The sequence below is a fragment of the Hippichthys cyanospilos genome, chromosome 7 (assembly GCF_059441005.1).
Source record: "Hippichthys cyanospilos isolate Australia breed blue-spotted pipefish chromosome 7, RoL_Hcya_1.0, whole genome shotgun sequence".
Classification (NCBI taxonomy): Eukaryota; Metazoa; Chordata; class Actinopteri; order Syngnathiformes; family Syngnathidae; genus Hippichthys; species Hippichthys cyanospilos.
In genome coordinates, this window is record NC_142375.1 from 5765565 (window position 1) to 6053922 (window position 288358).

The window sequence follows — 288358 nt, forward strand, 5'->3', positions numbered from 1 at the left end:
AACAGCACAATATGCATGATGAAAATTAAGTACCAAATAAAGTACCAAAGACCTTGGTATACAGTACCTATATTCAATCAAGAATGGAAAATTTCTCATATTACTGTCAATGTAAAATCCCTCGGGAACTTTGGAAACTTTTTTGGAACAATGCCTTCTTCCATCTTGCCAGGCTTTGGTGAGCAAGGCACAAGACTATCCTTGCCATACATAGGTAAAGGACAGCTAAATAAAGTGAACAGTAAACAGCTAAGTCTTCTTATTGTTGTTAATTATTCAAAATCCCACGTTGGCCCACAGCGTTAAGAACCATGTTGCACCTCAAAGAGGCTCACTCATCGTCGCTTCTCTTCTCCTGCCTCCTCTTTCAACTTCAAAACCAGTCATTTCTGCAAGCTGTGCTTTGATTGTGGCAAACACCTGTATTTTGCGAAGGAAGACTTCCTCGCTAGCCACCGCCTCCCATCTTTGATAGTTAAACAGAAGTGGCGCCATCATTACTGTCTGCACGACTGATGCCGCCCATCTTCTCCTCCCATTTTCCCTCTCTGCCAGTTAACCACAAACTTAATTGTTGAGAAATTTCTAATTGTTTCATTTTCTCTAATTTTCAAAATCCCTTTTCTGGTCTGTGGGTGGTTTTAAGGCATGATGTTTATATGCTAGCTGGATGGACACACCTTGGTCACATTTTTCTCACTATACCAGTAATCAGTCAGGAAGTCACACATAATAATGCTAGGCTTGACTAAAAATTCTCTTCTTCCATCAAGTCTGCCCCTTCAGAATAATATTCTTTGGGCTCCTCACCGTCTGTTTTGGTCCCTGAACATCACTCATCTTGCTTTCTTTGGGCACTCCATCTGTGTGTTGAGGTGTGTGTGTGTGTGTGAATGTGTGTTGGGTGTTAAGAATCTCAAAATACATTACATTTTAATTGTGGGTGGGACTCGCCTCTTCCAATTTCAGACGATATTATTTAGAAAGCCTCCAAAAGGCTTTTGTTTTGTATTGTTTATTCATAATATCATCATTCTAATTATTATACAGGTGAATTCCCAAATATTAGAATATCATTGATAAGTCAATTTATTGCAATAATTTGTTTTTTAAAAAGTGACTTTTTTTTGGGGGGGGGGGGGGCGTCACCACTCTCAAGCTAAAATGTTTAAAGTTTTTCTTTGATTTGATTTGGAAAAAAGACACAGGAAAAAGCAATCTAAGATTTCTCAAAATTGGAATATTTCATGTGACCAACCCCAAAAAAATGTAAATCCAGAAATATTGTCCCTCTGAAAAGAGTATTAAAGTACTCTTAGTACAGTTATGTCTCCTTTTGCATCAGCACAACAGCGATTCCCAACATTTATTGAGCCAATTTTTAATGTTTGAAAGATCTCTCGGAACACCTTCCATCCATCCATCCATCCATCCATCCATCCATCCATCCATCCATCCATCATCTTAACCACTTATTCTGATGAGGGTCGCAGGTGTGCTGGGGCCTATCCCATCAGTCTTCTGGCAGTGGACAGGGTGCATCCTGAGCTAGTCGACAACCAAGCGCAGGGGACACAAGGACAAACAACCATCCCTACTCATAAAGACACTTAAGGACAGTTTAGAACAAGGATGTCAAAATCCAGCCATTGAGGGCTGGTATCCTGCATGTTTTCTATGCTTCCTTCCCAAACACACCTGGTTCAAACAATTTGGATAATTTTCAAGCACCCGTTGTAAATGAGGTAATCATTTGAATCAGGTGTTCTGGGGAGAGGAACCTCCAACACAAAGTACTCTAGCCCTCGAGGACCAAAGCGTGACACATGTAGTTTGGAGTGTTTAATATACCTACCATTCAAGTTTTTAGAATGGGAGAAAGAAACAGATTACCCAGAGAGAACCCATCCAGGCATGGGGAGGACATGCAAACTTCACGATCGCCGCATGTGAGATAGATGAGCTAACCTAACTGTCATTGTGCCATCCACATGGCACAACAAGCATCAAAGATGTCACAGAAATTGGACACACATGCTAATCATGTATTTTCTTTTTTGTCATCTAATTGATGACAAATAGGTCATTGATTTATTCTGTCTGTCATGGTAGATCACTGGCATAGATAGCTGGACAAAGACATATTATGTGCTATAAATAATCGAATAAATAAATAAATAAATAAATAAATAAATAAATAAGTATCATACTAAATTGTCCTTAGGTGTGATTGGGTGTGTGAATGTATGCTTGTCTCTCTGCGCCCGCAGGGGTTTGGTAACCAATTCAGGGTGTACCCCGCCTACGCCCCGAAGCCAGCTGGGATAGACACCAGCAAGCATGCAACCCTTGTGAGGATAAGTGGCTCTAGAAAATGGATGGATGGATGGATAAATAAATAAATAACCACGTGGAAGGTTGGATGAAGTGAGCCATGGTGCATTTGGGTTGAAAGAAGAGGAATTTTCATTGCAAAGTGTCAGTGGGACTCGATAGGTTGTTGTTTAAATCCCGCTATTCGTATTATGTGTTTTTGGCCTGTCTGCGGCCGGGTCAGCATTAGAAAAGAGAATTTTCTGTCAAATGAATTAGCCAAATAAATAAAAGTTAAATAAATAAATACATTTTATTGTGTGAATTGTCTTTCTCTGTTCTGGCTTTTGTTTGTGCATGACTGTATATGTGACTGTTCTCACATGTTTGCATTTGGCTCAAGAGGGTGTCGCTTTCCCAAGGTGGTTTTACTGTTTGTGTGTAAGGATAGACAGGATGTGCAGTGACTGTCAGCACACTCCAGGAGATGAAAGGCCAACAGGGGCGTGTAAGTGGTTGAGTGCCATTCAGGTAACACGTTGTCTCCTCAAAAACCTCTCAAGAATTCATTTTGTGTGCCTCCGGCATTGCAAATGTGCCATAAGCCTGTTCCCTGCAAGCTTCGTTTAAAAAAAGTCAAGAACAATACCAAAACAAAGGGAATATTTTCTGCATGACGACCTGTCATTGAGCTGCCAAATGTGACTGTACAAATGACTCACAAGAAAAACATGAGTCACCTTTTGAAATGCTATTTCTCATTTAAATATCAATGTGCACCTGTTATTGGCACAACAGCATTCTGGTTTAAACAAAAGGCAATGGCATACAAAGAATGTTGTTAAGCAGTTGAGCAGGTAGTAGCTATTTGAGATTCACTGGTAGCGCATAATGTACTATTATTTATAACATAGATTAAGTTATTTTTTGGAACTTTACATACTAAATATTAACGAGCTATTATACTAAAAACTCTCAAAGTCTTACATAATCTCACTGGAGTGATCAGGGGCCTGCAAAGACATTTGGAGGGGTCAGGGCTCAAAGTTAAAAGGGGGAACTATTATTATTATTTTATGATCATAAAGATAATGATAAAAAATATTATTTTGACATAATGTGGAAACAGTACCAACACAATTTAGTTTCAGGTAAATGAAAAAAATATAGATCAAGTCATAAACACTTTCGATTTTGAGATTTCCCCAAACTTAAGAGCTGTGTTTTCCTTTCTCAGCTGCAGTGTAATCAAAGTGTATGAAAATACACAATTATTTTGAAAATACAAAAACAATAGTTGTTGTACCCAACATGCTAGTGCTACTTGTTAGATACAGTACTAATCGTATCAAGCCAGTTTGGGGAACTCACTAACTTGGTCTCAACTATAATAGTATAATAACTATAATAACTATAACTATACAAGGCGCTTTGCCTCAAATGTCACTTCACATGTGATTAATACAAATGCACTTAGCAAACAATAAAAGTCTTACATTGTCATGTGACAGGAGCATGTAATCGAGCAGAATACATGAGTAATTCTGTTTTTTGGCTTAAGCCCGAATTTCCTACAACGTAATAAGAATAAAAAATCTGATTCAAACACAAGCAAAATAAATGAAGATGTGAATACAGGGAGGCCTATAACGATGCTAAGCTAACCACTGAACCAACGAGCATGCTGGGTATGTGCAATATTTTTGTAATACAATTAATTCCGTTAATAAAAAAAAGTTTTAATGTGCACTGATCCACGTAAATCTTCTTTAACGAAGCAATGTTAGAGAAAGATGCGTGACATGAAAACCATGAAATCATAAACAGTATGAGGAGCAAACCGCTAGCCTCAAGTAATGGCGCAGGCAAAGAGAATCTTTGCTGTAAGTGAATACTATTAGAAAGTGAGAAGTTTTGAGAATTGCTTCTATGAGAAGACTGTTAAGAGAAATTTCTGTAATGATCATTCAGATATGCTAATTTTGTTATAAATATGTAATTTACAGGGGGAAAACGGACTGAAGGATGGAAGACAGCTATTATGAGTTTGAAATTTAAATTTGATTTTCTGTTTGATGGGTTTGTTAATTCCTAGCTTTTACTCACGTAACACCACCTTACAAGCTTCATAGGCGATAGCTGTTACAGTAATTTAATAGTCATTTAATTAATTGTGCTTCGTTATGCAAATTTTGTGATGAAAAATACATTTGAGAAGTTTGACCTCTCTCATGAAGTAAGCCTAAATTTTGAGGATATCAAGTCGAAGTTAGCTTATTTTACTCTTATGTTTTACTTTATTTTTTTAATGAGGTCAAATTACCACAATGGGAACTTTATTTTAACAACGTTGTGTCAATGGTGTATGTACTCATTAGCCTATATTGGAAAGTTATAGAGCCACAGCATAAGGACAAATGCAAAACAAGTTGCCTTGGAGACATGGGTTGCAGACTCCTGATCTCCAGCAAAGAGGAAAATAGGAATGTGAACGTAAACTTAAATGTTCTTTGTATGACAGATTCTTTTAGTGTTTGTCTTCTGATCAATTGTAAATGTATTTCTTAAATATTTGCTTGCTATTGATAACATCTTTTCAAGTGGGCGCTGAAAAAAATTATATTCACAATTTAGACTCGTGCTCACACGCTCTAACAATACGATACGAATGATTTAACACGCACATTTCTTATTGACAACGATTTAACAACATACTCAAACGGCTTGCCGTAGCAGAAGAGGACTTTGGCAAACAAAATAATGTCGCAATGGTGAAACCTCGAACAGCATTTAGCACTCTTGGCTCAGATGACCTTTAAGAGAACGCGATCTAGCTCGTGGCCAGGAGAAGAGTTCTTAAAATCACGCTTTAGGATTTCTTGGTCACGTGACTCGAGTGTCCAACAAACTGTCATCGAGCAGCCGGCGGTCAGCACCCACAATATCCGAAAGGTAAAGGGCGTTTTTTGGCAGACGTAATACCGGCCAGTAGCTAGTTTGCACAGCTTTGACAGTGTACCCCCTCCCCCACCCCCCACCAAACCCCAAACAAAAAATGTCAGAGACACCAGACGACATCCGAATTACATTTGTATTAAAATTTGCATTTATTTGTCTAGGCGAAAACGGACCGCTAGCGACCTGCTACCGTTTCACATGTGCAGAATTTATATTTCTGAACGTTGACTCGAATGCGAAACCAGAGCGATGTGTCGCTATATGTAGGGGTTGGATTTGTGCAGATTACTGTACTGTCAATAAAGTCCTGTCTGTGCAAGACTGCCTCTTAATCCCGAGTTGTCCCCGGTGTTGAAGAGGCGGTTACTGTTTAGTTCGTCTGTCTGAACAAGCAAAAAGACGAGTGAGTCTCACTTTTATTTTGATTTTTTTCTCGACTGCGAGCGAATGCACATTCGCAGTCGCTGTTCGCACGCACACATGGACGCACACACGGCCCGATTCTGGGGATTAATGGCATTGCTGCATACTCTTTGAGCCATAGGCTATGTTAGGTACACGCAAACGTCTCATTATTGCTAATAATAAACACGGCAAACATCAGGGGCGATTCTATGGTCTGATTTTTAAGGATGTCAGTCCCAAACAAAATGTCATGTACACATTTTCCTGTACTTAAGGCATGGTGTTGACAATATTTTACAATGAGTACAATAAATCAGAATCCCTCAAATTAAATGATATCATTACATTCAAATAGTGGGACTTTATCCTTAGTGGAGCTTTTATAAAACGTTCATATGCCCACGCAGAGAAGAAAAGGGTACCATGCTTGACAGTTCAAACTTTAGGCACAACCAGCAAGTAAGACAGCCTATGTCAAATTTACCTGCATATCTGACAGTCACTAATATGACGTCAAATATACATTATGATGTGTGTCTAAATCTGCATTCTGAACCACTAATTAGTATTCTAAAAATACATTTTCAAATGAATACAAAAGATTTATTTAGCACCTGTCTTAGCAGTCCATTTTCTGGAGTCATTGAGAAAACAAAATGACAATGTTCTATCTACCTACCAACAAATTGATCTATAAGACCTTTTTTCCTTTTTGTTTTAGGATGGCAGAAGAGCCCATGTCATGTGACTGTTTTGTTTCATTGCCCCCTGGCTCTCTAGACGACCATGTCATTTTTGGTAAGAACTCTGACCGTCCCCGAGATGAGGTGCAGGAGGTAGTCCACTACCCTTCAACATCTCACCCTCCTGGCACCGTGCTGGAGGTAATACCCTTTTGTGAATCTATTTTTAGTGAATCATATTTGAAATTTTGGTTGCCCGGTGCTTAACCAGGTCAAATACCTACTCATATTGTACTGTAAAATACATTCTTGGTATTGATACCATTCACGATGTCACAGAACTGCATCAATCGACCTAGTAGCCATTTTCTAGATGTAATAAACATTAGCAAGCTTCTATAATGTAACTTTAAATGGCACTGACTGTGTAAAACTGTAGAAAAGGACATTTATACATGAATTAGGAGTTCTAAAAAAATGTTCAATGTCGGACTGCAGGTTGAGCTAAAACTTTCAAACATTGACAAATGGAAAACCTGTCAATGTTTGAATGGAGCTAACTGCTGATAATTCCAATGTCTGAGCTTTTGTCATTTCTTTTGCTTCCATAGTCCTACAGCAGGAAAAACTAATTGCTCAGTCAGACTTGCTGCCAATCTTCTTTTTGCAGATGATGTGGTTCTATTTGCTTCATCAAACCAAATGATTTCACGTTTTGCTTCAGCAGTTCACAGCCAAGTGTAAAGCAGATGGGATAAGAATTGGTTCTTTGATCTCTGAGGCCATGGTGCTCAGTCAGAAAATGGAGGAGGAGATGATGCCCCAAGTAGAGGAGTTTGAGTATGTTGGGGTCTTGGAGCAGAGGCATCCAAAGGCCAATCGGTGTAGGGACAGTCTGAGGTATTGGTCTGTCGTGATAAAGACGAAAATTCAATAAAAGGCAAAAGTCTCGATTTTTCCGTCAATCTTCATCCCGACCCTCACCTACCACTGCTTGTGACCAAAAGAACGAAAACGTGGCTATAAGTGGCCAAAATGATTTTCCTCTGCGGGGTGTCCAGTTTCTCCTTGAAGGCCTTTTCATCGTGCACGTAGCAGCATGCAGTATACTGTCCCTGTTCATGTTGTATGACCTGAAGGGGCACACCCATGGAATCCTTTGTCATGTCACAGAGTGATGCAGCAAGAGGATTTTTGCCGCGACAGTGACGTGCCTCACATTGAATTATATTCTTCTTGACAGCGATGACACCATGATGACAGAAAGCTCCTCCAATCGGACAAGAACTACTGGAGTGATTTTTGGTGACAGACTGATTTAAGGATTTTTTTCACTTAATGGTATGAGGAAAATGGAGGAAGCTTGCACTAACTGGAGGCTTTCAAACTGGTCAGTGCAGGGGTAGACCTAGTTTTACAGAACATTCTACTGTAGAAAATGTAATGTTTGAAACATGACATCATACTCTTGTAAGTGCAGTATCAAAGAAGAGGTTTTGTTCACAGAAGACATATACTGTAGTTAAGTATCTAAAACGTCAAACTTAGGGTGAATTCATATATGATTATTATGCTTGCTGGTCACCTGAGGAGAAAAACTATTTTACTGTGGGGAAAGCTGTTCCCTACCACAGAAAAAATGTGGTAGGGAACATCACAAGTCCAACAGTCCTTAGTCTTCTGCATCTCATTCTCAGTTCTCTTTCCTCTGTAGTGTACGTACATCCAGATCCCTCAGGTAGAGCAGACCCATGCTGTCATCCTTAGTAAACCAGCTTGGATGTGGGGAGCTGAGATGGGAGCCAACGATCAGGGAGTTTGTATTGGGAATGAAGCGGTCTGGACCCGGGAGGCTCTCTCTCCGGTAGAGGCTTTGCTGGGCATGGATCTTGTGAGGTGAGCTCCGACTGAACGCGCTAGTGTCACAGCATCCTGAGCATCTCATGGTTTTAGTATTTTTTCTCAATGATACTTAAAAAAAAAAAAAAAATTGCTTGATGGCCACTCAACCTGATGAACCATGCACATCTCTAGATTGTGAAGGCATTGCTCCACTTCCTAGCAGACATTGGAAGCTTTATTCCAATATTCATCTAGTTTTTAATAACTCTGCTGTTCCTCTGCTGAAAACGATTATTTTGTTACTTTGACCTTGTTGTACAGTATTATTTTAAGGTGAAGAAAAAAAGACTAAAGAAAACAATTCTTTCTGTTCCTAGGCTTGGCCTGGAGCGTGGGGACAGTGCATGGGTGGCGCTCACTGTCATCACTGATCTGCTGGAGGAGCATGGACAAGGGGGACAGTGCAGGGAGGATTCAGAACCTTTTAGCTACCATAACACATTCCTTCTGGTGGACCGAAAGGAAGCCTGGGTGCTAGAAACAGCTGGGAGACTATGGGTGGCACGGAGGATCTCAGGTGAATACTGGCTTGTCAGATGTTTGCGTAAATGTTGTTATAGTGATTATCAAGTAGGCACACATTTCCTTTGTTCAGATTTTTCAAATTATGTTTGTTATAATGCATCAATGTCTGTTGTGTCCATTAACAATTCCATGCCTCAATTTCTTTCATCTTTTATTAGCCTTTCCGTTCTATTGGATGTGCAAGATCATTTGGATTGGAAATGATCAGGATGCCCCAGAAATGTTTGTGATCTTGAACAGGCCACCTTGTCACTATTATTTAAAAATGTTTAATATGTTATTAAGCTTTGCTCTCATTGGGTTGCTGATTATTTCTTTGTAAATCCGCTTCTATTTTGACACCCGTCAAGCTGACAGCTGCTCAGTAAGCCTGCTAAGGTCGACTGACCAGTACAAAGCCACAGTCCACAGCTGGTATGCAGTTGTATTCAGATTGTTTTTTAATTAACTTAACTGATAAAATAACGAGTGTCTTTTGGTAAAGAGATCTTCACTTGGTCAGTTGAAAATGTGTTTGTGTGTGTGTGTGTGTGTGTGTGTGGGGGGGGGGGGGGGGCATCCATTAAGCCGTTTGGGTGATGATGTTCATTGCAAGTTTCATTTGTTAATAGTGATGAAACAGTAATGGTGATACTCTATTGCAATAACAACCATGTCATCATTGTCCTCATTTAACAATATTAAAAGTAGCACATCTGCGTCAACAAAACATTTCTTTTGCCCAACCCACAATCACAGCACTGTTAACTAGATAAATCTTGATGCTTTGTGTAGCTGAGCCAATAGAAACTAAAGCTGGGAATTGAAAACGACATCCAATAATTATTCATTAAAAAAGGAAGCTAAAAAGAATGTCAGGAGAACATAAACATCTTGTTGGTATTAGTACTACCAACACGAGGACTCAGAGTAGTCCGGAAAAAATGTCCCAGTTTAAATTCGGCTTTATAAATATTAGGTCACTCCCTTCAAAAGCCCTTCTTGTAAATGATCTTATTACAGATCTAAATCTTAACGTGCTTGGTCTCTGCGAAACCTGGCTAAAACCAAATGAATTCCTACCATTAAATGAGGCCTCACCCGCAAACTTTGTGGGCTCACATGTTGCCCGTCCTTGTAAAAAAGGGGGGGGTGTCGCCCTAATTTCAGAATCTGATTTTAGGCTTAGCACGAGTACGAGTCCCACTTTCAAGACATTTGAGGCTCTCGTTATGCGATCAAGCTCCTCACCACCATTCTGTGTGGTAGTTATTTACCGTCCTCCTGGCCCATACTCTGGATTCTTAGATGAATTCCCTGAACTTATGGCTGACTTAATAACCCACACAGATAATATATTAATTATGGGTGATTTCAATATTCATATGAACTCCCCACTAGAGCCACTTACTGTAGCTTTCCAATCAATAATCGATGCATTTGGTTTTACACAAATAATAAAAGCAGCAACACACCAGAATGGTAATATCTTAGACTTAGTGCTAACCCATGGCCTAACTGCCTCAAACGTCACAATTCTGCCGCGTTCTAACGTTATGTCTGATCATTACCTTATAACATTTGAAGTCCTAGCTCAGTGTGGTCTTGTTGTCCACAACCAAGGCTTTAAGAGCCGTGATATTAATTCTTTAACCACTGCTGCACTTTATGAATTACTACCTTCCGCAACAGCTGCCTTTCCGCCTTTCACTGGCTCAGTCGATAAGCTCGCGAATGATTTTAATTCGGTTCTTTTAAAGTCCCTTAACTCTATTGCGCCGCTGAAACTTAAAACTCGTCCGAAGCGGCACACTCCGTGGTTTACGGAGGAAACGCGTATGTGTAAATTGTTAAGTAGACAACTTGAGCGTAAATGGCGAACAACTAAACTCGAGGTTTTCCGTCAGGCCTGGTGCGATAGCTTGCTGAAATACAAAGAGGCTCTTAGGTTAGCAAAAACCAATCACTTTTCCAAAATGATTAGTCTTAATAAAAACAACCCAAAGTATTTATTTGAGACTGTAGCGCAGCTAACACAGCAGCAGCAGATTAATCATAATTCCCTCCATTCAGCACACGATTTCATGCAATTCTTTACTCAGCGGATTCAGCTAATAAGGGAAGAAATAAAAAAGGCAGCGCCGCTCACCACCTCGACTATGAGTGTTGATGCTAGTTCGGACAATCAGGTTCATGAAAGTCTGGCTACCCTGTCCCAGTTTGATTTAGTATCCCTGGAGTGTCTTACACAACTAGTTAATGCAGCAAAGCCGACGTCCTGCATGCTCGACCCGCTTCCAGGCAAACTCGTCAAAGATTTATTCCCGGTCTTAGGGTCATCTGTCTTGAATATTATCAACCTGTCACTCTCCTCTGGCATTGTACCTGAGACTTTTAAGATGGCTGTCATTCAACCATTACTTAAGAAACCTCACCTAGATCCTGAAGATCTCGCTAACTATAGGCCAGTGTCACACCTTCCGTTTATCGCCAAAATTCTTGAGAAAGTTGTAGCACGACAGCTTAGCGATTTTATGATAGACTACAATAGATTTGAACTCCTTCAGTCAGGTTTTAGGGCCAACCACTCAACTGAGACAGCCCTAGTAAAAGTGACGAATGATCTTCTATTAGCCTTGGATTCCAACGTCTCATCAGTACTATTACTCCTTGATCTTAGTGCCGCATTTGACACTATTGATCATCATATTCTTATAGAACGTCTTCGATCATGTGTTGGTATCTCGGGATCAGCACTTTCTTGGTTCAGATCTTACATCATGGGAAGGACGCATAGTGTTTCTTATGGTGATGCGATCTCTGAGTCTTTCTCCGTCTCATGTGGTGTCCCGCAGGGGTCAGTACTTGGTCCCTTACTGTTCAACATCTACATGATTCCTCTCGGCGATATTATACGCAAACATGCTATTAGTTTTCATTGCTATGCTGATGATACCCAACTCTATATGCCCCTAGAAATAACGGATCCGTGCAAGTGCAGTAAACTGGAGGCTTGCCTTGCCGAGATTAAACAATGGATGTCTTCCAATTTTCTGCTTCTCAACCCAAATAAAACTGAGATGTTAGTTATTGGCCCTGCTCATCATCAGCACTTGCTTAAGAATACCACGCTGAACCTAGAAAACTGTATTATTTCCCAAAGTAGTTCTGCAAAAAATCTCGGCGTGATATTTGACTCCACTCTCTCCTTTCGAACACATATTAATAACATGACAAGAACGGCGTTTTTTCACCTCCGCAATATAGCTAAAATTCGCCCTATTCTTTCTCTTAGCGATGCAGAAACATTAATTCATGCATTTGTTACGTCGCGCCTAGACTATTGCAACATTTTGTTTTCTGGACTTCCCATGTCCTACATTAAAAGCCTGCAGTGTGTACAGAATGCAGCAGCGAGACTATTGACAAGGACGAGAAAGTTTGATCATATTACTCCGATTCTAGCTGACCTGCATTGGCTTCCAATACACGTGAGATGTGATTTTAAGGTGCTGTTAATTACTTATAAAATTCTACACGGTTTAGCTCCTTCCTATCTCGTCGACTTAGTATCACCTTATGTTCCGCCCCGACAACTTCGATCGCAAAATGCCGGTTTGCTATCGACCCCACGGGCTAAAAAGAAGTCTGCGGGATCAAGGGCATTTTCCATTCGCGCGCCAGTACTATGGAATGCCCTACCTATGGAAGTTCGCGCAGCCACCTCAGTAGAAATCTTTAAATCCCGACTAAAAACACATTTATATTCAAAAGCATTTAGTTAATTTAGCCTGTCTGTAGCCTTCTTCCTTTTTCTTTTTTCCTGCCCCCCTCTTCCGGCTGGGGGAGGGGGCTAGCGAGATGGTGAGGGTTGACTTGACCGCCTCCATTGGGTCCTGCGTTGGTCGACCATCATGGGTTGTCACACATGGACAAACAATTTTGTCCATGTGTGTAAAAGTCAATTTCTCTCTCTTCTCAGAGGGAGTGATGAACATTTCCAACCAGTTGACCATCGGCACTGAGATTTCCGCAGAACATCCAGATCTGCGGAGTGTGGCGCAGGAACAGGGCTGGTGGGATGGTGTAGGAGAGTTTAACTTCTCACAAGTGTTCAGTCCTGATAAGCAACCCACCAGGATGGAGCTTGCCAAAAAGCGTTATAAGGGGGGTACGGAGCTATTACGGCAACATGACGGTAAGGGTCAAATTTGTACATTCTCCTTATGCTTGCATGGGTTTTTCCCATAACTGCAACTTTGTCACTCATTACAAAATGTGTGAGGATAATGAGGAAGAAATTAACCGAAATGAACTCCATCTCATTCATGCCCTTAATGAGGCTCAGTGATAAAGAAAATGAAAAGATGGATGAAAGTTTTGCTATCATTTTGATATTTTTGCATCTGTCGCCTGTACCACTGTTATGTCTTCCTGTGCTCATTAATTATGTGGAAGAGAACTGCCTGTGTCATGTCTTAATGTGCTTATCAATTATATGGAAGAGAACTACTTGTGACAATATTGATAGTTACAAAAAACAATGAGTATATCTCAAAATAGATGAATGGATGAATATTTATTGTCATTACACCTGCATAAGTAAAAGGCAACACAATTTTGACTTACCAAGATTGAACCGTCACAAGAGACTTATAAGGCAACGGCTAACAAAAGGGAGACAGATGGCAAGGGTTGTTTGGATGCAGGGCATTCTGAGACCTTAGAGGAGAAAAGAAAAGGTGAGGGAAGAGAGATATTAAACAAGACAAATCTCTGGCCATGCCCCAAGAATGGCATAGCATAAACCTGTAAAAATATCTTCACACATCCTCACCAACAAAAAAAGACCATACCCATCGTCTTGAACATCATGTAGATAGCTGCAGGATGGAGGGTGGGGGGCTATGACGCAGCCCATCTGGTACAGTCAGGTTCTGTCACCTTCTCAGCAAGTCACATCCTTAGGGCAGAATTTAAGCTTGGCTGGGGCATTGCAGATAGGGCTATGTATGTGTGATTTTCATGGTGCATTAGCGTGACCTTGGACTTCCGGTTCAGCAGTCTTACGGCCACTTGGAGGGAGGGGGGAGAGAAATTATATTCCTCCTCCAGGGGAAACAGTCCAGATAACAGTTGTTTTGGGAGCAGGTCAACTAACAATGAGGGTGACCTTGAGCCCATAAAATGAGACTCTGAATTAGGATTCAATTAGCAGTCCATTCATTTGAGGCGAGATACGAATCACCACAATAACAGCTGTTTTACACAAGGACTCAAAACCACATCCAATTACGGCTATGCTCACTGTTGCTGACTTGTCCAATCTTTCATGAAGCCCGACAGCTTCACTTCCAATCCAGCTGTGCCCGTATGGGAAATTTTGCAATAAAGGGATCTAGATTGTCATCAAGATTCCAATAATGAAGATGTCCTCCACGTCCTCCACGGATAAGATCGATAGACCCACCATCATTGATGGTGTATCCAGCAGCAAATGTCCCAGACGGACAGGAAGGCTCCCCTTGTCTGCTCCTCTTGTGAAAAAAAAATCTGACACGAGAGTTGAGAGCTCAGCTTATCAATTCCATAGTTCTATTTTGGAAGAATAGTGCAGGAGGCTAAGATAAAAGTCAAGACAGCAGACAACACAGGACAAAACAAGCTAAGCAGGAAGATAAAGCGTAAGAAGAGCAAAGCAAAAAGTGTCCATGTAAATATACTGTATTATGAAGTGTACACTTGAATTGGTTTTCCTATCTTCCCATGCCATTGTCATATGTATTAGAAAGGCTTCGGTATCTGCAATAACTGAGTTGACTGCTCATTATAGATACTGATCTTATACTTTTGCATTCTGCAGTAATAAACATGTTTTTCCTGTATGGTTTAGGCTCTGTGACAGCAGAGGTGATGATGTCTATTCTGAGGGACAAACCCAGTGGCATCTGCATGGACTCTGGCGGTTTTTGCACCACAGGCAGTATGGTGTCAATATTACCCAGAGACTCCAGCCTGCCCTGCATCCACTTCTTCACTGCTACTCCAGACCCCTCTCGGTTTGTTATTTATGAAACGCCCCAAATTACATAACTTGTAATTATAAAAATCCCAAAACAAAGAAAAAAAAACACACAGATTCTCAAATATACTGTCACTGTGGAGTTTTCTAACAAGAAAACAGTTATAAAACAGGAAAATCTTATTGGGTTTAACACTAGGATTTATTCAGACTAAAGGCTTTTCATATTAAAAAGCAGAGGTGTCAAACTCAAGGCCGGGGGCCAGACCTTCATTTTATGTGGCCTGCCAAAACAATGTTGTGCATTGACTTAATGTTTCTTGCAAATATAACACCATGAATTATTTTATACACTTATCCCCACAAGGATCGCGGGCGTGCAAGAGCCTGTCTTCAAGCACCTGCCAGCCAATTACACCTATGGACAACTTGGAATAATCAAAATAATTAGAACTACCATGCATGTTTTTGGAATGTGGGAGGAGATCAGAGTAGCTGGTGAAAACCCACACAGGCAAAGGAAGAACATGGAAACTCCAGACAAGGCCAGAGCTCGGAATCAAATACGCAAACTCCGCACCGTGAGGTGGACATACACACGGCTACTAAAAAACCAAACATGCAAATAGTCTTCATTTTTAAAGTTGAGATATTACAAGCGTTGATTTTGTCACCAGTTCCCTGTTTAAAATAAACGTGATATTTGAGTAAACCATTTTTATTTGTACAGTTTATGATTTCAAAACTAGTTATTCAATAATTTGTAGTGTACAAAAAGAAAAATGAGCGGATCAGGCTTTTTTTTTCTTCTTAGGTTTACAATCTAGTCATACCAGCCTTCAAAAGAAAACCATGACTATGACGTGTGCCATAACAAAAATAGATTTGACTTTTATTACTTGTCTTCTATGAAACATCTTTAGTCTCTTAGTATTTACAAAATATTTGCTTTGCGGGCAAATCAGGAATGTTGAATTAAAAAAAGCTGTACAATTGAGTATAAGATGTAGTTGCTCTCTGAATAGTACTGTAAGTAGTTTGTTATTGTAGATCCAATTTTTGAAAACCTTTGAAAATGTTGATGTTATTTGAATCCACTGAGCATTGGAACATCAACTTTTAAAAATGCTAAGCAATTTCACAGTTTCATTGTTTACAGTGTCCTTGTTTCTGGGTTTTAATGTTTAAGTGGAAAAAGCAAATGCAGCAAAATAGTCTGTTCCCATTTTTTTTTAACTACGAGAAAGCTATATCAGATACAAAATCTATACATTTTAGAAAGAGTCTTAGTGTTGAATGGTCCTTTTCAATGTACTGCACTTCTGCATTTGTAGTCCTTCTTCCTTCTTTGTGTTGTCATTTCTCCCACCACCGTCCTCCTTTGCACTTCCAGATCCATATTCAAACCTTACATCTTCTCTGAGGATTGCGCCCCTGTGCTCAATGTGGTTTCACCGCACTTCGGTCCTGATGACCCTGTAAAGAAGCAGCCGCGTTTTCAAGCCCAGGTGGATCGGAGACATGACCTTTATAAGGCTCACCAGCAGGCACTTCACACCATGAAGACTGACCCGGTAGGACAGGTCAATTGCTTTTACAGTAGTAAAAAAAAAAAAAAAAAATCACTAGACAGAACGACACTGAATCAGCCTACTTATAAAAGTAGAAACCAAATCAATTGGTGTTACTTTGCACATAAAAAGGTATTGCTTAGATGTACACCAAACATACAATAAATAACATGTACTGTACTTGTAGTACACACTTTCAAAAAGTATTTTGTTGGATAAGCTACACTGTTCGACCTGTGGTAAGTGTAACCATTGTGTTGTTGGTAAGTGTAACATGCATTGTGTTGTTATGTAGTGATTCAGGAAACACATTTTAATTATCGAAGAAAAAAAAAACAACAACAAAAACACACACAATTGGCTGGAGTAATAGGAATTTAACGTATCCAGTTTTTCCTGTTAGCTGTATCTTTTTTTCCTTCTCCTTTTCTGCGCAGGACAAGAGCTTAGCTATCCACGAGATTCTGAGGGACCTTGAGTCACAGTGTCTGAGTGAGATTTCAGCCATGTTGAGTGGAGAGATATCAGGCGATGAACTGGGAACCTTATTTTTTGATTGTGTGGACACAGAGATCAAGTTTTATCAATGACAGGTGGGCAAACTGGTTGGTTTGATCCTGAATTACCTGTCACAGTTTAAAACAACAATATTTCTGGTAATGCATAAAAATGACAAGCATGTCTTATTTGGGGGCCTTTCCTGTTGTTATTACCAACAACAGTAAATTACATGAAAATAACTGAGACTGTAGACTTCATTTCCCAATCAAGTTGGGACAGTTTAGTTAGGGAAAAAGTAACTGTTTGTGCTTTCTGGTGTCAAGAGGTTTATTCTCTGTATGTACTGTACATGAAACTGTCACGTAAGATGATCAATTGCTTTGTGTTGCAGCGGCCTCAACTGCTCAATCCTAGCAAATAGTGAGTGGGAGGAATGACCGCAGCAGGGCTCTTGGACTGTTCATCCTCCAACTGGTGTCTGCCTCAGCACACACATCGCCGATACCTGTAGGACTAAATGTTTAAAATTTGTCTGATCATCAGTTTAACTTGTGATCGATGACCTCTGTAGTGCTAATTATGGTGATTGCACATGCGCTGATGGAGCAGCAGTTTTGCACTTTAGTATTATATGGAGTGTGATTTGTTGTTATGGCTTCGTCGACAATATGAAATAAAGACTGTTTAGAATAAAACATGTTTGTGTTCTAAGTCTCTAGCAACACAGGCGGCTAAACGAGTTCAAGAAAAGCATCAATGCAGCAACAAAGACAGGTCATAAAGTATTAGTAATTAATGTATTCATCAGGACGTAGAGAAAATACTAAGAGAAAATTTCCAACATATATTCATTCGCTCATTCGTTCATATATTTATTTTCACAGGGTGGCGGTAGTGCGCCAAAAGTCGAAAATGAAGTAAATAACACTCCATCCAGTAGGGGGCGAGAGGTGTAGAATCTTCACACATGAACTAAAGCTTCCGACTGTAGGAGAAAATAAAATGGCGCGTTGGCTTATACTACTACCTATATAACTTTGCAATTTGAGTTCAAATCATTTATATGTCCTGCCCAAGAGGGACAAGGAGGGATCCGTCTCCACAAAGCATCTACGCGTTGTCTTACGCAAAGGTAACTATTGTCCAATCGAAGTTAATGTTTGAAATGCTTACGTGCGAGTTTGCTAGCTAACACTGGTCTTTCTAACGTTATAGTTTCTGCATCTTAAACTAGTTTCTAGAACCTAACAACTGCAGCGGGTTTAATGCCTCTTTAATCAACAATATTATTAAATGTGTCTTAATGTGATATAAACCAAAAGCTTCGGAGCACATAGTAGGCATGTGTGTACATTTTCTAAGATTGAAATACGTGAGATCGGACATCTCCATTTCACTGATGCAAGTACCATTTTACTGACAAATAATAATTAAATTAAAAAATAATAAACTTGTTCTAATGCACAGATTTCTGTCCAACATTTTAGTTTACTCGGCAATGTGAGTTGAGGTTTTAGATGTGACCCTTTCGGTAAAATCTAGATTTAAAACATTCATAACGCTCATTCATTACCTTTTTTTTTCCTCAAAAGGCTGCTTTAGTTGGAATGCTTACCAACCCAGAAATAAACTAGATCTAATGACCTCGCTTACTATAAAATAATGGGAGATAGTCAAGGGCCCAAGTTTACAAAAATAATGGTATAGAGCTCGTGTTTGCAGTTGGTGGTCAGATGATGAGCCATGGTTCTATAAGGCGCTCAAAATATGCATAGGACTAAAAGTAGAGAATGAGTGCACACTTATACAAGCCTAAACACAAGCCTAAAGGTGGGTCAATATTCTTCCAGGTGTATCTGGAGAATTAACATAACTTTCCATTAAAGGGACAGTGTGTAAGATTTGGAGCGTCTTTTATTATGGACAGCAGAAGTGCAGCAGGTGCTGCACTCACCATTGTTCGTAGCTATCACAAACATGGCCGCCTCCAGAGAATTGCCACCCCCCATGTAATATCATGTCATGATAACTAGACCTAGAATCACATTTAAAACATACTGCTGGTCATTAAGAACACATTCATTTGCAAGTTTTCCAAATTTACATACATTTAATTTATTCCTTTTTAATCCTAAATGCTCAATCTTACACCCTGTCCCTTTAAAGGTTGGTAAACGTATGAAGTGATGTAAGCGCAGCAACCTGGGAATGAAAGCGAGAAATAATTTGCCGTCTTAAAAACATAACTTTTAATAAAGGTTCTCTTTTCTTTCCCTGCAGTTTTTGCCATTGTATCACATGCTGAAGTCATCGTGTGCAGATGCACTCAAAAAGACCTGAATATGGCCAGAGGCACCACCATGGAACCAGAGACAGAAGAGTGAGGGATGATTACAGTGATAGACATGAAGAAAGGCATCATCAAGATGTCCAGAGAGATCCCTATCATAAACGTGGTCGAACTGGGACTAGTGGAAGAGAGAGAAGCAGTAGAAGTACAGACTATAGTAAATCACCTCAAAAACTGCGCCCTCAAGATTCTCTGGCCAATGAGAGACAGGAAGTAAGGCATGAATATCATCAAGATGTCCAGAGGGATCCTTATCATAAACGTGGTAGAACCGGGACTGGTGGAACGGAGAGACGCAGCAGAAGTATAGACTATAGTGACTCACCTCAAAAACTGCTCTCTCAAGATTCTCTGGCCAAAGATAGACAGGAAGAAAGGCATGAATATCATCAAGAGGTCCAGAGGGATCCCTATCATAAACGTGGTCGAACTGGGACTGGTGGAACAAAGAGAAGCAGCAGAAGTACAGACTATAGTGACTCACCTCAAAAACTACACTCTCAAGATTCTAAGGCCAATGATAGACAGGAAGAGAGGCATGAATATCATCAAGATGGACACAGGGGTCCCTATCATAAACGTGGTAGAACTGGGACTGGTGGAACGGAGAGAAGCATCCGAAGTAAGGACAATAGTGACTCACCTCAAAAACGGCGCTCTCAAGATTCTCTGGAAAGAGACAGAGATGGAGATAAAAGGAGCTCATTGAGGGAACGCTTGTCTTCCCAGGACAGGAGGGCTCCTGAAAAGAAAAGGCGAAGACACGATGACAGCCATGATGACGGCCATGATGACTACAAGTATAGGTCTGAGCCTGATGTAAAAAAATATAGGCAGTCTTCAGATAATTTTTCAATGGATTTTAAAAATCCATTGCCTCAGGAATTAGATTCTAAATACAGAAGGAATATGCAGGATTCCAGAAGCCAACATGGAGAGCAAGAGTTTACTTCCAGATACGAACAGCCCTATGATTCCAGCCATAGTCAGCTGTCTACATATGACATCGATCGAGATAATCACAATAGAAACCACAGTTACTCACATCAGAGGGAACTTCAGCAAAATGATTCAAAAAAGGTAAAACATTTAGATCTTGATAAATGATAGATTGTTCATATTGAATAATGTTATTTGACTTGTTTCGATGAATAGAGATCTCCCAATGCCAAGGAAAGGGAAAGTTCTCCTACGGATCATCTGGATCGTCGTCTAAATCCCGAAAAAAAATATTTGGATGCATCTAGCAGAGAGGTAGGTTTATCTCACGCAAAACAAGTTTCAGTGCAAGGTAATATACAAACCGTATTTCTCCAAGTACAAGTCAAGTTTTCTTTTCCCCCTCATTTTCAACATATTATTAGGCTGGGGGGGTCGACTTGCAGTAACTGCATAACTCAAAACAGACCCAATTTTTTCACATATCAGTGTTTGAATAACATTATTTTGAATGTGAAATAAGTAATACCCTGCCATTTAAAAGGCTTGAAATGATTTTATATCACTCTAATTCGATATAGTATGCATTCGTTTCAGAGTATTTGCACAGAACATCGCACAAATACATACACTTTCGTCAAGCGCCGCTTAACTCATTCAGTGCCATGGACGGGAACTCTCGTCTTTTAAAATAGTAATAATAAAAAATTCTTGTCAAATACTTTTTTTTCATGGAGGGGAGCTGACACCGTTGACTAATGCTTACCTAATAGAAGCCAATTGAGCACTGTAGTGATAACCTTCCATACTGATCTCACAACAGTCGAGACTTGGGTAAAGAAAGCTTGGAAGTAATATCCCAAGCAAGATGATCTTCAAATCATCTCCAAAGGCCTTCATTTCAAAGAAATTGGATGGGCCTGAAGATGACGACCCGTGGAAGAGTAACAATGTTTGAACAATTGACGAGGAGATCGGAGAGGACATCCCGGGAGTTAAATGGGAGGAGCTATTTGGTGTGTCAGATAGTTATGATGACTTTTAGGGCTGTTAGACAAATTAACAGTCAACTGTGCCAAATAAATGAAACATTGAAACTTCAAATCATTTTATCATTGCAGCATTAGTTACAGCTTTTGGATCTCCGCACGCGTGTACATTGCCACACACTTGTCGCCCCACCCCCTCAAAATCGCAACAGTATGTTACTGGATAAACAATGTAGAAATGCCTCGCTCTAAAAGCACTGTCATTTTGTCTTTTTTAATAACACACACACACCATGTATATTAATTGGACAACCATGATCTGTCTGGAACCACTAAAGTGGACTTATACTCGTGTTTTTGTAAAATTCACCCAAATTGAAGTAAAAAAAAAAAAGGGGGGGGGCTCGACTTGCACTCAAAGAAGCCCGATACTTTGTTTAATATTGTTGTCCTTTAAATCCTGCACAAGGCATCCAATGCAGTGCATCGGTCATTACAGTACTCAATTTTATGTAATTCACAATAAAGCGGTGTGTTAATCTTTGTCTTAACAAAGACAATGATGCTCATTTTGGAGTACAGTATGACAAAAAGTAATTAAACACTGTATGCTGGGATCCGAACACATTTCAAGATTATTTCAAACTCCTCTGAGAGCTAGGCAAGGGATGATACCAGATTCTGACGGTATGGTATCCTTGGGGAAATTGAAATTACGGCTCTAAAATATATAATTTTAAAATCTTTTTTGGTAAACAGTCATTTTTCTACATTATTTTTAAGTAAAGTATGTAATGCATCATATGTTACAATAACAAACATTTACCATGCTAAATTAAAATAAAAATTTAAATAAAAATAAAATAAACCTGTGAGCAAAACTTGTTTTACTCACCAATAAACTTCTTTCTGATTGAACACATACAATTTAAACTGAAATATGAGCACTTAGTATAAAATAACATTTTGAAAAATGATTAAAAAAAAAAAAAAAAAAGCTAACCACTGCAGTTGCCTGTTCAGACAGATGACACAGGAGAGAGGAAAAAAACAGACTTGGATGGTTGTAAATAACCGTGACTTCTAAAACCTCAATATATTGCCAATCTGGTTATCGTCCCATATTTATTAACAACACAATCTTGACAATGCGGCATACAGATGACTTGATTTGGAAATCTAATATCACAACATGCATGTACAAACCCAATCCCAGTGTTTAATAAGGTGATGTGGGCTCATTTTTGTTCCTCTGCACTGATGGGCTTCAGTATTTGATTGTGCGAGTGTTCCAAATGATGGGTATGGTGAGTTTCTACTTTATGTCTAAGCAACCACCGATGAAATTACCATGAACTGGCTGCTTCTGTCCATCTTCCATCAGACCTTTGAGCATGTGACCAAACCCTGTCAGGATGTACCTGAGAAGAAATTTACCAATGGGTTCCAACGGTTCCTTGATGTACTCAATAAAGGCGTGGATGTAGACATGCTCAACCGCATTGTGAATCAGACCCCTGAAGAAGACCGTCAAGACATTCAACCACTGTCTGCAGCATCTTCCCACAATGTGGTGCATCATCCCTATGTTCCCGTGGAGCAAAAGGAGAAACGAAATGTCAACGAATGGAATGACGAGAATTTTGGAGAAAAATACCACAGGCTTCCTTTTCCACGGGAACGTCTTGGGTCTTTCAGCCCTAAGGGGAGCGCTCCTTCTGATTACACGCCAGTACAGGGAAGTGATGGCGAACAAGGGTGCTTGAGGTCTCCGTTGCCACCTCTGGTGCAGAAGAAAACTTTGACACCAGAAGATAAGCACCAGCAAGTTCAGGAAGTGCTGCAGGCCATTGGGGTGGACCTGGGATCCGAAGAGCTCGGCCTAATGTCGCACCGGATTAATGAACGACTATACGGAAAAAAAGAAAGCGATTGGAACTCCCAGGATACAGGATGCAGGAAAAGGGTCACACGATCAGTCTACTCTCCAAGGCGCCGCAGCAGGTCTTCATCTTCCTCCTCCTCCTCCTCCTCCTCCTCATCTTCATCAATCAAATCCAAACCCTCATATAAAGACTATGCTGTTGAGCGAGACTCATACAGCGCTCGGAGTAATTTAAAAGCGGATCAAGTGCGAGTACCTCATACTGTAAGTACTAGCGCGTTCAACCGAGACGATCAGAAAGGTAGAATCCAAGCAACACTTTCTCCACACGGTGTTCAGAGTAATCTGAAAGTGGATCAAGTGCGAGTACCTCCTACTGTAAGTAATAGCGCATTCAAACTAGATGATCAGAAAAGTAGAATCCAAGCAGCACTTTCTCCACCTACCACCTTCCCAACATTGAGACCCACGATGTTTCCTTCACCAGCTTACCGTCCGGTGAATAACTCCCCAATGGTGTACCCACCACTGCTTCCTAACATTTCCAATGCAGGGCCCAGGCTTCTTTTCCCTCCTCTATCGCTGTTGCCCCATCAGCCTCCTCTGCTCCCTAAGCTTCCCCTCATGCCTAACTCTTGTCCATCCCCTTTAAATTTGCTTCCATCTTTACTTGCTCAAACGATGCAGATTCTTCCGCCGCCTGTGAATAACATCCAGCTACCGTTTGCAAACCTGCCAAATGAACCACTTCCATTTCCCTTAATCAATAATCCACAAAAGTTTAAATCGTTTCCAAGGCCTCGTTGTTTGCAGGTCATTAAAACAAATCAAAACAAAACAGAAAAAGAACAAAATTTCTAGGATATGGAATCTTTATTCGTGTGTACACAGACAAAATTGTTGGAAAAACCTCATTTGATAAAAGGAAAACCCCACAATAATCCCTGAAATAACTTGTAGTTGACAAAAGTAACAAAAATAAATTCAGCAATGAAAAGCACCCAATGAAAATGAAAGATTTATTTTACATGTGGCTCAGCAAAACTAAATAAAAAATTAAACGGACTTGGAAAGCAGTCATGGTTTTCTACTTTTTTTTTTTGTTGGTAGGCCATTTCAAAACAAATGTTGAACTGACTAGTAGAAGTAAGGTATATTCCACTGATAAATGTTTTTTCTTTTGTAATGGCTATTCCAATATTTAACGCTAGATAGAATGACGATGGAAATAAAGCTCTGTATCTGTTTGTTTCTTTTTTGTTGTTGTTTTTTTGTCTCAGGTTTTCATCTTTTGATGTCTTGCTAAAAGGGCCGCTATCTGTGATGCTAATTAGAGGGCATGCTTTATGCTTCGCCGTCATTCTTTTTTTCACCACAATTTAAACTAATGGCTTATCTGAATAATTTACTTTTATTACATGATTTTCAGTTACGAGTTATTCCGGTAACCATTGTGGGTTTTTATTTCCATTAACAGAGCAGTAACCAACAATTTTGTCCCAAGTGTGCATATGAGTTAATTGTTCTTCTTTGCTATTTGCAAGGCTCTCATCCAGCACATTTGATTTCAATTTGGCAAATGTTCACATTGTTACAATCTGTCCATCAGCAACCAAAATTGTTAGATGAGAAAATGTGTATGGAATTTACTGTCAATAAAAATATTATTGCCTAACAATGTGATCTTGGGTTGAACAAAATTTCCACTGAAGTAGTTTTTTTTTTTTTTTTTGACACATACCTTTATGATGTAGGTGCCAGAAATTGTTTGTAAATATACTGCGCTGTATGTATTGTAATACACTTATTCATTTCTAGTAAAATTGCTTTGAAACAGTCATGGAATTGTTTTTTTTTGTTTTTGTTTATTTCTTGCCAGTAAGTAAAATTTCAGTAAACTACTGCACATACAATACACACAAAATTCTGCCACCTCAAGATATTAGAGATTCAAAAATGTTTTTCTTTTCAATTGCAAAATGTGTACTCTAGAGTCTAAAGAGGTGTCACTCTTGGTTGAAATATGATGTGGAAGTTTAGTGCATTTCCATTGCACTTGTCTTTATATTTAAACCAAGAGCACCATCAAGGAGAGTCAATAGATAACAAGTGGTTCAAAAAGCTTCATTTTACCATCACTACAAAGATTTCCTGTGATGGTCAGAAGGAAAAATAACACTTTCAATGTATCACTACAATCTAGACTGATTCAGATTTGGCAGAATCTGAACAAGAAAATAATCCACGTTGAAAGAGAGATGAATAGCAGCAGCTTGATTTGCTGTCAATGATGCTGTATCACGTCACCTACTGACAATGGACGTGTTTATGTTGTCTCGACAAATAGGTTTCCCCAAGCTTAATAGCAGTGGTCCCCAAACTATGACCCTGCTTCATTTTGCCCGGCCCCCGGAACAACACGAGACAAGCGTTATTTCTTTTTTTTTTTTTTTTTTTTTTAATCTTTCTTACCATGCGATCAAGACTTACATAAGCATGAAGTGTACCATTCTATCCCCAACCTTCTGCAGTCTCTGTCCCATCAGAACCGCCCCACACCCCGAAAATAAAAATCCTGGACACACCCCTAAAACAAATGGAATGACAGTGAAAAGGTTAAGGGAAAGGACGATTCGGAGTGCATGGTTTTTAACCTGCAGTGGACACACGATTATTTTTTTGTACTATGCGAAGAAAAAGCAGTTTATCCCATGCCCGGAAACGGTGGCTGTCTTCAAAGAATACAATCTGCACCATCACTATGAATCCCGCCACAAACACAACTATAATAAATCCCACAAAGGGGTAGTAATATTAGGTTAAATGTTTCAATAATATTATTTATTGTCATTTTTTTCACCAGTCAAGATCCGAGAAAGGGGCGGCTCGGTGGAGCAGTGGTTAGTACGTCCGCCTTACAGTTCTGGGACCCGAGTTCAAATGTACCTCGCTCCAGCCTTCCTGTGTGGAGTTTGCATGTTCTCCTCTAGCCCATGTGGCTTCTCTCCAGGCACTCCGGCTTACTCCCATACATCAAAAACATGAATGGCAGGTGTATTGCACATACTAAGTTGTCCTTAGGTGTGATTGGGTAAATGCATGGTTGTCCGTCTGTGTGTGCCCTGCAAATGGCTGGCAAGCAGTTCAGAGTGTCCCCTGACTACTACTCGAAGTCAACTGGGATAGACACCAGCAAACCTGGCGATCCTTGTGAGGATAAGCGGCTACAGAAAACGATGGATCCCAGAAAGGGGTATTAATATTTTGTTATGTGTGCCATTCTGGAAAACAATAAATGTTCATGTTCAGGCATCTCCGTGATCGTCGCGCTTAAGGTTACAAACTGCCCCGGTCCTCCGTCTGAGATGAGAAGAGCAATGTGGCACTCGGATGAAAATGTTTGGGACCCCTGCTTTATAGGCTTCCTTTGATACAACCAGCTAAACATACCCGTGTTTGGATGCTTTTTTTTATTGACTAACTATATATACTACCATACACTTCCTTCTCAGCACCAAAGCTACACTTTAAATACTTATTGATGCGTTTTTGTCTTTTTGTTTGTTGTTTTTTTTGCTTTGCTTTAGTTTGTTTAAAGATGTTTCACCAAACGGTTCATTGTAGTATTTGGAAAAGAGCGAGTGTAAAATGAAGAGCTGACAATATTTGATCTTGGTTGTCTTTTGATGAAACGTATCACCCGACATTCGTTCCTTCGCCCGTTAGGGGGCGCCTCGAATTAAAAATGATCAGTACAGACTAACGAAGGAGAATGCTTTGTTTTTGTATGTCTGAATCCTCGACCGTGGTTTTTCTAGGCATAATCAAAGCCCTGTTTTATATTTAGATTAAATAGGTAATTCAATTCTAACACGACAAAGATAAAGACGGTTTGCTCCGTAATGCGAAGAGGTAAAGTCTTTTTTTTTATCTCACGTAAACTGTCAAGAATACTGTACTTATTAGCCACTAAGCTAAGCCGTAGTACAAAGTTAAGCTATTTTCTCGATTATTGTTGCAATGTACTGCGTACAATTAATTTAGGAGGCTGTGACTCAGTGGCTAGAGCGTGCATGCTTTTCTTAGCGAAATGTCGAATCCCGGCTCGGACTGTCCACTGTTGAAGTGCCATTGGGCAAGACATAAAACCCCGAATGGCTCCCAGTGGGCCTTGCATGGCAGCGTTCTCCCTTTACTGTAAAATGTGTTCGCGAATGAGTGAGTAATGAGCATTTATTACGCGCCATGACGTAGATTAAGCGTCGTGCACAAAACATTGCACATCCAAAGTTGGGTTGTACTTAAGTCCGAAAAATTGAGCTTGCTTGGTCCATGACGGATAGACGTATCGCTTAGATTTGACGTTAAACTGACCTTTAAATGTGGCACTAAACGAACATTCTGCATGCAAACCGTCTTTGCTAATCGTCTCTCAACTCTTTCCTTCTCTCTCAGGACGTACAAACCTTCCATGAAGAAGTTCTTTTGAAGAATGGAGCCCGTTGACTGGGAAGACACTTCTGTACGTCCGCAGAGGAATCTGTGTTCAACTTACCCGAGAGCGCTTCGTGATATGGAAGAGAACGCTCCTTATAGTTTTTACAGTAAGGGTTGGGACTCTGACGGGGAGCCGTTCGAGGATGAAGGTGCACTAGAGCTGAAAAGAAAAATGAATGAGCTCCGGGATATAGAGGTGCAAATATTACACAAGAAAGCTGCTATTCTTAGAAAGACAATTGAAATAAGCAAGAAAAAAACAACACCAGACTTGAAAGAAGCCCCTCTTCGGGACAGGGTAGATGCAATTTTGCAGCAGCAACATTCTTTCAGTTTGATGTCCAAGGTGAGAAATAATGTAAGTTATTTTATTACACTGTTTTGTTTGGACTATGGTATATATAGTTTATGATTTCCTTGAATCCAGTGCAAGACGTACTGGTCGCCAACTGACAATGCTGAATCTCCGAACCATATAACAGACCGGCTGGAGGACCATCCACTGAAGCTCCGAGTCAAAGCTTTAATGAGACGAAGGTTCTGTGGACCCAGTGAATCCATATCAAACAACTTGGTTAGTACATAACCATTTAAGTCATTGAGGATATAAGAGCATGTACAGTACTGTGTATATTGAACATGGTTTGGATGATACTAACTAAAGATCTCAGTGTAGAAGTTTTTGTGGATGGAGCTTAATTAGTAAACTAATAGTAATAGAAAGAGTTTCGCTCTCTCTCTTGCTGTCTTTGTCTCTCGCTCTCTCTCTCTTTCCCTCACTCTCCCGCTCTCACCCTCATAGTGTGCTGCCCAATATAAAGCTCAAGAAGTCCTATCACCATCCTATGAAGAATATTCAGTTAATAACTAGCCTGTGAATGTTTTAGCTTGCACTAAACTGTACTGAAATAACTCACTTTACACCACAACACTTTTTGGCACCCTGCTGCTGGGAGCGACATGGCTCAGTGGTAAAGTGGTCATCCCGCAATAAAAAGTCTGTGGTTTTGATCCCCGGGCATTGTGACCTTTTCGAAGCATCCATGAGCAAGTATCACGGAATTGAAATTACAGGTCACAAAACATACTTTTAAAATATTTTGGGGTAGATTGCCATTTTTCTACATTATAAAAACTGTTTTATTTTTAAACAACATATATAACACAGCATTGTTAAAACAACAAGAAACGACAAAAAACTTGAACTGCTGCAGCAGAGGAGGACACGTGTGATACACAATGAGAGCAACATTTGCAGCTGCTCATGAAGGCAGATGACGTGGGAGGGGAAAAAAAATATTAACTTACCGGTTTGGACAGACATGGACGGTTTGAAATAACCGTGAGTTCCAAAACCGTGATATATTGCCAATCCGGTTATCGTCCCATGCCTAATTGGCACCAATATAGAAACAGGAGCTCACAACATTCCCAGATTTCAGAATTCTACCTGATCCTCCGAATATAAGATACAATGAATTGTTGATTTACTTGACAGTTATTCACATTTTATGGACTTCCAAACCATACGAGAAGCACAAAACTGATCTGTTTTGAATTAATAAAATAGATGAAGGTTATTCTGGACCACAAAACCTATTGTGGATGAATCAGTCTTGTAAGCAGGTGGCAGAATGTTGCTCTTTGCCACTCTTGGTCTTGATTGTGTGTTTGTTTATTGAGTATTATTATTTATCGTTTGACTTTTGATTTTTGCCAGGTCCTCGATTATGAAATCCCTTCACCACCTGACACCGCACATCCTACCATTCAAAGCATTGGTTCACCAGTCCAGGAAGAGAATATCACCAACAAAGGCTTTGAGCGCTTTCTTAGTTTGCTTAACAAGGGTGTTGACATGGACCTGCTCAGTAAGATTGTTAATGATGACAGTGAAGATCTTCATTTTGGAGATCAGTCCTTCAATTGTCAGCACTCCACTGTGAGGGAGGATTCTGACCTGCCCATTAGCGGCGAGAGCCCTCAGTGCAACAGTGAACCACAGAATGGTGGGGAGAGGACAGAGCTTTCCAATAATGAACGCGTCCCCAGGGAGAGACACTCTCTGTCAGATGATGACAAGAACAGCAAAGACAAGCGAGACCATTCTATCGACTCTGATAGTGGATTCAAGTCACCCCCGGCAGTGGAAAAAAACAAGAATAAAAATGAAGAAATGATGGATTTCGATCAGCCGCATGAACAGCTTCAGAATATTCTAAAGTCTTTGGGCTTGAGCCTTGAAATGGATGACTTGACTAAACTAACAGACCGGACTCAAGAGAGGCTGTATGGAAAGAAGAATGAAAGAAAGTCAGTGACGCCCACTGCAAGGGAGCAGCGGAGTCCAGTGAGTACGAGCGGATCCTGCAAACGTGACAGGAAATCCTCTTCCTCCTCCTCGCTGACATCTTCCAGAAGCTGTAGTCGCAGTCCTTCTTACAAACAGCCATGCCCCAGCAAAGAGTCTCGGAATCGTCACAAGAAAGATTCTTTTTCTGCATGGGATGGCTCAAGAAAGAGCAGAGAGAAATTGTCACCTTTAAATATAAACCAAGATGACACTCAAGCATGGAAGTTTCATGGCGAAAACAAAGATGGCGGTAATTTGGGTGAACTACATTTTGCTCATTCCCACTGTGATCCTGCTGCTTTGTATGCTTGCCCAGATTACAGTTTGCCCCATTCCTCTAGCTACAATTCTCCCTACATCAGTGGCACCAATTCCTCTTGGCATTTGAGTGCCATTACCACTTCGCACTATCCCAGTAGTGCTCCTTACTCAATGGACGCCTACCAGTCCATCAACACTATTTCCGCAGTAAAACGTATTCGCCCCTCCGTTGAAGATACTTTTCTCATGAATCCAGACCTATCCACGAGTGAAGGTCAATTTGGCTCAATATCTGGCCATCGAAACCTGCAGGTGGTTAATATGAGGCAGCCAAGTAGTGCTCGTTTGCGACGAATGAGACGTAAGAAAAGGTCTCTCCAGTTGCTTGGGCGGTTGGAGCAAGACAAAACCGTAAGGCTAAAACCGGTAGATCAGGGTCGACATGTGCAGACGTCAAGTGCTCATAGAGAAAGCGAACGTCCCATTGGAGCAAAACACAACACGGCATTGATCAAGATGGGGAAGCCCACCTGTGGTCAGAAAGATAATTCGAAAAAACAACCGACACCAACAGAGGAGGAAATTAAGGCGAACTTGAGAAAAAAGGTGAGTATAAAGTTATTCTCAAATGTAGATGAAGTTCAGCATATTGAATCAAATAGCAAAAAACTACTAAGTTTGGAAAAATCACTGTATAAGGTGATAATCGTAAAAGTCATGTAAACGGAAGTTGACTGCCAGACCACTCAAAAGAGTTTAACTTCAAGAAAAATTACACAAATTTACTCTGAGATATTCGTGCAGTTGCAAAATTATTTGCATTAATGTTTTTTTTCTGCACACTGTTTTTTTTTTAAGCTGGAAGAATTTAACCAGATGTCAAAGAACAAATCTCATGCCCAGTCAAATCCCTATCCTGATACACAGGTAAGCAACTAACTCACTGTATTATTATATATAATGTCGCGTGCCTGTTGGAATTCAAACTACAAGTTTTGCCCTTTAAATAATCCCACTGGAGTCCAACACAATTGCCCATTTTGTAGGAGTTTCGTGATGTCAAATGAAGAAAATATTTGTTTGCTCTCTTGTACTGTATATATATTTTTAATGAATATCAATGTATATAAAAGCATTACCCAATGTATTCAACAAGTACTGCACAAAGCTGAGGTCACAGCTTTAGCGTACACTTCCAGACAATTGATTATATCAGGAGGGCAACAAACCTTTCAGTTTGGGTTTGAAATACAGTTTGTCTTTTGGACAATAGTCCTGGGACTTTCTTTCCACATTGTATACATCTACAGTAGATTGACTAAAGATGCATTATTATAGAAATGAAACATTATCTTTTTATTCACTTCTCAGAATATAACAAAGTTACATTGTTGGGACTTAATAATAATCATCTAGATTGGACAGAAAATCACACATTTTAATTGATTTAGTTTTCCCTTTTTTGTGTTTCCAGATGTATGACATTGGACTGTGAATCCTGATCCATCGGTGGGATGTGATGTCAACATTCAGTTTTTTTTTTATTATTTGTCCTTAATGTCTTACTTCATAACAAGTGATTCCTAATAAAGTGTTATACTTTGCAGTAAATACAGTAATCCCACCCAAGGCAGATTATGACTCGCATCAGAAATTTGCTAGATGAGTAATCCTTTACACCAATTAAAGCGCCAGGTTCCAGGCTCCAACCAACGAAATGATCAACATTAAAATACAGTAGCTAAATAGGTTGGAGTGGGAATCAAAACAGAGGCAGAGGTTTTATTTAGGAAAAGCGCTTTTAATTTGTTAGCCACTGTGACATGATGCACACTTTTAACATTAACACCATGCGTAAAGGCAGCAAAAAACTATACTTAAGAAATGAAATAAAATTAATTGCTCCTTAGAATTGAAAATTGTACGCAAATGTGATGATGAATATTCCCATGTTATTGAAAGTGAATTGGATTTGATCCTATAGGTTAAATAACACTGAACAATATTTAACTTTACTGCAGCAGAAAAAAAACAACTATTATGCACAAATGGAGCCTTTAATTCAATCATGATTTTGTGTATCATGGAATCATGGCATCACTTTGAGAAACACTGAGTGAGATGATTGTGTACAGCTGAGGTGGCGAACTCCTGTCCTCGAGGGCCACTATCCTGCATGTTTTCAAACAATCTCTCAAACACAACTGATTCAAATGATTCGGATCATTTTCAAGCTCAGGGAGAGCTAGCTAATAAGCTTATCATTTCAATCAGGTATGTTGTGGGTAGAATACCGGAAAACATGCAGGATACCAGGACTGAAGTTTGACACCTACGGTGTACACCCTCTAACCCTCGCAAAATTTGGTTTAAGAAGAGTTGGGAATGACCCACTACTTAAAAAAAAAAAAAAAAACAGAAGACTGATATATCATAAAAACAGAAGACTAACAACTGCAAAAGAAACTCTTTTAACTCTTTCAGTGACAAGCGTTATTAGAAAAGACAACCAACCGCTCTAGAGTGCCTCGTCCATTTAGCATTTTCACTCATCTTTCAAGGACGACAGAATATCGTGTGCCATGTCTATGTAAACATGGGTGGTATCATATGAAAAATAGATTTCCAATCCTTACTTAAAATTACAAGTATGTAATTTGTGTTATATGTATGAAAACAACTGCCATCCAATGATCACAGTTATCGCTACAGTGCTCACTTTACCGACCCTCATCTCCCCTCCATAAAAAATGTATTTGATGAGAATTATTTATTATTTTTATGACGATTTTAAAAGACGAGAATTTCCGTCCATGGCACTGAAAGAGTTAAAATTCTATTATCAGGTGGTCTACTTACATTAGGGGTACCGGTGACTTATATAATATGATCGTTGTCATGTTTGAAGTAGTGTGGTCACAAAGAGTAAAATAATAAAATTGACTTGACTTTCCCTTTTAACTGACCTGGGTTCAATTTTTGACTACTTCAGTTGGCAAAAAACAATTGGAACTAAATGATTGGCAAAATGCTAGTTTAAAGTAAACGGAAGTTCAATATAGTTACGCAAAGTCATTTACAAAGTACGCCGACAGTACAAAGACAACGCTTAAAAGGGTGTTTGAAGCAAAACTAATGCAATTTAATGACTTATCATCACTAAAAGTATAAATAAATGTGATCAACTACATTGATGGTATAGAAGTTGAACAATATTGGTACTAATAAAACATTGCGACTGTTATGCAACACGATACTTTCGTTGGGTTGTTACAACTTCACCTGTCCTCTTAATAGGGATTTGTTAGAGTTCATCTTTCTCTTCTCCTTGGCAGTAGCATGATGCTCTCTGGCTGTTCATGTAGGGTCTGCAGCCCAGAGTCCACACGGTGTTGAAAAGCGTGTCTGCCACTGTTTCACATGCTGATGAGAGAACGTGACAAGAGTTAGAGACTATTCAGCCGTCATACTTTGAAGAGAAGTCATTTCCTACAATGCGTAAGAGTGGACCTGTAATATACAGCGAGGTGAGAATCGGATATATGAGGAAATGTGGAGAGTAGGTCTGCATGATTATGGCCAAAATTATCACTTTTTTTTGTGAATATTGAAATCATGATTATTAATCGCGATTATTGATCATATTTGGTCAAACATGTCTACTGCCATTTTTGTAAACGAGCAGTATATCAACAATGATTCGAGACTTGATACTTATGAATAATAATGATAAACTAAAATGGATAGAGTAAAGAATTAAAACAAATGCCACCTAGGGCAACACAGCTAACTTACTTGCTGAGTCCAAACCAATTCATTATTGCCCTTTTTTTTTAAACAATCAGTATATAAACAAGGCTTCAAGGCTTGATACTAAAATAATAACTAAAATGAATAAAGAAATAACAATTAATGGCAAAAATGTGGCACACTTGTTGAGTGCAAAGCAATGAACAAAATGAAGCCAACGTCGAACCAAGCACATAAGTCACTTTAAGCAAAATTTGATCAATTACCAGTCAAAAAGTCATTTTCGGTCAATTCAAACCAAATGTATTCAAATTTTTCTGATTTTTCAAAATGAGTCTCAATTGACAGCTAGCACTGTAAATAGTAGGAATCAGGTGAGAAAACACTATTTCACACTGGTAAATAATATAAGTTAATTAAAGCAGAGGCTTTTGTCATATAAACATGTGGGGAAACATTGCCACCTGGTGGTAGGATGATAAAATACTGTACTTTATTTGACATGGAGTGTAGCTGGCTTTTTAAATGTTAATATCGCCGAGGATCATCATAATGAATCGTGGCAGCCAATATCGTGACCGTGACTAAAATGTGATTAATTGTACAGCCCTAGAGGAGAGGGAGGATATCAACCTTCAACTTTGGACACAAAACCAAGGCTCTTCTTGAGGTCAGTGCAGATACTGTGGAGGCACCAGCGGAACTTGGAGTCGCAGCGGTACTTGTTTGAGCCGCAGGTGTCATAACACATATCCAGCTGGTTGCAGCATTTGGTCATGGCGGGGATTCCTATATCCATCTGAGACACAACAAATGGTTACCGTGATCACAAACCATGGATCGTAAGGTAAATAATTGGTCTTAAACATCCAAACGGATTTCATCATTACAGTCAGAAGTTTGACTTTGAAGCCATTAGATAGGGGTGTATAAAACTTTTAAGCATTTTGTTTAAGAATTGTTGATGCATGTCCCAAGCAAAATAGTTCTTCAGTCTCTTTTGGAGCAAGGAATAAGATGGTGATGGGGAGGATGTTGAAAATGTTCAAAAGTATTTGACCCCTTTTTAGTTTTTCTGATGCTTAAAACTTTTCATACACCCTTCGTATATAGCCTACCACAAAAACTACACAACAGTTCAAATTATGCACATGACATGTTTTTATAATTTTAGTTCTCCATGCAGGGACTTAAGAGAAAATTTAAAATTTTAAACAGACCTGCCAGTGTTTTTTTTTTTTTTTATGCTAAAATGCACAAGTGTTCTCTATTATATATAGTGGTGCTTTACATTTTTATATGTTGGAAAGAAGTGAACAGTGTAGCATTTATGAAATTAGGTTGTAATCAAAACCTATTCCATTCAAAACATTTTGCTTTTTATTCTGCTTCTCTTGCGGGGTTATTAGACACAGAGAGGTAACCGCAGTACATCAATGTTATATGTGGTAATATTGTTCCATTTAGGAAGATTTGCATTACTGTTTCCAATTCTGAAAACATAATTTGAACACTAGGCTGAACGGCAAAGCGAGAGCGGTTTGCCATGTTTTGCACTCATTGCCTTAAATGTTTTGAAGTGCATACCCCCTCAGGAATGGGAAGGCCAAAGAAGTACGAGCTGCAGCCATCGGGCTCAGGCATCTGGTAGCCAGGACGTGGAATTGGGGCATTACCTTGAGAGGATAACAAGTAAACTCATGGACAAAAAGTTTCACTTTACCAAACACACTTTGAGAAATCAGATGTCACCACATGAAATCTATTTGCTATCAGCTAAGGTCACAGTCCATTTTGTGACCCTCCTCGATGATAACAACATTGATAATTCTCAGGAATTTACCGTATCAGGCCCTGTGAAATGGTGGTGGATGTTTTAAATGACAAAAAATTCTTTCTGTATTGAGGTTTCCATCTGGTCAACATGAACAAAAGGCATACCCCCCCCCCCTCCCACCCCCCCATTTGAATGCTAATAATAAAATATTTTACATTTGAAAACTTGAAAATTTAAGTAACGCTGGATCACGAAAAGTATATTCATCCAATTTAATTCTGTTTTACCGTATCGGCAGCGGTATTGGCAGAGTCCATCCCGTCCGCCCATGAACTCCAGAATCGAATCAAAGTAACCACTGGCAGCCTCAAAACCGCCTCTCAGAGAGTTCAGGCCCCACTCTGTGTTGTCGTCTTCCACATTGGATGCCGGAGGTGGAGGCGACGCCGCTGTGACCGTTTCCTCGGTTTCTTCGCTCACAGCGCTGCCAAGCAACAGGAGCAGGAGGGGAGTAATGAGGGCCCAGCGGGTCATCCTGCACCTCATACAGTTCAGCTCAAACTAAGCTCGCGAGCTGGTTCAGCGGCGACCTGAACTTTGACCATGTTGACGTCAGGCAACCTCTCATGTGGAGGAACAAAGTCCATGGTCTGTCTTGATGAACTTGTAATCGCCCTTTATGATTAATGCCACTCAAGCATACCCCAAAGTCACATTTTTCTTTCTTTACTTTTTTTTTCTTTTTTGATCTTGTCCCATTTAGTATGTCAAACAGACTTTTTTTTGGGGGGGGGGGGGGGGTGCTTCTGTTTTGTTTAATGTACACTGAGTTCTCATCTTTCTATATGCTTCCAATCTGAAAGTGATTTTGAGATAGACTTTTTCTTGCACTGAGTTAATTTAGCCACCAGGATAATTTGCAGATGTGTAAGTGATTACTCTGCTGGCCTAACATAACCTGAATTCATTATCATAATAAGCTATTAGCTAACCTGTTCCGATTTGGCCTTATTTCTGACTGGGCTACCAGGGGCGTGAGCTGACCCTGGCAAACTGTTCTGCTGTGTATGCCTTTTTTTATGCAAAGGATTAATTCGGTGTTTGGAGCTACAATGGATTTGCAAACTTCAATTGTTTCACCAAGGCAGCAACGAGACACCAAAACCACAGCTGGACACACACGCTACGGTGCTTTTAAAAACTAATGGGGACACTCGAGTGGATATATAGTATTGTACATCTCAGTTCGAAGGTAAAGAGAGCTCCTCAATGTGCTACGGTGCTTTAAAAAAAACTTTTGGAACACCCGAGTGATTATGTACATCTCAGTGCCAAGAGAAAGAGAGAGATAATGAAAAGGTGAAGAAAATCTGGGGATGTTGAAAAGACTGATCGATTGTTACCGCCATTTGTTTTGGTGAGTGCAAACCTTTTCTGTATTTGTTTCATTTTTAATATCTTTGTGTTATTTATTTCATTCATATTCAATTAATTGTAAAGAAATCAAATGATGAACTTCTTATATTAAACTGCGATTTGTAATTTGGACTTCATAAAATTTCATGGATATTTATTTTAAATTATTAATTTTGACAGCATCGCATCATATAATGACAACTTTTAATGCCTGATGCGGGTTTATTGACGTTCAAAAGCTCCTGTGTGTGTGTGTGTGTGTGTGTGTGTGTGTGTGTGTGTGTGTGTGTGTGTGCGTGTGTGTGTGTGCGTGTGTGTGTGTGCGTGTGTGTGTGTGCGTGTGTGTGTGTAAGTATATATGGTTATCTGTGGCTAGTTGTGAACTATAAAAGGAAATTGGAAAATTCCAAGGGACAGCGAACGCAACAAAGCTTTGTGACGCAATATTTACGGGACACGACCACATTGGAACAGTAGCGTAACGTTGAGTACGTTTTGTTAATTTTTTGGAGGTTTGCTGTCATGTCTTTGACTAACCTCTTTGCGAGTCTCTCCGACAGTGGTGCGAAAATGAATGATGCGCGGTCTCTTACAGTCAGGTAGTGGCTGCTTTATTTGTATTTTAAGCCTGCCTCAGTATACGCAAAATGGCAAAGTTTGGCCAATGTGACTGTATCCATTTGTTCTTAGAAACGACATTGGCAAGGTTGAAAGATCTACTGCAGGCAAAAAGAGGTCGAGCACGGGCGAGCCACCTGGTCCCCATGTGAAGGTATGTGACAGCTGTTTAAATCCTGCTGAGCATGCTCACATATTGCCTTCAACGCAACATCTCAATTTCCTTTTTGGTAATATTGGCAACAGTTTGTTTTTTTCACTTAAGAAGACGTAACTCACGGCATTGGGAAACGTATTAGATGGCACGATTTTGGGTCAATTACTTTGTTAAATTAGTGTTTTGGCCTCACTACATTTCAACCACATTAGTACATTAGTACATTTTCGTATTCACTATTACACTTACGACAAACACGCTAATATTAAAAAAGAAATAAATGTATAATTTGTTTTGAATGCACCCTTGGTTAAATGTCACAAATAATAAACGTCATGCTTGGAATCCCATTTTTTAAAAGCTAGTTAACCTTTCAGACTGTAATAGTAGTGATGCATCTTTAATCAAGAGTCCCATCTAGAGGACGACTAAGAATCAATAAAGGAACTTTAATTTCCTATGACTTAAAAATAGTAAGGACAATCAAGAGACGAGTACTAATTTTTAATGGTAGTTTGATGCAAACGTAATTTTGACACGAGTTCATTAACATATAGAGGTGAAAAACATGAAGAATGATAGCTTCTATGAAGAACAACTTTATTCAATAACCAAATAAAATCAATTGTGAACTAAAAGAAAAGTCAGGTCTGAAATGTTCTTTGTAGTAGTACTATGTTATATGCAACCCCACTCATCCAAACAATGTTTTATGAAAACTGAATTTCCCGGCACGTGAAATAAGCATCACAATTTATGCATTTTTATCCATATGAGGGCAACTATTTAGTCGGTTGCTATCAAATGAAAATGACTTCACAGTGCCCAAGGGCTCATCTAATCACATGACCAAACCTGGAAAAAAGATGAACGGAGCTGGTTGTTAGCTGAGCCTTTCGACACTAATTAACAACAGGTGGCTTTTTCTGCTTAATTCATATTCCATAGATGCAATATTAATCAGAATGCAGCGTTTACATGAATTCCATTTTTGTAAAGTGAATTCCCAACTTGACTTTCCCTTTAGTTCACAAGTGATTATTTTTGCTTATTGAATAAAGTTCCTGACAGGTTTTTTTTTTTTTATTTCAACCAGAGGCAGCGTAACTGGACACAGTCAAGCGGGCTTGGTTACAGGCCCGAAACATGTTTCCAAGGTGACAATTCCAAGACTTTCGACTATCAAAAACTAATCACTGAACACGAGAATAAAAGGGCTGGCCTCACCAAGCGGGAAGCATTTAACTGCGCCGATAAGGCCCATAACAGTGACCAAAAATATAAAGCAAACCACAGTGTGAACCGGCAGCAGAGAAAACCGACCAAGCGACGGAAAGGTCGACAACATGAGGAAGGACGGCCTCAAAACCGAAGGGGAAACCATCAGACAAAAGTTTCAAGAAATCCCAAAGGCAGAACTCTTCACAGAAATCAGATGCGGAACAGGATTAAGACTCCGGTGAGAGCTGTGATTGCAATCAATGAAAGTGGCTTAAGTTTGGCTTGACCGTTTACTGTTTCAAGTTCTACTGACCTTCTTATCACTATTCCTCTTCTTAGTCCGTCAAGTTTTTTTCTGAAGAGTTCAAGGAGAAAAATATTGTGGTCATCGATGAACAAATGGTTTGCAGACATTTCCTTCATGGAAGTTGTTTGAAGGTGGGTGACATTTGTGCTGCTTAGTAGAAAAGTGACATCCAACAAAGCTTGATGTATTGCTGTTTTCCCCTTCCTTTTCCTGCAGGGCGACAGCTGTCAAATGCAACACATTGAAGCTCGTAACGATCTCATCAAAGTGCATTGCAAGTATTACCTCCAAGGAGCCTGTATGAAAGGGGAAAAATGTCCGTTTATGCACAATATCCTTTTTGTAGCCAAAATGTCTATGTGGATTCTACTACAAGTAAAACATGTTCGATAACCTGTCACCCGGCCGAGGCAGCCAGGCTTTGCGGTAAAGTTTTGATCCACGTTTGGGTCGAACCTGAAATGTTTCAGTTGATTCCTTAACCGATGTGCACAGTCCTTCCCCTGCAAATTTTTCCACAAAAAAGGAAACTGCTCAAAAGGAGAGGACTGTAGGTTTTCTCATGAGCCTCTTAATGACATCACCCTGAAATTGTTAAATGAGGTGTGTACATGCATGGCAGGTGTATAGGACATACTAAATTGTCCTTGGGTGCGCGAATGGTGGTTCATATGTGTGTGTGTATGCACTGCAATTGGCTGACAACCAGTTCATGGTGTCCTCGCCTATTGCCCGGTCAGCTGGGATCGGCGGCAACAAGCTTGCGACCCTTCTGAGGATAAGCGGCTCTGGAAAATGGATGGATGGATGAATGAGTAAATTTAGTTCTTCACATTTTGATCACATTTGATAACTCAATTCCAAGAAAACCTTTGAGTCACTCATTAAATAGTCATGTTTTTTTTAATCTAGGTCATGACAGTGGAAAAAGCACATGATGCTTTACATCTTTATTGGAAACATGAAATTTTACTTTAATCAAATCCAGAGTCAGTCTCCCCAGAGTCCAATTGATATGAGACAGATAATTGGTTACCCTAATATAAATACACATTTTGTATTTGCTCATTAAACATTACCTGCTGTACACCATGCTTCACACAAAAAATGTAATCAGAATATTTACACCCATGCATCCTTCCACTCATTTCCTTAACAGCTTGTCCTAAGAATTATTCACTTTTATAAAGGTGGAATGGGCAATAAATGTCTAGCCTAACGTTTAAATGTCTTACCAGTCCAAATTAAAACAACGAGGCAACTCCTCCTTTCAGGGGTGGCCTGTAAAGTTGTGGCAAGAGTTCTGACCGAGGTGAAGAAAAATACATTAGACATTAAGGTCTCTGTTGACAAATATACAGCAAGTAAAACATTACACATGAATTAATTTTTTTTTAGGAGAACACTTTATCAATTGTCTTTATTTTAATGAATGTCAGATCACATTATATGACCAATATGTGCTGAAATTTCAAAAGGTACACACATTGTCTGGAAATGATGTGTGCTCCATCTACTGCAAATTTTTTCTCCACAGGCAATGGAATTGGAAATTGAGTTTGCTACGAAAACCAAGCAGTCTGCTGTTAATCCCGTGACAGTAGTTGAGCCAGAGTCCACACAAGTTTTCAATCACCCCGAAATACCTCAAGAAGCAAATACAGGGTCTGATAAATTAGTTGAGCACTTCAGGTATGTGTTTACACTCAGTAATACTTATCTAGATGAAGAATTTAACCTTTCATAAATTCACAGCTGAAACCACTCTTTTTTTTTCAGGTTTAACTTTTATAACAGCGCCGAGCCAAATGCCAAATGTGCTGCAGAAGTAGAGGATGTCACAGAAGAAGATGCACAGCCGCAAGACGCAACTTGCCAGTCTCCAAACAACCTCTGCCCTGAGTCACCTGTTTTATATTCTGTTGAAGCGGTGCTAGGAACTCAGCTATCCAGTGTCTTCAAAAAGCCTATAAGTCAAATTCCAACCAGCTCTGTCCCATCAAACCAACGCAAAGCTCCTTATTCTGTAGACGTTGTCCTCGGGGCTTCAAAATCTATAGACCGCTCTACTTTGGGCCACTCATGGGCCACACCAACGCCACAGGTCATATCTCATGCTCCAGGAGATGAACGGTGTTCAGCAGGACAAAATGATGAAGCCTCAGATTTATCATGTACACAAAGTGAAGCTAACATGGTGTTAGGGGAAACTTGGGACAAGACGGCAGCCCTCCAAACGGCTCAAAACATTCACTGTGACGACATACCAGCGCTTGCATCTACTCTGAAAATCACCCAAGCAGAAAAGTCCAAGGAGTACATAACAGGGCCCATCAAACATGGGACATCTCGCCATTGTTTTAGAAAGGAAGAACTCACCCATCAAACGGCAGTCGCATCACCCTCTGTTGATGGTGCTCAACCTCAGAAGTTGTGCGATGGGGCGTTTCAAAAGCTTTTCTCAACCCCTCTGCACCGGATTTCTCCTCCAAAACGCTCGCCACCCTTCACGTCCCGTCAGTTGCATCTAAAAAATAATTTCCATCCTAGTGCTTCAGCTCACAGTTCCACACATTTAAAAGAGTGTGTTTCTGTTCCTGCCGCGTTTGTTAAGCAATCTTTTGAAAGTGGTGCGTGTGAGAATCACCTTTCAAGGCAGAGAAAAACTGATTGTAATAAAACCTTGAAAATGCCATTTAAAGACCTTTTTGCGGGGAGCATCAGCGATCAGCGCTCAACAACCTCATCCATCTCCCATCACATTACTCATTCTGTCCCTGCTAAGTCAGCTAACGTCAAATGCCAAGATTCTTCCATTAGAAGGCCCGCTGAACCACGTAAGGCTCGTGCAAGTTCTCTGCGCAACCTTTTTGCCTCCCATCTTAGTGAACTTGAGGCTCCTCATGCTGTCCCCTCACCACCGTGCTCTCAGCCTGGAGATATAGCGGCTCCTTTGGCAGAAGCCGCCCTTGGAGAAGCTCCTTTCCCAAACCCAGCCCAACAAGCAGCATCATCTACGGAAAGTGACGGATTAGTTGATCGGAAGCACAAGGAGAATCAGGACACACCCTCGAGCTCATGTATATCGGCAACCTGTCAGCAACTACCCGTCACGCCTCTTTTGATTGGTAAGAAGGCTCAATGCCTATGAAACCCATTATGATGAGTTCTGATATTTCCTTTTCATTCTCTAGATTCTTCATCGACTGCCGCTTCCAATTCAGTCCTTAAAACGCTCTTCCTGTCCTTGAGCCCGTATCAGCAAGACCTACAGTAATTATAAAACTGAACAAGTTACCGCAGCGATGTTGAGTTTGATGTGGTACAAAAGACTTGAGTGCTTGTCAGGACATCCATATCTTGGTGGTGTCACGGCCTTGTTTTCAATGTCTTCTCCCGTCGCACCCGATTTAAATGATCATCTCAACAGCAAGCTCTGTGGAAGCCTGGTAACGATGTTGATTATTTGACTCCGGTGTGGTGAAAGTGAAGAGAGAAAAGTCCAGGATACGGCTCTTCAGAGTTCCCTCCTCCTGACTTTGCGTTTGTTTCGACCAAGTGACTGTTAGCAGAATGTGATGAATTAATTTCCAACTGTGATGTTTTAAACTTGATTTGTTCAAATCGATTGAACAGATACATTTGTACAGTAGTATGTTTTTCTTTTAAACAGTTACATCAAGCTGTCTTGACCGGTGTGTTAGGGTTTTATATCTAGACAAACGACAATAGCACTTGTTGGAAATTTTAAAGGGAGCGGGTCCACATCACGGCAAAGCAGACATTCTTATTCACCCACTTCCACTAAATGGAAATATTTAATGCCATTGTTTTTCCAATTTGCCTACTGTGAGGCCTTGTTATGTGGTGGCCACTTGATCAATGTAGAATGTGTCCTTACCAGCTTCGGGAAGTCCTCATTTTATTTAGTTTGACCCTCATAACAATGGATTGTTGAATAAGTATTTTCTGGAGGGGCCTCACATGTCCTGGAAGTCAAGGGACTCATTATTCTAGGTACAGTAATTTATTGTTTGACTATACTGTATTAGAAATGTTGTACAGCATCTGTTTTTTTTATTTGTATTTTTATTTTGAGTAGACTTTCCCAAATGAATTACAATTGACTGTGTTTGTCGTGTATCGAGCCATCCAGCCATCCATTTTACATAGCGCATTTCCTGTTCAATGTCTTAAGAAAGTGTAACCTTCTCTCAGATGACCATTGAGTGGCAAATGAACACACGTTTCGTGCACTGAAATGAACAGGGCACGCAAAGGAGTGACCCATTTTTGTTTGTTTTTAATTTGGTACGGTGTTTTTATAGGTTGCACAATTGTGCCGGTATAGAGGTTAGACCGCATGTCTTCGGTTTCTTCCCACTGCTGCATTTTAATTTCATAAAAATGCTTGATAATATGTGAACTTACCTTAACACATTGAAATATTACATAAGATTACAAGGTTAGCGAAACGGGGCCACCAATGTATTCGTTTTTGTTGGAAAAACATTTGAAACATGAAACAGATTATAAACATGAAACAGATTATAAACAAGTTAAAATATAGGTTAGTGTGGGGGGGGGGCGTCAAAGTGTCTGATATGGGCGAAGAAAATGCTAATCCTTACTTTATTGCATTCACTTTTCACATGCCATGGGGTCATCCACTATTTGACAAGGACTGTTTTACCAATTTTACACAGTTGTACATAAACTGTACTATAATTTTGTCAGACTCTTTGCAATACGTGGACCTGTTTAGCACTATCTCCTTTTCCCCAGCAGGTGGCAAGATTTATCTGAAAATTGATGACTTGCGATTTTATTCCTTTTGCCCCAGGAACACACGAAATAAGAAAAACATGTTCACAAACGTGAAGCTACGCGATTTCACTGATTGAGGCCATACTACTGTACATTTCCGTACCATCTGTTTGCTTTCTAGTACTGTTTGCAGAAAGGGCTCGCCCAACAAAAGATTCATCAGATGTAGTTTTTGTATGCGCTGTGGTCGTTGGAAGTCACTAACTTGACGCCCATGATTTTTGCACACGGCATTATTTGACACAGGCAGTTGGTTTCCTTTAAACGCTAGGCGACGTGACTTTATACTGCGGCTTTATTTGCCTTAACGGTGACCTCATGAGCAGTGCTAAATCGTTACGTCGAGGGGGAGATCAGCTGCAAGTCGCCCACCTGGTGGCAGCAGAAATTCTGCTTCCTTATTAATTCAAGGTCTGATCATTCTGACACGCGTTAGCATCAGATGTGCATGTCAAGATTTGTTATATAATTTTGCTGTTCGAAATTCAACAGATGCTCAGGTACCTGGGAAATAATGTATTAAAATATTGCCGAATAAATATTTTTCAATGAGCGAAGTTATTCGTTTGAAAATATTTCAAACAATTTTAGTTTTCCTCTAATTGTAACAAGTTTCAAGTATGTGATTCTGTTGCTCCAAAAGTTACATTGCTTGGAGCCGTAGTTGTATTTAACTTTGTAGCTTGAATATTCTGTGAAGCAAAAGACAAATATAACATCATAGGACTTGTTCTAAACGAATAATTATCAATTTCTAGTAAAAGGTGCCGATAGCAGATGTCCAGGTCAAGATGGAAAGAGATGTCCAGGAGAACGAAAGGTAATCCATGTATATAAACATGTCAAAATGTGTGTGTATGCTCGCCCAGAGTGCGTGATTTGATAACAATGTAGTAATGGTGTAATAATACAAGGTTAAAAATGAATACATCCATCATCTTAACTGCTTCTCATCATGAGTGTTGCGAGCATATTGTAGCCTATCCCGGCTGTCTTACCATCCATGGTTGTTATTGTTATTTCTGTGATTATAAAATAAGTGCGCACTTCGACAGACTCTGCGTAAAAGAGTCAGTGAACAATGAGCCTCCGGAGCCCCAAACACTCCCCAAAACCTCAGAAGTAGAGAGCAGCTCAACAAAGGAAGATGATCTCCTTAAGAATTATGACTCACTAGTACAACTGTTTCAACAGGTCTGGACTTAAATGTTCATCATTTGGATTCGGCTTTAACTTGCCAAAAATATCCAGAATTTGATTTTAAAAAATACATTTGCTTTGTTAACATGTATTCATATATAAATGTTGATTGCCTGTCAGATATATCAACACTGCAATGTATTGTTTCCTGTTCAGTCTTAAGTAAACCTGCCAAAGAGGTATTTATTTATTTATTTATTTATTTATATCAAGTGCACTGGACCAAAATACTTAGAGGGGGTCATACTGTTCTACATGCACAAATTCCTCTGAATGTGTTTCATTTTACTCATGGAATGTGGTGTTTTTTTTTCTCAATAGGAGCGCTTGCAAGCCATGGAAATGTGGCAGAAAGCAGCACAAGACGAGGAAAAATTCCAGGAGCTCTATGACAAGGCTTTCACTGATGGACAGCAGGCAGATGCCATGACACAAAAGCTCAAGGTTTAGCATTATGCTTGACATGCAGCACATCTATTTTAGAAAATGAGGGCCAGTGGCATGGTGACCATCAAGATCCATAAGCTAGCTGCTGTGAAAAAGTCTGACTACCAGCTGTGTCTTTGTTTACTATAAAAGTAGTCACTCCCACCATGGGGACAACGGACAGTTGTCTGGATAAACCTTTTTTTTTAATTTAGGAAAAAAGGGTAGTTTTGAAATACATTTTGAGTATTCATGTATTCTAATGTGTACAATTGTGACACTTAGCTACTATTGAAGACCTGACACTCATTTATTTGGGATGAAATGTCAATCAATCTTGAGCAATGAAAAGATGATCATGATTATCATTGTAAAGTCTCCTTCCCCAATAATACAAGGTGTGCATGTTTGTAAGTCCTCCATTGTTATTGTGTTATTACCATAACTGAAAAAAGTCCAAACAATTTGTTTAATATAGGATCATTTAGAAATTCCAGAACAGAAAATTCATGCACACTACCGCCAGTATGTATTGAAGCTTTTCATTTACTATATACTAATTTTCAAGTTTTTTTTTTTATAAGAAATGAATCCCTTGTCTACGTTGTCAGAGGTAACTTTCAGTGGCCAGGGACATTAGCTGTGTCAAAATGTTTAACAAAACACAGTTACCAACCTATATCCAAATTGACTGAATAATTTTTCCAATTTTTTGAATTCTGTCAGGAACATTTCAGCGAGACTTCATGTGAAGTGATTTTACTGTATAGTAATGCTTCAAAAAATAAATCCCAAGAATAAAAGCAAGCATGACCAGACTAAATTCTCTGTACCCATCTGTGGGTCAGCTTCAAATGGAAGGTGAAGGAGCACAAGTTATTTCATCATCTTGCTCTATGATCTAATGGAGTTAAAGAGAATCCATGTGGCAATCTGAATTTCTGGTCCATATCCAAAGGCTTAAGGCAGTGCTTGAAAATAATGGCAACCACATAAATATTATGTTTTTGGCCAATATTTGGACATTACACATACATTACAGCAAAATAATTTCTTCAATGCTGTTCCATGAAAAAAAATTAGAAATTATTTTTTAATGTACATAAAATTGATCTAGTTTAAGCATAACATATACTGAAGCCGCTGGGGAAAAAATGCCTGAGAACTGTAATTGTAAATTGAGACTGAAAACCAACATTTTTTTTCTTTCTGTCACAGAAAATGCTCATTCAGTTCTCACAACAGTCTTGCAACGTCAAAGGGATAAACCAAGCGGAATTGGTAAGGAACTGGCAAAATCTTGTAGTGCACAGTTGACTGCATACATTAAAGTGTACCTCCGGGGAGCACAAATTGTAATGGGTAAAGGGAGGAATACTGTAGAGCAGGCATGTCCAAACCCAGTCCTCGAGGGCCGCCTATCCGGCATGTTTTGGAGGTTTCTGTCCTCCTAACACACCTGATTCAAATGATCAGCTCATCAGCAAGCTCAGCGGAAGCCTGACAACAAACCTGATCATTCGAATCAGCTGCATTGGATGACGGAAACATCAAAAACATGCAGGATAGGCGGCCCTCGAGGACCGGGTTTGGACATGCCTGCTGTAGAGTATGATAAATAGCTAGTGTTCCAATTTTTGTGTTGTCCATCCATCCATCCATCCGTCCGTCCATCCATCCATCCATCCATCCATCCATCCATCCATCCATCCATCCATCCATCCATCCATCCACAGGCGCATGCGGGAGCTTTAGGGGCATTACGGTAAATGCAGCACTAAACACTCCTCCTGTCCGTAGCTATAACAGACATGGCAGCATCTGGAGGAGTGCCACCCCCCCATGTAATATCATTTTATGATAACTAGACCGACAATTATATTTAAAACATACTGTTGGTCGTTAAGAACACATTTATTTGCACGTTTTTGAAATTTATAATCAATTCTTTTTTTTAAAATGAAAAACAGTCTAAATCTTACATATTGTCACTTTAAAGGCTGATTTACCTGTATATGTTGACCACACATTTTATGTGGCTTGACCAACAAGTGTTCGCGCTCCGTTCCCGATCAGCAATCTAACCGATACGTTTTTCGGTAGCACAGTAGAGCATTCTTTCCTGTTGACATGTAATCAAGACATTGCCCTGCTACGTTGCTTTTCTTGAACGCGGTTCCAGCCAGACCTGTGTGAAGAGTTATATGATTGCCAATTGTCGAGCCCCCTCCCACCTTATCAGCCAGCGACTTATCATGGTGTTAAATGCACTAGCTAGGTTATCTTAGCATGGCAAGAGGAATTGTTTCTGTCATCCCTTCTCAGTTATGTTTTCATTATGTATTAATTAAGTGCATAATATACACTGTAAACAGTGATGCCTAACCATCCACCATCCACTACTAGCCTTTAGAACAGGTGAACTCAATGGAGTTTATAGCATTATATAGGAAAAATAAAGTCAGCCAAAAATATCAATCAAAAAGAAAGCACCGTGTTGTTTACCTTGAGTGCTGCTCGCTTAGAGCAAAAGATGATCAAGTTCTATAGACCTTGGTTGTGATCATGTTTCCGGGAGGAACTTCAAAATAAAAGTATACCAAGACTTTGTGTTATACAATACTTGCCATGGTACAGTACATCTTGAACCTTTGACTAGTCTTCTTACAACATTTGGCTTTAGGCATTGCCGGGTAAATTTGCCCAATCTCTGCCTGGGTCATTTTACACTGTAAATTTTCACTGCGAGTTCCATACCCATACTATACAGCCACCTTGGCTGTGATGGACGTTGATTGGCTCTGAATGATGGTGATGAATGTTCAGAATTCATAGTTTTTGGCACACAAAAGTACTGCTTTGTCTAAAAAAACAGAACAACAAAACACAACAGTATGCCATTTTCCCCTGATGCCCCACAAATGTTTCCTTCTGAGCTCTGTGGGCTCATTGAATTTATTCTAAACTAGAATGAATATTTGCCAGAACTGTGTATAGTTTATGGCAACTGAATTTTTGTCCTACGCAGAACAACAAACATCTCCAAATGAATGAAATGGTGCAGAACGAAGAGATTGAGGAGCTACGCCGCCAATTTAGGTAAAAGAAGAACAAAGCATAACTTCAAAACTGCAATGTGGTTATTTTAAGTGGAGACCGTTACTGAAAATTTGCACCCTTGATGCAGAAAGACTAATTGTGATCTGAAAACTGCCACAGACAAAATGGATGAGATGACTAAACAACGGGAATACCTTCAGCATCAACTGAAAAAAAAGGTGACTTTATATGCACACACACACACATACACACACATATATACTGTATGTATGGATGGATAGATCAATGCATCGTGTAAGCGATGTTTGTGTTTTTTTGTTTTTCTTTCAGGGCCCTGGAACAGAAAAGCAGAAGACAGTGGATATAGAGAACAAAGATAAGGCCATTCAACTGTTAATCCAGGAAGCTGCTGTCCGCACCAGGAAGGAGGTACACATGGGCCAACAATGTATCGTATTCCGTCAAAGAAAGACAATGATCACTGAAATTACTTACTCTAAATAAGATAAAACTATGAAAAATATGGTCTGGTTCCCTACAATGTAGCATTTTGTTGAACATATTTTTGGGACATGCGCACCAACTGTTGTTGTCCGGGATTTGCAGAGTACCTTCTTCAAGACCGCATGTTTCCACTGTATTTGTTCAATAGGTTTATTCAAATGCAGGTGTTTGGTCGTCAAACAGGATCACGACCAATAACACAAACTAAGATGGCTAAGAATAAAACTTTGGACTGGCTTTATAAGGTATTGATCGAAACAAGTGGTTCTCAAAGTGGGGTCCGTGAAATTATTTGGGTGTTTTGGAAGTGATTCATCATTCTACAGTCATAGATTTGTGCCTTGTTTGGCTTAGTCTTTGTTTTTTGGCGCTGCCTCTGGCACTGTTGATTATGCATTATGTGGTGGGGAAAGATGAAGTTCAGTTGGGAGCAGTCGCTGTCGGTGCGCATGCGTTGTTCCTTCACTTTGTGAGATGTGGCCCACGAGTGTCTTTGAGTTGTGTTTTCTTTGTTGGAATGTTGTCATTTATGCTAATGTGCGCAAAATGAGTCGTTTGTTGGTCCAACTTAGTAAATAACATGCTAGCTAATGTCAGTGCTTATCTTTAGAATGTTATATAGTTGCCTTGTATGTATTTACCTCATTAGCATCTGCGTTTAAGGTAGTTTTTTCCTTTTGGTTATGGTTAGCATTGGGAAATGTTTTGCATTGATAGTCATGCTCGTTTGCACCTAATTAACATTTTGTATTGAAAGGAATATCATTAATAATTCAGTTTTATGTTTGATTTAACCTATGTAATTTGCATGTATTTAGTAATACATATTTTTTTTGCATATGGGACATACCTGATGACACAACTAAATTAAAGATGAGTTATACTCACTTGCTGTTCACACTGTTTACCTAGAATCTAAGTATTAGCAGCCACTGTAACAGCTAGGAAGGACATGGCTCTAATATATATATATATATATATATATATATATATATATATATATATATATATATATATATATATATATATATATATATATATATATATATATATATATATATATATATATATATATATTTGTGTTCACTTAGTTCTACTTGATATTGTGAAAGTATTTATGACTCTTCAGTAAAGCAATCTATTCAACCAGTTTAATATATTTATTTTATGGCAGTGATTTTCTTGTCAGACAACATGAATAATCTGACATTGAACCCTAATTCTTATGTTCACCAGGTAGATAATGCTCGAGAACTATGCAATGCCGAACTCCATCAAAAAATAGAGGAGCTGTCCCATTTGCGAATGGTGAAACTGTTTAAAGATCCCGTTTGTTCTCTGCTCATAACTTTGAGACTGTTGTCCTCATTCTCTCGGTCTGAGTTGATCCAACTTGTCTCCAGGAGTGCGCAATCAAAGAGTCTCAGATTGAGAGCTGCAAGCATGAGAAAAAAGCTCTTGAGAAGGAACTGGAAAAGGTGCTTCCCAGGAAAAGGAAGTTGGAAGACATACTTCTTGTATTTGAAGGATGGGCTCAAGCTCCCTTTTGTTTCAGATGACAAAGTACCGGGCAGAGCAAGACCTTGAAAAGATCAACGCCCTTCACCAGAGGTGTCTAGATGCAGAGAGGATAAGGGACGACATGAGCGTCACACTGAAAAGTGCTCAAAGCAAAATGAAGAAGTTGGAAACTGAGTGAGCGACGGATTTTTTTTCTTTTTACTTCAGTCGTTATGGCATGCTTCAAGACGAGCTACATGACTCGACGTCAGCCACAGGCAGCACTTTTGATATCATTTTCCCCCATCTCCAGCAACAGCGAAGAGCTGTTGCACAGCCAGGAGGAAACGAATCGTTTGCAAATCAGCTTGTCTGCAGCTCGGAAGGACTGTGACCAAATCAGTGAGGAGCGACTCCGGTTGCAACAGGAGAACTTGCAGCTTCACAGGGAGATTGATGAGCTGCAGAGAAGAATCTTGCTCATCCAAAATAAGGCCAAAAATGAGGTAGGGTCACATTTTTGAAAGAAAGATCCAAAACAACAGAAAGAGAATGCAGAGGTAGGCAGTTTACATGTTTCTGCTGGTCCGACATTCGTCATTGTCAGCGCCATCATCAGTCCCTCATTTTTTTTTCAAGCCGGACAAAATTGTCGGTCCGTCAGTTTATTCATTCAACGGAACATTTTTCTCCATTGCTTGGTGGTGCTGTAAAGCGACGATTATCACATTGACCGCGAGCCCATTGCCGTTTGTACAACAAAGATGCACAATTTACTGCAACCTCCCGCTGTCCAGATCTTGCAGATGGAGCAAGAGTGCAGGTTGAAGGAGCAGACATGTAATGCCCAAATGTTGGTGTTGGAGGAGAGGAGCCGTAACTTGAACGCCGAGCGGATGCAACTCCTCACAGCGCAGCAGAAAAATATTCAACGCGAGAAGGATGACGCAACAAACATGGCGAAGGTCTTTGAAGCTAGGATTCAACATCTCACGTAAGAACTGATTTTCTTCTGATATATTATTTGAGAATGTATTGGTTAGAGAGCAGAGGTGTACCATGAAATAAACTCGACTCTATTATTCAATGCAATTTCTGAGATTGTGGATGTGAATGAGCGATACCATATTCCATCTATTGAGTCCGGATCCACGACAAACTACGTGAAACACAAAAAGAATGTTGAAAAATGTCTTTACGTATGACTATCCTGTATTTGTGTCACGCTACATTTTAGGACAGAGATGAAAGAACACAAGGAACGATTACATGAGCTCGAACGACAGCTCGGAGCCGACCGAGGTTTGTACAGCACGGAAATCTGCAACAGACCTCCTCCACGTTCTGTATCATGTTAACTTCTGGTCTGCGTGAGAATGCATGGTGACAACATGGGAAACGTGTTAAAACCCACAACCGAATTGATTGGGCTGGAGGAGCTATCTCCAGAGGTGGGCGCTGACGGACTGTCAGTCAGACCGTTGCCCGTTTTGCCAACAGACTGACGAATGACGGGAATGTTAAAAAAGCGGCAATTTAAGAATGTCTGTGCTGCAATTTTCATCCATCGGTGTAATCATCGGGAAAAACATGACGTTAGATGTCCGTCCGTCATATGCCCGCCATATACTAAATGTCCATCAGCCTGCCACACCCATTTTTGCATGACTGAAATATACAACTGACTTGGATGTTTATCTGCTATGTTGCTGCATTTTATAGTAGCACTGCAATCAGCCTGCAGTCAATGTGACAATAGTCACTTTGCAGTGCCGCTTAGCAGTGGCGAAATATGTTCAGTTGAGTGAATAAACTAGGTTGATTCAATTCAGTGCTTGCCATTCACGGCTGTACAACAGCTGACTTTACTGAAGGTTTACAGTATTTGTAGTTGCTCCCTTTCTTAGTCCTGGTATCAGGTTTCTTGCTTATAAGAGCATTCCGGGGTGCACTTCCCTGGCACCAGGTGGTCACTCATTCAAGTAACCAATAGGAGCGGAACAAATTTTCATTCTTTCTCTGATTGGCCCTCGGCCAGGAAATGCAAGGTAGAAGCCACAATGTAATATTGAGCAACTTTTTAAAGTAAATGCAGAAGGGTGAGAAAAAATGATTGAATTTGAATACTTTTGATGTAGCTTACTTATGAGTCTTTAAATGTTTCCACAAGACTGACATTGTAGCCGTTCTGTACCACTCTTATTGTTTTATGTTTGCAGTGAGAGAGTCATCCAGCAGAGAATCAAGGGAAGTCAGTTTGCCACCAGAGGCGATTGATCCATGCTAAGCAAAGAGCTGCAAGTGCTACACAACAGGTATAATAACATCTACAGAGTGAGATCTGTGGAGTACAAATGTCATATGCTGCATGTCTTGTGTATTATATGATCTTCAGTTGCCCTTGCATAATGTGATTTTTTTCCATCATTGTTCATGTAGTCTAACCCTAACCCTTTGATTAAATGTCTAAGGTATGAGGTCATACGTCAATTATTTTGATGATATTCCCAATTATAGTGAAAGCATATGCACTTGATTTGAATTCTTCTTAATGCTAATGATTATTTTTCCCACTGCTGTTGTTTTTGACATCCCGGCGAATGAACAACTTTGAGGCTGCATTAGGATTTTGAATGTTCTATGTGATTTTTCTTGAAATGTTATTTTTGCGTTCTTACTATTTTCTATCTGGCCTTCGTAAAAGTGGATCGTGCTCACAGAAGCCTTCAAATTCAGAACAATATGATTGACCACCATCAAGATAACGTGTTTTTATGAGTGACAATCATGTGACAATAACATCATTTAATACACAATACCTTAATTTTCTTGTAATACAAGAATTAACATTCTGGGTGTACCAACCAGACAAGTCCAATGCAAGTCCAATGACAGATGTATTACTTTCAGTAACTGTCCAGAACTTAGGGCAGACGTAAGCATTTGTAAGCAGCATAATGGTGTTGTGCCAAAAAAAGAGCACCAGATGCAGTATTTGCTTTGAGGATTTTGATAGAAAAGTACAGAGAAAGCGAGAGGGAGCCGCATTGTGTCTTTGTAGATCTGGAGAAAGCTTATCAGTATGTATGAGGAAGTCTGGAGTGACAAAAGTATGTTAGAACAGTGCAGGACATGTATGAGGACAGTAAGACAGCGGTGAGATGTGCGGTCGGTGTGACAGAAGAGTTCAAGGTGGAGGTGGGACTCAGGGATCAGCTCTGAGCCCCTTGTTTGCTATGCTGATGGACAGACCATCAAAGTTAGACAAGAATCTCCACGGACTATGATGCTTGCAGATGACATTTTGAGTCATCTGGTGGAGGAGAAGCTAGAGTGGTGGAGGTTGGCCTCGAAAAGAGAGGCACGAAGATTAGCCGCCGCAAGGCGGAGTATATGTGTGTTAATGAGAAGGACCCAAGTGGAAGAGTGAAGATACAGAAAGAGGAGATAAAGAAGATGGAGGATGTTAAGTACAGTGGACCCTCGTGTTACAGCGTCCCTGACTTACGTTGTTTTCATGTTGCGATGTCGAATACTGCGTTTTTTCATTCCCTCTTTATGGTATTTTCCAGGTTTTGCGACAAAAACAACTGTCATGACCCTAGGGGCTTGGCTATATTTGTGTTGTTTCATCCCCGTCTTCAGGCGTTTTTAGGTAATTACACTTATTTTCTGTTGCCGTCCCTGCAACGCCTCACTACAGTTCTGGTCGGCCTTACTCGTTTCAAAATGGCGGAACGGTAAAGCTTTGTTCGATTGTGAGTGGTTTCAAAACCATGTTTATAGTGCATTTTACTGCTTAATTCAAACTTGAAAGTGTTAGCCATGGGTCCCAAGATTGCGAGTGATGTTAAAGAAAGAAGTTAGAAGATGATTCATAAAGAAACGAAGCTGGAGATAACCGAAGAAATATGAAGTAAGCTACCCTTACTAGGGAACATGGGCATAACAAGCGGCACTCAAAGGTAAATAAATCCTTTCTATATTTATTACTTAAGATGTTTTCTGATTGTATACATGTATATTATGAACACGTAGCACGCACTATACTATTTTGTTACCAATTTTTTTACTATGTATGACCAATTTTGATGTTTTTACCTGGGGTTCTAAACGCATGAGCTATTTAATATAGGTTTGGATTGCCCATCATACGCTGAATTCACTTTACGAGCCCAACCGCGGAACGGATTAATCTCGTAACACGGGGGCCCACTGTATTTGGGATCAACAGTCAAGCGCAATGGAGAGTGTGGAATAGAGGTCAAGCAGGCTGGAAGAGGTGAAGAAAAGTGTCAGGTGTGATAGAAGAGTTTCAGCTAAATTGAAAGGAAAGGTGTACAGGACTGTGGTGAAACCAGCGATGTTGTTTGGCCTGGAGACAGTGTCGTTGAGGGAAAGACAGGAAGCAGAGCTGAAATTTAGCTTTGGGAGTGACCAAGATTGCAGAGAATTATTGTCACATGTATAGCACGAAACCATACAGTGACATTCTTATTTTGTTCACCTCAGCGAACAGAAGAAGGCAGCCATGGTGGGTGCCATCATGCTAAATATAGATCAGTGGCGGTCCGTGCATATCACACCAACAAGCACTAATTGCAGCAAGAAGTTGAACATACCTCTTGTTCATGATAAGAATCTGGCACATATCGCTGTTTGTCATAATTCCCGTTTCATGCTTTTTGACTTAAGATGGATAGGTTCAGAATTGAATACATCAGAGGGACAGTACATGATGTAATTTTGGAAGATAAAGTCAGAGAGGCTAGACTGTTCTCAGCAGATCCACGATCCAAACTGTGGCAAACATTCACATAGCAAAGCCTCCGCATAGACCTCAATCGGTAATGAACCCCCACAAAAAAATAATTACCAGAAATAACCCTATGTTTGACAGAGTATTACCTAACCGTTCTCTTGACATTGTTGCAAATGAAATAATAATGCGCTTGAGCGTACTGGTCCAGACAATGCCATTCATTCCTGTGCTGTCTCTGTGTCAGCTGACTGGTTGCCTTCAAGAAGTCTTTTTTCCTCAGCGGGCAGGCCGTTCCCCGACTGGTTGGCAAGGCCGTTCTGAGCAGCGTCTTCTATCTGCTGAGCGGCCACTTCCTCCTGCTCATGATAATACTGGGCCGTTTTTCTCTTAAAGCATCCCAGCTTTGGACACAACAAAGAAGCAGAAGAGGGATTTCAGTAGAATTACCCACATATTTTGGACATCGGAAAATTGTCACACATCACTGACCTTATACATGATAATTGTAATGAGAATCATAAGTGAAAGTCCGAGTCCAGTTCCCGTTAAAATGATTAACTGTTTATCAGGTGAAATGATGAACTCGACGTGAACTTCAGTCTGTTGACAGATAAAATGCTGTATATATGATTTGAAGTTATAACCTGAAAAATGATGGCATCCCTCTTCTCACGTGCCCGCCCTTTATTATTAGCAGCATAGGATATGATTAGCATAGCATCAAAATCAACAAGCACTAATTGCATCAAGAAGTTGAACTTACCTCTTGCTCATGAGAAGAATCCAACACATATCGTTTTTTGTCGTAATCAACATGTATCATGCTTTTTAACTTAACCTCTGCACTATCGCCAGTAAATCTTTTCAGAAAGGCCAGATTCTGCAAAGTCAGAATTGATCACTTACCAGATTAGATACATGGGACATGGATTGCGTGTGTGAGTGCATGCAGGTCTTTACCTGTGCCTGCTCTTCAAGATTGCGAAATTGTACGTCTCCGGACAATACAAACTCAGTGGAAGATTCTTTTTCCAGCGTGACGGTGTCACACACAATGATTTTGCAGTCTTTTTCTGGTGAACAATACTGAAAAAATGAATCGGAAAACATCCTTTTGATTCAACGTGATTCTAAATTGTACATCTCTGATAATCATTCGACTTACTTCCAAATTAATTCCAGTGATGTTCTTGCACTGAGTTTTGCTCTTGAGAAAGAAGATAAGATTAAATGGCCTATATTAAAAAGCATGTGGGCTATCTGTTCCAAAAGTTACCTGCTGTACAAGGACTTGATAGTTTTCCATTTCAAAGTTGTGTTGGAGTTTGGTCGCAAAGCTCAGAGACACAGTCACAGGAAAAGACTTCCAGCCAGGATTATCCACCTGCCAAGAGCGGGGGTTTGTATATTTTAAACTAGGACTTGGAATGGTGTCCCTTCCCTTAAGGTTTCTCAAAGATTAAGCGTAAGGCCTCACCTGCACTTCTAAAGTTATCAAGTTGCTAGTACAGATGTAAGTAAATTCTGTATTTCTTCGTGTTTTTTTTTCCCCTCATTTTCAACCCCCAAATTGAGGGGGTCAACTTTTACACGCGTAACTCAAAACCAGACCAATTTTCTACATACGGTATATCATTGTTGGAATACATTAATTGGAATGCGGGATGAGTAATATGTCATTTACAAAGCTTAAAATGCGTATATGTACCTCTAATTGGATATGCATCCGTTTTGCACTTCCAAATGCACTTACGCCAAGCACGCCGGCTTATTGCCTTTTTGTTGTCAACAACGAGGTTGCGTGGATCATTTTTCCGGACATTGAAGCATTATGAAATGGAAAAGAAGGCTTGTCCATTCAAGACAAAAATGCAAGAGTAGTAACATGGCACGCGTGGATGTCAGCGGGTAGGGGTAGAAACACAGTCAAGAGCAACCGATTCACGTAATATACAACAGTATATTATTCCATATACGGTAAAGAAATGCATCTAAAAGTACTGTAATTTCATTTTAAGAATTCACCCAATAATTCACTCAAAGGAAAAAGGGGCTTCGACTTATTGAATCGTACAAATACAGTAGTTATTTTTGATCTTACAAGCCTCGATTTGCAAGATATGATACTTATTGTCGAATGAGCGTGTGTGACTCACATGCGACTTATTAAATGACCACTCATGCTATACGCATAGTAAAAGAATTGCTCTTACCTTATAAATAATGGACATTCTTTTCGGCTTTGTATCCTCATCTGTGAAGTTCAGATAAGTGCTGGTGTCCTCTTTTCTAAAAGAAAAAAAATTACACTGATTACACTGAGTATGTTACAATTTATGTATTGCACTGTACGTATATGCCTACCTAAATACAATTTGGAAGAAATACACTATACAAAACGCATTTTCCTTTTTTTTTTTTTAATATTTCATTTTTTTTTCCCCGGTTTGATTCCCAGCCCATGCACCATTACCCAGCTACTGCCGGTTCCAAGGCCGATTATTAAAGCCCGGGTGGTTTCATCAGAAAGGCATCTGCCTTAAAAACTGCTGAACAAATCATGTGAATGATTAGGTGTGGCAACCGCTAATGGGACCAGCCCATGTCACAACAACAATAACCTTTCGTAGACATATGGGAAAAGCACAAGTTTCGCTGCATGTAAAACAATCCTGTTTATGAGGACTTACACTGTTATTGCCATTTTTATTTCAAACTGTACTGGGAGCGTCTTGGTCATCTGAGACATGGTGGAGTTGTTATTGTCACTGGGAATACGAAAAAGGCAGATTTTTTTATAGTGTCAAAAAATTGTGAAACATGAGTAAAACCGCAGCAATTTCATCCTACCTTTTTCCAGTGACACTAATTGCAATAGTGTCATTCCACTGATAATTGGTGCTGATGCGGAAAGAGCTTTGAAATGTTGCCTTCACATGCAAGAGAAAAGAACATTAGAAAAGCAGAAAGAGCACATCAATTACATCTCACATACTTCAGGAAAAGCAATTGCAAGTAACTATGAAATACGATTTGTTTACTGGTCTAAATCAGTAGTTTTTAAGCTTTTTTGAATGATGAATATCACATGTGATTTTTTTAAGTACCCCCTAACCAGCTTAAAGCATTTTGGGAAAGAAAAAAAAAACTTTAAACAAATAGCATTCATTTGTGAGTTATTAAAGTTTGGAACAACAATTGTAGTGGTATCTTCAGGCATATTTTATTCATCAATTTGAGGAGATTGATCGTGTAACTGTTTAAGACAAAAAAAAACAACTAGATAGATATAACATGGTCAAACATGTCTATTGCCCTTTTTTATATAACCAATATATAAGCAAGGCTTCAAGGCTTGATACTTACAAACAATAAGAATAAACTAAAATGAATACATAAATAACAATTAATGGCAAAATTGTGGCACACTTGCTGAGTGCAAACTAATGAACAAAATGAAGCCTACTTAGAACTAAGCACATTATCTACTTTGAAGCAAATATTAATCAATTAGCTCTCACAATTTTGTTTTCGGTCATTTAATTCAGAAAATGTACTCAGTTTTTTTGCCAACTGGATTTTTCAAAATGGGTCTCAATTGACAGCACTGTACAAATTAGGAATCAAGTGAGAAACTCAACGGAACCATAGGTCTGAATCAGAGCAGTCAAACGACAGTCCTCGAGGGCCGGTACCCTGCAAGTTTTCAAAACTAACAAAAATGAATAGGATTCGTTTCAAGCTCATGAGAGAGCTTGCTAATAAGCTACTCATTTGAATCTGGTGTGTTGGGGAGAGAAACACAGAAAACATGCAGGATACCGGCCATCGACTGGAGTTCGACACCTATGGTCTAAATGATTCCCTAGTTTTTCAGTCATTTGAAATCTTGCTAAATCACATTTCTGAAGCTACTGGTGTTGTGAGGTGTGCAAATATATTGGTGCATCTTTTAGTGAGCACAGATCATTAACAATGGATGTGGTTCAGTGTCGCTCGCTGCTTTTTCATGAGGTTACGTGCTTGAAGTAAAACTCACGCTTGATCCACTGCGATACACAGGAAGGCTGATCCCACATATCGTTTTGTCAAAAATCCCTTCCAGGTCATCACAGTTATGGAGCGTTCGTCTTGTGGACTGTTGCATAACATGCACGCGCGCGCACACACACACAGAGAACCAGAATTAAGAGCCATTTATACTTTCTATGACTAAAATATACAATTGAGTAGCTTGAACACCCTATTCACAGTCAATATATACTAATATAATGAAGCTCGGATCAATATTTTGGATAAAACCAGACATTTGAGATAAAATAGTAAAAAGCGTATTGTTCCAATTATTTTGCCCAATCCTTTCATACAAATGTATTGCTTAACAATAACAGGAATACATAATGAAATTAATTAATATACAGTGACCCCCCCCCCCCCCTCCTACTTCGCTGTTAATGGGGGGTGTCAACCCCCCCGCGAAGTCTGAAACCCGCGAATTAGGGTATCAGTTCCTAGATTTCTATGTACGCCCCAAAATAGCCGCAGTAACCATAAACACTCCTTTGTGTTGGTATTTTTTGCGTATTTAATTTCTTTTCTCCTATTATTTAACATTACACTATATTCATTAAATAACTAATATTACTTAGTTTGTTGAGAATTTGTTCTCAGGACTGGTTATCTGCACCAAGTCTCCGGTGAGAGAGTACGCAAGTCATCACAATGAACTTCACATTTATTTTGGCTCATTTCTGGTGTATCATGTAGTATCTGTTGAATAATAAATCAACAACAATGTTAAAGTCAGTAAACTAACAAACACTTGCCGATCTTTAATCTATGAATTTACTGTATTTTTAGCCGACATTAGCGGGTTAGCAACAACAACTACTAACTATAAAGTGGAACCTCTACACAAACGAATACAACAATAATAAACACTCATCGCTTACTAAACATAGGCAGTAGCGTGCGTTATCAGCATAAATTATAATAAACTATAAATATGAGCTTACGTTGTCATTCGCTGTCACCGTAACAAGCCAAATGACGCACAGAGCGTAAAACAGGAAACGGAAATGCAACGCGACCCGACAAACTAAAAGCATTGATTTCAAAATAAGATAAGAAACGTCACGAACTCAAACGCTTGAAGAATTCTTAACATAGTTATTAACTAATATTACTTACCTATCTGATGAATACAGTACTGTATAATGTACTTTTTTGCTTTTTTCATTTTTTCTATTTTTGCGCAGTTTTAATTGATATTTTATTTTGAAATATTTTTAATTTTTCCTGGAAAAACCCATGAAGTACTGAGAGCGAAGTAGGAGGGATCACTGTATATTTGTTTTCACAGTGATTCAAATATTTTAGATTACCTGTGTAATAATCTGAAACATTCTGGAGTAGGAGAGTCCAGGGGGATAGTACATTGTCAGGCTGGTGTTGTACGAGTCGTCTCCGCGATTGGCTATCTTAATGGACAAGTTTAAGAAATTTTCTTCAGCCACCAGTAATGTTGGGGTCCTAAAGGATACGGTATATATTTTATATTCATTAAGATTCAATGTTGGCGCTAGCAAGATGTACTTACAAGAAATTGAAGTCCACCTCAATTTCAGCGATACAGGTGTCATTCTTTTTACACTGCTTTTCAAAAGGAACCTACGAGTTCAGTTCGAAGTGTCGTACACATATTAGTACTGTACATAGTACATTTAAGATAATGTCACGGCCAGTACCTCGATGAAAGCTTGTGTTTTTTCATCCGCGTTCAGGACAGCATCTGCACTTTGACTGTCCACTTGGGAGAAGTTTAATTTGATCCTGATAGGTGACAGTGTGTCTTTCACACATTTCTACAAAAGGGAAACGATCAAGTGAATCATTGTAGACCCCAACTTTTGAAGTACTGTACTTGCATGTACGGGTAGCGTATGCATTCATACTGGCATGTAGATGGGGGAATGGAAGCATGTGTATTCATCCAGCGGTTCGTTGGCGAACGTAAGATTTCTGGATTTCCTGTCACTTTGACTGAAGAAACCTCGGTGGGCTTGTCTTGTTGGATCCACATCAAGCATGAAGGAAATATTTAGTCCTAACTTCATAGCTCCTGCAAAGACACGCTTTAGAATTAGTATTCACAACTCAACAATTTATCCATATACTGGGTTAAGTCTTATTCTGAAAGGGAATAAATCCGGAGTGCTGGATGCGTCACGCACGAGTGACGCCAAGCTAAAGAGAATGTCAATGAAAAAAAAAAGTCGTTGTTTGATTTTGTTGTTTTTCTTTTAGTGTCCTGAATCGACAGTTTGGAGCCTGTTCACTTTGGGAACCAAAGAGAATCAAGTTGGCTGAGCTCTGTCGTGACTATGCTTCCGGTAGGAACTTTAAAGTAAAAGCTCACCAAGGTCGTTTGTGTCACAGTTACTTGTCCCATAAGTACAGGTTTTTTTTTTTTTTTGAAAGATTGGCTGGCTTCCTCACAACATGTGACTGTTACTATGATACAGTGGCTTGACAGGCAGCACCTCGCCTCATTGCATAGCGCAGTGCTTCCCAATTATATTTTGCCATGCCCCTTTTAGAAAAGAGAAAACTTCGCACTCCCCCCGCTCAACACGCTGACTATGAGATTATTATCTATAAAAATGGTATAAGAATACATGAACCCGTATCCTTTTTAACATTAACAAAAGAAAAAAGTAATATAAATCACCTTTCAACAAATGTTCATTATTTTTTACAGCGTTTATACAGGTCTACAACAGAAAAAAATAAGCCAGTACATCAAAGTGTCTGCAACTAAAAAAAAATATATATATATATATATATATATATATATATATATATATATATCTTTTTTATTGCGATGATTAAAGCAGAATATTTCATGCATGTTTTTCTTCTAGCATTATATAGTGCTGCTCGGTGAATAATGAGCGTACAGAAGTCTCTCGATTGCAGACATATTTATCGAATGCTGACATATTCATGTTAGTATACCCAACTATTTTTGAGTTAGCAGACTACTTGATAAAATGAAAAAAAAAAAAACATGCAGGTGGGTGATGTCATCATTATCAGGGAACACGTTTTATTGATGCTGCATTCATGTGGTTAAGTTATGTAGGTGTATCTTTATCCTGAAAATTGATTTTTTTTTTTTTTTTATCCATGTCCCACCCTCTAAAATGTTAACTGGAAAGAAGTAATATATTTTCTCTAGGATCCTAATTCATTCATGCTCCATTGTATCTGCTGTTTACAATGTCAACATGACTGGTGTGAAAATAGATACATTAATTAACGCTTTACTGGGCATAGCGTCTGTTTTCGGACAATAGTTTAAACAGGCAAAAATGAGCTTTATTAGGCACACATTTTTCTATTTTTAAGTCCTAAACAGGCAAGAGTTTTCAGGATTTTAGAGACATTTAAGGGATCGTTAGAATTCAAGCGATGGCTGTTACGGATGATTTTGGCTGTTTTGTCCGTTGAGACTGTTTTTGGAATTGGATTGGTCGCCGTTTTGCCCGTTGAAACTGTTTTTGGAATTGGATTGGTCAACATTCTTACCTGCTTTATTTCTTGTTGTTTCTACCAGTTCAAAGCAGACTGTCAAGTTAGTCATGGTAAAAATGGTGTCTGTTTTGCCTGAGCAGTCAATGTTGTCAACGCTTATCTCTTTTGGTTGAAAAGACAGACGAGCTACAGCATTGATAATTGGCTTGGACCTGGAAAACATTGAAAAATTATGTTTTAGATTTACTGTACCATATATATATATATATATATATATATATATATATATATATATATATATATATATATATATATATATATATATATATATATATATATATATATATATATATATATATATATATATATATATATATGCAGAGAGAAAGAGAAAAATAACATGACAATAACATTTACCAGTCTTAGTTTTGTAGCATATATAACATTCATACCTTAAGACTACAGCTGCTCCATTGGCCCCAATGACAATATCTGGTAGAGCGTCATCTCCGAGGTCTATATTTCTATTTATGGCCTGTCCAAAGAATCTCATTCCATGTTTTATTTCCTGTCCTATGATTCTCTGGATTGAGAAACACATTACTGGTATGTATACGTAGTGTACACTCAGTGACCACAATATTAGGACTATAGAGATCCAATAAAACAGCTGCATCAAAAAATTCTATCTTGACAACGATAATGCAAAGTTGTATTTTGTTGTTATTTTAATGTTATCTTGTGGTTGTAGTTTACACTGTATCTGATAGCTTGAACATTAAATGCAAATGTGATGAATGTTTACTGTAAATGTAATAGAGTAAAAGGCATATTTGTCCTCAAGGGCCGCAAACCTGCATGTTTTCCATACTGCTCTCTTTAACACACCTGATTCAAATGATTAGGATCATTTTCAAGCTCCTGCAGAGCTTGCTGGTGAGCTAATAATTTGATTCAGGTGAGTTAATGACAGAAGCATCAAAAACATGCAGGATTGCCGCCCTCGAGGACTGGAGTTTGAGACCTACGGAATAAAACTAGTACATGTAAAATATATAATTATAATGAATACATGTGAAATAGAGTTTTATGTAAATGTATATACGTGCTGAGTTGGTTGGGTTTAATTTATCTTCGTATGAGCATAGGTGCTACACAGAGCAAGCATTATATTTCAGATATTGTTTACAACAGGAACTCTGAATAGTAAGAGATGTTGACATCGTACAGTACGAGCATATACAATCAATTTCCGGGGTTGTTTGACCTGTATTAACCAGTCACAGGTTTCATTTAATTTACAGTGTGCCTCACCTGACTATAAACACTGCGTATTCCTTGGTGTTTGTGACCAAAGTAAATGTAGACTGCGCCTGCGTTATCATCCTCAAGGGGGGCCCCAATCGCAACATCTCGCAGGCCGTCTCCATTCATATCTGCAAGACTGGCAATGCTGCTCCCGAATCTCCCCCTGGACCGCCCGCTTACCATGATTTCGCTTTCCAGCAGCGTCTATAGAAAGTAACCACTTGAGCATATTCATTTACTCAGTCGGCTTTTTTCACAGTGACCCGTACTTAGTCGTCGTTTTAGCCCACCTCATCGGTCAGTTTATAGATGTAGATCTGTCCCTCAGACTTCTCCGGAGGGTGGTAAAACATTGGCGCTCCCACCAGGAGAAAATCACTGTTACCATCTGAGTCCACATCTAGAGTACAAAGGTCTGCTCCAAAATAGGAGCCAATCTGAACATTTAGGGGAACAAACATTTGTTTTTTTTATATTGTTTATATTACTTGTTTTGAACATAGTACATAGCGGCTTGCAAATAGGCCAATGCATCAACAAAAGGCGTTAATAACGATCTATGCATATTTCACAAACATCTACTTTAAGGTCAAGTTACAAAATGGGTCGTATGCACGATACGTGACTACATACAATATATTGCATGAACTTTACAAACCTGTTCCCCATTTATTCTTTGAGTGACATTCCAGCTGTTCCCGTTGTGTGCAAAAAGTACGATTTGTCCTACGTGCTCAAATCTTGGTGCGCCCGTGAAATATAGAGGAACCCCGTTCATCTGTCCCACGGAAACAGAGTATCCTGCAAGAAAGTACACTTCAGAGGTTGTACTTCACTGCCCTTTGAATACACTGTATGTGTTTATTGTCTCTCAGTCCAAAATTGTTTTTGTACAAAAAGTACTTCCGATCTTTTAATCTGCTTATTTTGTGCAGGAATCTTTGATGGGGTCTTAGGGTGAGAGTTGGGAATGGTCTCGATCAGTGGTTCTCAAATGGGGGTACGGGTACCCCTGGGGGTACTCCTGATGTTAAATAAAACAAACAAACGTGCAAAAGTTATTTAAAAATAATCATTGAATCAATTAAATGTTTCAGAAAAAAATAAATTCAAAATACACATTTTAAAAATTTAACATTTTAAAAACCCAGATTCCCCCCATAATAGAATGGTTCGACCCAACGTGTCACGTGCCGCCTCTCGTCACCTGTTCTAAATATTTTTGATTGGACAAATATTTATAAATAAGTCTTTTGGAGAACAGGTCTAACACTTTGTTGATGATTTTTCATGGACAAATATTTAGTAATAATTAAGTTAATGATTTATTTTGTGAACGGCTCTCTATTGTAATGCCAAAAGAGGATGCTTTATGCTTAATATTTTTGTGTGGACAATTATTTATTTATTATTATTTCTTTTTGAGAACAAGTCTGGCACTTTATTTTGAATTTTTCTGTGGACAAATATTTATTTACAGTTATATCTTTTTGAGAACAGGTCTGACACTTTGTTGGATTATTTTTTTTAATGGACAAACATTTATTAATAATTTAGTTCATGATTTATTTTGGTGAACAGATCTCTACTGTCATCCAAAAAAAGAACGTTTCATGTTTGATATTTTTTGTGGAAGAATATTTATTTATAATTATTTCTTTTTGACATTATATTTGCTGGGGAGTTGAGGTTAAATTGGATTGTGATTATGAAGCTTCTATACTATAAAAGGTTTCAAAGGAAATGGCTACCGCACATACCATCGATGCTAAAGTAAACCGGTAATGGCAAAATACCCATATAAGAGTCCATCGGCATTTGTGGATCTTCAATCTGTATCTCAGTTTGATCTCGGCGCTCGTACAGCGCACCGCGCCAAGAGTTTGATCCTACTGAACCCAGAAGCAAGGTGTCCTGTCAAGGCCAAATCACAAACGTCACAGTATGTTAGATCTTGGAGTGGGTTCTAGTTAAATGGTAGCTCAACAGAGGTTGCTCACATTGTAGAATACAGCGCTGAATCCCGTCTGCGACATTTCCTTGGTCAGGTTTTGGGCTCGTGCCACTTTGGTGTCTCCTTCTATGCTAAAGATGTGTTTTTGAAAGTTTTCCAGTAATCCTGTGAGCCCTTCATAATTCTCGATTTTGAAGGCGTATTTGTCCTTCGGGTCTGAGGCAATAGTCTGTACTTTCTCCAGGCTTTTAATTTTGACCTGAAACCACAACAATATACAGTAGCTGACTTCTGTATTTAGGTCAACTTAGTGAAACTTCGACTTTTCCAATGCTTCCATCACAGTTTCCAACAAGAAACAGAATTTCATCTCTCACCCCGATCACAAACCGAATAATGCGTTTTTCACTGTAGGTCTGGATAATCCAATTTGCGTCTTCATCCGTGTCACTTGGAATGCCATCTGTGATCAGGACCAGAACTTTAATTGCATCAGGTGAGGCACCTGCGTGTTTGTTCTCGAAGAGTTTTTCCCTGTTGGAGAAAAGGAAACGTGCAAAATTGTTTTTCTGTTGAGAATTCTCAAAAGGATATGATTTATGAATTGGGTTTAAAATTCTTGTATATTATTATTCTAGGGCAATCACAATTATTGCTATCTTCTTTTTATCTTTTCTGTTTAAATTTGTCCAGTGGTTATCACAGTGAATCAGCCTTTCCTTGCTCTCCTTGTCCCCTGCGTCTGCTCTAACTCAAACTATCCTCCACTTAGTGCACTACCTACAGTACATAGGTTTGGTCTTCCACTTTGCCTCCGACCTGGCGGCTCTATTTCCAGCAACCGTTCCACCTATACCGTTACTGTCCCTTCTGTGCACATGTCCGATCCTTCTCAAACTAGCTCCTCTCGCTTTGTCCAAAGCTTTTGTAGATAGACCATAGTTAGCCTGTTTTTACTGGAACTGCCTCATGTTGCGCAGAGCAATACTTGGACTCTGGTGAACTCAAGTGAACTCAGTCACAGGTTAGGGTTATGGTCATTTGTGAGACACTTAACATCAGATTAAAACATACCGATGGTATCGAGGAATAGATCGCTATTGCAACCAGTTCATGTCCAGCATCCAGTCATATGTGTGTTTAACCATTTGTGTAACCACGCCTCTAAATTGTGTTGAGTTGGAATTAAAGGAGATGCATTTGGAGTCATACATTGGGTCATTAGCTTTTGAGCAATGATCATAAGCCTACCAGTCCAGTTTCATGAAATAATTTAAAAAGCCACACAAGCAGAGTTTTGAAGCACAGATATGCATTTTTTATCGGCCATATAGTTACTTACAATAATCACTGTAACAGGACGAGCTAGAGGGCGGAAGTCAGTTGGCTGTTAGCAGCCAACTGCAACAGCAGCTTGTGTTAGCTGAGGTCGTTACAGCATTATTTTCAACAAAAGAAGTTAACAGACTGAACCAACGTCCGAGTGCATCCTTCTTCACACACAGGAATATTACTAAAATGGAGAGGATCATGTAAAGGTTATGATGTCTCCAGTTGATCCAATTAAGAGTCGCCAGGTGCGCACGGCGGAGCCGGTTAGAAAACATGGAAGTGGATGTATGTACACACTTAGCTTAACCCGCACACATTATATGATGAACAGAAGGAAATCTGAAGGATTTAGAAAGATGATATTTATTCTGTTTTACAATAGTTTTTACATTGCTATCAAGCTGTTTCTGTGCTCTATACACGGTAACATGAAAATGAACAGACTTTAACCCTAATGTTAAGGATGCATCCTACAGCATACACAGATGAGTATTCTATTTGGGAAGTTACATTAAGGTACTTCGCCATGAAAATTTAATGACATTTGCATATCCAACTCAAATATATCCCCACCCCCTTTCCGTCAATGTCGGTCCGTCATTTTTTCAAGCCAGACGAAATTGTAATTGCCAGTCCGTCGGTGTATTTTTGCCCAACCTTCCGCCACCTCTAGAGAGTGACGTTTGACAATTTTTTTTTCTGGTCCATCATCAGTCAGGCGCTGGTCTATTACTGTTTGCACGCATACTATTTTTTTTTCTGCTTTATTATTTACACTTAAAGTTAACATCGTGTCTGTGGTTCTACAGTTACACTGCAATTGAAACAGAACACATACATATAAGTGTAACACGAAAACAAAGCCAGCTAATGGGTTTAACCCTAGGCTATAATACACCATCATGTTTAATACAAGGGACGAGAGTGCAATTAACGATCATGTCCTCCGGATGGCATTAATATGCTTTACATGACTGAAATGGTAGATGGCGGTTCTCTTTTATAATTGCCTGCCCTACAACTATAGAGGACGGTTTCTATCCCGATGATTACATCGAGGGATTAAAGTTACAATTCCGACATTTTTATTTTGCCGTTTTTGTTTTTCGCATTCTTGTCAGTCCTCGGTCCATCAGCAAAACAGGAGTCCGTCAGCAACGGACAGACGGACAGTCCGTCAGTACTGACGAAGTTCCCACCTCTGCTAATCTACAGTATGTGTCACATGTCAGTATGCTGTGACTTGAGTTATTTTTTTTTCAAATCCATTTTGTGCGCCACTTACAGGAGTTCAGTCTGGGATTGTTTTTTTTTTTTTTTTTTTTCACCCTCCATCCCTAGGTTATTCTTCTGCAAAAATGGGGAAATTTAAAAGTAGACCCAGCTGACTCCTATCTATATCCCCCTGTTGCTCATTTATTTTAATGTCCCTTGGATGGGTTGTGTGTGTTTTTTTTTTTTTTTTTGTTACACCCTGTGGTACAATGACAATAAAGCTATTTTTTGTGTCTTCGTTTAACAATAAACCAGCACATTCTCTCCTCGTCACCTCTCATTCCTTGACCAACTCAGGTGTGCTCCAATCGCCACTATTTCCGCTCCAGCAATACTCTCTGTAACTTCATAACTTCACACCAAGAGATCTCCTTTTCCTTCCACCTCTGGGCCATAACATCTAACATTTGTCATCACACCTCCAGTTTCCAGCCTGTGTGGTTTATCTCTATATCTTTACATCTGTACATCTTCTTTAAAAATCAGACTGTGATAAAAGTTACTTATGGCAGTTCGGTATATTATTATTAAAGTTATGTTATTACATGTTAATTACTGCACTAAAATGTAATATCTGTTCAAGACTTCACATAAAAGTTACAAAGGAATAATTGAAATGGCCTAAATTATAACTACGTAATTATTGTCATAGTCGACTTGTTTTTACTCAATGAAAACAAACTCGTACAATACATGTAACTATATGTATTTAAATTGCTTTCTTCATTATATTTACGTACAATTCTTCGCTGATTGTGGGCTCATTTCCACTTAAATCGTCTGTAAGGTTTTTATATAGAACTACAGTACTGTAATGAGTGAAATCAACCTAGTAAAATTCATATCCCACAATGACACCTAGGTTTGATTAAAATTTTTAATGAATGTCTTCCTATAACTTACAACACAAATTTGAGAGCTTCGTGGGTGTTGGTGAGGCTGTCCATATGACGTTCCTTATCAAGTTTTTCATGCGCTCTCTCATTTATGTAGTCATTAAAATCAAAGACTGTTCTGCGAGATGTGGCAAACTGAACTGCTGCAAACTGAAAAACACACACACAATGAGTGTTTAAATACAGTGTCTCTAAAGTCAAACAACCCAAGCAATCATTTTGAAGTTAAAACAAATATAAAACAGCACTTCTCCTTACAAAGGTTCCCGTTCACTCAATCACGTTAGATGTTGCTAAGACATAGGCCCTGCCAGGTTCACTGGAAGCATATTAAGAATGAGATCCTTGCTCATGGACACTTCCGCTTGTTCAACAGGGTCAGGGATTGACCCCCCCATCTTTCCAGTTGGGAGTGGAGCGCCTGAGCCATGTCGATATTTTTGTGCCCACAAGAGAGGTGCATGTCTCCAGAAAAAAAAAAAAATTATATGTATTGTGACTTTTTTTTTTCTTTTTGGTCATGAGATGCCGTATTAAACTTGAAGTGACCTGTGCGACTCCTGCTTACTCACAGTTTGGCATCTGAGGATTTGCATATTTTACAAAGAAAAAGTACTAAATTTAAAATAGCTCTCCCAATTCACACTTGTGACCTTGTATCGATATTTTCGCTGAAGGGTGTAAGCTACTCATGTATTTTTTTTTTCCAGCGTTTTTAACACTGGCTTTTACAGTGATTTAGATTGAAGCAAAGTCTAATTTCTCAAATATAAGGGATGCGCTCACTTTTGTGTAAAATATCTTTAAAAATTGACGTCCCTCAGGGAAGTTGTAATGCAAGCAGGCCAAATTTTACTGACTAAAAATGGCCTAAAAATGAAAAAGATGTTTTCTCAGCTTTCAGATGCTGTGGGTGGGTCTGCTGAAGACGTTGAAAGCGTTGCCCGCTCCAAAGGCACTGGTCTCATAAATAATGTCCGCTGCTAACTGCTGGACAGCTCATGGGCTTAACATGTTTTGTAACGCAAGAACCCGGCAGAAATTTCTGTTGTGCCCAGGAGTTAGGATCCACATAACACATAGACGTCAGTAGTATTGAAAGGAATGCATTACAAAAGTAATGTGATTACTGTAATGCATTACTTTTGGGAGTAATGCAGTAGTGTAATGCATTACACACAAAAAGCAGTAACATTTTACTTGTGTCACGTTCCGCCTGGGTTATGTTCGGCTATGGGTTTTGTTGTAGAGATTTTGGGTTGTTTAGCCATTTAGTTTCTATAGTTCCTTCCCCGCGTTTGCCTGCCTCATTAGTTTGATCTTGTCCACCCGCTTGTTGACCTGCCCTCCTTCTCATCCAGTCAGCTTCCCCTGCCTTTTGTCTCTCCCCCAGCTGTGTCGTGTCTTCTCGTTAAGTGTGTAGTCTATTTAAGTTCCCAGTTTGCATTTGCTTCTTGTCGGGTCATTGTTTGTTTTCTGCACTGCCTGGTCCTTGCCGTACGTCTTCCCCCGCTGCCTTGCCTCGTGTTCCCTTGTGTCCATCTATACCGTGCTGCCTCCTGTTGCCCTAGTAAATTGAGTTTAGCGTTTTTGGTTGTACTTTGTATTTTTGGTCCATTGCAACCCTGCTTTTGTTTGTTATTAAATATCCTCCTTTGAGCCCCATCCCAGTCTGTCCTGCGTCCTTTTGGTTCCACCTTTCCCACATCCCACACTGCCTTAAGTCTCCATGCTCAAACGTGTCAACTTGGTACAAATGAGAGTAACGCAATGAATTCCAATGTATTTTTAAACTGAAAGTGGTGTTTTTTTTCCCAAATCTGCCAAAAACACCGCAAGATCGAAGGAGAAAAGTCTGGGACAAAATGTTTACTTTCTGTTGTTAGCATCTACTACAGCAGAGATGAGTGCGACAGCAGCAGACGACAAATTGAAAATGAACAAAAGGTACACAAGATGGACAGAGAGTTTGTCAGAGATCAAGACAAGAAGGATAAAATAGTTAGGTGCACTTTGTGCACGGCACCTAAAGAGCTGTCCTCTTGTCCAAATAGCACCAGTAATTTGACAAACCATTTAGAGTGGTGCCAGAGTAACGTGAAGTTGGCGAAAAGAAAACACATGGAGAATTGAGAGTGCGGATGAAACAAAGCAGGCGAAAATAGCGCTCTCTTGCTCAAGAGGTTAGGAGACTTGTGGCGGAGTATGTCATACGTAGAAGATATGCTGCCGATTTCCACTGTGGATTCGCCAGCATTTCCAAACCTTGTCGGCGAGATCCCTGTCACCACTAACAATAATGAAGAGCAAAGCTAAAAAATTCTGATCAATGTGTATCAAGATGAAGCATACAAAAAATCATGTTAAACAGTATGTTAAATACAATAACGATGATGTAGGCTAGTTGCTAATGTTAGCACCAGTGAAACCATTTTTGGAAAGTTTATCCCTAACCTAGCCGACTGAACTTGAATTTGAATATAGTATCAACACTGAAATTAAGAAAGGCACTGTTTCTGCCTACAGCATATAGTCCGGAAAATAGGGTACGTTCAAACATATATAACACGTTTATGTATGGATGGAGATCCTTGAAGTCACTTTGCAAAAGTCTTGCATTCGGTTTTGTGATTGAGTAGCCCAGAACAGATAAGTTCATTTCACCCTTTTTTAAATCTGTTATGCAATTGAAACAAGTCTGATGGAGATCACAGAGCAGACGGCGTTTGTCATTATGGTTTCCACTGTAAACATCACAACTTGGTTGATGGACCACTGACCTTGATGGATGTGTTTTTGAGGCTGTTCATTATGTCCACTATGAAATCTTTATTTTTTTTAAAGTCACTTTCACTCATGCTCCCGGACCCGTCAAAGAGGAAGACGAGATCTACAGTCTTCTTTTCGCATTCTACAAGGAGAATATATAGAGGTCGTAAGAAACACAAAATGTAACATTTTACTCGGGCCAAAAATCATTTCAGCTTTCGTTTTTTTTCTCTTTTAAGCAATTTATCAGTTGACCTTTTTACCTTGAAAATTTGGTTTGAAAGAAGTGATCTCCTGAAGATCCTCTGTCATCTTGTAGCACACACTATTCAGGTAGGAATTGTCATAACATTCGTGAGCTAAGTAAGGGCTGCAAACCTTCATGAGAACGAGGGTGACAAAAAAATAGATCCAAAATAGGATTGTCATCTCAGCATTTTGGCACACACATGTGATCCATGGAAAGAAATATGAAGCCGAAAGTGAAATGTGTGCATTCAATTATTTTCAGAGCAAAATGAGACACATGATTTTCTGTGAGTGTATGTGCTTAGTTGGCTGAAATAAAATTCAATTTGATTAATTGAACAGGAGCTCTGATATGAAAAAAAAGTAACAATAACAAATGAAATACAAGGAGAAAGTTGCAGGAAGCAAAAACACTATGATTTTGAACAACAACAAAAAAAACGAAACCATGATCTACTAAGAGAAAATGAAAATTGCACGGCATTAATATGACACTGCTTAATGAGTCATATCCTTACAGTGAACTGTGAGCGTTTTGGGTCCTCAGCTATGGACAGTCCAAGATGCTTGACTTGTATTTCTTTGCCTTCCATTGAGAGTCCTGTGACAATGGTATTTCAGCGGTACAAATTACCACCATCGCACTTTGTATTTTACTGTTTGTTGCCTCTTAACTCCAAGGTATTCTACTCATAACATACTGTACCTTGGGGGTTGAAGCACTTTGTAGTTTGGGTGTTTTCTGGTTTGCATATTGCCCCAGAGCCATTATTCTGAAGTGGTGCCGTGACAATTATCCTGAGGATAACAGAAATATCCATCCAATATCAATCCGAATTAGTTAGTGTTTGATACTGGTTGATTGGTCTTTCGCAAAGGCTGATGCCTTTTGGCCCATATGTATGGTATTAGGATCCATTTTTGGTCTTCTGATGAAACAGAACCGTGTCACACGCTGACCACACAAGTGTTAAATCACAGGTCAATTTCATCAGTAAAACACATTGGATAAAAAAATCAAAATAATCAAAAATAAATAAAAAAACAGATGAAAAAAAACCAAAGCATACCCCTTCTTGGAGCCAGAAACAAATTGAAGCACTTTGTATCCGAAGAAAGCTTCTTGATCACCAGTGTAGACTTTGGGATTTGTTGTGTCAATGTTGAATGCCAAAAACGCAGGGAAAGCTACAAATTCAGGGTTGAAAAGATCATCAGTTCAGCTGAGTGTTTCAAAGCGGAAATATCTGACACTTTTGGGTAAGGCATTTCTTATAATCTTATTTAATGGAGAATATAAGGGTGTTTTCACACATGCACTTGTGGCGAGATGTTTACTGTACATGCACTTGTGCGGAGGACTTGACAGTAATGTTTTTGTTGACCAAGCATTGTGGCTAAAAGTTTCCAGGAATTACTAAGCACAATCGGCGTGTGTAGCTTATATTGAAAGTATCCAAATAGCCTCAATTTTTTATTTTTATTTTTTTGCTTTGTGTTCCTTTTAACTGACCAGAAAATTGTTAAAATTAAATAAAAGAATAAAATATATAACAAACAAGAAAGAAAATGGTTGGAACTCACCATATTAACATAAGAAATCCAGCACACACCCTTTTTCTTAGAAAATTATTTGATTCACCTCACCCATTCCACCGCTCCTTTTGAGTACAGAGCACCAGTGGAGTATAATATTCATAAAGTTTTTTTTTTGTTTTTACTGCATTTACTGTTCAATCATGTTGCAAGGTAGGCCTTAGCTGACTTTTTTTTCAAGCGAGTGGCCAGAGACCACCCACTGTTCTTTCTGATTGGAAAATATTTAAGCCAAAAGGCCATAGTGCTGCGATCTATCTGACTGAGGTATGTACTATGCAAATACACATGTGTTTCTGTACAAACGGACGGGTAGCCTAATGGTAAAATGATTGTTTTTTGGCTAACAAGACTCAGATTCAGTTAAAAGTATGAGATCAAATGGTCTATGCTTCAAAGCTGATGATCAATGTGTCAATTTGGATCATATTAGATATAAAACACATTGCTTGGTTCTGCCTTTTGGTCGATAGAGAGAGAGTAGTATAAATTGTGTAACAATACAATTTATTATTTAATCACTTTTATGTTTACTCATATTCAAAAGCAACCAGACAGTAAACATATATCAGTTGATATCATTCTAGAGCAGGCATAATCATTAACCTCTGGCGGAAATTGTGAGCCAACTCGAGCTTTTAGATATTTTTAATGTGCAATCTTAGAGAAAATAACACTGGGAGGCTAAAATTTTGGAATGGGTTGTCAAAAGATGTCGACTTCCAATTTGTCGTCCCTGACCATCCTTTCAAACTGGAGGTCGAGAGGTACATGCTGCAGATGTCAAATTTAGCCCATGTGGGGCTCATTTTTTCATCAAAGAAAGGGTGTGAACCAAACGCTACACTCGGGTACTCATGAGTGTTCTTTTAGTACACTTCAAGTATGAAAATTGTAAACCAAAGTGTCGACAAGAAGTATATGGTTTAAGGTAGTATCCATCTTGTAATATCTTCTTGTACCCTTGAAGTATAACCGGTAAACTAAACTGTGAACTAGAAGAATAGAAGTAGGCTACTAGTAATATTTAGATGAAAAGTCCTTGCAGTACAGTTTCTTTCTGTCACAAAGTGCTAATACTTAGCCTAGTCTATCTGGGTCCAATTACAGAAGGGGGAAGTACTGTATTATTGATTCATGTTTCATTTAATTTCATTTCATTTAGTAGTTGTATAAATAAATACCCTTGTATTGCACTACAGGTGTGTGGCTTTCAATAGTAGTGCAGTATATAAATGAATGTACTTGCATTGGGCTTCAAGCATGAACCTGTCAACTAAACTGTGGGATAAGAGGATATAACTACTAGTTATGTGCTATTTGTGTTAAGATGAGTGCACATGTTGAGTAACCCTAACCCTAACCCACATTAAATATACACTTGTAAACCAAAGGCAGTCCTTGAGGGCTTCTATCCTGCATGTTTTTGATCGTTCCATCCTCCAACGCACCTGATTCAAATGATCAGGATTGTTATAAGGCTTTCATTGAGCATGCTGATGAGCTGATCATTTTTTGGACGGAAACATCAAAAACATGCAGGTACCTCGAGGACCAGTTTTGGACACATTTTGGACACGTTTTGGACAAACTAAAGTGTTGACTAGCAGTAGACATCTTTTATATTAGCGGTATACAAACGAGCGTACTTATAGTACACTTCAAGTATGGATCATACTGGTGTGTGTCTGCGAAGGTAGAGGCTCTTTTGCTCTACCTCCAGGGTTCATTCAAGGTCGCCATGGGTCAACACAAGGCCACCACGAGGTCACCAGAGTTCATCAGATATAGCGCTTGTCGCGAGGACATTTTGAACATGTGAAATTCTATATACCCACACACACATTTTGAACGCTTTCAAAATTTCTTTGCGACAAGAGCAACATCTGGCAACCTTGAATAATCACTGCAGGAGATCAAAAGAGGCTCCAGCTTTGCAGACACAAGCCAGCGTTCGCCCCTGGGATAGGAGCTTTCAACTTTGTACAAGAGGGATACATCTAGAATGCTAGAAGTATATTGAACATACTGTACTTTTAAGAACCTATTTTGTTCCAATTTAGTACACAAGTATTACATTTGTGCATGTTCTGGTACACTTCAAGTACATAGTAATACATAGTACAGAGTATTCTTTTTATACTTGAGTATACCCAATAAAGTATATTTCAGTTATACGGTATATGTTTTTGCTAAAGGACAGACTAAGTGGGGGGAAATAGAAATGCTACACTGGCCAAAAAAGCTTCCTAATTTTAGTCTGTGACAGAATTATCCTGCAACACTCAAGACATGCATGGTTTGATGCATGGGACAGCTTTTCCCCTGTAGTGATTAACGCGCTGAAAAACTACAAACAAGGCCACACTGAAAATAACAATTGCACTCCTGTGAAATGATGGGTTTTTATTCTATGTTATTTATTGATTTATTGTTCATATTTATTTAATATCCACCAATCGGAGGAGCACTCCCAATTTTGTTTGTACAATGAAGGTTTTCTATTCTATTCTATTCTATCGCTACGACACATACATAACTGGCACTTTTGCTTCTGTGAAAAAAAAGCAACCTTTTGTTCTCACTTCACTGGTCGATCATCCATCTCTATGTGGCTTTAGGTCTCAATATAAGGCTGAAATTTGCTCAACTTTTTGGGAGAAAAGCCGTGTCACTTAATTCAGATTTTCTTTTTGATATTTTCTACTCACTTGCCATTACATTTTGTGAGCAATCCTCATATTCCCTTTGCTCAGTTAAATGCTTAAGATGTCACTTGATGAAGTTATTAGTTCAGCTAAAATGAAGAGATCAGAATAATTTTCTTTCTGTACTATATGTGTACAAATTAGCCTATACAGTAAATTATTCTGCAAAATGAGAATTATTATTTATACAAAAAAAAAAAGGATGAGTCGTACTGCTGATGAAGTTGTAGACAGAATTTACTGCTAACCACGAAACGGTGACCAAAGACACATTTTATTTTCACATATGTAATGTTTTCATTTACTGTAGATGTAAAAAATGTCTCATCCATAACTCAAAAAGAAGATGACTTACCTATAAGCCACATAAACAGGAAGAGCCAAAGCTGAACACACATCTTTCTTGTTGCACTTCTTCATACAAAGACTCGGCGCAGTTTGAGGCCCACGTCTATGCAATGCTTCCGGCCTAAGGCGTTTCCTTAACAGGTGGTTGTGACACTTCATGTAGAAGTTTCATTCCTATGCACTTGTAAGGACCTAATGTTATGTTAGGGTTTGTTAAAGCAGACAAAACATCATAAATCACTGTTGTTAGGAGTGTAAAGATTGTTGTACAGCAATAACTCGAAAGCCACAGTCACTGGACATTTTTTGTTGTCTTTAATACAACTTTCCCTTTTACAGCCTGCTTGTGACTTGTGACTGTGTGGGAGAATCAAATCTTGTGAAATATTCTTCCGCTTTTGCAAAGTCATATTTGAGAAACTGAAACATTTGTCATACGTTGAGTGTGAAGGGCATGGCAGAAACAAAATTCATTTCCAGTTTGTGTTTCCTCTTTATCCAATGGCCCCATGAACTTCCACTCATCTGGTGAGAACCAAAAAAAAAAAAAAAAAAAAAAAATTATATATATATATATATATATATATATATATATATATATATATATATATATATATATATATATATATATATATAGGCAATACACTATCTTACTGCATAAAGTATATCATTGGAACAAAAAAAAAACATGCTGCTGTATATGTATTTCAAGGCTAGAAAAGATGAAGCTGCCATATTCTCACACACCGCGCGCACACACACACATATACTACACAGTATACAGTGCACATATACACAGTCACCCTCTTATAAATTGGGATGCAGCAGTATTCAGGAGTAAGCAGTCACATTCAAACTCATCAAACAATCAATACCTTTTAAAGTATCTCTGATTGACGTCCAAATACATTCTCAAATTTATTAATCTGTTTAGTTCATCGTCAGTAAATTAAAATGTCAATTTTTGTGAATGTACAGTACACTTCTGTTTCCAATCTTCACGGAGGTGTGACTAAGAAACAGGCTTTTGAACCTTTAGTGAGAAGTCCACAACCGGGCACCCTTGTGTGATACAGCCCAGGGAGATGATGTCCACACATGGAGAGAAATACTCAGCTAGGTTTTCTGGTGTCACTCCTCCACTTGCTTCTATCAGCAGAGCAGGGAATTGTTGCTTCAGTGCACCAGCTGCAACACGGAGCGCCTGTGGTACATTATATTCAATTGTTTGCTATTGATTTTTGCAAGGGAAATATTGCCATTTCTGTGATGTTATTTTGTGTACCCGTGGCTGGAAATTATCAAACATAACTATGTCTGCTCCTGCTGAGGCTGCCTCTCTGGCCTCTTCTGTGGTGCCACACTCCACTTCAAGCTTACTGCTGAAACCACAGACTGACTTGGCAGCTTTCACAGCCTGCAGAGTAGAAAAAAAAAAAAATCATTGATTGAATGATTGTTTTTGATGAGCTTCAGCCAAAGCAAACAAAACAAAACACATTTTACAGAAAAACCAAGCCAACCCAAAAGGCATAGAGTAAAACCACATCTTATCAAGATGTACCTTTTTGTTCACAAAACAAACTTGATTTCCATAGCGTATAGTAAAGAAAGCTTAAGAAGTACATTTTTTCGTGTGTTTTTATCAGGCCCAAAAAATTAAATACTGTCAGTTAAAAGAGACTTTAATGGGAGAAGTTGATTAAAAATGATCACATACAATTGCCTAAGTCATATTTTGACCCCAAAAGTAATCCCATAAACATCTGCTACCTTAAGCTAATACAGTATTAATATTTTAGGAAATGAAAGTGACAAAATATACTTCAGATAAGATGTAAATTTTGTAAATGAATACGTTTCATATAGCCTGTGTTACATACACACAAAAGTCTCCACATGTATAACCTCTATCGGTTCCATTTCTATACCATTTGTTCTCAGGTCATGGGTGAGGTGGAGCCCACACCAATTGAGGATGTATATCAGGGGATTAGCCAAGCACAGGACATATATAGACAGACACCCTTTCCAATGTTACGTACATCGCAGAAGTTGTCTGTCTATATATGGATAATTTAGTGAAGTGAATCTTTGGTTAATAGCTATATGACCACGAATAACTGTATTGGATATCGTTGATGGTTTTGTAGTTCATACACCCGAGTTCTGTGTGGTCGTTGAGAGTTCAATTCCTATCACGCTTGCGATGCATGTTGGCAAGGTGTGTGGGAAAGGTGGATTCAAAAAAGGCAGGGAAGCCGGGAGGAGATGTGCTCAAACAAAAGAATTTATTGAAACGCCGAGACTGGGCAAAAAGCGGTCAACTCAGGATCCCAAAAAGTAACAACGGAAGTGAAAACCAAAACCAAAGTCACAGGGAAAAAACCGCGACAGGGGAAACGTGGAACTCTCGGTACTTGAAACATGAAGTGGCATCTGACCAAGAGACAACGACGTTTGACCAGGATCCGACAAGTAGCAGTGACAAAGACTGGGGCTAAAATACACCGGACATTAATTAAGAACACGGAACCGCTGGAAGGGAACAGGAGACAGGGGAAGCTGATTGTGTGTGTGCCCTTGATTTTTGCTACATGGTTGGGACCTAACCTTGTGTGTGTGTGTGTGTGTGTGTTTTGTATCATAGTGGGGACATTCCATTGACATAATACATTTCCTAGTCCCGCACCCTGAGCTTAACCATCACATCAGATTGCCTAAACCTAGCCCTTACCCTAACCTCAACCAAAATCCAATTACAACCTCTATTCTAATTCTAGTATTGACCTTCAAAAAGAGGTCTTTTGCACTTGTGGGGCCCATTGTGGTGGACCCCACAAGTGCAAAGGGTCCCCACAGAAACAGTAACACCCAGGATTTGGTCCCTGCCATGTAGCAAAAACCAAGGACACACACAAAACACACATACAAGGGGGTTTTCTATCATAGTGGTCTGAACTTGTGAGGTCCACCAAAACAGTGCAAGAGGTCCTCACAAAGAGAGTAAAACCAGGGAGAGGTCCCGACCATGTAGCAAAAATCCTCTATAGCTATACTTGTGAGAATCAATGCGTGTGTGTCTGTTTCATATATATCCTAATAGATAACATCTCTAAGAGGGTATTAAAATGTGAATGGCTTTGATTATATATATATATATATATATATATATATATATATATATATATATATATATATATATATATATATATATATATATATATATATATACTGTATATATATATATTATATATATATATATATATATACACACACACACACACACACACACACACACACACACAGTGGACCCCTGGGTTACAGTGTCCCTTGCCTATGTTTTTTTTTCATGTTGCGACACGGATTACTGAGTTTTTTCGTCCCCTCTTGAAGGTATTTTCCCCATTTTGCGACAAAAACACCTGTCATGAGCTAAGGGGGTTGGCTGTATTTGTGTTGTTTGTCTCCATCTGCAGGAGTTTTTTGGTAATTGCACGTATTTTCTGTTGCCGTCAATGCCTTCATGCAACGTGTCACTAAAGTGCTGGTCTGCTATTGGTCGGCGTCTCCTCACGGAGATGCTGGTCTGCTATTGGTCGGCCTCACCCGTTTCAAAATGGCGGAATGGTAAAGCTTTGTTCTATCGTGAGTGGTTACAAAACCGTATTTATAGTGCATTTTACTGCTTAATTCAAATTTGAATGTATTATCCATGGGTCCCAAGATTGCTAGTGATGTTAAAAAGAGAAGTAAAAAGATGATTTATATGGGAACGAAGCTGGTGATAATCAAGAAATACGAAGCTAACCTAGCCTAGGCTACCTTTACTAGAGAATATGGGCATTACAAGCACCACTCAAAGGTAAATAAATCCTTTCTATATTTTTTATTTATGATGTTTTCTGCTTGTAGCTATACATGTATATTATATACACATAGCACTTACTATACTATTTTGGTACCAATTTCTAATATGTATGTACAATCTTGATGTTTTTACCGAACATAGGTTTGGATTGCCCGCCATACGGTGAATTACGAGACCAACCGTGGAATGAATTAATCTCGTAACATGGGGGCCCACTGTGTATGTGTGTGTGTGAGTTGAAAGACTTTTTTTTGGCTAAAAATTAAAGGTAAAAATTTCAGCGAGTGTAGCGGTCACCCAGATGCACTATACCCACCTCTGTGATGCTTCCTGAAGCCCAGACATGGTTGTCCTTCAGCATCACCATTCCACTCAAGTCCTGTCTGTGCATGGACACAGCACCCACCAGCATAGCATACTTCTCCACCAGGCGGAAACCTGGGGTTGTTTTACGCGTGCCTGCCACTTCTCCGTGCCATCCTTCTTCTCTTGCCATTTTCCGGAGTTGAGAACATCGAGTAGCGATCCCCGAAGCTCGGGCAAGACAGTTTAGAGCTGGCCTTTCACCCAGGAGGAGGCATCTGGCCGGGCCTCGCACCACAGCAATAAGTGTGACGATCTCTGGCCCTACGGTTCACATTTTATAGTACACAGTTAGGTTCACAAGTAATGTAATGAACTTATGATGATGCAAACAGTATGTTGCCATTACAGTTTATTCCACAGTCTCTGTTAAAGACCTTGTATTAACTCATTTAAAAAATGTCAAATGTGTCGCAAGTACATTAATTCAATAAGAAACAAAAATAAAGCGGGTGACACGGTGACAGAGTTTGCATGTTCTCCCCGTGCCTGGTTGGGTTCTCTCCGGGCACTCTCTGGCTTCCTAAAACATGCCAAAAACCTGCATAGTAGGTTTATTGGACACTCTAAATTGTCTCTAGGTTTGATTGGGTGTGTGAACGGTTGTTCGTGTCTATGTGCCTAACTCGTTCAGGGTGTAGCCCGCCTGCTGCCCTTTGACAGCTGGGACAGGAACCAGCAAACCAGTGTCCCAAGTGAGGATAAACAGCTATAGAAAAGGACAAAAATAAAGCGTTAAAAAAATAAATCTGCACATACAACATAACAATCATTTTCCTGAAGTGAGAGCTTAATTTAAACCAAGAGACTCTTGACTGTGCAGTGGATGAGCTTATTTACGTTAAATACGCTTCCTGTGCTTATCATACATTGGCAAGTAATGGCTTTAGCCAAGTCCTTTGTCTGATTTAAAGCTAAAAAGATACTGTGTCAAACCTCTTTAAACAAAACACAACCAATTTTATTACTGTAAGTAATAAAAATGTGTGTGTTTTTTACAAATACAAGGTATCAGTAAAATAGTGTGTTCATGAAACTCTGCTATTCTAATAAAAAATGTACACGACGTGAGGTCAGTGTACAAGCAGGAATCCCAGAGACGTACGTCGAGAATGGCAGTCTCCTACAAAAAAAAACACAAAAGGAATAAGGTGCATAAGTTGCTCCAGAGAAAAGTTGTTATATCTTCCGCTAGCTGTGCCTTTGTTTTGCTTTTAGAGGCGGATTGCTTTCCACCTTGAAGGGGGCGGAGTCACCTGCCGCACACCTGTCTCCCATGTGTCATCAGGGGCCTTCTTAAGTGAGGCCCGGGCAGTAGAATGCCACTGGGTTATTCCTGGCCATTCCAAGTGTTCCCAGTACCCACTTTCAGCCCGAGTTTTTGGTCTTGTGTGTACAGTACTGTTGAAATTTCTGTTGTACTTTCTAGTTCCGCGATTCTCCCCTCTTTGTATTGCTAATCTTTGGTTGTTACTCTTGCACCAGTCGTTCTCCTGTTGACTCCGCTTCCCTCCGCCTTTATTTTGGTAGACTGTGTTTTTGTGTTGACGATGTGTGTCTTTTATTTGTACTTTACACGTTTGCTCAGATTTTGGTTGGCACTTCTCCTTTTTATTGTGAATGTGTGGGCGGTCCGTGCACTTTTTTTTCTCTTCCTCCACGCTGTGCATGCGTTTTTTTCTTATTAAAGCTTTTTTTTCCCACGACCCAAGTGCCATCTGTCTTTTTGGGGTCCCATGTCCATTCACACTCCGAGGTTTATTCCTGACAAAAGGCACATGTTTCAGTGAAATTTAATTGACATAAAACTGTGATCAACAACAATAGAGCTATTGGTGCTGGTTAACTGGACTTCCTATGATATTTGTTTTACTTTCATTTGGCGGTTGGTTGCATTACCGCAAGTTTCCTCAGCTGGCTTTTCTTTTTCATTTATTTTTTTGCTCTTCGAGAAGTCTAGATGAGACTCTGTGTGTAAATTCAGTGGAAACTCCATGCATGTACCATATAGCATAGTAAAAAAAAAAAAAATCCCAAGTGCTTGATAAAGTTTCATTTACCCATCACAATTACCTGTTTTACTACTGCTACTGTTGCTTTAATACAATAGACCTGAGTATATTTCACAGGCCCAGCCAACCTTTAAAAAGAGCAATTTATGGTTCGAAAAAAAAATCGATATGGGCCTTATGGTGCACTTGTTGGGAGTTATCTTCATTTGAAGCTCAGTCTGATTTTTACTTTTTTATTTAGATAAACTGTTATTTAATACAAACCAATTTCATCTCCGTCCTGGTAAATCCAATCCACAGTACAACCAACCTCAGTGAACACAGCTGTAAAGAAGGGACTTCCTGCTAAGATACTGTTTGGGCTTTTACACAACAACCTTGCCTCCACCTCCTGTGACCCCACACACACTCCTGCCGGATCAAAGTTTGGTGTGTCTTCAGCAAGCCATGCCTTAGCCAGCTGCATCACAGCATGAGGGGGGATTGAATGGGCGGCTGTATATTTGGAGGCTAGCATTCTGTAATCATGCATGAAACAAATAAATGATCAGATACGCCACTGACAATCAATCAGAAACCAAATGCAGAAGAATAATTTCAAATCTTTCAAAGTTTGATATTACTTTTTTATCTATTGCCAACAATTCTTGTCAGAACTGATAAGGAAAGAACATTATAGAAGTAAGGTTCTATACTTGTATTATAGTCCTGGTGTCCTTGTATGCATACATGTTCATTTAAACAAAACAAAGTAAGGGTTAATTTTCCATTATTTTTCATCAATATAAAAAAAAAATGCATGACTTGCTTTTTATAATCTGCAAGTGACATTCCTTTGTATTGTACATAGACTACAGTGTGCACTTGAAATATTTACTCTGATTTGATGCATGCAGGTCCCATTATGAACCTCACTGAAGAATTTATGTACCCATCTGTAGTAATTTGATAGGCTTTTCTTACTTTTTTGACGGAAACACTTTGAGGAGCAATGCAGGGACAGAACTACCTTGTAAGAAATTACTGTGGTAGTATTCAATGACTTTGACATCTGCTGTTTTGTAACACGGACGCATAACTTGTTGATTATGTTTGCCAGATGAAAATCTAACTCTGTAAAGCAAATAAATGTCATTGAAATGTTTACTTACTTGTCTGTGCGATTCTGCTGATTCTCTTGCCGACTGAGTGGTTCAACCACACAAAAAAAAAAAAACGTGATGTGGAGTTTGACCCTGTTGGAATGTTCATGAACAACAAAGACCAAGTGTTAACACTTAGCACAGAACACGTATTGATTTTAACACTTAACCAGCAATATATTGATGACTTATTCTATGATGGGAAAATGCGAGCTTCATACATACCGTATACGAAGTGATTTATTCAGAAAATATAATGCTTGTCATACATAAAGCATACAGTTCCTATTTCCAGTTACGATTTCTACCACTAGATGACAGTAATGCCTAAATTATGGATTAGCATTACATTTGCGCGCCATTGGTCAACTTTCTGCCTGCTAGTGGCGTCATTTCCGCTGTGTGGCGTCTATTTGCAGTATATTTTTACTTACTAATGAAGGAACTGATGCATTACTCACAGGAAATGCTTTATAAAACATTAGTTTTACAGTGTACCAAAAAATGCCATTTTTGGAAGTGAATAAGAGCAAAATGAACTTGTTAATAGTTTTTACGCCAAGCAGGCTTCTGCTAAATGTAATAGTTTAAAAATTACAGCAAGGTGCCATTTTGAGCGTTGACAGGATTTAATATCTCTAGGAAAGTTTCAGCTTCGTTCTGCATTGATTTTCTGAAATACAACAAATCAACGTCTTCCAAAAAAAATGAAATACAATAAATAAATAAAAATCCCAAAAGGACCCATATGCCACACAATGTTTAAATGTGTTGCCATTTTTTTGTTTGTAGCTGTTTTAATCTCCGTGACTTCTGGAAGGTTTTTTTGCTTTCTTTTTTTTTTTAATTTGCCTGCCATTCAATTTTCTTTCTTTTGTTTGCAGTTTTATGCTTTTTACACTTATGTCTGTGTCGGAGACATACTTGCAGCGTGGTTCTGCCTGTTGCAGCGTGTTTGCTCCCATTGACCATTGCTTTCTTACCAAAATGAATCCAAACATTACAGAAGGAAATTTCAAACTCATATGTCAACATTAGAATTTCTCTATAGGTGCAGTTGCAATGTAAAATGTTCATTTACGACATAAATACCAAGACAAGTAACATTTATGTATGCATTTTATAACAACATTTAATTCATCAAATCAAATTCATCAAATTCATCAAATTTTATGTATAAATTATTTCCATTTATTACCGACATCTAGTAAATTATTCATGAGTATAATAGCAAATATAAATGGTTGTAACAGGTTAGTTGTTTATCTGCCATCAGATACTTTATAAATATTTAATGCTATTATTTGTTTATATTATATTATCACTGTAGTTTAACCTACAGTATATGGATATTATGTATATTTTACAAATAATGTATGCAATTCTAGTTGCACATAAATCTCTAAAAAAAAATTATACAAAACATTTCTAGCTTGATATCTGTCCTTCAGTATAATGAACAAAATAATGGTCCTTCTGTGTAATGAAATAAAATAATATCCAGTACAAAAACAAAACATCAACACCAACAAAAACTGAAGACTTAAAGAAAAAGCACTACAATGCTTTAATGTAATCCTATGAATTCAATTGTTCCTTTTGTTCTACTGGTTTCTTAACAGTTTTGTCTGAGCAGTTGTTTTTAAAAATCTCCTTTATTCTGAAGCTTTTTAATGAATAATTTCCCTCTCTTCTCTCCAATCTTCACCTAGATCTGTAACTTTGTTTGTGGCTGATTCGAAATCTGGCTGAAGTCATGTCTTCATCAGCGATTTGCCATTTTTCAAACATTCTATTGCATTATTGATCTCAGTCTTAATTGAGAGTGGATTCGTGTTCATATTTCCTGTAAACCTGTCATCTTGCAGCCCTTTCCAAATTTTCCAGCCAGCCAGCCAACCAGCCACCCAGCCGTCATCATCTCATACGTATTGGACACATTTACTTAGGATCTTATAACTGTTCATCTGTCACATGGAATAGGGAGGAAGGAAGAGTCGCATGCATACTGAGTAGTTGCACTCATGCCAATAAAAATGTTAGATATTTACTTGTAGAAACACACGCAAAATGTACATCTGGCGACCACTGATTGTTTCCCAGTTAAGTGGGGACAAAGACTGCAGGAGTTTTTAGACAATAGGAGACAAGGAGCAGGTTTTGGATAATACTCCATCGTACTGTATTCTAAAACGTGCTCTTCAAACACTCAAACCTCGTGAGAAATATTTGAATATAAATAGACAATAACAGGAAGTCTGATGATGACTATTGTTTTCGCATTTCCTGCCAGGAAGGGGCCTCCTCCTCTATTGTGCTTTTATTCATATTGTTGCCGGGCTCCTTCCCCCCCCCCCCCTCCAACAGCCATTTGATTTCTAATAGAAACTGCTCAACTGCACTTGTGGCGCCCAAGCCTTGTGACGTTCTCACGTGGAGGTCTGTGAAGTGTCTCGCGCCGCTCGCTCGCCGTCATCTTACGAGCACACGCACGAGCGCCGGCTGGGGCTTCCTATCCAACTCAGTGCACACAGTCGGAGACCAGGAAGTGAAAGTATACGCATGGAGGGTGTGTCTTTCGCGTCCTGGCTATGTTTTATTTGTAATCGCACGGCCCTCCTCGGATAAACTAATGGGCGACTCGGCGAGGACCAAGCGCCGAGAGCAGCTCAAGCGCTGGGCCGGTTCCTCTACCGACAAAGCGTCGGCCTTGCCCCGGCGGAGATGGCGAGGCAATGCCGCGGAAAAGGGAACCGAGGAGCCGGGGGCCGAGCTGCAGGAGCCACCGAGCGAGCAGCCCGCTTCCAGGGGCGAGGAAAGCAGCCCGCTTCTCAAGAGACGGTGAGGAAGCCCTCTTAGGGGAACACTTGAACGCAACTTGTCAGCTAGCTGCTTTGTTAGCGTGGTTCGAATGTCCTCAATGAAGAATGTTCGTGGGATCGCTGTGGGTGGACTACAAATGAGATGCATCGGCTTAGTTTATTACTGCACTCTTCGTAGCCCGTGCATTGCTGCCGTTTACGATCAAAGTGGTATGTGTGGGAATTCTCGCGGGCCTTGATGATTTCCCAAGCTACGGAATGTCTGATACTTTAGTCAGAGTTTGCTTGTGACAGCTGTGGTTAGATCAAACTTCCCCGTCCCCTCACGGTATCATACACTGTGTGTGTGCAAGGTGTGCAGCAACAAATTTCCCCAAAACAACTACAGAGGGGGGAGAGGAAATTACAATATTCATACTTAATAATGTCCACTTTAAAGTTTCCAATTAAAATTATGATCGTTAACGTAGTTGTCGTTTAAGGTGATGTGCAGTCGATCATCTCAGATGAGATATTGCCTGTCTTTTATGAGTACTCGTTTATTTTGAAGAAAGACCCCCCCCCCCTCAGGAAAAAGAAAACATTTTGCGCGTCCCGCTTATTGCGTTGACTTTTTTTGTTATAAGTTTACCTAAAATTGTATCGTTTAACAAAAGTAAAAAGAAATACTGATAAACGTTCAACAAATGTTAATTTTTAAGCCTGTTCCCGTTCCTGGAGGGAAACCACGCTCTTGGGGGGCCCCACCCCACAATTTGAGAAGGACCGCCTTACGAAAAGTGACAAATGCACATCGCCATACTGTTAATGGTCAAAGCTCTAGGCAATATGGCCTTCAAAGGTACCTAAATCAATTGTTTTCCAGCCACTGAATTTTGAGTTTGTGATTCTAATCCCCTGCCCCTCTTTGCCTATCGAAAAAGCTAACCAAATGACATTATTCACCACAAGTTTTCCCTATTCCCCACATAGCCTTTCTGGTGTTTATCTTTCAACCCTTGAAAAGTGGATTTTTGAATGACACCCTCACCTACTGTCCAAGTCCTGCTGGGATAGGGACCAGCAAGCCTGTGACCCTTGTGAGAATAAGCAGCTTCAGAAAATGGATGGATGGACAATCCTTAAAAAAAAAAAAAAAAAAAAAAAAAAACTTTTAGGGGGGTCTGTTTCTTGGAATTGTTTTGCGCTGGTGGGGTTTCATCTGATTTATCATCAATTTGGAAACTTGACAATTTAGAGTTTCAAGGATTTCAGCCTTTGGTGGGGGTATGGGAAAACTCCAAATAGGCTACAAGGCAAAATGACCATTTTGTGCACATGACGATAGGAATGTGCGTTTTACCCCATAAATAGTTACCTTTCGGAGCCAATAAAACAGATGATTCTCTGCTTCCTCACAATGAAATCAAGCCACTTTCCCACTGGGGCGGCAAACTTTGCTGTTGTTGGTTGAAGGGGGCAAATGATGCGTAGACAACAGGGTTTTGTCGGTGCGTGTTTATGTTTTGTTCGGGGTTGAAGGCGTTCGCCTGTCGTTCGCCTGATTGTCACTAGACGTCCGCCTGAGCCGCCATGAATATTTGGGGTCGGCTCTACAATATATAAACAAACTGTTTACATCAGCTCAATCTGTTTTTTTTTTTGTTTTTGTTTTTTTTTAACTGTGTTTGTTCTGATAGCTGCTGTTGCCCCTTCATATCGCTAAGGTTTAGGGCTGAGCAGTATGACTGAACGATCCATCACGATACAAGTGTTTCATTGTTGGTCGATATCAAAATGTATCTAATACTTTTCTTTTTTTTCACTCTTGAAAATGAAGACCTGGAGAAAAAAGGCTGAATTTAGTTCATTTAATAGATCATTTAATGTTTGATCTTTAACACAACTCCATAAAGGTCAAGTAAACGGGTCAATGTTAAGCCTAAAGGCCTGAAGGCTGTGCGAAATGGTTGAAAAGTGAAAAGTGTTTCACAAATATTTCAGTTATTATTTTTTATCTATTTAAAATGAGAAAAACAAATTGATTAACGATCAAATTAAAGAATCAATTGATCAACTTTTATGAAGCTCAAGTATCAAGAGGAAAAACTATTATTCAAAATATCTGGTAGGCAAACGAAATTTCAAAGACTACACTATTGTTTTTGTATGTTATAATGTAGTGTGTTGTGCAATGCTCTTAACATCTATCCTTGCTCCTCTAGCAGTGCAACATAAATGTCATTTGTGGAAAACACTCAAAGCGCTAATGGTGTTCATACAGTGGAAGCGTAATGCATGCACTCCAAGAGGGCGCATGCATTACATTCGAACATCCATCTGTGAGTGACTTCATAATTTTAGCTGACTCATTATTCTCGGGACAATTTTTACATGCTTGTGAAGTGCCGCACTGACGGGGTCAGAGCTGGTTTACATCAGGGCTCGAAAGTCAGAGTATGAACCCTGATCTAACTCCTATCTGTGAAACATGCCACAGGATAAAGCGCCATTCAAACCAGAAATACTCTGGGTCCAAATACTTTCGAAGACGGGGGTAGGGAATTCCTGTTCCTCGAGAGCAGGAACTTCCTCGATTCAAATGATGGCTATCAGCAAACCTGATGACGATCCTGATGATTTGAATCAGGCGCTTTGCAAGCGGTAGCCATCGAAAATAAATAGGCGGGATACGGCTCTTGGGGAACAAGAGTAAACCAGACAACCAGATCCCAGAACCAGAGGTACAGAGGTCTAATTGAAAGTTACAGAAATCATTTGATTATGATGATCATCTCAAAAAGGTTGTGGGAACAAAATAAGTTAAGGCCACCGTATTTTTTCTCTAAGCATGATTCATTAGTTTATTAAAAAAATACATATCAATTTTTGATCCCCAAATTCAAAAGCATTGACTTATTTTCATTGGTTAATTGTCATTCAATTGGTATTTTTTTGTTGTTGCCAGATTTAAATTTCTATGAGCATTGTGAGTTTTCATTGATTAACAGGGAGGTGCCAACAATTTGTATGTATGTGTTTGGTACTTCTGCCCAATCAGCTGGGACAGGATCCAGCTCCCCCCACACAGAACAAAAACAGTCATGAAAATGGATGGATGGAAAAAGATCATACCTAAAAATGTTGTATCCAGATGTCGTAATCCAATATTCTGTCAATCATGTTATTTAGAAAACGGGTGAGGTTTGACAGAGCTGCGGAGTTCCTGGCTGCATGTGCCAGCGGTGACACGGAGGAGGCCCATGTAATGCTGCAAGAGGCCAAGGAGATGATGAGCAGCAACCAGGAGGATGGGCCAGAAATTATTAACTGCTCCAACGCTGATGGCATCACCGCATTACATCAGGTGAAGCCGCTTTTCCGGCGGAGTTGTTTCGCCCACTGTTTAAAACAAAACTCACTTTCAACATGTCATCCTGCAAGGCCTGCATCGATGGTAGCATGGAGATGGTGTCCTTTCTTTTGGAGCACGGTGCCAATGTGAACCAGGTTGACAGTGAGGGCTGGACACCCCTGCACGTTGCTGCCTCCTGCGGCTACCGTGATATAGCGGAGTATGTTGCTCTTATCTCCATCCTTCAAATGACCCTTTTCAGAGCTATCCTAAGATGTTTGATCAGATCCGAGTCTGGGCTTTGGCTAGTACCACTAGCCCGGGGGGATCCAAACTGGCTTTTCGAGGGCCGGTTTCCCAGGTTTTTTTTTTTTTTTTACATTACAAACCAGATTCAAATGATCGGCTCATTAGTAAGCTTAGCAGAAGCCTGATAATGATCCTGATCATTTGAATCAGGTGTGTCGGGAAAAGAAACCCGGAAAACATGACAACACAACAGATACAACAGATATCGGCCCTCGAAGACAGAGTTTGGAGCCACTCTTTTGATATCTTGGCTGTGTGCTCAAGGTCCTTGGCCGGCTGAAAAGTGGTGACCCATGTCGGATGTCATGAATGCTTTTTACCTCAATCCTGATCCCTGACTCGTCTCTTGAAACGGGTTCTTCCTCATCGACAGTGCGCTTTAAACCGGAGCCCAGCTCCAGGAAGAGTTCTGGTGATTCAGAAGATAGTCTGCTCACGGATGATTGAGGCCATTGTGCTTTTTAGGACACTTCCCCAGAGCTGTGACTCTAAACCACAGGTCTCAAGCTACATCACTGTATATGACCCACAAAGACAAACTTTGTTGTCTTATTGTTTTCCATTAAGAGGCATTAAAATTGCAGATTGTTTTAACCTGAATGTGGCGATTAATCTCCCTTTTGAAAATCATTTGTAAATTAGCCAAACAAATTAATCTTGACTTTCTTCTGATTTTAAAGCTAGTTATCCATCAATTTGATGTGCTTGTGTGATAATATGGGAAGTCATGCGTATATATCGGTTCACAGTCATCATGTCCCTTAAAGGGAAACCATAAGTATGATGTGATTTGACAAAAGAGAGTTTGGCAACCACAGTACCTGCTCTAAACTATCCTGTCTTTGAGCTATATAGACAATTACTTTGACATCACTTCATATTTAGTTTTTGCTCTGGCATGCAATGCAAGCTGCAGGAACTTAACATACACAGCTGTCTGTCTCTCCAAATAATTCCTTAGGCCCCTATACTGCCAACACCAGCAAATGTTCGCCCCTTTTAGGGATGAGCAAATACATTTATCAGAGGCGGTCTCCCATTGAGAAGAAGAAACAGTTCCAGGTTCATCAGTAAAAAGGAATCCCCTCAACTCAATTTTTACCTTGAGTTTAATACGTACAAGTGACTTCTTAATTTCTTTTGCAAAGAGCTAAACAACAATTAAACTATTCACATTGTTATCACAGGTTGTATGTACAAATCAGAAAATCAAACCAGTTGATCAAATTTTGCAAAAAGGCTGTATGGATAAAGTGAACGCTTTGTGAATGCACTGTAGAACACCATGACTTGATGCCACCAGTGTTCTGTGGGTGCCAAGCTATTTCTGCATGCAACAATGCTATCATTGTTGTTGTGTTTGGCAGGACAACGTCTCAGCTAAAGAATGAACATGCAGGGCTGACCAGTGTAGAATTTGAAACCGTGTTTATGGAAAATGAAAACACATGGTAGAATTTTGTAGGCCAACAAACAAGTTGTTAGTGAATGTCAGCTTTAGTGTTTCCTACTAACAGCTTGGCTGATTTACTGTTTTTTTTTTGTTTTTTGTTTTTTTTAATGGTGTCTCTGTGGTTGATTTGTCAGTTTCCTTTTGCGGCACGGTGCTTCTCTTTCTGCTGTCAACTGTGATGGGGATGTTCCTGTGGACATCGCCTTGGATGAAACCACTGAGGCCCTTCTCCAAGAATACACTCTGAGACAAGGTAAACATTTTTTGGCGACTGAACACATTAGCTCCTTTTACAGTACTAGGACTGTCACTAATCATTTTTCCAATAGTCGATAATCAGCGATTATTTCTTAGTCGACTAATCACAATTATTTTTTTCTTGCTTGAAATTGATGCAGATTCCAAATAACGTCATGAGCCATTTTTTCACCACAAAGACAATATGGTATATTTAAATACACACACATAGGTTAAGAACTTGTGTATTTTTTTCTAAACACAAAAATAGAATCAAATGAATACATTTAAATTAGTCAAAAACAGATTCGAAATGCCTACCTATTAGCTTACATTACATTATCACATTTACATTACTTACAATAACCATGAATAGTGAGTTTTTAACGAGAAAAATGCTGGGTAGAGAGAACCGGTGCAGCGTTAGCCTAGATCTCAGCCCTCGGCATTTCCCCTGCCTTTGTATACGGGCGCTACGCCGCCGCTGATAAAATGGTTGTAATTTTGAAGCCCAATGTCCAAAGGCTTCTGATTGGTATATGGTGGAAAAGCCAAGCTATTCTGCACAAACAGACACGAAAGGAGCAGGAATATTACTGCTAGCTGGCAAACACTGAAGCCTCACCTTGTGCATGCGCCGCCTCCATTGTTGCCAGGTCTGGCGTCTGCTTCATCTTCCAAGGATGGGTTAAAGTAGTGACAGAATGAGGTGAGGGAGGGATAACGCTTCCTTTTGAACTTCCCGATGTAAGAAAACACTTCGCTGTGACTGAAATCATGCGTAAAATGGATGATGCAAATTTACATAATTGACGTTGTCGACAACGTTAACTGATGGTGACACCCCTATACAGATCATGGTTAAAGTAAAGTTATGGGTCATGGCAGTATAAGGATAGAATGGACTGTAATCTCTGATTTGATTTAGGCTGGTTACAAAATGTGAACACATGCCACACAAGTGCCACTGAGACTAAAGCTTAAAGCGACACATCAGACCGACCTTCTCATTGCAAGTCTGATTGTAATCAAAAACCATTACATCAGGGATGTCCAAAGTCGGTCCCCGAGGGCCGCTGTCCTGCATGTTTTCTAGGTTTCTTGCCCCGACGCACCTGATTCAAATAATCAGCTCATCAGCAAGCTCAGCAGAAGCCTCATGATGATCCTGATCATTTGAATCAGGTGTGTCAGCGAAAGAAACCTGGAAAACATGCAGGACAGCGGCCCTCGAGGACCGACTTTGGACACCCCTGCATTACATGAACATCTGATGGGAAAGCGTTGACCTATGTATGTCCTAAATATGTTACTATAAAGGTTGCTGAGTGTAAACAACGGTCTTCACATGCTCATCCCCTGATGTGACGAAGGACATGTCTAGGAATAGTGAATTGTAGTGTAGAATCAGTGTTTCTGCTACACTCAAAACAGTCACACCTAAATCATCGCCGTCACTGCAAGGGCTGAAATGTCAGGTTTTGGACGACGGTCCTCAGAAGATGCGATTTCGGGATTGTCAAAGCTACGGTTTTTTTTTTTTAACCCTTTCGCTATCTTTTTTTTTCTGAAAAAATGAAACTTATGGCATATGTTACTTGCTTATAAGTCTAGGTTACTTGGAAAATTAGTTAAAAATTCCCACTGCCGTTGATAAGGTAACAGGCCCTGGGATGTTTTTGTCCCATTGGTGTCCCACTGGGATTTCTTTTCTTTTTTTTTTTTGAAAAGGTGTGGGATGCATTGTCCCAACGGGAGTGAAAGGGTTAAAGGCTCATCCTCAACAATTAACGGCATGCCAGAGGACATACAAACCAGAATGGTTTTAAAAAAAAAAAAGGAAAAGCTGTCTTCTTGGAAAAAGCGCTAGGTAAAAAGTTAATATCAGCAATCGTATTTGTACTACTTTGCACCACAGAGTACAGTTTTCAGTTTTACTCAATATTTAGTCTCAAAATCCTGATTGTTTTATTTGAGATTTGATCAGCTTTACTTGGGGACTGATGTTTTTTTTTGTTTTGTTTGTTTTTTAAGCAGACATTTACATAAACATACGATCAAAGTGTTTTTTCTTGTAAGTTGTTTTACTCTTATGTCCAATATTGGACTGAAATTGGATTGAAGCTCTTAGGGGCAAAAAATCAACATGTCATAACAGAATATACATTGATTAAAAAAGTATTTGTTTCCTGCTTGTGTTGAGGTGTGGACTTGGAGGCAGTAAAACGGGTAGAGGAGGAGCAGATCACGAGAGATGCTCGGACCTGGTTGACCGAGGGACCGCCTGCGGACGTACGCCATCCCAGGACCGGCGCCACTCCTCTACATGTGGCTGCAGCCAAAGGCTACGTTGAAGCTCTCAAGTAAGCATCTTTTGCCATTTTTAGCGTGGTAGCAAAGTGTTATCCTTCCTTGATACATCATAATACCTTTCTGGTGAATAGATCCCCTGACATTGTCCTGTTTACATCATGATATTCAGGTTACTTTGTCAATGTGGACTGGATGTGTCGGCTATGGACTTTGATGGGTGGACTCCTCTTCACGCTGCAGCACACTGGGGTCAAGGGGAGGCCTGCCACATTTTAGCTGAACAGATGTGCAATATGGAAGCCTGCAGCAGCGCAGTGAGGCTTCCCTTTAGAACTTTTCATTAAATTTAGTGTGCAGTTTTGGATTATTCCTGTTTGTTTTCTTAATCAATTGTCATATATTCTGCAGGGTCAGACACCTTTGGATGTAGCGGATGAAAGTGTGGAGGAGCTCCTGCAGGATTTAGCTCAGAAGCAAGCCAATGTGAGACATTATTTCTGAATTTATCCAGCCAGTAGCCCACATCGCTAACATCTGTGTGTCTTCATAGTGGCGCAATGAGCAGTCCATACGAGAACGGCAGAACCAACAAGGTGCTACCGCTGTAAACGCGCAAAACAAAAAACGGAGGTTAGTCTTCATCCCACACTTAATAAGCCTGACCAACCTTCAGCTCTGTGTCACACTCTCAAACATTAGTCAGAATTGTTGGTAATTGGTTGTCTGTTATTGGCAACCCAACGCTTGACTGGTGGTCATCTCAGTGTGTGTACATCATACAGTACATTGCCTCTCGCCTAAAATAAAACCTGAACCTGTGTTATTTTAAACAGTATGAACAGAATATAACATCTACTATGGGGCAGAATTTAGATCTCTCTAAATGCACTTTGATAGTTTACAAGTGTTTCTATTGCGTCTTATTTTGACACTTTTTTTAACTACTATTTTGGCATCCATGTATGTCAATTCATAGCTAAAAGAATGGTCAGAAAATATCCTTACACTTTTTCATCTTCAATTCATTTATTGTGTTATTGTGGAGTGGTGCAACGATTAAGTGATTAGTCAACAACTTTTAATTATTAAATGAATAATTGTTTTTACTTATGGAATAATCGTTTGGATCTGAGTTTAATTGTCATATGCATCGTAAGACTACACATTGAATTTTTTTTCTGTTCTCTTCCCCGAGCAGACTACATTCCACAATCGAGCAAACAATAAAGTAGGCAATCAAACAAAAACTAAAAAACAGTAATAGCGCAATAAGGGCAGGAATAATCGAGCAAATAATAAAGTAGGCAATAAAACAAAAACAAAAAAGCAGTCATAGAGCTAACTAATAAATGAATAAACTTAAATCCTGAGCATATTATGGAGTAGATGGAAGGTGAGACACTATGCATATGAGGATGATAGTGCAAAATATAATGTATTTAGCAGCTTTCCTGCACTGTGCAGGGTTTGTAAGGTGCATGTGTGCGTGCAGTAAAGTGACTGGTGATGCGGGTGCGTGAGGGTATCAATTTCAAATAACGTTTGTTTAAAAAAAAATAGAGGTGGAAATAAATGATTTAGCAGTTATAAGTGATTTATTGATTTCTCTACTAAATAATTGATGATCAAAATAATCCCTAATATTTTCATGAAGTTTTCAATATTCAAGGATTCCCAGTGAAACACACTGCATGCTCATATCTACTTCCATGCCATCAGGAGTTCAGTCTGCAGGATGAGCAGTAAAGACAAGATGAACTTGCAGGACCAGTCTAAAGAGAGGGGGGTCTCAGGTGGCCTGGAGCTAAGTGAGGACAAGGAGAGCAGTCCGGGTAAAACAGCGGCTATGATGCTAACTGACTTGTAAAAGTATTTTGTTTTCCATAATTGTCTTGATCAATCAGCAGTTTGTTGTCTTTCTCCAGAGAGCTCCTCTGTGTCTAGTCCAGACACTGAGAGTGGGACCATCTCTTTAGCGAGTCCAGCTGCCAAGGTGAGGTTTGCAAACTCTATTTGTGCATTCATTGATAGTCACGGGGTCTTGTGCAAATCTATGTCACTTTAACCCCTGGGGGACATTTTGACCCAACTCGGGCTTTTTGATGTTTTTACTGTTTGATCAAAGGAAAAGCATACAAAAAAAACACTAAAATATTGCATAGGTTTTCAAAACAGGACTAATTTCAATATGGCACGCTGCAGTCCATTCAAAATGCTTGCAAATGGGAGCTCAAGAGGTACCACACTATAGGTGTCAAATTTAGCCCATGTCAGGTTCATTTGCTGCCATTCAAAATTGAAAATGTCAATTTGGGACATATTGAAAACCCGATGTTTTTTCATGTATTTCCCCCAATTTTTTGCATTACTCCTTTCAACGACAACGTGCGAATGAGGTGCAATAGTAATTTTTTTAGTGACATCCCAAAACCACCAGGTGGCAGCCAATTTATCACATTTGCAAGCCTTTGAATGTCTTTGATGATTGGCTTAGCCTGGACTTCTATAATGCAAAAGTCTTCAAAAGTCATAATACTGTAATTATGACAGAATAAATATTCCTTATTCAATTTCATACATATATAAATATACAGCATAGTTACTTTTGTGTGTGTGTATATATATATATATATATATATATATATATATATATATATATATATAGATATATATCTCTTCACATACACACACACACATTATTTGGATAAGGCTGATGCCACTGAACATTTTGAGGGGTTAAAAGTAAATATATATTTCACAATGTTTTCTTTCAAAGTCAGTCCAAGTTGAGTGATAGGGCAGGCCAGTGAAAAATCCCCTGACATGAAGGGGTTAATGGCTGATGAAAATTTAAAAACTATAAAACTACATGAGCCCCGAGCTCATGTACCAATCCATCATGTACCAATCCATCAATTAAAGGAAATAATTAACTTGAAAACCATGCAATTGTGGAAGTTAATAAGAAGAAATGAATTAAAACCTGTAAATTTCTCACACTTTGAAATTTGAAACTGAAACGACTGATTCTTATCAAACTAAATACAGCGCACATTCTTCATTCCACTGAACAGCATTATCAGTAATTGTCAAATGAGTGCAAACCATCTTTTACGCAAAAAAATAAAAACATTGTTACCGAACAATGGCCTAACAACATTTTACCTTTCAAGCAAAACCATTTTTATCTTGGTAGCTGTTTCTGAGAGATGAGTTTTTGTAGTGTAACATAGTTGTTGAAGAATGTATGGTTTGCTTGCTGCCCATGGAAGGTTCTAAAATTCGTCAATCTATTTTACACATATTTTCAAACCATTGCATGTGGTTCATAATACATTACTCTTTGTGGGTATATGGTTGGTATTTCAATTTAACTTGTTGAATGATCGAAGTTGGCGAGATTAAACAAAAAACTGCCCCTTTTTCTGTTTTTTACCTGTGTCTTTATTGTGTGTACTCACATGGAATCTGCACATGTGAGCATGACGTATCCTTGTAAAATCAGAAGAGTTGACAAGTGTTTGTGCACGGCTGTGTGAGCGGGAGCAAAATTTTGCTCGACATTTTTACGGTTAGAGTTCTTCTTTCACGCCGGTAAATTGCACAACATTTGAGAACTTTCATACGATTGGTTGGCTGGCAGCCGTTTTAGGGTGTGACCCACCTGCTGCCCAAAGTCAGCTCGGATAGGCTTCAGCACGCCCGCAAGTCGAGAGAGGATTTTTGATATCTTGTCTGTTACTTTAAGAAACAATTCAACGTGCAACTCAACAATTAACAAATTGACTTAAAACTTTACAATTTCAGTCCATTTTTTTTCTTTTATTGTCCCACTGTAACTTAATTTGTCTGGGTTAACGGTTTTCATCTGTTATGTTTTTCTTTAAACGAACACTGATCAAATTTGTATAGATGGATGACTATTGAAATGTGTGGTGCTTGTATCTTCACAATGTAGACAACAGAAGAGAGAGGTGGAGAGGAAGACAAGGAACATGACAAGGTGGTCCGCACCGCAAGAGTCCAGCCCACCCCTCATACGAGGGACAGTACGTCTGAGAGCCCCAACACACCTACTACCGAGCGACGCAAGTAAGAAACACACTACTACATAACTGATTATGGAGTGAATTCCAAAAGGAACTTTCCAAAATGTTGACTTAACAATGTGTGGGCGTGTTTTGGCCTCCCTTTGCATTTGTTCAGGTTTCAGGCTCCAGTCAGAGACGAGGAGTCGGAATCTCAGAGGAAAGCACGCTCCCGCCTCTTGCGCCAGTCCCGCCGCTCCACTCAGGTATGCAGAAGGAGTTTTTTGTTGAGTGTTGTTTCATAGCTAGCCGCACTCCACTATTCGGCTCGAAGGTAGTATGTTTGGAATGTGATCGAATGGAGCAAGCGCAATGCGGTAAACTTTTCATGTTGTGAAGTGCTCGCACACCCCACTCTTTCAGGACTGTTAGATAACACAACTCCTGTCTAATTTTTCAATGATTGGACCATCCATAGTCAGGTTTGCTTGGGGCCATATAATTCAAATAACAATGAAATTGAGTTCCCAAACCAAATGAAAACGGTGCTTGTGAACTCCTCACTCTGAATGAATAGGCAGAATTGCATGGAATTTAATTCATCTACTCGTGTACTCTTCGATGGGAATTGCCGAGCCACGTCCTGTGTGCGTACGCTGTCTTGATGTTAATATGTGGTCAAGTCGCCGTGGACACACGTGAAAATATGTTCTCATCCAACCAAAGCCATTCTGTTAAACGAGAGCTTCGTTTGAACCGCTTCTAACTTCTTGTCACTTGAGAATGTGGAAAAATAATCGCTAATTCTTTGCTAAATAGAAAACTGTCCTCCACTTGAGAAATACATAAATCAGTGCTTCATTTTGCCTGCGTCCGCGGCGCATAATTTTTGCCATGGGACGCACACTTTCAAATCAACGTGCGTCCTCTGGACACACAAATGTTTTGTTTTTTTTGTCGGGAAGTTGTGAAACGCTTGGTTTACGCAAGGCAATTTCAACCAGCAGTGGGAGCCTGCTCTCGATGTCACTTATACTCTTTGGCTGCCTTAGCCAATCAGGTTCTCATGGTCACTTCTTGATTTGTCAGCTTGACTTACTGCTGTAAATTACCGCAGCTATGCTTATGCTACCTACATACAGGGTTGATATCGTTCGCGCTAGGACGCTAGCAGTATATCGAGCTAAAGTGTGGGTCAAGAAGGATTACTAAAAGGATTACTTTTAGGAATCTAAATTTCAGTTAAGATTGGTGCAGAGACCTCAAAAAGATTGGTGTTAAAGCCCAAGAAATCTTGTCTTTTGCAATGTCATCTCCGCTTGTGTAAAAACCTCACTTATGTGTGTAAATGCTACTGTTTCAATTTACCAAAACGCAGATGAAAGATCTCTATGAATTGTGGTTTGTATTGCAGGGTGTGACCTTAACAGACCTTAAGGAAGCTGAGAAGACCGTGTCGAAATCTGCTGATCCCCTGCCTCGTAACATTCAGCCCGTCAGCCCCATCATTACTCTCACACCGGCTGAGAGAGGCGAGTTTGTTTCTGTACACATTCCAACGCTACTCAAGTGTTTTCTGTTCAATTCTTTGCAATATGCAAACCTCACGTGACCAAACCCAGCAAACAGGTGAGCCCTAATGGAAGCAGCGAGTAGCGGTGCCATTCAAAAAGGCTAGCCCCTGACTTTGGCTACAAGGGGGCTGCAATTGTTAATATTAATCAGAATGTCTTATAATTCTAAAGACAGGATTTGACTTGACCTATCCTTTAAATATACAGAAACGAGAAAAGAGTTCTCATAAGAGCCCACTATTTTTTCTAACATGCCACAATCTTGGCATATTCCAGTGCCATAGAAAAAAACAAATTAGCACAACATGGTCAAATAAACGGTTAAAAAGTCAGCGGCAGTTTTGATCATCATCTGAGTGGTCCGACAAAGTAAATTGTTGTATATTTTGTACATCTATCGCTGTTATAAATATGCCAAAACAGTGGTCAAATTTGAGTGCATCGAAATGGAGCAATTGTTGTTTCTGTGTGACCGACTTGATTAATAATTTTAATTACCTTCACATCCCTGTGAATACCCTCCACCGCCACCACCTTTATGCTGGCGGTCACCTTGTGCTGCACAGCATTTTGTCCGCACCGTGGTAGCGCAGAATGGAAAATTCTAACCTTAACCTTTTAAAAAGGGCAAATGTTGAGAATTGTGGTTTCCACCCTTCTACCCCCATGTTAGGACACTACAACCTGGTGACCCAATTCAGATTATTTTTTTTTTCTCCTATCCGACCTTTACCTGATCTTGTGATGGCAGTGTGAACGACAAATCCGATTTTTTTTTCTCTCTCTCTCTATTGTAACCCAGGCCACTTGGATATGTTGTACTGAATCTGATACATATCCGATCTTTTGACATTCAACTTCAGCCTGAACGGCCAGGTTATATTCATCCCACTGGTACATAACGAACAAGCGACAGACGTCACAATTCTGCGCTCAAAAAGTCGGGAGCAGATTGGGAAAAAAAAAAAAAAACAATAGCGGATGAGGCGATGATGAGAAGGGAGAGCCAGGTGTATTTTGTCTCTCTGCCTCTCTCGCTCCTGCTCAGTGAGCGCTCACTCGAGAGAGACGTTCCTGGCACTGCAAGCTAAAAAAAAACTCACACTTTCCCTCTTTAATTTACTCCTTAAATTGAACAGATTGAAAATATTCTGCCTCCGCTATGCCAATCATTTCAACATGGCCAGGTACTTCCGTGAACACATTAAGCACGCCCTCTGTCTGTGACATCCTCAATGCCCATGCGGGACTGTTTGGCATTCGAACATATAGCTTACATACAGGCCACATTTATTTGGAAATGTGAACCACCTCAAGAAAAAAATCGGAATTGAGCATTAAGTCCGTGTGAACCTAGCCATAGTCCCACACTAAAGAATGGCCACAAATGGTGGGTCCATGCTACTCAGCAGGTTTAGGTGATTATCCCATGTTTTACAGATACCGACCCAGTGAGGCAGGAGGAGCCCGAGGGAGACAGGCGTCTGGGGGTGAAGGACAAAAGGCGAGCCAGAAAAGAGAGGCGCTCCACCGGCATCATTCCGCCGGGTGGAGAGGTGAGAAAGACACTTAGGCGATGACAAGCAGCAGAGAGCTCACCAACCATGGATCCGTTTTGAGTCCAATTCCGCAACCTTAGAAGTTTGCTTGTTTTACAACTCTACTCTCACGCACATCGACACCAACCGGTTCACCATTTTGCAGTTTTTTGTTCAGAGCCAAATACGGTTTGCAATTATGTTGCAAGAATAAGTGTTTTTTTTTAGGGGGGGAGGGCTTTATTGATTTGTCATTCCTTTCTTTTTGTAAGCATGAAAACAAAAGCAATAGATTATCCTTGACTATCGCGTATCATAAATTAAAGTATATCATCGTGGTGATGGGGGTGCCCAGGTCAATTATTTGTGAAAATTGTCATTTAGCCCTATCACTAACTGTCCAAATTGTTTCTTCATATATGCAGTCTGTTTTGTTTTTGAGGGTGGTGGAGTTGGCCCCATGAAGGCTAGAATCAATGTCTTCTTATTTTGCAGCATTATACTATAATATAGATGTGTAACGATTGTAAGTCGAGTTTTATAATATCACTTCATTCATTCTGGCTGTTGTAAGGCACAACAAAACTCCCAAACCACTCAAGCACAATCCAAGTCCACATGCTTCTTTATATCAAAGTTTTCACAATAATGCATGCAAACGTTTTTGGCCCATGCTATGGCCCTACAGTATGAACGTGCATGAAAACATGTTTGCCGAATGTCCACCCATTTTCTACCACGCTGTTAATTCGGGGTCAAGGGTGAGCTCAAGCCTGTCACGGCTGACTTGAGGTGACCAATACCATGGACGAGTTGCTTCAATCACGGCGCACGCTGAATGAAAAATGTATGCGGTCATATGAAAATATGAGTAAGCCCTTTTGATAAAAGTGTGTCGCTGACAATTGTTTTTCAGAACGATGATGAAGATGCTCATGTGGATGATTCAAACAGTAACAACACTGCCACGTGAGTTATGTATTGTGTTATTTCATATTACTTGCATCGGAAGAAATCAGCGGCAGGCGGTACATTCTGCACTCGTGCATTGACTTTAGCACGGTAGCCAATCACCCAATTGCTATCCTAAATATTTTAGAAATATAGTTAGTGATTAAAAGAACTCATATAATGAATATATCTCGATAAATACTTGTGTATTTAAGGTAGTAAACCAGTGAATGAATTATCTGAGCCAACAAACAGATATGAAATTAAGAGCTATTCATCTACTACACTGTCCACTTTTTTAACGTTGATATGACATTAATATTTTGGGGGGAATGTGTAGCGCAACTACATGTATTTGTAACCTGTACTCCAAAACTGGTCATTTCCCATCAAATATCAAAAAAGTCTTTTCGATTTCTGAAAGCGGAGAGAAACTTTAAATGATAAATGATGGACCAAAATCAGTTCTGCCACAGTTCTCAACTCAAGAAAAACCTTGATAAAAGACTTGATCAATTCTTAGAGGAAATAACCAATATGGTCTCGGAGAAAAACAACCTCTATGGCTGTGTTGGAACTTGTGGTAGAAATTGCTAATAATATAGACAAAAAACTTTTGCTGCTTTTGATACAACAGTATCAAATCATCATACGTATCATTGAAATTCAACCACGTTTACAAGATCAATTTCACTGTGTTACAATGTTAATTTCTAGTTAGATGTTAATTGGAATAAAGTTAAATTGGAATGTTAAATGGAATAACTCTGATTTATGGAATAACTCTGAAATAGAACTGAATAGATAAAAGAATCTCTTCAAAAAGATTTAAAAATATTGCGTTGTAAAAATATAAAAATCAGCTTTACGCATGAGTAAGTAACTAGTATGTATAAAAGGGTTGATTTTGTATACCTGACATTATGCTGACATTACCATAAGCCAGTGCAACTCAGTTATTTTTATCATGTTCAAGCATGGGAGGAGAGATTGAACATTAAAAATGACAAAAAACGCATACAAAGTAACAAATAGAAACTAGAAACGTCTCTGAATATAATGCTCGGGACAAACGGGAAGGTGACTTACTACGGGATAGTGACTATAAACAACAACCTGATAAGAACTAACAGGAAACTAAATACACTCGGAACTGACGAGACAATGATGAACACCTGTTTGGCTGACACAAGGGAACATATCGATCAACTTCAGCAAATGTTTACTTTTTACAAGGTTCAATACAGATTACATTTTATTCTGAATCTGACAAAAAATAGCTCAAAGTGCCTGAAATAAAACAAAACTGTCAATCTTCATTCAAACTAGGAAAATTCATTACCTTTTTTTTTAACTGTTTGATGCTAAAAAAAAAAAATAGAATAAATACTGTCATAATAAATGTAATACCAATAGCAGTTTTTTTTCTTCCCTAAATCACAATCATTAAGTTGAAAATGGATTGATGGACAATCATTCATTTGATTTTGAAAAAAAATGGGATTGACCGAGAGAATGAGAGCCACTGTAACATTGCCTGTTTAGATAAAGGTTGTCCCTTTAACTTATGGCTCACCGATTTGATTTTTTCCCTCCTTGTGTGAACACACCGTAAGAGCTAAACCACAAACGAACGAAAAAATGCAATCAATAATATACAAAAGAGAAATACGATTCATTAACTGACAATATTGAACCCTACAGCATAGTTACTCGTTAGCACCCTCTAGTGGAATAAAACGGAGACTAAAAATGCAGATATACTAAGACGTTAAATCACAAACATGACAAAATATAAAGATAAATCGAACATAATACGCACCTCGTTCCCATCTCAACCTGGTGCTAGACAGTTGCTTACCAAATTAAACGCTAAAGCGGTTTTGCCAAGGTTTCGATCTGGTGCGGGTTTCTTCAGCTTGGAGTTTTAAATGTACATGTGTAAATTGCGTCGGTTGCTGACAAATGACAACACTTTCCCCTCTCAGCCCCTTCAAAAGAACCGGCTATATTACATGAATAATGTGAATACATATGAACCACACACGCAAAAAACAAAATAATTCACAGCCACTGCAGCTCCGTAGATTCACAATGACATAAACCTCCATGCCCCGTTACTATTACAAAAAATGTTTTGTACTTGTAGATAGTTCAGTACTGCATGCTGTAACTGCAACTTGTGTGGTTCTCGCCTGCCTCAATAGTTCATGATGTTGTCAATAGCACATTGTCAGGGCCGTATATCAAGTTGAGTCATGCTTGGGAATCCTTCCTATATGTCCCCAAGTATCTTCACTTTGCTACAGTGTAATGTTGTGTGTTTTTCTGCAGCTCCAGTGGATTAGGGGACGCAGACTACAGGATGGTACGTGTCTGAGCTGCTCCTCATGCAGAAGCTTGCACATTCCTAAAAAAGAACCTCGGGAGTTTTATCAAAGAGATACGGCTTTAAATAGATGCGAATAGAGTCTGTGATTATTTCCATTGCGTGGAGATTCTTAGCGCCGTCAGAACTTCACTAATCTAAGCCTCGACTGTTGTGTGATTTTGTATTTTTTTTTTTTGTCCTCCCCAGCTCTACTTCCAAGTACTGCAGCAGAACCTGGCACTGAAGGACAAGCTGCAGGAGACGGAACTGCTTCTCAGCCAAAATAAAGTGGAGTTGGAAAGACTCAGACAGGTGGGGCTGCTTTGACGTTTCTTTTGGAAAATGTTCAACTAACTGAATTGGGGCGACTCCTGACAGCAGTAAAAAGCTTTCAACGGGGCAGTTTGAACAGTGACAGCACAGACTGGGGCTGCAATGTGAGAATGGTGGGGGGGTACAGGTAGCCCTCTGTGCTGCAATCAAAGTTGAGAGTAGAGAGTTAGCGCTCATCACTCACTGAAGTATGTGTTCATTTTTTTGAGTCATTAAAAAATGAATTAAGGGATCGACATTGTGCTCACCACCCTTTTTGAAACGCGGTCATTGTTTTCCCACACTAAAAGCAAATATCTGAGTTTTAATCTACACACAAAAGATAGTCGGCCTAACTTTCATGAAGGACTACAGAAATCGGAACAATTACTGCTGGGAGGCTGAAATTGGGAGGATTTGAACCACTTTAAGTTAGAATATTGTAGAAAAGAATGTCTTTATCAGTTTGAAAATTTCTGCATAATTCCCATAATTTTTTGTTCATTTTCACAGAAGTCATCCAATTTTGAAAACGCCTGGAATTTTTCAACATAAAGCTCAAAAAGAAAGCGCTTAGTTTGACTTGCGGTGATTGCAGTGCACGACTTGTGATCGTTTTCTCTCTGCCCCAGAGCCAAGATAGCAGCACGGAGAGACCTGCCCTCTTAGAGCTGGAGAGATTTGTAAGTGCGCTCTTCTGCAACGCCTTCTTGGTGCAGCACAAGCATCTCTTTTTGCTTCTGTGCCAAATTGAAGAAAGAAAAAAAAAATCTGTCTCAGTCACTTTTTGACTTTTGTTGCACTTTAGGAGAAGTTGGCCCTCCAGAGGCGAGCAGTGGAACTGGAAGACGAGCTGAAGGTTCTGACAGTGATTGCCACACTCCTCATGTAGCCTTTATAAAACACACTGCAGCTGGTCGCTTACATGTACAACCCTAAAACCTGAAATTAAGTTACTTTTCCATCAAGTGGTAGCGTTCAGTTCTTGCACCCATTTCTATGCATCCTCTATCACTTTTGACATGAGGCCCAATGCGCACACCGGGAGTCAATCGCAGGCTTTTCTAAACGATTCAAATAACCCCGCTGTATCTATCACAAGGGTATTGGCCATGGGTCTTTTAGGGCAGGGCTTCTCAAGCTTTTTGGGGAATCGAACCCCTTTTATAAATTTTCCAAGGACCCCATTGCAAAAGTCTGCGGAAACAAAACAAAAAACTTAAGTGCCCTTTTTATTCATCGACACATTCAATTTGATAAAAAGTATATTAGTTTACAGCTATGCTGAGAATGTAAATTGCAAATTGCACGCCACCTTATAACAAACTAGATCAATTTCCCCCAGATTGCTGCCAATTATTTTGTAGTCAAAAACTGTATAATAAAATCACATGGCGCTTTAGCTTTGCTGGCTTCATAGTCAACACATTTTGACAAATTTAAAAATGACTATATTTTTCAAAATATATTAAACCTCGTTGAACTGATAGCTTTATTGGATTTATTTTTTTTCATCAAGTAGCCGTTGCAACTAACGGCAGCTTGTGTTAGCTGAGGTTGTAACTGCTTTATTTTCAACGAAAAAAGCCAGCAGACTGAACCAAGGTCCGAGTCCACCCTTGTTCACACGCAGGAATATTACTAAAATGAAGAGGAACATGTAAAGGTTATGACGTCGCCAGCTGATTCAATTAAGAATGCTCTGGAACCGCTATTCCATTGGACTCGTTTATTAATTGTGGTCTTTTGGCATATACACGCAATCATAAACTCAAATGAACTCGAGCCGCCTCGCGAAGAAAAGCAAAAACAGCTTCAAGCATTACACTGACGCTGCATTCAATAAACAGTCACAGTGTGGGAAATCTGAAACACTTAACTTTAGGCACAACAAATATGTCATTTATTGATATGAACAACAGAAAATCTGAAGGTGAGATTTCTCTTTTGCTTTAGTTTTTACCCTGTCCCCAAAGCGGTGGTGCGTCTTAAGCCGTAACATAGAAAATACCGGAATTTGACTGAAAAATTAAAGATGCGTCTGTTTGGGGAATTACGTTACATGTGAATTACATACATTTGATCCTCTGTCAGATAAAATCCAAAATGATTTGTACTTGATTCTATTAATGATTTAACACCAGCTTTTTTTTTTCTTTTCCGAAGGTTTTGGGAGACCTGAAAGCAGACAACCAGAGGCTCAAGGATGAGAATGCTGCCCTCATTCGAGTCATTAGCAAGCTGTCTCGATGAAAGCTCAAAAAAAAGAGAAAAAACACCTTAATGTATTACAGGACAGCACAACTATGTATGTCAAACACATCCAAGGGTAACCGAACAGAATTTCAGGGCTGTTGCAGATTTACTGTATGACAAGCTAAAGTGCACCTTTTGTGGACTATTGCTGTCCACATCCTCTTTTACATTCCCCTTGATTTTGTTGTTTTTAACGCAAATATTTTAAGTGCTTCTCCCTTCTTTTTTTGTATGAACTTGTGAAACTAAAAGCCATGCTAATGAATATTTTTGACCAGAGGAAGGTGGAGAAAAAAAGTGCTTGTTTACTTGCAAAACAAACAATGGTTATGTGCCATATCCTGCCTAAATTGAATGTTGTGTAGCTTCGGGACGAGTGTGGACTTTCTCTTTTAAGACCGCCGCGGAGGCGGAGCGAGCGTGTGTACAAATATGTAAATGCTGTACATACATGAAACGTGTCATTTCATGTTGCCGTCTTTGAACCGGAGGTTCTGGTAAGCAAAGTAGTGTTCGCCCTGGAGTGTATTTCTACTGTACGATAGACAAGGCCAGATGGGCTCAAGTTTACCATCTGTAGTGCCATTTAAAGAAATCCGCTGCATGTCAAATATTGTAATGCTGTGCCTTCCAAGTATTTGTTATATTTTGTTATAACAGATTAATAGTAAAGCAAAGCAATGTTTTTTTTTCCCCCACATTGTATTTTGTTAGTATGAAGAACTGTATGGAAAAAGTGATCGCCACAAGGCGGGAACTTGGTCAGCATTGACGGACCGTCCGTCAGTCCGCTGCCGACGCACGCCTGTTTTGCTGACGAGTAACAGGAACGCAAAAAAAAAAAGTGAATTAAAAATGTCGGAATTGCAATTTTTAGCCGTCAAAGAAAGACATTAGGTCAGATGTCGCTCAGCCCGCCACGCCGCAGATGAAATTTGGACAAATTTAGTCAAATGTTACTGAAACCGTCTTCTGTAGTTGTAGGGCAAGCAGGTCTAAATGAGACCCATCATCCACCATTTGAGTGTCATGTAAAGCATGATGCCGCCATCCGTTGGACATGATTGCAAATTGCACTCGGCCCCCGCATTTCTCAAGATGCGGGATAATAAACATGGTGTATCACAGCCAAGGGTTAAACCCCTTAGCTGGTTTTGTTTTCGTGTTACACTTATATTAGTGTTTCAATTGCAGTGTAACTGTTGAACCAAAAACGTGTTAACTTTAAATGTAAGTACTAAAACAGAAAAAGGAATTCGTATGAGTGCAAACAGTAGATCAGCGCCTGACGAATGACGAACCAGAAAAACCATGTCACCCTCTGGTAGTGGTGCAAAAAAAATGGACTGACAATTACAATTTCAAACGGCTTGAAAAAAAATGACAGACCAAGGATGACAATGTGGGAGCAGAAAAAAAAAAAAAAGGCCCACTTCTGTCTACCATGCCGGAAAGTAGGATGGCGCGTTAGTTCCGGCCACGGAGCAAAATAAGAGCAGTTCAAGTCAAAGCACCACAAACGAGCCCAAGTTGCGCAAAATCTTTATTGACCAAGAACAATCACAAATGATATCACGTACAACCCCACCAGCATGCCAGTGATTTCATAGAAACTATACATTGTGAAGGAATGTATGGCGCAGGAATACACATCTGTAAATAGAACAAAAAAAAGAAGCTCTACATCCATATGCTTCTGGTACAGTACAAGTTCATTTAGGGTTTGTTACCAGTCACTTGTGTTTCAATAAGTCTTCATATGAGCTAAGTGTTGTCTGTTGTCATTACGTAGGTATAAAAAAAAAAAAAACAGCTGCAAGCGTGACGCAATGGGAACGTTGCAGGGGGCACGAGTACATTAAGGCAAAAGAGGAACACCACCAAAGCAAACGAGACAAACGTTGTAGTTTCCTTGACGCGATCATTTTTGATAAGGCTTCGGGCTTTTTCCTTGCGTTTCTCCAATTCTTCTAAACATTCGCTACCCTGACATGTCACGGGAAGGGTTTCTTTTGGCGGCGGCGGCGGTCGCTGCGTGCGCACAGCTGACAAGTAACCTGTCAAAACAATCTCCACATCAACAGGGCTACAGGTGGGTGTTGATAGCGAAGCGAGCCCTTGACATTCAGGTTAGGTGGCGCTGGCGCCAACTCCACGCAGGGCCGGACGTAAGGCAAGTTTTATTTGACCAATCGTTTTCCGAGGGAGCGTGTGACCACGTGTATGAAGGCAGGTCATGGCGGTCATATCAAAAGACAGCCGGAAGGAACGACGGATGCGGCGGGGAGACGGCTGATTATCAGCGTTGTGGTTACGGTCGCACGGTTACACAACCAGTGATACAACTAGATAGAAAGGCAAACTCAAGTTGATTGTACACTTGCTTTAACCATGTACTTCATTCTGAGAGGAAGACACCATTCCGGAGAAGCGCTGAACAGCGAAAGGAACGAGGGGCGTGAAGCGGACGCAAGGGGGGACGGGTTCCACCAATCAAAAGCGTTTCATGAGGCGATGCCATCGGATGGATCGGGGGAGCGCTGCTACTGACGCGAGGGGAACGGAAGGAAAAACGTGTCGGAGGAAGCAGACGAGGCATGACGACATAGAGAGTACAACGTAGTAGAAAAAAAAAAAAAGAAAACGAGAAGGCCCAAATGGCGGAAGGAGACTGCAGTATCGGGTGGCGAACGGCGGGCGTCTCGGCGACAAAGGACATCTTTCACTTGCCGCCCGCCCGCTTGAAGGCCCGTTTTAGTCTTTCCAGTCTTTCTTGATGATGAGGTTCCACTCCCAGCTCAGGTGGTCGTGCTTATCGTCATCGGTAAACTTGGATTTGATGACGTAGTTGCCGCGGGCCAGCATGCCGTGAGGAGCCTCCTCCACCGTGGTCAGAAAGTCGTACGCGGCCGGGCGGGGCCCGTAGCTGCCCACCATGTAGTCCGATTTGTCGACTGCGGGCACAAACCACATCTTGAAATAAACGGGCCGTCCGATAGTCATCTTCTCACCCTGTAAAATCTTATCAAACCTGGGCGAAAAGTCCTCGGCGACCTATTGGAGATGCTTCCGTATCGCCGCGGGCATGTCGTGACGCCTTTGCGGACGGCCGCGCTGATTGAACGGCATATCTGATGCCATATCTGATGCCTCGGTGAATTATCAGGCAGGAATGCCCCAAGTTTCATTTTATTGGATGTGGCATACATGAGCATCGATATTAAGGTCGTCGTTTTGCCGACAGAAGAACTTCTGCTTTTGCGGATGACGCATTTCTGTTTCTGGCTTTGGGTGGTTCAATAAACATGATTTAGGCATTTCGATGAAGTTCACTGTTTGCATCCCCCCCCGCCAATTTTTACACGGCCTCCTCTACTACTATCAATCGGTATAGGTCCTGAAAACCCTGTATCAGTCCATCTCTACTTGAAATAAATAAATGTTTGAAATCCCCATCAATAAGTTGTCAAACAGACAGGTCACAGGAAAATGAAGCCTCATGAACCACCTTTTTTTTTTTTTTTTTTACTCCTCCAGATGTGTGCTTCGTTACAATAAATAACAATAAGTAACAATAAATGCTAGTACAATACAAATGCATTAAATTTTCCACTGTATCTTTAAACCAAGAGGACCATCAAGAGGAGCAAAAAAAAAAAAAGGTGAAAAGTAGTTGATGAGGCTTTGTTTTCCCCATCAATCACGACATTGTCATGCAGACCAACTGCTTTTCCGTTGTTAGCTTTTTCTTCTGGTTGTACGTATTTTTATCATATATATATATATATATATATATATATATATATATATATATATATATATATATAATCTTTCTGATGAACACTCATAATGGCTTGGCAAAATTTTAAGCTTGATGTCCTCCCTGAAGCAACCTTCAGATTGATCTCAAAATGGGACCAACTTTGAGCCTTCATTGGTTTATAGGGCAGCATTATGCAAGCACTTGACCGCAATGTCAAAAAGTAACAAGAGTGAAAACATTGACTTACTTCTCAGTCCTTTCCTGTATGTCTGCTGCACATACTTCAGACCCGAGACGATCTCCCTGTTCACCTGGCGAGGCAAGAAAAAAAAACAAAAACATTATTGAAGACCCCCACACCATGATGCTGACACCACCATGCTTCACAGTTGGTATATTTTTCTCAGGTCTACAAGGTTCCCTCTTATACCGGCAAGTGTTAACCCTCTACTGGGTACAGCAGCCACCTGCGCGCAATGAATGTTGAATGAATGTTGAATGTTATTTTGGCCAAAGAAATGAAAATGTTCAGCCCGAAGTGTACTGTCGATACACTGCAGTAAAAAGTGCCGCTCTCACCTTAAAGCTGATCTTTATTTTGTATTCAACTCCTTCCTTCAGAACAAAGGCTTCATTCTTGAAGGATTCCAAATCGCCTGGTGGAAACCAAAATTACAAAAAGGATCAACATACATCATCAGGTATAGGTGCACATATCCTAATTAGGACTGATAATTATCAGTCATCAGAAATATCACAAGGTCGCAAGAAGAAAAGACAAAAGTTTTGAATTGCGAATCAGTCACTGAAAGCATCATTTTAGTCACTTTTATTAGCGATACAAAACACATTTGAGGGCTGTGCCAGCAAAGTCCCTGAACTGGCGTGACAAAAACTACAAGTTTTCTCCTTCGACGTAGTCCCCCTGGAGCCTCACACACTTTCCCAGCCTTCTTTGCCAGGCCTTCATGCACTCCTGAAAGGATTCTTCCGGGATCCTCTGCAGCGCCGTTGTCGCAGCCGTCTTGATATCGTCCATGTCTTTTAGACAGGACCCCCTGATGACCCCCTTGAGTTTGGGAAAGAGGAAAAAATCAAACGGAGCTAGATCGGGCGAGTTGGGAGGTTGCTCCAGCGTTGGGATGTTCTTCTCAGCCAGGAACTGTCGGATGCTCAGGGTGTTGTGAGCAGGTGCGTTGTCATGATGTAGCAGCCACGACTTGTCCCGCCATGACGCTAGCCTCTTCTCACGGACTGAATTTACTAAACGCTGCAGGATGTCTTTGTAGACATGCTGGTTGAATGTCTGGCCCTGTGGCAAGAACTCCCAATGGACAATGCCCCTCACGTCGAAGAATGCGATCAGCAAGACCTTCATTTTGGACTTGGACTCTTTTGCTCTCTTTGGTCTTGGAGGCGTCGCACTTGCACACTGAAGGCTCTGGCGTTTGGTCCCGGGGTCACGCTCCAAGATCCATGACTCGTCGCCCGTGATGACCCTCCCCAGCAAATCCGCTTCGGTTTCGAGACGCTCGAGGATGTCCTGACAAAAGCGCACGCGCAGATCCCTGTTGTCGTCGTTCAGCACTTTGGGCACCATCTTCGCGCAGACTTTCCGCATCGCCAAATCTTCAGTGACAATCTTCCAAACGTTGTCCCGGTTCACGCCCAGCTCATTTGCGATCAATCGAACGGTCAAACGCCGATCGCGGCGCACCATCTGCCTGACGCGCTCCACATTGGCTTGGGTCCTGCTGGTTGAGGGCCTTCCGCTCCTGGGGTCATCTTCCACATCCTCGCGCCCCTCTTTAAACCTCTTGCACCACTCAAAAACACGTGAGCGTGACATGGTCTCCTCCCCGTACACTTGCTGCAGTAATCCCAGCGCTTCAGATGGAGATTTTCCCAACTGGACCAGAAACTTCAGGTTTGTTCGTTGCTCTGTGCTCATTGCTTGACGACCTGACACAGAGGATATGGATATAAAAGCATGTGGGGGGGGAACAAAAACTCTCGTGTATAATAATAGCGATTTTACACACTGGAAATTGAAAGTTACTAATGGGAAGTTCCATGCACAAAAGCCACATTGAATTTATGAGCTCATATTTTTTTCCATTTAAACTTACAGTGTCGTATTTGATGGCAAACATGGCTTGGTGTGCGATTATTTTAAGATTATACCATTATACTTTTAAAGGCATTGAAGAAAATCTTAACTCCCTTTTGACCTTCAGGAGCTTCAAACACCCAATTCCGAAACTTCCCGCAAATGACCTAGCGGGTTGTTTTGTGCAGACCATTAGCTAGAAGGCAGACAGGCAACTGGCGGTCCGGCCTGGACCCGCACTGAGCTGACCCTCAGTTCATTTTCACACACCTCAGTCCTTGTAAAGAATAGAATAGTTTATAGCTGGTATTCAACTAAATTGGCAGCATCTTATCCAAATTGTTTTGTTTGAATCCTTGGCGATACAACTTCCAACGTTCATCTTTAACAAAGGTGAAAAAACGTTTTGTTAGCAATCTCATGCAATGTTCTACTATGCTATATTTGTTTACAGACAAATTTCAAGCAGGTTTTACACTGTAATTATTTAATTAAGGGAGATATGTTAAATAGTCACTAAAATAAAAGCAAAAAGGTGTTCTGAATTTAACATTTTTACTAATTTTCCTAAAAATAAGACGGGAAAAAATAAAATGAGCAAAAAACTGAATTTTTGGGGAAAAAAAAGGGGGGGTGGCACATATGACCCCAGGTTTCGTCTTAACCATGTTAAGTGTAATTGTAATAAAACAAGGATTGGCATATTTTCACACTTTATTTCAGGCACTGCGATGCATTTGGGTGGGTTTTATTGTGTTCGACTAACCTGTGACTTGCATAAACACATTAAAAAAGCAGTTAACAGTCTTTGAAAGTTGGATTTTTTTTTTTTCTTTTGTTCATGTCAACAAGGATGGTTTTAGGTATACTCATCCAATTTTTCTAGATAACCCAGTGTTCCATTGTTTTTCGCGGTTAATGGGGACCGAAACGCCCCGTGAAAAGTGAAATCCGAAGTAATAGCCCCAAACAGAAACTTTGTGCAAGTGAATGTGGGTACCAGAAGTGTGAAATGTAGTTATACTTTATATATTTGAGACAAAGATTACTGCAGTACGCTTAGTTGCTTGCTTAAATATTTAATAATTAAACCACATACAGTAACTGTACTGTTATCCCTTCCCATTTCCATCACTTGGTCGTAGTCGAGTCACACAGAGGGCCGAGTTGCTTTCCTCTTATGTTGGACCATAACTGTCAACGTTCCATTTAGAAAGTTGCTAAAGTGTATGAAAGGTACACCATTGCTACTGTCAAAGATAGAATTGAGGATGTTGGGGGAATGTTTGAGCTACAAAAGTGCAGGGAACTCAGTCAAAAAGCTTGTTTCTTCCTGATTAATTCTTCTACAGTATAAAGCCCAATATACTAAACAAAAACTCCATTATCCACCGCTTCATTCGGAGTTGGGTTAATAGGGCGGCAGCTTCAGCAGGAAAGCCCAGATTTCCGTCAAGGTCAGTTGAGAGATGTTGTGTTGTCCTGGGTTGTCCATGGCCTCCTCCCTGAGGGACTTGCCCAGAAGACCTCAGGTGTACAGGATGCATCCAAACCAGATACCCAAACCATCTCAACTGGCTCCTCTCAAAGCAGAGGAACAGTGACTCGACACTGAGCCCCTCCCAGATGATCGAGCGTCTCACATTTATCTAAAACGAGAGCCCGGACACCATGCGGAGGAAACGCATTTCGGCCACAGGATCTCTTTGTTTCGGTCACGACCCACAGCTTGTGATCATAAGTGAGGAGGAACACAGATCGACAAGTAAATAGAGAACTTTGCTTTCCGGTTTCGCTTTTTCTTTTCCACGACGGAGCAGTTGAGAGTCCGCATTACAGAAAACACTGCACTGATCTGCCTGTTGATCTCCCATACCATCCCGCCGTCACTCGTGAACAAGACCCCAACATCTTCCACTTGGGGCAGGAACCCATCCCCGTGCCGGAGAGGGCACTCCACCTTTTTCCGCCTGAGGACCATGAGTTCAGACTTGGAGGTAGTGATTTTTCTGCCGATCGCATTCAGCTACAAACTGCTCCTGTGAGAGTTGGAGGTCATGGCCCGATGAAGCCAAAAGTACCACATCATCCGCAAATAGTGCCCCATCAACGCTGCGGCTGTGCCTAGAAATTCTGTCTATATAGGTAATGAACAGAATTGATGGCAGAGGTTTTAACCCTCGATTAAAACTAATTTAAGTCACTGCCGGTAATGTGAAGCAAACTCTGACATTGGTGGTACAGGGACCAAACAGACCGTATCTAGGGGGTCTACACCCTACTACCTCAGCACCTCCCACTTTCTCCAAGTCCATAAAACCCCTGTAGACCGGATGGCGAACTCCCATTCAACTTCAAGGACCCTGCCGAGGTTGTAGAACATCCTCCAGTGTTGCCAGGATGAAAAACCACACTGCTCCTCCTGAATTTGAGGTTCGACTAACTGACGGGCCCTCCTCTCCAAAACCCTGGAGGGGAGGCTGAGGAGTGTGATCCCTCTGTATTTAACACACATATATAACACAACCTCCAGTCACCCTTCTTAAAAAAAGGGGACCACCACCCAGGACTGCCAATCCATAGGCAATCCATGTAAATTTACAATATATATGAACAATAGTCCTTTTTCATGGTCAATAGAACAGCCAAGAGAAATGATGTGTAGAAAGTGTAGAAATCACATGTGGGTTCACTTATGTCAATAATGTATTAAGATGTTAAATACCGGTAAGTAAATAAATATATACATAAATAAAAAAGGGTCCAGTCTCCACCATGACTTATAGAATCCTGAAAAAAAGACGACTACATAGAGAATGGATGGGCATTAATATTATGCTAATAAAAGAGTACTCATTTCTTCATTAACTTGTTTAATTTTCTTGTTTTGTTTTAATGAAACTGTCACTTAGAAGGGCTGAACCACACCTTTATTTCTACTTGAGAAGGTAGGGACGGAGAAAGATGCAGTGGTCTAGATCAGGGGTGTCAAACTGTAGGCCCGTGGCCTGGATCAGGCCCACAAAATTCTTTCAAGGAAACATAAAATAAAACGAACAGGACCGAACCAAATAGTCCACGGTCCATAATACTGTTATGGCCTTGCATATGTTCATTTGGTCGTGGTTTCGTCGGATCACTTTTTTAATTGAAAGATAAAACTGTTAAAAAAAAAAAAAGCATCAAACTGAGCTGCTTTCAACAGCAACACATTCTCTTGCTCAATCACTGACTCTCTCAGTCCTCCTCCACAGTCTTCCTAGTTATTGAACAACGGACAGTACAATACACAAAAATTCTTACTTTTACAAGTAAGGTCCAGACGAGCACTGCAACTTAGAAGCTGAAGTGGTCATTCGGCTTGCTCCATGTTATAAAGCGTTCCAAAAAAATCAGTCTTGTATTTTGTTTAATTGACTTTATTTACAGCTCAGCAGTTAGCGCACTGCGCCTTCATATTCGACATGACATCATGACTTTTTCTTTGGGAGTTTCCAAACTTCTTCTGTCATGTATATCATTTTTGTTGGTGCCACCCAGTGTCCAAAATGATACACTACAGCACCATTTTATTGTGTTCAATTCTTTGCACTCAACTGCACTCTGTGCAATGAAGTTGCACAACCACAGATTTTGATTGGAACATTTTCCTTCCTCTGGTTATTTGTGTTAGTTTCATTGTATTATTTATTTTTGCAGTTATATTATAACATGTTGTACACAAGGTACATACTTATTGAACAAACGTAAAGGACATCATTGAAAATTTCTATTCATTACATGCAAGGACAAAATGCTAAATTGGGAAACAAAGGGGGACAAAAGGAAGTTATTTTCCTTAATGCGTCTTTATATTTTTAAATTTACTTTTCAACAATATATTTACACTTGACCCCAACTATTAAATCTTGGAATTGTGACCTGGCGGATTTCACCTCCATTATTGTTCTTCAGCATTTATACAGTAGATTGATAGAAAGCCTACATATGCCATTTTTAAAGTTTGATGCGTTGACGGACATTTTTTTCTGTGCGTTAAAATGCCCCAGCTCCATTTATTTGCACCATGTACTTGTGCTAATGCCGGAGACATGTGCTGTATCACACAATGACAGTGTGATCGACGAGGTGATGTTGCCAGCTATGTGATGTGATGGCAATAAAAACGGAGTCGCAAGGACTGCCGCCACAGCTGCTGAGGTCAGCTTCAAGATAAAAGCTGACTAGAACAGTTTTTTTGTTTGTTTTTTTGACAGGTTCGACTTGGTGATTTCATGATTGAACAAGTCTGGAGGGTAAATGAAAATGAATGGAAAACGCCATTAGCCTTCGTATTTTCATATTTTACACAGCTGGCAAATACTTTTTCCACACAAGGAGCAGTTTGTTTACCCTTAAATCACCTCACCTTTTATAAAACTGTTAGTTTTTTTCATAATTATATATGATTTTCTTAAACACTTGTGCAGCACTTTGTACAATCCTTTGATCTTTCCATCAAAAGGGGAGCATTGAAATAAGACACTAAGGAGCTGAAATTTCAACCACATGGTGACAATATGTCAGACCTCAACATGGCACGACCATTTTGTTATCACACGATGACAGGAGTGCGCCAATCCATGGCACAAGGATTAAATATTAAATTGGGGAAAGTGAGAAAAATGTAGAATGTGGCAAATTCATTTCCATGCCACTGTTTATTATTGACAAGTTAGTAAACATTGTCTACGGTCTTTCTTGAGACATACATGTCAGGAAGTAGGACATTCCAGATGCATAAGCACTCACCTTGCAAGTCCAACACCAGAGGATTTGGGGCGCTTTCACACATTAGAGCCATTTGGGTCACCTGGACATTGGGAACGTTGGGATCTGGCAAGAATTGAAAAGGCATGAGCGCCTGCCAATTTCACATCTTTAAGTATTTCTTTATTAAATAGGCATTATAAAACAATTGTGTGAAAAATGTGTTCAATACCCACATTTCATGACATTTACATTTGTCCAAAAATGGGTTTTGCTCACCAATAAATATATAGTGTAAATGAATTATTTCTGAATGAACACATCAAATTAAAACTGAAATATGGATATTTAGCATAAGTATAATTCTACAGCACACCAAAATTTTAAAAAAATATTTAATTGAAACAAACTACCATCAAGTGGTCAATTTCTCACACTCACTCACTCGCTTCGGTGAGTCACTCTCGAGCAGGCTAAACAGATCGCGTCCTACTAGGCCTAGGCGATAACAATTTTCTCAGTTAGCTCAAAATGTTTTGTTACATACATGTTTTGGCCCTCATGACGTGGAGCAATTACTGCTGCAACGTTTGTTCACAACAAACCGATTTTGTGAACTAAATCAGAAGCAACAACAAAAAAAAAAAAAACAGTTTTGACAGATTTGGATGATTTTAAACAATCCTGACTTTTAAAGCCGCAAGGTATTGCCAATGTGATTATCGTATACACAGCACAAGAAACTCATGGATCGGAATGTCACGTTATTCGCTGAAACATAGCTAGACAGTGGAATACCAGACAACGCCATCAAACTAGCTGGACTGTACTTGGTAAGACAAAGGGCGGAGGATTACGTCTTGTACTTAAACTTGATTATAGTACTACTGGACAGGTGCCTATCTACTAATACATAATTGTTGATTGTGCTACTTGAAAAATAAATGAGTGAATCTTTATTTTGTTAGGGACAATGCAGTCAGACATGGTTACGGGTTTTCAGATATGTGATGCAAATTATAGCAAATGCTCATTTTCAACGTCCCTAGTTAGGGTCTTACTCAAGAATACAAAACCGTAAAAATGTAAAATATATGTTGAAAACAAAAACCAACAAATCTGCACAATTCAAACAGGAAATAATCCATTATTACATTAAACCACTCTTGAGAAGTGTTGCAACAAAATAATCTGTCTATCATTAAAAAAAAAAAAAAAAAAAAAAACTAACTAAATAGTTTTGCTACAGAAGTGACAGCTGAGTGCATTTTTGTTTTTTCTTTAGCCAGGTTTTAATTTTGGAAGAAAACAGCTTTAAGTCCAAGATGGATTTTGTTTCTGATGGCTGAGAAGGCTCAATGGCCAAAGTTTGTTCTGTAGAGAGGGATGTTGTAGTTTTAGTTCGCTGGGACTCCGGTCTTGCCGATATTGATTGTTCTACAATACAAATTCAATATTTGTAGTTTCCCTAAGTAATGGAGCAAGCAAATAATTAACATTTGTGCGCTTTAATGATTGCACTTTTTTATTATTATTTATTTTTGTGTATTGAATAATATTACACAAGTTCTTAAGTTGTGTATGTATTTAAAAATACTGTATTGCCTTTAAGGTGAAGTAAAGTGCTCATAAGATTATTTGGGAAGTGCATCAAAGCGTCCTACTTTCAAGCAAAAAATAGTTGTGATTAGTTGACTTATCAAAAAAATAATTGCTATTAATCGACAATTAAAATAAGTGTTGTGACAGCCCTGGTGTTGTGTGTGTGTTTTATAATGTCACTTTTTTTTAAAATGTACTGTAAATCCATAAAGATAATATATGAGTAGCTAAAATATCATTTCCCCCCCAAAAAACTTTCAAAAACCACATTTCAAAATGATTCAACCTGACCCGTCATATGTCATCTTCGCATGACTTGATAATCACTTGTAGACTTCATTTTAAATTAAGTTAATGACTTCTTTACGAGGATCCCGAAGGAAGACCCTTTGTTGATAATTGTATGTGTAAAAACCTTTATATTGAGGTAATAGTTCAATAAAAAAAATCTATTCATTTAAATAGTTCAATAGAGACCACCACACAAATAAAGTCCAATCATTAGATTATGTTGGCACAGCAATATTCAACCCCCCCCAAAAAATAATCAATAAATACTGCATTGCACTGCTTCTGGGAGAAATTTACTGATAAAAAGGTGTTTTTCAGAGTGTGTAAATAACTGAAAATAGGTTGAGAACCACTGCCTTAAAACAACGAGAGAAAGTGAAGCCGCATCCATCACCTGCTTCAGCAACTGATGTGCCGAGTAAGGCTGCCTTATATTTCCGTAAGCTCTCATCATCCTTATCCATCTCATGGATCTCCTTCACCGTCTTTTGGGCAGGTGCCTTGTAGTTCACAGACTCCGGCTCCTCATTTTCCGCGGCGATGGCTGCGAGCTGCTCTGGAGTGACATCATCCTCAGCCATGTCTGGTGATAACAAAAACAGCAGTACGCTGATCATCAAAAACTTGTGAAAACGACAGTGGAGCCTTTGTCAAGATGAACATTGGACTACTGGGAATGAGGATGGAGATCCCTGGGGGAAAAGACAACCATGAGAATCAAGAAGGGACAGCGTGCAACCAACTGACAGTAACTCCTCTGAGCTCAAAAAATGGAGGCAGCGCCTGTTCTGAATCTGCTCCTAACGCTGCTGACCTACGGGTAACCGTGACTGCTACATGACATCACATCAGGTCACTTCTCCGAAATTACATCACCAATCTGTGAGAGTCACGAAGAGGGCTTACCAATCACATGACTGCAGAGTGCACACAAATGCATTTTGGTGTTGGGCAATAGGGCTTTGGTACATTTTTGTTTTCTAAGATATCAACAAAAAATAATCCCATTTTAATGATACCATACACGAATAAACAAGTGAGACTTTTTTTTTATCCCAGGTTGATAATGACTGCACATGAATGCTTTTAAACTGGTTTAATACCTCAGATGCAATCAAAACAAATGTCTATGGTACAAATGAGGAAGATCGGTGTGGTTGGCGTGTCCGCCTCACAGTTCAGGGACCCGAGTTCAAATCTACCTGGCTCCGCCCTTCCTGTGATGAGCTTGCATGTTCTCCCCAAGCCCGCTTGGGTTGTCTCCGGGTATGCCAGCTTCCTTCCACACTCCATAAAAACATGCATGGCAGGTGTATTGAACATACTAAATTGTCCTTAGGTGTGATTGGGTGCGTGAATGGTTGTTTGTCTCTGTGTGCCCTGCAATTGTCTGGCAACCATTTCACGGTGTCCCCCGCCTTCTGCTCCAAGTTAGCTGGGATAGGCCGTGACAATGGTTGGATGGATGGACGGTACAAATGATCAGAAAACGCTGCAGGACTCTGGCATCGTGCCTTACTTTACGAAATGGCCTTTAAAATCCAAAAAGCAACCCTTCAACGTTCCTTTACCATACCTGAATGATACATGGACTAAAACATGCAAAATACAAGCGCATAGCATGCTACATTAGCATTTACACAAGTCGATTTCATATTGTTTCAAAAAGCTATACTATTAGTCATTATTAGGGTCTGTCATCATTTGAGATTTGTATTGTTCCTTTTAATTAAGGCTCTCCAACCCATCGGGTGAGCACAAGAGGGCTGAGTTGAATTTGAAGAAGAGCCAGGCTCTCAGCCAAAACACTGACTCGGTCAATGCCAGCGTTACAATCTCCGGGGCTTGTCACACAATTGCTATGCGGGGATGGACTGACTCAAGTGGACATCCAATGAGCAAAAGCCGCCCCACAACAGCAATTCCCTCTTTATCAGACATAAGCCAGTGTTTGCTCCACTGCGATAACAATAGGCCGCCCGCGCTTGGAAATAACAATTTAATACTGCTAGCCTTGGCTGTATCAACATTTAAATGTTGCTGGAGGTGACAGCAGCAGTCACCGCTTAACGAGTAAAATGTGTTAGCTATTTAGTTGTGGGGAAGTAGCATACAGGCCAAAGAGCTGCTGGTAGTTTGTAGTAAAAACTTTAGCATGTGTAAATGTCTGAAAACTTAGACCAATCACCAGCTAATGCACGTTTCTAATAGTCTACTTCAACCTGTAAAAATATCAAAACAATCGTCGCATTGTTCCTGATTGTAGCCCAAAGTGTTTACTCATCTGATCTTAAAAAATGCTTTGAAAAAATAATTCAAAAATATTATTTACTGTTATCGTATTTGCCACAGGTTAAAGTACACAAGCATAGAAACGTGCATAGTTAACATTTACTCCCTGTTTTAGATAATCACTGAATGTGAGAAATCAAGCCAGGAAACATGACATTGCTTTGTCTTCTGCCTGCAGTGATAATGTCTGGTTGACGTGTCAATCATGCAGTTTATATTGAGTATGTGGAATATGGATAAAGTAGCAAAATCTGCCTCTTTACACATCACAGGGGCGGCCATTTTATCACTTGCTGTCAACAAAAATGGCATCACAGTTGCTCAGTGCTCAGGTAACAACCACACAGGTCACATTTTCTGAGCTTGGTCATGTGACTTTCGCAAGCTAACCCATGACTGGTCGTTGCTGACCCTAAAAAGCTGTGATGTCATTTTCTGTTGACACAATAAATATATTAACATTGTCAACACACATACTACTAACTAACTGTATAACGACATTTATGTTTTCTTTTTTTTAACTATAGAAAACAAATTGTATATTTTACCCTTCAAAATTATGATTCTGATTATTAAACCTTTTCTTAAGGTGTTTCATTTCTTTTTTGAACAATATTTATAACAACAATCAATATCAGGTCTTTTATCCATCTATCCATTTTCTACAGCTGCTTATGAAAGATTAATTCATATGAAGGCCAGTTTTGTTTAAAAAAAAAATCTGTAGTTTACACTTAAAGATGTACACTTCAAAATCCTTTAAAGTGAAATTTGTAATATAATATATACATCCATCCATCCATTTTCGTAACGACTTGTCTTCACAAGTGTCAACAGCTGGCTGATGCCTGTCATAGCTGTTTTTGGGCAGCAGGTGGGGTCACCTGGAACTAGTTGCCTTAGAAACACACTATGGGCAATTTGCAGTGTCCAACACACCTACCATGCAGGTCCTTGTATACAGACAGTATCGTGACAACCAGTAAGGTGGATACTGAATTGCAGATTATAACCAGAATGCAAACAAATTAGAAGCTTTAACATTTCCATACTTTTGTCACACATTTAAACAAGGTGTCCAAACCTTTGACAAGTATAGCGTGTAACCTAAGAAAATTGTCCCAAGTATGATTTACCCCCTTTTGTGGGTAGAGAAACTCCTTTCCCATACCTCTTCAGACCTGCCCAAACTAGCAGTCATCAGAGGAATGTCTGCAAGTTGCGATGAGAAAGCACACAACTGACTACTTAAGTTGTGCACTCCAAAGCATGTAAGAGCACAAGTCAGTGGCGGTGCTTCCAACAACATTGCGGTTACCGCATTTTTGATGAATAGATTAATAAAGACCAGTGTAGTGACAATGATAGTTCACTTGGCAATTTCAGCAGAATCTGTGTGAATGCATAATTAAAAGCATCAATAAAAATGAACAAAAAATTGTAATTCCGCTTCACCCTAAAGCAGGAGTAGTGAGCTTCAGTTCCTTGGGAGGCGTATCCTGTGTGTTTTTGATGCCTCCATTTGGTAACAAACCTGATTCAAAAGATCAGAACAACAGCTAGCGTGTCGCGGTCTGATAGCGAGCCTGATCATTTGGGTTTGTGTGTCCTACCCCCACCCAAACGAAAACGGGTCATTGGGCCAAAAACAAAATTGGCTGACTGGGCCAAATTACTTGCCGTATTCTTATTTAAAAACACTGCAAGTACAGCATATGCTACCAATATGAAGCGCCTTCACGATTGGCCTCCATTGGAGATGACTTTACAGAATTGAACAGGACCCATTATCTACACATTCACACCATGGAGATGGGTAGAAATTCCACTGTTGACTTTTACCAACAAATTGCTCATCAACAGATCGACATTGGGACGTCAGGAAACTTTAGGGGTGAGATTCTTCTGTCTCATTGTCGCTAAAATATGCACTTCAAAGATGAACTAACCCTCAGAATGAGTATACATGAGTACAGAAGAGCCCATACAGTATATATGAAGCACGACGACGACCGTAGCGTCTTGCAGTGAGAATCTTTTTGCGCTTAAGCAGAATTAATAAACAGCACAAGGCGACAACAACCCTACAAAATGAACTATTAATTTGTACCCTACTAATAAGTCCGCGATGAAATTCTTTCAAAAAAAAGATCTTAACTTTGAACTGAGCGCCGTCAATTTGCGACAGGGTGGGGCTGATAACGGGACAAGGAGCTAATAGCTAATGTGGACCGGACAATTCAAGCAAGCTAGCCACAGCCAGTAAGCTAACGCTCCACTGGCTAACTTGTCAGTGGATTGAGAGGACGCAATTATAACCGGATAAGACGTTCTTTTGAGAACGGTTCTCCCCGAAAAGAACGAGTTGACAAACCTTATGTTGAAAGCAGAGAGGCTTCCAGGTGCCTTGCAGTAAGTGCGTTCGTTGTGTGCTGCTGTGCAAGTATGGCGAATAACGGAACGGCGCCGCCCGGTACGCCACCCGCCCGCGTAAGCATTTCCGGGAATAAAGCGACGGCGAGACGAAAGGGTCAAATTTTTCACTTCCATGTGCAAAACACCGGAAAATTTTAAAACACCTGTACCATGATGATCATGGTTAATTGTAGTAGTAAAAGTGGCACACATCTAACCGCTGATTTGTACTGCCACAACACCTTTCTCGTCACATCAATTACAAGAATTACACATCCTTCCTTCAGTATTTTTAATAGTTTAAAATGTTGTGCCCCCCCATTGTAACCTCCGGGGTCACGTCTCACAATGTCGTGACAGCCTAAATTGGTGGGGTGGCCATTTAGACAAGCTGCTTAAGTTCCAAACTGTCGTTGAGAAATGTACCCTTGGAAACCAAGTTTATGCATTTGTACAGACAAGTTTAAAATATTTGGGCAGAAGAAAAAATCTATATGGCCCAAAAACACCAACTATTTCTGGAAAATATTGTATAGGTGTTGCTAGTCACAATTATATCATTTCAGTCTATTTCCTTTGCTTTCGCGCCATACCGTATTATACATTTCTATGTGTTTTGTTTATCACGTCCTTAGGAGGCACTTCAAAATGAACAGACAAACACAAAAAACAATTCTATTGTGTATTCATAATTATGTACAAAACCCTGGGATGTTCACATATCAAGTATACAGTACCAAATGAATGAAAATTCTGAAAAGTTTTAACATAAGGGTATGAAAGTACTAATTTATCTTGTAATTAAAAAAAAAAAAAAAAAAATCACCAAAGCTATATGGGGAGGAAACACCAGTGTTGGGCTCCCCAAAAAGAACAAAACATTAAATGGAATTGATAACACTGTAAAAATATTTAAAAGAAATGCTGATGCCAGGTTTCTTTTCAAAACGCTTCTAGTTGTGGTTTGCCTACAACAAAGCAAGAAGAAATAAAATACAATTAGTTTTAATAAGACAGTCTAACAAAATAAAGCAAGCGTGAAGCCGCAGCGTAGCATACCATAGCATTGTAGGCATCCAATTGGGCATCCAACTCTTCGGCTGATAGCTGGGGTCTGTTTCCTCTCCCTCGTCCCCAACCTCTTGAGCCCCCGCTGCTGCCACCTTGCCTTCTTTCCCTCCATTCGCTCCGGTCGTTCCTGTCAAACTTGGCGGGACCGAGCCTGCTCCTGTCAAAGCCACTGTTGGAACTGTGAGTAGAGCACAAATCAGGTTGTGGCAGGCAACAACCGCGGGACACGATTCCGGAAACAGCAAAATGAGTCAACGACAGTGGACCTCACTCACCTCTGTGACGACTGTCTGCTTGGCGAGGCGACTTCAGATGTCATTTGTACTATCTTCATCGGGAGACCTGACAGTGAAAATATGACAAAAGGAGCGCACTTACAAACAATGCTGGTGTTGAGACGAAAAGGTTACAGTTGTCTGCGAGCGTAATCACCATCAAGAGGGACTCCATTATAGTGCTTCATGGCTTTGACCGCATCCGCTGTATTTTCAAAGCAAATATCTGCACTTCCTTTGCTGCGACCAGACCGGTCGTAGTGAATTGATACTTTCCTCAGAGGCCCAAAATCTTCAAACAGCTCCTGTAGGAAGAAGTCAAGCGTCAGCCATTGTCATTTTGACGTCATTCAGGCGGAGAAGAAGTGCGGCGTAAATTACTTTGAGGTCTGTGTCAGACACTCCAAAATCCAGATTGGAAAGTAGTAGCTTAGCAGTATTTTCTGCTCTTCTGTCCGTTCCTGAGCGCTGCCCTCTGAGTTCAAAGGCATGCTGCTCAAACAGGTCGTGCTGCCATACGTCTGGCAATTCTCTGGGCTAGGATGAGAAAGAGTGGCGGATTAAAGACTACGCAAACGTGCACTGCGCTCGGTGGGCAAACAAACACAACTACACTATGGAAAGGTCATCCTTGGTCCTGGCCTGTTCTCTGGAGACTCTGGATAAAACGGTAGATAATGAATGGATGGATAATGGACAGACACAAGAGCTGCTGCGTTGCGAGCCAAAAAAAGTAAATGAGATTTTATCCGATAATTCATGCGTGGTTGAAATAACACTGGTCATTAGCAATATTATTTATATGAGGGCACTTGTCTTTCATCAGTCAGTTAATCATTTCAAGCCCAACTAAGACACCAATCTTGAGCACTCATTCTGTCAACATTATTTTAACCACGTTTCTGCAATCTGTAAATTAATTTATCGTTGCTGTTTTAGAACTGTCTGATTTTTAAGGCCTGACACTCTTCTTCTTCAGTAGCAGTGACGGATAATTAGGGCCTTAATTTCAACCAAGGTGGACACCATTCGGCGAGCATTCTTACAATGTTAGGACTTTGTAAAAAAAGTCTGCATGTTTTTTTTTTGTGTGTGTCACAAGAAAAACATGAATGTTCATAATTTCCCTTGTGACATAAAATTATGAAGATGGTCATGGCTACATATGGTTCTAAAACACAACATAATTGTAACCAGAGTAAAGTCACCCATCTTCCAGCACTATTGTTTATGGTGACGGAAGACAGACCTCTTGGTGTCAGTGCTGTGTGTTCCTCAAGCCCAGTTGCGTGAACCCGGGGACATCAACAGCCACTGCCTGGCACTGACACCGAGAAGTCCACTCTGTCCCTCTGCACTTAACCAAACAAGTTAAGAAGCGTAAGATTTCACCAACGTGTTTCTGTATGTCTGGCTTTGCAGGGAGAAAAGCTCACTTCCCTTAGTGATGCGACGTTCACGAAAAAGTCTTTTCGAACCTCTCTTCACTGTGAATGATGGGACTCAAAATTTTGTAGGGAAACATTCGCGCCCCCTTCCCGCTGTTTTGCAAAGCGCATTATCTTGGCCTATTAGCACCATTCAGTTGTATTTTTTTAAGCTGTGGAACAAGTGCAAGAAAAAAAAGGCACACGGGGATCAAGTGGGGAGAGAAAGAAGGAGCAGAGGTGGAGCGAAGGGGCTATCAAAGAGGTCATGTAGATGAGAAAGAACACAGACTAGATTTGATTGATGTGAAAGTTTTTGTTAAAACAAACATTTCAGATGCGGTGCACACATCTATGTTTGGCATAATTCCCAACATGCATAATTGTAACTACAACTTACAATATTTTAGAGGAAAACAATATTAAATACCCCATCACTTAAACACCTAATGAACGATACAAACTGCAATGTTTCACCCATCCTAGCGTTTATTTTAAGATGAAAAACATGTATGTTTAAAATAAACTCAAAAGCAGAGACGAGCCACTTCTTTGAATGGTTCTTTTAAATAAACAGTTCATAAATGAACGGTTCCCCTTAAAATGCCAAAAGCCTCATCAGTAATGCGCTTACAAAAAGGGAAAATGTATATTTTATTTTTTATTATTATTGTTAGGGTCTGTGTGAGTCATTCGGCTATCGTACGCCCAGGTGCGCTTTGGAAAACTAACAACAATTTTACTCCCGCAGGCCGCAGCTTAGATGCGCTTTGGAAACGAAACATGGCCCCATTAAATTTTACGCGATTCAGTGCTCGGTGTTAATCTAATATAATATGATATCAGCAATGCTGGGAAAGTAGGCTATGTTGCTCCAAAGTGAAAGTTTCAGCCTGGTGTGATTTACCTTAGTTAAAAAAATAAAGAAAGAAAGAAAGAAAGAAAGAAAGAAAGAAAGAAAGAAAGAAAGAAAGAAAGAAAGAAAGAAAGGAAAAAAAAGACAGTGGTAAATTGCAGATTTTTTGGCTTGCTTTTCCTCTCTCTCTCATCTCACACACTGCGTTTTTCTTTCTTTTTTTAAGTACACTACAACTTATAGCCACTTATTTGCGTACACCTTATGAATAAATCTAGCTAACCGAGCAGCACGCGATCGGAATGTTTTTGCTGTTCCGGGTGGCGGAAGACAGACTGGATCGCTTGTCCCCCCTCATCTACGGCCCTGTATGCAGCCTTGGTCGGCCGGAGATGGCTGGAAAACAATAATCTTTTATGACTCTCTGGCTACGACGTAAAAAAGGCGCCAGATTTGTTAAACTGACCGTGCGACGGAAATAATCACGAATGAACTCCGTCGGTTCTCCCCAAAAGAGTGTGACTTCCTTAGGTTGTGTAAAGTGATGCACAAAGAAAGATATTTCGACTCGTTCTTACTCTGGTGTACGGTGTGGGCCTGCTGTCTCTCTCGCGGTTGAAATGAATCGGTCGACTCCGCGCTCTCGAAGACCCACCGGCGAAACCTGAACTTTTACTCAAGCGGGACGAACCTCCGCTACGGCTTCCTTTGTTGTTTAGCTTGATGATGTCATCCAGGGACATGCTCATTTTGTCGACCATGGTGGAGCTTAAACTTATTTTGGGGAACAGCGGAGAACAAATAAGTTGGAGCGTAGCAAGTCTTTTTCGTTAGCCCAAGTTCCTATGGTGGCGCCGTGTCACGGTTAGCGGATATGCGTAAATAGTTTACGGAAGTGACGAACGTAACGTATTACTCCGGGGTTCCTCCCATTGGCTGGCTTCCCACCAAAACTTTATTGAAACTTGGAAACGTACACACATTTTCTTTTAATGGAGGACGATCAAACGTATTACGCCATATTACATATCGTCAGGCTCCTTAAATGATTGTCTAAATCATTTATTACACTTTTTTTGTTAAAAAAATAAAAACGGACCAGAGTCTTCTTGTGTGTATTTCAATTGAGAAATACAATTGAAAAACCCGTTCAACTACGGATGTTGTTGATATTAATCTGGAATGATGGGTAAGGGGTTTTAGAAAATTGGATGGATGGGTCGCCCCCCCCCCCTCTCTCTCTCTCTCTCTCTCTCTCTCTCTCTCTCTCTCTCTCTCTCTCTCCCTCTCTCTCACACACACACACACACACACACACACACACACACACACACACACACACACACACACACACACACGCTTTCTCTCTCACACCCTCTATGTTCCTCTAGTATATGGAGGATTAAAAGTTCCAAAATTCAATAGATCAATGTACTTCAAATATTAAATAAAAGCGTCATTAAAAAATTAAATATTCACTTAACTAAAAGTCATTAATCAAATAAATATTTCATTAATTAATTACATGGTTTATTTCACTAATGAACCATTTCATGAATTAATGAAACATGTAGCTAATTAATGACATGGTTAATTAATTAAACATTTATTTAATTAATGACACACTGTTGTGGCATGTCATGCATTTAGTTCACCTGTCAAATTCACTGTCAAATGGGTGGGTCCTAACACTTGATTGGTTACCTTGCTCTTCAACCCAAGGCAGGTCCTAACACCTGATTGGTTAATCTGCTCTTTAAAACAAGAAAGAGCAGTGCACTCTTTCCCCCCTAAAATATATATAAATAAATAAATAACAATTGAAGACAGTATATTAAGTGAAATGTAATCATCGAAACTTACCCAAAACCTCAAGTTAAAAAGAAGCAAGCCAGTGTAGGACATTGCTTTTGGGTACAACTTTTTAATAGTAAATTGCCCTCCATTTGGCTGGCAACCATTTCAGAATGTACCTCGCCTACTGCCTAAAGTCAGCTGGGATAGGCACCGGCAAGCCTGCAACCCTAGTGAGGATAAGCGGCTATAGTAAACGGATGGACGGATACATGTGTTGTACATGTGTACTTGTTTCTGCTTCTAAAGCACAAAATCAAATTACCAAGGGGGAAAGGAGAAGCAGTTTTCCTGCTTCACGTTGAGAAAGAAGCGGCAAGTCTGGTGACCTGGCTGTCAACTTTAAAAGAAAACAACCCTCAGAAGTGTGTAAAAGTGCAATGCTGGAACTACCTGATATTGACACTGACTTGGCACCGATACTGTCGATATTTGGATCAACCTGCCCACCGCTAGCAGATAAGCCCCAGGTTTAGAACCATAGGGAGACTCAGTTTGGAAAAGGTTCAGCCTGTTTTGACAATCTTAAGACACTTTGATACACAGATAGTAAAAAGACGGGTGGAAAGATAGCTTTTTATATACTGCAGTACTTATTTGTCATTCAATCGTGTCCCTGATTTCTTAAAAAAAGGGAAGAGGAATAACATCCATAAAGGAAACCATTTGAGGGACAATTTCCTTAGAAGCAGAAAGTGCCACAGGCTCAACACAACATGTAATTACAGTATATCAGAAAAAAAAGTGTATTTGTGCAGCTTTGACCAGCATTCCTTCATAAAAAATAAAATGTAAATAAAAAAGACCAAGTGTTTTGCATTCATTCAGCTCTCCTGTATGATGGTGCGATTAAGGGTGGTGCTCAAACGTTAATATTTGTAGCCCATTTTCCTTTTGATGTGATTTATTTTTTTAAACAAAAGGCATCGTGGTGCTCTAGGAGCACAACCCTATAGTGTTTGTCACAGAAAACAAAAAAAAACCAAGTTTCATTAACATCTACCTGTCTGCCCAATGTCACACCTCAGTGTGTGACTGTTGAAGGTTTTTGGTTGTAAGTGTACTGACGAAATTGTAATAACCAAATCCCAGCAACTACAACACCTGCTTGCACATTAAAAACATGCAATGGTTTGTTTTAAAAATGCAAAAAAAGTTCACTTGACCTTTAAAATTGTACACATTTCCCATAGGTTTAAAGAATTTACCGATATTGTTTCAGCCATTTGGATCATAAAATCTACACTGTGTCAACCCCACAGGTTAAACTGTACAATGTGTGAGTGACAGAGTAACATTAGCATAGAAAAGCATGTTAAACTCCCCCCCGCAATTTTCCTATGTTCACTGTGCAGAACAATCTACCATTTGGTTGGTATTTGTTGCACCACTATGTTAGAATCTGGAACTTTCATGCCCAAATACACACACACTCACACTCAGCTGGCCTGCTTCCATAGAGATTTGTTACAGATGTGGCGTTGAAAAGATTTTTGCTTCATCCTGTGACAACCTATGATTCATCTTAGACACACATCATGTGACACGCTACCATCGCCCCCATACTTCACATTACGCATGAAGTTTGACCTACCTAACTTGCCGATATATTTACCGTCACAGGTTAGAGAAGACTGCGCTGAACGAGAACATTTGAGCTTTTTCACTTGTCCGTTAGCTTCATTGTCTAGTTCCAGATGCCTTTTTTTATGTTGGAAGTTGAAGCAAAAATCTGTGCAATGAATAGAGGTGATGGTACATTTGTGAATAAAACATTATTACAAGCAAAATAATTTCAGAGTTCATAATTAAAAATAAGTATCATATTATTAACAATTATTATTACTATTATAGTTGTTAGTGATTAATGCATTGATGGCCTTTTTTTCTTTCTGAGTTCAAAGTTCAAACTTGATGTGATGGCAATAATTTGCCATGAAGAGTCAAGCTGGTCAGAATGAAAATATCGTTCCAAGGAAACAATTCAAAATGACAGCTCAATCATGTTAACGTTCACGCATGATTAGGTGTACCTATTCTGAAGTTTCTGAATTCTGAAGTTACAGTAAATTAGCAGATTGGTGGCATGTTACACTGTAATTGTTATTTCAGTGGACATCAGTTAAACATAAACATAGGAAAGGAAAATTGGACACTTTAAGTATGCGCATCACTCAAGAACTCGTTTAACTTCGATGTTGCCAAACGCCTCCCATACGTGAAACTTACATGATCATTTAACACAAGTCCTCCTCCTCCATCAGCGAATGCCCAACATCAGTTGAACATGCAGGCTTTCCGAGAATGCACTTTTTTTTCCCACAAACCATGGTGATTGTTTTGTTTGGATCACTGATTAACTCTATATAAAAAAAAAAAAAAAACGTGTACTTTTGAAAACAAATGAACTGCCAATGTGCAATATAGGCGTTGCAGTGGTTAGCACGTCCGCCTCACGGTTCACTCTTGCATTCTTGCATGTTCTCCCCGGCTTCCTCCCACACTCCAAAAACATGCATGGCAGGTGTATTGGACATACTAAGTTGTCCTTAGATGCGATTGGGTGCATGAATGTTTATTCGTCTCTGTGCCCAGCAATTGGCTGGCAACCAGTTCAGGGTGTCCCCGCCTACTGCCCGAAAATGGCTAGGATAGGCACTGGCAAGCCTGCAACCTTTGTGAGAAGAGGCAGCTCTAGAAAATGAATGGATGGATGTATATATTACTTATAGGGGTGCACATAATTTTTTTCAGGATTTACTCACTTGAGTACCAGGACATAGTATTCGGTACACACCCTGTATTTCATTATAAGCAGCCTTCCTCAAAGTCCTTCTTAGTGTCGCTCCCACATTAGCAGTGCACTGTCTGTGTGCACACAGTCGGTCCGCGTGCTCAAAAAGTTTCACAATTGCATCAGTTAAATTTTCACGGTTCGTTCAGGACCCGGTTTAATCGGTAAATGGAAGTCAGAGGTAAATTCTGTCAACAGTAAAGCTACAACGTAAACAGTCGGAAACGAGAATGATGCACAGCCCAGATAGCCAGTCCGAGCTGCTTCAGTAAAGAAACGCATATCCTCAGAATAGACCCGTCTGTGAAGAAACAAATATCCTCAGATTAAACCTGTCTGCTTACCTTTATGAAAGGCAAGGAGAAAACTATTACATAGAGCTTGCGTTGTTCCCGCAGTTTGTCTCACCAGCTAGCAAGAGGGCAATTAGCTATTCCTTGTTTGTCAGCAATAAGTTGTACGTACTCTTTTCATACGTCAAAAAAGAATGACAACAAATTTTCAACCGTGTATCAAACGTACCAGTTTTGTCTGCTAGCTGAGAACATGAGCGGTAAATCTGGTACCACATTTAGGTTTTCTTCAAGCCATGGCAGGAAATTAAAAAAAAAAAAAAGTTCAGCTCAGGCTCTGTGATTTTTTTTTTTTGTTACACAGGCTTGGTGGTTGTCATGGGTGAAAGTTAGGTAGGGTACACAAGTCTGCAAAGTTAAGCATTTGATGTTACGCAGAAGTAATTTCTGTTGCGTACACAGTTATGTGTATCCCATCCCTGTATGTGGGTGTATAGTATACAGTACAGTATATAAAAAAACAAAAATCGATCCATTTTACTATTTCCGTTGGGTGTGAGTGTGTTGTGTTTAGTCTCATATCCACAACCCCACCCCATCCCACAGTTGCTTGGATTTTTACAACAGGCAGAAACATGCGAGGTTCATCATCGTTTTCTCACGGAAACTTGGTTGTTGCTTTTATTTTTATTTTTTTTCTCAGAGGTGCGGCTGTGTTTCATTACCCCCCCTCCTCCCACTTGTGCGAGAAACAGCTCACTCTTCTCCATGTGCAACCCAGAATTTAAAAAAAAAATATTTGAAAGACATGGCTTATTGCGCGATCTTTGCAAGCAGTCCATCATTATTTGCCCCACGTTAAGTCCCAGTCCCCAGACTCCTGCGCAAGTCCCAGACAGCAATAACTGGATAGATTGTTTTGCCTTCAGCGCAACATGGTTTTTGTCTAAGCGGCCCAGAAGCCTAAACAAACAAGGCTTTTGAAAAACTGGTTTTAAAAAGCTGGATAAGTTGAATTATTAATATGAGGGAAGAGTTACATGAGAAAAATAAAGACCCAGGAGGAAGCAAAAGGCCTTGCTTCTAACCCTGATTGATACACTGATTGAGGTTTTGCGTTCAAGGTACATTTGATAAAAGTAAAACTCAACTGGAAATATTTTAAGACTAAGAGCCTGGCTTTTCATTTTACACACTGGTTTTATACAACACATTGATCCCTCCATTCACATTTTATTATGTAAATAACAAACAAGATTACAAATGTACAATATTTCAAAGTGTAACATGCCCAACACTAAAACGTATAAATATTAAAGTCTCTCTTCCAATCCACCTTGATTTTTTTCTCTGTCTTTCAGCAGCAGCTCCACATTTCTTTCTCCTCAGGTTTTTTATTGAAAACTTTAAAAGAGCCGCTGTATGCCAGGTTGTATGCTACATTAGAGTTCTTCTGTCTCTTCAGTTTAGCACCAACAGCATTGACAATGTCCTCCACCTTATCCTGCTGAAAGGGCACCTCCCTGACACCTCGCGGTCTGCTTGTGAATTTGGCCGAGGTCTCAAAAAACATCATGTTGTGAGTCTTGGCAAAATTCTTGGCCTGTTGCTGGCTCACCAGGCTATCCGCCTTCATGACATCACGGAGATCATTCTTGTTGCCAACCAGGAACCTGTTAAGCGATCAGCACACAGACAAGTCACTTCTTTTAAAATATTGACTGGGAAATTAAATAAGGCCTCACTATTAAAATACTGGATATGAATATTCAATACAGCGGGGGTGGCCAAGTCCGGTCCTCAAGAGCCACAATCCAGCCTGTTTTTGATATATTTTTTTTTTTCCTCTTGAGTGCTGATGAAGCCTTACGTACACCCTTGATGTACGAATGTAATTCAGTTTAGAATGGTAATTTCAGCACAGCACATAAGATACGTATAAATTTAGGTATGAAAATTAGTGACAACAGGCAACAATGGTGAAAAAGTGGTTAAAAGCACTTGGACCTATCATGTATTTTAATTCTTTTACTGATGAAAAAAAGTTTGACAAATGAATATTCCCCGACAGTGTGTTGGGGTGTAACAGCTTGGCTTGTCTTTCTACTGCAATTGTTAGTCCGGACTCTCGATACACGCAAGCCTACGTTGTTGGGAAATCATGTTGAACTGCCAATACACGGTGCAAATAACAGACTTAATTACCCTGACATGAACACACAGCACTCGATGCCAGAGTTTAATGGTTAGTGAGGCTCCATTATAACTGTGTCTTGCATAAATTAGCCACTAGCTAGCAGCGCTTCTTATAAACTGGCATTATAAACGTAAATGAGTTTGACACCTTAGAAAGCTGGACAGAGATGCCATTCCTACTGATCACATTTTAGCAAACTATGCTGACTCAAATGCCCTGTTTCAGCCGGAAAATTTGTCTCATAGGCCAAAATACATGAGGAGAGATTGAGAGGGAGGGCAGCATGGTGGCAGACTGGTCAGCACGGTTCACTTTCGGCTATGGCCCTCTTATGTGGAATTTGCATGTTCTCCCCATGCCTGGTGCGTTTTCTCCGTGTATTCCGGCTCCCTCCCACATTCCAAAAACATTGTTGGTGCTTATATTGGTCACCGTAAATTGTCCTTAGGTGTGTTTGTGAGGATGAATGGTAGGTTGTCTTTGTGAGTGATGCGATTGGCTGGTAACCAATTCAGAGTTGTAATGCCACACCTACTGCCTGAAGACAGCTGGGATAGGCTCCAGCACGCTGGTGACCCTTGTCAGTATAAGGTGTTTCGATAACGGGTTGATGAACTAAGGTGGGGTGGGGGAGTTTAACTTAAAAAAAAGAAATCAAAAATGATAAAAGTAGGTCATTCATAATTACGGCCAACTGTGTTATTCAGTCTTCTGTGTTTATGATCATTAAAAATATTTGATGGCTGTATCTCTAAAACACACTACAAATTTGAAAAGGAAAAACTGAAAAAGGAAGACACAAAACAAGTAGTGGTAGAAACAGACGGAAGACAGAAAGGAGGAAAGAAAGGAGGAAAGAAAGGAGGAAAGAAAGGAGGAAAGAATGGAGGAAAGAAAGGAGGAAAGAATGGAGGAAAGAAAGAAAGAAAAAGAAAGAGAAAATCAACAGATGTCACAGTTCAGCATTGTTTACATGTTCATAGAGTAGGAAAGTATAGAAAAACCTCTCATCCTACCCCATGTTGTACATATTTTACTCATTTCATATTAACCCTTTAATCAACAAAGTAGCAAAATTGCAACATAACACCTAACACATAATAGCTTTAGCTTAACCATTATCAAGCTCCAACCTTTTCAAACTGATATATGTTGAAAAAAACTCTGGCTACATAATAATAATAATAATTTTATGCGTGAGCAAAGAAGCCCTTTTAGCATAGGGATGCAGTGCTCGTCACTGATCTCCCACGGATAAGTACTCCTTCTCCTGTTTAGGCTCAAAGGCAAACTGGAGCCAGTCCAGGTTGACCTCCGGCGAAAGACAAAGAGCACCCTGGCCTGATCACGGTGCCGTTACCTGGGGACTTCCTGGCCAAGAGAGTTCCGTCTGCACTCTTCAACCCAGGAGGAGAGGCTGTTGAAGCTGGACCAGCAGGTGACATCGTACACAAAGAGAACTGCGTGCACGTTACGGTAGAAATGTTGCACCATAGACTTCCGGAAGCGCTCTTGTCCTGCCGTGTCCCACAGTTGGAGCTTGCGATACAAAAGAACACGCACAAATATACACAAAGGAGAAAAAATGGTTGATTTTGTCGCTCTCTACTGCAGCGTATAAAGAACAGACAAGACAGAAAGAGGAAATACTGAGCGGTTGGAAAAAGTGTTGAAAAGCATGTGTTGAAATACCCTCTGGCAACAAATTAGCATCAACAATACATTTCAATGAGTCACCATGAAGACTGAACAAAGAAATGCAACAGATATGACGTGTGGGCTCATCTTGAATAGGGGACACAAATATCAATGTTTAATATAGTAACAGATTTTTTTTTTTTAATGAATCATTTTATTAATTTCAGAACCTACAGAAGATTTTGTGGTTTATTGTTTTATGCATAGTAATACCACACAATGAAAATTCCTATTCTGTTCACTTCCCCAAGCAGACTACAAAAAAGAAAAAAAAAAAAATCGCTATGCTCTGAGAAAATTGCAAGTGACCTATTAACCAGAGCAAGGGTTCTTAAACCCTTTTGGGAAGAAAATTTTTCAAGGAACCCTATTGCAATCGTTTGATGAAACAAAATAAAACAAAACAAAAGACAAAATAATTCAAGCCAAACCTAAGTGCCCTTTTCACCATCAGATTCAGTTTGACAAGTATATTTGTTACTTTTCAACTATAATGAAGTTTAGAAAAAAATCATGCCTCTTTCAAACACCCCCCCCCCCAAAAAAAAAAGGCTACTGCCAATCATTTGGTTAAAACAAAAACGAAAATAAAATTAAATGCCACTTTAGCTTTGCTGGGTTCATCGCCTCGTTAAAAATATATTAAACTGGTTGAGTTGACTGATTGAAGAGTCAATGATACTTTCACAATTTAATTTAATATTATATTAACACAAATTCATAATTTTATTAATAAACCTAATTATTTCACGTACCCCATGCAGTTACTGCTTTACTAGGTCAAAGGTTGAGTCAAAAATAATCAAAATATAGACCAAAAAAAAAAAAAAGTCGACATAATATTTGGGTCAATTTGACCCAATTTTCTGAGTTGTTTTGTGCAAATTAACCCAATTTGAGAGGTTTTCTGTCACAAAATGACCCATTTTTTGTGCAAAACCACACAAAAAGAGTTACATTGACCCAAATTAGGTCAGAAGATTATCAAAACACTCGATCCATCTAGTCCTGGCTTGGCCCTTTTGTCAAATTTCAGAACCTTTGCAGCCCTCAAACATTGAAATGAACTAGAGGACTGTTGGCCAAATCTGCTCCTCGAGAGCCACAATCCAGGCCGTTTTCACTTTCCGCTCAACCAACACACCTGATTCAAATGAATCAATGTATTTATCAGGACTCCGCAAGGCATACTGAGAGGCTAATAATTTGAATCAGGTGTGCTTGTTAAATGTGACCTTAAATGGAGGTTGCATGCCAATGTGTTTTTAGGCCACACTGAAACTTCCTCTTATGACCAACTTGCTTTGTCATATTTTAGACAAGCAAGTGGAAATCAATAACTTTAACGCACTGGTGAAGAGTGCTGCAACAGCAACTCTGACATACGTCTCAATAAGGATTTGTGTAGGTTTTCAATCATTGTGAAGTTGCTCGATCAGCGTTTGTAAAGTATTTCAAATGCTCTTCTCACTTCGGTCTTAGGTGACAATTCAGTTGAGCATTGAGCTTCTTACCTTGATCATCTCTCCGTCGATGTCAAGGATTCTCTCTCGGAAGTCCACGCCAATCGTGGTCTCCACAGAGCTGGGGAATTGACCTGCGCAGAGTCGGTGCGTGAGGCAAGTTTTGCCCACCGCGGAGTCCCCGATCACGAGAACTTTGAAGGTCCTGCAGCCGCTCAGTATCGAGGACACGCTGCCCAAAGAGTTCGACAGTTCCAGGGAAGACTCCATACCTCTCGCTCTCACCGGAGTGGTCTTGTCCCACGTCTTCCTTGCATATTGTGCAGGGAGTGTGGCGCAGAAGCCCCGCCCACAAGAATACTTGAGCAGAGTGCGCTTCACGCACCTCAAGGTCACGCCCATCCGAGTAGGGATACAGTACGTGAGTTGCTCAAGTCGTCATATTAGTGACACGGAGTCAGAGAGCCGTCTGAATCTTGTGACGTCAAACCTATTAAAAATTCACTTGATTGAACACACGCAATTTTACTTTTCGAAAGTATGGGTTGCCCAAACCCAAATATCACCTCAACCATCCAGACAGCGCGCTCTCTACTGGAAACATGGCAGTACTGCACCCCATCCCCGTTATTTTAGTGAAATTTCTCCAGATTCCCCCCGAAAGAGAGAGAAAACATTTCGCGCCCCCCCTTACTTGCCACGCCCACCATATAGAAGATTATTATCGATAAAAATGGTATAAGTATACCCAAAACTGTATCCTTTTTAACACTGACACAAGGAAAAAGCAATACAAAAAACATAATTTCTTTTAGTACAGTGTTTGTATAGGTTAAAAGCATTTTCAAATGATGTCACTAAATTCAAACTTCAAAATGCACAACTGTGAACTGAGGGCAGTAAAGTGACTGAGAAAATACCAAAGATATTTGGGTCAGAAAATTCCAAATGATCAAACATTCATTTTTCATGAACAATTTTCTTTCTTTCTAATTTGTACGCGACTATGAAGTGTTGTATGTTTTGGGAAAAAATGTATGTTTTTCGTAGGCTGGAGACTGGGGCGTTTCCAAACTTTTGACTGGCACTTTATATAAAAAATGTCAACTACCACAGTGAGGAAGACACAAACCCCAGGCCTTGTTCGCTTTCACTACTCATTTAGTTTAATTGTGTCAATTACCAAAGCTTCTTGTCATTAGTTCAAAATGTCCTTTCAACTGTATTTTTTTCATGAATCCCTTTTCTATTCACATATCGTCACTATTGTCATTGTCATGTTCCTGGCTTATGTTCTGATTGTAGAGCTGGAGTAACTCACCTGACGGGAGGGCGGAGTCCCCGGCCGCACACCCGACTAGGATCAGTCATCTGAGGTCTTCTTAAGTGTGGTTACAGCAGGCGAATGATGCTGGATTTTCCTAGTGGTCTTCTTGAGCCTGTGCGTAATAGCAGTTTTTGGTTGTACTATATGAGCTGAGATTTTTCCTCATCCATTTTCAGTTGCTGGTTTGGTCCTATTCGACGCTGTCCTGCGGACTCCACTGTATTACGCTTTTGTTTGTTTTGTGTTGTTCAAGAGCTGACAATTTTTTGGGTCGCGCTTTAGTTTCTAATTTTTTTTGTGTACTTTTTGCTTCGACTGCTTTTGTGTCACTCCCTTGGTTAAACAGCCTTTTGTACTGAAAATTTTGGTTGAAGTTTTCCTCAGTGTTTTGTATTATCTTTTCCCATGCTGGGTGTATGCTTTTTGTATTAAATCTTGGTTGAACTCTAAAATTCCAGCCCGCTTGGGGTCTTTTGTCCATTTGCCTTCCGAGGTTAATTCGTGTTAGTGACTGATTACACAGAGAATATCCCAGCTGGCTTTTGATTTAATTATTCAAAATTCAAAACTGAGTTCGAAGAGCAAATAATTGACTCGCTGAAAAGTGATAGTTGTCCTTGTAGATTTCTATGACTTTGACAAACTAAGACCCGTAAATATTTCAGTAGCATTTCAAATGTTTACAAGCATGTTAAAACAGTGTTTGCGTTTATAAGGAAAACGAATATCAGTGGCAACAACAATGGTTATGTGGCATGAGTCTCATCAATGAGGCCCCAACCCTCCTGCAGAGACCTGCATTGTTGAGAAACTCTTGCTTTATCTGCAATTGGGGCTGCATAAAAGTCAGTGCTACAATTGCTGGACAATAATGTTTACATGGCCAAAAATGCTGGATCATTTTGTGCACACCAAAAAAAGCAGTTGTTTATAACTTTGAGTAAGCTGCAAGCGCTTTGGAAAACCCATGCAAAAGATTACAGACAATTCTGTTGTATAATTTATCTGTTTATGTCAGATGATCTAAATGTATGAGAATGTTCTCTGATGAATTGTCAAACTGTTGACAGCATTTTAACATTTCTTTGGAGTCTTTATATGAAAAATGGTGGAACAAGTTATGCATTTTTTTGTTTTTTTTGGTGTATTTCTATCAGGCTTTTCCCCCCCAGGTTAATCTTTTTCTAACAAAGGGAAATGTGTTATTGCATCAAATAACTATTTGTCCAGTTTTCTGAGATGATTATATTGACATTTTGAATTCAGTTTTTCATACTTTAGATTTTTATAATCACTGCACAATGACATAACTTGTCAACAAATGAGCCTAAAAGAATGTGACTCTTGTCCAATCAATCTTCTGTGACTCCTGACCGATCTTCCACAAACAGTTTTGGGGGTGCGAAACATCCTTCACCCTTCAGTCAGGGAGCCCTCCACACACACGCACACACACACACACAAACACACACACAGACACACACACACACACGCACACATACACACACACACACACACACACACACACACACACACACACGGTGTATATGGTGCTGATGGCGAGCAAGCGGTCGGTTAGGCTGGCTGTCGCAGCTTCTATCAACTGACTAGATGAGGATGATGGTCGATACTTACCCTCGGTCACCTCTTGGAGTTTCTCGGCCTTGCTCTGAAATTGGTCCCAGACAAAGTAGAAAAATGGCTAGTAGGGAGAATGGAAAGCCTTGGCTTATCTTCTCACGCAATGTAAAATAAACAAGAATGCAGTGGTTCCAAGATAAAATTTAATTTAGCCAGAGCACACATTTTACATGAGAACATTTTCAGATCTCGCAAAAAGTTAACGTTTTGAATTGTTCATTTTTTCTCAATTCAGCAAATGAACTGTGAAATCGGTTTAATTGCGAGCAAGGCTACGTTGTTGAATTGATGGCATATTTCTGCCATCTAGTGGAAGAGAATTTGTAATTTCACTTTTTTTTTTAACGCCACAGAAAATTCTCACTGCTGGGAAACATGGAAATACAGTGGGTAGGGAAAATATTCAGACCCCTTTATAATTTTCACTATCAATGCAGGCATTTGCCAAAAATCAGAAAATGATTTACTTTTATTTCTCATTAATGTGCACTTGGCACCCAACCTTGACATTGAAAAAACATGTACAAACGATTGCAAATGTAAGGAAAGAAAAAGTGAACATATCATAATTTTCACTATCAATGCAGGCATTTGCCAACAATCAGAAAATGATTTACTTTTATTTCTCATTAATGTGCACTTGACACCCAACCTTGACAGGGAAAAAACATGTACAAACGATTGCAAATGTATGAAAGAAAAAGTGAAAATATCACATGGCCATCATATTCAGACCCTACACTGTAAACCCAAATAAGTTGCCAGAACTAAAACAGTTAGGCAATCAATTGCTTAAAATTTTAAAGTTCATAAACTTGAAAATCCAATTTTCGAAAACTTAAAAGTTTTGATTGCCTGCCACTCGTAATAGCAGAACGCTTACGAGCTTTTGCATCATCTCTGGTCACACTATGATCTTATTAACAGGAGACACATGCAGTCATTTCGAGGCACTAGAGAGAAAAGTGGCCATATTAATTGATTTTACATACACAAATTCTATTTAAGTTTGTAGAACTTTTGTAAAATTTTGAGTTTACACTACTCAATCTATTTATTTATTTACTATTTATTATTCACATAATAAAGACAAATGCTAAAAACATGCTAAAAGCAAGTAAAATGATTGCATTGTATGCAAAAAAAAAACATGTAAAAAAAATCCCATGCTAAAAGCCAATGGAATAAATAGAAATGATTGCACACTATCTATGGCCTGAAGCAGCATTATTCAGTAGCTTGACGGAGACAGGGACAATTGAGTTTTTCAAACGGTTGAGTTTGCAGTTGGGGACCCTATATCGTCTACCAGACGGCAACAGTTGGTAGTCTGTGAAGAGGATGAGGGGTGGGTCGCTTATTATTCTTCGGCCTTGCCCGAGGACGGTCTGCTCATAGACAGACTGAGGAATCTGATAGTCATTCAACCCTATCACCTTCATGGCAGTGTGCACCAGACGAGTGTGTTTATTTCTTGTTGCCGTACCATCTGACCAGGCTCTCCAGCACCGCCTGGTAGAATAGCAACATGATGGCTTTGTCCACACCGTACAGTCTACGCAGAAAATACAGTCTCTGCTGTAGTCCAGAGCAAACACTATCAACACGGGTGTTCCAGCCCATTATTTAGAACATTCGGGTTTACATCCTGCGCTCAGTATTGATTAAGCGCTCCCTTTTCAGCTAGTAGCGCCATGAGTCTTCTCGGTAATAATGCCACAAGTTTTTCACGCCCGGATCTGGCAATTCCTTCTAGTTCTGTCAGATTGGATGGTGTTTGTTGGTTGACAGCAATATTCAAATCACCCAGAGATGCTCAATTGGGTTCAAGTCGGGGCTCTGGCCTGGCCGGTCATGAACACTCACAGATTTGTTGAGAATCCACTCCTTTGCTCTTTTCGTTGTGTGCTTAGGGTCATCGTCCCCTTGAAAGGTAAACCTCCGACCAACTCTGAGGTCCTGAGCTCTCCGGAATAGATTTTCTTCCGAGACAGTTCATTTTTCTGCATTTTGCTGATCCTCATTCGCAGACATGATTGTTTTTCTCTTTACTGTGAGACTAAAAGGAAAAACAATTCCGACATGTCCACTGCAGATGAGACCACACAGCCCTTTCTTTCTGAGAGCATACATACTTTAAGACTTGTAAATACTTGGGGCACCAAAGGTTTGGCCATTATTGCAATGGTATTTTGTCAATCGATGCTTTGTAGCTTGTAAACACTTTTAGTTTGTAAATAAACAGTAAACAACGGTTGTGTGTGTGTGTGTGTGTGTGTGTTTTTAATTCTCCATTCTTTGTTCTGAGCAAAAATAGTTTGCAGCTTGTAATTGGAGTTTTACCACTGGATTTTTTTGCAGCTTTAAATTGTCAATCAAAACTGACAGTAGGTATGTCGTGGGTTATAATTGTAAACTAGACCTACCAAGCTTACCAAGATATACAGTATGTACAGTTTGTGTTTTACATTTTTACTTGACTTTATTTATAATTTTCTATGTACCTGGGGCTAAAAAGCATACCACGGAATCTCTGAAGCTGTTATGCAAGAGCCTCTCAAAATATCCAGACTTCCTTCTTTATTACTGCGCCATTCCTCTGTGGCCAGCAGCTTCTTTCATGCCATATTTTTGTGGTTCTATAAAAGTAACATCTTGTATGTAGGCTATGAGTCGTACAAGCTTGATATATATTGATATATTGAGTGACTGATTGATACACACATACTGTACATGTAATGCCTATCTTCATTACATGGTGCATATAGACGGCCATTCACCCATTTAACTTACGATTGATGTTTTGTAATGCGTGAGGTAACCGGAGTAGCTGGCAAAAGCCCATGCAAGAAGGCTGAAGCCCAGATTCACACCCAAAGCTTTTCCGCTGTGAGGCAGATGTGATAATCGCTCTCATCGTTGCTGTATGCTTATCTCTATTCTGCATTATGCTATTCATTTTGAATGACGAATGAATGAAAACATTAGCTCCTCCAGCAAGCACATTTTTCCTGAATTTGATTCAGATTTTTTTTCCCTGTTCAAACTTGTTGTTGCAGGTCTCTCCCAATTCCCGTTATTTTTACACATTGTAATTACAGTGATTATAACATCTAAACATTCTGCAGCGCTGCAGAACAAGCTTTCTTGTCTAGAGGCTGCTTCGAGGAAATACTGTAGGATTCATGTGTTTCATGGAGAGGCAGTATCTCAGTCTGTAAGTACTTGCACTACTTCTACTAGTTCTTTGGAGTTGGGGGGTATGGGTAAAGTCCAACTAAGGGGACTAAAATATAGAAATGGTTTTGGGGGGGCAACCAACCTGATCATCGCATATGTTATTCCACAGCGTAAACGACACAGCGTCATTCTGCGTCTCTTAAAACACTTGAAAGATTTTCATTTCGGACAACAGTATGAGGGGGGACACGCCTTAATCTGTCTGAAAGGAAAGATAGTGGCATGGTCATTACATCATGACAGCGTAACAGATTTTGCCATTTTACTATTACAAGAAAGGCACAGAGACGAACAGAGCTCTCTACTGCTGTACTTTGAACATTGAAAATCTTGCCACAAACTAGAGTTGCTTCAACATTTCTAGTATGTGAGCTACTTTTCAAGTCATCAAATCCAAATAACCTACCCATTTTGTTTGTATTCATTTGTTTAAGATGTATTTATAACTCTTTATATAGGTGCAGAACTGCATGAACCGATATGAGGCATGCTTCTGACGTATGACTGACGTATGTCAATCAAGTGACAATTGTCGCAGACAATAGGCAGGCGTCTACTTGATTTTTGTTTGTTTGTGACCTCAATAAATCAATTCCATAAAACTGTGAGGGCTTGAGTTAATGACATGAGCATTACAGTCACTTCCTTTGTGAGCTACTGTTAGCTTACAATCTACCTTCTGAGCACCCTTGGTTTAACTATAAAATAGAATAGACACATATTTGAACTTGTAATATGTCCCCTCCTCAATATGATGTACTAAGCAATCTGATTGGACAGAAAAACAAGCAATCCTACAAATGTCTGGAAGCTGGGCAGCCAAGAGACGCGTTGTAAATGAAGATACATGTTGAAAATAAATGAATGCCATTTAATGAAAGTTGTAAACGTGGGTGAGTGTTTCTGATGGTGTTCAGGCCATCAGAGAAGGCCTCGCAGACCCCGACGTCACACCAACGGTTTTATCTATGTGGAGGAGGGAGGGAGGGAGGGAGGGAGGGACGAAGGAAAGCACCACCCTGGAAGTTCCTTGTCGTCCCCCCCATTCCACCGACTCATTTGCATGAGCAAATAACTTTCATCATTTGGATACGACCGGACAAAAGATTAGCTTCAAACTATCCTTTAAAAAAATCTTCCACTCTGACCATTATGGATGTCACCGACATCGATCGCGTAGGTGAACGTCCAGAGGCAATGAGACAAGACCCAGAGGCAAATGACGCCTCTTCTCAGCGCTCGTGTTCGGGACGCATTGGAGGCTTCATCCCATCCAGCTATCGCACTGAACTGATTCACCTTTTGAAGCTAGCAGGACCTGTGGTAAGATGCCACGCCATTAAGCAGATGAATTATGAATGACAAGACTTCATTTGGCTTTCACTGTGTGTTGCATGCTGTTTGTGCATAGGTTTCTGGACCAAAATGCTTGGGAGCAATATGGCAATTTCAGCATTGGATAGTCTATGATATTGACAGTTATCAAGTATGTTATCAAATATGTCAGAAAAAAATGTCCACTTATTAAGACAATCCAGTAGTAAAAACTCATTTTGTCTAGAATTAATCTGATGACAAAGTCAAAAAATCGGAAAAAAATCTGATGATAAAGACTCTAGTCACACAGCAAAGAGGCGTTCAAAAATCTCTTCATTCGTGAATGTCCCGTCAGTATCAGCGTGCTACAATGTATTTTCTGGAGGCCATGGACAGACCCTTGTATCTTTTTTGTAGTAACTGTACTGAATGTTCTTTCATGACACTTTGTTTTTAACTATTCCAGGTCCTTTCCCAGATGATGATCTATTTAATCAGTATCATCAGCATGGTGTTCTGTGGTCATCTGGGGAAAACGGAATTTGCAGCTGTATCATTGGCAATTGCAGTAAGGACTTGCTCCATTCCTACTTACAACACTTACATACAACACTGGGTAAATAGACTGTTGACCATGAGTTTAGAAAAATCTTAATTCTTTATCCCCATTTACAATAAATATACAGTGCTTTTCATTCATGTGGTTGGCTAAAGTTGAGCAGCCTCTGTGGTAGACGGAATGCATACAGAGAATGCATATCACGACGAGTCACCATTCACGACGGGCAACATGCTCCACCGTTTTCACGTCTTCCTTCCGCTCCTCAACTTGCCTTCCCACTCACAACAGGAGCCTATCAGGTCATGCCAAACACAATTCAACCAATCGGTGTCCATTTCAAGGTGTGACTGATCTTTGTTTTCCAACTCAAGCACAAGAAGCATATTAAGATAACACAAAGCATACATTGAGAGATTAAAATGAGAATGTGATTCAAAAACGTTTTAATTGTGACTGTGATAAATTGATCACAATTAATCTGTTAATCCGGCACCTCTAACTATAATAGGCCTTACTTCATTAACAATCCCTCTTTAATTTCAGGTGGTCAATGTGACTGGTATTGCCATTGGGACCGGCTTGTCACTGACTTGTGATACCCTCATTACTCAGGTATGCCTTCATCAGGATCTACTGGTTTTATATTTTTGAAGCAAAACCTCTAGCTGGGCTATTGGGTTGTCTGGGTCCAGTTACAAAGGGTTCAACAACGAATCGGTGTGTCAATTTCTCTCCCGTTTGCTGGTTCTGCTTTACGTAGACGATCGGAAGTGGAAACCGGAAGCGTGTGGGAGTGATCCTACAGAGAGGTGTTCTGATTCTCCTACTGGCTTGTTTCCCCTGCTGGGCTGTTCTCGTCAACACTGAACCTTTTCTACTCGCTGTTAAACAGAGCCCAAAGGTTGCCGGGTAAGTCACTATTTAATCCACCGATGATCTTCAGCGAGCAAGAAATGATGTTTGAGAAGGTGGCTACGGCTTCTTTAATGGGTCATGCACATGCAAGTTTAAGGACTGTGGGAGGAGACACCAGAGTTCACACGTGGCGCATCTCTGATCTGAACAGCCAAACCATCTGGCTGGAACGCCGACATGTGAACCACAAGCAACACCATTCACTTCAATGTCATTTCTGATTATGTGCATCCACAGGGGTCGCAACCATTAGGCAAATATGCAAATGATAATGAGGAAAAACCATTGAACTGTTTTTAGCTGCATTTAAAGCAAATCCCATAAAGGTGAATGAATAATCATTTGATCTTCATATGACTTGAGAAACAATATCAAAATCTCATGGTACGATATCGTCCAGGAATTAAAGCCACACGAAGGCCAGGTGCTTTCTCACCAACCTTAAAAAAGCCTGAAGGAAAAATGAAAGTGTAGAATATTTTACTGTCATTTTCACATTTGACAAAAGTTATGTATATCTCCATTATTGTAAACCTAATGCTGATCTGATCAGTGATTTGATGCAAAATTGGTGATTGGCTGAAGTTTCATAATTTGCTGAGCGATCAATGATGCCAATCGATCGGTTCCGCATATCCTATGAATGTTCAGAGGCAGAACATTACGTTTTTGTTTGCACTAGTGTGACTATTTATGAAACAAAAGTTATAGGAATAGGCGGTCCAGTGGAGCAGTTAGCACGTCCGCCTTACACCTCATATTTGTCCGCTTTTGCAATTGCAGGAGAGATCTGATCACAAAATAAATAATTCACTTGAGTATTAATAAATATTTATCCACAAAAAATAATCAATATAAAATGTCAGACCTGTTCTCAAAAAGAAATAATTAAATATATAGATTTGTCCATAGATTTGGGATCATCACTTCTTTGGGATCATAGTAGAAATGTGATCACAAAAACAAATCATTAACTTGACAGGTAACGAGAGGTGGCACGTGACGAATTGGGTGGAACCATTCTAGTATGGGGCAGAATGTGGTCTTTTAAAATAATGAAATTGAATAATCTACTGAACATAACATTTGTTTGATGAACTTATATTTTCCTGAAACGTTTCATTAAACAATTATTTTAAAGGGATATTTGCAGGTTTGTTTTATTTAAAATCTCCAGTACCCCCTGTAGTACCTTCAAGAACCCCCAGGGGTACCCGTACCCCCATTTGAGAACCACTGCAATTGAGCAGCGTACGTTTTACTGTCGACCTTTCCTAAAGTTGCATATCACAGCATTATGGTTACAATTTCGAAAATCGAGATACCTTCCAGATATCCTTACTTGACACTGTTATGTAACGAGGCTTGGGTTGTAATGAATGGATAATAATATGAATACTGATATGTACATGTTTCCATACCACAATCTCACATGGACGTTTGTGTGCTGCGTAGTCTGGCGCAACTCTATGTGAAGATCGTCATGCCGAGTCTGCCGGTGAGTTCACCTTTAATAATCCATATAGAGTACATCTATCGCTTCTATCATGTAAGATTCTGATTTCCTGCTTCAGGCTGCGTTTATGTACCAGCTGCTTGGACGGTATCTTCAGAACCAGGTGCTTTGTAACATACGCATTGTCACTGTTGTGATAAGAAACGTAAAATTACGTTGAATTATGATTTCATTAGAACGTGTGATGTTTTGTTTTTCTTTCCTGCAGGGAATTATTTGGCCACAGGTCATAACCGGTGTAATTGGAAACATCTTTAATGCACTTGTCAACTACGTCTTACTCCGTCTTCTGCATTTGGGAGTTGCGTAAGTTTCACAGAATTTTTTTTTTTAAAAATAATGGCCCGATATATATTGCCGGTTCTGCAAAGACAAACCAACAATTAGTCTGCTAACATTCAGTGGATACTGTTGAAATCCACATGTGTTTTGATTCTGAATACAAGGCACTCTTTTTGGAGGCATTTTGGTTTTGAGTTTCGGTTTTCATTGCCCCCTTGAAAAGAATGAATGGCTTTTTCTCCCATGACATTCCCAATTCAAGACTGTCTATCAAAAACTGAAGTTCACATCAAACAAATGTTCTTTTTATTTTTTATACTGTTATTATTATTGTTGTTATTGTTCTCATCAGTTATTTTTTGCAACGTTTAAAGCACTCGTTGTTTTTGTTTTAGTGGGTCGGCTGCAGCTAATGCAATCTCACAGGGTGTTTTGGCCATCGTCTTGTTGGTCTATATTCGCTGGAGGGGGTTGCACAAAGGCACGTGGGAAGGTCAGTTGCCCTCTCACTAACCCTAAACATTATGATAAAAGCATGCATTTTTCAAAGTCCCGTTCCATACCTTTCGCAGTATTCTTTTGTATTCGAATGTCATTTTGTCGTTTCAAATGTTCGACACACAGGATGGTCAACGGACAGTCTTCGAGAGTGGGGACTTTTTGTCAAGCTGGCCATGCCGAGCATGCTGATGTTTTGTATGGAGTGGTGGGCTTTCGAAGTGGGAGGATGCCTCGCTGGCATAATTAGTGAAGTTGAGCTGGGAGCCCAGTCTGTGATGTATCAGCTGACCGTCGTGGCTTTCATGGTAACTCAAATACATTTTATGGAAATCAGTTGTTGCCAAAGGTTGTGTAAAAGGAAGGTCATATGAAGATTTTGTGGTTTTAACTAAGATATTTGCTTGGATCCCTTGAATCAAGTTTTAATTTCACTTCATGTAGAAAAGAAATGGAAAAGTCCATTTTTCTCGGTAACTCCTTGAGTAAGCTCCAAAAAGCTGCATGCGTCTTATCAGCATTGCGTTGGCTACCCTGATCGATCCTGATCCTGATCTGGTTTAGATCATTGAAATCTGAATGACTCACATGCATTTCTAAACACGACTTTTTCAGTTCCCTATGGGAATGGCTGCTGGAGCTAGTGTTCAGGTTGGAAATGCCCTCGGTGCAGGAAACGTTGAGCAGGCCAAGCTGTCATGTAAAGTTGCAATCATCTGTACATGTACATGTTGTTAACTGTACTGATCACAAATTGGCAAGTTCAAAGTGGGGGAGTCGGATGTGGGTGATATTTGCAAGGTTCGCTTACATTGCTTACATTGTCGAGGGTGCTCACCTGTTTTCCACATGCTAGGCTCTGTTTCCACCAGTAAAAAGCAGCCGGGCGCCGCTGCAAACACTCAACGACAACCAAGAACGCTTAACGGCAAATTTGATAGCATAAATTGTTGTGGTATATGAACTGCCTTTTATGGAACTTAATGTGTTTCTTTTAGTTACTTTTTATTGACTCTTTGTGTCTACAGTAATCCCTCGTTTATCGCGAGGATTCGCGGGGGGAATAAGTAGCCAGCTTTATTTTATTATTTTACAATGCAATACTAAACTATGGAATAAAACCAAAAATCAAAACCTGTTTTAAAGCCCCAAATTTGTTTAAAACAATCATTTTATATAGTAGTACAAAGTTGGAAACTTTGTCACTCGCGTATTTCACAGTCCCAGCTATGCCTCTTCGTCCTGAACCAGCACATTGTTATGAGTAATTATTTAAACTCTTTTTTTCTTCGAGCAAGAAGATTTTTATAAACGGATATGCCCGGACATCGAATTCAAGTGAAGCCTCTTATATCATAACAATCCACTTGAAATTTCAATTTATTACAAAAGAAATCTAGGTAAAAGTCAGATTTCCAAAGCTGTGCATTTCTCCGTTGCTCTCGGTAGGCACACAGACGTGTGCGTTTCCTCTCGGCACGCCTACGATTCACGTGATTGGCTCACAGAGACCAAGCTGTCAATCAATGTGCTTACTAGCACGGTTGTAACGTGTGTGCTAAGCTGAGCGCACAAGGGCGGTTACAGGAGAGACACAGGCGAGATGAAAGCAAGCTTTTGAATCCTTTTGCCTTTTGTAATAGACAAGTGAAAAACTAATGCAGTACAGCATCAATATTTTATTTCTAGACAACAGTAAAGCCCCTGAGCAAATCAGGATTCAGAGCACAATGCGGCGTAAAAAAAAATCCACACTGTAAAAAATCCGTGAAGCAGCGAAGCCGTGAAAGATGAACGGCGATAGAGCGAGGGATCACTCTATTTCCCATTGCAGCTGCCGTGGCCTGTTTTATAGGCCTAAGCCTCACACTATCCAGAGATGTCGTTGGCTACATCTTCACCACTGAACCGTGAGTCATTACACTTTTATTTGATACATAAGTAACATCCTTGTCTTGTGGTTTAAGGATGACATGGTTAGATATACCCATCAGTTGCTCAATCCCCAGAGACAGTAACAGATTGCAGATCCGCTGAATAATCGCGACGGGCCGTGACTCTACACACCATCTGCGTGACTTAAGGCAACTTTCATGTTTATACAAGTATTTCAATGTTTTCTGCAATGTTTTCTGCTCTGTCCGCTTGAACCCTTATGCGGTATTTTGCCATACCGTCATGCACTATTCGCAAACAGTCCTGCAATTTGCAATTTTCTGTCTGAAATATCTCATTCATTTCTTGTTTGAACATACGTGCGCTCAACGTGTCACGGGCAGGATCCGTCGATGAGAGATGTCACCGTCTTTTTTTTCTCTTGTTAGAAACTCAGCACATTGTTTTTCTTTTTTTCAGAGACATTTTGAGAAGAACCTCTGACGTGATGGTTGTTTTCGGCCTGATGCATCTTGCTGATGCCATTGCGGTGAGAAAAATAATCACGACTGACATTTTAGCGTGCAAATAAATAAATAACCCGGCAATTGTCGGCACAGGGTGTGAGCGGAGGTGTTTTTCGAGGAGCGGGGAAGCAAAAGGTGGGCGCTATTTCCAACCTGGTTGGACATTATCTCATCGGCTTCCCCATTGGAGTGTCTTTATTGTTCAAGACAACATTGGGAGTCGTAGGTAAGAAGGAAATCCCCCAAAATGTTCTTATGCTGTATGTTCGGCAGCCATCGCGATGTGGCACGTGAGGTTGATTCTCTTGTTCCTTGAACAGGACTTTGGATAGGTCTCACCACCTGCGTGGTACTGCAGGCTATTTTCTTCGTCACTTATTTGTACAATCTTGATTGGAGAAAAGCTGCCGAAGAGGTGTGGAACGAAAACTCAAAGGTGACATGTAATCCAAATGATTTCCATTGTAACGCGTTTGATTTTCTCTGATCAGGCTCAAAGGAGAGTCGGGGTCACGGTCACTGTTCAAGACACTTCGGAGACGCCAGGCAAGTCCAGCTGCACAACAATGACATCACAATGTAGCAATTATTCGATACAGTCACATAAACATGTGTGAATAAACCAGATGAACCACAAAAACACGGTTCATGTTCCTCTGCATTTGACGGCAGACAGTGCACTGTTTAAAACGCACACGCACACACACACACACACACACACTAACACACACGAAGCCGCACATCTTCAGCGCTTGTCTTGGCGTAGTCTACACTAGTGATGTCAAAAAAAACAGCTTGCGGCCCCTAAAGAGGTTTAACCTTGCCCGCAAAATAGTTATCAAATCTTTCTAACTACTGAGACGTTTGCACTAGCAGCCAAATTCCAACAGACTTTGTAATCAGAGAAGCGGAGCTTTGTGTCGATACTACATAACATTTTGGTAGCGGTCACGTTTTCAAGTGGAGCGAGAGGCTGGACGCATCTTATTATGTGTTTTAATATATGTATTTTAAGAACGGACGGAAAAATGATAATAGAAATTTGAAAGATAAAAGTGAATAGCGAGATTTGGGTTGAAAGTCAAATTTGCCATCAAGTGCGCAACAGTATCGGTAGCTGACGCTTGCGTGTCAAGACTGCATTGCGAGATGATTCGGCCATCAACTGTTCAATCAACTCAAGTTTTGGTGCTTTCATTTCTAGACTCAAACACCAACCGGGCCGTGGTTCCTGGCCCTGCACTCACGTGTGAGAGTGCTGCAGCGGACCAACAGATTCCAAACCAGCACGAAAGTACAACCACCGTAGTCGGCCACGTTCTCACAGTAAAACAGCTGCTATTAAGACGTGGCTTGGTTTTACTTGCCACGGTTGCCGTCTTGGTGTTTGGAATCATTGCCAGTCACTTTTTTCTCAGACTACTGAAGTGAGTCTTGGGTTGTTTTCTAATTGACACTTAATAGCTGAACACTGGAAAGTGCGAGAACTAATTTCATTATGATACTATGAAATACTTGTGACAATCACATTGCTTGAGTAATTCATAGGTGTACTGAATTTGTTCTAGTATACATACTGTACATAGCAACAGCTCTGGATAACTTAGTGTTGATATATCTATTTACTAATAAAGCCACCTTTGTACTTCATTAATGATGATTACATGAACAGTGACTGAAAAGCCAAGGGAAACTATAGTTTGAAAGAGAAAATTGGATGCAGCGGATGGAGCAGCGGCATCAAAAAATTCCCAAAAGGTTCCCTAATAAAGATTGAGTTTTTTTTTCCCAGCTGACTTACACATGTGATGTTATCCCGGTCCGCCGTGATCAACGCAGTGAGCACCCCGCTGTTTGCATTTAAGAATGTATATTATGCACCTAATGAATAAAAAAATGAATTAAAAAGTGAGGAGAGACTGGAAAAGATGCCGCTTGCCATGCCAAGTTAACCTAGGAGGTAAGTTAAGTGCCATAATAAAGGTTTGAGTGTGTGTGTGTGTGTGTGTGTGTGTGGGGGGGGTATTAGCGATGAATTTAATTTCACATTAGTCTGCCTGAGACTGCATAAAGGTGTAAAATATTTTGAGCAGCAAAAAAAATCAAGGCAACGTCTGGATTCTATTTCATTACTGTGCTGTGCAAACACTTACCGGTTGGACAGTTGATGGGGAGCAGCAGGCACGGACTTGTTGATCAAGCCAGTGATGTTTGCGTGTGACATGAAGTTAATTAGACCTAAATTAAGCAATTTAGTCAATATTCTCAGACTGGCATCAAAAACACTCAATTATCAGTCTTTGGTACCTGATCAAAGGAGCAGCTTCCATCTTAGCCCAGCTGTCTCCCCATTGCAACGTGGCATTTTCTTCGTATGACAAATCAATCTTGCGAATTTTTCATCGCCGGATTCCCAATCGGATCACCTTTCTGGCTCAAATATATGTCCGCGTTGGCCCATTTCTTCTTCACTTCCGTCAGAAAATAAAGAATTTTTGCAACGACACTCGCAATCTGGAATATCACTCAGTGGGGTAAGGAATGATTCTGGCCAATCTGTTTCCAAAATGTCCCTCCTTTAAAACGAACTGGGGTGAACTTGGGCAAACTGTTTTGGCAAATACAGGACGAGAAAATAAATCAATTAAAAGTTAACTATCATACTCCAATCCAATTTGGGATCTCCAGAGGTACACTTTAACATGTTGAGTGATGGTGCAATGACTTCAACTGTCCAAGGAGCCCATTTGCATGGGCCAACCAACAGCTACACACAAACAGGGCAGAGACAGAATGGCCCGTTCAAAAGTTCGGATCAAATTTTCAATTGTACCAAATCTTGGCACGTTTTATTAGACGTCTTCGTTGAGAACGATTAGTGCTTGATCAGTGTGATCCTAGAATTAGGATACCATTGGTGTGCCTACAATTAACAGATGCAATTAATATCAAAACAGATGAAAAAAAAGACAATATTTTACATTTGTTTGGTTTTAATACAAAAATCCAGATATCTTACATTGCCATCTCAGATTTGATCTTTCACATTAGAACCCAAATTAGAAAGAGAAGGGCAAGAAATTAGGGTAGTGGGTTACCCCCCCCCCCAAAAAAAAAACAAAAAAAAAACCAGGGTGCTGAAATTTTTGCATTTTAATGTTAGACCCCAGAGAACAGGTTTGGATGACTAATTCTGACCTCCCGAAGAGTCATTTGGATTTCAATGGAAGACCCTTCTGCATGAGTAATAGTCTAGATGCAATATATATATATATATATATATATATATATATATATATATATATATCTATATATATCTATATATATATATATATATATATATATATATATGTGTGTGTGCGTGAATGTAAAATGAGACCACTTGACTCATGTAAAATCCCGACTGCTGCACGATGGACAGGAGGCGTCTATGATATTGCTTAGATCCGTCACTTTCTTCTTAGAGTGAACATGTCGAGTAGTAGTAGTAGCAGTGTATAGAACCAGACAAAACATAACCTCGCAGTTTTCATTCTATGCTACGAGCCGCTCCGTAGTAACAGACCATAAAACTAGAACGACGAGGGGAGCGAGAGCCTTCTTCCAGGTCCTGCGTCGCACGCCGGCCAGTCGAACGAATGCCCGCCCGCGCTCAGATGATCTAAACGAACAGATCTAAATTCACCCGCGCTCGAAGAACGTCCTCGGCATCTATTTGGAGCCCTCGTTAACTCTCTCTGCTCAGTTTGCCGCCGACCCGTTGGATCAGACTCACCGAGGACACGATGGCTCCCAAGTGACAGCCGCGTCTCGTTTTTTTCCCCCTCTTCTTTTTGAATTTTTTTTTTATATTAGCTTTGCTTGTAAAAGAAACAACCGAAGGGCTTGTAGAAGTGGCAGAGTCAAACTCCGGTGGTTGTCATCTCAGAGAAACCAGTCAGGTCAGTTTCACTTCAACATTTGCCAATGACCGCTGTTTTTCTTTCTCCCCAATTATTATTCAGTGTGGTCGGTTGCGCTATAAAAGAAAAAAAGTAAAATGGCCATTTTGTTATCTTCCTCCCCTTTATCACAAATAAACAAAACCGCACGCACGCTTCGAGACTCATTCATACCCATGACACACGCCCACGCAAACACACGCATACAGTCCTGATTTTCAGCATATGGGAAAGAGCCAAGCCATGCCGGGTCAGACCCAATTGAAGCTGAGCCAAAGAACGAAACATCTATTTCGCTTCCCGTGTGTCTGGCTCTATAAAATTACTGCCAGCCGTACCACAAGGCTCTGTGCAAGGCCCTATTCCTTTTCTCTTCCCCCTTTGTCTGGCCATGCTCACATCTCGTTGGCTAGCTCTTCTGTTTCTGTGGAAACGTCTCCATTAGCCATCTTGGTGTTCTCCTCATATCCGGGGGGCATGAAAGCTAATGTGTAGGGGTAAAGCTTGTGACACTCTGCGCGGTATGACTCGGCGCACTCCTTTGAGTCGCTCAGGTGGCCGCTCCGAAGATTCTCCAGGACCTCTGTGCAGACCTGGATAAACAAAACAAAAAACCAAGGCGCTGACGTCAAATTGCCGACAAGGCAAGGCTCCTAATATTTTCGTTTCTTTCAGACTACGCTGGCAAGGATTTCATCCTTCACGCAAGCAAAGACGAACCACCTAAAAGCATTTACAATAAGCAGAGAAAAATACTAATACATACATTGACAACATATAAACTTTGACAGACTTAAAAAAAGACATGAAGAAAACTAAAAATGAAAAATAGTTTTCAAAGGCGGATAAAAATACTAAAGATTGACTGAATAAATTCCTTAAACGACCTGAATGGGGGTGATTTTTAACCTGGATTTAAGAGCCATTAGTCTTGGCGCTGACCACTCTTGTCTGGAGTTGATTCTATAACTGCGCAGCTAAATGCGACTTCACCGTGTTTGCTGTGAAATTCGGGCTCCGCTAATGGACTTGAGTCTGTTCTTTCATATATTCGGGACTTCAAACATTCAATGATTTATCGAGCTGCAGAATTTAAAAGGCTATTCTCCAACTGTCTGGAAGCCGGTCTTCGAGCCAGCCTGGTTTGCTCTGATCTCTTTGTTCTACTCAGAACCTGAGCTGCAACAGTTTCATGCTCTTTTGTAGGATTCAAGTAAGAGGAACATTACAATCAAGTCGAATGGAGAGAAATGGAAATCGCATTTTGATGTGTTTTTCAGCTGATAAAAGGCTGTTTTGGTGATTGATTTGATATGATATCTTAATGTAAGTCAGAATCCATGAGATTTCGGATTCCATCTTTGGTGTTTAAAGACAGAGGAGCCCTAGTTTGATATTCAGGCGCAGGTCTGGGACAGAGTACAGTCTAAATGTGCGCCTGGGTCAGCGGTCAGCAACTTGTGGCTCCGGAGCCACATTAGGGTCGTTCATCCTTATGCTGCGGCTCTCCCTGGTTTGGATAAAATAAATAACTATGTGGACGGTGTATGGTTGCATTGAATAGCAGTCAATGCTGTTTGTGTGATATTGCCACATCTATAGGACGTGTTTAGTGCGGGTTTTGGTTCGGGAATGTCAAAACAGGAAAAAGAAATAAAGCATAGGCTTCCAGATTAAAAGCACAAACGTCAGATGTATAAGAAAACATGGTGGCTCCCAGTGTTGCCTTATCCATGAAAACTTTGAATGTTAAAGGTTGCCGACCCCCAGCCTAGGAGGAGTTCTCTCCCTTTTGCGCAAGAAGACTGGCGGGTCAGTGCATGACAAAATGCTTTATCCCCTTGTGGATGATGCCGTCTGCTTGCTTTGACTGCAGACCGCCTGCAATACCAACTTTGCAACCCCCCCAGAAAAGGTGGGTTGCACTAGTCACAGCATGCATTTGAAACATTTCATTTAGTTTAATTAAATGATTAATAGAGACTTTTTGTTGAAACTGATTGAGAGATTCACATAAATGTATACATTACAGTATGATTACCCGATCAGTTCAGAAGGATTGTTGTGTTTTTGACCACTTCGGCGGTCAGGGTGCTATTACAATATTTTTAAAATGATCCATCTATCTATCCCTTCTTATCATTCATTCAATTTATTTATTTTAAGAATAATTCAGAGGGATCGTGCCTCATTTACACCACCCCTCCAAAAACACCCAAAACAAAAAACAGCACAACACGCTACTAAAACATATCTGATAAAGATTAGAATGAATGGATTTGTTTAAAAAATTCAGGAAATTACTATCCCATGCAAGCTGTTGTCAAAAAACTGACCACCGCACCCCCCAACACATCCCCTGCCTTGCAATGGTGCTATCAAAATATTTTTAAAACGATCATTGTTATAATTCGGTTCCCATGCCACTGACACAGTTATGAATGAAATACAACGCCGTTCTCGTGCACACGTTGTGGAGCACAGAATATTTCCGCCTGGGCATACTTGTAATCCACCAAAACCGCATCAACAACACCCGCGGAAGTCAACACCACCAGCATAGCAAAAGAGACCAGCTTTGAGGGAGACTAATATCTAGTCCGCTTTTAGGAACCACATTAGCAGTTGCGTCGAGGAGCATAATGGATCTTTGGTATTGTTCAGGGGTCGGCGGACAAAATGTGGAGACGGCCCGCAGTTTAGCTGCTTTAGAATGTGGCGACATTGAGAAATACAGCTGCGTGTCATCTGTATAGTCACGACAAACGACATTTGTATTTTTTAAACATTTGACTTCTTCCAAACGTAACGTCACTCACATTCAAAACTTCCAATTGCATTATAAATGCACATTGGTAGTTTTGCATTTGAATGTGATTGAGGTGCACAATGCAAACTGCAACGTTAATACGCTCCGCAAACAAACATACCTGGATAGATCTGTTTTGGAGTGAGTCGTCGAGTGCAGTGGCCAGTTCAACTGCTTTTGACAGTGTTGACGAGTCCATGTACACCATCATCTTAGCAGCTGCAAGGAAACAATAATACTTTGTCAGGTGATATTGAGCATTCGTCAAATGCAGTGACATATTGGTTTTCTTTTCACAGTTGATATGTTTCAAAATCAACCCGATACTACTTTTTCTCTTCAGCCATTAGGAAAACACATGCAGGGACACATTTCTGAACATGATACACCTTATAACTTTTGAAATGTCAACTATATTTTAGATCAAGTCATAGATGAAAGAACAGATTGCAACAACGCCTGTGGCTATACCTACATACCACTTAGTTTCATGAAATGTAAGGAACCGTAGGCAGCAGTACTTAAATACGAATCGTATAGACCAATACATAATGTTATAAAATGAATTTGAGTAAGATTACAACAGTTTATGATGTAACAACTTTGCATTCGCATAAAGAGTAACACTTTATTTTGTTCTTTGATTCTATTTCATTAAAACAAAGCTGAATTGATCTTCTAAATATCTGACTGCTTGACAACTTTGCACGGCACACTGCTATAATCAGGATTTTGAACGAAGGACGCAACCGACTGCTTTTTGTTCAATGACAGCACGTCTACGTGCGGATTACAGTAACCATCAATCAAATTGCTCCCGTTGGGTTTAGAAAGTCAACTTTGATCAAATCGTAATCATGTTGCAAATGCAATTAATCATTTAGGCCAAATGGGGATATCATTGGCACAATACATGAAGTGAATCAAGATCCTTCTATTGTTTATATCACACCAGGCAAACTGTTTGCTGCAGTGTTAAAAAGTCAAGGTTTCACTTACCGCAAATACTGCCCATAACCGGTAATGATCGTGTTTCTTTTATGCTTAATCTAACAAAGGGGCCGTTTAAATGGAGTCGAATAAAAACTCCTTGAAGAGATGACTCAACAAGCTGCCTCTTTGAAAATAATTGGATGTTTTTAATCTTCTTGGCATGTACAGAGGACAAAGAGAAGGTCTTTGTCTTAACCCCTTAAGACCATGCATAATACTGGGGGACAAGATACGTTTGCGAGTCGAAACCAATAAGGAGGTGGAATTTTGATGAAGTCGCTATTTCTGGGAGATGACTGGACAGAGCTTTAGCAATCAAAATCATGTTATAATGCTCAGCACAGCCTTCACACCATTGTTTTGATCTCACAAGACGGTTCTCAAAACACCGCTTCATGAAAAAGGCATACATGTGTGATAATTTATCTTTCATCAAAAAGGCAAATTTATGCTCATACTAACCAAACAACCTTGCTTTGTGTATGATATATCACCATTAGCGTAGAGGATTTTTTTTTAATCTAGTGTGCCTCGCGGTGGAAATTCATGGAAGAAACGGAAAATTGACGCAACTCAGTTTTTTTTAACCTTCTTGGCATGCATGGAGGAGGTATTTGTCTTAAAAAATAGCTTTCCAGGGACTGTTTAAAATGTTTCTTTGTTTATTAGTGTCTGTACTAAATTTGGTGGTGCACATTTCCTAACGTACCAAATATTCATTATTTTGTTTATAAAGAAATTAGTGTTCAATGGGAAAAAATAGAGCTGCAATTGTAATACCGTGATATTTTTGTTCAAGAAAATTCTACTTTCTGAAACTGATATCGGCCCATGCCTAAGGAGCGTGACCCAAACAAAGACATACCAGCCAATCGATGTGGTATGGAGTTGGAGTGTTTGGAGAGGTAGGCCTGGTTGAAGCTCTTAGCATTGCTGTCGCCAAACAGCCGGGTGACTTCTTGTTTCAAGACTGTCCGAACCACGTCTGGCAGCTCTTTGCTCTCGGAGACTGAACGCAGGGAAAACGGCAGGGTGTAAGATGTGTGCGCAATTTGATAGGAAACCAGTAACACAAGTTTGGCAGAAAGGTTTGTCTCTCTCTCTCTTTTTTTCATCGCTTTTACCTCCTTTGAAGAAGCGTACTAGACACTGGTGTAGCCATGGGTGGTCTGGGTCGATGGCTAACGCCCTCTTCACTGATTGCAGCATCAAAAGATACTTTTCTGAAGGAGGTGATACACATAACCAATTATATTCTTAAGACTGCACGTAAGTGAAACATGTGTCAAGGGCAAACTAAATGATGGCAGAATCTAGAATAATTCCACAACAGTGCATTGTGTTGAAATCACAAACCTTTTCTGAAGTAGATTTCAAATGCCAGTAAGTGTGTGTCAATTTTATCTTTGACAAGGTGTTTGAGGGGCATCAGAAACTTGACTGCTTCTTCCAGTGGATTTTCTACCTGCATACATGAGGGCAACACAATGGTCAATATATCTGTCAAGATACCAAAAAAACATCTTAAGATGGAAAACAAAAACAAACCTTGACCAATTTGTCAGGAATGAGCTCCTCTTTAGGGCCCCCAATCTCTTCGTCGTCATCCTCTTTCTTCTTTTTCTGATTTTTCAGTTGCTTCTCCTTTTCTGCATTCTTCTTCTCCTCCTCCAGCTGGGCCTTCTTTTGGGCTCGCCGCTGTTTGTTCCTAAGCTTCTTCAGCTCTTTGTCCGAGAGGTTAGCTGGAGGAAATGAACAAGGTGCGTGGTAGGGGAGGGGGAAAAAAATCACAGTGAATTCCAACAATAAGCTGCAACTTCTAAGGTTTAGGATCTCTTTGGTTACAATAATACACTTTTCTTGTTATTATAATCTATACTGAGCTTTACAGTCTACTCCTCCTTTGATTGATATGAACCTGGAGAAAGATTCTGAACTTATTTTGGTTACTGCTATAACCTGTAACTGTTTTTTTGTGTATTATTTGGTGCCTGTTTTGACTCTGTATTGTTTTGCATGTGTCGTGCTACAGTGCCCCTTTCTCTCCTAAGTACAGGTATGGATTATTTTTTAAGTTGGTCTTCACAGCGGTGGTTGCTACCAACTAGCTTCACTAATCCTTGTGACTCCGTTTTTAGTGCAATAACGTCACACTTATACCATAATCAAGGAGTGACAATGTGCTGTCATTGTTTGATATGACAAGTCTCCGGCGTTAGCACTTGCCACGAACTAGGTGTGCATTCAAATAAAATTGAACTTTTTCAATGCAGACAGAGAAAAGATCCATCTATGCATTGACTTTTAATAAATGGAAATTTCTCAACAATGTAGGATTTCTATCAATCAAAAAAAACAGCCATATCAAGAAGAATGATGGGGTGAAATTACTTTGATGTTTTATTTCATTACAATCAATAAATACTTACAATACATAATCAAATAAAGTTTTCCTTTCTTGTGGTTGGTGTGCCAATGATTCAAAATAATCAATCGAGAAGCAGTTATGGTCCACTTAAATAAAAAAATGACACCTCAATAAATTGAATCACGAGACAGTCAAAGGTTCCCGCTCTGAGCATGTATGCATGTGAACGCGTGTGTTGTCCTGATTGAGTGAATAAGGTGTAGCTGAGCAAGTCCCTAAGCTGAGTTTGTTAACATGATAGATCAGCGGGATGATCCATTGACCTTTTTGAACAGCTCGCATAGGCTCATATTAATATTTTCTTTGTTGGACTTCCCACTCCCTGAAGAGAACAAAATCGCTCATTAATACACTTATGTCATTGGCCTTTCTGGGAGCGGGGAGACTGGGAGAGCACCTACGTACGCATTGATATGCCTAAGACTTCCCTAGAATGGGACATAACTGCCTATTTCATACAGTAAGGGGGCAGTTTTTGTTCTCTCATATTTGTACGCGTAATGAGCTTATGAAGTACTGCTTCTGTGGAACTCTCAGACTTCTTAAAACATTCATCCGGTTTACCGTATATACCGGTGTGCTCAAGTTACAGAATGATACTGTACGTATGCTTATTGCATGGTAATAGACATTTAAAAAAACAAAAAAACAAAAACCCAACAAGCTTTCTTTACCAGTGTCGGCCTGCAACTCCTTGCTGTCATCAGTCAGGGGATTGTCATGAAGGCTCAGGTATATCTGAATGGCAGTGACGGCAGCCTTGTAGTAAAAGGGGTGCATCCGAAGCACGTCCTCAAGTTTCAGCAGATCCACGTACGAGCGCAGCGTCATCTTTCTCATGCAGTAAGTGTGGAAATCAAACTGGTCGTCCGTGATCTCCACAAAATGCTTAATGGGCACAGGGGAATCAAAAGTGAAATTAAGAAAAATTGCAGATTAGACGCAACTGTAAGGCAAACACTGTTTGTTAAGACCTACCCTTTCAATTTCATGGCACTTCTTGAGAGCCTCTCCATACTTGCCCATGGCCTTGTAGGCAAGTGCGCACTCTGTCTGGAACCACATACATTGCATCTCATTCAGGTTCTCCACTGCTGATGCTCCCTCCTGGACAAATAGCAAGCACGGGCATGAATGACACCACGTGACCATGTCCAAGTCACACCAAACAAGCAAGACACACTGCGCTGACAATTGTGAAACTTTACAGGATATCAATGTTGACATTGTACAGTATATTTTGACACTTCCAAACATAAAACAAATTCTCTAAAAACACAGAATCGCGTGATTAAAAATGAAGGTATCGCGTGTTTGGTTTATATCACTATACACATAGGTTTATTGAAAGTTACAATAATTATTTAATCGCAGTGAAAGCCTCAAAAGGCTGCAAAACAAAATATTAAGTTAAGGGTACCACCACTTTAGTCAAGGCCTATTTTGTGAGTTTGTTTGTTTTTTTAAACAACAATTCTCTTAAAGCACAATTCAATTGCTATGTTTGCTATTCAGTTGTTTTTTTTTTTCCTTCAATAAAAAATGATTGATTACTTTTGACAGATTGATATTTTTTTCTGTGACCAGTATAGCTTTTGTTATTACTAAGCGGGGTACCAACAATTTTGTCTGCGGCTTTCAGCATGTACTTGTGAATGCCTTCTCACCCGTGTGAATTTGGAGCACATCTCCTCCGCCTCTTTGATCATGCCAGCCTTCAGCATGTACTTGGCACACTTTGAGTTGATGAATCTGTCAGCAGTGTCCAAAGCCTGCGCCTCATCCATCCACTGGGCTGCTTCTCGGATGTTACCAGCATGCTACCAGGGAATAAACATGCAACACCGCAATGATATGCAATGCTAAACTTACAAATGCTGGAAGCAAAAATGTGCTGTAGCAAAGGTTACCTTGTAAATCTTGGCTTTGATTAGGAAGAGCTCAATGAGGGTTGGAGTACTCTCAATGGCTGTGTTGATATACTCCAGAGCAAGTGTCTGTTGGCCAACCATGTCGTAGTGCTGAGCCAGGAAGTACTGCACCCAAAGCAATGTAGTTGGTGGCTCCTCTTTACCATCATCTAAGAAAGGCCAAGAAGACTGTTACTTTATAGATAACATCAACAACAAATGCCAATTCGACTTTATTCTTGGATGAAACGTGCGCTTCAAAAATAGCCCCTCTTGTATACATATGGTTTGCAGGCTGTTGGGCCTCAACCTGAATCCCCTGCTAAAACGATGACGCAATTAAATTAATTCATTAAAAAACGCAGTACTTTTTTTTAAGCAGTAAAAATATTTGCAGCTCATATTTTGTCTAAAATTTAAAAAAAAAAATAAAAAATTGAGAATTTTTGCCACGTGCTGTTAACCGAAAATAGCATCACATGTTCTCAGGGCTAATGTAACAACCAATCAGGACTCACTTGTTTTATGGGCTTGGTCAATTGAGAAGCTGAACCATGATTGGTTGTTGCCAGAGCCCTGAGTGTAAAGGTGGAAGGGGCCCAGGCAACAGAGAAAATTCAGAACCAACGTGGAACCAGCAACATTTCTATTCAACAGCTAATTTTACAACCCGTTTTGGATTTTTAATTGGTTGTACAATAAAAAAAAACAATAAAGAACTTAAAGACAAACACAAATGACATTTTGTGCTATAGAAACGCACCCATCACAAATACGTGTCATGCTAGCAAGAAAGCACCCATGACTATTCTACAGTTGGCTTGTTTACAGTGCATTTTGCATGCATGTTCATGTTTGTGAGTGGCATGACTACCAGACTCAAGGGGAAAGAAAAGTAGTGAGGATACTTTCAAATCTTGCAAGCCGTTTTAAAGCAACACTCATGAATATCTGAAACTTCGAAAAATATTTTCGTAACTTCTGATGAAACATTGATTTACAATTATTTGAATGATACTTGTCATGGTGTGAGCTGTCTGGAATGCTTTTTACTGGCAATAAAGAACTTTGAGATGGGTGGCAGGAAAAGTGCTACACAAAAAAAAAAAACTACAAACCTGATGGACTGAAAAATAGCACACGTCCATTCCTCCTTTCCCTACTGGGTAGCAAAGAAAGCAGTCGATTTGAACGTTAATGCGCGATTACTGCTATTATGGTAAAAACTTCAAAAACAACCAGATAAATGGCAAGTTTTGCTGAGGAGACCCCAAAAAAAAAAGGGGGGGGGGGGGGGGGCTACCGGAACGGTCACTGGCTCGGCTTTCCTTCATGGGGTGATTAAAGACAAGGAGGGCTTTCCAACCTATGCTACCTTGGTTGTGTTCCTGGTGGACTAGGGAGTAGCTGTCAATGCTCTAATCAAAATGATAGCACTAATGTTGATTTGTTCATCTCAAATTTGAGTGTAGGCAACAGATGGTCATTGCTTAATAGTTTGCAGTTCTACACTGACACAACCAGCCTCCAGCCAGGTACCTTTTGTATGATATTCACTGGTACTGGATATACACTGGTTCTTAACCTTGTTGAAAGTACTGAAAGCCACCAGTTTCATTAGGGTTTCACCGGACCCACTTCTTTTTTTTATGAAAAATCAAATGATTTATTTTTCTTTCAAAATGAAGACACACAGTATGTATGTTTACCAGTACCTGAACTGGGTATGCAAACCAGCAGATAGGAGGCTGATTCCCATCACTTTCAATGATGTGAATCCCTGCTGTATTTATTCGCCCACCACTTTATTTTATTGCTCTATATAGTTTGAATGAAAAATATTAAAAGGAATCACACGACGCACTACCACATCAAACACACATTGCCAACTGAGTGCAGTAAATTCCCGGCAGGACTGACCGGCAAAACAACATAACGTGATTATCTGCACTTGACGAGACAGGTGTGTCTTGACCTCTGGAGCAAATGCGAACCCCTGGGAACAACTCACCGAACCCTTAGGGTTTGATCGAACCGTGGTTAAAAACCACTCGTTTAGGCACAATTGTATATTGGACACTCGAAACACTATTCATCTGTCACGCCACCACTGGAAGCAGAAATGTAATTCAGTCTGAATGCAGGCAACCAAGAGCTCAGGCTTTCACAAGGAACGATTTGGTCCTCACAGCAAATGTGAGTCTTGCACTACGCAAAACGCTACCGCTCTTGTCGCCGCCATAATTAACAAAATCTGAAAGTGTTGCTGTAATAGTGCAAACTATATGAGAGTGCTTGAGGTTTATCACGCGGAAAGATGCACAAATGGTAAATGGTCTTTCACTTATATAGCGCTTTTCTACCTTGGGTACTCAAAGCGCTTTAAACTAACTAGTCATTTACCTACTGATGACACAGCATCAGGAGCAATTGGGGGTTCAGTGTCTTGCTCAAGGACACTTCGACACGGTCTTACTGGTCGGGGGATCGAATCCACAGCCTCTCAGCTGGGAGACAACCACTCTACCACCGAGCCATGCCGCCCCACGATTATTTGGTATGCATCTTATGTGTGTGCCCTTACCATTTTGGCTGAACAGTCTTGAGCTTTTTAATGAAGTCTCAAAGCCCACGACCAATTTTTCTATAATAGACACCTGCAATTAAAAATAAGGAAGACTTGTAAGGGGATATACTAAATAAAACAGATGAACTATTAGCTTTGGTACCTTTAGTGTAAGATGTACACTACCAGTCAAAAAAGGTTAGCACACGCCTTCTCAACGCAAGTCAAAAAGCTCTAATTTGGTAGACTGGCACAGGCGTGGTTGGTGTAAATCCCATCTTCAACTTCGTGCATACGTAAGTCTAGTTTTCCCGGTTTGGGAATTTGGTAGTCCACATTCAGCACACAGAGAGAATGGTTGCGCAGCGCAATTGACATTTTGGTGATAAAGGGAGGACTGCATGATGAGCAAAATGTGGCGTATCCAAAACTTCATGAGAGTTCAGGTCCATCCTGTCGTGTTTGGGATTTAGCAGACACTGATTCGCCTCAAAATGCTTTCCGGCTCAAGTGCCCATGGCGCATCTTGCAATTTCATGACCAAAAGTAGACAAAACTTTAGACTAGCTAAAAGCTGGTCTATTTTGTGGTGCGGAAGGTTTAACGCAAATTTGGTAGAATTGACAGGAGGGGCACAAAGATTCAACTCCAGGGACATGTGTGGTGTACTTTATAATAATGAACAATTGGCATGTGCCATTACCTCTGAATAATAATCAATTGCTAGTCATCTGAAAAATATTTTTTTAAGAACCCCTCTCTTTTTGGGTGAAATTGGGTGTCCTCCCATTCTCTGCCATATCTGGACTTTCTGTGAAAGTCACGTGCAACAAATTTAGAAATATAGCGAGGGGCCGCTCTGACTGCAAGATATTTGACCGGTAGTGTACTGTATATTTTATGCAGTGACGAGGGGAAGACATTTTCTATTTAAATATCTGTTATCACTGAATCATCAAAGTCACCTTTTCTTTGTCGTTGTAAAGAGATTTGAGGGTGGTGAAGACAGGCGGACATCCTTTACTGAAATTCATCCTCAGGTATCTGTCAAGACACTCTCTGAACTTCTCACCTATGTGATAAAGATGGTGTGTGTGATGACAATTGTTAAAGGGGGGAACATAACATGTATAATGCATTCAAATCTTCTTGATTCTTCTTATCCATCTACTCATGTTATAAGTGGAGTTATGATTAGTCTGCTTGGAGAAGAGTGATTATTGGCCACACCGGTAAGAAAGTTGAGAGGGAGTCGACGAGGAACGAGGCCTTTTGGAAACTTCTCCCAGGCATCCTCATAGATCTTAAATCTCTCCTCCACACTGCCTAAAAAAAGAAGCAAAAAAGAAATTCAAATCGAACACAATGACTATGCAGTTTTAAATAGTTTCGAATTGAAAAATATTCATTTTTGGTTGGTGATTGCATCAGGAAAAATAAGGTCTTACTTGGTTTTAATGCATTCTCCAGACCGTGATAATATGACCAATTCTCCGGGTTCCTCTCCTGCATGCGATGGTAAACATCTGTAGCCTCATCCAGACGCTCCAACTTTAATAGTAACTCTCCTAAGAAAAAAAAAAAAACACATACAAATGAGCCCGGAACTGAAATGATTGCAACTGAAGCATTTGTGAAATAAAATAGTACGACAAACCACACCCACCACAGCCACTAATTACGCGGCCCGTACCAAGCGGTATAAACATTTAGTCCCATGTACTACAGCAAAAATGTTGAAATTCCAATGATGGAAATTCAGACGGGCAGGGGGATTGTCTAATGTGGAGTCAGTGCTTTGTTGAGAGACTTGACTCACCCCTTGTCTCTTCCACTGCTAGCTTGTCACAAATCTGCTTTTCATAGTTTGACAGATGTTCCAAAGCCTCCTTGTAAAGACCCGCTTCTCTCAGCACCTGGTTCTGGTAAAGTAGCAGCTCACTATACTCGTAGTCCACTTTGTCAGGAGAAGTCTACGCATAACAAACATAATTTGACAAAAGAAGAGAAAAGACACTGCTAAATAAGGTGTGCAGGTCATGCTGAGTGGGTGAGGGTAGTATTAAAAAAAGAACTAGCATTGAACTTAACATTTGCATTTCAGAAGCTTTTTATTCCTGATTTGTGAAACTTAAAAAGATTCTGAGCAGTAAATTGGAGTGATTTTGGTTTATGAAACTCAATCAACAAATTAATAAAGACCAGCCAGAATGCTAAATCAAACAAACACATAGGTTCCAAAATCAGTTGAGTCAAAAATAACGCAATTATAGGTCAAAATCGGATTGACCTAATATTTGGGTCAATTAGACTCAACATTCTGGCTTGATTTACGCAAAAAAAAAAAAAAAAAAATCCAATTTTTGATGTCTCGTTTCAAACCAGTTTTATACAAAACAACCCAATTGGTTGGGACATTTTGACCCAAATATTGGGTCGGTCATTTTATAAGCATTAGTGTGTTGTTTTTGAAGTAGAAATCCCAGTTGAATGAAATGTACGCACTGCAACACAGACAAAACGATGAAATGTGAATAATCGAAAGACACAGCAAATAACTAATTTGAGGATTAAATGAGCTATGCAATACCTATATTAACGGATCAGATCAGGCCTATGAAGTGCGTCAAAGCTTACCAGTATTGCAAATCGCCGCCCTCTTAGCTTCCTTTTCCATTAAAAAGGAGCAGGCAAAAAAAACTGCAGTGCTTCAACTGCCAAATGTATGTGTAAATATAATGTGAGAGATACTGGGTGGCCCAAGATAACATTGCCTAGTACTACTTTTACACAAAATCGACTTGTTTTAACAAAATTCAAATTAGATTCTACCATTTCAGAGCCCATTCCTCTGTACACAACATACAAAGGAGAGGCCTTGTTGTTACTCAGCACAAAAGAGTTACATACAGTAGTACATAAGTGCAAGTACTGCTCAAAAAATTGGAATATCAAGTGGTGAGAGGTTTGCATGTCCCAGTGATTCTAGGAGCTAAGTTGTCTGGGGCTTTATGCCCCTTATGCGTCTGCTATTGTTCAACTCTAGACTCGAATTTGTCATTTGATTGAAACTATTGAGTTTTTTGTTGTTGTTTTTTTTTTTAAATCTGTTGTGCCACTAGTAGATTTTTTTTCCCCAAATGGCATACCAGCACTGGCTGAACGGGACAATTATTAGCAGCAATGTCGCCATGGCAGACATTTGAGGGGTTTACGTAATCCGGGAAGAATACTTAAATTACTTTTAACATAAATTAGGTTTGTCTTCATAAATTACGACCGCTACATTCTAAGCACTCAGAGCTTCAGAGGAAGGTGTGTAAGTGACAGAAGAGAAAAATGAGATGATCCCTGCAACAGTACCGTAGTAAGCTTAAAAAAAGAACACAATGCTCGTAGCACTGCACCAAATTTGCTCTTTGCTGAAATGTTATCAAGTAACTAAACCGCTTTATAGTTTATGCATCCATTGCACTCGAAGGATGTGGTCTTAAAGAAAACTGCGCAAGGTGTAGTGCAATTGCTCAGTAGTCACCTGACGTTTTTATCAAACATCGTAGTATCCCTCAATTTTTGGGTGGTTTAAGCGCTCAATTTTCTCCGATCAATCCCTTTTCTGCTGTTGCTAATAAAACAGTCAAGTTATTTGAAACTAATTTGCTAATCAATGGCAAGATGATAGAGAGAAGTGACAGACCAGGCGCACGTAGTTTATATCCCTCATTGTGCCATCACGGATGCAGAGTAAATGCTTAAAGAAAACAAGTGGCACACTGTGCTGGGTACTGCCGACATTTGAAAATGTATGTCCAACCTGTTGTGTTTTCCTGAACTCCTCAATGATCTTTGCTGCCATCTCATAGTCTTCCAGGAGATGATAGGCAATGGCATAGCCGATCCAGGAAGCTCGCTGAGCAGGGCGGAGCTGCAACAGCTGGTACCGAGTCTCCTACATGAAAAATGAGGTGCGCACATTTAATTTTCACAGCAGAATTGAAGAAACTTAGGTAACTTAACTGTATATTGTAGGAATTGCTACTGAAGCTCTGTGTTACTTACCCTATAGCCTTCGAGATCTCTCATCTGAATCTGCAGCAAGGACAGATCTCGAAGGATCTGGAGGTTGTCTTTGTCCCATTTTAGTGCGTTTCGGTAACATTTAATGGCCTCGTCATATTTTTTATCGGAGCGCTGTAATAAACCGTATACGTGCCAGCCTGAGGGGCACACAGTTAAGGAACATAGAAAACAAAAATGTATATCGTAACAGTTTCCCCAGGGTCAGGGACCTTAACTCAATTGGTGCCAAACAGTAAATATTTTAATCCAAGCGTTTAGTGTCAAGAACATGTTTTCAGATTTTTTTCCCCAAGTTTTTTTCACTAGAAGCGTTGAAGGAGTGTCTGATGCTGCTCTGTCGTTAACTCCAAACTTGAGAAGAGTGGTAATCAAACAAAACCACGAGGGGGTGGCAGTGATGGCTGATTTTGAATTACAGATATCCTGACTGTACTGTATACAACAGGTTTATGAAGATACATTGTACAGTTCCTGAAACTTAAACAATTTGAAAAATAAATTTGAACAGTTAATGTATATGCATAGAATTTGCAGTTATATATATATATATATATATACACATTCCATACATACATATATATATATATATATATATATATATATATATATATATATATATATATATATATATACATATATATAATGTACATTCCGCAAATGACTTATATATATATATATATATATATATATATATATATATATATATATATATATATATATATATATATAACTGCAAATTCTATGCATATACATTAACTGTTCAAATGAGATATACATATACACACACACACACATACATACATACACCATGATGATATACCTTTAATCAAATGCTAATTTAAAATATGTATTTAAGGATACAGACGTGACTCTTAAGGTCATTGCGCAGGCCTCTTCTGACGAGGTCATAAGCATCTTCCTTCTTCCCCAGACAGTTCAGGGTCAAGCCCTTCATAGCCAGGGTTTCTGGAAAGAACAACCGGATGCTGAGCAATTAGCTTCCACCCATTATGAAGGACCATTTATGTGTATGCATCCTTATACCCAAACAAGCACTTTGGCTACTGACCTCCATGTTCTGCAAACTTGGGGTTGGAAAGGATTTGTTTGCAGAACTTGAGTCCATTTCTGTACTGCTTGTGCTCGTAACATCGCTGTAAAAGAGGTGAGAAAAACAAGACATTGAGATCACATAAACACGTAAAACTCTGGAAGGGGAAGATGGCCACTGCTTTTTTACAAGGTACTACAATATTGTCGAGAGAATGAAGACTAGAGTAAATCCCAGTCAACTTCACTCCAGCTTGACGGACTCTCTCTCAGTCTCTCACACACAGAACAGAAAAGTGCATGGGGGCGGGGGCTAGACAGCATCAATATAATAAATGAAAAGCTCATCATTTGCACTGATCACTCTAAACATCAGTATGCCCCGCTTTGATGATAACGCACCCACGGAATCCTATTATTGTTTATTATTACCGGTAATTATGTTTAGCGATATGACTGTTGAGTAATGACCCAGGTAGGATACACACATTTACCGGGCAATAACTAGGGCCCCACACACCAAGCTGACAGGTTTTGCTATTTTGTCCTTCATATATATCTTGTAAACATATTTACAACATGGCCTCTTGGATGAAGGAAAATGAAGAGGGCTTCATCAGCATGTTCTTCTCTGCTTCATAAATGCTTTGTGTATGCGTTGTGTATGGTAGTACGACTGTTAATACTGTAATTAAAAAAGCATGACCTTGTGGTTACAGTGATACAAATGTCTTTATTTAAACTTTTGTTTACACTTGTATCAAGAAGCAGGTTCTCTCACAAACTTATGAGCAAAATTGATTCTAAATTGGCCATTTGTATTAAATATTTAAAATATAAAAGATATTTTGAAAAGGTATTTTGTGCTCTTGGACACAGCACACTGTAGTCAGAAAAAAGAGCATTTTATTCAAAGTAAAATGCATAGAGAATATGTTCTCGTAAATTATTGATTGAGTTCCAGCTAGATGGCAAAACTGAAAACATAAATGCAGCGCTCTTCCATCAGCAACACAGTCCCACTTTTCCAAAGTCTCTGAGATGTTAAAATTGAAAAAAAATAAAATAAATAAAAATAATTCGAAAAAGCGAAACTCAAGAAAGATAAATCAAATGTTATTTTGTGTTTGAAGGAAAGAAGGAACAAAGGTGCAAGTATTATGTACCGAATAAAAGTGTGTTAAAGAGAGCAAAAAAAAAAAAAAAGCCACTTAGCATTTGCAAAATAAAGTGTGGGTAAACCTCATTCACACTGGCTTACTTCCCAAAGCAAGTGAGAAGTCAACAAAAGCTCCAAAGAGGGGGAAGAGTCTTCCAGGCTGAAGAATAGTAACTACTGCCGCTCCATGGGACGAAGTACTACTATAAACATATGATTACACATTTGGATTACAAGCCAAATCAAGCACTTTATCATCCTACCAACAGGGGGAAATGTGTCCCACATGTTTGCATGACAAAAGCCTCAGCTTTTCTCACCTTATTATATTATTTACCAGTGTATAACAGCATTGGGTTTCTCACCTGCTTCCTAATATATACAGTGCTAGCTGTCAATTGAGATCCACTTTTAAAAATCCGATTGGCAGAAAATGTGATTACATTTGTTCTGAAATTACCGAAAATTACATTTTGATTGCTAATTGATTAAAATGTGCTTAAGAGTAAATAATGTGCTTGGTTCTATGAAGGCTACATTTTTTTAATTGATTTGGACTCAGCAAAAAGTTAGCTGTCTTGCACTGTGTGCCAAGTTTTTGCCATGTTTTGCGGGGTGAATTTGTGGTAATTGTATTTCACTATATTTATGTATTTAAGTTCATTATTATTATTATTATTATTATTATTCATACGTATCAAGCTTTGAAGCCTTATTTATATACTGCCCAAACATTATGAATAATCGTGATTATTATCTTGGCCATAATCATGCAGTCCTAGGATAAAGTCAGAAAAATCTTTGTAGGGGGCATAAATATTTGGACAGAGACACAATTTTCAGCTTTCCAGCTATGTATAACCCTACAATGGATTTAAAATGAAACAATACTGCACAAAATAGCAGCCAGAGGGTGACAATTTACAGTAACGTGTGACATCATCAGGCATAGAGGCCATCAAAGGACCCCTGATACAATCTTGTCGTCTGATCACTCAGAATGGAGCACTTTAAGCCATGTATTCTCTGTATATTACGGAGCCACCACAATTTGTCTCAAGGTGGCTCGATACGATACAAAGAAACACCCGATGTCATCGGAAGACCTACAGGCCACCAAAAGACCCTTATTTCTTGTAGCCTGATCACTGACACTGGAGTACTTAAAAGCCATATATTAACTGTATATACAGACACTACAATTTGTCTCAAGGTGGCTCGATGGGACCTGTTCTCCTCTGTTCTTGTCTTCATCTGACATACCTATCATTTTCTTGTTTTCTTTTCACTTTCTTGTTTTCCTATGAATCACGCCACTCTTAAATAACTCCAGAAATACAAAAAAAACCCAACAACAACAAAAAAACCCCAATAAGAATCGACAATCACTGATTAGGAGTTGCGATAAGTAGATGAGTTTAGTGATTGTGAGTACTGTGTGTGTGTGTGTGTGGGGGGGGGGGGGGGGTATCAGGTTGTAGCTTCACGCATTACAATATGAATCATCAGACAGACAAGTATGTTGCTGTAGACCATAACGATGGTAAGAGGAAACCTCATGAACGGCATGAATTAAAAAAAAAAAAATCATATAACTAGTGCTCTTGGTTTGAAGATGTAGTGGAAATTCAATACATTTCCACTGCACTAGCCTTAATCTTTAAACCAATAACACCATCTAGTGGAGTAAGAAAAAAAAATCACAAATGGTTAATGATGTTTCATTTTCCCATGAATAGTAGACTATACAATGTTATTAGATAATGCCACTGTGAACACACGAGCCTCTGTGCACACAGTATGGCATGCGAGAAGAACACTGCTGAAAGCAGCTCCAAAAATCTACTACAGAAGTCATAATTTGACACCTTTGTCCAAAAAGCTTTTGCTTACCCTAAGAGTCAGAGTGTGGTCACAGATACACTTAACTAGGACGCTACTGATTCTTCGGATACACTCATAGATCAATTGGGCAGTTTTTCAGATTGGTTTCCCTTTATGTTACACTAGTAACATTGTACTGTACAATGTAAACAGATAATTGCAAGCTTAAAAATTAACACGTAGAAAATGTATCAAAACTTTGATTACAACAATATGCATGATATGTCAATCAATAGATGGGTCTGTCGAGCAAAAACTCATTCATTTTGATTTTTATAAGCAATGCTCACTTGGAGAAATTGACCAGAACCTCACTTTTATATCTTAAGCCATGGGGCACAGGAATACATGTGAAAATAAATAAGACGATCATTTCAAGAAACACTGCCAACTCAACATACAAATGACAATGATTTGCACTTTTATAACTTCAATAATTCAATGCATTGCGCCACACAATTCATTCTGGGATCCAAGTGAATACTACTAAGTAACAGAGTTGTGAGTAAGCGCCACAACAGTTTTACTATTCGTTTTAATGAGGGGAAAAGCCACAAAAATATACCTATTACAATTTAAAACAAAATTACAAAATGACCATGTGCTTAAAACAATTCAGTGCTTAGGTTTTGAGAAATAACTTCATCCCAGCCAAATAACTGCGGTTGCCCTTACTTTAAATAGAATATAAGGTGACTGGGGTCGATACTCGATGAGAGTGAACTTAGAGAAAGAGCAGGCTCTTTTTGTGGCAGCGGCATGCAGTGTGGCGACTGTGTGGCAGCTGCCACCGAGAGCCACGGGTAGCCACACTTGATGCCACCAGTAGCCACTCTTTCCGAGGCATTTCCATGTTCGTCTGTGGCTGCTGCCACCGGTAGCCACACTTGATGCCACCAGTAGCCACTCTTTCCGAGGCATTTCCATGTTCGTCTGTGGCTGCTGCCACCGGTAGCCACACTTGATGCCACCAGTAGCCACTCTTTCCGAGGCATTTCCATGTTCGTCTGTGGCTGCTGCAACCGGTAGCCACACTTGTTGCCTCTCTTTCTGAGGCATTTCCTTGTTCCCTCTGTGGCTTGGCTTCACCTCCACGTTATTCTTTTTCGTGTTTGACTTGCAATGTATTGTTGTTGGTTTGTATAGTTGATTTTATTTCACCCATTATTGTGTGGATTCCTCTTTCGTCGTCGCTGCCGTTGCATTTTCCTCGGTCTTTTTTTTTTATAAATATGTTTCTCTTATTTTCATTTCATGTATGTTTTTTAGATGTACTGGTATTGTATCTTATTTAGTGTGGACTGTGTTTTCATTTATTCACATTTGTATTATGTTCTATCACGCAATGACCGGAAGAGGCGTCTCCAGAGTTACCACCAAACGAGTAGTCACGGTCGATGCAAATGAGTAGTCACGGTCGATGCAAATGAGTAGTCACGGTCGATGCAAATGAGTAGTCACGGTCGATGCAAATGAGTAGTCACGATCAATGCAAATGAGAAGCCACGAGCTATCCAATGAGCTGCAAGCAATGGCCGACATTTCACCGGCTATCCAATGCGCGGCAGGTAATGGCTGACTGGGCGTCGCTATGTTGTAATACGGGGACTCCCGTCGCCCAGCTGTCCAGTGAGCTGCAAGCAATGGCGGACGGGGCGTCTCCCGACGTGTCCTGAGCATGCAAATTAGTAGGCTGTTACCAGTATGTTGCTCAGTTTTTAAGTTTTTGGTTGTGTCCCCCTAGCGTATTGTGTTCTTTTATATTAATAATAATAATTAATTGCGAATGCGTGTTGCTAAACGTCTTAGTTTCAATTAATATGACATTTTGCTATGTCGGCCATTGCTTGCAGCTCATTGGATAGCTCGTGGCGTCTCATTTGCATCGATCGTGACTACTCATTTGCATCGACCGTGACTACTCATTTGCATCGATCGTGACTACTCGTTTGCATCCATCGCGACTCCTTTTTTTTTATTATTATTATTAATATAAAAGAATGCAATACAATGCAAAAATTAACAAAAAAAACAACAACGCTAGGGGGACACAACCAAAAACTTAAAAACGGAGCAACATACTGGTAACAGCCTACTAATTTGCATGCTCAGGACACGTCGGGAGACGCCTCGTCCGCCATTGCTTGCAGCTCACTGGACAGCTGGGCGACGGGGAGTCCCCGTATTACAGTATAGCGACGCCCAGTCAGCCATTACCTGCCGCGCATTGGATAGCCGGTGAAATGTCGGCCATTGCTTGCAGCTCATTGGATAGCTCGTGGCTTCTCATTTGCATCGATCGTGACTACTCATTTGCATCGACCGTGACTACTCATTTGCATCGACCGTGACTACTCATTTGCATCGACCGTGACTACTCGTTTGCATCGCTCGTAGTAACTCTGGAGACGCCTCTTCCGGTCATTGCGTGATAGAACATAATACAAATGTGAATAAATGAAAACACAGTCCACACTAAATAAGATACAATACCAGTACATCTAAAAAACATACATGAAATGAAAATAAGAGAAACATATTTATAAAAAAAAAAGACCGAGGAAAATGCAACGGCAGCGACGACGAAAGAGGAATCCACACAATAATGGGTGAAATAAAATCAACTATACAAACCAACAACAATACATTGCAAGTCAAACACGAAAAAGAATAACGTGGAGGTGAAGCCAAGCCACAGAGGGAACAAGGAAATGCCTCAGAAAGAGAGGCAACAAGTGTGGCTACCGGTTGCAGCAGCCACAGACGAACATGGAAATGCCTCGGAAAGAGTGGCTACTGGTGGCATCAAGTGTGGCTACCGGTGGCAGCAGCCACAGACGAACATGGAAATGCCTCGGAAAGAGTGGCTACTGGTGGCATCAAGTGTGGCTACCGGTGGCAGCAGCCACAGACGAACATGGAAATGCCTCGGAAAGAGTGGCTACTGGTGGCATCAAGTGTGGCTACCCGTGGCTCTCGGTGGCAGCTGCCACACAGTCGCCACACTGCATGCCGCTGCCACAAAAAGAGCCTGCTCTTACTGTGAACTTAAGTGTGAGATGACGTCAAACTGGAACGTGCGGACAGTTCAAGCCCAAACAGCATGCTTCCACTCTCTAGACATGTTGTTCGCCAACGTTCGACACACTTATCAGTCAGCGAGTGTTGTGTGTACGCATGCCGCAAAGATCGACAACTCTTTTTAACGCCCAAACGACAGAGCGACGCTGTGTACATTCCGCAAATGACTTAGGAACAACAAAACATGGGCAGGGGGGCGAGAGCACGGGTGGTAGCTTGCTAGCTGCCAAAGTACAGCAGGCAGGCCCGAAGGTGCTACAGAATTGCTGACACAATCATGCAGGAGATAACTTACTCGCAACTTTCCCCTCGGCTCACACTTGAACCGAAAACTCGACTACGCCAAACTCACGATACTACCTTTAAGCCACAAAGGGAAAGCATAGCATTGCCCAAAGATTGAGAGCGATAAACGACCAAATTGTTGCGATAAGGTACATAGCTAGTATGCTAGCCCGAACATGGGAGCGAACGTCACGTTTCTTTAGCGGTTAATATGTTTCAAGTTAAGTTACACCACCACGAAGCAAACCATGAAAACATCTTCTATGCCACTACAGCACATCAAACGAAGAAGTCGCAAAATACTACCGTTAATTTCCTTGCATTTGTTGTACCACGAGACAAACTCGTAGCTTTCATTAGCTCGTAAGCCACTATTGGGACCGTGCGTTTATTCCTAACCGGTGATGTTTGACACACACTACGTTGCTTGGAGCTCGTTCTTGCATGTAGATAGTTTTGCCGAAATGATTTCTAGTTGGGGGCCAGGATCACAACAAAGCAGCGGCCAACCATTTTGGTTACGTTCAAGTGACAGCGATGTTCAGGGCCGGTTTAGCTAACCCATTCAACGATTCCATTTTGCTAGCTCATGTTGCTAACAGCCCGAGTGCCAACGACCGGGTGGATGTGTAAATTCGCCAGCATCCCCGCTCATTGTAATGCCACTTCTGAGAGGTCAACTCACCAAAATCCTCTTAAAGAGAGCGTTCTCTTTTGGTGGTAAAGTAACTGTCGGCATTGTAGCGAGCAGATGAGATCAGTTCCCCTCGACCTCAGCACATGTAACGTTAGCTAATGCTAGCGCAAACAGGCAAGACGAGTAGAGCCGAGTGACGGACGGGCCCGGCTGCTTGCCCGAGGCGCCCCAGTTCGATTACTCGGCTTTCTGCCTCGTCCCCTGACTCACTGACGGAACCCTAACGCCTTCAAAATGGCGGCGACGCTGCCTGGTGCATTGAAGACGGGCGTGGACGTTGTATTTTGGACCACCAATTTGGCGGGCAGGTGGCGGTGCTGAATTGACAGCTAAAATGGACGTGGACATGTTTTGTTCTTCACGCCTTTCCAAAAATGGATTTGTGATAGCATCACATTACGCGATGGAAAATTTGCCGTGTTTTATTTTTTTTACGTATTTACATTCGATTTAATATTATTGTATTTCAAATAAATTCATGTTATATTTTCAGCATTTTAACTCATAGATTGATAAATAACACGTTCACAGAAACAGTTAAGTTTGTAGTTGTCTTACTTTTATCCTTGTTTTCCCCCAGAGCTATATAAACGAGCGAGACGGAGACAAGCGAGAATAAAAGAAAACTCCAATGCAATAATGTAGCACGTTCATTTTAACGGAACAGACCTAAACTGAAATTGCACAGTTCCACCCTGCGTCCTCCAGATGGCGTCATCTCGACAAAAAAAAAAAGCTGAAACCACCGAGCCGCACACAATGTCAGCAAGTCGTTAGTGCATTGCCGTTTGACTTGTATGAGGGGATGTAAGTATATGTAGATTATGGAAATACATTTAAAAACGGCGATTGGGTTAAAACGGGGATCTTATCTGACACTCAGAAACATGATTATCAAGTAATGAAACGGAACGATAAAGGCATCCAGTTGTAATAAGACAAGTATAAACAGATGATTCTAGGAGAGGAAGATTAAAAAGAGAGTGTTGTTTTATTCACGGTCGTAGACAGCTTGGGCCTTGCTCTGCAGTTATCTGGTGGCCTCTTACTCCTACACCACAACAATGGCTCCTGCTACCACATTCATCACCTTGACACCACGCACGCCCGCCCTCACACACGCGTGCACGCGCGCGGCGCACTCCCCTCCCCCAGCCTACAGGCGTGTGCGGTTTCACTCTGGTCCACCCACAGTACATTTCCTCACCCTATTAGCCTGTGAAAGGGAGAGAGAGAGAATGATCTTTCTCTCTTTGCTACACATCATTTATCGTGCTGTATGGAAGTCATAACAGTAACTCTGGAGTGGGGGCTGAGCTGATAGCCTGTGTTAGAAACGTTTGCCTACAGGAAAATATGAGCTATTAGTTTGGACCCACAACCGCCTCCACGTCTGCGCTGCTGATGGTCCACTAAACTGCCAGCTGCAGATCCTTCACCCCCCAGCACTTGACTGAAATTCTTTGCTGAAATGACTGTCTCTTATCATATCTTATGTGCTCAAACTACCCAACAAAAACGCATAGACCAGCGTGGTTTTGTTGTGTTGTTGTCCTCGTGTCACCAACATGAGCAAAAACAAGCCTAACCCGTAATGACAGTGGAACTGTCACTTAGCATCCTTAATCAGTGATTCAGTATGGTTAGTTAACCCCTGGGTGAAATTTTGACCCAACTTGGGCTTTTAGATATTTTTGATGCATGGAAAAGTATATAATAAAAACACTAGGAGGCTAAAATATTGCAAAGTTTGTCAAAACATATCGACTTGACATGCCACCCTGCTGTCCCTTCTAAATGCTTGCAAACGGGAGGTTGAGAGTTACACCCTGCAAACGTCAAATTTAGCTCAGTCAAGGCTCATTGACTGCCATTAAAAATTGGAAATATTGTCAATTTTGGACATATTGAAATCCTGATTTTTTTTCATGCATTTCCCCCGTTTTATGCATTAATCCTTTCAACGGCAACACACGAACAAGGTACAATAGAAAGTTTTGTGTTGAGACCCCAAAACCACCGGAGGCTGCTAGCCGAGGACATTTGCAAACCTTTCAATGACTTCATTAAGTGGCTTAGCCTGACTGCCGTAATGCAAAGTTTTTGCTATGCTTTGTCGGACTTGTAGCTTTACAAAAGTCTTTGATCCAAGAACCAAATGTTGCAGGAATTTTTTTTACTTTGCTGCAGGGAAACGTTTTATTTCATGCAATGTATAACAATATACGTATTTGCATATTCCCATCTGTGAAATCTGCAGCATTGAGTAGCTATTAGTCTCTTTTTTTTCCTCATAAAATGAACATTCTTCTAAGCGAACCAGCCTTGGAATATACTGTATATATGTAAACGTACGTATGGATAAGGCGGATTCCACTGAACATTTTAATGGCTTGAAAGTAAAACTATACTGTATTTATATTTGACAATGTCATGAGCCTTTCAAAGTCAGCACAAGTTGGGTGACAATAAAGCCAGATTAGTGAAAAATCCTCAGACACCCAGGGGTGAAAGGCGATGTGCTGATATTTGGAACTATGTAAAGGAGGAGCGAGGATGACTAACTGGAACACTGCTCCGAGAAAAAAACTTAAGAAATAACTGCTTAAGGTCAATGCGTTGCCGTTTATGTATTATATGTTGTGTTTATTTTGAAGTTATCTTACGAAACATGTTGGTGGCGTGTTAAGTGTCTCGGATTGAATCGAGCAAAACCTGGTACTCTTCAATGCAAATGAACTGTTGTTGAATGGGTGACCATTAGCGGGCGCTTGATTGTCAGTGATTGCATATGTTTATACGAGGCGCAAATTCCCAAATTTATATCGCAAAGAGCGATTTGAAACCGCTTATTTCTACCCTTGTAATTAGAAGACGCATGAGTGTTTTATTGAATTTGCATATTTTCATTGTACAGTATAATGCACATAAGATGCATAGTACTTTACGTAAGGTCAAATGTCGTAATATGTAAACCCTTATTATGCACTTGAAGGCAGTTACATGACTAATGCACTGAAACATATTTTAATACCCTAATAGTCTGAAATACCTTCATAGGTATAAATATTAAATGTAAGCAATTGTCTTTATAGATGTCAATATGATATTAAAAAATTACTAATGCATTAGTTTGTTAAATCACATGAAACATCTTATTTTGCATATGTATAAATAAATAAAAAGTTGTGTTCTTTTGGCATGAAGGGGGTCATAATTGGTCAATTGGTGTTGTGACGTGTACTTGCTTAGTTGTTGCATTTGTATTCACCCAAAATCTGTATGTGTCTGTGCATTCCTCTTTGCACTTGCCTGCTTACACCATTGTTGGGAGTAATGCGTTACAAAAGTAATGTAATTACTATCATGCATTACGTTTTGCAGTAACTCGGTAGTGTGATGCACAAAACACACACACAAAAAATAGTAATATTTTACTTGGTACAAATAAGATGGACATACGGCCATTCTTTTTTGTTCGTCAGAGATAAAGACAAGAAGAATATAATAGGTGCACGTTGTGCACGATACCTAAAGAGCGGTCCGCTTCACCGAATAGCACCAGTAATCTAATACCATTATGACCAGGGCCGTAGTAATGTGAAGTTAGCAAAAAGAAAACACGAGGAGGATAATGAGCGTAATGAGCTACATTTAGAATGGCAAATCCATATTTCCAGTTATGTTGGTGAGAGTAACATAAAAGGAATGCAATAGTAGTGTAATGCATAACATTTCAAATACAGTGATAATATAATGAAACAAATTACTTTGAAATGACAGTAATGAGTAATAAATAATGCATTGTAGTTTTGAAGTAACTTGCCCAACAATGGCATACGTCCAAATGCTTTTGTGAGTATGGGGTATACCACCCTCCTGATCAGTTATGATAACGCACAGGTTGCGCCCCAGTGGGCAGTGTGAGGGCACCCCCGTTGTCTCCAATGTGGACGTCACAGTTGAAAAAAAATCAACTTGTTGTCTTTGATATCTTCACATGTGAATTTGATGTCGTTGTCCACCTGAGTTGTTCTTGATGAAGGCTTGCACTCATTGGCTTGGATTTTAATCCATGTGTCATCATCATTCATATCTGTACCAATGACAGGGTGCTCCTTTAAAACAGTCCAGAGTCCCGCTAGCACTACATCGATCACTCTAATGACACCACACCAGCTAGTAAAAATGAAATTCAAACAAAATGACTACAACTGTGTAAAAAATGCTAGAACTATGCTGATCTGTGCTAACTTATGAGCACAACTGGGTACTCAACGCTCTTTACACTGATTATTCATTTACTTACGGATGACATGCAGCATCAGGAGCTAACGGGGGCTCAAGGACATTTTGACATGGTCACAGTGGTCGGGGGATTAAATTCAAAACCTGTCAGTTGGTAGACAAGCACTCAACCACTGATCTACGCCTCGACCCCCTTGACCGCGGATTGGCAGCAGTGTAAATCCTAGGGTTATGTAGGGGATCATTGCTGTTTGTTAACAGCACTTTTGCTAACCTCATTTGATTTGCGTGGTAATTGATGAGTTTCAATCTTTCGCCCGTTTTGTTTTACTCGCCCTCCCATGCAGCAGTAATAACCACCTCTTGATTGTCTAAGGATTCCAAAGCCTGCTTTCAGCTGCAGAAATGCAATAAACACCTCCACAGACAGACCCCCCGCTTGCCAACTCCCGTCTCCCTGCCGTCCTTCAGCATCCCACTTCATCTCGTTTTTCTCTGTCCAAGATGGTGTCGCTATTGAGCATGAGTAATGCTGTTGTCACCCCTGCGAGTCTCCATTCATCAATGTCAGACGGGAGAACGGAGAGCGTATGGTGGATTACAGGGGAAAGAAGAGGCGAAGGTGTGAGAAGAAGAGATGAAGCAGAAATTTGAGGTGAGGTAGAGAAAGTCGGTTGCAGAGAGGAAGCTGACGTAGAGCTAGGAGAGCTGAGTTTGGAAAAGCGCCGCTGAGAGGTTCTGGCCTTGCAGCTGTGTGGTCTGTTAAATTCACCCGTCTGCGGTCCAATAGTGCCGGCGGTCACATCATGCGCCCGACAAATTCTGCATTTGGCGGCGGCGGCCTACAAATCTGCAAATACAACTAATGCAATGCTACGCTATTATATTTTGCCAAGGCCCCCCACCAGGAGAGAGTAAACTTTTTGCCCCCCCCACTCGACGAGCTGACTATAAATAAGATTATTATCTAGAAAAATTGTGTAAGTATACCTAAAAGCTGTATGCTTTTTAAAATTAACAAAATATAAAAGACATGTAAAACAACAAGCGTTCATTATTTTTTTACAACATTTATACAGGTTTCAGCTTAGTCTAAAACTGAAAAAAAAAGTGCCTCGAAATGAAAATGATGAAAATTCTTATTTTATTGCAATTACACTTTACATGACAAAAACAAAGTATTTTTCTTGGGGTCATCTGCCCCCCTGGCATCGCCTCGCCTCAATGTAGTTCAAGCCAGACTATGATGAAATATGTATTATGCACCTGGTCTAGATCAGATCACGTTTTATGTCCAATTTAAGCAGTTATGCACGGATATCGTTTCGTGAGAATTGGGTAATATTGAAGTAATATATATTTAAGTATATATTTAAGTAATATTGACTCGTTAGATGTTTTGATCAATCCATTCTCACAGACAGCAAGGCAGACATAAATGAAGATATACACAACAAACCACCGATTATGATCAGCAAAAACATTCTCTTTATTGTTTATGTTTGAAAAACAAAACGTTTTTGTAATTCTTTTTTGTTACAGTTTCGGAGTTCAGTACATAATCAAAGAAATAATAATAAGCACTGCTTAAAATAGTCAATTCTCAAACTAGATAAACAAAAGAAATGTAGGTTTATCATAGAAATTAGTAGTAAGACATTGTCTGAAGTGCAATGGCGTAGCTCAGATGGGTTAAACATAAACAAAACATTCTAAATAAAAATACTTCTATATTCTTCTCAACAAACAGTAATTCTTTACAGAGACTGTATTATCTGATGTATTTAAACCTGTAAAAACATATTTACAAATAGCCATTATCTTTTATATATATTTATATATATTTTTTCTCATTATCACATACTGTATGTCAGCACCAGTAAAAAACAAAACAAAAACAAAGAACATAAAACAATAAACATTTACAATAGTTTGTTTCATTATGTTAAACTGTTGTCTACTGACTTGGTCCCAGAACACAGTATTTGCAGGACGTTTGCCTTCCTGAAGAGATTAAACAATGTGGATGAACCTTCACTTTAAAGAAGACAAGACTAACCCCTAACACTGACGCAGGAGTCTTTCGCCACCTCGCAAACTCCAACCTACTTTTACAGCTCTGACAGTGTTCATTTCGTTTTTATCGGAGCCAACTTGGGAGTGCTCTGCAAAAGTTTTGGACACCAACACTGGAGTTTGACTGCGTTGCACAAGAAAGGCTCAAATAAAGGCTTTTGTTCTAATGTCTTCATAAAACTGCTACAAAATCAAAGAATGTAAAACTCCATACAAACAAATGGAGGACTTCACACCCCCCCAATCATAAAAAAAGAAAAGAAAACAAAACAAACCAGAAACTTATTGGTGGGTCGTAAAAAAGTCACCAGCTTTTCTTAAGGTGGTGCAGACGTTGGTACTTAAAGGGTTGGATTACAGGTACAATACCAACAACCATTGAAACAAATGAATTGACAGCATGGAGTAGCTCTACGGGTAAGAAGGCGTTTTGGTTTGTTAACTACAGTGTCGTCCTCCAAACGTTCACACACAGCAGACCATTGAACAAAAGATACGGAAATGGGAGGGAGGAGATGCTATCCCAAAAAGCACTGACGCATTTTGACACGTTTGAGTCAAAGGTTATTGATTTTCCGAGATAGAAAGTTGAAGCTTTTCACCTGTTAAGCCACAGGCGTCGACCTCCAGTCCCGGAGGGCCGGTGTCCTGCATGTTTTCCGGTTTTCTCTCCTCAACGCACCTGATTCAAATGACTAGCTCGTTAGTAAGCTCTACAGGAGCTTGAAAATGATCCCAATCATTTGGATCCGGCGTGTTTGAGAAAACACGCAGGATACCGGCCCTCCAGGATTGCAGTTGGACACCTGTGTGTTAAGCTGTACGACGGTCTTTACAGTATGGCAGAACAAACAATCACAGCGTCTGTTGAATAAATCCCAAAAGGCTTTGCAGTGGTTTCTTTTCTTAGTCAAGCGCCAGACAGAGGGACAAGTTGTATTTCTTCACAGTAGGTTTACAGTATAACACCATTAGGTTTTAGTCAGTCCGAGAACATTTGTTTGATTGCCGCGAGGTAGCAAGCGGATGGGAAGAGAAGGCTACGCTGCAAAACAAAGACAGGAACATTTCCCAAAGACAACTAATAAAAGTCAAAGAAGGCTAATTGCAACTTTTTTTGTTTTTGTTTTGTTTGTTTTAAATGAAACGAAAGAAACAGCCGGCGCCATTTTGAGAGGTCGCACACTGCAACTAAGAAAACAAGCAGAGGGGGCTTAATGAGAGTACTTTTATTCATTTCAATGAAAGAAGTCACTTGTGGTGCTCGGATACATTCATTGGCCAGTCATCGTTTGACCTTCAGTCAGCCTTACGCATGTCATGTGCTTTGCGCCACACGGGCAGAGCGACCTCTCACACAATGACCGGTCTGTTGACCAACTTGTCATTGATATAGCGGGGATGTGCGCGCGCTTGCTTTAGCTGCCCGTTCTCTCCCTCATTCCATGTGTCTTCTTCTACTGTACACGGAGGCTTGTCATCCCAGGCACGCGCAAACACAAGACCGACCACCCGCTGACTGCCCGAGCAAAAGCGGGCAACGGCCGCCACGCTGACTTGTGTCATGAACGAAATGAACATCATTTGTTTTGCTGTGAGGTTCACAATTTCAACATCAGGAGGAGTGTGGGAGCAAAGGATGATTCTCTGGCCAAAAGATGGGAATGATGGGGGGAGGGGAAAAGATGAAAAAATTGATCACAGAGAGAGGGTGAGCGTGAGATGGGGGGAGAAATATTTGCGTGCGTCGGGGTATGAATTTTGAAGATAGGAAATGGGAGAAGTGAGTGGGATTTGGACTCCCTCTCAGCTCCTCCCGCAGTGGAGAGATGCTACTGAGCTGGATGGCACAAACACAAAACCAACTGCTGTCTTGAGGGCAACGTTTTCTTCCCCTCCGTCATTCTGCTGGATTCAGTCAAGCAAGCCCCCATAATGCTGCGGCTCTAAACATTGTGTAAACCACGCTCGGTTTAAAACAACTGTGGGGAAAAAAAGAAAAGGAAAAAAAAATCTTTCCCTTGGGGTGGGGTATCTTACCAAAAACACATTTCTTAATCTCTATATGAGTTTTCATTAATATGCACAAGACAAAATGATTTTCTGAGTGTTCATCATATACATGGAGAACACAAGAACTCACAAACATGCCATCCACCTGTTAACATTCCGCACAAGGCGAACCAAAGCATCTGGATTTTTCTCGGTTGTTGAAGATGTTTTAACTTTGAAGTGCTTCTTCTGTTCTGGATCTTAGCTGCAGAATACCCATATTTGTTGCTGTCTGCGAACTGTCTGAGGTGCAGTGTCGTCAAAAATCTCGTGACCTGATTTGGCTACACAAACGTATGGCACAACATGGGAAAGCTGCCTCTTTGCGTCCAGGCTTTGCAGTTCTGAAAGGACTTTACTTTGAAAATGATCATTTCAAAATGTATGTCAAAACAGAAAGGCCCTCTCAAAAGAGCGGGGTCTCATTTTAACACTTTCGTAACATCTCCCACCCGTGGTTCGCATTGGTCACCACTGAGACATTTAACAGCGGGCGGGAGAATGACTTGTTGCTAGGCAAAATAGTACTATGAAAGTTATAGACGGGAATACCAACGATTGCGTGTACAGCGGACACCGATAGTTTGAGGCCCCTCGGTACAAATGTGGATTAAAGTGCACAAAGAAGCCAAGGGAAGACGGAAAAGTATCCAAAAGGCGTCAAGTTACAGGGAAGATATCTTTATAATAAGTCTGAAAAAGTTTGAGTTTATTTCCATTGTTTACACTTTCAAAATAAAAGACAACTAAATTATGGCATCTGCAAAAGCTGGGCGCCAGAGTTTATATGCCCAATATGGCACGTATCACAGCATGTAAACAATTTTTTGTAGCTAGCCAAGACTCTTTCATTTTTTGTATGAGGCGTCTGTGGCCATTCTGTCTTACAATGGCCTTCCAGTTTCTTTTTTTTGGACTGTGTGTTATAGGAATCTCTTTTAGCGTCTCGCTATAGCATTTCAATTATATTGAGGGGATTGTGAAGGCAATGACAAATCCTCCATCTTACACCTCTTGATGTAATCCACGCTGGACTGTGAGGTGTGTTTAGGATCATGATGCATTTGTAGAGGCCGTACTCTGTCGAAGATGGTATCAAGCTAGCGTATCACATTTTTGGAAAAATTATTTAATACAATTTTGGGGGGGTTATTTTGAAAGTATGAATGATGGTCTAGAATCTATTCTTTAGGGCATACTATAAAAAATGTCTCACTTGTAATTCGATAGCTTTAGAAAATGTTTCCACCTTTCCTTGGCTTTTTTATGTACAAAATTGCTTTTTTTATATTTTAAACCTGGGGACGAATTCAAAGGGACACAACCACCAGACCTACGTAAATATGGAAAATTCTGCACTTAAGATTCATAACTGATGATGCCTACTGGAAAATAAATGTCCGACAACTAAAAAGATTCACCTTGAACAATCTTCATTCTGTCTATAGTTTCAAATCCGTTGTTGATTTCTTCTTTATCAGACGGTGACTCGGCTTAAAAAAAATTCAAAATCTTTAAAATCTTAAAAATTTCGTAGAGGTTTTACCTGACATATTTCGGCATTATCTTTCTCCATCTTCAGTGTCACCCGATGGTCCCGTGACTCGTCTTTTTGTTAGCTGATGTATTCGAGGAGGCCTCCCTGATCCAGCGCTGATGTTTATTTTCCTCAGTGCCGATGACTCTGCCCTTTTCCCAATCCATTATGTGATTTTCCTTTTTGCAATGGTCTGTGATGGCTGACCTGTGATGTTCCTGTTGTGCCGACAACAGGAACATCTTGTTCGTCTTGTTGCTGTCTCCTTCTCACGTTCCTTTTTGTGTTTTTTCTTTCGTGTATTGAAACATCTCCCCGTCTCCCCGATTTATGTTTTGTTGCACGATTGGCAAGGTATTTCATATATGGTATTGCATTTATTTTCCGGATGTATTCTATCCTTGGGGTGAACCGGTATTTTTCGGAGGAAAATAAACATCAGCGCTGGATCAGGGAGGCAATCGAGATCAGGTAGCAGGGCCCCAGGACCATCAACAGGGATGAGGGAGCTTACATGCTCTCCACTACCTGGAGTAGCATCTTGCAGGAGGCGATCTGACAGCGGTAGGCTGACCCTCCTGTCAAAAATCTGACAGGTGAGTCACGCCTCCACGAAAACATCAGATGGCATGAAGACGAGTCACGAGACCATCAGGTGACACTCTGAAGAAGGCGAAAGATAACGCCGAAACATATCGGGTAAAACCTCTTGGACAATTTTAAGATTTTAAAGTTTTTTTACTTTCGAATTTGAAAGTATTTTTAACGCCTTGTCAAGGTCTGATAAAGAAGAAAACAACAACGGATTAAAAAGAGTCAAGTTGCCACAATTCCATTTGTGCTTGGTCGGGATGACTGATCATTTACAGAGGGCAGTTAACATTGGACTCCAATTATATCTTGAAATGTTTAGTGCATCCAGTAAAGACTCATCTTCAGTTTTCTTTAATGCTATTGGCTGGGGAAAAACTCCTCCATCCAACCGTCGCTCGAGTCCAGCTCCGCTCCAGAGCCGTCGGCTAATCTGAAGGCTCCTCCGCTGGAGGGCCCGCCTCCATATCCATAAGTTGACATGTCTTGATTGGCTGTCCTTTGGTAGCCCTGTGTCTGGCTACCCACCGCTACCCCGCCGGGTCCGTACGGTCCTGCCCCCCCGCCAGCTCCTAAGCCCGGTCCCCCAGGGCCCGGCCCGAACACCCCCATTCCAGTCACCCCCGGACCCATGACCCCCTGGTTTAATCCCTGGCCCACGACCACGGGCCGAGACTGGTTCGTCCTGGGCTGACCGCCCATGTGAGCTCCCAAGGGGCCACCCATACCGGCTGCCGGGTTGCCCACCCTGGGGTCCATCCCCTGGCCCGGCCCCTGAAAGTGTTGCTTGGACACGCGCGGGGGCTGCCCGGGCTGCATCCCGTAGGCCTGGGCGGAGCTGAAAGCGACCCTGTCCCCTCCTGCTCCCGTAGTCCTTACCCCGCCTGCCCCCATGCCTTGCAGACTCTGTCCTTGTTGCTGCGGCCAGCCCGCCCCGGCCATCGGTCCGCCGCCTCCGGCTCCCAGCATACTTTGCAGTCTTTGTGCTTGGGCTTTGGCATTAGTCGGGACTTTGAGCGATTGCTGGGCCATGGGATTCATTAGCATCCCTTGTCCCCCGTAACCTCCGACACCACTGGCTCCAGGCCCCCCGGGCATACCTCCAACCCCGGGACCTGCACCCGCTTGCCGGTTTTGCCCTCCGACCGGGGTGTGCTGCTGCGAAATCCCGAGGGAGGCTTGGACACTTTGGCTCTGGTGCTGTTGCTGGTGGATCATTTGACTCATGGAGGGGTTGAGCCCATAGAGGGAACCCTGGTTAGAACCTTGGGTGCTGTATGGAAGGCCCATCTCAGCTTGGGGTCCTACAGAGTTCCCCTGGCCCTGGACCGAGCTCATCTGGACCATTTGCTGCTGGTTCTGCTGCTGTTGTTGGAGAAGACGTGCGGCGCGAATGCTCTGGAGAGCTTGGCTCCTGGATGCCAGATCTTGAGGAGGACCTGTAAATCAGTCAACACTTGAGAACGCCACAGTGTAATAAACAAGTAAACATGCACACTTTGTAGAAGGATCAAAACTTCAATGCAAGACAAAACCACTGCAAATGATGTGTGAAGATCAACTGAGAGTGTAATCAGTTGAAAACATAGTGGTCGTAATTTAAACAAAAAATCATTAAAGACATAAAATCAGAAATTACAGAGTAAATACAGTATATATTGTTTGCAGTTTACAGACTGTATGATTATCAAAATGTATGCAGTTCCAGATCAGCAACTCTTTCAGTGCCAAGCGTTATCCGAAAAGGCAAGCCCGAGTGCCAGCTGATTTCGAGCATTTTGAGGCATCTTTCAAGGCCGAAAGAATATTGTATTGTATGGTTATGTAGACACTAGTGGTACCATATGAAAGATTGGATTCCATTCTTTACCTGAAAAAGAAAAAAGTTAGATTCTACCTTACTCTTTTCTTTAGTAATCAGTTTGAAAGTAGGTCATTTGAGTGACACCAAGCTATTTCAGATAAAAAGGAGAGAATGTGTTTTCTGCGCAACAGTGACTTTGACACAAATATTTTTTAGTAGCATCTGAACCATCAACAGTCCTTCCTCCTGATAACACATGAACAAAAACGGTGAAAGGTTGTTTTTGATTGCATATGTATACAACCACATTACAAGATGCTCGATTGGCATAATTTTCAGAGGAGCGCAGGCCATGAGTGTCATCTATCCTTTCATTACAAAAAACATAATTGATAAGAATTCTTGTCACTGGCATACAACCTAAGTATTTTACATGACAGCATTTCTCATCCTTGGCACTGAAAGAGTTAAGGTCAACCAAAAGGTGGAAAACATCCTCTAATTCAGTGTTTTCCATGACAAATGGAATGTCAATGAATTGTAATCAAATGAATTATAGATGAATAAAAAAGTCATCAACATTGTGAAGAAATATTTGGTACAAAAGAAATGCAAACGTTTACAGAATACCGCGTGTTTTATAAATTTCCTTCTTCAAAGTACCTCCTAATGTGTTTGAATGGAAAGGCGTTTCCAAACCTCGACTGGTACTGAAATTCCTCTTCAAAACACTCCAAATTAAATTCAAATCCTACCATGCTTGAAAGTGTTGGAGTTAATAACACTTTCCTTTCAAGAAGATGCTTAGTAGCGGCAAAACTGTCAAGGTCTTCTAGTGTGGAAATTGCTCTAAATCCTGTAATAAACCCACTTCTGACATCATTCCACTAATCCCTCACCTCACAGCTTGGCGTGCAACAGTAACAGCGCGAGAACAAAGAGGATCACACTCCACACTTGCGGGATTTGTGCCGTGAGTAGACTTACCGTTCTAATAATTGGAGACATACTAAAAGGGAGTATGACTGAAATTTTAGGATAGACATGAGACCAACTGGTTTGACTTGTTTTTGTAGATAAATGATAAGAGAAATACTTGTGTACTTTCAGTTATATGTTCTCCGCTGGGTACAAAAGCCTTTGAACTTGAATTTCCACCACCCTCACCGAAGGCTTCATCTCCCCATCATCCTCACACCCACTCTCTGTCACTTTCTGTCGTTCATCTCAGCCCCTCCAAGTTCCAGATCGTCTACCTATTCTTCTTGTCGCCACCCCCCCTCCATCCTCTCCTCTCTCCCACTTCACTCCTCTCATCCATCTCTCTGACTTCACCGGAACTCTGGGGGATCCAGGACAGACAAGTTGCCTTGGTAACAGGCAGAACAGGAAAAATCTCATTTTTAAAAGAGACACACGCACGCACACACACACACACGCACAAAGGGGAGCAAAAAAAAAAAAATCTAATCTAAATGCCGAAGGATATATTTGACACAAATCAAGGGAATGAGGTATGGATTTACTGTCGTAGTGTAATCGGAAAGTGAGGCATACTGTATCCTGCATCTTTTCCGCAAATCATGGATTTGATAATGAATTAGGTATTTTTGTAACTATAAAGTTGAGATCATTTCTGCCTAGTTATGAACCTTCTTATAGTGAAAATACATGTGTAGTTAAATACAGTACCAGTCACAAATGTGAAAACACCTTTAAATTCAGATGGTTTCACACTCATTAGGAAGTCAAAAAATTCAAGCTATCACCTTTTAAAATGCACAGCTGTGAACTGTAGAGATCATAAACATCATCTACATCATGTTGACTGAGAAAAGACATACTCTGTCCCATAAGCATTCCTTCATCATGTCATTAACTTGATCTACAATTCGGGAATTTTTCAAATAATAACTAAAAAAAAAAAAAAAAAAAAAGAAAGCCCCATAGAATCACATGGTGTTTCCAAAACCTTTGACTAGTACCATTAAAACGGAACAATATATTGTTTTGGGATCCAAACGTGATTTTCAGTTTATCTATGCTGTGTGTTTCTTTTGATTTTATTTATTTATTTTTTTTATATGGGTTCCTGTCCCCCAAACTTACTAATAATGAGTGACAGGCTATACAAATTAGCACAGAACTGGTTAAGCAGCATGTAGGCTAACACCCAGCTAGCTGCTAATACTCGACGCAATCACCTGCATTTTCACTTAAAAAAACATTCTTTCTTCTTTCTTTCAACACTAATTGAACACTCTGATAGAGGTTGAGTAAGGGTAGGTTCCCACAGACGGGCTAAATGCTCAATTCCGATGTTCTCTTTTTTTTTTTTTTTTTGGTGAAATATGATTTTTTTTGTGAGGTTATTTACATTTCCAAATAACATCGACCGGTATGTGACCTATGTTTGAATGCAAAATAGGTCAAATCCGTCCCGCATGAAGTGCCAGCAACGTCTCCCTTGCTTGCGCAGTGCGAGCGGCTCACTTGCTCCGAACGCTCACGAAGCAAGAGCGAGAGAACGAGACAGAGAAAAAAAAATACACCTCACTCTCCCTTCACTGAGTTGTCTTTGCCTCGTCCGCTGTTGTTTTGGGGTTTTTCCAATCGGCTCAAACCTTTTTGAGCGCAGACTTGTGTCATTTGTCACTTGTTTGTTATGTGTGACTTGGATGAACGCAACCTGGCCGTTCAGACTGAAGTCGCATGTCAAAAGATTGGACAATATTGGACATACCCAAGTGGCCTGAGTCACATTTGAAAAAAATCTAATGTGCCATTCATATTGCCGTCAAAAGATCAGATATAGGTCGGATAGGAGCGAAAAAATTGGAATTGTGTCACTTCAGGCTGCAGTGTGAACCTAGCCCTAAACTAAGATAGTGTTTAGCGTTAGCTAATGTGGTTAAGCCGCAAGAGAAGTTTTCTTTGAGAAATCTCAAGCTTTTTAAATGAAGTTATGTGTTGGGCTTTGTATTATTTAAACATAAATTCCTTTTACTGCAAGAAATATTCCTTGATTCCTTGAAATGAATCCCAGCTTTAAATATCGGTTATCAGCCTCCTTGACGACCAATTATTGGTATCGACCCTGAAAAAAAGCATAACGATTATCTCTATACAGTGATCCCTCGTTTTTCGCGGTTAATTGGGACCGGAAGCCCCCCGCGATAAGTGACAACCGCGAAGAAGCCCTCCCCAGAACTAAAAAAATAACTTTTTTGTTGCATTTGATTATGTACAGATTTGACTTAAATTAGACTTACGGGCGCTGCTAATATGACCATGGCTGCCGCGAGACTTCAAAGGATGGAAAGGGATAACTGTGCAGTTACAGTATAAGGTTAAATAATTTAAGGTTGAAGTAAATATGTGTCCTGCGGTAGTTGCATGTCCGTGGCAAGTGCATTTTTCTGCTGTCTGGCATGCAGGAAAACGTCGCAGCACGTCTCTTCGTAATAACCCCCCCACAAAAAAAAAAAATCTGTAATAAACTGAGGGCGCGATGCAAGGTGCAAAGTAGCGAGGGATCACTGTACTTTACTTTGCCGTCGTGTTTTGATTGTTACCTAAAATGGTTCAGCCCCCAGGTACCGTAAGTGTATTTGTTCATTTATTGGTTATTCACCTTGATACTGACTGACTTGAGGGAAGGGATTCCTCTGGCCTTGGCCCATCTGTCTTGGGAGATGCTGCTGTTGGAGCTAAGCAAACACACAAAAATATCATAGAACATTGTACAAATATAATTCAAAAGACAAATTAGCAGAGCGGATTAAAAGCAGGTGGAGTGTCGGCATTATGAAATGGTTTCTGTGTTGAAGCCTGTGGGGTTACTTACAGTGTGTGTCTTTTGTCTGCATATGTGGGTTGTTTCTATGTCTGTTTAAATTTCCCCCAAATTAAACATAGGCATTAAGTCAGTTTTCGGCACTTGGCCTGCAGTGCAACCCAGGTTTAGACGTTCTCTATCGATCGATTTTGTCCAAATGATCTGTGCACGCCTAGGAAGCAGAAGTTGCAGCCCATTCCAATTGTGTGGGCACTGAGAGCGACTGTAATTCAGAAGAGACACTAAATCTCAGCGGGGAGTTCCTTCCTGACCGCAACTTAAGTACATCTGTGTATGTTTTTGCAGATCCATTTGAAAACCAACATGGTGGGTGGTGACTTCAGAGTCCAAGACTGTTTAACACTTGATTCACTCACAGAGCCAGAAGTAAAAAGAAAACAGCACATTATCACAGCAGGCGGCATGTGGCGAATAACATGAACATAAGCGTGCACACATGCTGGCGAGATGAAAAAGAAGTGGTGAAGAGGGTAATTAGACATGCAAGCGGACAACAGTAGGGAACATCAGGGGATGAGCGGCTCTAATTCATGAACCGAAATACACGACAGTATGCACTAAGGAACAAACAACGTAGGCCAAATTATGATCACACGTAATGGTGCCCACCGTATCCGTGGGCCTTGATGAAATGCTCACCTGCTCGGCCAGTAGTTGCTGTTGCTGCTGCTGTTGCCTCTGCTCTCTGAAGAGCTGCTGCTTCTGCTGCTCCATCATGTGCATTTGCACCCTCTTCTCCTGCTCCATCGCCATCATCTGTTTCATCATGGTGGCCTGCTGCTGATTGCCCACATAGCCTGAAGGTGGACCTGACCCCTGGTTAGGCCCCACTCCTGAGGCCACACCTCCGGCAGGGTGTGGAGCTGGGATGGCGCCGGGTGCTCGGGACATGCCCGCGACACCTTGCTCCTGGAGAGACATACGGTAAAGAAAAAGTGGCAGCTGTTACTTTGCCACGGCGCAAAACAGTCAATTGTGTTCAAAATCAAACGTGTGGCAAAGGTAAGGCAAATCGTAGCCCTGAGTTTTTGGAGCAGGCCAGATTTTGTTCATACGCTTACAAGAAAAGTTTCAATATTGCTTTTAATAAGACGTCACACAATTTAAAATATACAATGCAATATTTTCTTAATTTTACGACCACCATGTTATACATTTTAACGCTTGTTTCTTTTTGGCTTGAAATTTGGGGTTAATATTGCAGAAATAATTAGGTTGACAATTATATTGAAAATTTTGACCAGACACTTATGTCCGTTGCCCTTCTGGCTATGATATATTGCCTAATTCAGGCATGGACAAACAACGGAGGAGAATGATCATATTAATATCCTGAAAAATAGCTGAACTATCACTACTTTAAAATAGTAACTGTCAGCACTTAAAAAAAAAAAAGCTTAATTTTGTTCTTTTGATTTTCATTTGTTTTAAGAGTCATTTCATTTAATAACATATTTTGGGCTATAAGCTGCACTGGTATATGAGCAGCAACAGCAAAAAAATTGAGCGCTAAAAAGCGCAAAACAAAATTTTTTTGTCATGCATAAGGTGCACCACCACCAAGATGGTACCATGTTTTCCACACTATAAGGTGCACAGGATTATAAAGCAAGCCTTCAATGAACAGCCCGTTGTAAAACTGTTTTCATACAAAGGGCGCACTGCATTATATCGAGCATAGAATAGAAGCTATAGTAGTGGCCAAAGTTGCGTTGTTCTAGATGGAGCTGCATTTGTTTGATACTATTGTGCTTACTTTGACCAAATCCATGATTTTTGCGCATTGTCCCCTTATAACTGTGGCATTTTCCCGACAGAGAAGCATACTTTTCCCCACTTTGAACTAATTTAAACGTGTCCCCCTGCTGTGTCAATGATACTGCGTTGATGTTAACGCCACGCTTTCTGTCTGTTTGGTTCTATTTTATGTGTTGCCGTTTAGCTTTGATTACATTGGTTAGAAATATGGGATAGATTCAGTAAGTGCTGTCATGCTGTAGTGGCGCGGCAATACTCAAAAAGTATATATTTGAACGATGCCTATGTCTTAGCAAAGAAAAGCTTTGAAAAATATTATAACCCAAAATTGTTCACAATTGCAAGATATAATGGAAGGATCATGTATCAATCAGGTGAATGCTCAAATGAAAGTGCTTGTATTTGTATTTCGTCTGAAAGTGGAATTGGTGCACCCCCTTACATATTTAAGCACGCATCCATTTTTGTATCTTAAAAACAGAGATAGGGCCAAGTGAGATCACTAAAAGTGTCACAGCACATTATGAATCGAGCCGCTTTGTTGTATCAAAGCGTGCAAAGAGAGTTCAGGTATCTTTAGCCAAATCATCCAGAGCCTTCACAATGGAGATGTGGTTGGTCGACTCCTTCCTGCATATCTTATCTCCTTATTAGCATATAAAGAGCATTTTCTTCTCCACTTAGCCATATGCTAATCCGCAATCGGACGAAATAGGTTGGCGCACAGGGGGGGCATTTACTGTATGGATTTCTTAAAGCTTGACAGCTGAACTACAAGTGGATGTTGTTTAGACATACAAGTAAGAGAAGCAGTAGGGGTCTGTGAAAAAAGAGGGAGATGTGTGCACATCAAAATGCATCAGCACAGTCCCTTGCATGACTCAACCACAAAGCACAGGTGTGGAAAGTGTGCAGATGCAGGATTAGCCTTCATCGTTATGAATGGAATTGAAGGGTATGAAATCCCAAAACGCCAGCGGAGAAACCAGAACCGCCGTTTCCAGACTGTGCAATGGCCACCCCAGACAGATCGATGCTTTCAGCTAAGTGTCTCATCAACCGCTGCGATCTTCCTTCGTTTGATTCGCCACATTCACATAACGGAGATGGGGAGGGACAGGAGAAGTTTCAAGAGCTGACCAACAGGTGGCACTGATGACCTTTAAACAGCTGTGCGCCTGTGTGCGTAAGCGTGTGTCATTGGTGTCTTAGCAGATGGCTCAATCATGACTGCTCTGATCTACGATTCTGCCGCCCCCCCTACACACTACCCTTTTTTCCACATCTTTCCAACGCTTCCCCGTTAAAAACGCTCTCCACTCCTCTTGAACCTTCGTGAGTTCACGAGGTATATGTAAGGAACACATACTTTAGGAAAACACACCACAAACATGAGGTGAATCGCATGTTAAAAAGGTCACAGAATGATGGGAGGAAGATAACATTTGAGAAGAAATGAGATGACGAGGAGCTGCATTCGTGCAAGCACGAGTGAGGGAGAAGACTAAATGTTTGCCTTGGGAAGAAGAAAGCAACAGTTGCTGCGGCGGCAAGGACCAGATGGCTCTTGGATCAGAAACTACGGTTGCCGAGCCTGGTCGCCCTTCACAACACTTGGCAGACACTCACAATTCTACACCTAATCTGTTAGATGTAAATATTCTGCTTGGGATTCCTGTAACACGTTTGTCTCTGAAGGAACAACTGCATCCAAACTCACAAATGTGAATATTGTCAAACGGGGAATTAGTGTAACTATTTCTTCACTTGTGGTGGTCTTGTCCCCACAGAGACTACATTCTGGCACACTTGTGCACCATTCAGCGGAAATGGGTCAGTGCCTATCGAGGGTGCCAAATACACAAGTCAAGTTGCCCGTTTGTTGCAGAAAAGTGGAGAAAAAAGATGCTTTACGGGTTGCCTGTGCAGGATGTCTGTGTGTGTGCATGCACGCTCGTTTAAGGAGGCGTGTGTTTGTGTGGTGGAGGCTGTCAATTTTATTGGGTTATGAGGCATACAGAGCACAGTCAATTACATTAGATGTGAAGCAAGCTGAGCTGTAGTGTGTGTGAATGCACTGCATGTCTGTGTGTGGTGAAGGTAGTTCATTTCATCAGTATAACACATTAATCATGGCATAGTTTAATTATAATTGTGTTTGATTTAATTCATACAATTATTTTGATTTTACAGTATTTAAAAAAGAATGGAAGTTACCAACAGCAGCATTTAACAACAATTTGGATTATGCATGGAATTTTCATAAAACGTGTTACACATGGTTACAAACTATTTTGTATATATAAACAAATTTGGCATGAGCAGATGGATATATGTGGGGCTTGTTGTGCTGCTGACAGGCACCGCTGGTTTTGTCTAAAGGAGGAAAGATGTGCAGAGTTCCTGCATATGCTCACTTTGTTTAGCAGACAAAAAAAAACAAAAAAAACCCCAAAAAACAAAGCATTAACCAACCTCCGTCGCACTGAGGGACAAATGTTGGCGGGATGTCATAATAGTTGCGTTTGTGATCGACAAGGTGAATGAAGTCTGACAATTATTTATCGTAAAAAGTCATATTTACAGTAAGTTATATATTGAAATGTAACATCTATTCACTTTAAATACCAAATGGTTAATGTTGGTGCAATCACTGTCCAAAATAGAATTCCCATTGTCATTGTCACCGTTGAATGCTTCAGCATATACGACATACCAAGACATTTTGAAAAATGTCATGCTCCCAAGTTTTTTGGAACAGTTTGGAGCTGGCCTCTTCCCCTTCCAACACAAGACGTCATCGGCGCACAAAGCAAGGCCCATAGAGTTATGGATGACAGAGTCTTGTGTGGATACCCGACAAAACACCTTTGCTATGAATGACGGGACTAAGAGACTAAGAATCTCGTCTCGTCCAACATCGGTGTGCGACCTCATAAATACGCTTCCATCATCAGCCTAAAGCTCGTGGACGGTTTCAGAGAAGTATCCACATTGTTGTGGGTGCAAAAGGTGGGGTGACGCCATATTGAATCCTATAGATTAGGAATTGAAAGTCACTAAAGTTCAATATGTGACTTAAGGTAGGATGAAGATTTACCCTAGGGGCGACTGGAAGAGTGGTTAGCACACAGTTTTTTATATATATATATATATATATATATATATATATATATATATATATATATATATATATATATATATATATATATATATATATATATATATATCACTGTCCCAAGTTCAATTCCACGGCCTTCCTGTGTGGAGTTTAATGTTCTCCCCAAACCTGCGTAGGTTCTCTCTGGGACCCCACGTGGGCTCAGGGAGAACAGGCAAACTCCACACAGGAAGGCCAGAGCAAGGTGGATTTGAACTCGGGTCCCGTTAAGTGGGTGGCGGATGTGCTATTCACTGCGCCACAGAGCCACCAATACTGTGAGATTGGTCCTCAAGCTTGACAGGGTGATAGTTAAAATGGAGAAGCAAAAATGTTGCTGCTTTTTCATGGGAGTGACAGTTTGTACAACAATGCCTATTTTTTGTGGATCAGTTGCCTGTCAACAAAAGATGTAAGTATGCAGTAAGTATGAAAAAAACTCAACTACAAATACACTGCTTGTAAGACATACTGTATAAATACCAGAACATTGTTTGTTCATGCAAAGTTCATGCAAATATTGTTAATAGACCTTTCCACCCAAAAACCCAAAACATTTCCGTTATTTTATATCGTGCCCTAAAATTTGCGCTCCTGCATAACGCGCTGCAAAACACATGGCATACGATATAACCATGAACACTTGAACAGTGAGCAGATGGCTCAGTCAGACCTGACAATATTCAAATAGTCCTGCAACTCCTTGCGCAAATGCCACCACTTTGACCCACACACAAACATACAATAACAAGGACATGAAGGATGAATGCAGCCAGAGCCAGCGTTTCCTCATGTGAAGAACATATCCACCCACTGTCCCTAACACCACCTCCTCATACTCACATAGTCAGTTTCTCCCCGAAGAGAGTTATATTTAAACTGCTGGAAAGAAGCCTTGTTCCCCACAGTGGTCTGTTTAATCTATAACATCTCTGGGCTCTAAACCCGAATTGGCCTATTTCTGTACAAACACATATTTGTGTAGGAAAACAACACATTTATTGGGCAGTTTGTAAGCGCCTAAACACACACTCAAAGATTAGAGAAAAGTAAATGGGGTTAAATCTTTTGACGACGAGAAATCTCAAAATAGACCTTTTTTCATAAAGGTTTGTTTGTCAAATTGACACCCACAGTGGTAAGAGGGTGATATTGCAAAACGCGAAACTCATGTCATGAAAATCAGTGAACGCTGACCTCGATACGCCCATAAACCATTGTGATTAATCATGACGCTCATTAATGAAAATTTAGGAAAAAAAAAATCTTCGACCAGTAGCCGGAGCGAAGTGCTTTAGTTTTCCTTCCACCCATTCTATTCAGGACTTGGGAGGTGGAGGATGCCTCACCCCCGATACATCCCTAGTAAACAACCGGGGACGAGGGCCTCCTAAGCCTCATGTTTGAGCCGAAGCATATCAACGCAGCATCTAATATTGTGAAGAGTCGATGGTCAATGCAATGTGCACATCACGTCGTTATTGCCGCTACTAGCTGTCTTCTTCAGCAGTGCACAATAATCTTAACACTTCCAGGTGTTCCAGGTATCTGCTGGACCATTCGATCGATCTTGGGAGTTAACTGCCCCCAGTGATCTGATCGCTACTGATACCACTGTTTGTCTTTGCCCTCCACATTTTCTCTCGTCCTTCATTCAGCCCTTGGTACTTCTTCAGCTTTTCGTGTTCTTTTTTTCAAATGTTACTATCACTTGGGATTATTGTTAGTTAATGTTAGTCTGGATCGGGAAGTTCCATAGGATCTCGTCCTGGTTGTTCTCACAACCTTTGGAGGTTTTCTTGATTCTGGAAGTTGGTAGACAATTAAAAAAAATATATAAAGAAAATTTAAAAGTTTCATATTACCACCCATATTTGACACAGACGTTCTGGTACACTATGTTGCTTCATGTATCTTACAGCCTGCTGTGATGTGCTGTACCGTTTCTGAGGCTTCTTTGCAGAGCCTACACTTGGGATCCTGTTTGATGCGCTGGACTCGGGCCTCTGTTGATCATGTGTTTAGGGTTTGTTCTTGTGCTGCCGCGATTAGCGCCTTTCTGCTGTCTTTCATTCCAACTTTTTCCAACCACTGGTATGTTTTGATGTCAGTCATGCCTTCAATTTGATGGTGGTACATGCCATGCAGGGGCTTGTCCTTCCATGAATTTCCATCTGGCTTCTTCTCCTTTCTGGGCTTCTGTGCTCTGAGGCATTCACAGAGCATGTTGTCTTTGGGGGGCATCATTTAGATGTATTCTTGGAGGGCTGTTTCTTCTTGGATAGTGCCTTGGACATTAGCAGTCACAATTGTAATATTTGATTTAAGATGTTTTTGAAGACGGTCACTAAGTTTTCTATTTGTTTGACATTTATGATGAACATGTTCCTAGTGAAAAAAAACAGTTCACTGCTTCTGTATAATGTAAATTTAAGAAATAAAACTGCTAATTATATAAACAAGTTGACATTAGCAGTCACAATTGTAATATTTGATTCAAGATGTTTTTGAAGATGGTAACTAAGTTTTCTATTTGTTTGACATTTATGATGAAAATGTTCCTAGTGGAAAAAAAACAGTTCGCTACTTCTGTATAATGTAAATATAAGAAATAAAACTGCTAATTATATAAACAAGTTGTTTGTTATAAAGTGAACGTTATTGTGTAAAAAATATTCAGAAAACCAAACACACATATCATTGGACAAAATTATGAACTACCATTGATAAATTAAACAGGGATCAAAGAATCATTTACCAGTACCAGTACCGATAGGCAGAGAAAGTGCTTTCTTCTTAAGATGCAGATTATTCAGGGCAATAAGGAGTTACAGAAGGTACATTGTAAAAAGACTAAAGCAATTCCTGCCGAAGATACAGATACAGAAGAAACAAGAAGGGTGTGAATGGATGATCCCATTGGTGACCAGCAAGTGCTTGTGGCGAGCGAACGATTGTACCACCCTAAGAGGGACCAGGTGCGACAGTAAATCACCTTGGAAACAGTCACCATGGAAACCTTAAACACCCAGAGATTCTGAGGGTGCGTTTAAACAAGCGTACTGTATTTTAGCTCTACTCATTATGTGTGTAGCGGAGAAAGCGAATGAGAGATTGATGTGTTTGTTGGTAATCTAATTGTGGTGGCTGAGAAAAGTACATCTGAGCTCCATCTCAGAGCCGCAGCAGGTGGACTGCTCTTCTTTTTTCTCTCTCCTCTCTTTTTCCTATCTTTGTACTGCACGTGCCACTCTTTAGTGAAGAGGCTTTAGATAATCACCCGCTTTATTGCACATGCAGGGATGCATATATGTGCACTGTAGGAAATTCATGTACCTATAGACATATACTGTACATGTACATCAACTAGGCGCGAGCTTACAACTACGCATATCAATAACCTGAAGGGAAGAAGATATCAATGACAGTGTGTATGTGTAATGTGTGTGTGCTCTTAAAGCACGGCACGTGTTTGAGATAATTCCGGAGAGAATAGCGGCATCAGTGTCATTACACGGCTGGTAGTGGAGGTAGACAAATACGCATGAGTCTCTGTCCTCACATCTCTGTTTACCTCCCGTCCTCTGTCTTGTTAGAACAGGATACGACTCCTCGTTTCAATTTCCTCCTTCACTTTCTCACTAAACGTTGTGTGCCGGGTTTCCTTTGTTTTTTTTCCCCCTCGTCCAACACTTTTCTCCTATTATCATTCTCTTTCTTTGCCTATCTTGCTATCATCCATCTCCATTTTGAGAAAATGAAGCGCCTCCGTTTTCAACCATTTTCCTCAGATCCATCTGTCTGGCTGCGTCTTTGCCCTACACCCTTCCTCCTGTATTTGCCTGCCACCTTTCCCCTCCTGCTTTTGTTAACCCCAAGGCTCTTGTCAACACCCTCATCGCAGAATCACTTTTAAATCACCCTTTTAATTTTCCTGGTTTGTTTGCTTTTTTCACATTGAATATCATCTCACGTTACACTATTTTGTTTGGTCGTGCAAGGCTCTTTGTCCATCCCTCCATTTCTTCCTGTCTAAGTGTGTCTCAGCCTCTGTCATAGACCCCTCATTACACCTTCTCCTCCCTACCTCTCGTCTACACCCCCCCCCCCCTCTCTAGAGAAGCCATTAGGTGCTTCTGTGAGGCTATCACTCTTTTGCTCTCTCTCTTTTTCATTCTAGCTGTGGTCTCAGGGCAATAGGCTCTACTCCTTGCTGCATTCCCCCTCAGCTTCTCCATCTTTTGCTTCCTGTCTTTCTTCAGGCACTCCTTTTCTCTACCTCCTTCTCGATCGTGTCTTCACATCACTGTTTGCTCTTCCGCATCTATCCTCTGCCTCCTTCCATCTTGATTCCTCCTCCCCTTGTCTACCCCCACCTTTCTCTGCATTCTGCCGTAATCCAATGAGATAGACCTTTCTATACGCTGTGCATGTAAATGAAAAAGAATACAAACTGAGAGTGACATTTGCATTCAAATGTATGTGTACTGTGCCTATAATTGTTTTAATTATTAGAATATCAATAGTTCAGTAGTTGATATAGAATTTCTTTTTATGACAAGTCATACTCCTTTTACTTCACATCTTATATTTAGAGTCAATGTTGAATGAGCATACATGTGTCAACTCAGAGTTATAGTTTAGATGTGTGGTACACATCCAGAAAAAATACAATGTGGGCCAAGTGATGGGAGATGACTAAATCCTATTTTCTTTTTTATTAAAAACCAGAAAAACTCTCCCAACAACCCACCGGTACTCCACCTCCTGAAAAACATCTACTGACCACTCTCTTTAGTTCCTTTTGTCTTCCAGGATGAGCTGTTTTTTTTCCCCCGACAAGCTGCACCTTCAGCTATCTGCATCGCCCCTGACTCTGCCCATCTATGTATGCCATTAATCTTCACTGCTCCTTACCCTCCCTCTCTTGCATGAGGAAGTGAGACAGAGAGAGAGAGGGAGAGAGAGAGAGGGAGAAAGAAAGAGAGAGACGTATAATGGGAGAATGACCATTAACTCCAAGCCAGCATCTCCAATAATTCCACAGCAGCCTATTATCCACAAAGAGCTAAACCGGCCTTCGGTAATATGATGAAATCTTCTGTAAAAAGTAGAAATGCGACTAAAAGCATGCGAGTGTAGAAATACTTCCACTCTTGAGCAGCATTATCACATTATTGTAGCCTACTCCTCTAACTCTGTCTCCCTACTGCCCAGATTTTGCACATTTCAAAATATTTTTTAAATGTTTGTTACATATTCTCTACCTTTGATTTTGTTTCCTCCTTCTTGAATGCTTTTCAATGACATTTTAGTCCTGCATTAAACATCATACTCTTTTTCTAGAATATTTTTTCTTCTCTTCACCGGTGTCGCTGGGCTGCAAAAAAGGATGGGGAAGGCTAATATTTCATACAACGGGGTAGCTGTGTGAGCCCATAATCCAACCAAAAATGCACTTTCAAGGACTTGAGTGAGCATACGATGTGAGCAAAAGAGATGCCAAATTGGAACCACAAATTGGGCCTGAGAACCCAATTTGCTGTCATTGCTAACAGCTTCTGGTGGTGGTAAGGGTGTATGTGTTTTATAGACAGTGAGCGCATCGAGGTACGGAAAGAAGGCACTGCTGTTCGCCCTCCTCCATCTTGTTGTTCTAAAGGAGGCACAGAGGTGATGTATGGACCCTTGTGATCACCCGACTCAGCAGAACAGATGGACAGAGAAACAGAGGTGTGCAGTGGTGGACAAAACAAAATGCTTCAGCATTAAGATAAATGGGAAGTCATCATACTGGTGTGCCTGATGTTGTCCTGCACAGGTAAAACTGTATCACTCGTTAGTTTGTCAGGTCACATCTGGTTCAGTTCAGTACCGTGCTCATTATCTTGTGCTTTTACTGAAAAAAACTCTCAAAATAACGGGCACGAACCGTACCCACCTTCCCACTCAAGAGGCTGCTCTTTGGGGAGCTGCTCAGAGTGGTATACTACTTGTAAAGGGTGGAGTTAATATTCATCCAACATTTGAATGTGTCTCAAAAATACATTTGGCAAATTATGTTCTTAGCCTGCTTAGAGTTGCTGGGAGCTGGAGCCTATCCCATCTAATTTTGCTCAAAAGACAGCCAGTACTACGGAAGGTTGCCAGTCAACCACAGGGAATACACCTATACCTGACCTATACAGTATAGCAACACGATTATACACAATGCTAAATGGTAACTTGAACCATGCAGCCTACATGGAATTCTGGCCAATGAACCACTACACCACAATGACATCGGTACACCGAAAAATAACTTTATTTGACCAGAAAATATCAAATTTAGATAAATATAATTCCTAAGTTATTAGGAAGACTTAGAGAATAGTGGTGGTTGTGGGGAGTTCAATGATTGTATTGCTTGAAATGTTGGCCATTACTAATCCTGACAAAGTCAAATCAAGAAGATGTAATTTAAGCAGGATGGGATCCTCTGCTTAATATACCTGAAACTGCCTTTTGTTTGAAATGTTTATTTAGCCATTGTACCAATTAGGTATGCACTGATCGGTGCTGATTTCCTGAATTTTGGGGTATTGTGATCTTGTCAATCTCATCTCCCTCAAAAGGCATGAAAAAGCCCATCCATCCATCCATCCATCCATCCATCCATCCATCCATCCATCCATCCATCCATCCATCCATCCATCCATCCATCCATCGTTTTATCTGGAGTTGGGTCATGAGGAGACTTCTCTCCCTGGGCACTTCATCCAGCTCCTCCAGGAGGATCCCGAGGCATTCCCACGCCAGCCAAGGAACACAGTCTCGGTTGTGCCTAGAGCCTCCCCTGGTGGAACATGCACGGAACACCTCACAAGGGAGGCACCCAGGAGAGATCCTAACCAGGTACAGGAGCCACCTCAGCGGGCTCCTATGAATGTGGAAGAGCTGTGCCTCCCACATGACTAAGCTTGTCACCTTATCTCTGAGGGAGAACCCGGACACCCTGTAAAGGAAACTAGTTTCGGCCGCTTGTATCCGGGTTCTCGATCTTTCTGTCAGGATCCTGACAGGAGAGGGCAGGAATGTAGATTGACCGGGAAATAGAGATCTTTGCCTTTCGCTCAGCTCCTTTTTACCACAACAGACAGACAGAGTCCGCAAGACCCCAAGATACTTGAACTTCTTCATTTGGGCAGGACCTCATCCCAACCTGGAGAAAGCACTCCACCCTTTTCCGAATGTTGACCATGGTCTCAGATTTGGAGATCAAGACCTTTCAGACCCAAAGAAGCCAACAGCACCACTTCATCAGCTGAAACAGAGATGCAATGCCTGAGACCCCCTAACTGGACCTCCCTTTATGCTTTGGTGGCATCTAGAAATTCTGCCTATGAAGGTATTGAACAGAATCTGTGACAAAGGACAGCCTTGGCAGTGTCAAGCCTTCATTGGAAATGAATTCGACTTAGAGCGGGCAATGCGGACTAGACTCTGGCATCGATGGTACAGGGACAAACCAGCCTGTATAAGGGGCTTTGGCACACCACAATTGAATACCTTCTCTAAGTCCACAAAAACATCTTGATGATTGGCCAAACTCTCAAGCACCCTTGAGGAACATGGCAATGGTGGAACTGGTCCACTCTTCCATAGCCAGGACAATAACTACACTTGTCTTCCTGAATCCTAGGTTTCCCTAGGATCCTCTCAAGCACCCCTGTATAGCCCCAGCCCAGGGAGGCTGACAAGTGTGTTCTCTCTATAATTGGAACACACCCTCTGGACCCCCTCCTTAAAAAGAGGGAAGAACACCCATTCTGCCAATCCAGAGGCAATGTCCCAGATGTCCAAGTGATGTTGTAGAGGTGTGTCAACCAGGACAGCCCCACAAGATCTAGAGCCTTTAAGAACTCCGGGCAGATCTCATCCACACACCGAGGAGCTTTTTGATCACTTTGGTGACTTCAACCCCAGAAATAGAAGAGGCCACCTCAGAGTTTCCACATTCTATTTCCTCACAGGAAGACGTGTGGCACAAATTTAGGAGGTCTTTGGAAGTTTTCTGGCACCATCTCCACTATACAGTGTTGTTGGTGCACTGCCACTCCCTCCTGAGATACCAAATGGTTGACCGGAGTTTCCTCAAAACCAACTGCAAGACATTTTACATGGCCTCTCCAAACTCCCACTACACACAAGTCTTTGCCTCAGTGACTGCCGAAGCCGCATTCTATTTGGCCAACTGGTACCCGTCAGCTGCCTCTGGAGTCCCGCAGGCCAATAAGGCCTAAAAGGACTCCTTCTTCACTTTGACGGCATCCTTTGAAGACTTCCGCCAGGACAGGCACTGACTACCTTAGGGCCACAAATTCAAACAGATGCCTCAACAACGGAACATGGTCCTCTTGGACTCAATGTGCCCCATCTCCCCCGGGATGTGAGACAAATTCTGCAGGAGATCTTTCTGACGGGATTCTGCCAGTCCCCAGTAGACTCTGACCGTTCAGACTGGCATCCTCCCCCACCTTTGGCACAACACACCACCAGGCATTGATCGGTTGAAAGTTCTGCCACTGTGTTCACACAAGTGTCTCCTCCGAGAGCCGTCACCTTACCGTGGTTTAAGGGGTTAGTGTGTTCCTAGGAGCTAAATTGTCTAGATGCTTTACGCCCCTGGCAGAGACATCCATGTCAAATAGGTCCTAGGTGAAGTTTCAGACTACGTACAGCTATAAGAGCCCGTATAATGAGTATGATAAATGGAGTCAGGTTTCCCTTGCCCGAACACGGGTCACTGGGACCACCCTCTTGGAAATCTGGATGTATGGTCACCATGGTAGCCAATCTGAGTGTAATTGGTGAACTACACTATAACCATCCGATAATATAATACTATAATACTCCATCACTTCACCTTTACGATACCATTTCAAAACAACAATGCATTTGAAAGACTGAAGAACAAGTGAAGGCTGGGTGTAGGAATGATGCAGAAAGGATGGAGGCAAAGCTGTTGATATAAAAAAAAACATCCTAAATGGAAAAAAGGAAGCAAAATGGGTGGCAAAGGAAAGAGAAATGTAATGGTGGAATGGTTTTTGAATGAGAGAACAAAAATCGACGTGTAAAAAAAATACATACAATCGAGGTGGAGGTAGCGGGGTAGGCATGGGGACGGAGTGGAAGGAAGGCAAAGAAATAGAGAAAACTGAGAGGAGACAAAGTATATGTAGAGAGTGAATAGGCTCTATAATATGGAAAAATGATTTTTGAGGAACGAGAAAAAAATCCAATGAACATATGACATGTTAACTGGTGACAGAATAGAATTTAAGTTGTGGTGAACAGGAAGAGAATGGGGTAAGAGAAATAAAAAAAAAATAAGACTAATGAACTACTGTATTATTTGCCTAATTAGCTCTGGTTTGACTGACAAGCTTAGCAAGGGAGCAGGCATTTTCTTAAGAACTGACACTAACTCGCCATGGTCTGGGTAAGAGAGGCTGGAAATGGTGGTTGGGGGAGCAATGGAAGGCAGAGAAGGAGGGATTGGGGTAATGCACAAGAAGACAAATGGATGGCGATAGAAAGGAAGAGTGGGGGAGGAGGTGACTGTAGCGGTCTGAAGTTATCTGAAAGCACTCCATCAAGCCAAAGACAAAGAGAAAGGGACTCCAGGGCACAAGGTTGTGACGTCTGTTTTGTCCATATATTGAACAGCCACATGTGTATCTACGTGTCTTATTGCAACAGTTAACAGACACGCCAGGATTAAGGCATATTTACAAGTGCGATTCTATTATTATACCTCTATGCAGGTGATGTAAATCAATGATCAGACTTATCATGATTTTGACTTTTTTTTTTTTTACTTGCAAAATTCTGTGGTGCTTGGGCTGTGCGTCATGATTCAATTGTTGGCCAAGAAAGTCTAAAAAAACCCCCAACAACAAACAAACAAATAAAAAAAAGAAATAACTTCATTTGCAGTTGTTCACTAGCAGTGAGGTATGCCACGCGTCAGGAACGTGGCTCTTGACAAAACATTACTTTCCTCATTGCATACACATGCCGCGGTTAATGGTTACTGTTGGATTCAAGCACAAGCGAAGAGGGCGAAATGAAAGAGAGGGGTTAAGTCGTTGAGTATGAAGGGATTTAGACCTCAGAGGAAGAGAGAGAACGAAAGTGGAGCAGTAAATGACTCAGTGAGCGTGTAAGTGTTTAACTGTGCCATACTGGTGTTAGTGAGTGATAAGAAAATCTAGAGGGGCCACAGTGAAGCTAATGCTACCAGTGCTCCACCACTTTCTTGATTTTGTTCTTGCTTTTATTGGTTGCTGCTGAGTCTCAACAGATGTGGGAAGCAATGAGCAATTTCTGGAATGTAAAAGAAACATGCTTAACACACGTCATTTGTCCGTTTGCTACTCAAAATATGAGTTAATCAAAATGAATGACCCGTGATATTGGCAAATTCCTGTGAGCTCATGCACATGTGCACGTATGTGTATATTTGTCCTGTGAGACTAATGTTATGCCTGTAGGTTGTGCTGCAAAGAAATCAATGACAAGAAAACCTTTTCAACTGAAAAAAAAACAATGACTACGGGTTAAGAAACACTCATGGAAGTATGTGTCTGTGTGTTAAACACTTAGCGGAGGTACAGGCATAGCTTTGCACATCATCTTTATCCCCAAAATGGAGAGGTATAATAAAGCAGTTTGATAAACCAGGCATACCTATCTACTATTTCCACCGTCGTCTTTCAAACCCGGAGGTAATCATTAAGGACGGCTAATGGCAACTGAGGTGGGCTAATGCTTCAGGTCCTCTCAGAGAACAGAGTGGGCCATTTGTGATGTGGCTACTGAGATTGATTGGAGGTGGGCGCGAGCAGCATATCCGAGCATTGTTAGCCTTGCTCATTGACCAAATGGAGATCAATACTCAGATCGGCCTGAGGACAGTCCAACACATGCACACACACATGTGCATGGGCAAACACGCACACAGCGTAAATGTTATGGTGTACATAGACATGGCTCTGTGGACAAACACGGAAGAAAAGAAATCAACGCACATACATCCGCCAACAGCCAGTGGTCTAAATAACGTTAATGATTTGACCATTAGGAGGGAGGCATGAATCAGTGGTAATGGCTACCAGGGAGGGACTTTATTGGTACAATGTAACACATGCACAAGAAAACACACACAAATAAACTGGCATGTCAAAAAAATACAATTAGAGCGACAGGACGACAAAGAACCTGAACGTGTCTAAGATGTTGCTATTCGCCGACCAAATGATGGTGAAAACAAAACCATGTTTTTACATCACGCCAATTATGCTGACAAGCAACTCGAATCACTTCATGTCTGACAACAACTGCATGAAAAAACTTGACGATACCGAGAATATCCTTATTGGTGTGATACTACTGTAGAATACGAAGTTCACAAATGATTATAATGCTGTGAGACAAATGTCAACCAGTTCTTTTCCTACTTTGGCAGCATAATCAGATTTTGTCAAAACGTGCCATTGTCTATGACTAACAGACTGCACACTAACAATTTCAGGTTATGCATGCAAATCCGTCAAATAGGAAAGTGTAAATACTGCAGTTACAGATTGTCTTTTTGTCACACATGATGATGTTTTTCTCATGCCACTGTGCAAAGTAGAATAGGGCTGTCACCAAGGACCATTTTAATAGTTGATTATTCATCGTTACTTTTTAAAATATTTTTAAGTTTTTTTTTTTTTTTTTTTTAAATAATAACTGATTTTATATTATTGCTTTAAATATTATTGCTCCCCCAATTGACATAAAATTCCACTTTTTAGAGCCGTTTATCCTCACAAGGGTCGCAGGCTTACTGGTTCCTATCCCAGCTGGCTTCAGGTAGTATGCTTTAAAATTGCCAATTTTGAATTATTGACACAGACAATAAATACAATCATTGATCTTTACATACAGTGTATGTGTGTGATCTAGGAATCGGATGATCATTGGCTAGGCTGATTATCAGGATCGACATTCGCCATATTGGTGCATATCGGTCTTGGCTTACGGCTGATAAACCCTGTTATTATGTTTCTGTTTCAAAATTTAAGCTTCAAGATTTTTTTTTTGTCATGAGCATATAGTACAACACAATGAAATTCTGTTCACTTCCTCGAGCAGACTACATTCAACAATATGTAGCCTTTTCTGTGTGTGTCTTTGCAACTGTTCCGACCATAGCAGCATCTGATTTGTTAGCCTTGGAAAAGCCACTGTCAATCCGAAGTGGAAGCCATATATGAGTTTTCCACAGTGATCCCGCACATGCAGCCAGACTCCGAGTGGCTTAGTTGCGTCTGTGCACAACGGAGAGGTTACACGTTTAGAAGTTGGAATGGAAGCTTAAAGAGAGGAAGAGACTCTACCAAAGTTTTAACCATGAAAACCACATTTTGTGTAAAGGTGCCAAAGTTGCATTGCCTTGCCTTGAATCCCTGCTAACCTTTAGTAGTGTAGGCTAACCCACACTACTAAACAGTGGGGACCTAAGCAGCATGCAGCCTAACACCCAGCTAGCTGGTAATTTGCAATGTCATCCCCTGTATCCCCCTTCAAAACATTCTGTCTTTCAATACCGATTGATCACTGACAAAGCTTGAGTAAAATTAAATTAGTAAGCACGCACATGTGTGTCTGTTGACAGAGAAGCTGCAGAAACAGACAGCAGTCCATCACAATGTCTGTTTAAGCAAGTTATTACTATTATAACAAAGTTATTTTTATCAGTTATTTTACTCTGCCTTTTTCTGTGATGAGAGATCCCAAGCAGCAGAAAATAATTTGATAAGAAGTGTATCATGAAGCCATCTTGACAGTTTCTTGTAGAGGAAACACATCACAAACACAAGTTACAGAGCGCCAGAGCATGGCGGTCGGCCGCTGACTCTCCTCACTGCCACAAGCAGTGTACTCTTAAGTTTATAGGCAGTGACTCCTCGATGATGCACAAAATATCTCCGGTTTTGGTTCAAATTGATACAATAGCGACATCCAACTCAAATTATAATTAATTTTCTAATTTGGAATTAGTATTAAATCTCTCCATTTTTCCTCAACCTACTTGGTGAAACTGATCAGTAGTATAACTTATACCTATTGTTAAGACTACTGGGTAACCACGGGGAGTGATTTGATAGGAGGAGCACGTGTTAGTGAGAATTAGTTAGTGTATTGAAGCTGTTTTGCATTTTAGTATCAGTAAAAGGTCTGTTTTTGGCTCTGTTGTTCACTCTGTTGGAATAGTCTCCATCATTCGCGACATTTGTAAGGCTAAGCAGTCAAGAAAATGGATGGATGCATTTTCGTGGCCGGCCGGCATTCAACAACGTCAAGAAATGGGCAAGGCAGCCACTGCGGCCTCTGCAAACAAGGCATTTTACTTCCTGTTTAGAAATATCTGTACCATAAAACTCATATTTAATAAGAAATTAAATTGCCAATGTGCCAAATGTAATTTATAAGCATATATTTACAATAAAAAGTGAAAACTACTTTCCCCCCTCCCCAGAGGAAGAATCAGATGTGGTTGGTGGGGTAAATCAAAGCGTTGATCTGGCAAGATAGCAACGGCACATGCGCAACGCGAGGCTAGGTGTCTCTTCAACTTGCAAGCTAGCAGTCATATTCCTGCTTATTTCAAGCCTGTTGATGCAGAACAGCTTGTCTTTTACATCATACACCCGTCAGGAGCTTTCAGACAACAATACAAGCATTTAATCAGCGATCTTCGCCTCATCCCTAAATTGTGGAGAACACCCGATTCTTTGCACCTAAACATGATTATACACTTCTGCACTGCTACCTATCTACAAATAGATTAGTTTGTTGTTTGACTCAAAATATGAACAAATTAATCAACCTTTATTTTGATAGGTACAATGCAGTCAGACGTAGTTACAGGCTTGCAGCTAATGTAATGCATGTTATAGCGAATGATAATTCTTAACTCTGGTCTGGTATGGTGAGTTTCTGGTCTTGCTGATGTAAATGTTCCACAGTACAAATACACAACTCATGGATATCCTAACTGATGTAGTCAGATAATAAGTAGGCAATCCAACTTTGGCTGTTGTTGGGGACCAATGATATAAACAATCATATGGTAGAATTGTTTTCCATAATTGCCATGCAGTATATTTTACAATATCAAACAGCAGTAATCAATAACTTAGTGAGTGTTATGAATTTATATGTTGTCTAAAAACAAACCATTTTTTTTTGCTCAGCCCTGATGGCACCAGACTTAAATGTGGATGGTAATGTTTTCACAATTAACATTTCATGTTTTGGGCTTGAATTCCAAGGTGTGCTTCAATCTGACGACCAAGGTCATTTTATCTGGAAAAACGAAAAAGCAACAAGGTAGGTGGAATGAGAAAGGAGCAGAAGGAAGTCTGAAAAAAAAAGGTACTATATTTAGCCTGATATGACATTCCAGGAAAGTATAACACTATTTTCCTGGAGAAGGACGGTAGGGGACCGACATTGGCTTGAACACATACACGTGATCATGATAATCCTATACCTTATACAGATCTGAAGTACATACAGTACAGTAGTATGTTTAAGTCACCCAATGAGTTTTCGGTGATCGAGTTTCTCATGGTTTGTCTCAAACAGAATGTTTTCAGTTTTATTATGTTCTAACTGGGTATCTCCAGTTTTTTCCCAAGGAAGAGGAGAAAGAACGTATTTTTTTTTTAATGAGAAATGTTGAAATAACGATTGACGTGTTAGTGGAAAAAAGAAGGTCGAAGGTTTGGAATGTAGGGTGGAGAGAGCAGTGGCGGTCGAAGAAACCAAAGAGTGGAAAAAGCAGAAGAACCTGGTTGTCAATAACTACTGTGTTGTACTGTGGACAAATGTGTTCAAGTAAGTGTACAATAAACTACATGAAACAATTGGATTTGATTTCAGTGACTGAAATCAATTACCATTTAATTTGTAATATAATCTCACTTCAGTTCCCTTAAAAAACAAAACAATCCAAGGAAACAAACTTGATGCCCAAAGAGTGAGTAATAATGCAGGAAATAGTTAAAGCGGAAATTGACACTAAAAAAACAGGGAAAAGCAGAGCAGAAATGTGGAATCGAGAACTTGCTGTTCTAGACAGGCTACACGGCAAGACTTGCGCTAATAAATGATTGTTGTCAGTGTTAGAACGTCACGTTCAAGCCATCGTGCCATGCAAATAATTAATTGGCTCACACATGGAGCCGTCTCAGAGACATTTTAGGGTGATGTAAGTCTGAAATAAAGTACATTCTGACAGGTTCCTTTTTAATGAATTGACCAGATTAACAGCATAACAAAAAAGAGAGCAGAAACTTAAAAACAATGAGTGCAACTTAAGTGGTGCTATGTGTGCAAATGGGCTTATTATCCAGATTTCACCATTCACTGTACTAATTTCGGGGGCATCCAAATAACGGCAATGATGTAGATCACCCAGCAAAACTTTATCAATACAATTAAACATAAAAAATACCACTGTCATTTTGGCCCTTTGTTCACAATGTCTTAAGGATGAAAACCTTTGAAGATAGTCTTATAGTGACAGTTATCAATTTTGTGTTAATGCTCAAAATGGAAGTCTGAAAAAAAAAACTGTGGACATGCATGCAGGGAGTATCAATGTTAGTCTAATTGTGATGATCACTACAGTAGCACTTTATTGGTGTACTTGAATGCTTTCTGAACAAATTGCTAATGTGCATCTCAGTGATTTCAATTATTTTATTGGGCTCTGTGTAGAAAAACAGTCCAGTGTTCTTTGGCAATGAATGTATTACATGTCAGAAGATAGGACTCTAGGTAATATATATGGCTGGCATCAGGTGTCGTATCTCCAAAATAATCACTTTTGGGGAGACCCAAAACATGTCAAAATTGTTTAACCATTTTCACCACTTTGAATTGGTCAATAATCTGTCAAAATAAAACTCACTTGTGGATAAACCAACTGTATACACTTTTCTAAAAATATGAAATTAACCAAAATGTGACATAAGATTTTCGCTCAGAGCCAGTGATATGTGCTGATCAAGCACCAAAAATTTTATTTACATATCGTACTAAAAGAGCAACGGATGAAGTTTGGCTGAGGGCATGAAAGAAGAAACTGCAAAAGAAGCTTGAAAGCCAGTAAGGAGATGGCCAATGGTACATAGACAAACAATCCAACCAATCCCCTTATGATAGCCTTTCCTTATGTTCCCTTGTCGGCAAAGTGTTAGCATGGCCTGCCCACAAAGAGGCCACAGAGATATTTACCTCCTCCACACAGCTTGTCAGAAGAAAGTGGGACAAAGTGAAGGATGGATGGAAGACAGGGGACATGAATGGAGTGTAAGGCTGTGATGGGCAAGGTCATGCAACTATGGAGATTTTATAGGGACATAGCGTCCAAGGTGACTGTTGTGACTACGAGTGACGCACACATCAAGGTCTGGAGTTTAGAGTGTAAAAGATGGGGCTAGAGGGCCGGACTGAAGAAATAAAAAGGGAGTGATGGATGGAAAAAGAGACAGCTTTGGTCTTTGCTCAAACCGCGGTGGAGAGCTCAGTGTGTGTGCTGCAGCAACCCCCACTGCCAGATTACAGAGTGACGTAGTGTTATCATTTCTCTGATAGGCGGTCTTCCACAGGAGGGAGACAGGGAGGAGGAGGAGGAGGAGGAGGAGGAGGAGGAGGAGGAGGAGGAGGAAAAGGTGGTGAGGGGAGGGGAGGGGGGAATGGGGATGGGTGACAAGTCTCATTGCTGGAAAAATTGTCTAATAGCAAAGAAAAGGGGAGGGAGAGAAGGAGGCAGGGGAAAGTGAGGCAGAGATAGAGACATACTGCCATACAAAGGAACAGAGCAGACACAAAGAGGAACGGGGGGCAAGGAAGGGGGAAAGATGGCTGAGACTTCTTTATATACGTACACGATCAGAGAGCACAAAAGCAGGGCAATAAGCTACATTTTACGAAAGGGATAGATGGCAGGGACAATGAAAGACAGGCGACACAGATGCAACACAACCCTGAGAAAAGATTGACTTGAAAATAACGAACATATTTAAAACAAAAACAGAAGTCCAAACGGGCGTTTCACACAGCGTGTGTGTTTGCGCCCACATGGCAGCATCAAGAAACATTTACAATGAGGCAGCTGTTCCATTAGCTACTGCCATTGTGTCTAATTACATCCTGGTGTCCTTAGACAAACACACACATACACACACGTGCACACGCATACACATTCACGCACGCTCGCCCTGCACGCAAACACACGATCGTTGTCTGTCCAGCCAACCAGATAATCCCAACCATGCATGCTAACAACGAAAGGAACTTGGAGCGGCAGACCCGAAATGTGTGTGTTAAGCACAGTGCACAGCCTTACACTCTTCTGAGCAACACACGGGAGAGAAATTACAGTTTACGCACACAGACACACACACAAAGACGCACGTGCTCACCTCCCCCAGCTTTTGAGGAGAGGATCTGAGGCATTGTGAAATACCAAACATACCAGAGAAGCCACATGAGAGAAAAAGGCAGCATTTGACAAGCCTCAAAAGACACACGCTCTGAGATGCACCGCTTGCAGTTTTACACGAACGAGGCTTTTCACACAAAAACATAAACACACACAAGCAAGAAAACACGATTCAAATCCCGATAGACAAATATGCATAGACGCCAACCCTGCACAAAGACACATAAACAAGCACACATTCGGTCATAGACTTCCCCCTTAATCAGCTCAGTGTTGTAGTATTTGAATAAGTGGCACTTAGACTACTTGACAATGGTGAGACAGGAGAGCTTACATTGTATTAAAACAGACAGACAATACACAGCTATCATTCAAAGTGTGCAATGTTGCTAACCCGCCAAGGCAATGATGTGCAAAAAGAACAAAACAAGGTTCGCATGAGGACTTCAATGCATGTGAAATTGTGAACACAGTGTTGTAGTATATCAGAATGTCACTTCACTGTTGGCTTAGAGTTGCATCTACCTTTTTTTACATGTCCTGTAAACAAAATGTTGAGCAAGATCAGCTAATTTTTGAACCGCGCCAAAATTATTTGGCGGTGTTTTACAAAAGATCAGTTGCAGGGAATGAGTCCAAGGGAATCTATTTAGCACTTGCATTATCAAGTTGCAGTGTTAAATACATCAACCATCAGCAGCGCAAGCAGAGGTTATCAAAGTGGGGTCCGCTGACCCCCTGGGGGTCTTTGGCCTGACTGCAGGGGGTCTGTGAAATAATTTGGGTGTTTTGGAATTGGTTCAGTTTATCTGTTGTGTATGTATCAAAATCCATGTCTTTGTAGTGTGAAATAGTAAAAAAAAATAAAAATAAAAATGTAAATACCTTTTTTTGATATTACAAATATCTAATATACTTTGGACCTGATAAGCACCTTGTCCTGCCTGATGTAAGTAAGCTGTCATCAGTTCATTTTCAGTTTACAGGCGTAGACATACTGTACTTCATTTTGTATTTTCATTTTATCCCTGGGTACTATAGCTGTATACACACCTGAACTGTTTGGTCCTCTTTACAAGGACCAGGCTTGATTTCTCACATTGGTCTGAACCTTTTCTGCAGTTGGAAATACAAACAAACAAATCTTGGTGCGGAAAACATTCCAATATGACAACAATCTTCCTGAATATTATAGATGTTACATTGTACAAATTGTAATCATTATCATCTTAATAAATATTGAATAATAATTGGGAGGGGTGGCACGGTCTTGGTTGCAAGGCTGTATCCTAATGCTAATGTCACATGTACTGCCAACTACGTACATCATCTACAAGAAGAGTTATTACAGTTTACCTATATAAACACGAGGCAACGTTATGCCGTGACATGCACTTTGATTGCAATGCAATTGAGTGACCATGCCGGTACTGGCTGAGACTCGGCTTGTTCCATCCCCCCTAATGGCGCACAACAGCGCAAACGCCCTGCTACACCCACTTTTTAATTGATTGATATACAGAGTATATAAATGTATTGGAAGATTTAAAAATATGACGAAAAGAAAAAAAGGAATAATTAGTGGACATGATAGTTCAGTTCAATTTTACCTTTGATGCCTAAAGACAAAAATCCCACTCATGCGCACAGTTAGATGACTTGCACGAAAACAAGGCCCATAGCGTTAAGTGTAAAGAGTATGAAGTTTGAAGCAAATTTGAGCAAATGTGTAGCCAAGTGGACTAAAACTCGCTATTCATTTCACAATCAAAAGTAGACCATCTGTGCCATCAATCCTAGAGAAGGCGCCCATTGCATTCTTAGTTTGAAAACAGGGAACCGGTACCATAGCCCAACAGATTCCAAATCGAACAGCATCGGTCACCAAAAGAACGACTAGGCTAGGCTCATTTAAGAATGATAATAGTTTATAAGCATTTACTATGTTCCATGGCCAAGGTTAGGACATTTACTGTATTGCTATCTACTGAATGAATTAGCTGGGACCTCAATAATCATGTTAATAATGTCGGAATTTCTAGTGCTACCCTGTCTTTTCTAATCGATTTACAGTGACTATTTAAATGCAAATCATGGCTAGCGTTGGGTCGCCTTTACAAGCAACTACAGATCACACAACAACATTTTGCACATTCAAACGAGAGCAGTAAAGAAGGCTTCCCATGCAAGGAAAAGAGAGAATCGATTCAGTTACACCATTAACCATTTACCCGCTCATTTGCTTTATTCTATTAAAACGGCTGTCTAATAGTGGTGCCATCGGAGTTTGTCTACGGACCTATGACATTATGGTGACTCGTCCAATCATCTGGAGTCTATTTTTTGGGTTGGTTGAAAATGTCTCATTCATGTATTCCTGTAAAAATACAGATGTTTTTTGATTTGTAGACCTGTGCACCAGATGAAAACATTTGGTCCCTCCTCGAAAAAATCATGGTTTGGAAAAAAATCATCCATGTTATGTGTATGCTTCAAAACTCCCACTGGTGGCCAATTTTGGAATCTCCTTTTAGAACTTCCAGATTCACTGGCCTAGGGGGTGGAGTATTTGGCTGCACACCTGCAAACAATTAGTCTACTATTTAAGTACAGCCGATACAAGATGACAACGTCGGTTTATACTTGCCACCTAGATTTTGGTGCCCCGAATTCATACATTTTTTTCGCCGTGCCTTACCGTGGCCGTAGGCTCGAGCAATTACCCTATGCTAGTTTTTGTGGTTGTGTGTCTTTGTTACTTTGTATTTTTTGTATCGTACAGCATCCTCTTGTTGAAATTCCCTCCTCCTTGGTTTTGGTTTAATGTACACCCAATCCTGTTAACAATGACCCTTTGTCAATGGCAATTTTAGTTGATACTTTGAAATTGTGCATCTTGTTTCCTCCTATTTTGGTTGGTACTTTGGTTCTCCTTTTTTGTATAGCATAGTTGTATGTGCTCTCTTCGTTATTAAATTTTGATTACACTCATTGTCTTTGTGTTCAGCCTGCTTTGGGGCGCTGTGAATTTATTACCAATACGGTCCGTAATAATCCAGAGATCATCTAACTGAGTTTGTCATCAGCAAACCGGACATAGTTCTCTCACACAGACGTGCATACAGCACAGGTTTCACTCATTTTACTTTCAGGATTAAGATGGGATGAGCCCTCCTTCTAATTGGCATTACCATTGCTCTGAGGACACGTTGTCCATTATACCTCATTGGTTTCCTAAATCACTATTCATTTCAATGAGGCACCCTGTAGCCTAATCCCACCGAGAGGGGCAGATGAGAGCGCATACAAAAGAGAAAATAAGAAAGCAGTCATGTTGCGGACACTACCTCAAGCCATCCAAATATCTGAAAGGATGTACTCCCGCTTAGAGCAGGTATGAGCTGTTATCGCTCTTTGGAGTGCTTTACCTCACATGCATGAAAACATGGTCGCACACACACATGCAGGCTTCATTCTCCATCCCCCATCTTGATTTATGAACTCAACCCGGGAGATTACGTTCCACAAGAGTGAAACATACACCAGCCTGCTTTCTGAAAATCCCATGATCACACACACCCGCACAAACACACCACACACAAACACACACACACCCACAGACACACACTCAAGGTTATAAAGCCATACCTGCTGTATATGTCAAGGAGAAATGGAGAAGAAAAACTTAACAGATTCCTCGTAAACCAGTGGCGAGCTGCTAGGTGCTGCAACACCTGACATACATACTTATTTCAAATGTAACACCCTTACCACAATGATGCTCAGTAAATATATACAGATTTGCAGTTCAGATGCAATTCAAGTAATAATGGTTAAGAAAATACAAAGGTGCTTTGAGATTTGCATGGGAATGCAATAAAAAAAATATGACAAACAATAATAGATCATTTCAAAACATCAGGGAACTATTTATTTTTGTTAACTTTATAAGATATGCTGCTGACTCTGGAATGACTCTTGTTTGCTGTGGAAAACAACAGTTCCCTGAATATTTTGTTACAATAGACAAAAAAAAAAAAGACTTGTACAAGATTCAAAATGAAACAAGCATTTGGCAAATCTGAAATGCTGTTCAATAAAATGCTGAAAAGACATTTCAACACAGTCAAGAGTTTCTATCTTCATCAGATCTAAAGCCAATATTTGGACTTTTGCTGAAAAAGAATATTTAACTTTGTTATTTGTCTCCTTTACTACAAAAAAATCATAATGACTCTGAAAAACAAAACAAAAGAAAAAAAACACATTGCTTTATCTTTATTTGTGATTTGCATAATCTGACAAACTACTAATTTTACAAGAGGTGGGCCAGCAAAATTTGAGATACAAGCACTATTTGGTGACAGTGATCACGACTCACTTGCCGCCATGCAGCAGTATGGCAGATGGTGAACAGTCCTTCAAAAAGGGGTTTCAATCTGTTTGCTGCCACCTCCAATTGAGTTTACTGTCAAACTTAACATAAAACAAAGAGAATTAAACATTGTTCATTTTCAACACCCACAGACCTTAGCCTTAGTAAAGATTCAATGTTAATGCTTATTAAAGTTTAATGCTAACAACAACAAAATAAAAACGTGGTAATGAATGGCATCGGTGTTGCAATGGTTTAACGTAATTTTTTAAGCAGCAGATATTTAAATATAAGCACATGTAGAAAAGATAATAAAACAATCCTGACATGCATTTATTCTTCTGCATAGAATCCAAAAAACAATAGGGAAGCTTACAGAGAAGCTATGACATGCACAGCCATATGTTTGTTTGATTGTACGTCTTTATTATATCAACCTCAAGTGGCCAAAGTGAGCACATGGTAACTCTTTAAGTGCCATGGATGAGAATTATCGTCTTTTAAAATAGTAATAAAAATAATGCATGATAAAACTCTTGTAAAAAACGTTTTTTTTTTTTTTTTTTAATTTTATGGAGGGTATCTGACACCCTTGTCGAGTGCTTATCTAATATTAAGCCAATTAAGCATTGTAGTAATAACTGTAACCATTGGATGACAGTGTTTTCATACATACAGCACATGTATTATACACTTGTGATTCTAAGTAATGAATGGAAATCAATCTCTCATATGATACCACCCATGTTTACATAGACATAGCACACAATATTCTGTCGGCCTTGAAAGATGAATGAAAATGATAAACTTACTAGGCACTCAGGAGATTGCCTTGTCCGATAACACTAGGTACTGAGAGAGTTAAGTAGCAACACAATGCCAATTGAACTGAAGCAAAAACTGGCAAAAAAGGGATTTTGATCTTTACATCCTCAGTATATAACTGAGTGCTATTTGTTTCTTATTAAAACGAAAGATTTTTTTTGCATTTAACTGAGTGCTATTTGTTTTTTATTAAAACAAACAATGTTTTTTTCGTGAGAGAAGTCTGGAACAGATTATTGATGTGTTATGACTTACCACCATGGTCAAGGACCGAATTAAACTTGTGTCTCAAGGCTGTATACAGGCATTTAACTGGTTGTTGTATTGTAAGCATTTCCTAGTAAATTCATATAATGCATTTCTTTCTGCTTTGGTACCTAACAGATTAATTTCAGTAACTGCTGTCATTCACCATCCAAAGGGTTTGACCGACAAGTAACTAATGTTATATAACATTATCTTGTAGGAGTGAGGCAAACAGATGATTGCTCATCTGTGGGGTTCTTCAGGATTTATCAGTATATGTTTAGCTTCATTGTTAAAATTATGTGAATTTGGGCAATGAAAAAAGTACATTATTTATCAATAATAGGAAAATGTGTTTTGAACTGTCCTTGCAAGTCAATGGTTCTCATATGTTGATTAATAGCTTTAGTTAAATGGCCCATTAAGTGTTACAGGAACAAATATAGTTAAGGTTTTATAGTGTATTAGGGCTGCTGGAGCGTGTGGACATTTCAGAGGATGACAAGTTAAATCATGTGAAATCACCTTGGAGGTATACTCATGTACCTCTGAGTGTGTTCAACATCTCACACCTGGTGAGAAGTTGCTCCTCATACATTTCTATTCTGGGCATTAACCTTCGGACCTTGTAATTTTCTGTGTGTGTGCGTCTGTGTGTATCTATTTTTGTCATGCAACTGTGCCCAAAACAGGTCAGGGGAGACCCAAATGCCCTTGTGTGTGACAAAAAACAGTTGTCAGCCAAGAGCCCTGGTGTCAAACGGTTACTAAAGACTGATGGTGGCTCATTTGTACATCTGTCTGCAAGGGTGTGACTCTGAAAAGAGAAACACCCTCAACTGGCTTGAAAGTGTCCTCTAAAGTATTTTCTTTACAGGTTCTGTAAGGTACGACATGAGGTACAATGCAAAATCTAATACGGATCCAATTAGTAAAACACACTCTCAATACGATGCGCTGCTCTTTTAAATTTACCACAGTCTAAATTTTAACAGAGACAACAATGAATACAGACACAATAAAATGGATCTTAACATAATAATGATTAAATAAATCCTTTTAATTTCAAGACAATGCTGAGTGCACAATGTTTTCAAATCTCCCTTTATGTTCAATACCTTGAGAAACTTGAGCACAACACACACACACAAATATGATCCTACACTAATTGCATTTTTGCCATCCAAATATACACCTGCTACCTGACCAGGTTACATTCCATGCAAGCAACTTCCAAACCTCAACTGCTCGGTTACACAACAAGGAATCAGAAAGTTAATCGTCATCTTCACAACATCCTTCCGCTTTTCCAGGGTCGAATCATGGGGGCGGCAGCCTAAGCAAAAGAATCCCTTACTTGCCATTTTGTTTAACTCTTTTCGGGGAGATCCTGAGGTGTTCCGGCTCAACAAGTATGCATAGATTCGTGGTTAACGGAGATCGGAACCATGAAGTAGGGTTTGACCCCTTACAGCAGGGGTGTCTAAACTTTTTGCAAAGTGGTCCAGATTTGGTGTGTTAAAAATGTAGGGGGGGCAACCTTGGCAGGCGTTCTTTACATATAACAGCAATTAATTTAAATACATTTCAGCGAGCCGTTCTGTGTTTAACATTTGCTTTTTTATTTTCATTTCAGCTATCTTTAGCATGTGTTTTTGTTCATTTGAAACATGCGTATCAAAAATGAATTGACATTGAATATTGAAATTGAATATTCACTGAACTTCACTTTTTTAACACTTTACTTAACTTTTTTGTCACAGTTGAACAGAAGTAATTGTACTCTTGGGTGCAGATTACATTTGAAACATAAAAAAATATCTCACCATGGCAGTTTAATATTTATAGAATTTTTAAACACAATAACAGAGAAATGAACAAATAATACTCATATCAACAAGTGCAACAGGAATTTAATCTGTAGTAAAATGGTACTCAATGAGAAAAATGAGTTCTTCAACACGTGTTTAAGAAAGGAGGACTGGAACTACACTGCACACAGGCTGGTCTCTAGATGGCTGCCGCCTGTAAATGACGACCTGTGTGTGATCGGCATTGATTGACATGTGCCAATCACTTTTCTGCTGCAAAACACCCGATCACTATCAGTGGCCGATTCATTGCAACAACACTAGTTAGTGTACTTATTGAACTGTATCTTATTCAAGTGAATGCCTTTTCAATTTCAATCTGTGTTGTGTTCCAAAAGAAAGTAATTTGGTACTGGTGAGGAGCTGTGGAAGTCTTTTTGTCATTGCACGCATGAGAAATAAGAATGTAAAACGTTTGGAGCAACAAAGAGGTACTGTATTATTTACTGTCCACAAATTGGTATATACAGTCAGACATACGCACAAACACAAAAAAATACACCATCAAAAACGATTGTATGTACACACTCATTCACTTGGATGCACACAAACAGTTTTGCTGTTGATGGTGCAAGTAAGGATGTGCTTTCCCAAGCAGTTTCAACTTTGTGTACGAGTAGCAAACATTCTGGTATGTATGGTAAGCAGATTTTCTGCCTTCTTGCACAAAAAACTATAATATAGAAGTGTGTGACAAGGAAAGAGAGGGCAAAGTATAAAAATAGTGAAAAGGGCCTCTATATATATATATATATATATATATATATATATATATATATATATATATATATATATATATATATATATATATATATAGGTATTTAATAATATGATAGCATTAATATAGTATTTAATAATAAAGGTATTTAATTGTTTGCATGTAGCACTTTCTATACTATTTAGATACCAATTTTTAATATGTATATACCATTTTCATGTTTTTACCTGGGTTTTTTTACACACATTAGCTAATTAACATAGGTTTGGATTGCCCGCCATACGGCGAATTAAATACAATACAATTAAATAAATAAAATAGTCTCTTTTGTTTTGAGCAGAGCAAACATGAAGTCATGCCTTAACTTGGATGTAAAGTTTGCTCTGCATCTTATCATAGCTATTGCTACTTGTCTATCAAGGTCCATTCCACCCTTTTTTGAGGGACAATTTGTGAAAAGTCAAATGTAAGTCTTTTGAATAAACTTTGTCAGTTTTTTCTCTATTCTGTCATTTTTGCCAGTCAGACACTGAATTAGGGCCATCAAGGCTAGATTAGCTGTTTCAAGCGTATTTGCATTAAATTGTGTCCATCTTTACACTCTACCAGCACCGCCACCTCCTTGCACATCTCCTGTATTATACATCATTCCCATGAGCATAGTATTGGTGCTCGTGGCAGTTGAGAGGGAGGGCTGCTATGGGAATGCAGAGACCATGTTACCGAGACACAGGTGGGTGAGCACTCTAATTTTACTGTCTCCTCCTATGCGTGTGCACATTATGTGCTAGACTAACCAGTCGGATGCACGTGTGTGTTTGTTAGCATCTGAGTGAGCAGATGGGGAGGATGGGGTGAAACTAAAGGACAAGGGTAGTGTCACATCTGCACATCGATTATGTATGTCTTTGTGCATGTGTGGTGCCCACATTTGGAGCCATCAACAAAAACAATGTGTTTGCTGATTGGTGAGGCACACGATTACATACACATAACATGCCTGTCATTCGGGTTAGGGTTCAGTCATTAGTTTTTTGTCTTTTTTTTTCTGTAGAATTTGCTTTCAACCTTTCTAGGTTTGATCACATCACCACCAAAATCTAATTTGTAAAACACTGCTAGTATTTGCGACAGCATCACTACTTTTATAGCTCTCAAGTGTTCAAAGACTGGAGCATTTAAACAGAGAAAAGCTGTCGCGTGTATACACACACACACACACACACACATTAGAAACCCCTGTCTATCCTCATCTTGAAGCTGCCATTGATTTAGGCTGGAAGGTGCCTTGGGCAATGGGTTTCCACAGCAACCGGCAGCCGAGGAAAGGAGCCAAAGTTTGTTGGCGTGAGGGAAGTGTCTGAATGTTGTTTGTGTATGCGGGCTATTTGTGAGTATGTACACGAGCAACCAAACATGAATATTTTTTGGAGTGTGTACGTGTGTGTGTGAGGTGTTTGGCAGGGTGGCAGCACTCTATTTAGTATTCAGCCTTTTGACTGCATCTTTTCCTACCTCTCTCTAGCTCACACCTGACATCTATCTATCTATCTATCTATCTATCTATCTATCTATCTATCTATCTATCTATCTATCTATCTATCTATCTATCTATCTATCTATCTATCTATCTATCTGTGTGTGTGTCTGTCTGCCTGTCTGTGCATTCACATAAATGCAGGTGTTTACTGTATTTTAATACACATGCAAACATGCACACACATATGCACTGATTTCCTAAGTGAATTGTCTTGTGGAGTGTTACTCAAGTACTGTAGACAGCCACACTACATCATTCTGTACATATCGTGGATGCGTATACTACTTTATGCAGAAAATTCCGATATAGGTATTCTACATTTACTCTTTCCCAACGCAACACAACCAATGGGCCTCTATTCTCAGAAATAAACCCACTGTTGCAGTTATAGTCCATCCTGCCTCATTAAATCATACATTTTTCAAAACATGCAAAATGCAACAACACTAGCACAAACATACTATTGATTCACAGGGATGTAGCTCAGTACCAATAGTTTCCTCAAAGCAGAAGAGAGGAAGGAAGAGTGTTTAGGGAGAGGGAAGGGTGGAGGAAGAATGATGAGATAGAAAGAAAAAAGCAGAGCAAAAGCACAGAGAAAGCCGTTTGTCATGTTTCTCTTCACCGGAAGCATCTCAGAAGAGTGCAGGAGAGCAAATACACACTAGAATACAGCCCCCGCCTCCCCTTTCCACAAGTACACCCCTCCACGACCCATCCCCCTCAGAGCCTCTCACAAGGATCTGAGAGCAGCTCAGCCCAAGCCCTGACACGTGTGCCTGAGAGAGGGGAGGAGTTAGAAAGTGAGCAGTATTCAATATATCTGTGTGCTCACACTGAGGTGTGTGCGTGTGAGTGTGTCCGAGTGTGCAAAGGATCTATGAACAGGGGAGAGTGCAATATCGCGCTTTCACCGCTTGGATAAAGTGTTTGTCTTTCTCACTCTTTCTCTTTTTTCTATCTGACACCATTGACTTCTAAATTCCACACTATTTCACTATACAACACAACGTCTAATTAACTCTTTCAGTGCCAAGCATTATCTTAAAAGGCAACCCTAGAGTGCCAGCCAATTTTGAGCATTTTGACACATATTTCAAGGCCGACAGAACGTTGTACTGTATGACTATGTAGACAATGGTGGCACCATATGGATTCCATTTTTCTCAAAAAAAGTAATATTTTATCTTTATTCCCCTCTTTAATAATAACTGTTTGAAAATAGGTCATTTGAGTGACCAATCTATTTTGGACAAAAGATGAAAATGTGCTTTTTTGTGAGAAGATGTATTTTCTCCACAACAGTGACTTTGACACAAATATTTTTTAGTAGCATTTAAAACACCTCAACAGTCCTTCCCTTCAGTAAAACATGAACAAAAGCAGAGAAAATGTGTTTTTGATGGCAAAATTACAATAGTGCTCGATTGGCATAATATTAACGAGAACACTAGCCACGAGTGTCATCTTTCGATTCGTTAAAAAAAAAAAAAAAAAAAAAATATATATATATATATATATATATATATATATATATATATATATATATATATATATATATATATATATATATATATATATATATATATATATATATACACACACGTATAGGTGACAAGAATTCTAGTATTGACATTTCCGTGACCATGGCACCAATATAGTGACCGATATTTACATCATGGCACTGAAAGCATTAATAAAATGAAAGTTGAAACATGAGATTTTCCTTCGGCAACAGCATATTATATAAAATGTAAATGTAAATGGTACTTCAATTATATAGCACTTTTCTACCTAATAAGGCACAGAGCAGATTTCTAACAATTTCATTTGTCAAATAAAAAAGACGATTTGGATGCACTTTTTTCTTTTTCCTTAAACCATTTCCGTCATCAAATCAGAACTGACTTCGGTGAAAAAAAAAAAAAAAAACGTTTGGGAAATCCCTAATTTGACAGTTGGCACATGACAATAGTCCTAATGCAAATTAATTTTATGACAGAATGCCAAAAATAAGGAGTACTCATACTATGGAGCAAAGTTGAAACATAAATGGACTGCTTGAACTTTATATTTGAGTCATTGTGACTCTGCGCAACTGTACAAAATCACAGAAATGTGCACTTTACATGCACAACCACATCAGTACCTAGATTGGTAATCAAACAGTCTAGTGGAGGTGGCTGGCAATTCACCTTTCATTCACCTTATTTATTTGGGTTTATTTTGAATGAGCCCAATGATTTTTTCCCTGCAAACAGTGGACAGGCGTGTGACATGGGGAAACAAAAAAGTAGCTATTAATTTTGTCTGCTAAACAGTTCAAATTGATCTTGAATTGTAAAGTTGAAAATGAATCAAATATACATTTTGGGCTGTGTTGTGTCTATCCTTGTCATTCTATGAGAAATCTGTCAGATAGACAGAGATACTGTAGATGCAACTGCTTGTTAGAAATGGCTTCAAAAGGCTATTATTCTGGCTATCTTAAGTATAGGGCTAGTGACTAGCCCCATACTTATGTTCCTGATGTTATGATAAAATCATATCAACCCATGTATACAGTGGGCTCGGGCTTGACATTTGAGTCACCCTGTGGGAAACGGTAGCTGTGTGCTCCTGCTACCCTTGAGAGCTTGTTGCACATCAGGCTTTTCAGCACAACTCAAAGGAAATGATATGAAAAAGAGGGCAAAGACAATGATCAGAGTGGAATTACCTGAGGAAAGCAAGAGAGGTGGAGCAAGTACGCAGCAGGAAAGACATCAACCGTGCATGCATGCATGTAGGCGTTTTCACAGCCTGTTTATTGTTGATAGTGCGTCTATGTGTGGGGGTTGGTGTCGTGACGCACAAGGTTATAAAGTAACGGCACAAGCTTCTTCATTATAGTCGGTATGTGACACACTGTGGTAAGGTTACGCTTTACTTTGGTAATGCCAGAGTTCTGCTAAATGTTTTTATACTCCAATATTACACTAAAGATATAGATCTTGCCGTAAACCTAACAATTTGTCAGAATCATACACACAGGCATGGAGCAGTATCAACTCGGGCGGTGATTGTTAACAACACGGCTGCTACCCACAGTTGGGCCATGAGCTCCAGCTAGCGTGTGCCTACCTGTGGGCTGTGAGGACCACAAGATGATGCTAATCGTAAAAATAAATGAATAAATAAAAAATGTAAAAAACCTTGACGATTAGAAATGTCACCTTTGTCATGATATTAAATGTTCCCGATGGTTGTGACCTTGTTTCATTGTAAATTAATGACCCTTTCTGGTTAAAATAAGCAGCAGCTTGCTTTTGAAGTGCATCACTTGCGGGTTATTTTTATGCGGTCAAGCAGAAGCTTGTATTCACAATACAGATACCTGATTGGCTGAATAACCTATGCGACAATGTGATGCGTTAGAAAAAATGACACTGATGATCGCTTGACTGGCACACGAGAATGTGTAAATTCATCTTCCGATTAAAAAATGACTGTTCTTCTGTCACAGTACATTGTCAGAATCCATTATCCTACTGATTATTAGTGTAATGCCCCCTCCACCAAAACTAACAAAACAAAAAACAACCATCAACATTGATTTCATTTTTATTTATTTTACTAAGGTTGAATGTGTGTTGACGTGATTGGATATAAGTATTCATTCTTTGTTTGTCATTGTGAGTGGATATAATTTCTCATCATTATCTATCAGCATTGTAAGGTCCAGAAGGTGCTATAAAAATCCGATCCCAACATTTATATCCAGAAAGCATTCACAGCACTTCACTTTTCCAACAATCTGTCATCTTACAATCGCACTCCAAATTGGACTACATTAATCTCTTATCTTGAAATTCTACACACAATAACTCATTATGACAATGATACTTTTTAATTTTTTAAAAATAGAAAATGAAGAACCTCAAAAATGAGCCCAGGCCCATTCAGTTTCCACTGCTCATCCTCGAGGAGTTTTTTTTATAGCTTATTGGGGTCCACCTGCATTAAATTCAGTTGACTGGACATGATTTGGAAAGGCACACACCTGTTGACCATGCATATTAGAGCACAAATGAAGTCAAAGGAAGTGTCTGTAGACTTGTGAGACAGGATTTTTTTGAGGCACAAATCTAGCGTTGTAACAATGAGCCTAACGAGCACAATGGCCTCCATTATTCATAAATGCTAAACTTAGAGCTCGAAGGAGAAAGGCCTTTGTCAGGAAAGTGACCAAGAACATAATGGTCACTCTGCCAGAGCTCCAGCATTCCTCTGTGTAGAGAGGAGAGCCTTCCAGAAGGACAACCGTCTCTGCAGCAATCCATCAATCAGGCCTGTATTGGTAGAGGTGGCTGGATAAAAGCCACTCCTTAGTAAAAGAAACATGGCCGCCCATCTGGAATTTGCCAAATGACTCAGACACTACGAGAAACAAAAATCTCTGCTCTGATGAGACAAACATTCAACTCTCCTAAAAATGCCAGGCGTCATGTTTGGATGAAAACCAGGCACCCCTCGTCACTAGGCCAATACCATCCCCACGGTGAAGCACGGTGATAGCAACGTCATGCTCAGGAGATTTTTCTTTTTTAGCAGAAGGAACAGGCAGATTAGTCAGGATAGAAGGAAAAATGAATGCAGAGCGCTCTTGACCTCAGACTGGGGGAAGGTTTTATTATTCAGTAGGACAACGACCCAAAGCACACAGCCAAGATCTCAAAGGATTGGGTTCAGAACCACTCTGTGCATGTCCTGGAGCGGCCCAGCCAGAGCATGGACTTGAATCCGATTGAAAATCTCTGGAGAGACCCGAAAATCGCTGTGCACAGATGTTACCCATTCAACCTGATGGGCCTTGAGAATTACTGCACAGAAGAATGTGCAGAACTGGCCAAAGGTGGGTGTGCTAAGCTTGTGGCATCATATTCAAAAAGAGTTGAATATGTAATTTTTGCCAGCGGTGGATCAACTAAGAACCATGCAAAGGCTGTGAATGCTCAGGTAAATGTGATTACTTAGATGTCTATTTTTAATAAATCAAAAAAAATTTAAAAATGACATTGTCATACTGGTGTATTGTATGTAGAATTTTGAGCTATGGGATTAATTTAATACAGTTAGGAATGAGGCTGTAAAATGACAAAATGTGTAAAAAGTGAAGTACTGTGAATACGTTCCAAAATCACTGTATATATCAATTGCCTGCACAAAGCAATCGGATAATTGGTTTTGTTGCATACCTGTGAATAATGTCAATAAAGATATTATATTCTATTTTTGTCTCTTTTTTTTTAATTGGAAAGGGTTAGGGTTATTTTTTTGAGGGTGGGTTGTCTTTCTTGTCATTGTAAGTCTATCTGCAAGAAATGGTCATACAGGTAATGGTGGTGCAAACATGGTTAGGGCAAATATTTTCAGTCGACCTATTTTTAAAGTTGACTTAGCCGACTTACCGGTATATTCACAGCCCCACTCTCGATATGTTCCACAGAGACAGTAAGAGGGGGCCGTGACTTTCTGTGGTTTTGTTGGCCTTAGTATAAACACACCTAGCGTATGACATCATCGACCCAATCACAACCAACCAAGCCAACACCTACCACAGAACACATTGTGAATTCTTTGCCGAGACATCTACCATTGCGGCAATGGTAACCTCAGCTATATCTATAATAAATACAGCACTACTTTATGTGAGGTCAACCAATTAAAGCTCAACGAATAAGCCTTTGAGAAGCACAGCTGACATTTCCCTGAGCGGCTACGAACAGAATTAGCTTGTGTGTAGAAAAAAGTTTGACAGCGATGCTTGAGCGAAACAAAATCAAGACAGTTTGTGTTAACTGTTTTAAGACAGAAAGCATCCAAACCATGTGCAAAATGCCAAACCTAATACAGACGTGACTGAGCTTCTAACACACAGTAGTCAAAAAGATATACAGTCACTTACGATAGCATTAAACTGGATGACCTGCCCACTAAGTAGCACACTGTGAAGACAAGGAGTAATTTTGGAGGCAACGAGGAAACGAGCAATACTTTGTTCTACTTGTTGTTTGGTTTGATTGTAAAGCGTAACTTGAAAATGGCTTTCGCCAAACCTCCTTTATATCACCAGCAATTAAAACCTCTTGGCAATTTAGACCACATAGGATGGATGAATGTCAACAGCCCTGAATCTCCCTCTTGTGGCTCGTTTTAGCAAAGCCGTAAATCACACCCAACAGATGTATGCCTGCTGCACTGCTAAAGTGTCATATTAAATGGTTAAATTATTGTCAAATAGTTGATGCCAATCTGGAATAATACCAAACTGCTCTGACTGCACAGACACCTGCAGACAGATCCAGGATAAGTATGAATGTTGCACGACGTAATTTGATCAATTGCAATTGAGTTTTGAGGTACTTTGAGACTACTAATTACACACAATAGGAAGTGCCTGCATCTAAGATATTCTGGCCTTGTTTTGTCAAATGCAAAAAGAAGCAAGCCGACATGGTCCACGAAGTCAACATAACCCCATTAACTGCTTGAAGAATGTAGATATTTTGTATCCATGAAGCTTCACTCTGCATTGCTCACTTATTTTTCCCTTTGGTGGTGGTTGCTCCTTTTTCATATTCACTGTATTCACGCAACAATAAATCTCTTGCTTCCTGTGCTTGCTTCCCTGCACATTTCTCTCTTCTTGTGCTTTTCCAGTCTCCAGTTCTCCACTGCTCACTCAAATAAATCTCTCCAACTCCGCCCCGCCACCCATCGAAATGTACAAAACACACACGAACACATGCACGCATACGCACGTGGGCAAACACACAACCCTCTAAGCAACAGCCACAATGGCCCCATATTAATAAATCTGCTCCTTTATTGGTGCTGAGTGTCTCTGGCAGGAGGGTAAAGGGGGTGGGAGTGGGTGACATGGAAGAGGAGGAGGACAAAAAGGAGGAGGAGACTCCGAGATCAGCAGAGAGGGCTGACTGACGAAAGTCATATCAAAACATAACAGCCGCAGCTAAGAAGGGTTTGTGTAAGAAAGAAATACAAAAAGGAAAAGGGCATCTACAGTCATGCATGGCAACACATGCTCACATACTATTTAGAATACAAGAGCACTGACATGATTTAGCATTTAACACTATGAAAAGAACCACTTGGGCCTTCATCTGGTGGACAGTAGGTGTTTGTTAAGAAGCATGCTTTTCCCACAGTTCCTTACTATGTCTTCTTCAATGGATTATTCAAGACACCTGACATCTGGCTGAACCAGTGAAGCATTCACAGTATGGTCATGTTGGTCACCAGGCTCGAGAAGCCAACTGCCTGAGGTGGGCTTGTGGTAATCATCGGCAAGCTTAGCTTAGTGGTCCAATCTCAGCCATCAGTCAGCTGTGACAGATTGGGGATATGAGCTAAGGAGCTGTTTGGCTTGCTGTTTGTGTGTGAGTGTTTTGGTTCGTCTGGGTGTGTGTGAGTGCATGTGTTTGTGTGTCTAGGGGGTGGAGGCAAGGAGGCTATCAGTCGTGTTCGCCTTGCAGAGGCATCAATACACTCTGGACAGGCCATTTTCCTATTCCCCAGCTCCGGCTTGTTGCTGGGGTAACTACAGCCATTTTACCTTCACTGGCTTCATCACTAAAGGACTTCAAAACAATTGGAACGCTGCCTACTTTATTGACCTTTACCTCCAGAGCATCATCTGTATTTGTCAAGAAGGAGTTTTTAAATCCAAAATTTGGTTGACACCTCCATCATGAACATGTCAACAGAAACAACTCAAATGGAAGAAAGAAACATTCCAAGCAAGACACACTGTGGCCGTATTGCTGAAAAGACACTAGGACTAATTCAATATCAACTCCTCTCCAGCACGAATGGTCGTGGAGAGCATTACACAATTACCGTACCTGTCCGTGAGGCTGCATGTTGCTGTAGGAGATGTTCTGGTTTAACACTTTCTGCTTCAACAGCAACATTCGCTTCTGCTCCTCACTCAGATGGGCTGTTTGGCCTGGAATTGGCCCTTGGGTTTGTCCTGGCCCAGCTCCTTGGCCTCCACCTGCCATGTAAGGAGGCATCATGGGGTTCTTCACCTGGCTGCTCCCACCCAAGGGCGGAGTCATCCTGTGATCAACGCCATTGCCGCTGAAGTGACTCAGTGGCTTTGTGTTGTTATATGACAAAATGGCTGCCGTTTGCTGCTGCTGTTTGGTCAGGGTGTTCTGGCCGATACTGTTCTGCTGTTGCTGGCCCATCAAACTCATGTGATTGTGAGGGAGGTAGGCATTCATGGGAGCTTTGGACCCGTTGTTGGGGGCCATCCCAGTCACTAGAGGGGCCTGTGTTGTGTTGAAGGCTTGCGGTGGATACATCATAGGGCTGTTGGGTTTATCTTGGTTAAAGGGACCAGCATTATAAGGACTGGTTGGAGGACCGGCTGGCGACCAGTTTGCTGTTTGTTGTTGCTGTTGTTTCTGCTGCAACAGTTTAGCACGTTGCTGGGCAGCCATTGCTTTTAGTTGCTCTGCATGAGAAAGCTCAGGTGTCACTGGTCCTACTGGCTGACCGGGAGCACCCCCAGAGCCTGCTTGTCCAGGGCCTGCCTGACTAACACCTGGGCCTGGGTTCATCATGTATCCATTGCCAGGTCGTGATACTGCTTGCATCTGAGCCTGGGTCGGAGTCTGAGGCGAACGAGCCACGCAGTTGTGTAATGGGGACCCTGACGCCATAGCAACGGCGGGGGACTGCTGCAAAGGTTGCTGAGGAGGTGTTCCATTGGCAGTGGTCGCAAACTGAGGGCCTGATGATGATGGTCGGACCTGAGAAGAGGTCACAAAAGAAATTAACAATAGATGCAGGTTGTGAACAATGGAGGGTTTGAATATGTTGAACATGTAATTCAAAATGGTAGTTGCCGATGTAAGGAAGGACACATTTTGGTCTGAAATGATTTTTTGAGTAATTTGAGTACCTTGGTTAAAAAAACAAATGTTTGAGGCATTTTTTTCTTGCCTTAGATACCCGCTTCATAGTGTAAGTCAAGCCAATTGCAGTGACAATTGATAATGGTCTGCATGAAAGTAAAACACACCAGAAATACGGTGAGAAGGCCCACTTCTAAATAAACCTCAGTTTATCAATTAATATATTGGCACAAATGCCTTGATACACTTTTATTTTGAAATTGTTTCTGTCAGAATGTCCCACTGTAAAAGCTTGACTAGTCTCTCTACTGCAACTGTTGCTCCCGACTCCTGATAAACACAACAAATGTTCTGAAATCCAATCACCAATTCAAGGCTATACAAAACAACTTAATTATATGCTGGCATTGACATTGACATATGGCACCTGTGTAAACACCTGTCAGAGGCTCGGGCTTCGTTTTGCCCGTGTCTAGCATAACTGGGCAGCTAGCTAGAAGCGCTCAAGTGCTTTGTGGGCGACAGACAAAATGTTTTTGGGCAGCAAAAAGTATTGCAAGGAACTTATGGTGAAAACATTGCACCTGTGACGGCCATTTTAAGTGATGCTGTAGGTTGCCATCAGTCTTGCTATGCAAGCTTCCCAGTGAGGAGCAGCACTTTTTGCTGATTCAAAAACAAATTGGCAACAGCACTGAACTGCTTGCAAGGATTATCGGTAGTACAGGCATATTTTGTGTAGGGTTTCTTTTCCCCCGTTTATTTTATTTCAATATTTTTATTTATATATAGACTGAATAATTCTTGTTAGAATCCTACCCAGTAATGGAAATAATCAGGTGTAATCAAAGTACTAATTAGATTTCATAATACTGTACATTATGTGTCCCTTACTTCATGATGTGTGCGGTCTGTAGGTTTTCTGACTTAAGAACATGCACTATAGCAGTAGCCGGGCACCCGTCTGTCATTTTCTGTACATCATTATTTAAAGCCGAGCAAATCCTTCATTATCGGGCCTTTACTTCGTTACAGCTATTTCAACCACGCTTCCCTCACCGCAAAATTATAGTTTATAAGACCATCAATTCGTCATCTTCTTTTTCTTCTGCGGTGTTGCATGCATTTCACAGCACAAGCAGACCTACTGTCTTAAATGTTTTGAGTGACTGAGTGGAAGTCCAAGCCCATGTGTATGAACTACATATATGTACTATGAAAACAAAAAAACAAAAAAACACGACAGCTTAAAAAAGCAGGCTTTTTTTTTTTTTCTTTAATCGATTGTTACGCTTGGACACTGTACAGCTTTGAGATGACAAATTACGACTGGTTTTGATTTTGGTATTGTGCATTGCAGTTTGAGTGGATGTACAATCTTTTTACACCTAAGATTTTGTAAAACACGGTGTAGTCTAAGGTCCTTGAATATAAACACGGTCATTCGATTCAATTTGTTTTAAGTAGCAATTCAGAGGATCTGCTGAATCGACGTTGAAGCATTGGGGCAGGTTGATGAACCGATATTGAAATGCAAGAAATATTGCAACACACCGATGAAAAGGTACTTTTAATTTTGGGACATGCGTTAAAGCCGAGCTTTGTTTGATTTCATTCTCTACAAGTGTGTGGCAATAGGGTAATCTTAGGTAACACCTGATCAAACAAGCACCCATGATCACAGTCCTCTGAAATGACCCGCCTCTAAGTCAGCCATTAGATCACAGGTGTCAAGCTCTGGTCCTCAAGGGCCCGAGTCCTTGTGTGTTTACTGGGCTCCTCTCCCCAGAACACCTCATTCAAATGATTAGCTCATCAGCGAGGTCTGCAAGAGCTTGAGAATTATCCAAATCATTTGAACCAGGTGTGTTTGGGAGAGAGGCATCGGAAACGTGCAGGATACTGGCCCTTGTGGACTAAGTGGTGAGATCAGACGTGCCCAAACTCGGTTCTATTCAGCATGTTTTTGTGGTTTCTGTCCTCCCAATACACTTGATTCAAATGATCAGCTCATCAGTAAGCTCAGCGGAAGCTTGATAACGATTCTTATCATTTGAATCAGATGTATTGGACGACAAAAAATCAAAAACATGCAAGACCGGATTTGGACATGCCTGCCGTAGACCAATCAGAAGCTCAGAAGTTGGATTGCTGTATGACAATATGTTGGGATAATTTTTATTGGCATTTAAGACATTTTTCCATGAGCGGAAATGTTTTCCCCACTGCCTGTCATTTTTTGGAGCATTGTTTTTATTGGTTTGTGCCTCGATTTGTCTGCCTTTCGCATCTGTCTTTAAAAGCTCAAAATTGCCGGCACAATTTGTCTCCAGTTTGATAAAATCATTTTGCTTGTGTTAAACCCATATTTGAATTAAAAAAAACCCCAAAAAGAACCAAAATGTATAAAATGAAGAATGACAGCAACCTGGTTGCCCCAGTTGGTCAGTTTGCTTCCACGTCTGTTTGCAACCAAGTTTCTGCCAGTTAATGCAGATCCAAACAACCTCTGATCAACTGCAAATGAAGTGTAGGCTTCCCTAACATGAAGGGCTTCATTCATTGTTGGCTCACACTGGTTGAACTTAAATACTATTGTAGAAACATTGACGATGGACACACTTTCAAAGTGAGATGTATAATGTCAGTGGTACTGACCTGTGGTGAGCCCATGGGCACCTGTGGACCACCCTGCGGAGGCTGAGCTGGGGGAGGAAGGGATGTCGGTGGCACAGCTCCCCCTACAGGCGCTGTCGTATTTCCAACTGCTTCCTGTGGGCCTGGAGTTTGATTGTTTGCTGGCCTACCAAAGTCTGCCTCTTTTTTGTCTTCAAAGTCCTCATTGAAAAGATCGTGCATGTCATCCTCTGGAACAGTGTTGGCCAACTCATCGATCAGCTCCTGCCACTCTTGATCATTGAGGTTAATGTCAGAGAATAGCTTATTCTGATTGGACAGAGATTGGGGATCCGAAGACTCTATTCCACCCCCATCATCTAGCGGTTCCTGTTTCAGGTCTTTAAGGAGGCTGAAGCTGTCCTCCAAATCCAGTGAGCCATTCATCTTCATGTCTGAAAGATGACTGCCGCCATTCTTGCCCAACTCATCTGTTGGCCGCCCTACATGATTACCATTGCTGTTTGTGCTGTTTCCAGTGGAAGTGTTGGGACCGTTGAGTAGGGGCTTTATGTCCATTTGGTGGTGCAGTGGAGAAATGGGTGGCAGGTTGTTGTTGTTGTTAGGAAGACCTGTTAGTGAGTCTAAACCACCAGAGGCCTCCTTCCGTAATCGCTTGTTAGTCGGTGAGTAGCTGCCCCCATCACAGATGCCATTCTGGTCTCCATTGAGGGGCGATCTTGCACTGTCCAGTTTTCTTTTTACCGTCTCCTGGAGCTGAAAAAGGAAGAAAATATGATAAGCAACATGGAAAGCAGGCGAACAGCCATTCTGAATCACATTCACACCTAAGGAAATTTTAAGCTAAAATGCCCACACAAACAGGTAAATACTCAGACAAAAAAGAAACACCACATAGACAAGTCAAACTTCAGACTGTCAGGCAGATGTGCGAAGCACTTATCTACCAAGTTGCCAACAAAATTTAGATTTTTTTGTCAGTAGTGAATATTTGAATGTACTTGTATTTAGCACCCTTTATGAAGGTCTCAGTCACAATTAGTTCTTTCTTATTTATCAAGAGGCGACTTGAGTTTGAAGATGGGGCTAAGAGGGTTGTGTGGTTCTTTCTCAACTGGCAGTCAATCTAACTCAAGTATTTAAATCGTCTTCATATGTACAATAGTATCTCATGCCAGAAAGTATGTTAGCCTTGATCTGTATGCGTCACATGTAGAGGAAAATTTCAGGTAAACACATCTGCCGGCGATCAGCAAGGAAAATCCTCTCACAGGTCTCAAACTCCAGTCCTCAATGGCTGCAATCTTGCATGTTTTCGATGTTTCTGTCTTAAACACAACTGATTCAAATTATTAGCTCGTCAGCAAGCTTTGCAGGAGCTTGAAGATGATCCTAATTATTTAAATAAGGTGCGTTTAAGAGAGCCGCATTGAAAACATGCAGGATTGCGGCCCTCGAGGACTGGAATTTGAGACCTATGGTTTATATAATTTAAGTCTTCACCACATGGGCTTTGATTTTGGGAGCAAATATAAATGTGTGGGTGTGTGTGAACAGATGTACGTATGTGTGAGGGGTGTGTTACAAGAGTTCCTTAAATGCCTGTGACTGATGTTGATAATAACAGACTTGATTTTCAAAGCCCACCTATAAAAACTCGCTTAATTATTCCATTGGTGAGAGTGACGGCACCCACCCACACAGAAAAATGCAATCAAGCATGGATGTACACATAGGGTTTCTACATATGCACCCACCTACAAAAAATAAATACAGAGGACTAAACTTTAGTTCTGCTTTGTACTTTTCAAACCACAGGCCATGCCAGCACAAATGTGACACGAAATTTGCTAACATATTAAATGTGAAGCATTTAGTTTGCCCATATTCCTTAGTTCAGAATATGATGTAAATTTTTGATAAAATATTTCTCCAAAGACACACACAGACTTCAAATCCAGGGTGTCAAACATTAGGCCGGAAAGGACCAAACCTATTAGTCTTCTGTAATGCCCTTGTGCGTGTTCAAGGATTCACTTAGTCGTGGTCGTGCTTTTATTGAAAGAAAAATAACAGAAAAAAAAAAAAAAAAAAACTTTCACAAGTACGTCGACCGAAGCAGCTGACAACCGCAACTCATTTTGCGCTCGATAACAACTGACTCAGTCCTCATCCGCAGGTTTCCTTGTGCTTAGCAACGGGCATAACGATACGGAAACATTCCCCTTTTACAACCAATGCAAAGATGAGCACTGAAACTTTCAAGCTGAAGTGACCAGTTGCCCTGCTTGTGCCAAATAGCTTGCTCATCGCTTTACTAACATAAAGTGGAACACTAGCCATAGCATTTAGCTTCATCGTGCAACTGTTCAGCGTAGGCAAGAGATTCACTCTTAGTCCCTTTTGTATTGGAAACAATCAGTCTTATATTCATTTTACATTTACATTATTTACAGCTCGGCTATTAGCACATACCACTAATGTACTTGAAATGATGTTATTACTTCTTCATTTATGTATTTATTTTTTTTAACGTATATCTTAACTGGGTGACACCCAGTGTCCAGAATAAGACACTACGACACCATTTTGTTCTGTTCAAGTCTTTGCAGTTCACAACCACAACCACATATTTTGATTGGGGCATTTTCTTTCCTCTAGATATTTGTTTTTTCATAGTATTTAGTTGATTTATCATTATTAACCTTTTAGGGTTTTTTTTTAGTTTCGCGCCAATATATTTGAAATGACATTACTTATTTTTTTACTTCATTTTTTATTTTATTTTATTTTTTTTACGTATATCATTATGCGGGTGACACACCGTGTCCACAATGAGATACTACAGCACATTTTGATTCTGTTCAAGTCTTTGCAGTTTACTCCATTCATTGCAAAGAAGTTGTTTATCTTTCATTGTATTCAATTGCTAATTTATTATGTTAGATGCAAAATATGTACTTACATACACAGCAACGAGGATTCTCATCAACTACGTTATTATTATTATTTTTTAAATATATGGATGGATGATACACATGGCCTGCACTACTCTTAATATTAAGCAAATTGAGCACTGTAATGATAAACTCAGACTATTTCATAGCAGTGTTGCATCTCAGTGGATAAGGAAAAGTGAACGACAGAGAAAGGTAAAATGCAAACAATCAAGATTAAATCACAAACAGGCAACATATATCTCATGGTAGGCCAAATAATGAAAACAAAGCTGAATGATTGGATTTTGATGAAGTAGTGGACAAATACGCAACAGATGTATGCATCTACGGCTTTGAAGCTGGGGCAAAGTTTGCGCTGTAATTTAAAAGATTCCAGGTCATCTGACGAAGAATGTCATGGCAAATTCAGTGAAGCCGAGCCGGATTTGTCAAATGAGTCAATTTCAATTCAGATCCACTGATATCAACAGAGATCCACCCTCAAAACCTTCTGGAAAACGCAAAGGTAAGTGCTAGCTTGCTAGCTGGGGCATAGTGTCTTTGTAAATCAAGCCAAACGCAAACTGATTTCCACAAAGCCCACCTTTTTTTTGTGTAAATTTTGCATTCAGGAAAATGTGCCATACATTACCACACAAAAATCAAGCATTGGGTGAAAAAACATTAATGTACAGAAAAAAAAAGTTACAAAAAGGTCATTTTCTCCTTTTGTCCAAAATAGCTTGGTGTCACTCAAATGACCTATTTTCAAATAGTGATTACCAAAGAACGGAATATGGTAGAACCATACTTTCTTTTTCTAGTTAAATATGGAAACCATTTTTATTTGGTACCACTCATACTCATGTTTACATAGACGTAGCACACAATAGTCAGTCAACATTGAACGATGAGTGAAAATGCTCGAAATCAGCAAGCACTCTAGGGCTTGCCTTTTCGGATAACGCTTGGCACTGGAAGAGTTAAGCACAATTATAGGCCTGGTTTCATTTGTAAATTACAGTAATACACTTTTCATGAACAGCAATCAAAGCAGACGGTATCAGAAGTTTTACAGTCAAGACGGATCCGTATATATTTTTTCTGGAGTAGATGAGAAAAAAAAGCAGGAGAGAAAAAAGGGAGCAGTGTGCTGCTTGTTGTCCCTCCTGTGTCTCTTCCTTTGACATAATCATCTGGTGACTCGTATGCCTGTTGCCAGAGAGAGAATGACAAGACTCGGAGACAAAAGTGTACATGTAGATGTACATACACAAGGAAGAAGGGATTTATTAGTCAGGCTGATGGTCTTCATCCTTCAAGTGGACATGCTAAAAGAATACCAAGATGAGGGAAAAGAGAGGGTAGGGGAGAAAGAAACAGCAAGCCAGATGACAGCAGGGAGCAGACGATGAGAGGGTGATCACAGACTGAGAGAGGAGAGACAGTAAGGTGCTGTTGTTATAGCAACTGCTGCTGCCGCTGCTGCTCTGCCGCCTTTGTGTACGACATCCTACTGCTTCCTCCTATTGCCACCCGGCCTCTTTCTTCTTCATCTACCGCTCCATCCGTTCCACTACCTTGCTTCTTCTTTCCACATATTACAATCACGGTATTTGTCCGGTGTAAAAATATAAAACATTCCATTGATACTGTGATTACCGTCACTTCATTCTTAAGACTACAGATGACAGTCCCAATGGTATTTGTACAGTATGGTACATAGTCGAGTGTTGTGCGGAACAGCTAAAGAGTGGAAAATGTATAGCAGGGATAGCAAAGAGTGGTCACCTGCATACTTGCCCTTCAGTATTTTTTTTTCATCAATATAGACATGGGGGGGACCAACTTTGTGTTTTCATGAAATATGCTTAAATATATGTAAATTATACATGGATATGAATTTTGTGATAGTGCCTTGAAATAAATAAATAAATCCAGTCAGAAAACAAATGTTTTAAAATGTTTTACTCATATCACATTTCGGCTCCATTTTGCTATCCCAGTGTTATTTGACTCATCCAATAACTGCTTCACTATGCCAGTCAGCCACTCCCGACTCATTATGGCACACGGGTACTTCAGATCAGCAATCAAGCAAGCAACTATTATGCTGTTGTTCACATGCTCATGCAAGATTCTCCAGGACTCATTTTGGAATTACGCACTCCAACCTGGCCTGTTTCTGACTTTCCTGCCTTATCATTCACACCTCAGGTTTCTGTTCCTGGCCATGAGTTTTGCCTTAACAATTCTGTCTTTTCTGTCCATTTGGGTGTTTGGTGTGCAGCGCAAGTTTCACTGTCTTGCTGCTTGTGGATTCTCAAGCTTTGAGACTTTATTTGAACTCTGAATCCAGACCTATCAAAGCGGATACTGAAAGTTCTATATATACTTAGTCTAGTTAGAAAGGTCCCCAGCCGTCGGTCTGTGGTCCGTGGATCAACTGGTAGCAGCACCTGAAATAATGAACTATTTTCATCTTATACTACATTATCCACGTCTGAAAGATATTTTAGTTCATTTTAGGAAAATCTTTTATTTTGAAATTTGACTGGATCCTCTTGGATTCGTTTTGGTCGCTTGAGCTCCAAAATTTCACTCACAAAGAAGTTAAATGAGTAAGACATCTTTGAAAAAGGCCGAATTAAGAGACAGGTAACGAGCCTACAACCTCGAAAAAAAAGAAAACTATTAGCAGGCAATACCAGGAGTCGTACTTGAAATAGTGATTTCTCGTGGTAAATGCCAGAAGGACTCACAAACCGACAAGGAATGACTTCTCGACCAAACCAGATGAGCTCACAAATTATTAAAAGTATGTTTGAGATTCCTGACATTGCATCTGTGAGAAGAGAGAAACAAGCTGGGGGCTTCCATTAGTTTGTCATTAATGGTGAGCTCATATTTTATGTGCACATTATATTCGCCAATCTCTCTCCGGTTGACGAAAAAATTGTTAAGCATTGACCATTCCACCTATTTGTTAACAAACTATGTAGAAAGAGAAACAAGCTGAGGGCTACCATTAGTTTGGTGCACTTTATATTTCACCCCATGCACCTCCTTTTCTCATGACAGTATGTTAACAGTGATCATAGCAAATGTGTGACTGCACACAAAAACAAAAACAATGGTGTGCAAGAATTACTTTACTCGGTGCTTGGTTTGTGGCTCTTTTAGAATATTGCATGAACCAAGGGTCAATATTGACTTCAAGTCCATTAAACAAAGGTTGGAGAAGTGAAAGCGTTTTCATTCTTTTTCCCTCTCTTCGTCGTGAATGATGCCCTCTCATAACAATCAAGAGCCTCTAAAGTATTTACGTAATATTTAAGGACAGCACAATTTTTTTTTTTTTTTTGGAACCACAAAATAGTAGATACCAGAAAAAGTAAGTCAACGAGATCCAGATACATTTCTCAGTGGAAACTGGGCCTTCGTTGAGACGAGTAGAGTAGATAACGAAATAGGGCTACAGTACTGTATGAAAATTGGGGACAATGATTCTGGATTGGCAGACCGGGATAGGGGTTTCCGCATTCATGAGACAAAGTTTTTAGGTGCGACCTGAAGTATGGAAGGTGTCAGTTTTGGAGACCTATTATGTCTCTGCCTTTGGCAGATTATGTGGTTCTGTTGGCTTCATCAAGGATTTTTTTTTTTTTTTTTTTTTAATAAACACAAAGGTAGTATAATATGTGCCTTGGAGGTTGTGCATAAAGGATTTAGGCTGGTCTGCCATCTCCACATTCCCTACCACGGACTCCGGTAGTTGTAATGGATGTCAATATGAGATGCATTGGCCTACTTTGATTAAAATTCCTTCAATAATACATGACTATTTGTGAACCCTCTTTTAGTGTCCTAAAAGGTCCAAAAAAAAAAATTAAACCTGCAATAAGGTCAGGGTTGCATTTAAATCACTCAAACTTGTCTGTGTGCATCTTTGTACTCAAGTGTCTTTGTTTAGTTTATCTTCATGTGAAAAACGCATTCAAACTCAACTATTAATTAAACTAAATCGATTTCAAGACTATTTTAATGAGACGTGCTGTGTATATGAGTGAATCAGGGAAGGAAAAAGGGAGGATTTCAAACTGTCCTTCTACACAAGGACAGTGGTTCAAGCACACATCAGCAAACATCCACTCTGTTGCAGTGTCCTTGAGCAAGTGAAACCCTTTCTTGCCTTGTGAGTGAAAGCCCCTGACATTATGAAGCTGGTCGTATTAAAAAAAAAAAAAAAAAAAAAAAAAAAAGAAGAAATGTTTTGTTGGAGTCTTCTAGAGATTCCAAGACTGACTCCAGAGCAGGAGGCAGTCCAGACTGCAAATTAATTACGCCTGTGCAAAGCCACCAATTGCTAAAGGCCAAACATATGCCCTCATTTCCCAAAGAGTTGACTGCATTTTCCCTTGTGTAGGCAGCACATCAGAAACAACGTGTTCTGCACTGCTGTTTAAGACAAACCATGAACACTGAACATTGGAGGAAGCACTGAAGCAGAAGAATGTGTTCTACGTACAACCAAGGATTATAGGGAAACACCTTCATGTTGGACTGAAAAAGCAAGTAGGGGAAATTCACCTACACAGACTGGCATGGGTTCCAAAACAGGCTCTTGTCCTTCATATCGCAGCCATGTATTTAATGTGTGTGTGCGTGTGTGTATGGCAAATAAAGAATGAGAGAAACCCTAGTAAACCAGCTGACCTGACATAAAAACCTGGGGGAAGAAGAATACCATCATTTTTTTTCATCCATCTCATTTCTCCCCATCCATCCACAACTCCTCGCGCAATAAATAACGGTGCGCCAGAAAAGGTGCAGCTGCGATTATTTCAAAGAAACAATGAGACACGGATGGTAATGTTAATGCTTTCAAGCGTTCATATCAGAGGATAAAGAGAGTAAATATGTAGGAACGCAGTAAAACGAGGGAATGACAGAGGGGAAATAGTGTTTGCGTATGTGTGTGGTTCCTGGCTGAGCACTTCTCTATTTATAGAGCTGCAGCTCCTTCCTGTTTCTGGAGCTGTACCATCAAGTCCAGAGAGAGTGGGGGTGTTGGGTTAGGAGGGAGGGGTTGGAATACAGTAAGGAAAGGAGATGAGGAGGGGCGGGAGGGTGGGAGGGAAGACTCTCCGAGCCTGTGGTAAATCAACAGATCCACCTTCTCTTTTTTCCCGATCACTTTCTTCTCTAGCCCCATCCCTTCTTCCACCCGCCTCCTTAACTCAACTGAATGATTAGCTGAAGCAGCTGCTACAGAAACACACAGGAAAGGGAGTTGTGCAAAAAAAAAACAATTTGTTCATGTGAAAGTAAATAAGACATCTGACGATAGATTTTTTTTTAAACAACATAATAGACAGTGTACAAGTACTAACCTAGCTGCACATTCAAATAACCACCAATAGCCAGCACCAGGAAAAACTTGAATTGGCGATCTGTACGGCTTTTGCAAACAATTACCACACATTCCTTTCTAGGACAATATCTGACCTCCATTTTGCCACTGTTTCACAAGGAAAGGAGAAAATATATATGTAATTCATTCATTCCATAACTTCTCAATAACTTTTCAGTGACTTTTTAAAAGCCTCCTATTGTGCAAATTCAACATCCCTGAAGCTTTAAACCAGTGGTTCTCAAATGAGGGTGCGGGTACCCCAGGGGGTACTTGAAGGCACTCCAGGGGGTACTCGAGATTTGAAGTCAAACAAACATGCAAAAATCCTTAAAAAATAATTATTGAATTAATTAAATGTTGAAGGAAAATGTAAATTCATCAAACAAATGTTATGTGAAGTAGGTTATTCAATTTCATTATTTTAAAAATGGTTCAACCCAACTTGTCACATGCCACTTCTCGATTCCAGTTAAATTAATGATTACTTTTTGTATACAGCTCTCTCTTGAAACAAGTCCTGGATTAATTTGAGTACCCTGCTTAAAGAAATAGTTCACACATTGTTTTTTGCCTTAGTTAGTGTACAAGTCAGGAAAAATGCAACAACGATCGTTACTGCTCTGCATGACTAACCGCCAATTGCAGTGAGAAAGCCCACTTATAAAAAACCTTACATTACCTCATAATATATGGACACAGATATCATGGTTTGGCATGTACCTCAATTTTGGGGTCATGGTTCAACACAAGTTTGGTATAGGAGGAAAAAGACACAAAATAATCAGACAAAATTCTCTGTCTTTTCATTTATTTTTAGCAGCCAAGCGTTATTCTATTTTGAAGTTCCTCACAAATTAAATAAAAAAATATATTGCGAGTTAGCTTTCAGTGCCATGGGACATTCGTTGCATAATTTTGTTTAACATAACACATTCACCAAGATGCCAACTAACAACTTACTTCATTCACTAACAATTTATCTTAATTTTCCTATTTTTAAAATTCTGTCAGGACCATTACAGCTTGACTGCACGAGTGTTTTTCCTGTAGATATTAATGCTTCCAAAAAAAAAAAAATTTTTCGTCCAATCTTTAAGGTATTTTCCCCGCTTTGCAACAAAAACAACTGTCATGACCAAGCAGGCATTTTTAGGTAAATACACTTTTCTGTTGCCGTCACTGCCTCCCTGCCACGTGTCACTACAATGTTGGTCTGCCAATGGTCGGCGTCTCTTCACGACGATGCTGGTCTGCTATTGGTCAGCCCCATTTGTTTCAAAATGGCGGAATGGTAAAGCTTTGTTCTATCGCGAGTGGTTACAAATTCGCATTTATAGTGCATTTTACTGCTTAATTTAAACTTGAATGGGTTAGCCATGGGTCCCAATATTGCTAGTGATGTTAAAGAGAGAAGTAAAAGATGATTTATGTGGAAATGAAGCTGGAGATAATTAAGAAATACAAAGATAGTCTAGCCTAGGCTACCCTTACAAGGGAATATGGGCATAACAAGCGCCACTCAAAGGTAAATAAACACTTTCTATATTTTTTATTCATAATGTTTTCTGACTGTATGCATGTGTATTATATATACGTAGCACTTAATACACTATTTTAGTACAACATAAACTAACATAGGCTTGGATTGCCCATCATACGGCCAATTCACCTTACGACCCCAACCGCGGAATGGATTAATCCGTAACTAGGGGGCCCACGGTATATATATGTAGAACTTACTATAATATTTTGATACAATTTTTTAATATGTACTGTATATACCATTTTGATGGTTGTACATGCATTAGCGAATTAACATAGGTTTAAACTGCCCACCATACGGTGAATACGCCTTACGAGCCCAACCGCAGAACAGATTAATCTCGTAACACGGAGGCCCACTGTATTTCAAATATTCTATTATTTGATAGAATGTCTATCTGAATACCAAAAAACGTGATAGCTGCATCTCGAATATCCATCCATTTTTTTTTTATTTATTTATTTTTTTGCAGCAAGCAATAAGAGCATTTAAGATACATACTATACAGTATATCTTTTTTATGCATGCACACTCAAAGCTTGTTTGCCATACAAGTGCTTCTCTATCTCTCCAGTGTCACAGTCTCCCATTAAGGTAAGCAGCAAATTCTATTTTATACATTATGTAGCTGGTTTAATTTTCATTTTTGTTCATGTAAGGGTCACTTATGAACATGCAAATTGACTTGGCATCCATGTTTTTTGTATGCAAGTGCATGCATGTGTGAAAATATGTGTGTATGCATATAAGTGTGTGGGCAGTAAGCACATGTGAGCAGAGAGTGATGTGATTTTTGGTGATTGTATGACAATCAAACTATTGTCGTGCAGTTAGTTACTGGAGGAAGGTGAGTGGGTATGCGGTGTTGACAGAGGTTAGCTGCTTGGGAGAAAAAAAAAAAAAATATATATATATATATATATATATATATATATATATATATATATATATATATATATATATATATATATACACATACATATATATATATACAGTGGGCCCCCGTGTTACAAACTTAATTCATTCAGCGGCTACGCTCGCAACTCGAATTGCTCGTATGATGGGCAATCCAAACCTATGTTAATTAGTGAATGTGTGCAACGCGTGCAAAAACCTTAGGTAAAAACATCACGACTTTCTACACATATTAAAAATTAGTAACATAATCTACTGTACAGTTAAATTAAATAACATAAATATGCAAAGGAAAAATGACATTTAAAATGACATTTGGGGCGACGTGAGTTGAGCTGGGTGGAGGCGGAGGGGAGCAGAGACTAACACGCAGAATTTATTTATTTATTTTCTTAAACGAGAACATATCACCGGCAATTTCCTTCTCTTTAATTCATAATCCATAATAATCCATAATAGAAGAAGCCTCTCCATTTTGTTGTCGACCGAGGTCCGTCCCCTGGCAAGGAAAGTCTTGCCCTTAGAAGATTGCCGAGCGGTTATGGCCATACTCACGAGCAAGGTTAACTACGCGTGCGCCTCCTTCGTATTTTTTTATTATCTCCTGTTTGGTTTCTATTGTCATCATCCTCTTACTTCTTCCTTTACCGCCACTAGCAATTTTAGAAGCCATGTTTAACAGATAAAGTTTGCAAAGTCTTCACAACATTCCTTCCTACCGTTTTTGACTGATTTTCTCTCCTTCCTTCCATCCCGACCAGCTGTGCCATCAAGCTAGATGAAGGCGTTCGGCCAATAGCATATCGGCATTTCTGTGATTGACGTGACGCCGACCAATAGCATATCCGCATCCCCGTGACTGAGACCGGGACTGTGACCTTAATCGACCAATAGCATATCGGCATCTTCGTGACTGACACCGTGACTGAGACAGTGACTGTGACATTGTAAGAGCAATAGAATATCGCCGTTACCGTGACATTCGTGAACAATTGATTTCGCTGATCCAGCAAAGCGAAAAAAAAAAAACGCCCCTGTCCACGTTTGTAAGATGAAAAATTCGTAAAAGAAGGAGTTCGTAAACCGGGATATATATATATATATATATATATATATATATATATATATATATATATATATATATATATATATATATATATATATATATATATATATATAGTGACTTTAAACAAAATTTTGCTTCAGTCCCATTGGATAAAAAAAAAAAGAAATGCTCCTCAAAATTTGTAAATTACTCCTCAAACGAAGTCATTGACTAGCAAAACTGTTCCTGTTTTGACCTTTGTATTATACTTTTCTCATATTAGTCATCTCTTAACCTTGCTTGTTGAATCTAGTCCTGTACAAAGGAGAAATAACAAATCAAGCACAGAATTAACCATTTGATTCTTGAATTGATTTGATTTTTGATGTTAATCGCTCACATGTTTACATTTAGAGTCAATGTACAAGCATATTTTTCCTGAGATTTCGGTTAAATGTTGAAATGTGCTACCTTCAAGGAGAACTTCTGAGTCTCTGCTCTATAGTCATTCCCTGAATGGGACATACAGTAGTACTATTGTACATATTGTACACACCATGAACTGCTGCCTCCATTAGTTGAAATGTTTTTATTGTTTTTACAGAAACATGGTTGTTTTGTGTTCTTTCATATGCTGGGCTCTGCTTTCGCAAGTAGAAGCAAACAGCCTGTCAGAGTGCATGATTAGGACTAGCGTCAGCCCACTGAGCAATGCAGAAAGCAGATGGCCAAAATGCACACTCACTGGCGACATCGAGCACATTTTACACTCACATTTGCCGACGAGAACGGTTGTTACGGTCACATGATGGTGATTCAGTACAGCACGCAAAATCTCTCTGATCTCAAAGCTCAGGCTTTGCTAGTTGTCAAAGTAACGAAACCAGACTATTAGGTTCAGGAGTATATGGGTCAGGATGGGCATGTGCCCACTTACATGAGACATAGCTAATTTCATCAAGCCAAGTGAATTCATCCATCAATCCATCCATTTTCTAGAGCATTTTTAAGGCCTGAACTGACTGGTTGCCATATAATTAAAAATTAATATAATTATTATTATAATGAGGATGACGATTATAAATGATGATGTGGGTGGGTTATCATTATTATTATTATTATTATTATTATTATTATTATTATTATGTTTTGATCCAATCAGATTTCAACTTCTGTATGTTGGTATAGAGTACTAGCAAAAAAGTACAGTGATTCCTCCTACTTCGCGGTCTCAGATATCGCGGTCTCAGTACTTTTTCCACGGGTTTTTCCAGGAAAAATTAAAAATATTTCAAAATAAAAAATAATTTAAAAAATGCGCAAAAATGGAAAAAAAAATGAAAAAGCAAAAAAGTACATTATACAGTACTGCATTCATCAAATAACTAAGTAATATTAGTTAATAACTATGTTAAGAATTCTTCAAGCATTAGAGTTTGTGACGTTTTTATCTTATTTTGAAATGCATGCTTTTAATTTGTCGGTCGCGTTGCATTTCCGTTTGCTGTTTTACGTTCTCTGCGCGTCATTCGGCTTGTTGCGGTGAAATAGTGAACGACATTGTAAGCTCACATTTATAGTTTATTATCATTTCTGTTGATAACGCATGCTACTGGCTATGTTTAGTAAGTGATGAATGTTTATTCTGTTTATTTGTTTGTTTGTGTAGAGGTTGCACTTTTATAGTTAGTAGTTGTTGTTAGTTGTTGCTAACCCGCTAATGTCAGCTAAAAATACAGTAAATTCATTAAGTGTTTATATGTTAGTTGACTGACTTTAACATTGTTGTTGATTTATTAATCAACGGATACTACATGATACACCATACATGAGCCAAAATAAATGTGAAGTTCAACGTGACTCTTTCACTGGAGTCTTGGTGCAGATAACCAGTCCTGAGAACAAATTCTCAACAAACTAAGTAATATTAGTTATTTAATGAATATACAATAATGTTAATAATGTTAATAAGGATAATGTAATGTTAAATAATAGGAGAAAGAAAATAAAATAGGCAAACAATACAAAAAAAAAGGATTGTTTATGGTTACTGTGGCTATATTGGGGCGTACATAGAAATCTAGGAACTGATACCCTACTTCGCAGGTTTCACACTTCGCCCCCATTAACCGCAAAGTAGGGGGGATCACTGTACTGCCATTCACTCACTGACTTTATTTGGTTGAACTAAATTTCTACTGATTCATGAACATGATCGAAGGAGGTTGGTTTGGTCTCAGTGAAGGTCTACATGTATGTCTCAAAAGCACGGTCCACCACTGTTATTATCTTTATCAGTTATGTGAACAGCAATATTTGTATTTTTCTATTAATTTCAAAGCATGAATATATAGTATTTATTTCAAAACGTGACTAAAGTGTTTCCAATTTCACAAAGGTAATTTTTATCACCAAACAATGTCATTAAGGTTGATTCAAATGACAAGGAACTCTTTAAGTGAGACGTAAAAACTGTTTAACAACAACCTGATTCAAAGCGCTGAATAAATGCATTTTAATGGCAGTCGGTATTACAAACAACATGGAACCTGGGCTGCTGGTGATTTTCTTCGATAGTTACTGTCAAATTCAAGAAATGTGTGATTTAAGATAACCACAAACAAAAAGAGGGAGACAGAGTGAAAAGGTAACTCTGGCTTCATGAGCATATGGTCAGCAGGAAGAGCCAAAACAGCTGTATGTGAGAGTGAGAGAGAGAAAGACGAGAGAGAGCAAGCAAGAGACAGAGAGAGAGTGAGAGAAGGAAGGTGAGAGAGAAAGAGAGAGGGAGGGAGGGAGATAGAGAGAGTTTGTGCATGTGCAGTCGTGCATGAGTGTGAGTGTGCGTGTAGACTGTCCAACACCTGTCATCCTAAGACAGAGCAACAGAAGAAAGAAAAAGCGGTTTGGTTGGAATTAAGTCTCAAATAGTGGGCTGACCCCCCTGGCGGGTCATGGCACAGGTGCTGCAACGGCACGTTGTGAACCAGGGAAATATGCTTTTACTTAATTTTTCAATTGTTTGTTTGTTTGTTTTTGCTGTACATGAATACAGAAGTGTAACAAAAAAAAAATATATATATATATATATATATATATATATATATATATATATATATATATATATATATATATATATATATATATATATATATTATATAAAATTTTCTTAATGAATGGATAGATGATGACACTCGTGGCTCGTGTTCCCGTTAATATTATGAGCACTTTTGTAATTTTGCCATCAAAAACACATTTTCTCTGCTTTTGTTCATGTTTTATTGAAGGGAAGGTGTTTGGTTGAGGTGTTTCAAATGCTACTAAAAAATATTTGTGTCAAAGTCACTGTTGTATGTATGTATGTATGTATGTATGTATGTATGTAGATTTTGTATACTTATACTTATTATATAAGCTTGTTCCTTGTCATGGATGGGTATTCTGATCATGTAAAATACGGATGTTGTTTGCCAGCCACAAGAATTCTCGTCAATTACATTTTTTTTTTTTAATGAATGGATGGCTGACACTTGCGGCGAGCACTCCTCTTAATATTAAGCCAATTGAGCACTGTAGTGATTGACTGTGACCATTTAATGGCAGAAATGCTCTCGTTGGTTAAGAAAAATGCCAAGAAGAACTGAAGGGGGTAGGACAAAAGAGTAAGAGCAAGTAGGGCAAAACAAGCGATCTGTTTAAATCAGCTCACAATCAGGAAAAGTATGTCTCGGGGTAGGTAAAATGATGAATACTAAGATAGAGTTGATTCTGGGGAAGTTGTAGTGAATATGCGACAGACGTGTGCATCTATGTCATCGAAAGCCAACTCCGACTCCAGCGTATACGAGGCATGGTTTGTGCCATAGTCTAAAAGATTGGAAGACCTGGTGAATAATCTGATGCGGCATTCAGCAAAGACAAACCGGATTGGTCAAATCAGCTGATTCTGATATGGGTCCAATGATATCAACAGAGATCAAAGCGCTATTTTTCTGGCTAGCAAGTGTATGTAGCATAGTGGTTCTGTCAATCGAATGATCAACAATTCGATGAGTTTATTACGACAGTAATGAATCCCCTGGAAATGAAACGACTTGGGCGGATGAGAATACTCAATTATGTTCCCGTAAAAAGTACAGAGCCAAAAACTCTACTTATGAATGTCTCTAGTAACGAAAAGTTTAGATACAAAATGCCTCTTCGGAAAAAGATTGTTTCTTGTTATGAAAAGAAGATTCAAGATACGAAAGGCAAAATTGTTGGCGTATAATATGAGACACGAGACACCAGAACTTGCTCAAAAAAAGACTGTAATATGTCATTAAAACGGTGACGTCTACACTTTTTGATGCATTTTTATAATTGGCTTGTCCAGAAACAAGACACTAGTTCTTTGCACCTTGACACGCTTCATCCACACATTCCACCAACACTTCGCACCACAGAACTAACAAACATTAAAATGACATAAGATATAGCTAACATTGTGCATATTCACATAAAAACACATACATAGCACTTTGGCTGTCACGCCAGATGTTAGCATTAATTTAAAGAGTTTAGGAATTTTTAAAAAATGTTTTATTATTATTATTATTATTCTTTACATTATGTACTTCAATTCCATAATTATTATGCACTAATGCAATTCTATTATGTATTTGTTGCAGTTTTTAATGCATTCTTATGATGTATTTTTATTATTAATTCAAAAGGCTATGGAGCATTTTTCGGGGCTTGGAATGGGTTTTTAGGTGTAAAAAGTTGCTCTACTCACAAACAATTCACGTTACGAAATGACTTTCGGCACGAAATAAGTAGAAGTACCACTGTCTATAATTTTTGAATTTCATTCACAAGGTGGTGAAGAATTGTTATTTTGGCATCAAAAACACATTTTTGTTGTTTTTCGTTGTTTTACAGAAGGGAAGGACTATTGGGATGTTTCAGATTCCACTAAGCTAGAAAAAAAAAAATGATGTCAAAGTTAATGTGCAGAAAACACATCTTTCCACATCTTTTTGTCCAAAATAGCTTGGTATTACTCAAAGTACTTATTTTCAAAAGGTTATAACTAAAAAAATAAGAACAAAAAGGTAGAATCATACTTTTGAACTTACTTTCTAATCAAAAGTATGGAATCCAATCTTTCATATGGTAACAACTGTGTTCACATAATATTCTGTTGGCCTTGAAAGATGAGTAATAGTGATCAAAATCATCGGCACTGTGTTGCTTTTTCTGGAAAAGTCACTCAATATATAATTATTAGAATAAATATTCCAGGCACATTGGTGCACTTAAAACCTTTTCTGTAGCAGACTAAAAAACTAAGTGAAGAAAGAAATCCATTGATGTAAGTTGAAAATGTGTTTTTTGTTTGTGTTATGCAAAGGTGTACTTATAACAGGGGAGCCTTACAGGAAATAATGGAGAAGCACTGGGTTAAACGAAACATGTACAGTACATCTTGTAGTAAGTAACAGAAGGATGGGCACAGTAACATCAAGGCAAAAAAAGAAGTCATAAAATAATGAATAGCTAAAAAGTGGGAGTTGTTTCCCCACATAGAAGTGATTTTACTATGATACAAATGCTGGGGTCAACCTCAGCAACAAAGTATCCGTGTGGTGTGTGTGTGTGCATGTGTGCATGTATGTGTGCGTGTGTCAGGCTGTTTGTGCGTGCAGTTCATGCTGGTTTCACTCATTGGCTGAGTCCAGCAAAGTGCCAAAGAAGGCAAGCATGCGATTGGCTCCATGAAACCCAGTTGGTGTCTGCCTCTGTGGAGGCCTGTTGTGGGGGCAGAACAGTACACATACACACGCGCACACACATAGCTTCCTAGACACTCTGTAGTCTCCCTCCTTTTCCAACAGTTCTCCCCTCTTTGCACTGTTGCCCCTAAGCAGCGTGAGCAAGAGAACAAGAGAAACAGCGAGGGAGAGAGGCTGCTATGGTAACGGAGGGAGGGGGGGTCTACTTGGCAGGAACACCAGATTCTCCCAGGCAGCACACACGGGCCAGTGTGAATGAGTGTGCTGATCTGAAGACTAGCTAAATGACAAAGAGTGCTGCTCTAAAAATCAAGTTGAGTTGACTTGACTTGATTGTCTGAGCATCTGTGTTCTTGTGCTCAAGAGGACTTTAGTTCGGTATATTGATGGCCACACAACTCATATCAATAACACAAATCTCATTATTCCTTTTTCTGTCCCTTGTACTTTCCAGCAGCACCAATCTTGTATGGCAGGGGTGTCAAACGTTCGGCCCGTGAAGAGGTTTAATCCAGCAAGCAAGATGATTCCGTAAACTATTCAAAAACCAAGATCAAAACCAAAGCCATTAGTCCGCTGTCCATAATACTGTAATACCCTTGGGTGTGTTCTGATCACTTCTTTTAATGAAAGGAAATTTTGAAAAACGGTCAACAAGAAGATCGTCCCAAGCCACTATCAGCCGCAACTCACCTATTGCTCGATAAGAACTGACTCAGTTTTCCTTCGCAGGCTTCCTCGTGCAGAGTAATGAATGTTACAATACACACAAAAAATCTTTCTATTGCACGCAATGCGAAGATCAGCACTGCAACTTATAAACCGACCTGATCAGTTGCCATGCTTGCACCTAGAAGCTTGCTGATCGCAATGAAACATTCAAGTTAGCATTAGAATCTCCCTTCATCGTGCTACTGCTCAGTGCAGTTAAAATCCAGCATTTTCTGTCCACTGGTTATTTGTCTTTCATTGTATTTAATTGTTTCTTTATTGTATGCTATATACAAAATATGTTTTTCTGAACAAATGTAAAAAGGCTCTCAGAAAATTTCAATTCGTTTCATGCAACTCAAGGAAAAATGCTATATTGTGATACATAGGAGATCCAAAAGAAAGTATTTTATCTTTGTTTTTTTTATATACTTTTCGACTAAATATTTACAGTTAACCCCTGCTATTTGGGGGCTAGTTTGGACCAGGCCAGTGTGCAGAGCAAAAATCTACATATAATTAACAATAATTGTTTTTCAGATGTGCAGTATAGCGTGATTTTACCTCTCCGGCCCGCTTGAGGATAGATCCTCCATGCGGCTCCTGACCCACACCTGTTGTAAGGCTAAGTCACCTGATGACACAACCGACTTAGTTGAGAAACTAGAATATGAACACAAAAATGTTCTCCTAATTTTTCTGTGTATAAAACAAAGCCATCCAATAGCACTTTAGATTGTGGCCAGCCACCTTGCCACCGTGCGCGTCTTTGAACGTGTGTGGATGTGTTTACACAGCTAAAACACATAGTTCAAAGAAGCAAAGAACAAAGTCCACAGCAATAGATGTGTGTTTTAGAGACAAAGGCAAGCTTCAACTTGTCTACACAGTCTACACTTTGCACTGAAAACAAATACACACACACATTTATATATATATATATATATATATATATATATATATATATATATATATATATATATATATATATATATATATATATATATATATATATAGATATACATCCTCTTGCCCCCCCCCAAAAAAAAAAAACACACTTTCAATACAGCAATACAGCTGTACAAGTACTGTAGTTGGTTATTTTGCCTAATGTTCCCAGATGCAAATAATCAATGAAGCGATTCATCTGATCAGCCATAATTTGAACCAATGAATCTCACAAGCATTTCAGTCCTGAAACTGAATTGGTGCTAGAAAGAGCTAATGAAATTCTATAGATAAGAATACACAAATGCTAGGTGATCCACATGACTGTACATTGCAACTTTCTTTTCTTCTTTTTCTTCTACTGACGCAACTATAACATACTATACACTCAGATGTGGATTTAACATGCATTTGTGTGATAAGAAAGGTCCCAGTTGGACACCCCAGCAAGGCCGTATGTATGCATTCATCAAATACTGAGTGGACTAATTTCTGTACTGAAACGCAAACAAGTTCACAGAGATACTGTATGTGTTCAGATCACACGTCAAACCAGCAGTGGGGGGCACGCGGGCTAATGCTCCATCAGATCCAGCAGCTTCGTGCCCTGCCTACATCCACCCTGTCCTGTGCTGGTGCACAAGGCCCCCTGTATCTCATCTCTGCAGAGCAGGCAGACCCATTATTACCCCAGCACGCAAGTATTGATCCACTGCCCTGATGTGTATGTGTTATTTCAAGATCCTCAGACCTTTAATCAGCATGTTAATGATAGTTATCACCGAAGAAATAGCCTTGTACGGTTATTCAGGGATCACAGGATACCGCCGAAGAGGCTGACGGTCTGAGACTCTAACACACATACACATGGATATGCAGACAAGGGTGGCTCGATGGTGGATTGTATTCTAATTAGAGGGAGTACTCATTTCGGGTACGTGTCTACTGAGCTAAGATGTTCCTTGCTGCTGAAACACATATGTGACCCATTCTGGCGCAAGATTGTAAGGGTTGATTTGGAGTCTTGGCAAACAATAGATCAGATGGTTATTGGTGGTTGGATGGTTATTGGATGGTATTTCTGATTTTGAGATTTTGGATTAACAAAAGACTCTTTAAGGTCTCTATTGTGATTTCCCCGCAGCCCCCCAACTAAGTGATAACTAATCATTGTGCATCATGAATTGCGTTTTTATAGTGATCACGACTTGGAGGACTTGCAAACTTGAGTTCAAAATTAGTCTTGTAACACGGGGACCCACATTGGGCCCCCGGTTTACGCGATTAATCTGTTCCGAGGTTGGGCTCGTAAGGCGAATTCACCGTATGACAGGCAATCCAAACCTATGTTAAAAAGCTAATGTGTTTAGATCCCCAGGTAAAAACATCAAAATTGTACATATGTATTAAAAATTGGTACCAAAATAGTATAGTAAGTCCTACGTATACATAATATACATGTATACAATCAGAAAACATCATTAATAAAAAATACAGAAAGGATTTATTTACCTTTGAATGGCGTTTTTATGCCCATATTCCCTAGTAAGGGTTATCTTCAGCATTGTTGCCATATAAATCATCTTACCTCTCTTTAACATCACTAGCAATCTTGGGACCCATGGCTAACCCATTCAATTTTGAATTAGGCAGTAAAATGCACTATAAATACGGTTTTGTAACCACTCACGATAGAACAAACCTTTACCATTCCACCATTTTGAAATGAGTGAGACCGACCTATAGCGGACCAGCATCTACGTGAGGGGATGCCGACCAATAGCAAACCAGCATTGTAGTGGCACGTTGCATGGAGGCATTGACGGCAACAGAAAATAAGTGCAATTACCTAAAAATGCCTGCCGATGGAGACATTTTTGTTACAATACAGATTTAAACTAAATGTGTTTACGTAATACTGAACATATGTTCTAAAAATTGAGTTGTTTGTCTTGTTTACCAGAACCAATGAAACATGGCTTGGGCAATTATGCCATGTGGCTAACCCATCACTTTTTTTTGGTTTCGTTTTGTCAACTCAAGGTTATTTCTATAGCCCTTTATCACAACAGAGTCTCAATTGGCTTCACAAGTGAATGAATCACAGAGAACATCACAAGTTCACTACTGCATCCCATGAACCAAGCTCCCAGAAGGGCAAGGAAAACTTAAAGCACCATCTGTGGGAAATAAGGAATCTTGAGAAGGAAGCGCAGCTTGGATGAGTACCCCTTTCCTGGCTCAACAGGCTACAAAACATGCCAAGTCCTGAGATAACACATTGTGCTATATTAAACAATAAATGTCTATATATGATATGCTACATCAGATATGATGTACGGTAAATAATGATATGATGATACCACACAAGCATAGATGTCAAAACTGCACACTATAGGTATCTGTATACCATTGAAAGTCATAGATTTGTCTGAGAGGTATGCTTCTCTGGGTTGTGAGAGAGAGTAAAGTATTTCAGAATGGCCAAAGCTTGTATATGAAGGGTTTCTTTCAAATTCCTTCAAATGTAGGTCACTGTTTGCATTACAATATTACAACAAACTACAACTTTCCCGATTCTTAAGAATAAGATTAGCTAATTGCACTTCACTTACACACAGTCGCATACATACACTTGATCCTGATATATTTCTTGCAACGCACAGGTACCTAACTCAAACACACACTTTCATCACTTTGCAAGTGTGGATAGTGTGGCTGTATTTGGCACTGCCGAAGAAGACACATTTCAGAGGGAAATGACATCATTACCATATAAATGACTTCCAGCCAAACACATCTGCTAATGTAGCCACATGCTCTTACATACATGCGCACATGCATACGATTGCACGTGCACAGACACACTCACGCACAGACAAAACTCTGTGGCCAGCATACTTTTTTTTTTGCAGCAGCAGCAGAGACATTGTGTGTCCACTCACCACAAAAGCTCAAGATTTATTTGCACCTATCATTTTTGTCTGTTTATTTTGTTTTAATCAGTGGACACAGTGTCCACAAATGCTGTAGGGCTTGGAGACATACAGTACAACTCAATGTTGGAGGACTGAGAAGATATTTTTTGTAACAACTACAGTATATGTCCGTTTTTGATAAGTTGTTGAACTGATGTAAAATGGCTAAGTATACAATTATCTTAAAATGGCTTGGAGCTCCTTAAACATTTGACGACTTTGAATGAGATTTACAGTACTGTATATTTGAACCCAAAATCTATTTATTTAAAAAGAACCGTTTAAGTGTTGGAAAGGGGTCAATCTCTTCCCCGCTGCAGTGCTGATCATTGAACAAAGTTGACAATTTTGGGGTCGTCTGAAAAGTGATGACAAACAGGGTGAATCCCAAGCCCGACGTCACCAATATTCTGTTTTGAATATGCATGCACACTCACACGTGCACTCACATAGGTACAAAAACACAAATGTTACAAGTTGAAGGAGAAGAGGGAGAATCAGTCAAAAGTGATGTGACCCTATGATATTGCTTTTTTATTTTTGACCTGACCAGTCCAAACATTTTACATTTTCCAGAAAAGCTTAGGCGTCCCCCCAATATGTTAGTTTTGTGCAATAAGTTAGCTTTGCATTAAGATGGATAAAACTGCAGCAACACTCACTCTTAAATTGGTCTAATAAGGTCACATCTTTGCTGAGAAAAACTTGGAACGAAACATGTGATCACATTGTGTTACATAATTGCCACTAATGGGGAACAGAAAAACTGTTGAGGTACATATACGTGTTTGAAAATTACAGGTGTTAGAACACCTCATGAGATGAGTGCAAAAGGGATGAAAAGGTGCTTAAGCACACTGCAATTGGTAAATGTTGAGCAAGTATAGAATCACTTGCTTGTGATACAAAGACGAGGAAGCATGGCTGTCTGTACATCAAAGTTATGATGGCCATTATTGTCCTCAAGACCAGAATGTTTTTTTTTTATCTGTACTCTAGGCTTCCTATATAGTGTTGGTGGTAATGCTGGTTGGTGGGGGTTGGGGTTAAAATGAGTGAGCACACAGACAGCCTGCGGCTGGCTTTCAACATCTCACTCTTTATCCCTGTTCTCCTTTTTGGTCCTCCCTTCCCTGTCTCTGGTCCTCCTATCCTCTCTCCCCTCGTGCCCCCAGGCCATAAGCAGCCGCATGTCACACACATGGCATGAAACACAATGAGCATGCAGTCACACCCGCTGCAGCAGACGCACATGTATAGAGACACCACCAAGGCGGAAGACACCAGCAGTAGCCTTTGTTCTAAGGCATTGGGTCTGGGGTCCTTAGGAAGCATTCATGCAAAAAATAAATATATGTGTGTGTGTGTGTGTGTGTGTGTGTGTGTGTGTGTGTGTGTGTGTTTGTGTGTGTGTCTGTGCTTGGCAAATGTGCAAATGTGTGTGCGTGCATGTGTGTAGTTGCGTGTGTGCATACATATGTGTATAAACCCCCTACTGCCTGAACCCCATCCCATCCAGACTGTCGCTTCTTAACACCATCACTTATTCATGTGAGTGAACATTAGAACAGCACTCTTTTTTCCCATCTCACGACAGCGTATGTCTTCCTCAGATGGATGTTAAGATGGTGGGTGGTACCTACACTATATGCCAAATATATCTATACTGGAGATGGACAATTGATGGCTGGCGGGTACTCGTGTGGTCCTTGATCATTTTTTGCCAATGGAAATGTTTACTGTACAGGATTAGTTATAACAGTTTTTACCACTAGATGGCAGACATTACTCAACAGCATCTCCAATCCAAAGACTGTAGTTCTGCATTTGAGAAGAAGAGAACACGTCCTGGCCAGAAGTCAGACGCAAATTAGGTAAAGAAAATGGTGTCTTTCAGGCGGGAAGATGTTTATATTCTCACCAAATTTAACCAAACACCACTGGGATGTTTACTGAGAGACATAATAAGCCGTGAAATATTTCAACCACCAACAACACTAACATACACATCTTAAAAGTATAAATTAATTTACCTGCGAGTCTAATAGCAGTCTAATGGCAACATTGAGCCAACAAGCGTAATTGGAACTAAAACAGTGAGTCCACACACAAATGCATATACGCCAGCTACAGAGGCGGGCAGTCTGTCAGTACTGACTGTTCGTCAGTCGGCCGCTTTGCGTATGGACCGACGAATGACAGGAATGCTAAAAAAAAACGATGAATTAAGAATGCCGGAAGTATATTTTTCATTCTTCAGGATAGACATTCATCATCATTTCACTTTTGTTGATAGGAATACAAGCCAGCTGGCTTGCATGTTTGTTTGCAGTGTTGCTGCATCTTTAGATGATAAACGCTGCATAGTCAATGTGACTATTTATAGTCAATGTGATTGTAGACAATTTACTGTCAAAGCAAGCAGTGGAGAATCGTGTCCAGTTGAGTGAATAAACTGCGTTGGTTCAATTCACTATTTGGCGTAGCTACCATTACTGGGGATGTCTTTGTTGGTGCTGCCTTTGAGTCATACTTTAATTAACCAAAGAAACACTGATGACATGATTTACATAAATAAATTGTTTGCTAATAGCTTAGCAAAGCATTCTTGTTCAAGCAACCAATGGGTACGCAGCAAAGAAACAAGCTATTTCTGAGTTGACGACGGAAGTTGGCGACGGCCGGCTATTACAATTTTCATTGTGAATACACATACATATATATATATATATATATATATATATATATATATATATAATACATGTGAGACCCCTTATTTCAAGGGTGGATCTTTTGAATACAAACATGAAGTTGAGCTATAAACTATGTTAAAGTAAAAGTACTCATCTGTACATTGGTTCGATAACAATTAGACAAATGCACATAAAGTATGATTTGAAATGGTATTTTTGTCATGCATCTCTTTTACAAATGCTTAGTTCTATGCAAAAAATGGTGGTCCCGCCATCATTTAGGTTAACCCTCTCTGACCTGCACCCTTTCATCATTTACTCTTCCAATAGCAAACATGCAAACATTTGCATATGCATAATATCTACACAAGATCAAAAGAAGAGAAGGTAAAGAATTGCAAAAAAAGAGGTAGAGGAAGTTATTAATTATTTTAGCTGCTATTAGGAGGAAGCTGTCAAGTCGATAACCCTGCAGCCATCTCATGAATGCCATTTCTTGTTCTCTATGTGTCATACTCCTTTCTTCTCCTCTACTGACTTGTCTATGTCTTTCCTGCTTTTCTTTCTCCACAATCCTTAACCACAACCTTTACATTCATTCATTACGTCTCACATCAGTACTGCACCCCTTTGCACCCTATTTAGCTCATCGGATTCACATCCCAAGAAGATATAGGACTTGCTATCACACGCTTCCATCCATTTCAATCCGCATCATCCTACTGGTCACAACCATGTCCAATGGACTGTCACATTTGTGGCTATCTTGATATCATGAAAAAACTCAAAGGATACCCCGGTTTTGTATCCTCTATGCCCCCCTTTAAAAAGTTATAGGATGACAGAGGGAAATCGTGCTCACATTACATTAGACATTTACACACAGGAAACATAATCCATCCGTGCATCATCTTCTTTATGAATATTGAAATTTGCTAATGAAACAAAAAACAAATATAGTACCATATTTACTGTATAGCTATGATAAAAACAAAGCCTTTTAATGCATTGAAGATTAGCTGGTTTTATTATGTTGTGTATTGTAACCAACAAATATATAAAGGCATGAAACATGCTGTATATTTTATGAGAAACTTTATATTTGTCTTCAATTTTCTTTTCCAAATAATATTGAGTGATAAAATATTGACAGTTTTTATTATCATTTCAGTTAGGATTTATTCAATTTGATCTTGCACCTAAATCGATGATGTCGTGAAACTTCACAGAATTACATTGTACAACAAATATAAGGTTGTATTAGGCCTGGACGATATATTGATTTTCCCGATTAATTTGATATTTGTTGTCACAAATTATTAAAAAAATAATATGATTGATATTTTACATTCCCCTTTGCTGGGTTGCGGGTTTGTCCCTTATAAGCTTCAGTAGTTTCCTTCTTCCTCTTGTTTACTTTGCACACCAAACGGAAGGCTAGCACAACATGGCTACGGCTAAATACAGCAAACAGTTTGGTTTTAAAAGACATGAGTTGTACCGTCAGTGGTTTGGAAGTTGTTTGAGAGTGCAGATGGGGAGCGATTACAGCTGCAACATTTGTTCACAAAGAATTTTTTCTTTGGCAACTAAATCAGAGGCACCTGACCAAGTACGTAACATGTCAAGCTTTAGGAGGGGAACAAGACTGTGTCATTCAGCAACCTGCTGCTAAAAATCAGTTCGTCAAAGAAGCACGTATAATGGCCACGAGGGAGAGTGATCACGGAAGCGGGAATGTTGCATGTCGCACATCACACCCACGTATATACAGTGGAAAAGACTGGAGGGGGTTGTCACATGCAGCAGACCATGCCACAAGGCAGAGGCAGAAACAGGATGCTCATCCTTTCCAAAAACGTATTTAAAAAACAGAGGATGTAAAAAGCACACACCTTAGGTTTTGCATAGAATAAAATAGGATGACTATAGTATACAGGCATGCACATGGTACGCAGGTCCGCATGCGAGACGGAAATCATTGATTCATAACGTCGTGTGCTTCACTTTGCGGATTTGCGTACCCTCCCTTTTATTTGACAAGCATGAAAAGACCAATGAATGTAGAGTAACTTGTGGCTAATAACCAAACTAATCGAGAAGCAATAGCTAATCACTCTCTTGCTGGGAGGCAGACAAAGTGCAGGAACAACGCAGTAGATTCCACTTGCCCAGCAGATTCCACAAACTGCATTCCCACCCTCGCCCACTGCATGCATCGCCGCTCCCGCCGCTACACGGAGTCCTTGGAACGTCAAACTGCGCTTGCGCGGGGACTACCAACTCGCGCGATTAATTAATGTTTTTTGAACTTCTGTAAACAAACCCAAACTCCATCTGTGTAAAGTTTACGTGGATAACACTTCATTGCATGCTTCATTTACAATGGGTGAGTACATACAGTATTCATTTTAACTTTTAAGTGAATTGATGGAATCCTGACCCAAACAGTCATATATATTTGCAGACAAGTTACAGTGCCTATTTACAGGAAAAGCGTTTGCTCTTTTGTTTTTGATGACAATGGCACAGAGACAGAGAACCAATAGTTTTTGGGCTCATTCAATCAATCAGCAAGGAAGAAATCTTATCCTTGTGAGGTGTGCCTTTTTGGAACCACTTTCATTTATTAACATGGTTGCGTAGTGCTGCGCAGCGGGGATGAACACGTTATGTTGTATCCACGGTTATAGTTTCGTTCCCCGCCTTTCATAAAGCTAAAGCATGCATATCCCATGTCTTCCTAGTCTGAGGATATTTGTTTACTGAAGCAACGCGCACCCGCTGGCAGTTATAAAGAAAAAGGATGTACTTGCACCTATTTTTGCTCTTGCCACTATATCAAAGAATTAAAAACATACAAACAAAAACAATTGAAAAACAAAAATAAATAGATAAAACCCATACAAAAAACAAACAAAAAAAAAAGAGATTATTGTTTTTCCTGATAGCTTCTGGGAAGGTAGACTCTCCAGAAAATTGTGTTATCGTGAGAGGATAATGAGTAAGGCACGTAAAGAGTATTGTGTCAAAAAAGTCAGCAGGGATAAAGTAAAGACAGGAAGCTCTTTGACCTTGGAATCTGTTAAACGTCACCCGTCTCAAATACAACAAGGCAATTATTATGTGTGTACTACACATATTTGTCAACTTGAGATCCACGAGCTGGGGCACCCAAACAGAGTATAAAACAACATCAATGTGATTATATGAGAATGCGTACAAAGACATACACACACAGACACACACAATCCTTCATTGTCTCCCTAACAAAGATGGGAGTACATGCGTCCCCGTGCCCCTTGGGGAGACCTGATTCTGCACCCACCTCTTAAAACCAACATGAATGTGCAGACACAGACAGATATTAACCCACCCCCATTCTTGACAGCCTCTTTTTAAAGTAACAAACATGCTTGCAGAATGGAGTGGGGGTGGGACAAGGGGTCCCACTATGGTAACAAGGGCATTATAAGCCAATTAGGAGTGCCGCCTGAGTGACTGACACAGAGGGTGGAGAGAGCGACACCCTCACAGTCTGATGGTTGTATCTGTCTCAAATTGCAATCCTTTCCTTGCTTAAGGGCCATTACGTGCACATAAACAAACGGACAAAGCGCACGCATACACATCTATCTACATGGCAGACAGCCAAAAGATCCCCTTCTTTGAGGTCCACCTCCTACATGCAAAGGCATTCAAAAGATGTCTTTGTCTGTAGCAAGCTTGAAAGATAGAGGAGAAATACAAGAGAAACACAAGCAGGAGAGGGAAAACGACAAGAGAGGGGGAAATGGCAACAAAAGGGAAATGTTTTGTAGGAAGCGAAGAGACCAAAGGGGGTGGGGGACCGGGAGCATGGGGAGAAAACAGAGAGCGGGAGAGAGCGCGTGCAAGAGAGGGAGGGAGACGAACGGGAGGGGGAGTGCAATGGAAGACTAGGAGGGAGCAAGCTAAAGGATGAAAGTGAGGAGAGAGCAAGAGACAGCCGGGCTCCACCGCTGCTCTGAACTCGTTTGATCCAGTTCGTCTCGCCAGGCGTTCCTCGAGATACATTCCTGTGGCTGGCCGGTTGCAAAGTGAGCATGAGTGATAATGAGAGCAAGAAAGCGATACTGATGGTGAGACCATGAGAGCTTGAGAAATGGGATAGAAGTGAAACGCTTCAAGGAAATTTAGGAGATTAGTGGAAGTCAAAAGATGTAAAAATTGGTGGTGTGACTTGGCTCAAAGAGCAACCAAAGGAAATCAAGAAACCATACTTTCACAATGGAAAATTCCTCATTCTTCACTCCATCCTGCATTTTCCTCACAAATTACTGTAATAAAATACATAATGCATGGTACATATTGTACTTAAGAGGAAAGATTTAAAAACTCATAGGAGAAATAAACAAATACATTGAGTAGACGGAAACAGAAGAAACCCTTGGAAAGCATATACACGGCTAGCAGTGTACATGTGACAAAAGGGTCCTCGTGTGTACAAAATTATTATTATTATTATTATTATTATTATTATTATTATCTATTCATATATTTTAATATTATCCTTAATTCCATTTAAAATTATATATAATACATGGTGGTACCTCAGAAACTGGCGAAAATACAGAAATTTGAATGTTGCTAAACTGAAATCCCTAAAATGTTTTAAGATTGAGCACATACATCTATTGATAAAGCATTAGATACTAGTTTCCAATAGAAAGGAAGCACAACTTTTCATATTTTAAGCCTTTAACAGCTGAGGAGGTTTGACCTCGCAACAAAGGAACTGGAACGAAAATCGAGATTTGGCCTCAACACCAAAACAACTTAGAAGATCCCATTAAGTGTGTGTGTCGACGTAATACAAAAAGAACACCTTAAGTCACTTCAACTATGCAATGCTTGCAGTATGCGGTGACTGTAGGACCAATCACATTAATCTTCTCATCTTTCCATCTTCAAGGTTAACAGTGTGCATATTAGAAGTAATTTTCATCCACTTAAAACAACAAAATAGTGGAGTGTCACTCTGCCAGATGGTTCATTTATCACTGACGTACGTGGTTCAAAAATTTGGCATGAATTGACTACACTGAGGAGTAAACAAAACATGACATTATTTACATTAGATATTTATATTGCATTGACATATAAGTTGAATGACCTGACTTGGTCAACTTATTTCACCCATTTCTGCATTATACTATGACATAATTACATGCAAGGCATTTCAAAACCTTTCCACTAAATAGAAGAATTTACTGTCGGTTTCTTTTGGTGGGAGGTTCTCTCCTCATGTAAACACAACAGAGGAATGTTGCCCTCGTGTTTGTGAGATAATGCAATATGATTAAAGCAAGTTAAGAGTATAAATAGACTCATGAAAGAAAGAAATGAGGGAACTGACAATAAAATGTATTTCATAAGGAAAAAATTTGGGAATTTTTCTGGAATTGGAGACCACTTTGCAACATGACTGTGCACACTACAACAGTGTGACCACCCACAACACCTCGCCCACCCCGTTGCTCCTCCGCATTGAAAGGAGCCAGTTGAGGTGGTTCAGGCACGTGGTTAGGATGCCTCCTGGACACATCCCTGGTGAGATGTTCTGGGCATGTCCCACTAGGAGGAGGCACTAGGGTCGACTCAGGACACGTTGGAGAAACTACATCTCTCGGCTGGCCTGGGAACACCTGGGGATTCTCATGAAGGTATTGGATGAAGCAGGAGAGGGAAGTCTGGGCTTTCCAGCTCAAGATGCTGACCCAACCCCGGAGAGAGTGTTACCTAATGGATTTATTGATGGAAGGGGACTCTACTCTTTTATCAAATTGTAGACCGCATGCGTAATCTCCCCACCCTGTTATTTAAACTGTTGTCACATTTGTTTGACAATGAATTAATGTAATGATGTCATCCATGTACACACAGACACACACACACACACACACACACACACACACACCGGAGCACACACACAATCTGACCACCTGCATCTCCGTCTAATCCACCAAAATCATGTCTCAACCATGTGCACCGCAAAATAGACTACCTTTTAGGTAATCTAGAATCTACTCAAATTTTTTGGGAACCAAATTAGCAGTTGTGCTAGAGGAACACTCACTGATGCATAGCCGGTCAAGCAAATTCATAACTAAACACTCAACTTTGACTTGCAGTGGCAAGAAAATTAAGAAATGCCCATTTTTCGGACAAGTGTAGTCTAATTTTCTGTGACCAAATTATCGGAGGCGGGTACCATACGTAAGCCCATCGGTAAACCCAAATTGGCGCAACATTGCCTTAAAGATGGTACGCAAGACCTGTGCTGGCCCCAAAATGAGGCGGCACACATTGTTTTCACCAAATGCACAGGTGCCCATCTACCAAAATACTAGGACCCCTTGTTGTCACTAGTGGGCTATTCTAATCGCACTTTGTTCAGCACTGTTGGCTCTATTTTTGCAAAAGGCTGCATCACTGATTCACCATGTTGATTTTGCATTACAGCAACACCTCTCATCATACCATGTCTTATGTTCATGTTGAGCTTCTGCACTCAGTTCAAAAACACTTCTAGCATGTGACATTGAAGCGGTAGCCCTTTCATAAACTTGAAAAACAGGTAGTAACACATTTGCTGAGTTTATGGTGTTATATGAATGTTGTGCAACTTTAGTGTGACATGAATCTGTCCTAACCTATTAGTCCAAATTATTCATGCTGACAATCCAAGACTCAAAAATAATTTACAAAAGGTGTTAAACAAATGCAAAGACTTTTTGAGTTTATGTGAAGTGTGTGATGACATCCAGTAAATCATGCAAATATAAGTGATGAAGCAATGCAGTACACGTTGAACTATCCACAGAAGGTGGCAGAAATGTTTTTATCCATGATTGCTCCCTTAAATAATGTCCACACGAATGGGTTCATGAAATTTAATTTCGCTTCATTAAAAAGCCGTGACTTCCCAGTTGTATAGGTGTGTGTGTGCGCGTGTGTGTTGTTTCCAGTCCAAGCCCACTTGAGATGGATACCACTTGTAATATGACAGTTAAATAAGAGCCTTGAACACACAACTATACTTGTGCTTTCATATCTCAATAACAATTTCATAATTGATTGAATGTGTGAGTGTCCAAAAAGAAGGGATTGAACACAAAGAGATTGACAATACATAAATGTGTGTGAACACAAGGCTAGGGAGGGTTTTTACTATCATTACTTCCTGCCTTGAGACCCTATTTAACACATCCATAAAATGGCTGAGCTGCTTCAAGGCTACACTCAATGCTTATACTTGGCCTTTCTTGCCAGATTTGTGAATCTCTTCCCCTCACCCACTGAAAACTTTAATCCACCCAAGCTTAATTTAGTTCCTTCCCAACCAACGTTTATGGAAAAAAAACAGCCCAAAATATAAGATCATCTCTTAAAACTACAATGCAGTATTTTATTTTTTTTCATCTCGAGAAGGATGCGTAAAAAAAAGTTATACACTCATAGATTAAAAAATGTTATTGTACACAAGAGCAGGAGTAAACATGTACACACTCCCAAATATAGTTGAAATAAAATAGACATCAAGAAAACGCAGTAGCAGTAGTAGTAGTAGGATGTGTCACAGTTAATTCATAAACCAATTAGTCTAGTGTTAAATATTACTCAGTACACATCTAGCACATTCTTTTTAGCTTATAAATATGTGACCTTTCTTTACTATGCTGTCTCCCACAAACATATTTCATTGTAATTACTGTCTTCTCTTGTATTGAGGAATGTTGTATTCAAGAAAAACAAAACTTTATTTAGGGTTAATCAACAACATTTAAAATGATAGCCAATGTGTCCTGAAACCCATTTACCATGGGTTTAATGTGATTGGTTAGCTCTGAACACAGCCATGTTGACCTTATGCAAGGCCTGGCACTGTGACCTTTGTGTGTGTTGTCTTTGGATCACGCACTCACAAGATCGCGAATAATGACGCCGGCCTTACTGAACGGCGACGAGAATGTTGTACACTAGCGAGCAGTACTGTACAGCACAGCCAATAGGAGTGCAGAACAATGAATGTGAAGGATTCTGACCAATGGGAGAGCAGGATACTGGTGCAATGGTATGCCGCGTTTAACGCGTGCGGGAATTTCAAGTTTTTCTCTTGGAGTTGTGAGTTATCGCTTGTATATTGAATTTTTTTCTTGTATTAAGAGACAAAAATTTGGCTGAATTGTTACTCGTTAAGTGAATATTTTGTGGACAGAAGCGTTTGTATCTAGGAGTTTCATTGCATATTCACAAATCAGACCTTGTTTTCTATAGTAGAACGCAATGGAAAACATTGCTTCTGAATGAAAATAGCTTGAATCATATGGAACTATATGGAGTTACTATTTAAGCTTTATAAATAATTTATTTATATATCTTAAAAGATCAAATATATTTTTAATAGTAGCTGTCAGGTATCATTCCAATAGGGGAATGTACTGTAGGTTGCAACCCGTTGCCTCCACAACACAAGCACTCAAAATGGTTGTCAAAAATCCTTTTTTATTTGCTCAGGATAGGTCTACTAAAAGATGAACTGGTGGGCAGCAAATAGCCCCTGGGCTGTGGCTTGCACACCATTGCTTTAGTGGTATGATGCATTAAGAAGAACAAAAAAAATCAATCACACAACAGAATAATTTTTTTTCATGACTTTATGCTGAATTTGTTTTGAAAAAATGAGTTTACCCTTTATACAATTCAGCAAAAACAGCAATTATGCAAAAGCAATTGGGATGGCAATATGATCGTCTTGACCATTATTGATAGCATCATTTACAGTTAACCGACTTAGCATATATGCAAGTGACCAGTGATTTTTCAAAGCCAAAAATATCACTATCACATACTTTCTTCAAATCCAATGAAGTCCACAGTTACATAACATCGATCACGATACTTTGTGTGTGCCTATTTCCTTCTGCATGACGTGTCTGTTTGCACCCAGACAAATGACTAAGATTGTATGTGTGTTACACTTTGTTTTATGAAGAAGCACTGTGTGTGTGTCTGTATGTGCGGCTGTGGACCAGTGTCTTTAGTAGACTTGTGGTAATCCTCTTAGCGTATGCTGCTTGAAGCTCAGAGCATATTATGTAACCCCTCTAATCCAACATTGCATCAAGCCAGACGGCAAAAGACCACAACCCATGCTCTCTTACAAACACGCACGTATGCACGTGCGTGCACATACACTAGCACAACAAACACCCAGAACCCCAAAGAGATGTCAATGTACATGAAATCTTGAGAAAAACAAACAACAGTTCTTAAAATGACTTATCCCCTACATACATAAAAGGACATGGTTTTAGTGGTTGTGGGTTTTGACACTAATCGTTTCTCTCTCTGCCTTCACATATTCTCTACATCTATTTAATAACCTGGACAGTCAACTAAAAACACTCACCAAATACCTTCTTCACCTCGGCTCTTTGGTTTATTCCCAAGGCAACAAAGACCATCTCGCCATGCCCCATCATTGGTCTTAACCAAATAGCAACCAAATGAAAAGAAGGCCATACACACGTAAAGTATGTACTGTATAAAACGGAAGTCAAAGGAGACAGAATGAGAAGAGTTGTAGTTTAACTATTTCACACAAATCACACAATAGTATACCGTAGCAAAAAACAGACAAAAGCCAAAGAAACGGACGTAAGAAAGAGAGGCTGATATAAGAAAGAGAACCTGACGTGATAGGTGCGAAGGTATAAGAACCATTTCTTCGGTCAGCTTCCCGGGATGTTGATTAACTCACGGGTTTGCTAGTCCATGCGCAGAATAAAAATCACGCAAGAACATATTTGTTGCTGCGCTGCTACAACAGAAATCAAAAGGAGAATTTGAGAAGAACATAAATTCTTTTGTTTTGAGTTCAAACAGTTGTTCCTGGGGCAGATACTTGACTTTTCAACCAATGAAGGAAATAATGAAAATATTCATACAAGATACCTTATTAGCATTAACAATCACGTGACTAAAATTATTGATTGACTGTAACCAGAAAACAATAAGGAGACATTTAGACTATTGTGTCATGTAATCATGTTACCCTAAGTAGTATTGTAATCTTAAAAAATAAAGGTCAAATAAAGTATATAATAGCTACTTTCCTTACTGAGGGGTTGGCAACACTGTTCTGTTCGAATGTGTTCATTCATATTTAGCCACCAGATGTCGCTGTGGGACATGTTGCGAACATACAAAAATGATTCACATTCTGAATCAGTCGTTTCAAATAATTTGATCATTTCATTCTTGCATTTCTGCCATCCCTACTCAAATATGCATGGTAGGTTGCATTGGAGACTGTATATTGTACTTAGGTGTGTTTGTGAGTGTGATTGGTTGTTTGTCTTTATGTACCCTGCCTGGTAACCAGTTCAGGGTGTATCTCGGTTATTGCCCAAAGACAGATGGGATAGGCTCCAGCACACCTGCAACCCCCATGAGAATAAACGGTAAAGATAATTGATGGATGAAAAGTTACAGTAGGAAAATAATCGACTTTGTCATTTCTTCCTGATTTCCTCAAGGAGGTTTGAATTGTAATTTAGATTTGAGTCACTGCAGTAAATAGAAATAAGAAGCATTAAATAAGTACCGTATTTTCCGCACTGTAAGGCGCACCGGATTAGAAAAAAATGTCATATATATATATATATATATATATATATATATATATATATATATATATATATATATATATATATAAGGCACACCGGATTATTAAGCGCACATAGAGTTGAAACCATAGTACTGGCTGGGGTTGCATTATGCATCCACTAGATAGAGTTGCGTTATGCAGCCACTAGATGGTGCTTCACTAAAGGGAATGTATTAAAAACAATCAGCAAAGTCATCAACCTTTATTAATGGAATATAAACTTTATTCATACAACATAAGCGTTGTATAGATATTATACTAAGAAATATTTGTTAATAAAAAGAAAATCAGATAAAACAGAATGCGTTATTGGTAATTGCTATTTAACTACTAAACAGCAGCCGCAGAGCGCAGAATAGATCCAGATCAACCCATGCACTCGTGAACGCGCGGCACCGCAATCCTTTTGATTTTCCCCTCGGTATGCATTATATATTTTTGACCATCTATTTAGATATGGAGCACAAAGAAGTTATGAATAAACGAATGTCAGGGAAATTTAAAAGACAAACATGCAACGGTATGAGTGAGGAGCCAAGCACAGGTGAATGTGTGGCGCCGCCGTCTTTTTAATTTTTTCCTCGGCATGCGTGATATATTTTAACCCGCTATTTCGTTATGAAGCACAAAGAAGTTACGAATAAACGAAAGTCAGGGAGATTTAAACGACAAACATGCAACGGTATGAGGAGCCAAGTGCGGGTGAAGACGTGGTACCGCCGTCTTTTTCATTTTTTCCTCTGCATGCATTATATATTTTTGACCCGCTATTTCGATATAGTGCACAAAGAAGTTATGAATAAACGAAAGTCAGGGAAATTTAAACGACAAACATGAGTGTGGTGCCACACACTCAAGTCCTCAAAAAAAAACAAAAAAAAAAACAATCGGGTTGGGCCTGCAAATCAAGTTAATTAATCGCGGTGGGCCGAGTCGGCTTTAATACCCTTGGGCCAGATTGGTTTGAACTGGATTTTTTTTTTAGGCATAAACTATAGTTTATGCAGTCAGCACATGATATGATCCATATAGAAGGCGCACTTGATTATAAAGCACCCCGTCAGCTTTAAAAAAAAACAAAAAAAAAACAGGCTTTTGGGTGCACCTTATAGCAGTGGTCCTCAACCTTTTGATCACCACGGACCGGTCAACGCCTTAGATTTATATTGCGGAGTGCTGGCTGCTCTAAAAACCACATCATCCTTCTCACTATGTATGTAATATCAACAGCGGCCAGAGGCAGCGACAAAAAAACAAAGATCAAGCACAAACGTATGAACTGTTAAACTAAATAACCTCCAAAACATTATTTCGGGTGCAGCCCACGCGGCCCGGTACCAGTTGATCCACGGACCGGTTGGGGACCACTGCCTTATAGTACGGAAAATAGGGTATTTATCATGAAACCGACAAAGATGTAGTATGATGTTGAAGGCAAGGTAACTGCAAAGAAAATTCGCACTGCAAAATCAATTTGAAGTGAAATTAGCGCTTGTTTTTTTCCAAGGATTAAATTGCATGAACTTCCAATGAAAAAAATGCAAATGGACGTTTCTTTCTTTCTAGCCTACGTGGGTATAAATTGGGCATAAGTTAGAATTTTAAATGCTCAATAAGTTAGAAATTGAGTCGCGCGGTTTTTGAGTCATTCAGGTGAATTGGTATACAATGATCCCTCCTACTTCGCGGTCTCAGATATCGCGGTCTCAGTACTTTGTGTTTTTTTTCCAGGAAAAATAAAAAATATTTCAAAGTAAAAAATAATTTGAAAAATCCGCAAAAATGGAAAAAAAATGAAAAAACCAATGAAGTACATTATACAGTACTGTATTCATCAAATAACTAAGTAATATTAGTTAATAACTATGTTAAGAATTCTTCAAGCGTTAGAGTTCGTTACATTTGTTATCTTATTTTGAAATAATGCTTTTAATTTGTCGGGTCGCATTGCATTTCCGTTTCCTGTTTTAAGTTCTCTGCGCGTCATTCGGCTCGTTATGGTGACATAGTGAATGACAATGTAAGCTCATATTTATCGTTTATTATAATTTATGTTGATAACGCACGCTACTGCCTATGTTTAGTAAGCGATGAGTGTTTATTCTGTTTATGTGTTCGTTTGTGTAGAGGTTGCACTTTATAGTTAGTAGTTGTTGTTAGTTGTTGCTAACCCGCTAATGTCGGCTAAAAATACAGTAAATTCATAGATTAAGTGTTTATATGTTAGTTGACTGACTTTAACATTGTTGTTGATTTATTATTCAACGGATACTACATGATACACCATACATGAGCCAAAATAAATGTGAAGTTCAACGTGACTCTTTCACCGGAGTCATGGTGCAGATAACCAGTCCTGAGAACAAATTCTCAACAAACTAAGTAATATTAGTTATTTAAATAACTAATAAATAATAACTTAGTTAAATAACTAATATTAGTTATTTAATGAATGTGACAATAATGTTAATAATCTTAATAAGGATAATGTAATGTTAAATAATAGGAGAAAGGAAATAAAATAGGCAAAAAATACAAAAAAAAAAGGATTGTTTATGGTTACTGCGGCTATATTGGGGCGTACATAGAAATCTAGGAACTGATACCCTACTTCGCAGGTTTCACACTTTGCCCCCATTAACCGCAAAGTAGGGGGGGATCGCTGTAATTTTTACTTCATTTATACATTTTTAAACTGAGATTTTAAACAGTTAATTGTCCAACATTTCAATATTTTTCACAAATGGAATTCATAACAGACATGATTCTTAGAAATATGGGTAGCTTTATAGGCATGCAAAGTCCACAGAGGAAGGCCGGAGTCAGGTGGATTTGATCTCCAGTCCCTGAACTGTGAGCCGGACATGCTAACCATTGGGCCACCGTGCAACCGTAAAATAAAAAAAGAGCTCTGCAAAAAACAAAATGCATGCTAAATCCAGTAAAAAAAAAAAAAGTTCAATTTCTTTCAATTTTTTTTATTTAATCCTAAAAAACATTACACTATACTTAATATATCTAAAATAAGAATTTGGTAATGACACTGCTCAAAATCTGGAGAAAGCGACTCTTTAAACACAACCAATCCAAAACATTTGCAATGTTTAACAATTTAAAATCAATAATCCATTTTTTATATCAATATTTTGTTTGTAGCTTGAAAACAGTTAGAGATACTACAAAGGCATTCTGTAAATTGTTGCCTAGGGCAATGTTACTACTTCGGCGCTTAATGAAGTAATATAAAAGAAAAGCTGTTCCTGAACCCAAAATAAATGACGGTGCTGGGTGCTGTTTCCAAATAAATTGAACCTTTGTTCCGGAAATCATTAACAAAATCCTGTGTGCAGAATCTCGCTCCGGCTACATGGCTGCTAAGTAAGTTACCAAGTTTAATCAACATTTTTTGGCAAAGAATATGATACATCATGTAGCTTTACGAATGACCTTTAACATTTTAAAATGTGACCCCTAAATAGATAACTGTGTAACGGCGCACTTGGGAATAGGGCAGCATTTATAGCCCAGAAGTGTCCAGTCAGTCACCATCTACAGGTAGACCAGGGACTGATCCAAAGTCAACTATGAGGGGTATTCTCATTCAAAGTCTGCTTGTTTGATCTGCAAGATAACAGTGGCATTGACACAGAAAGGGAATCAGAAACTGCACTTTAAAACTCTACACAGGAGTAGGAGGGATGTCCTTGCAGCTTGACACACTAAAAAGCGCAGGACTGGAAAACACACATTTTCTCTCAACTGAAGACATAAATTAAGGTTGCAACTATAAGTTCCTACCATGTCAGTCACTACACATAACAAGCCATAGAAAGATGGGGATGTTTTGGACGAAGTCTCAAGGCAGTGGATAGCCCTTTTGATGACTTGAGATTGTATAAGCCATTCAAAAAGTGAAACTTTCACAACAAGAGGTTGATTAGCGTGACAAGAGGGACAAGAGGGAATGGCTGTGGATGCGGAGGAGCAACAAAGGAATTGACACGAATAATTTTTTTCTTCCAAGTTCACTGAAGTGGTGGCTATAGTCGAATTATGTTTTCAATACTACAAGGAGAGGAAATGGTATTGTAGAAAACATATTCCAACAGGTGACGGGCAGTCATTTTTTTTTAGCGGACCAGTCTTGTTACACACAATTATTCAAATAATGCGGAGTATTCAATGAAAGGAAAAGTGGATTTTCAAGAAGATTTTACACTGGTCAATAGTCAATGTTCACACTTAGATCCTGTATAACAGGGGTGCACGAAAGACCTGTCCCAAGGCCTCCCACTCCCTGTCAAGCTCCAACGTCGACGCTGGACAAGCGTCGGGTCCTTCTCGTGAATCTCCCCCAGCGGACCGCCACAGCTGGCAATTAGCAGCTGACAGGGTGTGTACCAGGGAAATCCAACTTTAATACATACTGGCGCATCAGACAGCAGAGACAAACAAAGAAGAACCAGCAGGAAGTGTTTACGTGGTGCACATGAATTGTGATAATGGGGCAGATACTAGGCAGAGATTAAAAGTGAGGCTGAAATGGATTTGTTAAAGAAAAAAAAAAAACTCACCTGTTTTGTGCAAAATATTGTCATTAAATACGATCAAAGGAGGTTGTATTTAAATAAGATATTATACCCATCTTCAATATTCCTGTGCTTCTTTATACTCAAGAATTAAAGTTCTGATGTTCAATCTAAACATACTAGATATAAATAGCCCTATCAGTAACTCATAGTTCAAAATTGTCAAAATGTTCATGTGATTTTAGAAAATGAAAAATACCTGTTTTTCACACATTTTCTTTGCTGAAAACCGAAAATGGAATAGTCCAATTTCAAACGATGCCCAATCCTAAACATAATGAAACATGTTTACCTTATCAAGATCTACTTGATTCATTGAGTGCCTCAACTTAATTCTACAAATTCTTTCAAAAAATTCCATCAAGTACAATGCGAAACGAATACCTCTACATGTGTTGTCATTGAACACTTCTTTTAGCATGGCTGCACCTCTATTTTTAGCCATGTGTTTCAAAGATTAGGGACTTATTTATAGACCTCCTGATGTTGTCCAATCAGAGAACTCTGAAGTAGAATGGGAGCATCACAAAAGTTCATACACTGCCCACTTGGCACTTGGCCCAAACTCACTTTCCCTCACTCTCATCATGTCCTCCCACTCAAGTCCTCCCTGAGCCCACCCAAAATGGGCGGCTGCTAGCATCAAGCCGTGAGGGACAGTGAAGCCTTAGCCAACAGGTAAGATGTGGGTTTCAAAAAAGACTGAAAAGATCTGGTAAATCCATGCTTTATACATGAACATCACAAAAGATAATTGCTCAAACAAAGACCCCTCTGCCCTCTTAATATAACAAAATGCAGACATGCATAGATTTTTGTTCTTTCCTTTTTGAAAAATAAGAGGACATTACATAATTCACCACTCTGGAATTTTATCTCACATATACACCTACACCGGCACACACACCTACACACACACTTGACATACTCAACCAGACATGCAAACTGTTTGGGTTGTCTGCATCACAGTCACTATGACAACAGTAGGAGAACAATCCACAAAACAGCCACTCAAGAGGGGGCAGCCTGAGGTTGGGGGGATTGGAGAGAGAGAGAGCGAGAGAGAGAGAGAGAGAGAGAGAGAGAGAGAGAGAGAGAGAGAGAGAGAGAGAGAGAGAGAGAGACTGTACCAATGTGCACAAAGACTGAAAAAAACTCTCACAAATATAAGCTTGTTATTACCCTAAAAACCAAAATAATACATTCAGGTGTTCTGAACATAACTCGAGTACAGACATTGTATTCTTCCTAATCCAGTAATCCAGTTTCTGCACAAAATTAAAGCAAAGTAACTTAAAAAACAAATTCTAGAACAATTTTTCTGTGTTGAACTGCTCCTGTTGAACTGGGGTAGTGGATGGATGGATGGATGGATGGATGGATGGATGGATGGATGGATGGACGGATGGATGTTTTGATTAGTGTGAAAAGTTGGATCAGTGAAAGACTAGACTAGATGTCAAAGTATTCAGTACTCAAGTTCAAAATGCAGTTGTAGTAAAGAAATAAATTGTATATCATCAATAATAGTTATGATATAATTGTATCCAATGCTGTAAACATTTCAGTCAGATATTTTTGCATTTTTGTTAGTTTATGAAAACACAGTTACAGCTGTTTTTTTTTTTTAACTTAAATATTAATTACTTTCATTTTTTACCTTTTGCATGTACTGTATATCTGCTAGGATAAAACCTCACAATAGGAAAGGAGGGAAGAAATTGAGCTGTATTTTGAGAGGGGCAGCTGGTGTGTTTCCTTGGTTGTGATCATTCTTGCGGCTATTTTGGGACACACTCAGGAAGTGATGTACAGACAGGCTGCTGATGAAGAATGCAAAAGCAAACACAGCTCATCCAAAACAAGTGTGAATCTCCCAGGGTGCCCACTGGGTGGATGACAAACAAATAAAAGGAATTTTATGAAAATGACTCACCTCAGTGATACCTCCTCGATATATAAACAAAATAAAATTTATTTGATACTTAATGGCTATGCAGTTGACAGAGCCCAACCCTAAAAAGTGAATGTCTACAAGTTCAGTAATGTCCATAAATATTTGGACATTGACACAATTTTTAACACTCTAGCGGTGAACAACCATCAAGGTGTGCTTATATGCAGACTCAAAGATTTAATTTGATGGTATTCACTTCATCCAAATCAGGTGAACAATGTAGGAATGACAAAATATTTTATTGGGGATATTCTAATCCCTTTTTGCCTAAAAATTACATCTTTGATTCATTAAATATAAAAATAAAAAATAGATTGCCCTTTGTTCTGCTCTTTTTCCCCACTCTTATTTTTTTAAAGAAATATGTAAAAGTGATAAGAAAAATTAAAAAAAGAGTTTTGCTTTTTTTTTAATATAACATTTAACCTACAAATAATTCTTTTAGAATCAAAGTGCCAAACCTCTGCCTTGCATGGAATACTTTTGAAATGTACTGTAGGAGAACATTGTATTAGATTGATTAAGTACAAACTTAAATCTTTATTTCAACTTTGTTAAAGATAAACATTGCAACATTTGAAGCAGCCTGTCCACTGCTTCTGGCTGGAGGTATTATCTTGCTGCATGTGAATATTTAGCTCCAGTCTTTTACACCCTATATAGGTATGAGTGCTGTGCTGGAAGCATTTATATAGCCTCGAAGGCCCTCAAAAATCTTTATATAAACTATGTATAAATATAAGACCAGAATGCGAGTTGCCTGCACAGCCTACAGTTGTTTGTAGTTTATCACCTTTGGAAACACACTTAGTGATAAAAATGACATGTTCATCACTTATTTCAGCTGATTATAATTTATATAAATACAGTGGTATGAAAAGTTTGGGAACCCCTGATCATTTTCAAGATATCCTTTATAAATCATTGGTGGTTCGGATCAGCAATTTCAGTAAATTATATCATATAGCAGAAAATCACTGTGTTATTTGAGAAGTGAAATGACGTTCATAAGATTTACAGAAAGTGTGCAATAAATATTTAAACAAAAGTAGGAAGGTGCAAAAATTCGGGCATCCCAACCTGAAAATGACATCAATATTTAGTAGAGCCTGCTTTAGCATCAATAACATCCTCTAAACGCTTCCAGTGAGGGTCTGGTATTTTCTGGTATTCTGGGTCTGGTATTTTCTTCTTTACAAAACATCTCCAGTTCAGTCAGGTTTGATGGTTTCAGAGCATAGACTGCCCGCTTTAAATCACATCACAGATTTTCAGCAATATTCAGGTCTGGGGACTGAGATGGCCACTCCAGAACGTTGTACTTGTTCCTCTGCATGAATGCCTTTGTAGAATTTGACCAGTGTTTAGTGTTGTTGTTTTGTTGAAGTATGCAGCCCTGGCGCAAGTTCAACTTCAACTGGCCACACAGCCCCACAGCATGATGGAACCATCACAAAATTTTACTGTGGGCAGCAAGTGTTGGGAGCAAGCCCCTTGTTATGTCCAAATAACTAAATTTTAGTTCCATCAGTCCATAGCACCTTATTCCAAAATGAAGCTGGCTCATCCAAATGTGCTTTTGCGTACCTCAAGCAACTCTGTGCGCAAAAAAGGCTTCTGCCGCATTATTCTACCATACAGCATCTCCTTGCGCAAAATGCGCTGAATAGTTGAACGATGCACAGTGACATCTTCTGAAGCAAAATCCTGGTGTAGGTCGAGTGTGGGTTGAGTTTGATTGTTCTCACTATTTTTCACGTCTGCTTATCTGAGATTTTTCTTGGCCTGCCACTTCAAGCCTTAAAGGGATAGTGTGTAAGATTTAAACCATTTTTCATTATGGACAGCAGGTGGTGCTGCAGGTGCTGCATTTACCATTGTCCGTAGCTATTACAAACATGGCCGCCTCCGGAGAAGTGCCACCCCCACATTTAATAGAATTTAATGATAACTAGACCTATGACGATATATAAAACATACTGCTGGTCATTATCTATGACGATATATAAAACATACTGCTGGTCATTAAGAAAACATTAATTTGCAATTTTTTGAAATCATTTAATGTATTCCTTTTCAATGAAAAAGAGTATAAATCTTACACACTGCCCCTTTAACTCGAACTGAGCCTGGGGTCTTCCATTTCCTCAAGAGGTTCCTTAGCTTAGTCGAAAACATAATAAAAATTAGCCAAGTGCATCAAAGTGCCTGAAACAAACAAAGCAAAAAAATCTTATTTTATGCAATTATACTTCACATGACAAAAACAAAGTCTTTTCTCTGCTGTCATCAGTATCACCTTGCGCTTCCCCCAGGGGGGCCCGCCCCTCTATTTGAGAATAATCAATGAGCTTGCCAAATAATCCCCCCTCAATATTAGCGGTATTCAAATCAATAAAACAACAAGGGTGTCCAAATTTATGCACCTGCCTACTTGTGTTTAAGTAATCATTCCACACTTTGTGTAAATCCTATGAACTTCTTTTCAATTCTCAAATATCTGTGTTTTTTTTCTATATGATATATTTGACTGAAATTGATGATCCCAACCACCAATGATTTATAAAGGAAAATCTTGAAAATGATCAGGGGAGCCCAAAAATTTTCATACCACTGTATAAGTGTATGTATAGCCAATTGTAGGGCACACAGAGATAAACAACCATTCATGCACCCAATCACACCTAAGGACAATTTAGTATGTCCAATTTATTATGCCCAAACCCAACAATCAAACCAAAGTTTGAGACTTTCATGTGAATAGCATTTAGAGAGCATGATCTTTCTTTCAAATTTTGATATGAGGTGTAATTTGAGGTTGCAGTAGTAGAACAACAATGTTGCTGGCTGTTTTGACACACAGATACTCTCACAAACCACCCCTGTGTCCTCACTCCATGTTCTCCACTGTATTGCACTCTGCAGTATTATCAGATAATGTGTTTTCTTTCCCCCTGCACTGCAGCCACTGTGGCACAATTATCTGGCTACTGCACTAATGGCTATTGATGCAGCTGACACACACACACACGTACACACACACCTACACACACACTTGCAGATGCACATGCAACCGTTAAAAAATTCATGACGCCAGCTCAATAGGAAGGTGTGCTGGTTTGTGTGTGCGTGTCTACACACTGAGGTGGTTAGCCCTAGAACATACAACAAACGTAATTAATCAAAGGGGAGAAGAGGCAGTTATCTCTTAGCATATCACTCAGCATGACAAAAGACAACATTATAGAAGCAGCAACATTAGAGGAATAGGAGCTCTTAAAAGTTGCATGTGAATGCTTGTGTGTATCATGGTGTCCTATACTAAAGTCGAAGCCCATGTACAGCGTATGTGTCTGTGTCCATGCTGCTGAAGTCTATGCGGTAGGTAATTCCCTCTTAGTGAAGGATTTTTCTTTGCAATGAACCTGCGCTGAGAAAGCTTTAGGGCACTAAGCCTCCTGGCTGAGGCTGAACCTGGGATCAACTAAGACAAGAAGCAAGAGATGGAGGGAGGGATGAAGGGGGAACAGTAGGAGAGAAGCATGGGTGGGTCTGAATGATCAGTCAGATTACAGAGGAGGAAAATCAAAGGTCAAATGGAATGAAAAGATGATGAAGACAAGCTGAGGCAAGAAAGTAAAGAAGGAGAATTACAGCAGAGATTTTAAAGGGTTAACGAATTGAGATTCATAAAGGAGGTGCTCGTCCAACTGGGTGGTACAGATGACACCATCATGAGCAATTTTAACAATTGTGTGGTTTTGATTGCTGATCATGTGGTACTGTTGGCTCTTAACCCTTGTACAGAATTTTGACAGTTTTTGGGAAATGTCTTTCCACATCAATCTTGCAAAATATTTGCCAAGCAATGGCACACTCCTGATGGTTTGTTTCTCAAAGTCACCACAAATGATAGCCTCTAATGTGACAGTTCAAATAAATCTAAAGCCTTTTGGTTCAAGGTCAGTGAGCGCTTTGACAAGACTGTAAATATTAATTACAACAAAAGAATTCAGATTCAGTAAGTCCACAATCATGTCCATGTTTCAACAATGAAAAAGAAAGAAAGAAAGAAAGAAAGAAAGAAAGAAAGTCCAAAATACACTACACAACCAGAATTGAACACTTGTGAACTTTAACTCTGCAGAAGGCATTAAAAACTGGCATCAGATTATAAAGGATATAAGGACATAACTACATCCAATCTACATACAGTACAGATTTTTGAGCATCACATGCGGCCATCCGAGTAAAATCTTCTCGAGGATGATCCTGCTTACTAAAGAGAGTCAATGCCATGCCACATTCTACATGTTACAACATTCTGGCTTCATAACATAAGAGTGTGAGGACTAGACAGGCCTGCCTGAAATCTAAGCCTGTCTCTCACTAAAAATGCGGGGCACATTATGAAGCGCTAAGTATGACAAAGGGGACCCAGGACTGTTGAGCAACTGCAGTTGTACACCAAGCGAGAACTAAATTAACTATAGCCTTGACATGACAAAACATTCAATGTAACTAAGTAATGCCCGCAAATCTATATTGCAGTTAACCTGTTTAGCTAGGAGTCAACTAACTGACTGGGTTTTGCAGAGCAAAACTACCATTCTTATCCATGTTTTTCCATCACCGTTTGAGATGTGCAAAGTCACGCTCCTCTGAAATATCGACCATCTCTGAAATATGCTGTGCTGCAGCTCCCTGCGAGCAGGTTGTGGTGATGTATTTCTTGGAGCAAGTAGCTTGTGACAAGACCAACCTCACTTGCGAAACAAAAGTGTGTATTAATACTCAAGTCAAAGTAATGCGTCAGACCAAATGAAAAGAGAAAGAGACAAAGTATGGGAGTTTAGCCCTAAGCACCTCTGCACCTTCTCAATGAAGCTCAGTGTTTTCAAGCAGTTTGTGTTCCGATACATTTGTTCTCACATTTATTCATTTACTGCATTTAGACAGTGTCCAGCAAAAATTGATTAATTAAACACGTTAAAATGTTTAGTCACAGATACCCAAAGAAGGGTGTTTATAAGTGGTTCTTTACGAGCAGCAAACTGGCATGCAGAATTTTCAGTGTTTGATAACTGAACAACTAGTAAGAAAAAAAATAAATAATGAAAATAAATAAAAAGTAGTGCCTCACACCAATGAAACAGCAATGTCATTCTTAATTTATTGAATTCTCTACCAATGTGTGAGGAGGCCAACTTCAAATTAAACTTTACCAAACCAAATAATATAGGGACATAAATGTCTTAGTATACTTTTATTTTTAAGTTGTTCATGGCAGTGAGTTGCGCCGTCATGGCGGATTTGACTCATCTTCATGCAGTAAAAACTGTTGCTTTCAATACCTGACTCCTGATTTAGACAACACAACGTTGTTCTGAAATCACAATTAATCGCCAATTCGAGGCACCAAAAGCAACTGTTGCCGGTGTTTACCTTAGTGTCTAGCATAAATTAGCCACTAGCTAGCAGAACTCGAGTGGTGAGAGAAGTCAGATTACTTTTCAAAGGCAGTTTAGTATAGTAAAGTAAATGACTATAAAACCGACAGCTTGCCATTCCTACTGATGGCCTTTGATGGCCTTTGATCAAACCAGAATGGCTCAAGATTACTGCTGTTTCAAGACATCACACCTGTGGTTCTGACATCGCTTTTCATCGCATCTGATTTATTTAACTTGAGAGGAAAGTAGTGCGCTGCTATGATCACTTTAAATTTAGGTAAAAAAAAGAAAGAATTACAAAAGTTACAAATTCATAATTAATGTGAAATTATTAGTTATTCAGTTTTCTGTTTATAACCAGGCATCCACATAAGTGGCAAGCAGGTACGCATGCGCCACAGAAATCGCCCATGCGTAACATCACATGCCTCACTGTGCATATTTGCGTACCCTCCCCAATTTTCACCCAATTTAACCAAGCCTGAGCTGAACTTTTTTTTCACCCTGATTAGTGGCTCTAAGATGTGCCGTGGCTTGAAGCACACTTAAACGTTGTGCACTAATTTCTTCAACTAACGGACAAAACCGGTCCATTTGATACAGGGTCAAGTATGAATTGAGCACATAATGCAGCGCAACTTGAGGCGAAGAAACAAG

At 39.9% G+C, this 288358-nt stretch overlaps 15 protein-coding genes across 31 annotated transcripts in view; 7 read left to right on the forward strand and 8 right to left on the reverse strand.

The window, feature by feature from the left end:
* The first annotated feature begins 5058 nt into the window (after positions 1 to 5058).
* On the forward strand, positions 5059 to 17554 carry scrn2 (secernin 2). Of its 2 annotated transcripts, none has more exons than XM_088420136.1 (9): positions 5059 to 5265; positions 6398 to 6560; positions 8074 to 8255; positions 8579 to 8778; positions 12748 to 12963; positions 14659 to 14824; positions 16181 to 16361; positions 16796 to 16951; positions 17251 to 17554. In XM_088420136.1, exons 2-8 carry the CDS (start codon positions 6399 to 6401, stop codon positions 16946 to 16948), a joined length of 1260 nt encoding a protein of 419 aa, XP_088276262.1. In that variant the 5' UTR covers positions 5059 to 5265; position 6398; the 3' UTR covers positions 16949 to 16951; positions 17251 to 17554. The 2 variants fall into 2 exon arrangements, with proteins under 2 accessions (XP_088276262.1, XP_088276263.1); XM_088420137.1 differs by lacking the exon at positions 5059 to 5265 and adding an exon at positions 5541 to 5674.
* Positions 17555 to 17842: 288 nt separating this feature from the next.
* On the forward strand, positions 17843 to 24858 carry LOC148420791 (uncharacterized). Its single transcript, XM_088419242.1, has 4 exons — positions 17843 to 17991; positions 19140 to 20289; positions 20365 to 20463; positions 22522 to 24858. Exons 2-4 carry the CDS (start codon positions 19180 to 19182, stop codon positions 23881 to 23883), a joined length of 2571 nt encoding a protein of 856 aa, XP_088275368.1. The 5' UTR covers positions 17843 to 17991; positions 19140 to 19179; the 3' UTR covers positions 23884 to 24858.
* Positions 24859 to 25961: 1103 nt separating this feature from the next.
* LOC148420792 (uncharacterized) lies at positions 25962 to 33094 on the forward strand. 3 transcript variants are annotated; one of them, XM_088419244.1, is made up of 6 exons: positions 25962 to 26275; positions 27478 to 27877; positions 27947 to 28093; positions 29240 to 30739; positions 30992 to 31060; positions 31608 to 33094. In XM_088419244.1, the coding sequence occupies exons 2-6, from the start codon at positions 27515 to 27517 to the stop codon at positions 31626 to 31628; spliced, it is 2100 nt and encodes a 699-aa protein (XP_088275370.1). In that variant the 5' UTR covers positions 25962 to 26275; positions 27478 to 27514; the 3' UTR covers positions 31629 to 33094. The 3 variants fall into 3 exon arrangements, with proteins under 3 accessions (XP_088275370.1, XP_088275369.1, XP_088275372.1); XM_088419243.1 differs by lacking the exon at positions 25962 to 26275 and adding an exon at positions 26318 to 26934; XM_088419246.1 differs by lacking the exon at positions 25962 to 26275 and adding an exon at positions 26321 to 26934 and having other exon boundaries at positions 27478 to 27865.
* On the reverse strand, positions 32519 to 36282 carry LOC148420793 (group XIIB secretory phospholipase A2-like protein). The gene is made up of 4 exons (XM_088419247.1): positions 35948 to 36282; positions 35471 to 35559; positions 34517 to 34682; positions 32519 to 33556 (listed from the first exon to the last, which is right to left on the reverse strand). Exons 1-4 carry the CDS (start codon positions 36204 to 36206, stop codon positions 33438 to 33440), a joined length of 633 nt encoding a protein of 210 aa, XP_088275373.1. The 5' UTR covers positions 36207 to 36282; the 3' UTR covers positions 32519 to 33437.
* Positions 36283 to 37522: 1240 nt separating this feature from the next.
* Positions 37523 to 43658, forward strand: LOC148420794 (uncharacterized). Its single transcript, XM_088418942.1, has 9 exons — positions 37523 to 37675; positions 37767 to 37848; positions 38948 to 39310; positions 39412 to 39510; positions 39596 to 39710; positions 39873 to 39982; positions 40917 to 41071; positions 41159 to 42507; positions 42574 to 43658. Exons 1-9 carry the CDS (start codon positions 37599 to 37601, stop codon positions 42654 to 42656), a joined length of 2433 nt encoding a protein of 810 aa, XP_088275068.1. The 5' UTR covers positions 37523 to 37598; the 3' UTR covers positions 42657 to 43658.
* Positions 43659 to 43999: 341 nt separating this feature from the next.
* Positions 44000 to 83127, forward strand: LOC148420795 (sodium channel and clathrin linker 1-like). Of its 11 annotated transcripts, none has more exons than XM_088418946.1 (16): positions 44000 to 44706; positions 44965 to 45026; positions 45262 to 45400; positions 45728 to 45850; positions 47051 to 47113; positions 48861 to 48931; positions 49020 to 49110; positions 49223 to 49321; positions 50633 to 50704; positions 50800 to 50874; positions 50952 to 51091; positions 51210 to 51402; positions 51694 to 51890; positions 52134 to 52198; positions 53116 to 53211; positions 83082 to 83127. In XM_088418946.1, the coding sequence occupies exons 2-15, from the start codon at positions 44998 to 45000 to the stop codon at positions 53181 to 53183; spliced, it is 1425 nt and encodes a 474-aa protein (XP_088275072.1). In that variant the 5' UTR covers positions 44000 to 44706; positions 44965 to 44997; the 3' UTR covers positions 53184 to 53211; positions 83082 to 83127. The 11 variants fall into 11 exon arrangements, with proteins under 11 accessions (XP_088275072.1, XP_088275071.1, XP_088275070.1 ...); XM_088418945.1 differs by lacking the exon at positions 83082 to 83127 and adding an exon at positions 66871 to 66953; XM_088418944.1 differs by lacking the exon at positions 83082 to 83127 and adding an exon at positions 55903 to 57955.
* LOC148420796 (integrin alpha-X) lies at positions 51722 to 74628 on the reverse strand. The gene is made up of 29 exons (XM_088419137.1): positions 74625 to 74628; positions 74048 to 74165; positions 73684 to 73775; positions 73496 to 73578; positions 72992 to 73106; positions 72740 to 72870; positions 69967 to 70109; positions 66834 to 66990; positions 66503 to 66715; positions 66299 to 66416; positions 65161 to 65303; positions 64793 to 64939; positions 64509 to 64706; positions 63647 to 63777; positions 63249 to 63406; positions 61613 to 61779; positions 61406 to 61522; positions 61258 to 61328; positions 61043 to 61190; positions 59698 to 59796; positions 58509 to 58588; positions 58349 to 58426; positions 57872 to 57947; positions 56935 to 57042; positions 56824 to 56865; positions 56619 to 56744; positions 56422 to 56538; positions 56148 to 56258; positions 51722 to 56059 (listed from the first exon to the last, which is right to left on the reverse strand). Exons 1-29 carry the CDS (start codon positions 74626 to 74628, stop codon positions 55877 to 55879), a joined length of 3474 nt encoding a protein of 1157 aa, XP_088275263.1. The 3' UTR covers positions 51722 to 55876.
* LOC148420797 (nicotinate-nucleotide pyrophosphorylase [carboxylating]-like) lies at positions 78279 to 85098 on the reverse strand. The gene is made up of 5 exons (XM_088418956.1): positions 85027 to 85098; positions 84140 to 84393; positions 81817 to 82127; positions 78915 to 79046; positions 78279 to 78833 (listed from the first exon to the last, which is right to left on the reverse strand). Exons 2-5 carry the CDS (start codon positions 84390 to 84392, stop codon positions 78642 to 78644), a joined length of 888 nt encoding a protein of 295 aa, XP_088275082.1. The 5' UTR covers position 84393; positions 85027 to 85098; the 3' UTR covers positions 78279 to 78641.
* Positions 85099 to 87374: 2276 nt separating this feature from the next.
* Positions 87375 to 109213, forward strand: ppp1r12c (protein phosphatase 1, regulatory subunit 12C). Of its 3 annotated transcripts, none has more exons than XM_088418978.1 (20): positions 87375 to 87858; positions 91011 to 91185; positions 91263 to 91393; positions 93070 to 93188; positions 95376 to 95535; positions 95655 to 95799; positions 95894 to 95968; positions 96036 to 96115; positions 97205 to 97317; positions 97411 to 97478; positions 99444 to 99577; positions 99692 to 99779; positions 100928 to 101045; positions 102528 to 102643; positions 103542 to 103594; positions 105911 to 105944; positions 106155 to 106259; positions 106892 to 106942; positions 107068 to 107118; positions 108426 to 109213. In XM_088418978.1, exons 1-20 carry the CDS (start codon positions 87650 to 87652, stop codon positions 108510 to 108512), a joined length of 2112 nt encoding a protein of 703 aa, XP_088275104.1. In that variant the 5' UTR covers positions 87375 to 87649; the 3' UTR covers positions 108513 to 109213. The 3 variants fall into 3 exon arrangements, with proteins under 3 accessions (XP_088275104.1, XP_088275101.1, XP_088275103.1); XM_088418975.1 differs by having other exon boundaries at positions 87495 to 87858; positions 97393 to 97478; XM_088418977.1 differs by having other exon boundaries at positions 87495 to 87858; positions 97393 to 97478; positions 105917 to 105944.
* Positions 109214 to 110040: 827 nt separating this feature from the next.
* Positions 110041 to 125822, reverse strand: LOC148420799 (rho GDP-dissociation inhibitor 1-like). Its single transcript, XM_088418980.1, has 6 exons — positions 125697 to 125822; positions 121425 to 121613; positions 119180 to 119263; positions 112858 to 112934; positions 112526 to 112589; positions 110041 to 111469 (listed from the first exon to the last, which is right to left on the reverse strand). Exons 2-6 carry the CDS (start codon positions 121609 to 121611, stop codon positions 111270 to 111272), a joined length of 612 nt encoding a protein of 203 aa, XP_088275106.1. The 5' UTR covers positions 121612 to 121613; positions 125697 to 125822; the 3' UTR covers positions 110041 to 111269.
* A 584-nt stretch (positions 125823 to 126406) lies between these two features.
* LOC148420800 (aly/REF export factor 2-like) lies at positions 126407 to 130239 on the reverse strand. Its single transcript, XM_088419693.1, has 6 exons — positions 129945 to 130239; positions 127465 to 127620; positions 127241 to 127388; positions 127084 to 127150; positions 126797 to 126986; positions 126407 to 126705 (listed from the first exon to the last, which is right to left on the reverse strand). The coding sequence occupies exons 1-6, from the start codon at positions 130125 to 130127 to the stop codon at positions 126691 to 126693; spliced, it is 759 nt and encodes a 252-aa protein (XP_088275819.1). The 5' UTR covers positions 130128 to 130239; the 3' UTR covers positions 126407 to 126690.
* Positions 130240 to 135520: 5281 nt separating this feature from the next.
* LOC148420801 (ras-related protein Rab-33B-like) lies at positions 135521 to 139976 on the reverse strand. Its single transcript, XM_088418979.1, has 3 exons — positions 139717 to 139976; positions 137865 to 138043; positions 135521 to 135980 (listed from the first exon to the last, which is right to left on the reverse strand). The coding sequence occupies exons 1-3, from the start codon at positions 139933 to 139935 to the stop codon at positions 135665 to 135667; spliced, it is 714 nt and encodes a 237-aa protein (XP_088275105.1). The 5' UTR covers positions 139936 to 139976; the 3' UTR covers positions 135521 to 135664.
* Positions 139977 to 146933: 6957 nt separating this feature from the next.
* On the forward strand, positions 146934 to 155015 carry LOC148420802 (multidrug and toxin extrusion protein 1-like). 2 transcript variants are annotated; one of them, XM_088419074.1, is made up of 16 exons: positions 146934 to 147196; positions 147657 to 147758; positions 148296 to 148364; positions 148513 to 148661; positions 150123 to 150165; positions 150242 to 150286; positions 150392 to 150489; positions 150861 to 150958; positions 151090 to 151271; positions 151579 to 151687; positions 152798 to 152873; positions 153319 to 153388; positions 153459 to 153591; positions 153686 to 153780; positions 153857 to 153911; positions 154570 to 155015. In XM_088419074.1, the coding sequence occupies exons 1-16, from the start codon at positions 147026 to 147028 to the stop codon at positions 154794 to 154796; spliced, it is 1722 nt and encodes a 573-aa protein (XP_088275200.1). In that variant the 5' UTR covers positions 146934 to 147025; the 3' UTR covers positions 154797 to 155015. The 2 variants fall into 2 exon arrangements, with proteins under 2 accessions (XP_088275200.1, XP_088275201.1); XM_088419075.1 differs by lacking the exons at positions 151090 to 151271; positions 151579 to 151687.
* Positions 155016 to 156206: 1191 nt separating this feature from the next.
* On the reverse strand, positions 156207 to 180294 carry naa15b (N-alpha-acetyltransferase 15, NatA auxiliary subunit b). The gene is made up of 20 exons (XM_088419073.1): positions 180237 to 180294; positions 173162 to 173246; positions 172954 to 173058; positions 172072 to 172229; positions 171827 to 171961; positions 169832 to 169985; positions 169461 to 169580; positions 169243 to 169338; positions 168978 to 169084; positions 168031 to 168103; positions 165447 to 165616; positions 165204 to 165356; positions 164515 to 164643; positions 164211 to 164424; positions 162657 to 162850; positions 162465 to 162573; positions 162233 to 162331; positions 161974 to 162117; positions 160237 to 160334; positions 156207 to 157899 (listed from the first exon to the last, which is right to left on the reverse strand). The coding sequence occupies exons 1-20, from the start codon at positions 180288 to 180290 to the stop codon at positions 157702 to 157704; spliced, it is 2595 nt and encodes an 864-aa protein (XP_088275199.1). The 5' UTR covers positions 180291 to 180294; the 3' UTR covers positions 156207 to 157701.
* A 10010-nt stretch (positions 180295 to 190304) lies between these two features.
* maml3 (mastermind-like transcriptional coactivator 3) overlaps positions 190305 to 288358 on the reverse strand; it is a 109513-nt gene continuing 11459 nt past the window's right edge. Inside the window, exons 2-6 of the mRNA XM_088420207.1 lie at positions 240045 to 240779; positions 236367 to 237281; positions 197055 to 197324; positions 196191 to 196266; positions 190305 to 192191 (exon numbers count right to left, since the gene is read on the reverse strand). Coding sequence (XP_088276333.1) covers positions 191113 to 192191; positions 196191 to 196266; positions 197055 to 197324; positions 236367 to 237281; positions 240045 to 240779 — 3075 coding nt within the window. The 3' untranslated portion in view covers positions 190305 to 191112. The remainder of the gene's footprint in view (positions 192192 to 196190; positions 196267 to 197054; positions 197325 to 236366; positions 237282 to 240044; positions 240780 to 288358) is intronic.

What these genes read in the sequence shown, in the direction of transcription:
- LOC148420792 (XM_088419244.1), top strand. Translation starts at nt 27,515, where the DNA reads ATGGAGCCCGTTGACTGGGAAGACACTTCTGTACGTCCGCAGAGGAAT. An exon ending in AATCCATATCAAACAACTTG is followed by an intron (nt 28,094 to 29,239) that starts GTTAGTACATAA and finishes GATTTTTGCCAG; the next exon opens with GTCCTCGATTATGAAATCCC. An exon ending in AGGCGAACTTGAGAAAAAAG is followed by an intron (nt 30,740 to 30,991) that starts GTGAGTATAAAG and finishes TTTTTTTTTAAG; the next exon opens with CTGGAAGAATTTAACCAGAT.
- ppp1r12c (XM_088418975.1), top strand. Translation starts at nt 87,650, where the DNA reads ATGGGCGACTCGGCGAGGACCAAGCGCCGAGAGCAGCTCAAGCGCTGG. An exon ending in AGAATACACTCTGAGACAAG is followed by an intron (nt 93,189 to 95,375) that starts GTAAACATTTTT and finishes GCTTGTGTTGAG; the next exon opens with GTGTGGACTTGGAGGCAGTA. An exon ending in TAGCGAGTCCAGCTGCCAAG is followed by an intron (nt 97,479 to 99,443) that starts GTGAGGTTTGCA and finishes TTCACAATGTAG; the next exon opens with ACAACAGAAGAGAGAGGTGG.
- LOC148420794 (XM_088418942.1), top strand. Translation starts at nt 37,599, where the DNA reads ATGTCTTTGACTAACCTCTTTGCGAGTCTCTCCGACAGTGGTGCGAAA. An exon ending in GGAACAGGATTAAGACTCCG is followed by an intron (nt 39,311 to 39,411) that starts GTGAGAGCTGTG and finishes TCCTCTTCTTAG; the next exon opens with TCCGTCAAGTTTTTTTCTGA. An exon ending in CCCTGAAATTGTTAAATGAG is followed by an intron (nt 39,983 to 40,916) that starts GTGTGTACATGC and finishes TTTTCTCCACAG; the next exon opens with GCAATGGAATTGGAAATTGA.
- LOC148420797 (XM_088418956.1), bottom strand. Translation starts at nt 84,392, where the DNA reads ATGCTAGCCTCCAAATATACAGCCGCCCATTCAATCCCCCCTCATGCT. An exon ending in CCAGGACGGAGATGAAATTG is followed by an intron (nt 82,128 to 84,139) that starts GTTTGTATTAAA and finishes TGTGAACCGTAG; the next exon opens with GGCCAGAGATCGTCACACTT. An exon ending in CTTCAGGAAGCATCACAGAG is followed by an intron (nt 79,047 to 81,816) that starts GTGGGTATAGTG and finishes TCTACTCTGCAG; the next exon opens with GCTGTGAAAGCTGCCAAGTC.
- scrn2 (XM_088420136.1), top strand. Translation starts at nt 6,399, where the DNA reads ATGGCAGAAGAGCCCATGTCATGTGACTGTTTTGTTTCATTGCCCCCT. An exon ending in CTCCTGGCACCGTGCTGGAG is followed by an intron (nt 6,561 to 8,073) that starts GTAATACCCTTT and finishes TTTCCTCTGTAG; the next exon opens with TGTACGTACATCCAGATCCC. An exon ending in GGTGGCACGGAGGATCTCAG is followed by an intron (nt 8,779 to 12,747) that starts GTGAATACTGGC and finishes CTCTCTTCTCAG; the next exon opens with AGGGAGTGATGAACATTTCC.
- LOC148420800 (XM_088419693.1), bottom strand. Translation starts at nt 130,127, where the DNA reads ATGGTCGACAAAATGAGCATGTCCCTGGATGACATCATCAAGCTAAAC. An exon ending in GGCCCACACCGTACACCAGA is followed by an intron (nt 127,621 to 129,944) that starts GTAAGAACGAGT and finishes TTCTCATCCTAG; the next exon opens with CCCAGAGAATTGCCAGACGT. An exon ending in TAATGGAGTCCCTCTTGATG is followed by an intron (nt 127,151 to 127,240) that starts GTGATTACGCTC and finishes TTTCACTGTCAG; the next exon opens with GTCTCCCGATGAAGATAGTA.
- LOC148420796 (XM_088419137.1), bottom strand. An exon ending in GTTTCTGGCTCCAAGAAGGG is followed by an intron (nt 73,776 to 74,047) that starts GTATGCTTTGGT and finishes TGTTATCCTCAG; the next exon opens with GATAATTGTCACGGCACCAC. An exon ending in TTTCAAACCAAATTTTCAAG is followed by an intron (nt 72,871 to 72,991) that starts GTAAAAAGGTCA and finishes TTCTCCTTGTAG; the next exon opens with AATGCGAAAAGAAGACTGTA.
- LOC148420795 (XM_088418946.1), top strand. Translation starts at nt 44,998, where the DNA reads ATGGAAAGAGATGTCCAGGAGAACGAAAG. An exon ending in GGATAAACCAAGCGGAATTG is followed by an intron (nt 47,114 to 48,860) that starts GTAAGGAACTGG and finishes TGTCCTACGCAG; the next exon opens with AACAACAAACATCTCCAAAT. An exon ending in GCTAGGATTCAACATCTCAC is followed by an intron (nt 51,891 to 52,133) that starts GTAAGAACTGAT and finishes GCTACATTTTAG; the next exon opens with GACAGAGATGAAAGAACACA.
- LOC148420801 (XM_088418979.1), bottom strand. Translation starts at nt 139,935, where the DNA reads ATGGAGTCTTCCCTGGAACTGTCGAACTCTTTGGGCAGCGTGTCCTCG. An exon ending in TCGACGGAGAGATGATCAAG is followed by an intron (nt 138,044 to 139,716) that starts GTAAGAAGCTCA and finishes TTGTATCGCAAG; the next exon opens with CTCCAACTGTGGGACACGGC. An exon ending in CTTGGCCAGGAAGTCCCCAG is followed by an intron (nt 135,981 to 137,864) that starts GTAACGGCACCG and finishes ATCGCTTAACAG; the next exon opens with GTTCCTGGTTGGCAACAAGA.
- LOC148420802 (XM_088419074.1), top strand. Translation starts at nt 147,026, where the DNA reads ATGGATGTCACCGACATCGATCGCGTAGGTGAACGTCCAGAGGCAATG. An exon ending in TGAAGCTAGCAGGACCTGTG is followed by an intron (nt 147,197 to 147,656) that starts GTAAGATGCCAC and finishes TAACTATTCCAG; the next exon opens with GTCCTTTCCCAGATGATGAT. An exon ending in CTTCTGCATTTGGGAGTTGC is followed by an intron (nt 150,490 to 150,860) that starts GTAAGTTTCACA and finishes TTTTTGTTTTAG; the next exon opens with TGGGTCGGCTGCAGCTAATG.
- naa15b (XM_088419073.1), bottom strand. Translation starts at nt 180,290, where the DNA reads ATGCCGACAGTTACTTTACCACCAAAAGAGAACGCTCTCTTTAAGAGG. An exon ending in CAAGTTTGCAGAACATGGAG is followed by an intron (nt 173,059 to 173,161) that starts GTCAGTAGCCAA and finishes TGTTCTTTCCAG; the next exon opens with AAACCCTGGCTATGAAGGGC. An exon ending in CCCTCTCAACTTTCTTACCG is followed by an intron (nt 169,085 to 169,242) that starts GTGTGGCCAATA and finishes TTTATCACATAG; the next exon opens with GTGAGAAGTTCAGAGAGTGT.
- LOC148420791 (XM_088419242.1), top strand. Translation starts at nt 19,180, where the DNA reads ATGCACTCAAAAAGACCTGAATATGGCCAGAGGCACCACCATGGAACC. An exon ending in AGCAAAATGATTCAAAAAAG is followed by an intron (nt 20,290 to 20,364) that starts GTAAAACATTTA and finishes TTCGATGAATAG; the next exon opens with AGATCTCCCAATGCCAAGGA. An exon ending in TGGATGCATCTAGCAGAGAG is followed by an intron (nt 20,464 to 22,521) that starts GTAGGTTTATCT and finishes ATCTTCCATCAG; the next exon opens with ACCTTTGAGCATGTGACCAA.
- LOC148420799 (XM_088418980.1), bottom strand. Translation starts at nt 121,611, where the DNA reads ATGGCTGAGGATGATGTCACTCCAGAGCAGCTCGCAGCCATCGCCGCG. An exon ending in CACATCAGTTGCTGAAGCAG is followed by an intron (nt 119,264 to 121,424) that starts GTGATGGATGCG and finishes AATTCTTGCCAG; the next exon opens with ATCCCAACGTTCCCAATGTC. An exon ending in TCTGGTGTTGGACTTGCAAG is followed by an intron (nt 112,935 to 119,179) that starts GTGAGTGCTTAT and finishes GGTTTCCACCAG; the next exon opens with GCGATTTGGAATCCTTCAAG.
- LOC148420793 (XM_088419247.1), bottom strand. Translation starts at nt 36,206, where the DNA reads ATGAGGTGCAGGATGACCCGCTGGGCCCTCATTACTCCCCTCCTGCTC. An exon ending in CCAATACCGCTGCCGATACG is followed by an intron (nt 35,560 to 35,947) that starts GTAAAACAGAAT and finishes TATCCTCTCAAG; the next exon opens with GTAATGCCCCAATTCCACGT. An exon ending in GCCTTCCCATTCCTGAGGGG is followed by an intron (nt 34,683 to 35,470) that starts GTATGCACTTCA and finishes GTTGTGTCTCAG; the next exon opens with ATGGATATAGGAATCCCCGC.